This window comes from Phycodurus eques, chromosome 19, assembly GCF_024500275.1.
Source record: "Phycodurus eques isolate BA_2022a chromosome 19, UOR_Pequ_1.1, whole genome shotgun sequence".
Taxonomy (NCBI): Eukaryota; Metazoa; Chordata; class Actinopteri; order Syngnathiformes; family Syngnathidae; genus Phycodurus; species Phycodurus eques.
Window position 1 is genome coordinate 3,484,926 of NC_084543.1, and position 275,920 is coordinate 3,760,845.

The 275,920-nt window shown below is 42.8% G+C and overlaps 25 protein-coding genes across 48 annotated transcripts in view; 11 read left to right on the forward strand and 14 right to left on the reverse strand.

Moving 5' to 3' along the window:
* Window positions 1–8,156: 8,156 nt before the first annotated feature.
* Window positions 8,157–45,334, forward strand: rhbdl1 (rhomboid, veinlet-like 1 (Drosophila)). Of its 4 annotated transcripts, none has more exons than XM_061705400.1 (10): window positions 8,317–8,407; window positions 8,489–8,606; window positions 19,377–19,535; window positions 24,358–24,582; window positions 25,664–25,812; window positions 25,895–26,007; window positions 34,872–34,972; window positions 37,905–37,965; window positions 38,449–38,751; window positions 45,267–45,334. In XM_061705400.1, exons 2-9 carry the CDS (start codon window positions 8,577–8,579, stop codon window positions 38,718–38,720), a joined length of 1,110 nt encoding a protein of 369 aa, XP_061561384.1. In that variant the 5' UTR covers window positions 8,317–8,407; window positions 8,489–8,576; the 3' UTR covers window positions 38,721–38,751; window positions 45,267–45,334. The 4 variants fall into 4 exon arrangements, with proteins under 4 accessions (XP_061561386.1, XP_061561383.1, XP_061561384.1 ...); XM_061705401.1 differs by lacking the exon at window positions 8,489–8,606 and adding an exon at window positions 16,903–17,056 and having other exon boundaries at window positions 8,332–8,407; XM_061705402.1 differs by lacking the exon at window positions 8,489–8,606 and having other exon boundaries at window positions 8,157–8,407.
* Window positions 45,181–47,873, reverse strand: zgc:112496 (uncharacterized protein LOC541336 homolog). The gene is made up of 6 exons (XM_061705403.1): window positions 47,793–47,873; window positions 47,530–47,692; window positions 46,522–46,615; window positions 46,269–46,428; window positions 45,902–46,054; window positions 45,181–45,392 (listed from the first exon to the last, which is right to left on the reverse strand). The coding sequence occupies exons 2-6, from the start codon at window positions 47,664–47,666 to the stop codon at window positions 45,232–45,234; spliced, it is 705 nt and encodes a 234-aa protein (XP_061561387.1). The 5' UTR covers window positions 47,667–47,692; window positions 47,793–47,873; the 3' UTR covers window positions 45,181–45,231.
* Window positions 47,874–49,353: 1,480 nt separating this feature from the next.
* On the forward strand, window positions 49,354–56,109 carry wdr24 (WD repeat domain 24). The gene is made up of 10 exons (XM_061705397.1): window positions 49,354–49,441; window positions 50,282–50,766; window positions 51,151–51,328; window positions 51,411–52,083; window positions 52,225–52,334; window positions 52,421–52,542; window positions 52,773–52,877; window positions 53,823–54,163; window positions 54,826–55,010; window positions 55,108–56,109. Exons 2-10 carry the CDS (start codon window positions 50,286–50,288, stop codon window positions 55,274–55,276), a joined length of 2,364 nt encoding a protein of 787 aa, XP_061561381.1. The 5' UTR covers window positions 49,354–49,441; window positions 50,282–50,285; the 3' UTR covers window positions 55,277–56,109.
* Window positions 56,003–61,744, reverse strand: anks3 (ankyrin repeat and sterile alpha motif domain containing 3). The gene is made up of 15 exons (XM_061705398.1): window positions 61,257–61,744; window positions 60,836–61,034; window positions 60,625–60,746; window positions 60,345–60,426; window positions 59,840–59,957; window positions 59,441–59,599; window positions 59,250–59,375; window positions 59,025–59,134; window positions 58,805–58,957; window positions 58,563–58,687; window positions 57,817–57,958; window positions 57,376–57,607; window positions 57,163–57,207; window positions 56,989–57,079; window positions 56,003–56,668 (listed from the first exon to the last, which is right to left on the reverse strand). The coding sequence occupies exons 1-14, from the start codon at window positions 61,421–61,423 to the stop codon at window positions 56,997–56,999; spliced, it is 1,863 nt and encodes a 620-aa protein (XP_061561382.1). The 5' UTR covers window positions 61,424–61,744; the 3' UTR covers window positions 56,003–56,668; window positions 56,989–56,996.
* A 598-nt stretch (window positions 61,745–62,342) lies between these two features.
* Window positions 62,343–64,441, reverse strand: c19h8orf33 (chromosome 19 C8orf33 homolog). The gene is made up of 5 exons (XM_061705404.1): window positions 64,376–64,441; window positions 63,706–64,016; window positions 63,518–63,608; window positions 63,136–63,282; window positions 62,343–63,053 (listed from the first exon to the last, which is right to left on the reverse strand). Exons 2-5 carry the CDS (start codon window positions 63,916–63,918, stop codon window positions 62,848–62,850), a joined length of 657 nt encoding a protein of 218 aa, XP_061561388.1. The 5' UTR covers window positions 63,919–64,016; window positions 64,376–64,441; the 3' UTR covers window positions 62,343–62,847.
* Window positions 64,442–65,092: 651 nt separating this feature from the next.
* Window positions 65,093–67,290, forward strand: h3f3d (H3 histone, family 3D). Of its 2 annotated transcripts, none has more exons than XM_061706204.1 (4): window positions 65,093–65,195; window positions 65,795–65,934; window positions 66,640–66,793; window positions 66,874–67,290. In XM_061706204.1, exons 2-4 carry the CDS (start codon window positions 65,807–65,809, stop codon window positions 67,000–67,002), a joined length of 411 nt encoding a protein of 136 aa, XP_061562188.1. In that variant the 5' UTR covers window positions 65,093–65,195; window positions 65,795–65,806; the 3' UTR covers window positions 67,003–67,290. The 2 variants fall into 2 exon arrangements, with proteins under 2 accessions (XP_061562188.1, XP_061562189.1); XM_061706205.1 differs by having other exon boundaries at window positions 65,100–65,190.
* LOC133417945 (uncharacterized protein C7orf50 homolog) lies at window positions 67,248–77,475 on the forward strand. 4 transcript variants are annotated; one of them, XM_061706200.1, is made up of 7 exons: window positions 67,248–67,337; window positions 68,429–68,625; window positions 70,242–70,373; window positions 70,618–70,770; window positions 75,375–75,568; window positions 75,888–75,969; window positions 76,618–77,475. In XM_061706200.1, the coding sequence occupies exons 2-7, from the start codon at window positions 68,494–68,496 to the stop codon at window positions 76,795–76,797; spliced, it is 873 nt and encodes a 290-aa protein (XP_061562184.1). In that variant the 5' UTR covers window positions 67,248–67,337; window positions 68,429–68,493; the 3' UTR covers window positions 76,798–77,475. The 4 variants fall into 4 exon arrangements, with proteins under 4 accessions (XP_061562184.1, XP_061562181.1, XP_061562182.1 ...); XM_061706197.1 differs by lacking the exon at window positions 67,248–67,337 and having other exon boundaries at window positions 68,359–68,625; XM_061706198.1 differs by lacking the exon at window positions 67,248–67,337 and having other exon boundaries at window positions 68,359–68,625; window positions 70,651–70,770.
* Window positions 70,375–75,995, reverse strand: LOC133417947 (uncharacterized). Its single transcript, XM_061706203.1, has 2 exons — window positions 73,761–75,995; window positions 70,375–73,073 (listed from the first exon to the last, which is right to left on the reverse strand). Exon 2 carries the CDS (start codon window positions 72,674–72,676, stop codon window positions 72,035–72,037), a length of 642 nt encoding a protein of 213 aa, XP_061562187.1. The 5' UTR covers window positions 72,677–73,073; window positions 73,761–75,995; the 3' UTR covers window positions 70,375–72,034.
* On the reverse strand, window positions 76,306–81,556 carry gnptg (N-acetylglucosamine-1-phosphate transferase subunit gamma). Its single transcript, XM_061706202.1, has 11 exons — window positions 81,427–81,556; window positions 81,264–81,318; window positions 80,888–80,955; window positions 80,737–80,791; window positions 79,928–80,011; window positions 79,755–79,848; window positions 79,325–79,439; window positions 78,761–78,843; window positions 78,513–78,641; window positions 78,343–78,424; window positions 76,306–78,269 (listed from the first exon to the last, which is right to left on the reverse strand). The coding sequence occupies exons 1-11, from the start codon at window positions 81,491–81,493 to the stop codon at window positions 78,184–78,186; spliced, it is 918 nt and encodes a 305-aa protein (XP_061562186.1). The 5' UTR covers window positions 81,494–81,556; the 3' UTR covers window positions 76,306–78,183.
* Window positions 81,557–81,644: 88 nt separating this feature from the next.
* tsr3 (TSR3 ribosome maturation factor) lies at window positions 81,645–86,014 on the forward strand. Its single transcript, XM_061706276.1, has 6 exons — window positions 81,645–82,036; window positions 82,271–82,487; window positions 83,022–83,215; window positions 83,293–83,460; window positions 84,577–84,631; window positions 85,144–86,014. Exons 1-6 carry the CDS (start codon window positions 81,916–81,918, stop codon window positions 85,289–85,291), a joined length of 903 nt encoding a protein of 300 aa, XP_061562260.1. The 5' UTR covers window positions 81,645–81,915; the 3' UTR covers window positions 85,292–86,014.
* Window positions 86,015–86,462: 448 nt separating this feature from the next.
* On the forward strand, window positions 86,463–97,328 carry pdpk1b (3-phosphoinositide dependent protein kinase 1b). Its single transcript, XM_061706811.1, has 14 exons — window positions 86,463–86,660; window positions 90,139–90,402; window positions 90,539–90,581; window positions 90,674–90,811; window positions 91,611–91,755; window positions 91,833–91,930; window positions 92,014–92,089; window positions 92,191–92,259; window positions 93,078–93,174; window positions 93,241–93,414; window positions 93,499–93,716; window positions 94,127–94,184; window positions 94,358–94,510; window positions 95,096–97,328. Exons 1-14 carry the CDS (start codon window positions 86,637–86,639, stop codon window positions 95,207–95,209), a joined length of 1,671 nt encoding a protein of 556 aa, XP_061562795.1. The 5' UTR covers window positions 86,463–86,636; the 3' UTR covers window positions 95,210–97,328.
* Window positions 97,329–97,965: 637 nt separating this feature from the next.
* On the forward strand, window positions 97,966–114,432 carry kctd5b (potassium channel tetramerization domain containing 5b). Of its 4 annotated transcripts, XR_009770399.1 has the most exons (8): window positions 97,967–98,348; window positions 106,363–106,471; window positions 106,703–106,794; window positions 107,692–107,787; window positions 110,787–110,912; window positions 111,173–111,240; window positions 111,742–113,557; window positions 113,801–113,886. XR_009770399.1 is itself a non-coding variant. In XM_061705881.1 (7 exons), the coding sequence occupies exons 1-6, from the start codon at window positions 98,127–98,129 to the stop codon at window positions 111,215–111,217; spliced, it is 690 nt and encodes a 229-aa protein (XP_061561865.1). In that variant the 5' UTR covers window positions 97,967–98,126; the 3' UTR covers window positions 111,218–111,240; window positions 111,742–113,886. The 4 variants fall into 4 exon arrangements, 3 of the variants coding, with proteins under 3 accessions (XP_061561863.1, XP_061561865.1, XP_061561866.1); XM_061705881.1 differs by having other exon boundaries at window positions 111,742–113,886; XM_061705879.1 differs by lacking the exons at window positions 111,173–111,240; window positions 111,742–113,557 and having other exon boundaries at window positions 97,966–98,348; window positions 113,801–114,432.
* A 1,888-nt stretch (window positions 114,433–116,320) lies between these two features.
* Window positions 116,321–122,605, forward strand: ube2ib (ubiquitin-conjugating enzyme E2Ib). 2 transcript variants are annotated; one of them, XM_061705883.1, is made up of 7 exons: window positions 116,321–116,435; window positions 117,777–117,849; window positions 118,771–118,854; window positions 119,062–119,134; window positions 119,509–119,618; window positions 121,175–121,254; window positions 121,791–122,605. In XM_061705883.1, the coding sequence occupies exons 2-7, from the start codon at window positions 117,784–117,786 to the stop codon at window positions 121,852–121,854; spliced, it is 477 nt and encodes a 158-aa protein (XP_061561867.1). In that variant the 5' UTR covers window positions 116,321–116,435; window positions 117,777–117,783; the 3' UTR covers window positions 121,855–122,605. The 2 variants fall into 2 exon arrangements, with proteins under 2 accessions (XP_061561867.1, XP_061561868.1); XM_061705884.1 differs by lacking the exon at window positions 116,321–116,435 and adding an exon at window positions 116,446–116,648.
* A 1,439-nt stretch (window positions 122,606–124,044) lies between these two features.
* Window positions 124,045–128,249, reverse strand: LOC133395238 (interleukin-21 receptor). Its single transcript, XM_061663998.1, has 8 exons — window positions 128,183–128,249; window positions 126,707–126,824; window positions 126,424–126,635; window positions 126,176–126,330; window positions 125,934–126,108; window positions 125,303–125,399; window positions 125,145–125,223; window positions 124,045–124,404 (listed from the first exon to the last, which is right to left on the reverse strand). Exons 1-8 carry the CDS (start codon window positions 128,247–128,249, stop codon window positions 124,045–124,047), a joined length of 1,263 nt encoding a protein of 420 aa, XP_061519982.1.
* Window positions 128,250–129,179: 930 nt separating this feature from the next.
* Window positions 129,180–134,971, reverse strand: si:dkey-220f10.4 (tubby protein homolog). The gene is given in 13 exon segments (XM_061663989.1): window positions 129,180–129,559; window positions 129,864–130,035; window positions 130,113–130,211; window positions 130,836–130,950; window positions 131,046–131,158; window positions 131,451–131,612; window positions 132,102–132,259; window positions 132,335–132,481; window positions 132,745–132,867; window positions 133,006–133,057; window positions 133,059–133,240; window positions 133,335–133,491; window positions 134,722–134,971. Coding segments are annotated over 13 exon segments (1,656 nt in total). The 5' UTR covers window positions 134,764–134,971; the 3' UTR covers window positions 129,180–129,425.
* Window positions 134,972–135,954: 983 nt separating this feature from the next.
* phkg2 (phosphorylase kinase, gamma 2 (testis)) lies at window positions 135,955–140,524 on the reverse strand. The gene is made up of 10 exons (XM_061705443.1): window positions 140,316–140,524; window positions 139,976–140,087; window positions 139,362–139,537; window positions 139,224–139,278; window positions 138,735–138,800; window positions 138,480–138,643; window positions 138,303–138,393; window positions 137,704–137,857; window positions 137,344–137,469; window positions 135,955–136,360 (listed from the first exon to the last, which is right to left on the reverse strand). Exons 2-10 carry the CDS (start codon window positions 140,068–140,070, stop codon window positions 136,115–136,117), a joined length of 1,173 nt encoding a protein of 390 aa, XP_061561427.1. The 5' UTR covers window positions 140,071–140,087; window positions 140,316–140,524; the 3' UTR covers window positions 135,955–136,114.
* A 197-nt stretch (window positions 140,525–140,721) lies between these two features.
* On the forward strand, window positions 140,722–153,947 carry rnf40 (ring finger protein 40). 2 transcript variants are annotated; one of them, XM_061705440.1, is made up of 20 exons: window positions 140,722–140,785; window positions 141,187–141,335; window positions 141,410–141,577; window positions 141,656–141,968; window positions 142,815–143,018; window positions 143,697–143,818; window positions 143,900–144,046; window positions 144,607–144,681; window positions 144,777–144,896; window positions 145,796–145,975; window positions 146,142–146,277; window positions 146,468–146,589; window positions 146,680–146,939; window positions 147,045–147,162; window positions 148,258–148,407; window positions 150,541–150,753; window positions 150,941–151,066; window positions 151,676–151,816; window positions 153,418–153,519; window positions 153,738–153,947. In XM_061705440.1, exons 2-20 carry the CDS (start codon window positions 141,198–141,200, stop codon window positions 153,912–153,914), a joined length of 3,012 nt encoding a protein of 1,003 aa, XP_061561424.1. In that variant the 5' UTR covers window positions 140,722–140,785; window positions 141,187–141,197; the 3' UTR covers window positions 153,915–153,947. The 2 variants fall into 2 exon arrangements, with proteins under 2 accessions (XP_061561424.1, XP_061561425.1); XM_061705441.1 differs by having other exon boundaries at window positions 150,544–150,753.
* Window positions 153,948–157,799: 3,852 nt separating this feature from the next.
* si:rp71-1c10.7 (tumor necrosis factor receptor superfamily member 12A) lies at window positions 157,800–167,115 on the forward strand. The gene is made up of 5 exons (XM_061705444.1): window positions 157,800–158,073; window positions 164,388–164,486; window positions 164,637–164,780; window positions 165,137–165,185; window positions 166,423–167,115. Exons 1-4 carry the CDS (start codon window positions 157,992–157,994, stop codon window positions 165,175–165,177), a joined length of 366 nt encoding a protein of 121 aa, XP_061561428.1. The 5' UTR covers window positions 157,800–157,991; the 3' UTR covers window positions 165,178–165,185; window positions 166,423–167,115.
* A 2,074-nt stretch (window positions 167,116–169,189) lies between these two features.
* znf646 (zinc finger protein 646) lies at window positions 169,190–181,641 on the reverse strand. Of its 3 annotated transcripts, none has more exons than XM_061706437.1 (4): window positions 181,538–181,641; window positions 177,585–180,181; window positions 175,937–176,914; window positions 169,190–173,752 (listed from the first exon to the last, which is right to left on the reverse strand). In XM_061706437.1, exons 2-4 carry the CDS (start codon window positions 180,029–180,031, stop codon window positions 173,026–173,028), a joined length of 4,152 nt encoding a protein of 1,383 aa, XP_061562421.1. In that variant the 5' UTR covers window positions 180,032–180,181; window positions 181,538–181,641; the 3' UTR covers window positions 169,190–173,025. The 3 variants fall into 3 exon arrangements, 2 of the variants coding, with proteins under 2 accessions (XP_061562421.1, XP_061562419.1); XM_061706435.1 differs by having other exon boundaries at window positions 181,487–181,641; XR_009770417.1 differs by having other exon boundaries at window positions 173,669–173,752; window positions 174,244–176,914; window positions 181,487–181,641.
* Window positions 181,642–182,508: 867 nt separating this feature from the next.
* Window positions 182,509–186,875, forward strand: znf668 (zinc finger protein 668). Of its 3 annotated transcripts, none has more exons than XM_061706660.1 (2): window positions 182,509–182,626; window positions 184,021–186,875. In XM_061706660.1, exon 2 carries the CDS (start codon window positions 184,060–184,062, stop codon window positions 185,995–185,997), a length of 1,938 nt encoding a protein of 645 aa, XP_061562644.1. In that variant the 5' UTR covers window positions 182,509–182,626; window positions 184,021–184,059; the 3' UTR covers window positions 185,998–186,875. The 3 variants fall into 3 exon arrangements, with proteins under 3 accessions (XP_061562644.1, XP_061562645.1, XP_061562643.1); XM_061706661.1 differs by having other exon boundaries at window positions 182,513–182,561; XM_061706659.1 differs by lacking the exon at window positions 182,509–182,626 and adding an exon at window positions 182,664–182,881.
* Window positions 186,876–187,363: 488 nt separating this feature from the next.
* On the reverse strand, window positions 187,364–197,714 carry si:dkey-9k7.3 (circularly permutated Ras protein 1). 7 transcript variants are annotated; one of them, XM_061706649.1, is made up of 22 exons: window positions 197,655–197,714; window positions 197,375–197,473; window positions 195,889–196,101; window positions 195,548–195,691; window positions 195,005–195,133; window positions 194,666–194,746; window positions 194,520–194,593; window positions 193,391–193,558; window positions 193,278–193,319; window positions 193,055–193,144; window positions 192,631–192,782; window positions 192,146–192,227; window positions 191,937–192,067; window positions 191,472–191,556; window positions 191,268–191,374; window positions 190,792–190,898; window positions 189,909–190,032; window positions 188,925–189,065; window positions 188,752–188,845; window positions 188,419–188,604; window positions 187,791–187,916; window positions 187,364–187,625 (listed from the first exon to the last, which is right to left on the reverse strand). In XM_061706649.1, exons 2-21 carry the CDS (start codon window positions 197,457–197,459, stop codon window positions 187,794–187,796), a joined length of 2,358 nt encoding a protein of 785 aa, XP_061562633.1. In that variant the 5' UTR covers window positions 197,460–197,473; window positions 197,655–197,714; the 3' UTR covers window positions 187,364–187,625; window positions 187,791–187,793. The 7 variants fall into 7 exon arrangements, with proteins under 7 accessions (XP_061562633.1, XP_061562634.1, XP_061562635.1 ...); XM_061706650.1 differs by having other exon boundaries at window positions 193,055–193,111; window positions 195,524–195,691; XM_061706651.1 differs by having other exon boundaries at window positions 188,497–188,604; window positions 195,524–195,691.
* Window positions 197,715–198,455: 741 nt separating this feature from the next.
* LOC133418220 (protein kinase C and casein kinase substrate in neurons protein 2-like) lies at window positions 198,456–207,179 on the reverse strand. Of its 2 annotated transcripts, none has more exons than XM_061706691.1 (10): window positions 207,093–207,179; window positions 205,032–205,125; window positions 204,798–204,954; window positions 203,368–203,603; window positions 202,330–202,485; window positions 201,530–201,705; window positions 201,316–201,436; window positions 200,093–200,160; window positions 199,946–200,025; window positions 198,456–199,317 (listed from the first exon to the last, which is right to left on the reverse strand). In XM_061706691.1, exons 2-10 carry the CDS (start codon window positions 205,086–205,088, stop codon window positions 199,205–199,207), a joined length of 1,164 nt encoding a protein of 387 aa, XP_061562675.1. In that variant the 5' UTR covers window positions 205,089–205,125; window positions 207,093–207,179; the 3' UTR covers window positions 198,456–199,204. The 2 variants fall into 2 exon arrangements, with proteins under 2 accessions (XP_061562675.1, XP_061562676.1); XM_061706692.1 differs by having other exon boundaries at window positions 207,099–207,154.
* Window positions 207,180–210,408: 3,229 nt separating this feature from the next.
* On the reverse strand, window positions 210,409–239,903 carry LOC133418240 (SH3 and multiple ankyrin repeat domains protein 1-like). Its single transcript, XM_061706719.1, has 26 exons — window positions 239,406–239,903; window positions 235,867–236,070; window positions 234,553–234,624; window positions 234,374–234,482; window positions 234,137–234,288; window positions 233,449–233,616; window positions 232,951–232,992; window positions 232,296–232,412; window positions 232,128–232,205; window positions 231,935–232,001; window positions 231,661–231,836; window positions 230,447–230,577; window positions 228,966–229,105; window positions 228,141–228,254; window positions 226,928–227,006; window positions 220,565–220,647; window positions 220,342–220,466; window positions 220,103–220,238; window positions 219,861–219,941; window positions 218,992–219,000; window positions 218,783–218,809; window positions 218,629–218,685; window positions 218,395–218,516; window positions 217,811–217,919; window positions 213,823–216,943; window positions 210,409–213,564 (listed from the first exon to the last, which is right to left on the reverse strand). The coding sequence occupies exons 1-26, from the start codon at window positions 239,886–239,888 to the stop codon at window positions 212,664–212,666; spliced, it is 6,903 nt and encodes a 2,300-aa protein (XP_061562703.1). The 5' UTR covers window positions 239,889–239,903; the 3' UTR covers window positions 210,409–212,663.
* A 14,326-nt stretch (window positions 239,904–254,229) lies between these two features.
* Window positions 254,230–266,284, reverse strand: LOC133418209 (vesicular glutamate transporter 1-like). Its single transcript, XM_061706671.1, has 14 exons — window positions 266,014–266,284; window positions 265,776–265,927; window positions 260,053–260,305; window positions 259,403–259,521; window positions 259,222–259,336; window positions 258,976–259,063; window positions 258,652–258,738; window positions 258,271–258,407; window positions 258,054–258,203; window positions 257,227–257,359; window positions 256,973–257,083; window positions 256,711–256,838; window positions 256,529–256,598; window positions 254,230–255,487 (listed from the first exon to the last, which is right to left on the reverse strand). The coding sequence occupies exons 2-14, from the start codon at window positions 265,835–265,837 to the stop codon at window positions 255,216–255,218; spliced, it is 1,725 nt and encodes a 574-aa protein (XP_061562655.1). The 5' UTR covers window positions 265,838–265,927; window positions 266,014–266,284; the 3' UTR covers window positions 254,230–255,215.
* Window positions 266,285–269,668: 3,384 nt separating this feature from the next.
* Window positions 269,669–275,920, reverse strand: part of LOC133418205 (sodium-dependent neutral amino acid transporter B(0)AT2-like) — a 9,007-nt gene continuing 2,755 nt past the window's right edge. The window contains exons 6-12 of the mRNA XM_061706662.1: window positions 275,521–275,631; window positions 275,180–275,421; window positions 274,154–274,337; window positions 273,869–274,070; window positions 273,603–273,762; window positions 272,590–272,752; window positions 269,669–272,362 (exon numbers count right to left, since the gene is read on the reverse strand). Of these exons, the coding sequence (XP_061562646.1) occupies window positions 272,123–272,362; window positions 272,590–272,752; window positions 273,603–273,762; window positions 273,869–274,070; window positions 274,154–274,337; window positions 275,180–275,421; window positions 275,521–275,631 (1,302 nt within the window). The 3' untranslated portion in view covers window positions 269,669–272,122. The remainder of the gene's footprint in view (window positions 272,363–272,589; window positions 272,753–273,602; window positions 273,763–273,868; window positions 274,071–274,153; window positions 274,338–275,179; window positions 275,422–275,520; window positions 275,632–275,920) is intronic.

The window sequence follows — 275,920 nt, forward strand, 5'->3', positions numbered from 1 at the left end:
TCAATAATGTGCGAGGAATGTGTCCAGCTTCTATAAAACAACGCAGGCCTTGTTTATCTATACGATATTTATGTTTCATGAGTATAGTAGTAGAAAACATCTACACCATAGTTGTTTCTTGTGCCTCTTAGTGCCTTAACATCAGTTCATATAATTTTAGCCGCATGACGCCTCGTCCTGTGGCTGGCCCAAAGCATTGTGGGCAACATCACCCACCACTTCTCCACCACTTCTCCTCTGAAGGTCTTTGTGTGGTTTAACTGCATGATCACATCAGGCTTGGTTAAAATCTTGTCATATATTCACTCTTTAAATCAGATTAGGGAAATTAAGAGTCCATTTTGTCTTAAAAAAAAAAAAAAAAAAACCTCTTAGTATGATTGAGTGCTAATTCTACAACCACAATGATTGATTGTTCCAGCGTAAATTTAATGTTTTGAGTGTAGAAGACTACTTACTGTTTACTAATTCAACAGGGCAAGTTAATGGCCAGAAATAGTTTCTATATTTTCTGAGTTTCTTTGTTCACTTGCTTATTTTGCTCAGCCTTGAATACACAATATAGATCAGTTACCGACACCTCCGTGGTCAAGCCCCGCCAAGTTAAGACGGCACAAGGCGAGAACAAGGCGGCGACACACACGACTCGAGTTTTACAACACTTGTCTGTCAGCGCGGTGCTTGTCGTGCAAGTTGGTTCACATCCGTTGAATGTGTGCGTTGTGCGTTGCGTGAGTGTGAGAGAACAGGTGTCGGGGGCCAACTGCTCTGTCGGCTGCTGCACAGCCACGCTAACAGAGGCCTCTCAGTTGCGCCCTGCACTCACTGACACTCTGGCTATGCCCAGGTAACTATTTGCTGAACTTTAGCTGTCATGTCAGCTCTCACATGACAAGCCTTCACAACACACACAACCTTCTAGAGCATGTACACTGTCAGTCAACAGTCAAACGAACAGAGGTGCCTATAGAAGCTGTTGTAAGCAATTATGTGATGTTCTGATACAGCAGTTTTCTAAACGGTGCTTTCTCCATTTAGAGCACAGCCGTCAAACTCAAGGCCCGCCTCAGCGTCATTCGAAAGCTTGCCTGCAATCCAAACTAGCCATAAAAACGATAACTAAATGTAGGGGGGGGGGGGGCAATTACGTAATATGATGGGGTGATTATTAGGATATTTTAGGTGAGGGATAAGAAGTAACGGGCATGCGCGCCAGCCACACACCGAATCTGTAAACAAACAGTGCAGCTCACCAAACATGGTGGGTCACCATAGTATATGTTAAAAAAAAAACAACAACAAAAAAACTCAGTGACATCAAAACAGCCTACCCGGGTTCATTTTAGCAGAAAATTTCAAACTATGCTGGAACTGTTCCTGTTGCACTTGTCTGCATCATTCATTTCCTAAAAAGACAAAAGTATTGATGTTGCACGTTCATAAAAAGAAAATATTTAAAGTCCCCTTAAATTGAATATAAACATTTTCTAAATTCGACACACATCAGCGAAGAGTGTTGTTAACAACCCTGCCAAATTTGAATGATTAAAAACAAAATCGCAAAGTATATATAACGAGGTTTCAAAATCGTTAAAAACAAGCCATCATCGCCGCACTCAGACACTGTGAGCGTAGGGCATAGCTAGCTAGCTAACTGCACATCACAAGTGTGCAGAATAATAGCTTATATAAACGAAGGCGGTCACGTTTTTATTTAGGTGAGGGGAAAGGGGGAGGGGCAAATACCGGACTCCGAATTGCGTTACTGGGTTGGGTTTAACGTTACAGTGTATCTCCTAAATTAGTAGGACAGGCTAGTAAAAGTAGTTTCACGTTTTCAGCAATTATCTTCAAACATGTATTATGTATTTAAAAACAAATCTGTAGTCAATCTATACATTCTTGAAGCTGTTGCCGTTTCATTTGAAAGGTCATGAAATCTGCATGTTTATACAAAAAACGGTTTGCTTTGCATTTTGTTTCCTCCCTATACCGAACCTTGACTTTTGCCGCACTGTTATACCTAGTGATTATACATTCATGCGGGGTCACATTTATGACCGGCTGGTGCCCCTGAGGCCCTAACTATGATAACCTGCGATCAAAAATAGTTTGACTTGACACCCCTGATTTAGAGAGAGTCAGTCACCAGCTGTTGTTCAAATAAATCTTGTAAACAACAACACACTCCTTGTCGTAAAACGTTGACCACAGTTGATTTTGCTCTTTGACATATTGCACTTGAAGAATGCTACATTTAGCTCTAATCCCAACTTTAACCCTTGCCCCTTTAATACTGGAGGATTTGGTGAGCTCGAGAACGTGAGTGGCATGACCCCTGCGGCAGCATTACGCTCACCGGCCACAAAATCTGGTACACTTGCATAATTTAACCATAGCCACTACAAGAGTTGTATCGGACATTGTGCCATGACAAGTATATGCTCATTGTAGAACGCGATTGGGCAATCGTTTGTGCTCAAGGGCCACAATTCCCATACGTTAAACTCCTGGTTTACAACATGGATGTTTTGTTGTCGTTGTTTTATATTGTGCTCGTAGTTTGTGTGCAAATGCATTGCAACATACCAATGTGTTTCGAAAAGATTTCCCTTAGTTTGTTGCTAAGTAAGCCAAATATTAGAAAAACAGTGCATATCTACACCGCTGCAAACTGCAGCCAAAACAATAAACCTATTAAAATAATTCCTCTCTGCCGCATATTAGATTATTTTGAATTTCTCCACACAGTAACCTTTTTAAAAGCGTCAGTATATTTACTCCACACTTGTTTTTATATCATCCCTTACACTGACACTGTAAAATCTCTCTGTAAACTTTTTACACCCAGCAGTTGCCACATTTCGGCTGCAGTATTTCACTTCTGTTCACCGCTATTGCTTGCATTAGTGGCTGCGGGGGCCTGCAGCGGGCAGTAGCAACATAAACATAAGGTAATTGTGTTATCTTTTTTGAAAATGCTTTTCCTATGTCTTCATTCATGACATTAAATTTGCGCATGTGGATGGTAATGAAAGGTTTTAGATTAGGTTTAGCTCTGGGGTTGACTTTAATATATAATAGCCAGTGGCGGGCTGTGCATTTGGTATCGGGGCCTTCAGTGGACACTTAATCCACCCCTCCGCATAGACTTTCCCTGGCGTTGCACAAGCGCCTACTCTAGGAGTTCAGTGTTTTCATCAGTGGTAGTAGCCGCTGGCCTTCTGCCACGTGTTTGGTCAAGAACAGGTCCCGTTTCGAGAAAATTGTCCTTCGCGAGCTGTGTGATAGCCGTAAAGCTTCTCAAACTTGCGCTGAACTGCAAATGCTAATGGCATCACATCTGTGTGAATGATACCTGAAATGTGTTTTGCTAGTCAAACTTGGCTGTAATAAGTTTTGCTCTGACCAGCCAATCGGGACAGAAAAATGCTGATGTCATCGAGGGTTCAGCGCACTGACAAATTTGAAATCTGATTGTTTAGAGAAACAGTCCTATTTTTCTATTTTCATGGGCTGACTCTGACGGCCTTGGGGCAAATTAGATTGGAAAGGCAACGCATAGAGGCTGAAATCTGATTGGATGAAATTCATAGCAACATAGACGTACTGGAAATACAGCCATAGCAAATGCTACCCAATGAAGAGATCCAATATTAGGATTTAGAATGTAAATGTAGGTTAGTGCTTCTCAAGGGTGTTAAGGCCAGCAGAGCCATTTTGCTGTCAGAGCTCCCTGGCTCTGACAGCAAAATGCTTTGAGCGATGCTGGTTTGTTTTTGACATGTTGTGACACTAGAGGTCGCTGCTGACTTGAATCTTGCCGTGTGCTGCAGAGCCAAGAAAATGCTCAAAGCAGCTCACCTTGTTAAGTGGCATAGAGACACTGTGTTGCCAACAAACAGTCATTAGAATTGATTCTTCCATCAGTTAATTGAAGGATCAATCCACTCGAGCGGCTATTGATGTTCCCTTTACTTTGAGTCAACCTCCTTCCTCTCGAGCCCGTCTTCCCCTTCCTTGCCTCTTCCGCTTTGTATCCCCAAGAGGTTTTCAATGTGGAGCAGTTTGGACCGGAACTATGTCATTCAGTGACCTGATTCATACAGCTGCCTTTTTCACCCCCTTAAATACAAAAATGCTGTTTGTATTTGCATGACTGAGATAGGTTGCTCCCGAAGAAGCGCAATCAACCCTGAAGACAAGAGTGTAATACTTGGGCCAATGACAGCATGCCAATGTTCGGTTGTTATATAAGAGACTCATTTGTTTTTAAGGGAACTCTTGTTACCGTGTCGTCAAATCTTCTTGGTTTCAATTTCTTGGCCCCTTTCATTTCAGCATCTAGACTCTCTCGCTCTCTCTTTTCTCCTCTCGTCTCCCTCAGCTGACTGAATACATTTTTAATGCCGCAAACCCTTCTCAGTGGCTGTCGGCGAGATAGATGGCCAGATTGTTTCCAACCACAAATGCACGAAACTAGCACCGCCCTCCCTCTCGCTCTGGGATCCAGGTGATGCTGCAAAGCTAATGAGTGTAGCTCAACCCCTGAGTCATGCATTGGTGAAGAGGTGCATCCCGAAGCTTGAGATTATTCCGGAGAGTGTAAGGCCAGCGGTGCTAAACTTGTTTTCATCGGTGGCCACGTCGGAATTAGGGTTGCCCTCAGGGGACAGGTTAGAAACCACATAAATGTTTAATCACGAGGGTTTTAACGCTACGCCAAAAGTCACGGTTAGGACTTGTAGAGTGAAAATAAAAGTCTTGTAAATTTGATACACCACAGAAAAGTGTTTAGATCTGAATGATAAAAAAAATAAAAATGGGTAAGCATATGAAATGAGGCTTCAAAATCGTGAAAAATCAAATCGTTCTCTCCGCTGTCAAACTCTGTGGGCGTGTCCGCTGAATGTGCCGAAACAACGCCCCGCTCATCTGTCAATCAAATGCCACTGCTACGACCTGGAAATATGAATGCTATTTTGTCTAGCATCTTTCCTATGCTGCCAAAATACTGTGTACCTGCTTATCCGGTGGCTGGAATATATCCCACCGGGTTGTCTCCGGGCTTTTCCACACTGTGACTATGAGGCGCTCTAAAGCAGTTACGGCAGGCCGAAACCCCAGTCCACACGCTGGCTATCAACTTGTACTTTCCTCCCCCCCCTTGCTCTTCTGTCTTTCTCTGTGTGACCCCGCATGCACTTGCAGCCGACAACGAGGCGCTCTAAAGCGGCCACGCCAGCGGAAGATTTATTTTTGCGGTGTAGGCATAGTTAGCTAGCTAAATGCTCATCAGATTTGATGGTTTCTACCATTGTGACAAGATACCGGTCATATGAAGAACGTGTATTAAGTAGGATAAGAAGTTGCCGCTGATGGCGCAGGTACCAAATGCTACTGCTTCAATACACATCAGACAAACGTGCACGCTGTCCTCAGACCTCATAATAGCCTTTACACTCATCATGCAGCTTGACATCATCACACACACAACTATAACAGCAAGACCTTCAGCTGGGGAAGAAAAGTGAACGCTGGCGGTCTAATTAATGCGTTCTACCTCTCTGTGTCCCTGTAAGAGCTCGTTAGCCTCCCCTGTCTCCCACACACAATCTAAACTGCTCTTTTGTCTGATCTCATGGCAGACGAGGATTTAAGTTAAACACAAGGCGGACCACACAGTAATGGATGCTTTATACTAGATTCAAAGTTTGTCTTCACTTTACTAGAGGCTGATTTCAGCCAGTCTAATGGCAGACATGGTACTGGAATGACTGCTTGCTCATATTGTTTTGGACTTTCTTCTTTTGCAGTCACTTAAAGTTTCTCTTAGTAGACTTTTCCATACAAAGTGACAGACGTGCACCTGATTATTTTCCAACATCAGGGGTGTGCTTTGACGTTGCAAGATAACACTGGAAATTCGCCTCATTTTGTCAGCGCTTTCGATCTGTCTCCCTTATTGCGGTTTGCAAAATTGCCTATTAGTTACAGTATTGGAGGCAGAATAAATCCAAATATTGAGGAGGTCAGACTGAGTTTTTCTTATTAGTTGTGGACATACTGAGAGATGAGTTTTTGCACAAATGCTGTCATTTTTGCTTGCAACACCATTGCTCAAAAAACAACATGGGCATCTACTGTATATATTTTGGAATCGATTAACTTTTCTCATCTTATTAATTTAGAAATATTGTACTTGACTGATCACCAAAGGCTCTGATGTCAGCCCTATAGTACTCACTGTCACTCGGGCACACAGGCTTACTATGCTACAATATTGTCATGTTAGTCATGATGTTTGTACTTGGAGAGCTAAGTACGTTTTTAGGTGGTGCTTTGTGTAAAAAGTTTTAGAATCACTGCATCGGAGACTACAAGCATTATTAGTGGCTAGAATACCAGTGGCTTACCAGCTGCCTCCATTTGACGCAAACCACTGGACACATTGCTGTAATTACAACGTGCACATGTCCGTCCCCCCCCCCATATAAAATGCTTCATGTTCATGGGAAGATAGCGGGCCAAATGTGGTGTAATTTTGGTACACAAACAGGCTGAGATTACTTTTATCTCTGAGGCAGGAGTTGGGAATTGGCGGTAAATCTTACAAAGAAACCGTGTAGAAGACAAGAAATACTTAATCATTCTAATCTCTGCGGATGTCATGATCGTGTCACAACCCTGACTGTGTCTTTGGGGCGTTTCTTGTTTTATGATTTGGGATTTACGTCCTCGTCTCTATCGTGAGGAGAAAGTGTCACTGCAGGATTGTGCAAAAAGACTCCCCTCTGCCTTTTAAGTGGGGGATGCAGGCTGTCTCATCATCTTCAGTTCTTATTCTTTATTTCTTTTATCATGCTAAAAAAAAAAAAAAAAACGGCATGTGAATTCACAGATTTATTTCGAAATATATATGTTTGAAGATCATTGCTGAAAACGTGTAATGACAGAACTATGTAGCAGTGAATTGTGGCGATAAAGCGTTAAACTGTTCATCACCATTTAAGATTGATTGATTGATTGATTTTTTGATGGGCTAAACAGCACCCAATGACGGAATTTGGCATCGGACAGGAGTCCCCCCTCCACCGCTGTATAAGAACTTGGGCGCCTTTGTTCGCATTAGTGGTTGTCTGGCACAGCTGCAACAAGCAGGTAGCTAGCTAACTATGGCAACGCCCAGAAAATGCATCTTCCCTTTGGATAGTTCGCTGGTGTGGCCGCTTTAGAGTGCCTCGTTGTTGCGGCGTGGAAAAGTCCTGCAAGGATCTGGCGGCGTCTATTCTCGCCACCTGAGGACTTATGCGACAACATTTTCAGGGCTCGAACATTGACGGTTGAGAGGGGCGTGGTTTTGGCATATTCAGCTGACACGCCCACAGCATTTGCGAGCAGAGACAATGACGTGATTTTTCACAATTGTGAATGCTCATGTTTGGGTACTTGCCAATTTCTTGAATCATTTAATTTTGGTTGGGTTGTTAACACTCATCTCTGTGGCGTGTGAAATTTAGAAAGTATCTATTTTCCCTTCACGTCTAAATTGTTGTGAACAGGGTTACATTTTCCACTATGTGAGTGCCTTTAATGGTCAGTGAGCCATCCAAACGAGCAAATTGTTTATGGGAATATGCTCAGCAGTGCATTTAGCGTGTTAATGTTTCCAGTGTTTCTAATTACCCGAGAGCTTACTGAGCAGCCTCCTCATTATAAACCGTCATGTCATGTTGTCTGAGTGATGTTAATGGATGCATCCATCTCCAAGTTTAGCATCCACGCTTTGTAGGGTTCTACTATACCAAACCATGCGTATGCTTGTGAAGAAATGTGTCGCGTTAGTGGGTTTGTATGTATGTACACGCAGGAGGCATGTGTGTGTATGCGTGTCGTCCGTCGGTAGTAAGCCGCAGTGGAGCCCATCCCCTTCTCCCTCCCCGAGACGCCTAAGTCGCCACTGCTTTCCCATCTCCCATTGGAAGAGCGAGGCCACCTCCCTCCCCGAGCTCATTAGTATGCATGTGATGATTCTGTGTGTGTGTGTGAGGAGGGGGACGAGAGAGGCAGGAGCAGTCAGTGCGATGGGATAGAGGCGAGCGAGGAGGCGGAGGAGAGTGAATGAGCGCTGCGTCGGGGTGCCTGCTGAAGCCGCGCCACGTTTGCATGCGCTCCAAAGACAGACGCTGGAGCAAGAAAAACCAACAGGGCTGCCAAGCGGGAACTACAATTTAAGCACAGTCTGCAACCTCGACCAAAATCTCCGTCCATCCTTTCCCCGTCCTCAGCAACACCGCCACCACTCTCTTCACGCCTTCCTCCTTATGCCCTTGTCCTTGGCGGCTCCTCTCACCACCCTGGCCAGTATATGGATAGAAGCTCCTTTTTTCAGCTCATACAAGAGCAGGTAAGCGAGCGGCGGCGGCGGCGGTGGTTTCTATGGTTACGGGCTGCCAGAGGCTGACACCTCGCTCGCTCGTCTATCCAGGGAGGGCGACACACGACGTGCATCGATCACGACGGGGGATATTAGAATTGAGAGCTGATTGAATGAGCGTGAGACTGCACGCCGCATCATGGAGCCATGTGGGTCCCGACGTTGTGAGGTCAGAGCGTAGCCGACGGGGGGCTTGGTGGGAGTCGAACATGACTGCAAGAGAAATGGATGCAGGGAAGTGGCGTGGGGATGTTGGTGACAATGATGAGCATGTCAGAACTGTTGATGCATGGAATTGTTATTTTTAATGTAAGTGGACAGTGTTGTAGTCTTACACCGGAATAGTTGTCTTTATTGGTTGGGTGACTTCTCCTTGGACGGAGGGGGGGGGGGGACATTGCAGGGGGCTACCGCTGTTTCGCTGTTCAACGAAATTGCAGTTTGGAATTTAGCTATGTTGTTCCCCAATTTGTCGAAAACCTGCAACTGGTTGGTGTTTGTGAGCTGCTCTGTATTTAACTGCCATTTCCCAATTAGTCTCGCTTGATTGAGAGGTGGAATTGTGCAGCCATTCCGTCCAAAATGGAGAAATCGATTTACTGCCGCAGGGTCCTGCGGGTCAAAGTTGATTGACCCATCGCCGATACCCTTATCAACAGGATCAAGAACCTCAGGGAGACGTGTCAGTCTGTCTGCTTGTGTGTGATTATGCACACAACAGATTTGTTTGTGTTTTTCTGAACGTGTGTTTGTAGCAAGCAGAGGAAGCCCGTCCGGGCTGAGTAAGAGGATGCTCGTGGTCACGCTTGTGAGTCATTTACTGGAGAAGCAAATGAATGGCAAATGACTGCTGAGAAGTCAGTGATGAAAACTCCATATGCTCTTTGGTCACACTTTGTTTCTGAAAACTCCATATGCTCTTTGGTCACACTTTGTTTCTACTGGCAATTTGAGACATTTCGGACAAATTCCAGGTTTGTGAGAACCTTTTGAGGAAGGACTTTTTTGCATCTATCATCATGATTGGATGAGTTCAGTGTGTAAGAACTCCAGGTCAACTCCATCAAGCACCTTGAGGATGGACTAGAACGTACAAGCTAAATGTCATGTTATTAGATACATTTTGCTTTTGAACTGCTCCAGATATGCACGGCACAGTTGCGTTTTTGTAAAGTATCAAGATTTCTATAACTGCGACGTGATTTTGATAATATGAAGAGTTTAGCTACCAAATGCACGACCTGCCACTACTTCCTACAGGTGTAATACACTGTAATGCTGGCAATAATTTGGCCAAAAAGCGAGTTTCTATTCAATACATCCAGATGCCCACTCATCAGTGAGTGGCTTTTCAATGAAGCTCCTCAGGCTAGAGATCACTGTCCTATTGATTGGTGTGTTTCTGTGGCATGTGTCATTGCATCCTTACACTGTACCGCGCCAAGGCCACACTTGAACATTCTGCAGTGCAATTATGCTCGAGTTGGGACCAAATCAATCAAAAAGGGCTGACGGCCAACTTTTTCTGCCTTTGGGACGCCATGCGGTGGGGTTTAATTCAAGAATCACATTTTAAACCCCGTTTGATTCCCTATCTGACTACTGATTTTTGACCCTGGGTGCTTTTTATTTATCAACTGGGTCAAAAAAGGGTATTGGTAGCACATCCCTCATCACAATTCATGAGCGCTACCTTATGGTTCGTGCTTATTAACCCCGCCCACCCCCCCGCAGAAATTGAATCGGGCCCCTTGCTGTGATTCGGGGTCGGATGCTTTAATTGCATCTTTTGTGTCGTCCTATGCAACACACTCAGTAAAATATGCTAAACAATAAAAATACTTTGTCACTCTATCAGTCCAATTTTTATGGGAGTGTTTTTCAAACTAGGGTCACAAAATAAAAAAATAAAATATTGTAACTATTGTAAATATATTATTGCAACTATTAATTAATTAACTATTGTAAATATATTACTGCAAAATAATTTGCAATAAATTGTTGTATCATTTAAAACGGTGCATGCCTGCATATGGGGGCTGGTCGTCAAGAAAAGAAACACACTAAAGCAATTACCCCTCCCTGTCTTAGCTTGCCACATCTCCGGCTTTGTTTAAAAAAAAAAAAAAAAAAAAAATCATTCTCTCTGTGTGGATCATGTCATTATTTTTTTTATATTTTTATAAAGTACACTTTAAAAGAGTGCTATTTTGAGTGCATTAAACACATATCTCAAGGCACCAGTCTATATGTTAATTGCCGTTAAAATTATGGCGGGCTCATCGGCAGAAAAAACAATTCTCCCCTGTAAGGTTTGCGAACCTGGGTTTTAATGACTTGAATTTCTCAAAATCTGTATGGCGTATTGGGTGTTTTTCTAAGGGGGGGAGGTGAAACTGCAGGTGTAATAAAATAAATAAATTAAATTCATTGCAGCCTTGCCACATTGAACCCTGTGAAAATGCTGCAGGGAGCGAGAGAGAGCGATAGAAAGAGGGTGAGAGAGAAAGAGGGAGACAGAGAGTTAGAAGCAAACAGTGGCAACATGAGTGACTTTATTAGTCTTTGTCTGCAGGAGGTTGCAACGCAATGCTGAGCTCAGGCTTTTCCCGGCCGCCGCTGACAAACGCATACAGTCTGATCACCGCGTATGTCACACCTTCTGATCGTCTCCATTGCAGCACAGCTGAGAAGGTGCCCAGCCAGCTTCTGAAAGTATCGCGTGTGTGTGTGTCGGGTGGATATCACCTCCATGCGTCATGTGGTTATTTTATTAAGGTTATTTATACGTCTGGCGTGAGCCCTGTGAATGCTATTTGGACACATTTATGTCAGGCAGAAAGAATGAGGCTCTTACACGCTGTCCCCTTTCATCATTCTCTGACGCTAATTTGCATTGAGCTGCATTTGAACGCCGCCACTGGCTGTTTGCGCGGCGTTTAAGCACCAGGAAATGGAGTTAGATTGTTCGCATCAAAGAAAATTCCTCGGGTCTCCCTTTTGATAGAGGAGAAGAAGGGGCGAGGAGCTCACAACCATCACTTTGCGTTGACGAGAGTGGCAGATATAGTGATGTTCTTACGGAGAGTGGCTGAGTTATTGCTGTTGGGCCGCCTTTAAATGTATATGTGTTGTCCCGCAAATGTGCTTTCTGTCTGTAAATGGCACTGTCAAATAGCGAAACTCTTGAGTATTTGACACCTACCCACAAAAAAGTTTGTAATAGTAGTAATAGTAGTTTGGCAGATAGTTAAGAATTGTTTCCAAAAAAGTCTCAAACTGCTTATTTCCACTCCCTGTTATGTATTTAAGGAATCAATGTCTGACAAAAGTCTGTTAGCTTAATCCTAACATATAATCTAAAACGATATAGACGAGGTAACAAAACTAGCATCGATGTTACCGTGTTATAATCCTTTACGCAACGGATATTTGAATAGAAATGGTGACGCGACACGTAGACAGACAACATTAATCACAGGCATATATTCTTTATCCTCTGCGAAAAATGGCTGTTTACTGTGGCTCACTAATGAGTTTTGACCATCCTTTTCGTATGTGTGTGTGTATATATATATATATATATATATATATGATGTTACGGAGGGCTGAAATGGATTAAGTGCATTTCCATTTCTTTCATTTGGGGAATGATGACTTGAGATACGAGTGCTTTGAGTTACAAGTGTGTTCACCTCTGGACTGTATCCCCGCAATAAACGGGGGTTCGCTGTATTCGCCGTGAAATGTCGCCTGCTTTGCACTGATTTAATGAGATAGGGGAGCATGAAAAATATTTTTAGCGCTGTCTTTGCCTTTATGACTCGAATATGTGATATTATATTATTTTAACAATCCCTGGCTCCATATTTGCCCTTTTACCTACTGTGGGACTAAAAAAAAAAAAAAAAAAAATCATTCTTGTATGTATCAGTGGCAACGCAGTCTATGGACTTTGAAAGTTCATAAATGTCATAATCCAAGTTAAATCATAATTTCTCAATTCAGTTTATAGCTCTTAGATTAGTAATAAAAATTATTATGGAAGTTGCCAATATTTAGGAGTGCTCCTTTTAGAAAATCAACTTCATGTTTTGAATGGAGCTCTATTGGCTCGATTAAAGGACGGTTGTTTCTGTTATTAATTTTGAGAATGAGGTCTACATTTTGATGAAAGATTGTAATGACTTTAATCACAAGGGAAGGAAGGAAGATGAAGAAGTGGGGGGGGGGGGGAAAGGATTCAAGGAAAATGAGGTAAGGAAGGGCGATAAAAAGGGAAACAATTAAGGAAAGGAAAAATAAAGGAAAATCGTCATTTTAAGCAGAGGAAGCAAGGATGCAAAATAAAGAGGGAAGGAAGGAGAGGAAGGCAGAAAGGTATGTAGAGGGTGGAAGGAAAGAGGTCAGGTGAGAAAACAGGTTGAAGTGAAGGATGGACGTGTGCATGAAAAAAAAAACAGGTGTGCTGAAAGGAATGAAAGAAGCAAGGTGGCAAAGTTTTCTTTTGACTATCAGGCCCTTACCTGATGCAGATTGGCTGTATTAAATGGCGTGACCGTCGTGCCTTCTGGTGAGCCGCGTGGCATCGTGCATTTCCACTCATTCAAATGTGTTTCCTCCTCTCTCGCGTGAACAGAACAACGCTAACATTTGCGGCAATTCTTTTTCATTCAGTGAAACGTGCCGTTTTGCCACATGCTTGTTCGTCGGCCGGCTGCTTGCACCAGACGGCGACTTTTTACAAGCTCGACAGGAGACGCGAGCAGGGTTAATGTGGGTTGCTTGTTCAGGGTCTTTGGATTTCGTCTCCTTTGTCTGGCTGCAGTCTTGCTCACTGACACTTTACAGCACTGCAGCTCATGATGCATCCGCAGCCAAAAGTTGTCTTTTTGTTGCCGTACGTTTTTTGTAATTATTATTTTAAAATGGCACAGTATTGTATAAAAACGTAGTCAAAGAGAATGTGAAGAAATAAACTGGTTTTATATAGTGTAATTACCGTCCCCACCGTAGTTATTTGTATTGGATGTGCTCTGATCGGTGTGGCCTAGTCTAGAGCTGGAGTCAGTTAGTTTGCGTGGGAGCGTCTTGACGTGAGTTGTGGCCCACAGCAGCTCCTTGAGAGTGTTTTTATTTCGTGTTTGTGCGTTTGGCTGTCTCGTTCAAAAACGGATGGATTTTTAGGGCGGGACTGAAAACTAGCCCTGTGACATCACGGGGGGTCGGGGGCGTATACTTTCTGCCACGGGTTCCCTCCCCCGCTATATAAACATTTCACGCCGTGGCCATTCGGCAGCATTACCGTTTCCTTATTCATATTCACTCGACCCATTACTACCAGTATAGCGTGCAGTTGACCATTAAACTATGCCCACAACTCTTTCCTGAAGTGTAATGTGTTTTGTGTTGTACACGAGACAAGTGGAGCAGCTTGAAACATGCTGCTGCTGCTGTATATGTTAGGGGCTGATTGCATTTCAGTTCAGTGATTGTGACTGATTTGTGCTTTTGCGGTTGCTGACGTCCCATGAAACGAGCCTGGTAAGTCACCGGTGTGCCCCCTCGGCTGAAGGTAAAAAAAAAAAGCTGTCCCGTCTCAGGAGGTTGGTTAACAGTGAGATCATTCCGCTGCGGTCAGCATTCTTCTTGTCATATCAATTCCATTTTGTTTATCTCCTCCTACAAGAGAGTGACTGTGCATAGTCCACGGGTGGGCAAAGTTTTGTGCTCAAGGGCTGAATTTGATTTGTAAAGTGGACGGATGGGCCAGGTCCTTTGTAGATGAGGTTTGAAAATATTTTTTTTGTAAAAAGTTGACATGTAAAACAGGTAAATAATTCAATAATAATTTTTTTTTTTTTTTTTTTTACATTGAAAAAATGGATTCAAAATATTATATTTAATATTTAAAATATTATATTTAATATTTAATATTTATCCAGCAGCCCGCCACCCGAGTGAGGATAAAGCGGTAAAGAAAATGGATGGATGGATGTATTCTTTGTATCATGTTCCCTCCCCTCCTTTGTGTCTTTCATTTGCTTCTCAAACGCCAATATTTCAAGATGGGGGGGGGGGGGGGGGGGGGACTGGTAACCATGGCAACTTGTGCAGCTTGTCAAAGTGTTGCCATCGCCACTGTTGGTTATCTCCCTGAGTATGCCGCCACCCGCCATCTCGTCTCACATGCGTCACCTGCCAGGCCTGCTTGTTAATTTGTCTCCGTGTAGCTCAGCTTACTAATTGACGGTCCTAATTGGCTGCGAGGACCGATCCTCCGCCCCCGTCTGTCCTCGGTAGGCGGTACCCTGTGTGTGCGCTGTTCTTCCTGTGCAAGGTCACACCAGCACCACCATGAGGGGAACGGCAAATGGTAATAATAGGGAGCGAGCCCTGCTGCCAATAGCAAAACAAATGTCAGTAATTGCCTATATTAAGTGTTTCAACCATAGATAGGCCCTAAATTATGATTCCTGATGTCATTTCAAACTCAGTTTACATTACCCTTAAAATTAAAGCGTAGTGCTAGCACACAATGCAACACGCTATAGACGTGCGACCGTGTAGCATCAATGTTACGGTGTTACGGTATCACCCTTTACGGATATGTCAAAAATTGACTAATATTACTGCAGCTTACTGAGCAGTTGGGACCATCACTTTTGTGTTTGAATGAATTATGAAGAGCTATTTAATTCTAAACATTTTATGTTATAACATATTACTACTGTGTTTGTATAAGGTACAAGACCATAGGGTAATATTTGTTCTTATTAAAAAAAAGGTTTGTTGGTGTTTTATGGGGTCTAGAATGGATTAATTTTAGAATGCACCGGAAGCAGAAATAAACTGGTTTAATTAAGTGTAATTGCTGTACATACTGTAGAAATTGTATTGGAGTTGTGCTTTTAAAGGGTGTGGCCTCGTGTGTGTGTGGTCAGGAGGTTTTTCAGTGTGAGCGTCTGCTCCTTGCGAGTGTTTGTATTGTATTTGACTGTTTGTCCCGTTCAGTGATTGGTGACCGTGGCTCTCCTTTCCCACACGTGAGGCCATCCTAGTACCTTCATTGCTCTATTTTAGTTTTTTCTTTTGTTTTACTTTGCTCAATTTGACACTTTGCGACACAAGGCATAAATCAAATGATGAAAAAGTCACGAGTTGGGGGCATTCACAAGTCAAGGTGTACAGTACTACTTTACTTCCTTGGACGAAATGTACTACTTTCCTGTTTCAACCGGGCTTTGGCGCTATCTTGTGTCATCTTCAGGCTTTGCAGAAAGCACAAAAAAATGTGAATGTGCGTTTTCAGCATAAAAAAAAAAAAAAAAAAATGATGAATGGGGGAATTTCTTTATCTGACTTTTGCGCTTGCTGGGCTTCAATGTGGTCGGCATGTATGCCACGCGCTGACATATGGAGGCTGACAGTCATCACGTGCCTTCCCCGCGCTACCTTTTAGTCGGCCCGAGCCTGCCGGCAGCCGCATTACGTTGCGGGCCGAGCATTGGAGTGCGTCACGGTCGGGGAATGGGCTCGCTGCCAGACAAACGGACAGCGGCGAGGGTTCTCAGTGTCTCTTTTCATGTCTGCCTCCTCTCAGACTCCCTGGCTGTCCTTCCTCTCGTCCTCCTCCTCCTGTGTGTGTGTGTGTGTGTGTGTGTGTGTGTGTGTGTGTGTGTTTGTACACTTGGGAGCTGCAGAAATATGCTGACATTTTAGCACCCTTTAAGTTGCGAGCAAACAGCCTTTTTGTTGACACATCCTGCAAGCTTTGGAACAACAGTGGCCAGGAGCACACATTAAGTATTTATCACACTATTTGGAACATTTGTTTCATTGTTTTGTTTTTCTTCTTCTTTTTTTTCACCATGGCAAGGTTTAGAAATAAATAAATAAATGCTATTTTAGCAATTGGGGAGCTAGAAGAATGTAATTTCTGGAAAAGACTTGATAACAATAAAGAAGTAAAAGTAAAGTAGGGGGGGGGAAGATGAAGAACGCAAATGTTCAGATAAGGAGTACAGTCATCATGTATACGTATATATACACGGCTGTTCAATAGTAAGCAAATCAGAAATACACTAGATGTCAATGTGGTTAAAAAAAAAACAGTTTTTAAAAAAAGGAATTTTTCATGTGACCACCCCCCCCTCCAATTTTTTTTTAATAACAGTGTATACAGATGATAAAATATTTAATACCAAAATATAGAATTTCATTGTAAAACACAAAGTTGAACAATGCAAATGCATATGCCAAGGTTAAAAGTACAAGTGTAAGTAGATGTGTGCAACTTTTTCATCATATGCTGTCCAATACAGAAAAACATGGTGTTGATAAGTAGCTGAAACTTGGTTGTTCATATCTATCAAATTAGTTGATTATTTTAATCGTCATTCTGGGGTTAGAATCTGGGCATTTCTCTTGTTGGTATTTTGTCTTTTTTTTTTTTTTTTTTGCAGGGGGGCTGGGGGGGTGTCATTCTTCTTGTGGCTCGTGGGTGCCTGAAACATCACCAGGACTGACAAAGTTGCCCGGAGGGAACCATGTTCGAACAAACGTGCATAGAATCCACACTTGAAGGGATTATCTTCTTGGCTCATTTTTCATTCCTCGGTTTGTTGTTTTGTATTTTATGTTTTTTTAATGCCTTGTGTATGTCGGGCTTGCTTTTCCGATTATAGCCAAACACTGTGGAGTGTTGAGAGGGAGATAGTGGCGCAGGGATGTCGTCGTCCTTGTGCAGACAATCTTCTCAGAAACATGGGCACGCGACGTTGGGAGTAACTATATCAATGCCCTGGAGAGAACTCTGTGTGTGTCTGTGTGTGTCCAGCATCTGTTTATTGTCTGCTTCTGAGTTGCTTTAATTGTGTGTTTAATGTTATGAATACAAATCAATTTATTAACCGGAACCAGCTGCATGAAAACACCCCCTTTCGACGAGTCCTTTACTTGCTGCCACACTTTGTGGAAAATAGGAATAGATGATAAAGACTGCATATTTTAACAGAAAAATCCCTTAATTTGGTTACCAGGCAACACCGCTCGTGTTTTACGGCTAGTTTTACTGCAACGCTTGAAAAAAGTCGATGCTTATTTCTTGTCTCTCTCGCTTATTTGTGTTATTAGATATGACGTTGGAATACTAGAACTAGATGTACAGTTGTGCCTTGAGATACAAGTTTGATTTGTTCAGCGGCCACATTCGCAACTCAAAACCCTCACATCTCAAATCCTCTTTCCCCATTGAAATGAATGGCAAATGGTTGTCCGTGACAATGGCCTGGCTAAATGAAGCTCCTCCCCTCACCTCAACATAGTTGCGTGGCACCAAGATGCCAAAACAAGGCATCAAAGCTTATATCTTAAGACGTGGCTTTGGCCTGAGAACATAAAGAGCGTATAGGTGGGTTTTTCAGAAATAACGAAGTATAGGTTCCCTGAAAAAAAATCAGCAAATTTGCAAACGCAAAATATTATTATACTATTTTATACTGCTGATTTAAAAATGCTGAGTTTTCTGCATCAGAGAGAAACAAATGAACTTGATAGCGGTGTCCGAACGCAGAAAGGCTTCGGTCAAAGTGTGTTTCAGTCTGCACGGGTGACGCGGTGAAAAGCGGCGCAACCTCCACTGACTTCACACTGATGCAACGTCTGAAAGCCTGCTCCTCCTCAGGCCGACGAGACGCTGCTGCTTTACTACGGGAAGCCTTAATGAGACGCTGTTACTTCTATGCGGTGGTTGCAAAATGAGACGCTTCCCACGAAGCGCGCCGGGTTGTCCTCGGGCCTTATTTTCGCAACGTTCGGAGACATTACGAAAGGGTTACAAATTAATGCTCCGTTCAAGACTTGTGATGTGCTATATTATCTAAGACATGAAAAAAAGAATCGCCACGATGATTTTGATACACTGTCTCTGTTTTGAGATTTTGCCATGACCCCTCAAAGACCAAAAAGGGGCATGCGTCTGCGGTGCAAATGTGGTGGCTACAAAGACAGTTCCAGAAAGTTTGATTTAACTGTTAAATCTAAAATCCATTTTTAGTAAGTCAAATGTGACCCGGAAACGGCCTCAGTGTTCACAAACTATTTCAGAATACTTCATTTTTGTCTATATTGGGTCACGTTAGGGAACGTCGTCAGATATCAGTGTGGGGAAAAAATACATTGAGGATATTTGTAGCTCTATCAAATATCATAATGGCTCAAATTTGATCTGAACCGTATGTAAGGGTTTAACAATAACAATAGATTACTTTTGTAATCAAATATTATAAAGAAGGATGTAGAAGAGAAGCCTGCAGAAAAACCCTTTACTTAACAGAACATTTTTACTTATTTATTTATTTTTTTTAAGCGGGACGCTGTTTTAGACAAGCACACTCACGGCCACATTTATGACACTTGCCCACTTAAATCAATTACTCGGAGGGCACACAGGCATCGGGAGTAATAACCCACGGCGTGGCGGGTCTCGGTGAGTGACTGAGCGGTGATTATACAAAGCCGCGAGACTGACAGACTGACTGCAAGCTGCAAATGTGACCGCAAGGTCAAACGGAACGTCCACGCAAAATATATTTGGATCAGGAATCTGCATCGGCAAATACTCAAAATCCAAAAGTTACATTTTCAGTGTGAGTTTCTGGGCGTGAGTTGTGGGCTACAGCAGCTCCTTGCGAGTGCTCTCTTTTTGTGTCATTGTGTTTGACTGTTTGTCCCGTTCAACGAAAGTGCGTCGCCTTGCCCGCCTGCGAGGGCGTGACAGTACCTCAATTGCCACGTTTTATTTTTCCACTCCAATCGAGGGGTGTCGTTTCCTATTGTTATTCTCAATGATAAACCTTTCAAGGTGACTGATTCTTCAGTTGCTCTGTAAAATGTGTATACTCATGTCTGTGTGTTTTTTTTGTTTTTTTTTGTCCAGCTGGATCCAGACAACACCGGTTTCATCGCAGTGGAGAACTTCACCAGCCTGGTGGAGCACCATGAGCTGCAGCTGGACCCGTCCAAACTGGACATGCTGTTAGCGCTGGTCCAGAGCAATGAGGACGGCCAAGTGTGTTACCAGGAGCTCATCGAGCTGGTGAGTGTGGATGCGAGATTTTTTTTTGCTTTTTTTTTTTGTCCAATCAGGGTTCAGTCTTGTTGCCATGTCAATGTAATCTGCCTGGTGCCTTCAGAATCAGTAGAGCTGGCAAATGTAGCTTGAACGATATTAGCAACAACCAATCGGATTTCAAATTCATCCTCACAGGGGCAGAGTGGTGCCCCTTGATGATGTCAGCATTTTTCTGTTATCTGATTGGTTGGTCAAAACAAGCCAAGCTTAGCTAGCACAACATGGTGTAGCAGTCTGTTTACATGAATACATTTATTAATCAGCATCTATGGTCTTTTTTTTTTTTTTTTTGTCATGTTATTAGATACTAGTTTTAACATGATAATGAGGGTAGTAAGAGGTTGATTAGCAAGTACATACGAAAATTACACTTTATAAAACCTGTCCATTTGTTTGCATTCTTATGTATAATGTTTTTATACAATTCACTGCTATTTTCTTTTATTAAATAACGCCTAACCAAAAACAGTGTTTTTTGTTTTGTTTGTTTTTTTGTTTTTTAGGTCTGGAACAGATTAATGGCATTTTAATTGATTTCAATGGGGAAAGTGTACTTTGAAGTGGTAGAGCTATAATGCTGTCATGTAGACATTTTACATTGAGCATTTTCTTGTTGTAAAATCACATTGTGTTGAATGTGTTTAATGCCATCGCCATGGGAAACTCACTCGCCCTGATATGCCCACTGTATCTTATTGAGCAGCATATTGAAATGCTGCTGCGACTATGGCTTGACATTGCAGGCGATGTGCGAGGTCGCAAATACCGTGTGACATTTTCAAGCAGGTAATCAGCAGACAACCGACACAGTCTGTGTATGTGGCCTTCTGCCTCCCTCCCTTCCTGTAGTCATGCCTCGTCGCTCTTCTCTGCCTCCATCAGTCACTTTTCCGACACTTGAGCAAGTACCACTCCCTAATTTGTGACAAATGATGTTCTTTTATTAGAGCCGCTGTCTTTATTGATGGGTCGTTTCGACTAGGGCTTTGTACGTCGTTTAAAGTCGCGCGCGTGTGTCCGTGTGATGTGTCCGATGTGTCATTGCGTGTGACGATATATTGTATTATAATTTTTTTTCCATTTTTAAAACATTATACAGCAATGTGTTCTGCTCAGTGGTGGTCCTAGCTTGAATGGTACCCTGTGCGACACCCCATTTGCCCCCCCCCCACTCAATCAATGCCGCCCTCAATGGCACCACATAATGCACATTAACATCTCTTATAGTGTAAATCAAAACTGAGCTTTATAATCTTTTTAAAAAGCGTGATTAGATTTGGCTAATGTGCCTCATTTTGTGTACTTTTCATATAAATATGTGCTGCTTCTAGGAAGCACAGACCACACACACGTATGAAAGCATGTTGTCGTATTTGTAATTCAAAATAAAATAAAAAAAGAAAGGAATAGTGGTCATGCGCCAACACACACATTCATAGCCAGGCTTTGGTGTCTCATTATGTAACATTTGTTTCCAAACGTTGCAAATACATATTTTCTCCCTTCAGGAGGTCCAATCAGAGAACCACTTAAATAATAAGCGCGCACATGTTGTGCTTTCAACCGAAAAATGCTTTTGTCGGATTCCCAGAAGCATTTAAGCAGAATGAAGCACTCGAAAGAAGCATCGCTTCATCCTCTGATATATTTTTGTCATTTTTGGGGAATGTCGGATGCCACCTCGAACTTCATTCTCTGCCGTTTTTGATAGCAATCATCACTTGGCTACCAGCTGAAAATAATGCACTTTTGTGCTCCGTAATGATTAAACCATGAAAGGCGGCTGCAGACCACGGGTTGGGGTGGGTGGGTGGGTGGCGGGGTCTCATTTTAAAAGGATTTGGGCAAGAAAGAGCGTGAGTATCTGGGTCAAACTGGAATCAACTTTCCATGTGAGTGTGCAAGGCAGTGGCTTCGCTAGGTTTCAACTTTTGGGGTGACTTAGCCCCTCCCCCCCAATAAAAGTAGCTTTGTAATATGTGCCTGCGAGGAAGTGGGCTCATCTGGGGGGGAAAAACAAAATGCACCAAATGTGAGCAGAATTGGGGCGACTGGCAGCTGTTTTTTTTTTTTTTTTTGCTTTTTTGTTTTGTTTGTTTCTGCGGAGGAAATGGGAGGCCTTTTAAAACATATTTTGCTGTTACGGTTATTAATAATTAGTATTGAGCCGGGAGGTATTGACCGTGTGCTGTGGCTAATTAATCCATCAAGGACAATCGACTACAGCTGAGAAGAGCAGCATGTGCAATAGACAACATGCAGCTACCGTGAGGGAGGGAGAAAGGCTCCCAACTGTTTGACACACACACACACACACACACACACACACCTTCTGCTCGCCATTTAGCTCATTCACCTGTCCCTTAAGGCTGTTACTATCTTTGTGCTCCAAGCCTCTGCATCAGTTCCAAAGGGAAATTCCAAGATCCGCCCCTTTTCAAAGATGATTTATTTTTCGATTTATTTATCACAGGGACCGTGTACAGAAAATGTTCAACTCAAGAGTAGAGAGGCTCTGTATCAGATTATAGCTTTGCAGTTAAGATTTCCATCTGTAGTCCCTGTGGCAGGCAAGAAAGAAAATTAAGAAGATAGTAGAAAAGTGGAGAGGCTGTAAGCACACGCTGTAATATCGCAGTTACATGTCCGTGCCACCAATATATCGTGTGTGTTTTTATGAGTAGGGCCTTTATGTATTATACACTGTTTAAAAAAAGCTACTTGTTGTGGTTGCAAGCAAGTTGTTTTGATCCCACCCCCCAATTTATTGAGTAGTTGTTACTTGTATATTTGAGTTGGGTTTCAATACAAGGGACAAAACAGTTCTGTAACCTCTTATTCTTTGTTGTGAAATGCGGGAAAGCCAACTTTCAGAAAAGCAAAACTTAAAACATTTAGTTGAGTTGCCCAACTTGAAATTTTACCAAAGTTTGCTGCCTTGACATTTTGAGTTCGCTCAACTTTTTTTTTTTAATTTTTTTTTTTTTTTTTTATAAAATAACATTTGCTTCTATGCCGGTCGTCAGCTGCTTTGTTTTTGTGCAAGTCTTTTCCATACGTCTTCATTATTTGTTCCTCCCTGTAAAATCTTTGCTCTCAATGGGTTTAGCTCATTAGCATTTTATGGATGTAGAGTGTATTGATCCAGATATTGTGCCTACACACACCCAATTATGGATCACAAAAGTTGGACTCGCTTTAACTTCCTACTGGCGTCATTCAGCACAAGGTTGAACATATTCTTCACTGCGTGTGATGAAAAGACTTTCGCGCATTGTCGCGCTGAACGTCGGCGGCGGCTTGCTTGTTCCCTCACAGTTGCTTTGTGTCAGATCTTATCATGGCACACAAAGTTTGATTTGGAAATAATTGCTCCGTTGGCAGTTTTTCCCTCCAGGGAGCACTATTGTTTTAGCTAAAATGGTTCGGACTTTCAGGTGAAAGTGATGGATTTATTTTTTCCAACATCTTTTCTCTGGTGGGATTTTCTCTTTTTTTTTTCTGGGTTCATATTGTGACTTCACCTTTTCCGTATGAAACATGTTAAAATCAATAAATAAACATATTTAAAGGGGGAAAGGTCTAAATCTTAGCTCAGTGTTATTGGTGACCAAGCAAAACGTTATTAGTATTATTGTAATATTTAAAAAAAAAACAAATAGTGTGATATTGTAACATTCAATTTAATTTTGAAATTTTTTTTTTTTTTATACCTTTAACATTTTTTTTTTTTTTACAATTATTCATAAATAGTTTGACAAGTTTCTTTCTAAAAATGTTTCTCTTTTTTCCAAAAATCGGACACTCATTGTGAAAAAAAATCGCGCTGGCGGTGGGAGTAATGATGGAGAGGAGTACTAGAAGATAAAGATGGAAATAAAACAGAAGTACATACGAACTGGGGTGTACGCAACTCAACGAAGTACAAGCAATAGTCACGAGTCGGAAAACGAGCAATCGGACTACAGCGATGACAAAAAAGCAAAAGAATAATCTGACGACTCTTCTCCGCCACCACTGAGACTATAACTCTACCTGATTGAATTTGTCAGCAGGTGCGTGACAGAAGAATCCACCCTCCAGCGATCCCCACGGCAACAGAAATACAAAACACAGCGTTGAACAGGAACATGACAATAACTCTTCGATGTGGGCCATGTTTAAATGCAAATGCACACAAAAAGCCCCTATTTGGTGAAAAGAAAATGGTCTAAAGAACCCCAAAAAATCTGGGTGGGAGATGACATATACACACTTGAAAAAATAATGATGCAAACTGTAATAACAGTGGGAATAATGATTGAAACCGTTATGCTATTGGTAATTTAAAAAAATATTTAGAATAATAGCACACTTTTCAACTCAAAAGCCCTGCTTAAGACCACTCTGCTCCGCTGTTTTATGGGGTTCCACAGGGTTCAATCTCAGGGCCGCTGCTCTTCTCTTAATATTTGCTGCCCCTGGGTTTCACCTCAAGAAAGCTTGCGATTTTCTTGTTTCTTGTTGATAGTTAGAGTTATGTGACACACAGCATGAGACTCTCATGCTTCCACTCTCCCTTGTTGTAATGTCTTATCTGTGTTTATTGTTTTTAACCATGTTGTTACTGTTGTATTGTTTTTAAATTTTTAGATTTTGATTCATGTACAATGCACTTTGTTTCAGCTTTGTTGTTTTTTTACATTGCTGTATAAATAAAATTAAGTTGATTTGGGTTAAAGATATATACAGTATATTTGATAAGTTTTTTTCCCATTATTGTAACAGTTTTATTTTTAAATCCCAGATGAGCAGCAAGCGCTCCAGCAGTTTCCGACGGGCCATCGCCAACGGTCGGCGCACGCTGCAGAGGGAGATCCTGCTGGACGAGACGGGCCTGGGCCTCTACAAGCGCTTTGTCCGCTACGTGGCCTATGAGATCCTGCCCTGTGAGACTGACCGGCGCTGGTACTTTCACCAGAACCGCCTGTGCCCTCCGCCTCTCTTCATCGCCGTCATCACCATCGTCCAGGTGAGAAGAAAGGCCGCTTTACTTGCACTCAGAACCCTGAAAGGGTCAGAGGCGGAAAAACATCAAACTATTGTCTTAAATAAGGCCATCATTAATGTTCCCTGATTCACGTTCCTCCATGTGTCGCTGATGTCCCTGATTTATTCCACCTAATAAGACCTCAAGGTTTCCATCAATCAAAATATCAACTCCAGCTGAATTTAGCTCCCTCTATTTCCATCGTTTTTTTTTTACTTTGCGTCATCATCCGTGTAGGTTGAAAAAAGTAACGATCTCATTTTGATTAAGTTAGGAGTAGAAAGCGGTGGCACTTTCTGGCATGTGCGATACGTGCCGTCACACGGCAGCTTTCAAACTAGGACCGCCACTGGTAGAAAGTACAGATATCTGTTTTCTAAATGCTCAAAGTACCGATCCCTGAAAAAAAAATCTACTAAAGTGTACTTCCCTCCACTAGAAATGGCGAGTGTTCAGTTCGCTCAGTAAGGCGATTCAGACCCACTGAAGAGATTTTCTGGCTTTGACTGTGTGATTTTCCACTGGCTGCATATGCAGTGCTTTGAACCCATTTCAGAGTCAGGAGTTGAAAGCCTCACTCATATTTTCTTTTTTTTTCGTCTCCCCCAGACTGATTTAAACCAGGTCATCAAGCACCCGGGCTACTACAGAGCCTTTAATTGACCTGTTATGTTCATGCGGACGCCACTATATGCAAACACTGCAGAAATACAGCTTTTTGCTCTCGTAATCATCATCGCTGTGAGCAAAGAAAGCCCCGGTGCTCTAATAATACTGCCAAATGATGCTGAATGGTCTGTGATGACAATGCAATAACAGTTTGCACAGACAATGAGTCATTTGTAAATTGATGGAACTCAATCAGACACACTTTTAATTGTGTAAGCAATGCGCCCCACCACGTACTTTGAAGACTTCATCTACACAGAGACAACAAAAGACAAGGTCGGTCACGTGACTTGACAATGGCAACACCACACAAAGCAGAAAAATCGATCAAGTGACTGCTTGTAACTAAAAAAAGAAAATCTATTATTGTTATTGTTTGTGCATTTGATTGCAGATTATCGTGTTCATGTGCTACGGCATCATGCTCAACAAGTGGGTGCTGCAGACCTACCAGCCGGACTTCATGAAGAGCCCGCTGGTTTACCACCCGGGCCACCGTGCTCAAGTGTGGCGCTTCTTCAGCTACATGTTCATGCACGTCGGGTACGTAAGGTCCAAACTCCACGTCGAGTTTTTCCGCTGTTGTAAGTAAGCTCATGCTGTTGCCCTCGTGCATTCCTCTTAGCTTGGAGCAGCTGGGCTTCAATGCTTTACTACAGCTGATGATCGGAGTCCCGTTGGAGATGGTCCACGGCGTCTTACGAATAAGTCTGCTTTATATGGCGGGAGTGCTGGCGGGTGAGTATCCCTTTTTAAATGTGTTTTTATTGCGCAAACCACTGGTTCTCCAAAAGGACTTGACTTGTAAATGTCGTGTCTGCATAGGGCTGGGCGATAGGACCTTAAACACCCTGTAAGAAGAGATTAAAAGATTTGTTTCCAAATACATGATAAATATTTGACGCTAATTGCTGAAAATGTGCTAAGACTGAGTACTATATAGTACTCAATTGTGGAACAAAAACGTTAAATTATTTCTCACCATTTCAGTTTTGCAGATTTTTGGGGGGTCGTGGCTAAATGGCACCCACTGACGCACTTTGGCTCGGGCATGAGTCCCACCCACCCATCCCCACTATATAAGAACTTAAGTGCCTTCCTTCGCATTAGCGGTTATCCAGTGCAATTGTGGCAGACAGTTAGCTAGCTAGCTATGCTTGCACCACAAAAATGAATTTTCCATTCAGATATTCCGCTGGCGTGGCTGTTTTAGAGTGCCTCGTTGTTGGCCATGAGTGCGTGCATATCACAGAGAAAGGTGGAAGAGCAAGGTTAAAACAATCTAAAATGTTCGAGGTAACAGCCAGCATGTGGTCAGAGGCTTCGTGCTGGTATGGCCTCTTTAGAGTGCCTCACTGTTGCGGCACGGGAAAGTCTCGCGGCAACGTGGTGGGATTTATTCCATCCACCAGAGGCTTCAAGCAGATATAGTTTCACGGCTCAAACGTAGTCAGTTATATGTGGGCTTTAGAAAGATTCTAGACCAAGTAGCATTCATTTTTCCGGCTTGTAGAAGTGCCTTTTCTGTTATTTAACTCTCGCATCGCCTGTATGTTGCACTTCTTTTTCATGAAACCCTGATTGTGGGTTGTGTGTGATCGAGTGACATCCTGGTCAGTTCAGCTGTGTGCGAAGTGAAGCTCAGATAAGCGTTACCTGGCCTACTTCTTCTGCAAGCCAGAAGAGCTCCGTTTTACCTTGTGTAACTCATCAGCACCATAATGAAAAGAAACATTGACAGTGTTGCCAGTACGTTACTCTAAAATCCCTATAAAATGTCTCACAGCCTAGGTATTTGGTTGACGGTTTAGTGGTGTGTGGGTTTTTTTAGCGCTTTCTGTGGACACATCCTCTGGGATTTGTTGATTTTTCACGATTTTGAAGCCTCATTTTATCTACTGTAATTGCCGGGCTTTTTAAAAATCTGTCAAATTTGGCATGGTTGTTCAAACTTCTCTTCTCTGTGGTGTGTAAACTTTCCAGGACATTGATTTTCACTTTACAGGGCCTCTAAGGAAAGATGGTGAAAGGTTCGAAGGCTCGGGTTTGACTTTTCGAAGATGCTGAGGAGTATGTGAATACAAGTCAGTTTAAGACAAACTGTGGTCCAGTATTTAGTCGGAGAGGGTTTGGTCCTTTCTTTTTGTATTTTTGCCAGTCAGCAGTATATCGGCGCTGACCTAGTTTGCTTTTGTCCTTTTGTTTGGAGTCTTTTAGTCCTCCCAAAATGCTTAGAATGTACTTTTCCCGACTCCCTGCCATTTATCAAGTTAAAGGTCTCCTACTGCATTCCGGCGTTTCACCTGCAATAAGACCGACCAGCTAATTTTTTGCATAAACTTACGGTCCAGCGGGTCCCGAATTGGATTTGCGCAGATGTTTGTTGCCGCGCTGGCGTGTTCCCGCACACAGAGGTCACGGCGCTGCACTGAAGGGGAGGAACCTCGTTAACTTCCATCCTCCACTTTGGAGATTTGTGGACTTTTTATGTCGCCGCTGATCACTGCATCGCTTTTCTCAATGCACATCTCCCGCTAATGCGCATTTGCACAAGTCATCAAGTCTGCTGCGCAAATCGCTCTCACTTCTCATTTCCAGCAGGGAACAATTTGAGGCCGTTGAAAATCTCGCGCTCAGCATCAATTGATTACTGTTGCAAAGTGGAAGTCTTAATTCATGTCGGGTAATACATAAATCTGATATTTTGGCTTTTCTGTCTACGTGACTAAATGTCCAAATGATTTCTTTCTCCTTTCCCTCATCTTCTATCTGTTCTGTGTAAAATTGAGTTAGCACCACTCAAATCTTCCTCTGGTCGGTTGAAAACAACACACTCACACACACTCTTTTAAGACTCATGAATTATTATCAGTTTGATTTATTTAGGTTCCCACAGAAACATGGACCTGCTGGTCTTTGAAGGGTCATGAGGGAATCTCGAAACCGTGAAAAAGTTTCAAAATCATTCTTTTTTTTCTTTTTTTTTTTTTTCATCTCTCTTTTTCCATGTGTTTTGTTTCGCTCATATTTACATAAAGAAACATGCTGCATGTTCAGCGCAACTCAATCTGCGCCTGAACACGCCGCAAGAACCTTCTCCCCACCACAGGCCTCCTTTCAAAGTGTTCCTCATGAAAAGCCCAAATTACATCCTCCCAAAAATAAATTCTGGCACTGTACATTTTGTCCTTGGGTGTGCGCATGCCGGAAACAGGAACATTTTTGTAATTATTTTTGCGACGGAGCTGCGCAGACCTCAGTACCCGTCCTTGATCATTCCCGTATCCACGCGGTAATCCTTCACGGCTCTGCCGTGCCGCCGCCGGATGAAGGGCCTACTCGGAAATAAGGAGAAAGGAATGTCGTCTCTTTCGCTGCTGTTCAACATCTCCGCGTCGCAGACAAACCGCAGGGATTGTCATCTTTCTTTTCCATCCCTCTGCGGCCTCCGTTCCTCTCCAGCCTACATCACATCATCCCTCTCCACTGAGATATCGAGACAGCTATAAATCAATTTGTGCGAGTAATAGTGCGGGATTTGTCGCGCTCTGCGGTCAACACCAAGGTCAACTCTGTGAGCTTTAGAGTGACCGAACAAAAAGTTTGAACAAGAGACGGCATGATTGAACTCACAGTTTTATTCCATGAAACGGATATACAGATGTGGATATGAAACACGTCTTAATCAGGTGTTGGGCAAACCTTTGAGAGGTTAAGGGGGACGAGTTTGGAAATGGGCCTTCTACTGCTGCTGCTGGCTTGTAATGGAAATGTGACAGATGACCTGGCGTGTATCACCTTACTGTGCTGGGTGATTTTGTCCTGACTTTCCGTTTGGAAGCCGTGTTGTTTGATATCGCAGCAGCCGATGGATGTCGCCATGCACGGACGGGAGCGCGGTTCTCGTTGTCGCCACTAATGTCGTCCTCCCTGATGTCGTCTTGCCTGCTTCTTTCAATGACTGCAGGTCACTCCAGTTACATTCGATTCATATTCGAACAGCCAGCGGATGGTTGTTTTGCGCACGGTACAGTAAATAGGATTATATCGAGAGGCAGGAAATAGAGGGCCTGTTGGTCGGTCGACAGCGAGCGTCATTTACAAATCAGGGCAAACATGGATTTATAAACAACAACTGTGCAAGACAGGAGTCCTTTTTGTTTTCCTCAATGTCCTTGCGGATCATACAGCCACTTGTTCCATTATTGATAAAGCACAATACTGGCAAGGGCACACCGACTGATACTCCCCCCTCGCCAACTGCAAAGGAGGCTGGGTGACCTTGACACTATAATTATGATCATTCCTAATGCCTCCCACCCCCACTCTGCGGTCACTCCTTATCCACGTCCTACATCTATTCACTGATAACACCACCAAACAGGGCGATGATATTAGATTTGTACCACAACTGGGGACAGGCATGATAATCCAGTCATCGATTTATTGATCGTTAAAAATTTGCCCAGGTTTTATGGAGAACAGGTTATTGATTAATAATGTCTCGAAGTAAATGAAAGGGAGTGCATAAAAACCACGGATTTAATATGAGCTAAGTTAAAGCGACATCCACTGACAATTTTCTTATTTTACACTATTTAAATTGTTTTTAAAAAACTTAATAGGCTAGCGTTGAAAAGTTTGGGGTCACTTAGAAGTTTCTTTATTTTTGAAAGAAAAGCAAGTACAGTGCACATTTTGAACATCCATTTTCTGAGCCGCTTTTCCTCACAAGGGTCGCGGGAGTGCTGGAGCCCATCCCGGCTAACATCGGGCAGGAGGCGGGCTACACCCTGAACTGGTTGCCAGCCAATCGTAGGGCACATATAAACAAAGTAAGTTGAATAAATGTTAAAAATAGAAAAATCTCACTTCACACCACCAAACAAAAATGTCCCAAAAAGTATAAACAGTATAACTGACGCAAAGCAAATTTTGTGGCCGGTGAGTGTCCATAGAGAATTAAGTTTCTGTGGTGGTTTACTTGAGTGGTTTGTTTCAGGATTGTGGCTTGCAGACCTTGGAGAAAGGAGAGGAAAAATATATATATATATATATATAAATAAACCAACAACATTTGATGTGACAATTTCAATGAGTGTTTTTCTACATCGCAGTGATTACCATCCGAGGTCAGACGCGGTGCTCGAGCACAGAAAAGCAGCGGCGGCGTGATTCATTAATGTTGAATAGCACTCCTCTTGGAGACAAGAAGCACACAAGACTTGCTGGCCTATTTTGATGGGAGCAGCGAGTGTGTGCGTGCGCGCGCGTGCATGCGTGGGCAAACTAGACGAGAGTAGCTACATGTTGTGTTTACAGTAGCATGTGATGAGTGAAGCGGGATTTGTCGCCTCTCCCCCAGGCCTCCTGTTGGCTCTGTTCTGTTGACAATGAAGGTTGTTCTTCTCTTGTCCTCCAATGATCTGATGATTTTTTTTTGTTGGTTTGTTTGTTTGTTTTCCCTGCGCTGGTGTGCTGTTTCGTTTCTTTGAAGAGCTGCACGTATCAAAAAGATATCATTTGTGGTCTGTGGTTTGCAGTGGTGGTGTTTGTATGTGCAGCATATTATTTGTAATATATATCATCGAATGCTCAAGAATTGCATCAGTGTCGCCGTGAAACAACAGATATTTGAACACAACCAGTGGAGCAACATGTAAACAGAAAAATATCTGACAGCACCGTGACAGTTGAGATGAGACGTCGAAATGCATGCCACTATGTTGAATGTCATTTGAAACCATAACGCTTTTAAAAGAGACGTAAATGAGACAAAAGTGCTAATGATGGACGCCTACACCAATTGAGTCGGGCTGACTTTAAACATCTTTTTAAAACTCAAAGAATGGCACAGTCCAAAAATATTGCTGGTCAAATATCAGCGGGAAAAAAATTGTGGCGTAATAGACCCAAACAGACTTTAACATACTTTAGTGAGCTCCAAAGTTTCACAGGTTTGGGGGGGGGGGGGGGCAACACTACCCGGGCGCTGTGGCCACCCACGCGCCGCCACCGCTCCCCATGCAGCGTCTCTCTCTCTCTCTCTCTCTCTCTCTCTCTCTCTCTCTCTCTCTCTCTCTCTCTCTCTCTCACTCGTTCCATCGGGCTCCCCCTCCTCTCGCTCGCGCTTAAATAAATCTGATCAGGCATTCCCGGAGCTTTATTAGTCGTCCGAGGCATCCCTTTGGCTGCAGGAGCGCTGACTCGGGCGCATCTCGTCGTGGCCGCCGAATCTCTACGCGATAAATGGCTCTCTTGCAAATAGAACATCAAGCGATTCTGCATCCTGCATTGGAGAGGAGACGCTCTGTGGGCATTCTTATGCAAAATGATGCAATCCATAACAATGGCAACAGGACTAAAAGTTCAGCATTGGTGTTAATAGTGCGATAGTGATTGCAAAGTACTTTTGTGGTAATTTAGCTGGAGGCATCCCAATGGAATTCAGAAATTCCCAGCACAGTCTTTGTGGTCGACTATTCACAAATTCACCTATGTGCATTTTTTTTGCCACAAATATGTAGTTTTTTCAGCAAGTTGTTTTCCGTAAAAATATACAACGAGTTGAGTTTGATTTGTGAATGGGTTCGGGTATACTGTACATCAGATATTGCCATAATATCACTGGGTACATAGTTAGGACTCTTTTCTCTCCACTTCTTATTCCGGCATTTCCGCCTCCATCCCGCAACACCAACAGACATTTCCACCATGATGTCAAGCATTCTCTGACGGTGCAATTTGTAAACGAACCGTTCAGTCATTTGACCGAGGCGGAGCAATTGACAAAACAGGCTAAAGGGCCTGAATGATGAGTTTCGTCGTCTTCTCTACCTCTATAGATGCGTGAAGTTACGATGTTACCTTATGTTACAGGTAAATTGATTGAAAAATGGCGTGGTGGAAATTCAAACATACTTAACATGATCATTGAGGGACGGATTAATTAATTGCTTGATCTGTCCCTCGTATTAATGGCATAGATGTGCTCTTTGGATGCTAAGATATAATGTGGTGACGTTAGCTCGCGGGCGAGGCGGCGTGTCGTTACGCCAACCGTTATATTAGACGACCACGCAGCCTTTTCTGTACAACTATTCACGACATCCACTCGATTCATCTTCATCATCCACAGGTTCTGATGGATTCATTTGGATTTGTTTTCAAGGAAACTGAAACATGTACATAGTCATTCACTTTCTACCATTCAGAAGGGCTTCCATTATTTTACAAACTTATGAAAAGGTCTATTGTGCCATTAAGCATAATTTGCTCATTAAGAAACTATATTCCATTCCTTCAGGGCGTGAGTGCCAATTCCAACAGAATGTAAATAACTGCAGTATTAAGTCATCAACTACCCATACAACAGCCCTATTTTTCTTTCGGCTTGTTTCGTTCCATTGCAGCCGTGTTGTAGTTTGCACAAGAGTGACGGCGACCGGGAGGCGACGCCTCAGGCTCTGTCAGAGTCTGGCCTCAGATCAGCTTAACGCCTCATGTCTGCGATTCATCTGGGAGGAAGTGCAGCATACGGAGTCGAAGGGGCAGCCGAGGGGCTGCGGAGAGGCAACGTTTCGGTGTGTTTAGTTTGACAGAACGGCTCAGCTCTGAGGATTAGACTGAAGTGCTTTAGTAGTGTCGTTGACCCCTGCTCGGCAGCGAGTGGCGTCTTTTACCGTCGTCGAATGGGAGTTGCCGTCTGACCCGAAAGATTTGTGCACGTCGACGGCGATGATGGCGACACTAAATAATCTGCGCATGAGATGCGGTGCGTCAGCTCCGTGTTGGAATTAATAGGACACCTCCCCGGCTCTGCTCCCGCGCGACTCTGAGACGGCTAAATCTTAAATCCTCGCTAAGCGGGAGACGCCACATGACGGGTCTGCTTAATATTCATGCAAAATATTTGGAAGGTCTCACTGAAGTACAGCAAGTTTTTTTTTTTTTCTAACCATGAAATTGTCTTCATTTATTCCCAACAGTCGAATTTCTTCATTTCGTCGCGTTTCACTGAGCTGCACTGCTTCCTGTGTGTGGATGTTACCGTTTTTTTGTTTGTTTTTTGTCCAATCATATTTCAGCAACCTTGGTGTTGCCATGTCCATCTAATTCGACCAAGGCCGTCAGAGTCACTCGTGCTGGCCCAACTAGCGCAAGCGAGTTTGTCTCTGTGCAAACGGTGGAACGACTGCCTTTAAATGCGAATGAGCTTGAAAGATTGAAATTGACGAAATGTCAGTTCATAGGTCAATATCTACTGCAATATACGTGGTCAATTCCATTCCTCCATCCGAACTGGTGGTGAGTGATATGATAATGGGAAATAATCACTATAGCCTTCTGCCCCGCCACCCCCTAAAGAAATGCAATCTTTCTTTTTATTGCCACTATATTTTATGCTGAACATAAGCACGTATGGTGGCCGTAATTTTAGGTGGTCAATGTAGGTCGGCGCTCGTGATAATGTTTGACGGTCCGCCACTGCATACACGTGAGACGATGCATTTAAAATGGGCCCCATCCGCTTCCTCGTCTTTCTTTGAAGAGATGCGCCACGTCACCAGTCGCAGGTACGGCGCGGCGTGGCGTGCTCCAGTCAAAATGGGCCCTCTCCTGCGGTCTGTAGTGTCAGCCTTCATCTGCGCCCATAAATCTTTGCAAAAGCCGCACCCACAGGTGCGGCAGCGAGGAGAGATGAATGACTCTGTAGCGCCGCTCTGATTACCATCCGTCTTTCCAGCATCATCCCGCAAAGTCTTCTTTTGAGACAATGTTTACTCTTTTGTGCCCACACACTGAAATTGTGTGCCTTTCAGATTTGACATCTCTGTCTCCAACTGTAATTAAAAAGTGTGACTGCGACTGTCAGTGACTGTTTTGTTTTATCAGCCCTCGTTGCGCTTCCCTTATCAGATCATTTGCATAATTAACAGTTGGCTGACGCCGGCATCTTGACACTGTGATATTTTTTATTTATTTTTTTTCCTCCTGCTCGGAATTCTGACCGGCACCGGGATGTCACTTTGTGCAGGGCGGCCGCAGTGGCAAATGCGTGTGTCAACCATGCTCCGTTTTTGCCGGATTAGCGTAGCAATAGTGCCACGCTCTGTTTGTCTACTACAGTGCTGCCTCGAAATACGAGCCGACGCTCGGGCAATTTTTCTGCTTTGACTTGTGAACAACAATTTGAGATAAGAGCTGTACGGTGGCAGTGAACTGAAGTCACTTCGCAACAAGCAGCAGTCTGGCACATATCAAACAATTGTTCAAAAACGATAGACCGTTGGGAATAAAGGAATAGAAATTCATGTTACAAATGTTAGATTTTAGGTTTTAAATGAATGCCCTGGCCAGCCACCGCTGATTTTTGCACTATTTTGAGAAAAGCCCAGAGGAAGGTGACTGGTGCGATGCTGCGTGATGAGTAATCTATCTGACCCCTTTTTGTCTTTCTCCCCTACGCGACTCTAAAAACCCGTCACGCTCTCTGGCCTGGACGCTCGCTTCTCGCAATGCGTCTGTGTGAAAAAGAGGGTATGTTTTTATTTGTCGTCTTCTATTTTTAACTTCCCCGATGTGTGCGTCTCCCCCCGTAGGTTCGCTGACGGTGTCCATCACCGACATGCGTGCTCCGGTGGTGGGGGGCTCCGGCGGGGTCTACGCTCTCTGCTCGGCACATCTGGCCAACGTTGTCATGGTAACTGCCGTCGTCATCCTCACCTCCATTGTGGCACGCGGGGAGTTTGTCTTATTTTGCACGATTTCAATGTCACAAGCTTCCTGTGAGTGGGGAAGGGGGGTGGGATGGGGGGGGGGGGGGGGGAGAAATGATGGTTGCTGTTGTTTTTTTTTTTTTTTTTGTGCAACTTAATTTTCACAAAGCATTTAAGCCTGGGATGAGGGCCACATTAATTAGTTTTTAAAAATAGACAGACGGGCCCAAAAAAAAAAAACATTGTCTGAGTAAAATATGTAAATAATGAAACTGCCCATAATTTACTCACATTTTAGGCAACACCTGCACATTGTAATGCAATCCGATACTAGATAAACGTGAAATTCTGCCTTGACACGATTATCATTTTGAGCTTTGATCGACACTATATGTAAGTCAATAAGTAGTTGGATTCACCAAGTGATTTATTTCATAATAAAATGGAGTCACATTCATTCATTGTTATAAAATTAATGTTCACATCAAGTCAAATGTGGAAAAGGAAATTCTTATGTTTCCGGAGCTAGATAAAGCCCATAAAAACCTTCTCGAGGATTATTAGCTATGACAAGTGATTCAACCGTTTTAATTCTCATGCTTTCCTCAATCAAGTCTGCGCATGCGTAATAAGATGGAATAGTCCATTGCATGAGAAGGCAGTCAAAACATTAAGCATTTGTATGTGTTTTTAAGCGCGTGACTGAAGACTAAAACAATAATAATTGCTTTTAATTGAAGAACTCCTTATTAATCCGTTTTGATGAGACCTTGTCTGCCTATTGGAAAGTCCGCGACTTGATCAAAAGACTTAAAATCAATCAACAATCGAGTCTCATTTTACTGTGTGTTTTTGTTTCATATTATTATGGTCGAACAGCTGTCAATATCCAAATAATAACTTCCCTTATCATCTACGCCAACTATCCAGTGGTGAATACACTCTTCCATGAATTATTAAAGTTGTTTGTTTGAGTCCACTGCAAAGTAAGCAGTCAATTCCCTCGATGGTGGTGCTGTTTTTTTTTTTTTTTTTTTTTTTTTAAGGCCTCTCCTTGTCCTCGTATGTATCATTTGTTTGTGTTTCTGCTTCAGACGTGTGAAACGCCGTCCGCGTACTCCCCGAGCGCCTGTGAAATGTGACGAATCACTTTAACCACTTGTCGACCGTGAGATCCCTCCAGATGCCAGCAGGGATGAGCCTCAAAGTGGCCCCGGGGCAAAGCGACCAAAGGCCGAGTCGGCGGACGGCAGCTTATTTGCTCGCTTCCTTGCAGCTTGTCATGGAAATCCGTTGAGCTCAAGTCTCTGTTTTGCTTACGTCTTTCCTCCTGCGCGCTTTTAGTTGAGGGAGATCTCCAACCATCTGCCGACAAACATCATCATCATCATCATCATCATCACCTGCTCTGCTCAGAGGACAATTTTAGCTCAGTTCAAACCCCCGTGGAACTGTCAGAGGACGTTTGCAACTTAATTACTACGTCTACTGTGCTATAAATCTTTTGAGATTTAAATAAAGGTTTGAAATTAAATGAAATAAAAAAAAAATTATGATTGAGGAGAGAACCCATTCTAATGATGCTTTGCGTATTATACCTTTTAACTGAATTTAATTGATTGCATTTGGCCGAATGGTGGCTCGTGGTTAGCACGTCTGCCTCACAGATGTGCATTTTTTTTTTTTAATGTACTACGAATATATTCAGGTCTGATGTCATCCTCATCCACTAGAGCAGTGGTTCTCAAACGTTTTACACCAAGTGACACCTTCAAAAAAAAAAAAGAAAATACAGTAGCGTAGTATTTCATCAAAAACAGAGGTTTTGTACCTAATTTGTATATTTAATATTATTGTAAGCCACTGTAACATTATGCACAGTTTGAAAATTACCCTTAATCTTCATCTACAAAAAAAGATGTGCTGATCTCAAATCCAAAGTGATGCATTGTCTCCATCTACATGAACCTATTATTCATTACAGTGGTTTATTTCACTGACAGGCTGGGCTTAGACAATCTTCTACGCCTACCAATTAAAAAGCGTACTTGACGAATATGTACGTCTGTGGCAGTAAACGGTTGTATTCCAGTTGACAAATAGAAACGTCCACGGCAGTCACAGTTAAAGGGTTAACCCACTTGAGGGCGCCCTACCGCACTTTGAGAATCACTGCACAAGCGATAACGTAGTCCGATAATCATTTCTGTTTTTGGGTTTCAACTTCTCGAATCATTCACTTACAGTTTCTAAGGGAATTTCCTTTGCAAAGAAAAAAAAAACAATCAGCAAACACAAAGTTGGATGTCAGCATGTTTGATTAAAAAAGATCTCCGTTTCCATCATCTCCCCGCCTTTAGACGGCCTCCCACTGCGGTGACCTTCCTTCGTGATATGAATCATTTATATCTTGTAATATTGTGACTTTGAAGGCCTGTTCTTGTGACAAGGCTTTATCGCTATCTATTTTTATCCTCTGTTTTTCATCTTGCATGCGTCCGCTTGCGAGGGAGGGAGGAAAGGGAGCAAGGAGGGTGTAAAAGTGGCCCCGGGTCCTTTTCCCATAATTCCTCACAGTCGAGACACTTAAGTGAGCGACGTGACTGGCTCCGTTATTCATCCGGGGGAGTAAAGGCCGATAGTCTGCGTCGAGATGCCATTGTTCTTTCCTCCCAGTAGGATCATAAGTGCCATTTATTGCCCCCTTCGGCTGTTTAATTAGTGTCGCTCTAATTAACAGAGTGCCTCTGGCTTGGACCGCGCAGTGCAGCAGCCAGGTGCGCGCACTCGGGGGCTCATTCCAGTCAACGTGGATTGTCTTTCTCTCCGGGTTAAATATGTTCAAAAAGAGCAAATGGGATGATTTGTGCCGAGCTGCTAATAAAGCCATATGATTGCGCTCGTTGTGTGTTGCAGAACTGGGCCGGGATGAGGTGTCCGTACAAGCTGCTCCGCATGATCCTGGCGCTGGTTTGCAGTAAGTTACCGTGTGCTCCTTTCCCCATTGAAATGAATGGAAATGCTGTTCCAGTCATCCGTTACAGCCCAAAACAAAAAAGACCAACGTTTTTTGTTGCAGGTTTTTATTTAAGAAAAATAGTACAGTGGAGCCTTGGTTTTCGTGTGCACTTGTTTTTGTACGATTTGATTTTCGACAATTTTTTTCGGCAACATGTTGTCCCACTTTTTTTGTACCAAAAATAAATAAATACATGTAAAGAATTAACCTTTCTGTTGAAGGTAGTCACTCTAATTATTATTATTTTTCAATAAATAATCAATTCTAAAAAGATTCAGTAGTGACAGCCCTAGTTTCAATTATTTATTTAAATTAAAATTTGAATAAAAATGAATTGGTTATTGTATTTGTTAAATATGCCATCAGATCAAAAACCAACAACAATAACGACCTCTTAGCTGCGCGAGCGATTGAATTGGGACTTTGTTTCCTCCGGTGCAGTGAGCTCGGAGGTGGGTCGAGCAGTGTGGCTGCGCTTCTCCCCGCCGCTCCCGCTGTCCGGGCCGCAGCCCAGCTTCATGGCCCACCTGTCGGGCGCCGTGGTGGGCATCAGCATGGGCCTCCTGATCTTACGCAGCTACGAGGAGAGCCTGCAGAAGCAGTGCTCCTGGTGGGTCATCGTCTTCTCCTTCATCACCTTCCTCCTCTTCGCCATCTTTTGGAACATCTTCGCCTACGAGCTGCTGGGCGTGCAGATCCCGCCCGCTCCCTGATGAAAGCCTCGCACGGCTGACTTCAGAACAGGTTTTTGTTTGTTTGTTTGGTTTGGTTTTTTTAAATACATTTTAAAACCATCCGTTTCGACCGCCGACGACATCGGGAATCATTTGCAAAATGAAGAAATATGTCTCTTTTATTAAAGAGGGTAGTGGCAGAACAAGTTTTTATCTTTTTGGGACTCTCACTGAGTGGCTGTGCTCGTTTAAAAGCTGATTCATTACGTGCCTGCGGTGAAACAAACAAGGAGAGATGCCACAAAAACAACAACAACAACAACAACAACAAAAAAGAATGTCCTTACAAATGCTCAGCGGCTCGCTCAGTTTGATTAGCTGTTACCGTCAAGGGGGCCGTTTATTTAATCACCAGGGGTTAATTGTCACCTTGGACCGACACTGTGGATCTTTGACATGCAGCTTAAGGTCCGTGTGCTAGTACGCGCTTTGTCCTCACAAGTAAAACAATTCAGCGCACTAGAAAAACGACTGTGTGTTACTAGTAATGTTTTATTTCCACTACTGGTGCCACTTTTGGCTGCACAACGCAAGCTTATTCGTAAGCTACTGCGCTATACTAGTAACACAACAAGGCCCAACCACTAGCAGGATAACAAGTGTGCGCTAGTATAACAACAGTGTCTTACTATTCGTTTTTGTTTTCTTTTGGCCTACTAGTATGACCTTAAGCTAGATATCAAGGATGTAAAAAAAACAAAAAAACAGCTTTTGTATCCTTGCTCAAACGGCTTTCCTTAAAGCTATTTTCAGCTTGTACGATATTAGATACCCTTGGTCCTAGTACTAGTACACTCTTTGTCCTCATAAGACAGTTTAGCGCACTACTGGAAGGGCTGTATCTTTCTCGTAATGTTTTTCCCATTACTAGTCCCACTTTTGGCCGACTAGTATGACCTTAAGTTGGATATCAAAGATATTGAATAAATGCTATTTGATATGCTTGATATCGAACTCGAACTTGAAGTCCATGAACTAGTACACTGTTTCTCCTCACTAGTTAGACAATTCTGCGCACTAGTAATGACTTGGACGTACTAGTAGAACAACTGTGTCTTCGTAAAATGTTTTCCACTACTGTATGAAATTTCCGCACACTTGCAGGACAACTTGGCACAGTTTTGTCTCTCTAGTAACGTGGTTCCACTACTAGTATGCCAGACTTGTTCTACTAGTTTGTAGAAATGTCGAACAACGGGGAAAATGTAGTAAGACGCAGTCGTTCTACTAGCGTTCTCTTTTATCGGCCGGACAATATCATACCGTTTCAAATCGGCAAAAATCAAACGATTTTTGTTTTCCGATTTTAAATTTTTTACATTTATTTATTTTTATTTATTTTTGTACACATTAAAACATAAGACTAAAATAATTCAATTTTTAAAAAATCGGATACCTTCCTTGTTGTTGTAAAGTCAAACAAATACTGAAGGATCAAATATTGTAAAACAGTCAAATGTTCTGCCTGTCATTCATATCTTTTTCATTGTAAGCATAAAGGAACCGATAAAGAATTAATTGTATTCATTATACAGCTATAGTTCTGAAAGTAATCGGACGATTCATCGGTTAGCGGGATTTTATTCTGCCAAATATCTGAATCGGCATCAGCCTAAAAAAATCCCGAAGACCGTACTAGTACGAGGACCGTAAACTGGACATCAAGGATATGCAATAAATGCTCAAACGGCTTTCCGTCGTCGGAGGCCGTCGGGAGGTAACCATGGCGATGACACTGGTGAGGAGACGGTCATCACAATGTAATTACTATTTGCTGTGTCATGCTTTGAGGTACACACGCACACACACACGCACACACACACGCACACACGCACACACGTACGTCTCTTGTGGGTTTTTGTCTTTGAGAGCAGCCACTTCCTGGTTCTGCAGGAAGTGGCACGCTTCGTACAGACTGAACTGAGGTTCAGGCAATACCTCAGCCTGTCCTCCGTACGGCCTGTATACTTTTTTGTAAAGGAATATAACTACAGAGCGCAGGGGGAGGGGGGACTCATTTGATAATAGTGTTGTGCGCGTGTTGTCCGTTCACCACCAAGAGTCTCTTTATGGATTTCAAAGGGTGCAAAAAGAAGGCTGCGATTGTTGTCCCTCACTTGACTTTATACAAACTTTAGTGCTTTACAAAATAAGCCATAGGAAGAACTAATCCGAGATGGTTTTCAAAGAAAAAAGAAAAGAGGACAAAAAGAGCTGCAGGTGGGTAGCATCGCTAGCGTGTGGAAGTCACGTTATTCATTGTGAATATTCCAAGTCAAAGACGACGAAACTGTGCGAGGACACGCCTTTGAAACTTTCTCATGTAGCTGACTTTTGTATTTTTTCCCTCCCCCCTCACCTTTTTCACCGCTCGTACAAGTTGTTCATAGTTGACGGTTTGTTTTGCCGACGCGCATAAAGTCCCCGCCCGCCCGCAGTGCGTGCGGACGCGGGCGGGCGGGCGGTCGAATTCCAAACGATATGGATTTCTGTCGCGCGACTCAAGCCGAGGATCGCGTTCGCTCCTTCACCCCTCCCGTTTTCACTCGTCCGATCATCAATTCATTTGAACGTTACTTGGCTGATCATTTGATACTTTTGCCAATGGGTTCATAAATTCGATTCCTCTGCAGTCCCTCCTGGATGAAACCGTCACGCAGTATCGCAACTCGGCCCGAGTATTTGGAAAATTAGAAGAAAATCAACCATTACGTCGGAGTAATGGCTAATCGATGGAACCCGCTCGTGTTCACGAAGAAATGTTATTGCTGGCCGAAGCGAGGATACAGTACAGCGATGAATAATGCATACATACCCCGGTAGCCTATAATGAAGAAAAAGGGGATGTCTGAGCGGAGGTTCATGTGCCTCTTTAACTTTTAGATTCATAGGAACTTGTAAAAAAAAAAAAAAAAAAAAAAGGGCTAGTAAGTGCTTTTGGATTTTTGTAAAAAAGAAAAAAAAAAAATATATATATATATATAATAATAATAAAAAACACATATACACACACACACACACCAATTCGTCTACACACAAACTTGACTCTTTAATTTGTTCAAATGAGATGAAGCCAATTGAAAAAAATGGACACGGCTCCAAAATGTTGAAGGGAACACTTGAAACTCACATCCCATATCTCAGTGGATGAAATATCCGTCCGTACTCTTTCTATCGTGTTTCAAGAATTCAACGATTTTTGCTCGATTTTTTTCGCTTCAATTCAATCAACATCGTGTCACTCCTTCTGGTGTGTGCGCCTTGGCCACCTGGGGGGGCGGTATAATATAGATATAGCGATATACATACATGGAACTGCTTAGAACAACATTATTATTATCACTGTTATGTGATATGATGTAATTAAGCGTGCGGACTTTAAGGGAAAGTTATGTGGTTGTGTTAATTACACAGCGAATATGAAATAACTAACAATAATTCTCTTTCTGTTGTTTAGTTTGACAGTAAACGTCAATAAACCGATTGAAGCGTCTTTCAAACCGTTGCTTGCTGTAAAGTGAGTTGAATTGAGTTCACTGCCACCGTACGGCGCTCGTAACTCAAATGTTTGCTCATAAGTCAATGCAAAAATAGCCCAAACGACGGCTCGTATCTCACAAAAAATCCTAAATCAGATCACTTGTATCTCAAGGCACCACCGTATAGTCTGATTTTTCTTCTTCTCTTAAGAGAATGAAGGCGTCTTTTCCAGAAGAAAAGGCAAAATATTGTGAGAATAAAGTTGTGTTTTTCAAATTCACTTGACTTTATTCTTGTAAAATGATGACTTTTCACCCCCCCCCAAAAAAGGTCTTTGTTTTTCTGAAGTTTGACATTTCTGAACTTTTTTTGCAACTTTTTATTTCTTACAGCATTTAGGGATACATTTGTTTGTTACCGTGTGTGTAATTGGCGTTAGGGGTTTCTTTTGAAAAGTTTCTTCTGGACCCAAAAAGCACTACCTGAGTGTTGCACCTCCTTCTGCTGATACTATCAGATTGATGATGCGATTATGTGTCCCTTGAATTTTCCTGAGCAGTGTATCTGATCACCGAGGGGGGCGAAACCGCCCCCCGTGTGATTTATCAGCCTATCAAACTATCATGACAACATCCCCGCTGTCAGCATGATGCATGGCTGCAAACACACACCGGTATCTCCCTTCAGTAAGTGGACCCGACAGGCTACGTGGTCTTCATTGCATTGGCATATTTTGTCCTGGAACACTTTGTTAATGATAGTAATAATGATGACGATGATGGTGAAGAGGACGGGTTGGCATTGAGTGACAGGAGCTGAGTTATTGACGTGGCCTCCTCACGCAGCTCATGTTTGGGTTCGCCAAGGTCAGCGAGATGATGTTGAAACGTCAACAGAAGCTTGAATTCTGCTCGATTCATTGAGGCTTTTCATGTTTGTAAACAAGAGGCGCCTGGGTACGTCCGGGTGGCAGGAAACAAATTGAACTGAAAACTAGGATAAAAATGTGTTTGGTGTTGCGCCACCTGATGTTGTTTAGGTTTATTTCGGTTTCCTTAAAAATATATGTATCAAACTTAATCCAGCAGAACCTCTGGGTGAGGAAGATACATGTTGCGACGTGCAGTTTGCTAGCCATCTATGCCTGCACCCCAAAAATGCATCTCGATTTTGGATCTGCTGGCTTGACAGCTTTAGAGCGCCTCATTGTCGGCCACGAGTGCATGCACGTCATGGAGAGAAGGCGTAAGAAAGAGGTCAACAAATTGTTAAAAGCCCAACGTGACAGCCAGCATGTGGACTGGGGCTTCGCGCTGACATGCCCGCTTCAGAGCGCCTCGTTGTAGCGCCGTTAAAAATGCCCGTGGCCACCCGGTGAGATGTAGTCCAGCCACCGAAGGCTGTAAGCGGATATATTTTTCGTCAACGTTTTGTCTCCCTTGGAAGTAATTTACCTCATGTAAGATTTCCTTTTCAACACTTCAAAGAAGACTAAAATCCTCATTCAAGCTATTTTCTCAATCGTTTTGCCGTGGTCAAAGATTTGTTTACTCATGGCGGAATCGGAGATCGCTCGCGCTTTTGCCACACGGAAGTAAGCGTGATGTCGTGGTGAGAAGGTCTTTACATGCCTGGTGTCATAGTGTGCTTCTAACATTGTCATGTGCCATATTGTTTACTAGCAATACATTGTGCTATTACGTCCGATGCCTTGTTATTGTCACCCCAGATGAAATTGAAGAATATTTCATTCGATTGTGCAGGTGTACAGTACCTCATGAAAAGTCCAAGAGCTGTTGGAGAGCTGCTTCTAATCGGAACACAATCGCACAACTTGTGATTCTTGACAGAATGACTTAAAAGCAAGTCAATCAGAATTTCCACTGAAGTTAGCAGTAATTGCTTTTAAATGGAGGAAAGAAATAATGTGCAGGGGAAAAAAAGCAAGCGTGCCGCTCTGAATGGGAAGTCAAATATGAGAGGTTTGTGTAGCAAATGGAATCGAGAAAAAAAAAAATCAAATATTGTTTTTCATTTTCTTTTTTATTATCATTATTATTATTTGCCTCACGAATCCTGAGAGCTGTGTAAGCCACTCAGGTAGCCATGTGCATCCACGAGCTGCTTCCTGTGTCCACACAACGGTGCCAAACTTACCACAAGGTTCAATCTCGCCGACAAGCAGACACGAGGTTGCACCAACACAGCGTTTACAACAACAACAACGACGACAAAAAGCTATTTTTCTCTTCGTCACACGCAAGGATGACTCAATTTACATGCGGAATATTTGTATCAAAGTCCTCATGAATTATTTCATTACCTATTGTATGTACTTTTTAAATGTTCTAAAATTGAACCATTTTATATTGTATATATATGAATATATTTTGTTTTATTTTGTACTGGTCATTGTATTTTGCTTTCATTTGGAAACAATATAAATAAAGAATGATACTGTGGTGACATCCAACAGCTTTTTGTGCATCATTATTTATTATTAAAAAATCATTTGATACAACTTATTCAAAAATGGCCTTTTTTTCCATTACTATTTACAATAAATGAACCCATTATTTTATCAGAGAAATAGAAATGAATCATTTTTGATGAAAACTTGAGGAAAGGGTTAGAAAATTAGTTGTAATGGTAATATATTTGTTATACTTAGAGAATGATTTGCAATAGGAGCAAATGATTTGATTTCCAGTGGCCCGAATACACCTTCAGAAATGTGAACTGAACTGTAATGTGTTAAGTGTTAGGGATGCACCAGTACACTAAACACCTTTTACAACATGTTGAGACTCTTATATTGCTGTCAAATGTGTTCAGATCAGGTTGTAATTGTGTCAAATCTTATTCCTTTTTCTTTCTCAGATCCAGAAAACGCCTTAGGGTCTCTTCGTTTTAAGTTAGGAGGGGCGGGGGGGAAATAACGTTTGACAATGATACCCACAAAAGACTTTATTACTACTGAAGTACAAAAACATATTTCACAGTTATTACTTCATCTTTTACGTTTCCTGGTTGCTCTGTGATCAGCATCCACCACACTGCCGCCCTTCACGTCAAGATCCTCAAGAATCGGGAGCTGCTGTTGCTTAGCGACGGTTAGCGCCCACAAACAGCGCTCAAGCCTTTGGGGCGTCCAATCAGGCTGAGGGTCCGCTAAAGAAAAGGAGCAGCAAACGGCGCCGGAAGGACAACATAAGACGAAGAGCTGAGGTACAGTGGATATAAAAAGTCCACTCACCCCTGCTCAAATGCAAGGTTTTTGTGGTTTAAAAGAATTTGGGAAAATGGATCTAATTATGAAAACAGTATTAAAACCTTCGGGCTTCTGTTAGGGAGCAAAAAAATGTCAGGAAAAGCCTAGTAGAACATCTGAACTTTATTGGGGTTAATCCGAGGTGCTTTAAATGGAGGCGAGGTTGAATGTGATTGGTTCATTCTGAACAGGCATATCCCCAATTGTAAGTGGGTGTGCACATTTATGCAACCACATTATCTAACATTTATTTTTTACTAGCCCTCTCTAAAATATTTCAATTGAGTTGTACAGGTTACAGGTGTTGCCCCCTTTATCTTGGTCTTTGTTTTGTTTTTTTTATATCACAAAAACCATTTGAACAGGGGTGCGTAGACTTTTTATATCCCCCGTAAATCAAAGTTTGAACCTTTGTTAAGTCTGTTGGTCATGTCCACCATCTTGTCCAGGTAGAGCGTGTAGTGTTTGGCTGTATACCGGACGGGTCGGAGCCCCGGCACGCTCTCCGTGGCTTCATCCGACATGAACGCGGCCTGGTCGGGAGCTGCTGCGGCCAACACCGCTGCAAACCACGCGGACGCTGCCTTTACATATTGCAAACCAACTACGCCGCATGCTTAAGGACAATTTTCTCATCTCTCATTTGTGCCCCCTGCGAAATCTTTTTTTCTTTTAAACAATAATGTGTTTATGGCATTTTGCCATGGTGATTATTATTATTGTTTTTTTGTTGTTGTTGTTTTTTTTAAATGAGGGTACGACGCAGGGGTGCTGACCTGACGCGGTGGCCGGCCCGACTCCTTTCAGCGAGCCGAGCTCTGCGATGGCCGCCGCTACATCGGGCAAGAGGCTGAAGGCCTTTCTGGAACATTTGTCCACTGTCTCCTCGCTGTTTGAAGACACGAGCTGCTGCAGACGAGGCCTGAACTTCCCCCTCTGCGGACAAGGACGCAGCTCTAAGGCGCTGAATTCCTGTGTGTGTGTGTGTGTGTGTGTGTGTGTGTGTGTGTGTGTCGAGGAACAACGTACAGTGAGCTTCCACTCCATCAGCTTGACCACCTCTGACAGAGTGACATGTTTATCACATCGACCTGAAATGACAGCCGGCAGCTCCTCTTGGTACCTGAGCGCACACAATATTAGGATCGGTTACCTTTAAATCACACGACACGCGCACTTCTCCACCGTAGTCGTTTTGATATACTCTAGTCAAAGAGTACAACCGTTGGTGAAAGGCCAAAAACCGATTTCTACATATTGTTGAAGATGTTATGGGTGACACAGGGAATATTAAGGTGTGGATCTGGATAACGGTGCATTTCTTTTTGTTTAGACAACGAAAAAAAAAAAGAAATAATGTTTGAAAAATAATAGTCAATTTACAAACAGTGTTCCCTACACAGATAATTTTGTTTTGTTAAAGAAAAATATAAAATGAATACATTTAAAAATCATGCAATTACACTTAAACGATTCTGGATTATTCTTTTTTTTTCCCTCAAAAGGAGTTTTTTGAAAGGCGCTGATAGTGTTTGTCTTAATCTTTATATGAACATTGATTTTAGATAAAAAATTACCAGAATATGGTGCGAATACAGAATTATTTCAAATAAAACATAGATATATAATGCATATAAATTTAGAATGTGATATTCCCCCCCATATTTTCTTTAAAATTCATTTTAGAAAAACATGACTTTAAAGATGCCTTTTCAGCCATTTGTATATGTAAATAACATATAGAGAGATACAGAAATATTTTATTTACTAAACAAAAAAAGGAAAATGTTCGAAAAGTAAATCTTCAAGGATTTTTTTCCCCCAAAGGCGCTGATCCAGAATTTTCAAAAATTCCCTTTAAATTTAAGAAGATTTCATAAAATAACAAAACTGCCAAAAAAGATGTGTGAAAATAAAATACAATAAAAGGATAAACGTAAACCAAAAGCTGTTAGTTACATCGCATTGCCAGTTCTCATCAATGGTAACTGATTTACTGTACTGCAGGTGTTGCTGTGCCGATGCAGTGATTATTACCACTTGTCAAGTTGGAGAAGCTTGCCAGGTTTCTTGCTCTTGCTCTTGCTCTTGCTCTTGGCCTCCACCACGTCCCAATATTTGCCTTCAACTCTCCTCCATGCGGCTGGATGCACACAGTCAAACAGTTCACTCATGGTCGCAAACCAGCTCACGGCATCGCCTGCAAACCAACATAAAATTCCTCAATGTAACACAGCGCTATTAATTACATTTGTTTCCGCAATATAATCTATAATTGGACACACACAACAAACACTAACCTTCAAGTAGCAAATAATCGTGTGACGTTTCCGCATGAGGACCACAGAAGTCTCGCGAGAGTATCGTTTGTACTATTACTTCCGGCAATGCAAGTAGTTGGTGAGCATGTTTGCTGTTAGCCTGTGCCGTTTTTTATTTTTTATTTTATTTTTTTTCTTGCTTCGACCTCAAATAAATTAATAATTCCGCAGTTCCGTTATTATTTGGAGTGCTCGCGAAACCGAGTTGGCGTCGCTCGTGGCTCGGTTTCGTCAGCTCGCATTAGCATCACAGTGCAGCCATCTTTATGGAAATGCACAGAGTTGAGCTATTTCCAGACACAGGACCGCAACCTCCAAACATGAAGGTAAGAACTGGGAAACATTGCAAAAAAAAAACAAAGTGCCCAAAGGTATCTATTATATCGTCCTAGGACAAGTGTGCAGTTCGGTAGGTTATTATCTAGAGTAACCACGTCAGACCTCGTTTTTGAGGGGATTGTAAATATAACAATGCACCGAATAGTCACTAAAGTAAACCACCAGACGTTGTCAAAACTTTGGCTACAGAGACACCTTACAGGGGAGATTTTTATTTTATTTTATTGTTGTTTTTTTTTTTAAATAAAAGAAGCCCCTCATAATCCTAACGCCAATTGAATAACACTACAGTGTGCCAATTTTATTATTTAACATTTTAGTTAAGCTATTCATTGACCTGTTTAATAGGAAAGCATAATTCAATATTTAGGGCGGCATGGAGCCCAAGTGGTCAGCACATCCGCCTCACATTTTTGAGGTTGGGGGTTCGAATCCGGGCTCCGGCCTTCCTGTCTTTGCATGCTCTCCCCACTTGTCCATCCTCCCACATTCCCAAAACATGCATTTTAGCTTCACCGAGGACTCACAAGTGTATATGTGAGCGTGAACGGTTGTCAATATGTGCCCTCTGATGGCTGGCGACCGGTCCTGGGTGTACCCGCCCAGAGTCAGATGGGATAGGCGCCAGCTCACCCACCACCATCCTAATAGGGATAAGCGATATTGAAAAAAAAGATGGATAAATAAATGTATTTATCGCTCTTTGCTCCCGGACCTGACGAGCACTGTTCACACTAACAACATGGCTGTGAACAGAACGAGTATGACAAACTAGCTAGTCCACTGGTGTCAAAATGGTGGCCCGGGGGCCTTCTGATTTCAAAACTGGCTATTCAGCAATGTGTTGTGTGTACTGTATGTAATTACAGTATAGGAGGTCATCTTTCATTTATATGGGTTCACAGTTGTGGCGGCCTTCCGAGGGAAGTCATAACGACGATGTGGCCCGTGACAAAAATGAGTTTGACCCCCCCTGATCTAGTCCCGAGTGTGGTCGAAAAAGTTGTTGTTTCAATTAATTCCTGCTGAGAAACACACAACGGAAATGATTTTCAATTTGTTTTGCGTTTGACAAGGAGCCCAGTGGAAGGCATCACAGAGTCAATAGCGCTCTTGTCAAAGACATGGTGTCCATTTATAGGTTGCAAGTTTGTCATATTCAGGGCATTTTTTTGTTTTTGTTTTGTGGTGCGATAGACCCTCCAGCAGGTTGCCTCTCATGGGAAAGCATGAAGTGGATTCTGAGCTGCTGCAAACGTTGAAGGGGTCAGCAGTTCTTCACCAAGTTGGTAATGCATACCTACTTATATTTCATTATATTAATTATTTGTTTAAATAGCGATATTACTGACATTACTGCACATAGTTTTGTACCACTCGTTCTAGTGTTTTATATATATATATATATATATATATATATATATATATATAAATAAGTAAAATCACGGAAATCTGATTTCAATCAGTCTCCCCTTATCTTACAGAGAAAGGAAATGACACTATTCAAAACAAGTTATTGCTTTTTGTTTTTAAACAATTCTTTGCTGTTTTTGTGCCCAGGCCAAAGCAACAAAAGTATTACTTTGTCGCCATCTGGTGGAAGCTTGCTATTGCTATGTTTAACTCACTGATCGTTTTTTTTTTTTTCTTCTTCTTCTTCTTCTTCTTCGTCTGCATTTGAGATGTCCTGTTTAGTTGGCGGTCATTGAAAGTGCATTCTGCACCAAAAAGTAAAACTAAAAGTAGGTTTGATGCAGCTACTAATAGCCTGTGTGGTCTACATTGCCATACAATTTGCCTGTAGTCCCTAATGTTTATTATTGTGTGTAAGTGCCAAAAAGTGAGTTTAATGACAGTACCATTCGTGTAAAGTGCTAGTGGACATATGTTTGCCCATGCGTGAAGTCACGTGGGTGTGTGCTCGCATGTTATTTTGGCTAAAACTGTAGCTAATACTATTGATGAGCCTCATGTGAAGGTGGTTTGTGTTGAATAATGTTAACTACTGAATACAGTCGTTTATGTAACACGTTTGTGATTGTGTACATGTTAGGTGCATGGTGTTGGTGAACTAATTTCATTGGTAAGTCAAGGTGCCAATGTATTTCGTAAAGATGTGGTTTTTGTAGGAGCATGGAGAAGATGTCCCGGGTCACCACAGCGCTGGGCAGCAGCGCCATCAGCGGTCGAACCATGTTCTGCCACTTGGACGCCCCCGCCAACGCCATCAGCGTGTGCCGCGACGCCACGCAGGTGGTGGTGGCCGGCCGCAACATCTTCAAGATCTACGCGCTGGAGGAGGAGCAGTTCGTGGAGAAGATGAATCTGCGCGTGGGCCGCAAGCCGTCGCTCAACCTCAGCTGCGCCGACGTCATGTGGCACCAGATGGAGGACAACCTGCTGGCCACCGCCGCCACCAACGGCGCCGTGGTGACGTGGAATCTGAGCAAGCCGTCTCGCAACAAGCAGGACCAGCTGTTCACCGAGCACAAACGGACGGTCAACAAAGTGTGCTTCCACCCCAGCGAGGTGTGCATGCTGCTGAGTGGCTCGCAGGACGGCTTCATGAAGTGCTTTGACCTGCGCAAGAAGGAGTCTGTGAGCACTTTCTCAGGTAATATGAATCAAAGCTACGCGGGGATACATTCCAGATGCACCCAAATAGGCGAAAAGCTGCGCTACAGAGAGACTAATGTCATTTAGCGAACATCGATACCTTGTGCTGTTGTATTACGTTAGTTGTGCTTTGCAGTAGACGCATTACACTTTCTCACACAGGCTCTGGCCTGACTAAAGGAAGCTACTCTCCTCACATCAATGTAGTTCATTGGCAGTAAGATGGCACCAAAGCAATATTTTTTACATTGGATATCGGTGGGTTTTTCTGGGAATGACGGAAGATAGGTTCTCTAAAGAATGAGCACACTTCGCTGTACAATGTCGAATTCCTATCAAATTCAATTCACTTTTTCATTTTGATGCTCTTTTTGTATCGCAGGTCAGTCAGAGAGTGTGCGGGACGTCCAGTTCAGCGTGAAGGATTACTTCACCTTCGCCGCTTCTTTCGAGAACGGAAACGTCCAGCTGTGGGACATCCGACGGCCCGACCGCTACGAACGAATGTTCACCGCCCACACGGGCCCGGTCTTCTGCTGTGACTGGCATCCCGACGACAGGTAAAATACGATCTTTTTTTTACTTCTGTCGCGGAAGTACCCCTGTGATAACGGCTGTAATTAGTTTTGACTTCCATTTCAGGGGCTGGTTGGCCACAGGGGGCAGAGATAAAATGGTGAAGGTGTGGGACATGACCACAAACCGTGCCAAAGAGATCTACTGCGTCCAAACCATCGCCTCGGTGGCGCGAGTCAAGTGGCGTCCGGAGAGGAAGTTCCACCTGGCCACCTGCTCCATGATGGTGGATCACAACATCTACGTGTGGGACGTGCGGCGACCTTTCATCCCCTTCGCCACCTTCGAGGAGCACAAGGACGTGACCACGGGCATCGTGTGGCGCCACCAGCACGACCCACACTTCCTGCTCTCGGGCTCCAAGGACAGCACGCTGTACCAGCACATGTTCAAGGACGCCACGCGGCCCGTGGACAAGGCCAACCCCGAGGGCCTTTGCTTCGGCCTGTTCGGCGACCTGGCCTTCGCCGCCAAGGAGAGTCTGATTAGCGGCGACGCTAACAGGAAGCCTTACCCCGGGGGCGACCGCCGCTACCCCATCTTCTTCTTCAAAAAGCCCGACCCGACGGAACAGTTTGCTCACGTGTCGAGCGCTCTCAGCGTCTTTGAGACCGATTTGGATAGCAATCGCATGGACTGGTTTGTTAAGACGGCGCAACTCTACCTCCTCGGCGGCAAGCCGTTCGCCGAGCTGTGCGATCACAACGCCGAGGTGGCCCGCGAGCTCAAAAGACCTCAGGTACAAAAACACCGGCGACCTCGGGCTGCAACGATTCCTCGAATAATTCAAGTCGAAAAATAGGTCGAGGCAAAATGTGTAATTCAAAGCGTCGCAGGGATCATTTACATAGAGCGACCTGATTTTTATTTACATTCACAGGTTTCCACAACATGGACCATGCTGAGAATCATGTTCTCCGACCCAGCAAACATCACGACTCCTGGTCCCAACCACCTCAGTAAACTTGGCACCTTACCTCTAATGAACAGGTGCCTATATACTTCACAACAAATCCCTGTGCTTTTCCGCATATTAACAGCAGAACTAACTTTAGAGTGTCCACTGACGTTTTCAGCTTCAGTATGAAGGAGATGGGGTCCGGCATGGGCAATGAGAGCAGACTGGAGCGCAACAAAGGTGACGGCAGACCGGACAATATCCACTTGGAGCCTGAAAATATCAGCAATAATAATGAAGGTGAGAGCATTCATGGAGGTGTAAGTAACTTGACCTTCAGGAATTAAGTCAATAGTCGCTTTTCGAAAAATACTTGCTCGAGGGGTCAGAAAACGCTCTAAATAGTGACCAAATCGCTTAGTTGGCAACGCATCAATAAAATCGATGACTTGACCAACCCTACTTAGGACACGTTCGTTCCTATTTAATAATGTGGATGTCGGGAATCCATGTGTTCATTTTGCCTTCAGAAAACGAGGAGACGGAGGGCAGCGAGGGGCAAGCCGAGTACATGTTTGGAGACGCCGAGCTGGATGACGACGATCTTTACACAGTGGAACATGACAACCAGACAGGTCAGTCAGTCGTATCACTAATCTGTGGTGCCTATTTCAAAAATATGTAAAATAGTTTCTTTTTTTATTCATTTTCTGATTGTATTAGTTCTCATTAATTGAGTATTTATGCAATTTTCAAAAACTTAAATGTCTAAGTCCTATTTTTGTTTTAAACAAATCATTCATTCTCTTTTTGTAATTATTTTCATTATACTTAACCAATTATTTAATAGCAAAACATTTCAATGGGAATGTCCATTCTTTTCAATACTCAAATAATGGATTCTCATTTTTAATTGCTTTATGTATCATAAATTTCAATAAGCTTAACCAATTATTTACAGTAATATTTTCTTTTCAATGTAAAATAGCTCATTTTGATAATTTGTTTTGTTTTAGGCGGCACGGTGGCCGACTGGTTAGAGCGTCAGCCGCACAGTTCTGAGGACCCGGGTTCAATCCCCGGCCCCGACTGCGTGGAGTTTGCATGTTCTCCCCGTGCCTGCGTGGGTTTTCTCCGGGCACTCCGGTTTCCTCCCACATCCCAAAAACATGCATTAATTGGAGACTCTAAATTGCCCGTAGGTGTGCATGTGAGTGCGAATGGTTGTCTGTTTGTATGTGCCCTGCGATTGGCTGGCAACCAGTTCAGGGTGTGTCCCCCCCCCCTCCTGCCCGATGACAGCTGGGATAGGCTCCAGCACGCCCGCGACCCGAGTGAGGAGAAGCGGCTCAGAAAATGGATGGATGGATGTTTTGTTTTATAATTAATTGTATTATACGTAACCATTTATTTATGCCAAATCAATTAATCAAGTATTTAACGAGCTAAATGAACGTAACAAACATTACAGGACTCATACTAATATAATTGCTTGGTGGGCCGGATTAAAGAATTGAGCCCCCGGGCCACACTTGTCCCACCTGTGTCCTATGTACTCAACTTGTCGTGTTGCGTCGTAGCAGAGGAGCAGGAGTGCACGCTCCCCCAGGAAGCCTTCCAGCTGCGCCACGACATCCTGGACAACCCGTCGGCCCCCGAACACCTTCAGCAGGACAAGGCCGACTCGCCGCACGTCAGCGGCAACGAGGCCGAAGTCACGTGCCTGACGCCCATCGAGTCCTTCTCGCTCATCTCCATCTCGCAGCCGCTCTTCACGCCCGACCTGCCCGCCAGCTTCTTCTGCCCCATCGTGCGCGAGATGCTCAGCTACTACGCCGAGAAGGGCGACGTGCAGATGGCCGTGTCCGTGCTCATCGTCTTGGGCGAGCGCATCCGGAAAGAGATTGACGACCTCACCCAGGTAATAGAACGCCTTCCGGCTTAGTGCTTGACTACAGTGCCTTCAAAAAGTATTTGGCCCTTCCTAAATTCAATTTTGTTGGCTATCCTCACAATTCTTTTTTCAAATTAAGAATTGGTGATCTTTTCAAAATATATGACTAGCCTGTGTTTTAGAGAAAAGCATTGTTGTTTTTTTTGTTTTGTTTTTTTACACAACTCCTTTTTGGATAAAAACATTGACTATCAAACTGTGATGAATTTTACCTAAAACATGAAAAAAAAACCTTCAAATCTACTAATTCAGCCTAAGGGTGTTCCTCTTGGACCAACCTTTGGTCCATGTGTTTTTTTTGTATTTTTATTGATGCCCTTTTCCATGTCCATTTTTTTCCAGATTGTTCTGTTCAATCATAGGTTGATACTATTATTTACACTTCAAAGCCCTCCTCTTGACAAATCCAAGAATCCTTACGTGACCGGAACAGACAAAGTGAACACATTTAGCTTGATGAGCTGAAACATTTAAGTGGAATAAATATATAACAAAATCAGAAAGGGGGCAAATACCTTTTCACAGCATTGTTAAGTGCTCCAACTGCTCATTTACTCAACATTGTTTTAGCTGAAACGGCTGCTCGGTGTCCATTTTTTTCCGAGCTTTGAATGTGCTTTCCCATTTAGGAGCACTGGTACATGTCCTACATCGACCTGCTGCAGCGCTTTGAGTTGTGGAACGTGTCCAATGAGGTGATCAAGTTGAGTACGTGCAGCGCCATCACGTGCCTGAATCAGACCTCCACCACGCTGCACATCAACTGCAGCAACTGCAAACGGCCCATGAACAACAGGGGCTGGATTTGTGACAGGTAGTTTCTCTTATATGACATCAGAATCATCACTACACACACACACACGAGTTCTTGACTTTTCTGAGACAAAGGTGTGTTTGTGTGTGTCCGGTAGGTGCCACCAGTGTGCCAGCGTGTGTGCGGTGTGCCACCACGTGGTGAAGGGTCTGTTTGTGTGGTGCCAGGGCTGCAGTCACGGTGGCCACCTGGAGCACATCATCAACTGGCTCAAGAGCAGCCCGCACTGTCCCGCAGGCTGCGGACATCTGTGCGAGTACACCTGAGCTCACCATGGACAGGGCCAGTAATCAATCAATCAATCTCACGCACGCACACTAACACATACAAACATAACCAGACGGACGCACACAGAGACCCACGTAAACACACACATAACCAGACAGACCCACACACACACACAGAACCAAACAAACACTAACAGAAACAGACACTACCGGATGTACACACACACACAGACCAATCAGACCTCATCCTTCCTTTTGTTGAGGCTTTCCTCAATGAACGAAGAACGTGTTGCTCGGTGCTTTTCATATTAAGACTGAAGGATCATTAAGTGGAATCATGTTTGTACTTGAACGTGTGGATTTGTATATAAACTGATGTGATGTAAGAATATTTTTTCGTCACAAGTGTACATTTGACATCCCTTTGTGACAGTCCCGCTGTGTTGGGAGAGCAGCGTCAGCAGATGTTTCATGATTTCTACTCAACTAAGCAATACACAAATGGAAAGCTGATATGTTTCATTTGGTGTCAATGATTTTTGGACTGGATTAAAAATAATATATTTTTGCCAGTTCGAAATAAGGCTGTAATATAAAAAAAAAAATGCTGTAAAAGTGAAGCGCTGTGAATATTTTCCAAATGGACAATTTTTATTTTAGCCTCCTGCGCTGGGAAAAGGGTCTGGTCCATATGGTGGGATTGTTTTTAGAATGCATTACTTATATACACCAGCGTAATATCGGTTAAAAGAAGAGTCAATAATTTGAAACATTTATTTTCTTAACACACCTTTCACAATGATATGACAATTAGATTTTTGTTAAGAATACATTCAGCAGGACATTGCCAAACCTACAAAAAAAAATTTAAATAGATCAACAAGCTCATTCGTAGATGAGATAAAACATAAATCTTAAAAAAATGTGTATGTAAAATAATGCAATTCATGCTCATTTAAATATTTTTTTGTATAAGTTAATTATTAACCAAGGAATTTATAAAATGTTTTTGCTTATTTTACTGTTTTTTTTTTTTTATTTCATTGATAATTTTTTAATTAAAAAAAACTAGATTCTTTTGAATTGACCAATTTAAGTAAAAATGAAACACACGAATGCACTAACTCTTGATCACGTAAACGCTCGGTGGGCCAAATTAAAGAACAGAACGGGGCTGCGTGCGGCCCGCCGGCTATCATCCTTTGCCCACCGCTAACCGAGAAACTATTTCACAGCATTTCCGCAGTCGAGAACCATGCTGACCAACGCAAGCGCATGAGGGTCACGTGCCCGCCTGCTTGTCACGGGGCCCTCGGGCATCGGCCGCATCTGGCGAGCTCCGGTCCGTCCGGGTGGGCTGCGTCTGGCCTGGTCTCCCCCTGGCATTGTTTAGGGTGGTCATTTCACCCTCCGTCATTACTGCAGAAGCCACTGTGACAAAGACCCGATGCTTGCTTTGAAATTTATAAATACCATAAAATGTATTGAGGGAAAAAATTAACTTCATCTTATTTAACAAAACATAATGGAGAAAAAGTAGTACTGTGAGAAGAAAGTGTGTGTCACGTTTCCATGTGTGCCTTTAAGGGGGCGTGGCCTAGTGAATTGACAAGCGCTGGTGTCTGTGCCATGCTCCTTGCAAGTGTTTTCATTTTGTATTTGTTATTGTTTGCTTGTCCCATTTAATCAACAGCTGAAAGTCCATCGGTAAAAGAGGCTCTCCTTATCTGAAGATTGTGTTTTTTCCTCACCTGGAAAATTACGGCCTTTCCCAACTCTCTGCCACTTTTTCGGGAGCGCTCAGTCGCCTCAGACTCTGAAGCACGGTTTGCAAAGTGTTCGCTGTTTGGATGAAACAATTGGCATGAGGGGACTCGACTGTGTGCGCAGAATCTTTTGCGGGTGACTTCAGTTGACGGTCTTACCCAGTTCTTCTTCGTACGAGTTGAGTTTCTTCACAAGGTCGGATGCTGGATGGATGGTAAATGAATATGTAAAAAAAAATATTTTGCTAATATTTGCATTTTATTATGCAATGATATAAATACAAATATTTACACTCATATTACAGGACTCTTGATCGTGTAAATGCTTATCGCTTGCTCTAAATTGTATCATCCAGCATAGCAACCACTCACCTGCGTCACTTTTCGTTTGACCTCCGTTCAACAAGGCGAGCAGTTCCGAGCAACACGACCGGACCTTCGCCGACGTGGCGCTCATGTCCTGGGTCAGACGGTGGTTCTCCACCAGCTCGCCGTGGACCCTCCTCCAGGCCATCTTGTCCTCCATCAGGCATCCCTCCATCACCGTACGCAGCTCCTTCTCCTGCGACACCTGACTCTGCAGGCCCTCCACCTCCTCACAGCGCTTATGTCAACCACAACCAAGGACAAGGTGAGTGCAGAAGTTAGTCATTCCCAAGTACTGTTCTGTAGGATCTAGCAGGGAAACATTGTATATACTTTCTGTGACATTTTTGTTTGTTGGTGTCGCGTGGGATTTTTCCAAAGTAAAATATGTGCCTGGGCTCAATAAAGGTTGAAAACAGTGTCTTATACGAGAAAGCTAGTGGTTACTTTGTGCAGCTGAATGGCCATCTCCTGCATCTCGGCCTCCAGCTGGTCAGCGTAAGACTGCTCCAGAGCGTCGCTGGGAGGTCGAGCGCTGCTGTGCCACCTTGCGATCGCTGAGGTCATCTTGCGCTTCGGACCAAACAACCTGCAAAGTCCGCGGGGTATTTTTGCTTCAAAAAACTTTTCCTTTTTAACTTTTGTTTTATTACCTTTACATTGAAGTAAGGGTGGTGATAAAAAAAAAAAAGAACATTTCAAATTGTATTTTTCACATCAATCAATTTGAGATATTTTCCATCTTCACTTATAGAGAAAGCAAATGACAATTACATCATTCAAAACAAGTTGTGAATTATTTTGCAATCTTTGGGGTCCCCCCCTTCTGAGATTTGCTTTTTCTCCAAACACCAAAAAGCTTTGAAACAAAACACGAGGCCGAGTGAATGTCGTCAGGAACATAGCGGAATAGTCGTCGTGTGAGATAGCGAAATTGAGTTTTGGCTTACTGTGTCAGGTTGCAAGTGTTTTCATTTTACATTTGCGTGTGTGACTGTTCATACCGTGATGGAAACGACTAAAAATCCATTGGCAAATGTATTTCCACTTCACTGTCAGAGTGGTGGCATATCGGTAGCTCGCTTGCAATTCAAATTTTGGCTCGCGACAAAGTTTAGAAATAAATACATAAATGAATTCATTACAAACATGGAAAACTCGAACGTTGGGGTTAACAATCAGCAGGCCCTTACGTGATCCCAATTTCCTTCAGGTCATTCTCAGTCAGGGTAAGAAAAATGCGTAGATCAATGTCTTGCTCGTCAAGTAAAGGCAGATACTTTGAGAAGCCAAGTTGTTCCAAGAACTCGGCCAGATCCTATAGGAATAATATATATATATATATATATATAATTATTATTATTATTATATTTTTTTTTAAATGACATTTTAGACCTTGTGTGACAACTCGTTAGAAAATAATACCCAGACATGCCTTTGGACCACTGTAGGACGACGGAACATGCGAGCACATCCCCGGAGCTCCAATGTGCACTGTGACGTCGTTTCCAGCATGGCGACTTTTGCCTTTGGAGTGATGAGCCTTAGTTACTCGACGGGAGCTGCTCTTTTTGGACTGGTCGGAGTCCTGGCGGGACGAGTGTCAGTGAGCGTTGAGGACGTGACATGGGTCGCGGCTTGGTACGTGCGCTCACCTCGTTGCTCTCCACGGAGCCTTCCCAGCCGATCACGTGAGGTAGACCTTCGCTGCTGCTACTGCTGCTCCTCATGGTGGGCATGTCGTTGTCAAAGAACGGGCTGTCATCTGCACACATTTGGCGTTCTTTTGATACTCGGCGACTGGACCGCAATATTAGGCACCTGCTTTGACCCGACAGCAGATGGCGCGTTCGCACGAGTACAACACGGCCGCCTCTCACCTCTGCTGCTGTTACTCTGCCCGTCCAGCTCATTGATGGGCGAGGTCACGTCGCGATAGCGGATGCCGTCGCTCTGCTCGCCGATATTGCTGAACGTGTCGTAGCCGGCCGACGCGGCGCGAGGCTCTGAGATCAGAAAACAAAATGGCAGCGTGCACATAAAGAGTCGTCAGCTCACGCGCAGCATTTACCGTTCTGTCCTCCGGCCCGGCCGGTGCCTCCGACTCGGAACTTGGCGATGGCCTGGGGCCCGTCGTGGATGCTGACGCCTTTCGCACGGCTGCGGCTCGCTCGCGGCCTCGGCGGGGCGCTGTCGGAGTCCTCGGAGGAGCTGAGGTCTTCAAAGTGTCCTGACGGGTGCCGGTGGAAAAACATAAGAATACAGTGGCACCTTGACTTAACGTGTTTAACAAGTTCTGTGACCATGCTCGTAATGCACATCACTTGTATCTGGAGGTGGCCAATAACACACTACATTTACTCCTCCTTTAAAGATGCCTAAAGATTTTTTTAACTTTTTTTTTTTTTTTTTAAATTAAGAAACCTAGCACTGCCCAGTATCTTTAGTGGAAGTTTAAGTTGCCGAGTACCGGCTTTGTTCCTCGGAGCATGCGAGTCAATGAGGCTGGCGATCTTGGTGTAGCCGTACAACATGGCGAGGGCTCGGGCCGTCTCTCCTTTGGCGTTGCGCTCGTCCGCTTTCACCTTCTGTGAGCGTGAGCAACAAACGTAAGAGTCACGTGCCGATCACACGGATGCTTGTGAGCCGTGCTTTCGACCAGGTGGTTCTCAGACTGGGGTCTCCGTACCCCAGCCGCAGCTTGTGGGTCCGCAACATTTTAAAAAGGTGGACACCTACATATATGGATTGGTGTGCCAAAAAACAAACATTGTCAACAGATTTCAGTACTACTTCATTTTACTATAATCATTTTTTGTACATTCAGTTGTCATGTTGATCCTCAGTTTCTTAATACTTAGAAGGGTACATTTTCTTCCTTGTTACTAACTTCTATAAAAGTGGGTCATGACTTAAAAACAGCAGGACAACAGGGGTTCAACAGTTGAGAACCACTGATTTAGACGAATCCTCACGTGATCGAGCAGGTACTGAACGATGATTTCGTGTCCAGAAGCGGCGGCCTCCATCAGGGGAGTAAATCCAGACCCAGGCTCCCTGTGGGTGAGTCAATAATTCACGGCTCTCCAAATGCCCATTAATGTGAACTACAACCTGTACAACTCCATTTTTAAGAGGGGAAGTAAAAATCAAACAACACCCTCGTATAACGGGATGTGGCGGTTCAGAATGAATGATGAACCGCAATATAGCGGGGGACACGGCATGCCAATTATAAAATACACAAATTCTTACCTCACGTTGGCATCTGCGTTGTTATCGAGCAGGAACTTCACCATCTGCTGGTGACCCGCGCTTGTACAATGGAAAAGAGCCGTACAGCCCCGGGAGTCCTTCACCTCCAACTCCGCACCTTGCTTTTGGAACCGAAAGGAAAACATTTGGTGCGATCAAGAGGGCGAAAAAAACATGGATGACATTGAGCAATACAGTGTTTTTTTTGTACATGGAGCAGAAAGTAGGCGATGCTTTCATTCCCACAGCTGGCCGCCAGCATCAAGGGGGTCTGTCCTTTCGCTGTGGTGGCGTTGACGTTCACACCCGCCTCCAGCAAGAGATTGGCGATGTTGTCGTGGCCGATGTACGATGCGTACATCAGGGCCGTCCATCCTCCGACGTTCTTCCCGTTTAGGTCCACCTCGCGCCTGGAGAAACACGACGGACTGTTATATGCACACCTCACACGCTTGGCAGTTCATCTTGATTAACTTATTTGACTAGGGAACAAAAGTGCACACGGTAGTTTTGTTTAACTGGCTTTAGGATAATGAAGGGGGTCCCTGTGAAATGTTGTCCCCTGTAAGATCCGAAACAGTTTGAGAGAGCCTGGACAACAATATCCCAGCAATCCAGGTGAATGTCAGCACCTTTGAATGCACTCCGCCACCACGTCGTACTGTCCGATGGAGCAGGCGGTGTGCAGGTCCAGAGGGACGTCCAGCTCCTCGGCGCTCACCAGGGACTCTCCCAGCCACAGCGAGAGACTCGCCCCCAGCTGCTCGGACTCACTCGCCTCGTCGCTTAGCTCCGACATTCTCGTCTTCCTTTGCCGACTTCAGTGTTCACAAAGTTTCACTTCTGTCGTTCAATAGTTTTCTCCGAGCGTGTCTGAGGTTGACACAAGTCGCCCTGAGCCCAAGCTAGCTACCCAAGCTAGCTTGAACTTGGCTTTAAATTGACAACTTTTCCCACGGGTGTTCACCTACCCAGTAACGAATTAACTCTTCACTGGTCCAACTTTATACTAATGTATGGCATTACGCCGGCGTCATGACAAAGACGTCATTTGATTGTGTTTCTCGCGGCTCCAACTTTTCTCTTCATCGTTCAAGTTGTGTTCCTGAGCTAACGACGCTCCGCCTTTTCCGGTTGTTCTTCTGGTGTCTTGCGATTTCCGGTTGTTCTTCTGGTGTCGTGCAAGTCAAGAAGTCAAACTACTTTGGTCACTGACATTTTTCAGGTATCTTGGGAAATATTTAAAAGATGCTGCTGTTTCTATATGTTTACTCTGCATTAAGTCTATTTTAATTCAGTTAGCTAGTGTGAGCTTAAGTATCGAAATTTCTTTTGATATGTAAATCTTTATTTGAGGGTTTATTATTCTGACCTCTATTACTTTTGTTCCCTAAATTCGAAAAAAAATAACATTTCGGGTTTTTTTCCCCTTCTAAATTCAAAAATTGTTATCTGTAATTCGCACTCCTTATTTTGTCAAAATTGGGTAGTTAAATTTTTCAAACGCCGCGAATGACGACACCACATATAAAATGTCGTAAATAGAGAGTTTTGATTGACTGAGATCTTGGGGAGTTATAAGTTGAAAAAAACCCGTAAGCATTAATGACAATGACACAACATATTCGGAGAAGCAAGATATTCCTCATTTATGCCCTTAAGAGAATTGTTTGATTAGATCAAAGAATGATTCGTGATGAATGCGGATTATTTGTTGGCCTAAAAACCATCAACTTCTGGCGTTTAAAAATTCTCCATCTTATCTGAAAAAACACAACACAGTGTATTATTTTCAGTTGTTATCATTGGCTAATTTAGCATTTTTGTAAAGAGTGCCTTGTTGTGGCAACACCGGTGGGACAAACTGAAAGTCCCCACAACAGCAGTTCGACACGTTACGTGTAATGTTTGGAAAAATATTTCATTGAGAAAACATTTACTCATCTCTAATATATCACAATTCTCTTCAGAAAATCATTAAAAAGTATGTTTATTATGTTCTGGTTAGGGCAGCATGGTGGTTAGCATGTCTGCCTCACAGTCGAAAGGTCTTGGGTTTGAATCCGTGTGGAGTTTGCGTGTTTTTCCCATGTTTTCTTCAGCTTGTCTATCCACATTTCAAAGGACAAGCTACAAAAAAATGGATGTTCTGGTTACCTTATTTAGCTTCATGACAGGGTCAAAATATTGTATTTGTTACAACATTTTGTCAAGAGTTCAAAATTATAAAAAGTTGAAACGAAACTCCTTTTTTGACGCAGCGAACACAAAGGTAGACGTTTCTGGAAGAGTCTTCAGGTTTGTATCTTGCGCTTCAGTCGGCGTCCGGTTCCCCTCTGAGGCCTGGCTCTGTTTGGCTTCAGCTCTCCGATGGAAAACCGATTTTTTGGGTGACTCTGACTTTACTTTGACCTGAGCGGATGTAAGTTCTGGTGAGAAAAAAAGAGGGAGGGACATAATCACAACAGTGTCTTGTAATGTCACACAAAGATCTTATGATGTGTTGCCCACCACTCTGGATGAGTTTGAACTGCTTGCTCTTCTCTTCCTCCATTTTTTTCCTGTAATCTCCCGCCATGGCCCTCATCGCTTGCCTCTTCTTGACCAGGGGAGCTTTGGAGCTGCGTAGTGTTTTGAGCGCACGACACGCGTCCTCCCCTGCAGGGGAAATAAACACCAAATGTTCACACCTGGTGCCACTGATGGTGTAGCTATGAGTGTGAATGGTTGTCTGTTTCTATATATATATATATATATATATATATATATATATATATATATATATATACTATATGAAGTAAGTATAACAAATGTTTACAGTGATGCAGCTCAAGTTTATACGTATTTTTAGCTCACCTTTAAAATGAAATGCAGAAACATAACCAATACTAACTCTGCTTTGGAGTGGCCTTTTGTGACTTCATTCCCAGTTCCAGTTGCTCAATACACCAGTCCAGTTGCCTTTTAAACTGTTCTTCTGCACTCTGAAGAAAGGAAAAAAAAAAACACAAGTCGCATGAAGTTAACCCATTTAAGTGATTGGTACTTACTATTTGAAAACGTTCAAAAAGCAACACAAACCAGCTCTGTGTTCTCGGCTGCTTGTTGACTCAGTTCAGTTGCACTTTTCTCTGGAGGTACCTCAGGGCTACTGGTTGCTTTTTTCTTTGCAGATTTCTTCTTTTGCTTTGTTTTTGGCTGTGCATGCTGTTCATGTGGCGAACTAACCTCCGGCGCGGTGGAATAACTGTCATCTTGGAGGCGGTGAGCACCTATTGAAGTCTCTGCTGCCATGTTGTCTCCGCATCCGTCAGGGGGTGAGGTTTTGTCCCGTATTTGTAAAGAACGCACCGATGTTCCAGTATTTACTCATGGAGATGAGCCTTGCTAATCTTTGAGGAAAAAATTTTAATTTGAAGATGTTGTCACTCAAGAAGGGCTTGGCAACTCTGACTTCAGTATCGGTTTAATGTAAACACACACATGCATTTATCAACGATCCCTTGTTTAAAACACAAGAATAAGTACATATTCCATGACTGAAATAGAACACAAAAAAACAAATCTCGTTATGTCACTGCCAGTACATGCCGGTAGTGTAAGTGTAATTTACCATTTGCTTATTCATATTGACCGATCAGAAATATGTTTTGGGGCAGATACACAAACAACTTTAAAAGATAATTGACATAAACAGGTTTTCTTTAAAGCAATTATTTGTTGTTTTAGTTTCACGACGTCTAACACTTACCTCGGATGTTACGCCATGCAACGTCCGTGAGGGAACATTTCTCCAACGTAAAGTTGTTCCGCTTGGGTCACGTTTACGTGATAAAAATGTCGGAGTCAACAGTTTAGAGATTTTTTAACATTTACCAAACTCGCTTATAAATGTCTATTTTTTAATTTTTTTTTGTGTATTCGAATAGCATGGATTTAATTTTAGGTGTCAGAAACTACCCGTTAAAAACAATATCGATACAAACAAACACAAAAGTGAGGGAAACGGCATGTACAGTAACCAACAAAAAAAGTACAGTACGCGATGAATTGCTTATTGTCAATTTTCTTGATGTAGTGTTCTTATGCTAGTGGTTGGCTAACCATACAAAAACCAATGTAGGGTGTACATCTAATGGCGGGATACAGGCACTCCACGAACAATCTTCTTAACATTAAAACACATAACGTATTTAAACAAATAATTGGTTTTGTCAATAGGATTTAATAATAAAATGCGATTTTTTAAATTCTATTTTAGGACATGTATCTTATAAACACATAACTTTGCACAAAAAGTAGTATCGTTTTATGTGGACAATAAATAAACGTGAAAAGAAAGATAACGTTTGGCCATAGTCGAAGGGTGGGCTCGACATTTTTTTCATCCAATCATATTTCGACTACCGATGCGTTTGAGCCAATCATCGAGGGTCACAGGCGGGGATTATGACTCTATAAATATCGTTGTTGTAGCGCTGCGTCCCGCACAGAGCAGCACAGCATACAAGCACGGTGGACGGACGTTGGCAGACCAAGTCTCGGTCAGCTTCTTAGAAGATAAACGTAAGGTAACGTTCAGACCATTTTTTTTGTTTCTAATTATGTAATTTTTTTTTTAGTGCCATTGTAATTTAAGACCTGATTTAATTGCCTATTTCGTAAGTTGGTGATCGAAACTAATGAGGTGTGTGTGTTGTCAACAATACGGTGCGCGCCATAGCAACTAGCAAGGAGGCTAAAGCTAACTAATTAAAAAAAAAACACACTTGAAAACTAACCTATACTAATTATCCTTGATTTGAAGGCTAGAAGCTTTGTTTTATAGTTGAAATGACTTAAGAGACCGAAGAATAAATTTTAAAATTTGTTTTAAAATAATAATCACAGGTTGGTACATGGCGCCATTTTGCTCACTTGAAAGAGAGAAACGTGACTATGGCTCGTATCATAATGGTGGCGTTGCATTTTATGAGCTTGACGTGCAACCTTTACACCTAACCCCACATTCACTTTGAATGATCTAAATAGGTTAGTGACTTGTTTAGTCGACGCACGTTTTCGTTGCGTGACCACAGTGGCTTGATTGGCGCCAAGAATTCTCAATCCGAAATCATTGTAATTCAACTTCATGGTTGTATTTTTGTCGGTTTTTTTCTTTCTTTGCTAGTCAAAGTGAATAATGGCTCGTACCAAGCAGACCGCTCGTAAATCCACGGGAGGGAAGGCGCCCAGGAAGCAGCTGGCCACAAAGGCCGCCAGGAAGAGTGCGCCATCTACCGGTGGAGTCAAGAAGCCCCACAGATACAGGTACTAACCTGAGTTTTTTTTTTTAAACAAATGTACAAAGATAATTTAGTCATCAGAATTTTACTCTCACGGCAACATTCGTAGACTAGTATAGGAGGAACCATCAGTGTTTTAAAAACAAATGCAAGAGCAGCCTTTGAGAGGAATTAAAGGAAATTAAAAACAAATGAAAGCAAGAAGAAAAAAAGTGACAGTCTTTCCTGTTAGTCTGTGATAACTATGCAGTGGGAAATGGGGACCAGGAACGGCCAAAGATCAATGAAGAATTGATCATAATAGCTGTAAAAAAATAATAAAAAAATCTTAAGGGATGGGGGGGTCAAAGACTTCAAGTAAGCGGGGAACTGGCTGAGCAGATGGGAATGAAGTTTTCCGTGAAATGCGATAGGATGCTGTATTGTGAATATGCGGGGTCCACTGTAGTCCAATTAAGCTATAACAGTATGTATAAAATTAGTGCAAGAGGAAAGCATATACATAGTGACATTGAATTGCTATGTTCTAGTGTGTGTGCGCGCGCGCACCCTCGCCTATCCAAAACATCACTTTCTTGCACCCCTGCCAAATACAAAAAAAACACAAATTGCAAATGGGGGATTTTGCAAATAGGCAGATCTCTCTCTCTCTTTTTTTTTTTTTTTTTTTAGCCCATTTGTTTAAGAATAGTTTCAGTTTTTTTTTTTGGCACGTCCTCTTCTTTCCTAGGCCTGGCACTGTTGCCCTGCGTGAGATCCGTCGGTACCAGAAGTCCACCGAGCTGCTCATCAGGAAGCTTCCTTTCCAGCGTCTGGTCAGGGAGATTGCTCAGGATTTCAAGACGGACCTGCGATTCCAGAGCGCGGCTATTGGAGCCCTGCAGGTATGCATGCACCTTTTTTTAATTTAGTCCAATTAATCAAAAAAAAACTGTTCAATTGTGTCTCTGTTGTCAACTTTCAGGAGGCCAGCGAGGCTTACTTGGTGGGTCTGTTTGAGGACACCAACCTGTGTGCCATCCACGCCAAGAGGGTGACAATCATGCCCAAGGACATCCAACTGGCCAGGCGAATCAGGGGGGAGCGTGCTTAACTTTTTTTTTTTTTTTTTTTTTTTTTTTATTAGGATGGGTTTTGGGGAGTGGGTTGGGTTAGTAAAACCTGGTTTTGTAAATTGTGAACCATTATCAGAATGTGTAGCTCCCAGTGTCACATTTTTATCTTTTTACTTTCACTCTGTCATTCACTAGTAGTGCTTCATGTTCATATGACAAACTCATTTCTCTCTGCCTTTCTCAGGGCGATTTATCTTCTGACGTTTTGTAATCCTGTGTGCATGCCATGGGATCTCCTCCTGTAAATAAACTTTCCACTACCTCAACTGGTTTTGAGTTTGTGATCCAGGGACATGAAAAGACAACTGCTTAGGTAACATTTGCTTCATCCAGAAAGATCAGACATCACAGCTAATGCTTATACTGTGAGGAAACGTTCTTTTTTTCTTTTTTTAATCATCAAACTGGTGCATGAGTATGTCCTTTGGAGAATGGATGATATGGTTAATCTTGAACAGTTTTAATCAACATAAGTCTATATAATTTAAATGTGGCAAAGCGAAAATAACCATGCAGCAGTGACATCACAATTACATACCAGTCAAGGCAATGAGCTGTAGGATTTGCATACAATGGTGCAGATTAGGGATGGGCAAATTCAAGAATGCAGTGCAGACCATTATTGTGGCTACATTCTTGCAAAACAAAAACTGCCTCTAGGCAGCACTGATCTTGAAACTAAAGAGAATTTTGAAAGATGGAGTCCCAATTTTTATTTTTTTCTGAAGCAATCTGTCATTTTCCATCATTGGCAATATAGTCAAAATGCCCATCCTGACTGCAAAACCAACAAGATGTCCACAATTTAGTGTCAAAATAGTATGTTTGGAACAGCCACTTCAACCTGAGTACAAATCAAGATTTTTCCAAATTGGCTTGAGTTCCAGAATGTTTTTTGTTTTTTTTTTTTTTTGTCAAAAAAAAATGCCTTGTGTGTGACTGACATTGCTTATCTAAAATCTGGTCAAAGACATCTTTAAATTAGAGTAAAACTTTTAAACTTGATTTCAATATCTCTCCACCTTTTTAAAACCAAGGTTTAAAAAAATATCCAATAAGTTCGTACGGGCCGAAATTACTGTGATGTTTCATACGTCACTCCCCCTAAAAACTCGACTTAAATAACACAAATGGAACATTTTACCAGAAGAGCAGTGTGGGCAATCGAATAAGCACTTTAATAATCAATTATTTGTGATTTTAGAGGTGTTAGAAGCGCTCAAATAAAAATTCCACAAAAATGGCTGCCACTTGTCACGTCACTGATAAATATAAAAAAACTATTTACTGTTACATTCCAGACATATTTATTTTTTCTCATTTTCTTCATTGGAGAGCAATCCGGGTAAATGCTGGTAAAGTTCCTTTTCCAGCTGTGCGTCAATGTCCGTCTCTTCTCTCAAGGCGCACCAGACCAGGAAGCCCACAGCGATCACACTGAGGGGCACCACTTTCCACCAGGGGCGTTCATGCTGGCTCCCCAGCGAACGGTCCACCTTCCAAGTCCTGTGGCTGGCCTTGCTGATGGAGAAACGAACGGGCTCATTGTTGACCTCCTCCTGGGCGTCTTCTCCAGGCTTTTCGGGCTTGGCCAGCAGACGGTGGCTCACGGAAAGAGGCCGCGCGCTGCTGAGGAAAAACGTGATTTTATGATTTCGGCGGAATCCTCACATCTCCAAAATTCGTATTTTTCCTACTCATTGCCATGATCAAGCCGACCCCCCAAGTAGACAAAAAGTCTTCAATATTTCACAAAAGCAAAAAAAAAAAAAAAAGTTTTATTTTATAACTGAAATGTCTTCTGTTACAGGCTACGTTTGACTCTAAATTTGGTCAAGTGATTTTATATCTTTAATCCAAAAATCTTCTTGTGCTCTAAATTTTAAGTGTGGAGTCTTTATTATGATAGTATTTATGTCTCTGGTAGGCGTCACAATAGGGTTGGTCTCCTAAGTCTTACCTTTGACCTTTCCTAATGTATGATGCCAGAGGACAAATAGCAGCTTCTGACAGCCTGAAAAAAAATATTATCTTTTACGTGTAATATTAGCCTCCAGTATGAAGTTGTCGTAAAATACATGACATCATCCAGTTGTTTTCAGGATTTCCTCACATATTCTCCAGCACTCACCTCCTGCTCACACAGACGTGACGAAATAACTTCGACGCCGCACGACTGAAGGTTTTGCTTGTCAAACCAGTGCAAACGTGTTCCATTGTAGCATACATTCGGTGCAAATGGTCATTTTAGGACACGCAGGTCGATGAAAGCGGACAGTTTGCGTTGCTTTACAACACAGGTCATGTAATACAGGGTGGTACGACCGAGAATTAATTCCGATGCCTTGCAATGCAGTCATTTAGCAATTGTTCCTACCCATACCTCACACCGTAACAGTTTCGCATTATGGAGTACTTGTTTTTTCAAGTATTTTTTTTTAGCTTTGGTGAAACACAATGTGTTTCGAGATTAGATATTTTTGCCTTTTATTTTATTTTTTTAAACTGGTAAAATGTTAACATAATGCTTTTAAACTGTGTTCACTCCAACTTTTGGAGGGAATTTTTTTTTTTTAATTTTTGCAGTTCTTCGTTCTTATAAATGTGTCATTCATCAGCTAGGACATAAAACAATGTTTATTTGTTTAAAATATATGAGAAAGGCAAACTCGAACCTCCGAGATACGCAGTAAATGAACGCCTCACAATGTTGACCAATCACAAAACCATATTTTCATCCAATCGCGTTTTTTCTTTTGCATAGAACGTCACATCCGGGTTGTGCTGCATGCTAGGCAGCGTGTTTGTCTAAGCGGTACTACAGACTCCTGTAAGTAAAATACCTCTTTTATCGGAATAAATGAACATAGAAATACTTTTATTTAAATCATAATGTATTGTCGTTTGGGTTGTTGTTTTTTGTCAGCACTGTGCCATATGTTTTCTGTAAGAACTGTAACATCCTCCGTTATTCGCTGAAACACAACATTACTTTGCTAGTGTCATCTTGGTGCTAAAGAACTGTTGGAGTGAGTTGAGGAGGATTAGTTGCAGGTTTTAGTCCTACTTCATTGTACTGTCCTGTGAACTTTCTAGCACGTTTGCGTTACTCCTTTAGATTGTTGTCACTCCGTGTAAAATCTTGAGAGATAGAACACATTATATATTTTGTTTATCTCTTGCCATTTAAAAGTACCTTTGTTTGTGTTTCTTGTAGGACTTGGGTCTTCTCATGGCTAAAGACAAATCAAAACAGAAGCCCCCAAAGAGGGAGAAGTTTCCTCCAAGGGACGATGAGGTTTGTGTGGAGCAAACCAAAAAAAGCAAAAGGAAGAGGTTGGAAGTAGAAGTGAGTGGAACAATAAAGTTTTATTGTTGGAAAAGACAATTGCATTGTTTGGGGTCAAGAGAAATTAAGCAAATCCCAGAAGGGCAAAAAAACAAGAAGCAAAACTCGATTTGAATTATGTCATTGTCATTTGCTTTTCTGGTCATTGATTATAATTACAAATCTGATTTTTCTGAAAAAATCTGAAATGTTATTTTAACTCCCTATCACCCCGTCCTACTTACAATCATTATTTTTTTGACAGCACTTACAGGCATTTTTTCCCCCTCTTGCCCAGGAGGCTCCAGTTCAAATTCCAGACATCACCCTTACGGTAGAGGAAGACCAAAACACTAAAGTCAAGGAGCGCAAAAAGAAACAAAAAAAAGGGCAAACAGAGACGACAATGCAAATTGAGGTATGACTCATTTAAAATACATTTGTGTGGCGGTGTGACAATGTGTTGTTTGTTTTTGTGCCACTGTCCGGTCAACATGCAAAGTGTGACACCAATGCTTACAAACAAGGAAAAACAAGTTCAGACAGCCCTGGTCTAAACTCTCAGGACTTCAGCAATGTGGTGAGAAGGAAGTCTTTTCCAGTTTGAAAACAGTCGACTCCCTGACAATTGCTTTAATGCCAAAACACGTCATTATTTGTAAGCTTAAAAATGACCAATTCATAACAATAAGGCTTTTTTTTATTTTTCCAAAGAGAGTACCTTGGAGTTTCCTGAGTTTTGCTACACAGCTGTGCCTTGAGATACAAGTTTAAATTGTTCCGTGACCACGCTTGTAGCTCAAAACATTCGCATCTCAATTTTTTTCCCCGTTTGAAATTAATGAAAATGCCGTTAATTGTTCCAGCGCCCCCCCCCCCCCCCCCCCCCCAAAACACAAAAAACTAAATTTGGGATGTTTTTAATAAGTAAAATGGTGCTCTATAATATTGTACTTGATGAAAAGTTAAAGATACAGTAATGACATGATTAAATAGAAAAAAATGGAAAGTGTTTGCAAATTTTTTTTGGGGGGGGGGGTTTAAATTCAATCGACATTGTGCCACTCCTTCTGATGTGCGCGCCTTGGCCACCTGGGGGCAGTATAATACAGACATGCAGATCAACATGGGGTTGGTCAAACCTCCTCAGTAAGCTGCAGTAATATTAATCGTTCTTTGCAGATGATGAATATATGCCTGTGAAAATTATATCTGTCTACGTTGTTCCACTGTTTGTGTTCAAATATCCATTGCTTAAAGGGTTATAACAACGTAATACCGATGCTATTTGTTAGCCCGTGGATGACGTTTTGCATTATTTGTTAGCATTAAGCTAAATGGACTCATCTAAAGTGAAACTCTGTGGTTGTTTTAAAAACAATTGTAATAAAAAAAACTTCGACTTGGTGGGGCAATGAAAAGATTGAAGCCTCATTTTTGAGGTCGGCCATAATGTTGCTTGTTGTGAAGTGAGTTTAGTTCACTGCTCCCTTCCAGCGCTTGTATCTCAAATGTTTGCTTGGAAGTCAATACGAAAATTCTGCTGAGCGACTGCTCATATCGCGAGTCAGGTCACTCGTATCTTAAGGCGCCATTGTATAAGATTTGAGTCATGGAAGCGCTCCTCTGCATACATTTTGTGCTTGAGAAGAAATCTTCATGGACGAGAGCGATTTGGAGCTCTACGACTCGATGTCCTGCAGGGTGTCTGCGATCTCGATGTGCGGCGTGATGATGTTCCTGTTGGGCTGAGCGTGCGCCGGACGCGGGCAGCGATCGGCCGCCCGCCTGAACAGTCCGACCAGCCTCTCTCGACTGGGCCGATGAGCGAACGGCACCAGCGCCAGGCAGGCGCAGCTCCCCGCGAAGAAGATCAGCTCGGCCACGCTCACGAACGCCCGCTGCCGGTGGCTCAGCTCGCCCCGCGCCTGCGACCGCGCTGCCCTCACCAGAGCCGCCGCGTAGAAGAGGTGGCAGAACAGCAGCGTCGCGCTCACCGCCAGGAACACCGGAGTCTGCTCGGAACCCGAGAGAAACCTCCCGTTTGATTGTCTCTGTTGCACGCAGCCGCATGTCAGAAGTGCCAGTTGGAGAATGTAAGGGATCAGAAAAGCCAAGCACAGCTTTGCGACGGCGTACGGAACTCCAGCGTGGACCGGATCCATAAAACAGTCCGTCTCCTGGCGAAGACCGTCGCTCGGTCCTCGGACGACAGCTAGAAGCAGAGAGATGCAAACGGACGTCAGGACCACCAGAGCCGCACAGATGCCAGGCCTCCTCAGAAATCCGTTGGACGGCGGGTCGAGGGCGAGACCGTAAGCCATCAGCGCTAAAACCAACAGGCCGCAGAGAGACGCCGTATTGATGGCGAAGGAGAGCGCGGCGCAGCCCAACGCCGCCGTCCTCAAGCTGTCAGGACGGTGCACCACGTTGTAGAGGGAGAAGAGCAGCAGCAGCAGCAGCTGGAGGCCGCAGAAGGCCCAGAGCAACCGGTCCAGCCAGGTCACGCGGCGCCGCGCTCTCCAGGTGTCAACGAAGCCGTAGAGCAGGAAGCAGCCGGCCACGAAGGCCCGTGGCAGCCAGGACGGCGTACGCGCGGTTGGCCGCGGAGATCAGGTCGGCGGCCGCGATCAGCTCCAGCGCGGCCGTCTGCGACGGCGTGGAGGCGTTGACCGCCGCGGCCGAGCTGTTTGGCAGCGTTTGCGTGGCGTGCTCGCCGGACTGGAAAAGAAAAGTACGTCAAGTACGGCTCCCCGTGTAACACCATCATGACTCGACAAAATAATACAACACAACAATTAGATGCAGTGGCCTAGTAGTACGTGTTCAGCAAAAACGAGTCAGGTTTTATTCCTACAAGTTTGTCTTTATAAAATTAATCGTACGCAGCGGCGCTTGCGAGCTCAAGTAACGGGACCGATTTGTTTGGTAAATTGTTACGACCAGGGAAGATGCTTTTCGGGGTTGTCGGCATAGCTAGCAAGCTAACTGCACACTGCACTGAAAAAACATTTAATCTACTTCACTTCAACATGGTAAACTGCCATATTTTCTTTTTAAGTTTCCGTTCTCCTCCTCGAAAATGACGTCAGTTTACCACATTTTAATCATTTGCAACCAATGTACATATTCAAATTAAATAAATCCCAAGGGTTTGTTTGTTTTTTGTTGTCTTGTGCCAGCCTAGAAACCCACAAGCAAAGGATATTCTATCCAATTCACAGTAAAAATTCTTTTTTTCTTTTTTAAACTTTTAAAGGCATACAGGAGTTGAATCAGCACCTCAACTTTTTTTGCAAACAAGCATCTGCACTTCTACTCAACCAAAGCATGTGACTACGTTTGCCACCTCTTTCGGTCAAGAGGAACTTAACTGTCTGCTCAGCTGCAACACATGTTTCCACTTACCATTTTTATTTTTTTTGTACGTTTGTGTAGTTGTCGTCACTCACTCGTCTCCCGTTTTTTTTTTTATCTCCCGACTCGACGGCTGCCGCTTGAGTCCGAGCCAAGCGGGCTGACAAAAGAGACGAAGATGCTCGTCGCGGGGACGCAAGCGCTCACGAGGAAAGATGGTTACACTTCTGCGAGCGGCATCCCGCCAGCATACTTTCTGAGTGACTTTGTGGCCATGTGATCAGAAAATTTTCCACCCCTCTTTTTCTTTTTTTTCTTCCCCTCTCTCTTTTCTCACCTTCTCCGCTTCACCTTGCAGACTGAGGACCGTTAAATCCGAAAACATACTTGCTCCCTTGTTTCACCTCCCCTGAGGATCGAATTTTGTTTTTGAAGCGGGCTGTAGTGGTTTCTTTTTGTTATTATTATCCCCCCCCCCCACACACACACACACACACCAGTATTAGTTGCTCTTTGTTTTTATTCATGAAATTTGAAAAATTGGATTCAACTGACAAAAAAATAGAATAAAATTTGTAATCCAGCACAATGATGTTGCGCATTGCATAAAGTATAGACCGCACACTAAAAATGTCTACGGTGTTGCAAATACAGGAAACGCCCTGTCAACCTGCAAAGCAACAGGAAGTGTTTTTTTTTTTTTTTTGGTTTGTTTTTAAAGCTTTGCTTCTACTTGGTTTTACAAATTGCACTCGGAAGAATTTCAACTCGGGAAACTGGCTGCATGCAGAATAACGGCAGGAAAATATACGATTTCTTATTCAAAGACAGATGCGATTGTTTACTGATCTTTTTTTTTTTTTTTTTTTACATGCGCTAACGTTTAGAAGTTTAGGGTCTATAATAGCAGGAAGTATGAGACCAAGATAAATCATTTCCCACCATTAATCTGACATATAATTTGTTCAACTCAATAGAGTTTTATCATTTCAAGAGCGGAAGTTGACAAACATGAGATAATTTGGATGCAAAAGTAAAACCACCTTCTTCTACAGTGATATTGAAAAATAGACCAAGATCGCTCATTTAAAACCTTTTTCCACCATTTATGTAACCTAACGTTTAACATTTTAATCATGTAAAGCACATTGAGTTACCTTGTGTATGAAATGCGCTATATAAATACATTTGCTTTGCTAACACATTTCCCCACATGCGTTGGGGAGATTTTTTTTTTTTTTATGGTGTCATGAAAGTTGATTCTAAACAGATACCAGTTTTGAGGATGTGCACACTTTTTCAACCACATTTCTGTTGTTTTATTTTTAGCTTCCCCTCTTGAAAAGATAAACTCAAAACATTTGAAAAGGTCACATTAATGGTGGAAAAGAGTTTTAAAATGATTTATCTTGGTCTCATTCTTTATAAGACTAAAACCTGGCATTTGAGCAGAGGGGTGTGTAGACTTTTTATGTCCACTGTATGACGCTCTGGAAAGATCCGTTTCTCTCTTTTTTTTTTTTTTTTTTACAGAGCTGTGTAGTAGTCTTTTCATGGAATTGTGTGGGTAACCCCAAACATTTGGACGGCAGTGTAAATACTTCAAAACATGATCTCTATTGGTTAGAACTGTCTTGAACGTTTTGTTTTGCTTTGGCGCGATAGATTTCAGATCCAGCCGACGCTCCCGAGGGAGAGGAGGACTTGAGCCCGGAGGAGAGGCGGGTCCTGGAGAGAAAGATGAAAAAGATCTGGAAAAAAGAGGAGAAGAGGAGGCTGAAAGCAGAGGGGATTAGCTCTCCAAAAAACGAAGAGTCTGGGCCCACCGCGTCCCAGCAGGCCCTGGATTACCTCAACTGGTAAGAGACTGGTTTGAGTTCGACGATAAGTCTTCTTTTCGACACAGAAAAACACAAAAAAGGTGCTGCTTCGAGCCCAATGTACTGGAAACTCTTGTGTGCTTATCAATCATATCTGAGCTTTTATTAGGACCAAAACTAAAGTAGGGACTAATCGGTTTATTATGTTTGCTTTATTAGAGCACCAATACCCAAATGTAGGTATGCCTTTTTTAAATTATTTTTTTAATAACGGATACTACATAATTTATAGTAAATGATTTTGTTGGCACCCCAGTATGAGAAGCACCCCGCTCCAAATCCTTTGTTGTCTTCGCAGCTGGGCTCACAATCGTGCCGGCTGGAAGTTTCAGAAGACACGGCAGACGTGGTTACTGCAGAACATGTTTGATTCTGAACAGGTACAGTAAATGCATCACACGTGTCATCATCTGTTTACGGAAAAAGCTTTACACCCTAATATTCTCATTTGATTGGGACGTTTTTGACACTTTTTGCACAAAAAAAAAAGAGAAACGTGTATTAAACGCTGTATGTCCTGAAAATCCAGGGGGAAAATGTGTTTAAGATTTACTCTTCTGATTAAAAATATGCTAATCTAAAAAAAAATTATATACACCGCTACAACTGTTTCAAAGTTTTGTGTCACATAGAAATGTCTTTATTTTTAAAGTAAATGTTTTTATTTTAACAACATTAACATTGTCCAAGTTATAATTCTAATTATCTTTGTTGGGGGAAAAAAAAAAAAATCTTAAAAATAAAAAAAATTCTATGTGACACACAGAGAATATTAAAAAATATATAGCTTTACAGATTATAGGTCGTATTAATGGTGGAGAAAGGTTTGAAATGATTTATATTGGTCTCATTTTATAGCACAAAAATGTTACATTTGGGGTGTGTAGACTTTTGATATCCACTGTCTGTACGCATGTATGTCAGATTGCACTTTTTTGATGGATAATCAACGGTAACCGTAAAGGGAAAAAGCAAATTTCAATTTCGTTTTTAAATTCTTCCTCCTCCCCTCCTTCTCGTTCAATCAGATTCAAGATGAGAAGTTCTCGGCGCTGCTGCAGTACCTGGAGGGGCTCCGAGGGGGGTCGAGAGACACCACAGTACAGAAGGCCCTCGTCCTGGTCCAAGAATCGGGGCGAGCGCCTGAGGATGGAGACGTCCAGAAGAGGGCACGCAGAGCCAGAGAAGTCATCCAGATGCTTTCCTAATGACAACACTCAGACCACACTGATCTCGTAACAAAGTTAATGACAATTAGGATTCCGATTTCACATTGTATGTGTTAAATTGAGCATACTGTATGGTTACATTTATACTGTCTTATTTGAGGCCTGGAAATCTGACTGATGATGTCATTGGTCACCTTGTCGATACTTAATACTTGTTATTAAGAGTCATCTAAAAAGGGAAGAAGGGTTGCAAAATTAAGGGAGTTGGAAACTTTGCATGGGAATTAACGGGCAAAGACGAGGAATTTCCTCCTCTTTTGTTCGACAAAGTTCCTCCATGCACTCTTTTCAAACTTTCTTGCACACATTTTCAAACGGGAATCACAACACTTTATGCTCACACTTGATCACAGCGTAACGGAATTGACCTACTTTACACCCTTTTCAACCTTAATAAGGAGACCAAGATGTCTAGATGTACATAAGGGTGACTGCTAAGACTTTTCAAAACAGTGACGGTATTTTACTACATTTTGTAAACTATTAAGACTACTTTTTAAGAGAAAGTTTTCCGCTTTTTGGGGGGAACTAACACTGACACCAGAAATGTTCTTGTGATAGTCATATGTAAAGCGTAGACGACGTTTTTCTGAATTGTCTTTCCAAAACTCAATATGCAGTGTTCATTAATAAATAAGAGCTTATTAGATTTTTAAATATTTGTCATTATTCCCAGCAGTTTTTCAACACGCTATGTCTCACACATTTCTCAGCCAATTCAATCTACTGCAACTTCTAAATATTCACAAAATTCAGGAGCTCTCGGGAAGCATTTTTAAAATAAATCCTATTGAAATGAAAATGAAATATTACAAATTTAACTAATCCTTCCACATTTCTCAACCAGACTTCACATTCACAAAATTCCAGTTTTGTTGGAAGCATTTTTCCCCACATTTCCATTGAAATTAAAAATACATTTTATAAATTTATCAATCCACATTCCAATCCAAATCATTCCAACTTTAAAAGTGTTAACAAAATTCAGGACATCTTGGAAAGTATTTTTCTACATACTTTTCCCTTATTTCAATTTTTAAAAAAAATAATATTTTTATTGAAATGAAACCAATTTACCTAATTTCTCCTCCCACATTTCTCAACCAATTCAAAACATTTCAACTTCAAATTGTTCATTCACAACAGTGTCACATTCTCATAACAAAATTTCCAATTTAATGGACACATTTTAAAAATGTACTTATTTAAATTTTGTTTTTTCCAGTCTCACAATCCAGTTCATTGTTAGCTCCTCAGAAACTGCTTTCTCCAATTTAAACCAAGTTCCCCCTCGTTTTACTTCCATGCCTGCTGTCCAAGATGGAATGAGATCCAGAAAAATTCCGTTTCTTTTGCTGCGTCTTTTCAGTGCGGATCGGTGAGGTCAAAAAGGCCGACGTCTCCGCGTAAATGCCGTGCCGCGGTCGTCGTCCTGCCACCTTGTGTCTCATCTGTGACGCGGAGCAAAACGTATGAAACGCAAATGTACATTTGTAGCCTACGCACAGACGTTTACACGTTTACCTGATTTTGTATCAAAAGGAATATTGTGATGAGTGAGCAGAGCTCGCAGTCTCTGGATCTCTTCTTGTTGTTTTTGAAAGTCCTGGGAAAGATAAAGACAGATGTTCTCGTAACTGCTGAGCAATAGCAACGTAGCATTTTCTATCGTGGAATAAATCTACAGTACATACCTCATTACATTTCTGTAACGAGTTGTGCGTTTCTGTTTCAGCTGCAACTTGGGGCAGCTTCGCGTTCACGTTTTGACTCTTCAGGAAGCCGGCATCCTCAAATACATCCCTTAGGAGATTGTCATATCCCTGCAAGAACATAGGCAGCATTCGGCTTTGTATATAGAAAGGAACATTTTACTTTAGTAGCTTTCCTCTGCGATGTTTTTTTTTAAAATTTTTTATTATTATTATTAAGGTTAACATACCTGCTCAGTGATAAGACCTTCATAGCGAGCCTGCTCCGCTTCATCCCAGTCCTTTTGCAGCTTCTCATTCAGGGTCGGGTACACTGGAAAACAGCATGCAAAGTCGACTTATTACTACTAATAAGTATAGTGACCACAACGACGAGCTACGGCTGGGCGATATGGCCTTCAATTGCCTTCACAAAAATCTGATTTGAAACGCTTTTGAGGGGGGGGGGCACTGGAGCCTTAGGCAAAGTGGCATGAATTATGCACAGTTCCAATTCGCGATCAGTGTTAGCACAAAACCTTTAGGGTTCTGCAGGAAAGCAAATAATAATAATAATAAATGTCAGGAAAAGCCAATTAGCGTCCACTGACAAACTAGGGCTGACCAATATGGCCTTTGATTAGTTTGACAAAAATCTGATTAATAGCACCCCTGCCCCACACACACACTTTTTTTTGGTAAGTAAAATCATATCACAATGACATTATTGAAAACAAGTGTTGATTTCATCCTGACAAATACACTTGAATAATTCGATAAAGGCGCCCCGTCTTATGACAAACTTGTCGTCTTACCTAAAAGAGAATGCGGGTGGCAAACAAGCGGCGTCTCAAATGTTAGTGAGTACACACAAGTGCTCGGCTCGGAGACTTGAGCAAGCTTGCTTTGGGCGCTGCAGGTGAAAATCACCTGCAGAAAAAAAAGCAAACTTGTTCGGGATATTGGGCTTTTGGGTGAAATTTCAAGATCAACCGTAAATTCACTATGACCTTTACAGGTAAACTTAATTGGGCCTTATGTCATTTGGAGTTCTTAAACTTTGAACAGCTGTACATGTCCATTCAAAGGTTTACACAAAGTCCCATTAAGTTCACCTCTAAAGGATCTCGAGCACTTTAGGTTCATTCTGAAATTTCACCCTCAAGCCTAGTATCCCTCACTTTTTTTTTGTGACTTGTGTATATTACTGCTTTATGAGTTTGGCGCGCAATAAACTGCACTCACCTTCGCTTCTCTGTTTCTGGTGCCGCAAGTGTCGCCGTCTCTCATCCACATGCCTGTAAACGTGTTGTTTGCTATTTCCCACTCATGCCAGATCCTGGAAGGAACACGCATGGCGTTTTTTTTTCCCGAACATTGCTTCCGAACATCCACACTGGTAGCTGGAGGCATCTTACCCCAGGATCCCGCTGTAAGCGTTCCATCGGAATGACTGTTCGTGTTGGGTGACGTTGTGAAATGGACAGAACTCGTACCTATACCTGAAAAAGTATATGTGGTCGCGACAATAGACAGTCTGCTTAAACTAATACCACACAAACAATTACAGTGCAATGGTGCCTTACTATATGAGTGACCCAACTTATGTATTTTTGGAGATACGAGCCGTCGGTCGGCCAATTTCCTTGCTCTGAGTTGCGAGCAAAAAAATCGAGATACAAGCACCAGGTGGTGGGAGTGAAATGCTTCTTTGTCTGTATTATATTGCCCCCAAGTGACCAAGGTGTGCACAACAGAAGGAGCAGCACAATGTCCATTAAATTGAAGCAAAAATTTGGCAGAAACTTAGTTCTTCACATTCTATTGAATTCTGTCATTACTTATATATTTGTATATAGTACAATATTAGAGAGTGTTATTTTTTTCTTATTTAAAAAAACACATTACAAAAATGTGTTGTATGTTTTTTTTTAGGACCTACAACAACTTAATGGCATTTCTATTAATTTCAATGGGGAAAGATGAATGAATTAATCTCGTATCTCAAGGCACCGCAGTGTATGTTTTCACGTTTTTTGGACATACCATGTAAACATTCACAGTGCAGAGTGAAAAAACGTTATGAACCCCGAGACTAGTAACTTATCCAAAAGTGAATCGGAGTCAGCCAACCTAGAATCCAATCAATGTGACAAGATTGGAGGTGTTGGCAAAACTGTGTGTGGCATTAGTATAAGAAAGTGTTTGTTTTCTGAATAATACTTACACTGACTCTGTAAGACTGAAACACCTTCCAGCCAGATGAGAAAGGTGTACAGGTCCTTGTGGAGAGAAGATGTTCAACAGCAACAAAAATGTGACTTTTTTTCCAAGATGGAATCAATTATTATTGTTTTACAAAATTACATTCAAGTTACCGGACACTGGTGATGGAAGCACTTTAGCCTGCAGTCTGCTTCCCTGAGCCAGAAAATTGTTGTTCACCCTTAAGATAGAAACATTAAAAATTAGCTCACCTGTGACCCTAATGAGGATAAGAGGCACAGAAAATGGACTGATGGATGTTCATCTTTTTTGTGGCAACGCTTGTCTCGCCAGCCTTTTTTTTTTTTTTTAAACTAAACAAGTCCCAGATTTCACACTAAATTTGTGAGTAAATTGAGACGAGATCATCATTACAGTGCGCATATGTTTGGTGGGAATTTTTCTAGATCGAGGATGGGAAAGTGTCTGAATGATGCGAGAGCAGTGGGAAAACATTTGCATCTTTATAATTCTTGAAACTTGACGAACCCAAATGTATTTGGCGCCTCGACTATCTTCATTTTACCGGCGATCCCGTGGGTTACTGTGGAAAAGTCAGTCACAAGACAGACGTTAATAATCACAACGGCTGAATGGGGCTCATCTCGGTAGATATCAAAGCGGGACGCAAATGAAACACGCAAGCACTTACCGAGAAGGGACATACAAACGGTGAAGACGAGTAATAAGTGACATATCACACTAAACAAACAGTACATGTTTGATTGTAGTGGTTAAAATGTGTTTACGTCTGATAAAATCCAAATGGTCTTCCGGGTAAGAGTCACGTGATAGAAATAGCTCTGTTGCGCATGCGCTGTGCACTTTAGCGGAAGCACGTCGCTTTTTTTTTTTTTTTTTTTTAATCACAGGAGTGAAAGAAACAACTAAATTGTTGTTTGGATAGTTTTTAAAAAGCCTAAGGGATCAGTTTTTTTACCGTGACAAACGCTGCAAATTGCAAAAGCGTTTAATCTGGGTTTAATGTTCACGTGTTGCTAATGTTTTTTCATAAATGCTAATGCTAGCGGTTGCGACCTATCAGCAAGCTGTTGTTTTTACAGACTTAGCCTTTTCGCCATAATAGTAATTGTTTAGAGTATATATTATACGAGGGCAGGATATACTTTTGCTGTGCAAAATGGGACGGAAGAAACAGGGCAAGGTTGTGCGTCCTGACAACAAGGGAAAAGACAAACGACACAAAGTGAAGGGGAAAACATTAGCGGCTTTTACAGAAGAAATGCACTCTGCATTCGAAGGTAAAGCTGCATTACAAACAGTTCTATCCATACTTAATGCGCATTACATTTTTTTCGCCCAAACTTGATTCTACCTTTTAGTTGTTGTTGCAAATGTAAGTTTAGAAGCTGAACTAACCATGTCTGTCACTTTGTGCCAGATTAGGTTGATTGAGTGTAATGGAAACCCTCGACCAAAGGTTTGGATCATGAGGATTAAAATAATCTTACAGTATATTGTGTTTTCTGTGGCAGCAAGTCTTCACAGAGAGGAGGAGGAGGGAGCCGGGAGCCCCCAAGTGAAGCTCCCTTGTCCACTAGCCATGTGGGAGCTGCGCCATTGTGACCCCAAACGTTGCACAGGCCGAAAGCTGGTCCGCAAGGGCTTTGTACGCAACCTGCGCCTCAATCAGAGGTTTAACGGACTCATTTTGAGTCCCATGGGCACAAAGTATGTCACACCAGCAGACAGGTATGGCATTCTTTTTTCTTCCCCCCCATTGTCGTACAACGACACTTGTACTTTATCTGCTTTAGAATTGACATCAAACAACAATGGAACTGCAGTGACACGACATGGGACTTGTCTTAATTATATCCCCACTGTCATGACGCAGTTATAGAACCCATCAATACTATACAAAAACGCTATAAAACAGCACGCAACTGTACCACATATACCGTCTGAAGCAGTTGAGAAACAATTATGTATCTAATCACATGACAAAACATAAAATGTTTAAATAAAATGCCTCACGCTCACCAGAGATGGTGATTATTAAATGTATTAATGTGTGAGCACATTTAAACATGTTGGGTCACCTGTAAAGGTGATGGTACATTTTAGGTTCATCCTGAAATTTCACCTGAGAGCCCAATATGCCAAACGTTTTGCGAGTAATCTATATTTACTGTAATTATGACTACACAATACAAGGTCTGTTTTATGTGCAACGTCTTTGCTTTGAAATGTAAACCGAATCTAATGTGTCTTTTTAATTCACAGGGAGATTGTGACCCGGAATGGAGTGGCAGTGATCGATTGCTCCTGGGCCAAACTGGAGGAGACGCCGTTCGATAAAATGGTCGGAAGTCATCCGCGGCTGCTGCCGTACCTCGTAGCGGCAAATCCGGTCAACTACGGGAAGCCTTGCAAATTATCTTGTGTTGAGGCTTTTGCTGCAACTTTTTGTATTGTGGGTAAGGCCTGCGCACAAGCCGTGTTGTTGCATTTTCAGAGTTACTCAAAATAGACATCCTGTATTTAATATTACCAGGTTTTGAGGAGCTGGCTGTGCTATTGTTGAAGAAATTCAAGTGGGGGACTGTGTTCCTGGATCTGAATAAAGAGCTGCTGAAGCGCTATGCTGCCTGCCGGTCGGAGGAGGAGCTGCTCACTGTAGAGAGAGACTTTCTCACCGCTAAACCAGAGGACGAAGAAATTGGTAAAAATGTGGGAGATACTATTTGCAATGTGGGCTTCATTTGTGCAAAAATTGGCTTATTTTTTGTCATTTATCTGCTTTTGAAGTAAAGATGTATGCAGGTTGAATTTTCAAGTTCTAAGTGACTCGACTTGCTGTTTTGTTTTTTGAGATACGAGCAGCTTTCAGCAGATTGTTTGCTTTAATTTAAAATTGAGATGCAAGCGCTAGATGGTGGCAGTGATCTCAACAAGCAGCAGTTTAGCAGACAGTGAACAATTCCTCAAAAAAAGAGGTTCAAGCTTTTTATTCCCACTCCGGTTGTTTAACGTCTAACTAGACATAAAAAAAAAAAAAAAAAAACTGAACACTGAATATTGAAAACCACCACAAAACTTTGCCGTAGGAAAGTTAGCTAGTTTGACGCGAACCCTCAATGCAAAACACCACAGATGGGCTAACAAAACTAGCATCGATATTGCTGCGCTTGTAACCCTTTAGGCTGCAGATATTTGACAAAATGGTGAAGCAACCCATGTAGGCATAAATAGACAGTCAATATAATACTCACAGGCATATATTCCTTATCTGCTGCTGCCCAAAAAAAGACTATTACTGCAGTTTACTCAGGCAGTTGTGAAACGCCTTGTCTGGATTATCCTGCCTTCTCGTGGCCAAGGCGTCCATACCAGAAGAATTACAGATAACAATCTTTGTTTCCGGTAACCATCCATCCATCCGTTTTCTGAGCCGCTTCTCCTCACAAGGGTCGCTCGCGGGAGTGCTGGAGCCTATCCCAGCTATCAACTGGCAGGAGGTTGGGGTACGCCCTGAACTGGTTGCCAGCCAATCGCAGGTTTCTGGTAACATTTTAACATTTTTAAACGGTCACAATTCAAAAGACCCCCGTGGTAAATGCAACAAAAACATTTCTGATGCCTGACAAACAAAGGAGAGTGATGAGGAATGAGTCATTTTCATGCAATTCATCAAAGAAACACAACAAACATGACATTGATTATTATTTCAACTCTTCACACAAGCATTTGAGCTGAACAGTTATTAAAAAAGAATGATCACATCTATACTTTTGTTATTGTTGTGAACCTTATTTTTCATGAAAGCTCTTGTTCACAGATCCCTTCGACGTCAACTCGGGAGTAGAATGCATGAATCTCAACAGACGTCACTGGTGAGCATCTTGTATTTCATTTGAGGACGTATTTTAATTATATTTGCCTTGACAAATGCTGTCATTAGAGTCAAGTACTGTCATCCCATTTTAAAATGATTGCATCCTCTTATGAATGAACATGATCCTCTCGTCCAGTGTTTCCTAACCTTTACTAAACCAAGGCACATATGTTGCATTAGAAAAATCTCACGGCAGTATCTGAATCGGTGACAACAAAAAAAATGTCACCAAAAGTATGAATACAGTGGATAATGATAAGATATGCAGGTTAATTTTACCTTCTACCGTGTAGCGGAAGATCATTTAATTATTCTGCCCTTCACTATACATTGCTGGCATAGATAGATGAATAAAGTACATTATTTGTAATGAATAAAGAATATTTTTTAGACAAATGAAGGGAAATTGGATAATTTCCCCAACATTGGTGGTTAGGTATCACTGCCCTGGTTTATGGGATACAGTAACAATTTTGCGTTCTTTTTAATTTCATTGTTATTTCTATTCAGGGAACCTGATGAGGAGGATTCGAGCGAAGACACTGACACATCAGAGGATGATAATCATGATGATGAAGCAGATGATGAAAAAAACAACAATGAGTCAGAAAATGTTTCACACGAAGACCAAGTTGGAGCAGCAGAGTCATCGCAATAAATCTTAGAATTGATTAATGGAAGGAGTGACGACCCAATATAAATTGTTGAATATGATAAAAGTACATTTTGGTTAATTTGTACGTCCTTCATGAAATATTTTAAACTGTTTTTAGTGGTGGGAAGTAATGAAGCAAAAATACTTCATTACTGTATTTAAGTAGATATTTTTAGATTTTGGGCCTTGTGTATTTATTTTTCGGACGACTTACTTTCTTTTACTCCCGACATTTAATAAGATATCTGTAATTTCTACTCCTTACTTTGTCAAAATAGACTCGCACCTGCATGGATGGCGACACAAAGTAAAACAGACAGCGTCTGTCTAATCTGTGGTAATATGTACCGGGTATGTTATCAGTTATCATAAGATTATTTAGATTTTTTTTTTTTGTTAGCGTGAGTTGCTGTGGTGACCTCTAATGGGACGAAGGGGAAAAAAATCGTGCCAACAACAATACAGTTGACCCTCGCATATTCACGGTTAGGCATTTGAAAATATTTTTTAGGGGGGCAACTTATCTCCGTTATTTGTGGGATCTCACGTTGATACGCAGGTTTTTTTGTTTTGTTTTTCTGAAGCGGAATTACGAGAGAGCATCAATTATTCGCGAATTTTCGAGGAACCCGACCGCGAATAGAATTTTGTCAGCAGAAAATCCTGCGCCAACGCTAGCTAGCTCTCATTTTTAATAGACAAAAAAAATAATTATTTTTTTTGATACGCAGGTTTTTTTTTTTTTTTAAAATATTTTTAATTTTTTTTGCTGAGTTAGCAAAGGAGTATTGTTTATAATTCTAAGTAAATGTAAATATATATATATATATATATATATATATATATATATATATATATATTTACATTTACCATAGTCGTTTTTCGCAAATTATACAGACCAAGTACAAAGTGTGAGTATTTTGGCAGCCTCTGGTGTTTTGGGGCATTTGTACAATTCAATGTGGGGTGAAAACTATTTTCCCACCGCTTCACCTGAGTGTTTTTAATCGAAAACGCAGTCAGTAAACGCAGCATCTTGCTACAATTACCTGGCAGAGTCATTAAAAAGACATAAGTAAGTATGCAGTGTGCTCATTTGTTGTTTTTATGTTTGTTATTTTTTTTTTTTTTAAATGTAGTTTTCTGACGTCTGACGAAGCCTTTCCAGTAAACTAAAGTTGGTTGTACTGTAAATGTGGCGAGGGGGGCGGACACAGCGGGACTCTGCTGTCCTGCGGTAACATTGTTGTGGAACGACGTCACAGCTCGAAAATGAAGGCGCAGAGGCAGCCATTACCGGAGCTTCTCTAATTATTTTATTACAAATAAATACTCGCGGAAAACTCCCATGGCAAGAGCTACAAGTCAGCTGGTGAGTGTCGCCACTTCGACACGGAGCACACTACGAAGCCGGCGGGGAGAATGCGGCGTGTGGCGGCTGTTTGACAACAAATAGTTCGCTGGGGCCTTCGTTGGAAGAGCGGTAGCCTAGCCGCGGAGCTCGCTCGGAACGTTTTAAGAGCACATAGCAACGCTAGCTCGGCTAACCCGGGCGAACTCTAGCGAAATTCGCCACAATTGTTCGGCTTTGTTGAACACTTAGTCTGACCGACATGTGTGCTATACTCGAATGGGGTTGCGTTCAATCCCAACCGACACGAAGCTGTTATTTGTTGTACTCTTTCTGCTGCTCTGTATTCGGTTGGCTAATGCTAAGCTAAACAGATTCGCGCTTTTATTTTATCATTTATGTTTTTTATTTTTTATTAATTTTTTTTTTTAAAGGTTACAAACTCTGCTTGTCAATTCGCTGTTGTGCACAAGTCAACGATAACCCATTAACTGTGATTCGGGCTGACAAGGAGCTCAATGAAGATGGAAGTGTGGGTGGGTTGGAGGGGTGTTTTGAAGTTGCCCCTCCGCAACCTGCCGTTCAGCGTTAAGTTTGTTACTCACTGTCAGTCAGTGCGACTTGACAAGACGCTAACGTTAGCTTCGGTTAGCCCCAGAAAGTTCACGCAGGGCCCCGGTGCAGCCGGAATTAGTCCCCTAAAGTGTGTTAGTCATATCTGGCCTCAACTCGCAGACATTACATTGCTGGACGTACGGGGAATGAGTCAGGGGATAGTTGTGCAGCATGGGCCGCGTGAGCGGATGATTTATTTAAAAAAAAAAAAAAAAAAAAGCGAATAAATGGCCACACCTTGGTTGTGAATGAGATAACAGCAAGGCCAATTGAAGTAAGCAACGAACGGAAAGAGACTTGTAAATGTGTTTGTGTGTTATTGTCGGCTCAAAAGGCGAAATTGTTGAAGCGGTTCCAAGCACCAAACGACGCCCTGGAATTTACAACCACGCACTGTTTGTTGTGTCGGGGTGTGAAATTATGTTGATGGCCGGGTTTCGCCCGAATGGAGTGCTTTTCAACCTTTTGACACCTAGTAACGCCTGAGAAAATACTTAATATACAGTAAGTAGACCTAAGCTTTCATCAAAAACGAGGCAGAGGTTGGATTCCTAAAAAGTACACCTGTATTTATTATTGGAAGCCATTGGAACGTTCTTCGCAGTTTGAACACTAACACTGTACTCAAAGATGATTCCATGAAAAAGTATGGCCACGTAAAAGTTAATTAAGAACGACTTAAATATTTAAAACAAACAGGTCTTAAACATTGGCTGCAAATGTACTCTAGAGTTAAATACAACTGAATTGTATTTAAAAATATACTGTACTTAGAAAGTAAAAAATGTGCAGTTCATTAAAAGTATAAAATGTACTTTAAAAAATGTACTTTTATTGGCTAATTTTAAGTTTAAACGGGCAAAAGGCATAGTGACGCGACTTTTTTGAGAGTTGTCGTTCAGCCTACTTTTTGCTGAGACTTGAAGGCAAACTTTGCAGGTACGAGCACCGCATGGTGGCAACGAACTCAACTCACTTCACAACAAGCGGCAGTTTGGCAGATAGTGAACAATTCTTGGGGGGGGGGCTTCTTGCTGTTTTAGTGCCACTCCCCGTTGAAGTTTACCGTCAAACTAAACATAAAGCTGAATCACACAGTGTGTATTTAAAACAACCACAAAACTTTGCCGTATACAAAAGTCTGCTAGCTAAATGCTTACAGACACCATAGACAGACTACGGAATAGCATGTTTCTCTGTGTTATAACCCTTGAAGCAACGGATATCTGGACTCAAAATGGAACATCAACACATTTAGGCAGACAATATAAAAATATTCACGGGCATATATTCTTTATCCCGTGCGAAAAACGACCACTGTGTACACAAGCAGGAGCGGGAATTAAATAAACATGATGCACAAACTATTTCTTTACGTTCTATTTGATTGTTATTGCTGTAATTTTCTATGAAGTACAGTTTTATAGTATGTTGCTTTCCTTAAAAAAAAGCATGTTAAAAAAAATGTTTTTTTTGGGGGGGGGGGCAGATCAATGGCATTTCCATTTCTTTCAATGGGGAAGTATGATTTGAGCTACAAGCATGGCCACAGAGCTAATCAAACTTGTATCTCAAAGCACCACTAAGTTTGATTGTATTGTATGTTTTTGATGTGGCAAATTATATTTAAATTTAAGTCAGTGACTTTTGCGTACGATTAGTGACAGCCTGTGTTCCACTCGTGGTCCTCGTACCACACTTTGAGATTCACTGGCCTAGTATTTTAGCAGTCTTTGTACATTTGTAAACAGAGAGGAGCGCAATCTGTGTCTGTGACTGAGCTAGTTTTTAAAGTTGAAACACAAGGAGGGAGCTTGAGACAACCTCGCTCTGGAGTGGCTCCTTCTGTGCTTATTTTCTTATCTTGTTAGAGACTTTGCCCCGCAAATGGTCTCACTTTAAATTGTGGTAACTGCAGGACTTATACATTTAATTCATTCTGTGACCAAGCCTGTAACTCCCCACTGAAATACAATTAATATGTTCGAGCCCTCCCAAAAAAAAATCACTTTTTTTTTTAGTTTTTTTCAAATAAAGAAAAATAACACCGTATTGTACAAAACGTTAAAGATTGTCGAGAAATAAACTGGCTTTGTAATTATTAATTACATACTGTAGTATTTGTGTGTGGGATATGTGCCGAGTGAGTGACATCAAGAGCTGGAGTGGTTGCGAGTGTTCTCATTTTGTATTTAAGTGCTTTGACTGTTTGTCCTGTTCAATAAACGGCTGAAAGTGCGTTGGCAACTGATATTCATGACTGATGACATGTTCAGAATTCACATAATTACACATACATGTGGTACCTTGACTTATGTTTTTTTTTTAGTTACAAGCCATCGCTTGGTTGATTTTATTTTTTTTATTCCCCCCCCCTTCTTCGTTGCAAGCAAGTTTCAGATACACTGCCACTTGAGTGCAGTGAGAAAAAAACAAGTGAGCAATTGAGGTACTGTACTGCCCTCGCATGTGGGCAAGGAGATCCACAGTCGCCGATACACTTTCAGCTGTTTATCGAACGGGACAAACAGTCAAACGTTACGTAAATACATAATGAGAACACTCACAAGCAGCTATTGAATCCAGATCCTGACGTTACTCCCTTGGGCAAGTACCTTAAAGGCACACATCTAACATATATATTACAATATTACAGTATGTACAGTAATTAAGCTTTATTGACTTATAGTTTTGTTTGGGGGGGCTGAAACGGGGTAATGACATGTCAATTCTATGGAAGAAGGAAAATAAATGTTATACACAAGTCAACTGAGTGACGAGCTTGGTCACGAAAGACATTCAAGTCGTAAGTCAAGGTACCACTGTATTTTGTTTGATTCCACTTGAATCAATGCGCTGACTCATGTTTTCTGTCTTCTTCCAGTATGATGTCGTGCCTATTCAGCCCAGCGTTGTCATTTGTTCCCGCTCGCATCCATCAATGGTAAGGAACCACCCTGACTTAAGCAGCAGCCACTGTCCCGGCATGGAGGGCTCGCCCTCAGAGGCCCGTGCTGTCGGAGCGTCTGCCAGCGGCCAGGGCTCGGGCCTCCGTGCGCAGAAGGTGGCTCAGGCCCCTCAGCCTCGCAAGAAGAAACCAGAGGACTTCAAGTTCGGCAAGATACTGGGAGAGGGCTCCTTCTCGACGGTATATATATGTTTATTTATATATCACACATTCCTCTTCACTTTTTAATTACACTTGGGTAGCTGTTGCTACATGCTAGCATTCCTCTGATCAAGGATGAGTCATCTTGAATTGACAGACCTTCCCCCCCTTTAAGGTTGTCCTAGCAAGAGAGCAGGTAACTGGCAAAGAATATGCAAGTAAGTATTCATGCAAAATACTTTGGTAAATTGCAGCAAATGACTCAAAGTTGACTTGTGTATTCTTACTTGTGTTTTCTCTTGTGTTCAAGTTAAGATATTGGAGAAGCGGCACATCATGAAGCAGAACAAAGCCCAGTATGTAAAACGAGAAAGGGATTTAATGTCAAATCTCGAGCACCCGTTCTTCGTCAAACTCTTCTTCACATTTCAAGATGATGACAAGTTGTGTATCCTTTTCACACGAGTATTATTTGTTAGGGATGCGTCGATACTGCACTTCTGTAGTCGTGGAAACATTCCGATACTACGACACACTGAACAACTTTAGCAGCCTCTCGTATAGTATACAAATCCGTCCTCGCTGAGCGCACGGTGTGCAGATAACAAAGATCCATCCATTTTCTGTACTGTTTATCCAAGCTATTTATTGACAAAACAAATGGAAGTTTCCAGTAAAAGAAAGAGAGAGAATTACACATTCTATATTTAAGCAAACACTAACACAGAATGCGGAGCTAACGAATAGCATCGATGTCGCAGTACAAACGTAAATAATTAATATTCAAACACAGACTGAAACATACAGAAAGATTATTTATCAATACTCACAGGCAGATATTATTTTTACCCTGCCAAAAACATATTACCATAGCTTTGCCGCAATATTCTTATTTGTCTTCAGCAGAGCCACATGTTTTGTGTTTTTCAACAATATTTAATTGCGTGTATACAAGTGTTATATTTCAGTGAAACTTATGCCATGTTAAATAAATTTGTGTTTTGAATCATATTTAATTGAGTGTATGAAAAGTGTTCTTTTATTAAAACACATTTTCATCAAAATTGCTCGACGAAATGGCATTATGAAGTATTGGTACTCTGTATCAGCGAGTATGCAAATGTAAGTACTTGTGCTCGGCCTGAAATAGTGGAATCGGCGTATCCCTAATTGCGTGTTTCGTCTTGATGACTGTGTTTTGCTGTTGACTTTTCTAATAGTTGTCCTCCTTCAACAAGGGTTTTCAGATTTTGGTCTCAGCTACGCAAAGAATGGCGAACTCCTAAAATACATTCGTAAAATTGGTTCATTTGATGAGACCTGCACTAGATTCTATTCAGCGGAAATTGTTAGCGCTCTAGAATACTTGCACAATAAGGGGATTATCCATAGGTATGTATTTAAGGCTTTTATTTATTGATTTTTTCATTGCTTTCCACTCGTGTTATAACCAAAGTGCTTCCTTTCAGAGATCTGAAACCAGAGAATATTCTTTTGAGTGAAGAGATGCACATCCAGATAACAGATTTTGGGACAGCAAAACAATTGTCATCGGACAGCAAACAAGGTCAATTAGTATTTCGTCTGGACGTTTCAGTATAATATTCTCAAAAGTGTCATAAATGTTCCCTTTTTATTCTTCTGTTGCAGCAAGAGCAAACTCCTTTGTCGGAACAGCACAGTATGTTTCTCCGGAGCTCCTAACAGAGAAATCAGCCTGCAAAAGGTAACTGGCTCAGGTCATTATTTAGGGTTGATATAACTTTGTTTTTTGTAAGTGACATTACAGTAGCATTTTTTTATTCCGTCTTGTTGTTGTTTTTTTAGCTCTGACCTCTGGGCATTGGGATGTATTATCTATCAATTGGTGGCTGGTTTACCACCATTCAGAGCTGGGTAAGTACACCATTTTTTTATTTCACGTATTTGTTGTCATGGCAAAAAAGAAACAACAACCTAAAGACAAAACTGGAAAGAATAAAATGTAGTACAGTAAACACCCCTCCATCGCGAGGGTTTTACGTTCCAGACCCCTCGCGAGAAGTGAAAATCCGCAATGTAGAAATACCTATAGAAATATGAAAAAAATGTTGTTTTTTTTTTTTTTTACTTGAAATTCTTGTCTTCAAACACTTTTAAAATACACACACATTTAAACACAGAATAAATTGAGAGAGAAGAGTGCAAGAGCAATGGATTTAAAACAAAATGGCGAAAATTAATGATGTATACTGTACAAAAAATTTTTTGTAGACTCCATGTACTATCAATTGCCGTAACTGGGTTAGAAAAATAAAATAAAAATAGAGGTCTTGCGCAATAATACAAACCATGAAATAACGGGATGGCGAAGCGTGAACGCCAATATAGCAGTAACCCTTGAAAACATGACCAAACAGAGTTCATCAGAGACCTGAATACAATCTTGCAACTCCTTAAAGTAGAAAGTGTCCCAACCACTTCAAATGAGCGAGCACTCTAAAGCGTTACCGTCTTCTTATCAATGTAAAACGCCTGTTGTTGTGGCAACAGAACCAACGGAGGAGAGTGTTGTTCAAACAGAGAGGCTTTGTAAACAATAGCACATTTACTGAACAGAATTTCTTCTCTGTGGCCAAGGTAACAACAGGTCACAGTTGTTAATCAAAATGGAAAATACATGATACATTTGTCAGCAATCATTATATTTTATTTTCCTTTGGTTTTCTTCATAGAAATGAGTACTTAATATTCCAGAAAATAATAAAGCTGGAGTATGAATTCCCAGAGAAATTCTTCCCCAGAGCCAAGGATCTTGTCAAACAGCTTTTGGTAAGTCATTCGATCATAATAGCTTCTAAGAGCAAAAAAATACAAATGTCATATTTTATTTCAAAGTCATTGGACCCTTCAAATCGGATCGGGTGCGACGAGATGGGTGGCTACGACCCTTTGAAACAGCACCCCTTCTTTGACACCATCTCCTGGAGTGACCTGGACATGCAAACGCCCCCCAAGCTCACCCCTTATCTGCCCGCTATGTCTGAGGATGATGAGGACTGCTATGGGAATGTACAATAACGCCTCTTATTTTTGCCCGTTGTTGTTGTCACAATAAAGCTGCGATACTGAATCCCCTGTGATTTGTGCATGTAGTACGACGACCTCCTGAGCCAGTTCAGCAACATGCAGGTGGCCCAGTCCAGCTCGTCACACTCCCTGTCGCCGCACGAGTCGACGCCCCCGCAACGGTCCAGCAGCAACATCGAGCAATACATCCACGACCTGGACAACAACTCCTTTGAGCTCGACCTGCAGTTTACCGATGAGGAGAAGCTTTTGTTGCTGGACAAACAAACCTCTGGAAATCCTTGGTAAGTCTTGACCGTGTTCAGTCTTTGAATGCACACGCTATCCTACTTGAGAACATTCCGACGTCCAAACAGACTGCCGTGTTAGTTAAAAATGTTGTCTGCAAAAAAGTGACACCCCCCTTGCCTATTTGCGGTTAGCTGTCCATTAATTCACTTATTCGTTTCGGTAACCCACCACGATGCACCCAGTAACAACAACAACAAAAAGCATATTTAATAATGATTGTAAAAATGGCAAAATAAAGAATAATATATGAACAGCCTTGAGGAACTGAACTTGTTCGTAAGTAGGGTAGCGCCTATAAAGTGTCAGTTCAGTGTCATAACAGTTTGAGTGCTACTCATGTTGTTTAATGTCACTAATATGTAGGTGCTGTTTTTTTTAAATTTTTTTATTCTAATTTACACAGGCACCAGTTTGTCGAAAATAACCTTATTTTAAAAATGGGTCCAGTGGACAAACGAAAGGTGAGTCCTTTGTTTTGTGTTTTACAGTGCATCTAAGCCAGTGCCGTGAATTACATTTTCCCTCAGCTAGTTAACATAAAAACAAGTCTGTTTTGAAATTGTTACCATCAGCAGCTTTTCCAACAAGGTCTCTTTTTATAGTGGAGCTGGACTGAAACCTATGTCCGTTGCAGGGTCTGTTTGCCCGACGGAGACAGCTGCTCCTTACTGAAGGACCACACCTGTACTATGTGGATCCTGTCAACAAGGTCCTGAAAGGAGAAATCCCTTGGTCACTAGAATTACGCCCTGAGGCCAAGAACTTCAAAACCTTCTTTGTTCACACGGTACACACAACTACTTCTAGTCTTTTTTTCCCCCCTTTTTTGCTCTGTATCATATTTTTTTCTGTAGAGCTTCTCTCTTCATATTTCTAATTAGGGATGTGCCGATACCACATTTTTTCACACGCGTACAAATACAATTGACTCGCCGATTTAGAGTGCCGATGCTTGTTAATGCCATTATGTTTTACAATTGGCATGATTTATTTTATTTTTTTTTCATTTTAGAGGTGGAACAACTAATCGACTATTTTGCTCTTCGATGAATCCTCTAAAAAAACTTGTTTAACTTAAAATTGTCCGAATCCTCGAAATAATCGGTGCTTGGCGGTCGGCGCCTGAGAAGTTCATCATCCATTTTGCAGAGCAGAATTTTCAGTCGCCTTAAAAGTCTTTTCATCCGTGTCTTTAAAGTATGTCCCCACAACACACATCTTTACCCGTAAGGTACTGTATTTGTCAGGCTTAAAATGTGGTATCAGCGGGTACAATATCGGATTATTTTAACGTGTACCGATACTGGTATCGCCATCAGTGTGTCCCTAAATTCTAAGGACCTGTTTTTTCTGTTGCTTGGTGTCATTTCAGCCTAACCGAACATACTATTTGATGGACCCTAGCGGAAATGCTGACAGATGGTGCAAGAAGATCCAAGAAGTGTGGAGAAAGATCTATCAAAGACACCAAAATCCCGGCCTATAGGAGCGCTTCCACTTCCTCCTGTTGCCGGCCCTCTTTTAGCTCTGAGGCCAATCACTGAGCAGAGTAACGCCCTCTTTAGTGCCCTTCATCACCGCAGTGTAAACAAACTTTACAGACGCTGGCATCTAGACCTTGTTTGTTTTACTGAGTAGAATCATGGGGGAAAATACAACTTTGGATTCAGGGTTGCTTTGCTTCTTCTTTGTGCTCCGTGTGAGGCTTCTGTTGCAATTCTCCCATGTACGGATGTTAAAGAATACCCCCAAGCACATCTGCTTATTTTTATTTTTATTTTTTTGTACATTCTCGACGGAAGGTGACAGAGGCAAGCTTGGGGAAACGCGAGGGCTTTCTCTCTAAATTCCAAGGACTGGTTTCCTGCGATACCGTAACACAAAATATTGATTTATGTGAATCACAGAGTGTAATTCAACCATATCCTAAATCCGCGTCCTATGTGCAAGCTGTAGACAGCCCCCTTGTCTAGTGCATATAGTCAGTCCATAGATGTACCATATACTGTACCCTCGATTCAGTCTCGCGCATTTACCAAACTCAAATGTATTTTTGTAAGAGCCCATGTATTTCCACAGTATCTGAGTTGTTTTCTTAAATCTAGTGGTACTTGCTTATCGCGGTCCAATCAGATTCTCAGTGGGTCTAAGTGCGCGCCTTCCATAGCCGTTTCCAAGGAGGCGGGTAAACATGCCACTAGCTTGTACTTCCTAATCATAATCATAAACTCGCTTACCGTTTCCTGCATGGCCAGTTGTGTAGCGCAGCCTTGTTCCTCTCCCCTTAGGGCACTGGTGATATTACAGTAGTTTATTCAAGTTTTGAAAAAGGTGGGTATTTTTTTGAATGCATTGGCAACCATAGCAAATGTTACTGGATGATTTGGCTGTTCTGTTCTGTTCACTTTGCTATTTCTTTGTGATGTGAATGTCTTCTTTTTTTGTGTGTGGGATAATTTGCTCATCTTCAGTGCATCCTGTTGAAATATGAAAAATCCTACGTGCTGACCAGAAAATCCTCACCAACAGAGATATGATACATTATACTGTCGTTCTTTGAAGCAATCACAGGTTTCTCTCCTTGAGCCAGATGACTGGCTCAACCTTTTTTTTTTTTTTCCCATCCACACGTTTGGCCCCATTGGAACTTAAATTGATTCATCCGAAGCTCCCTTTTTTGTATTTTTATTTTTGACCGATTGCCTTCAGCTTCTTTTTTTTTTTTTTATTATTTGATTTTATTTCCCCCCCAAAGGCCCTCCTCCTTTTGGCTGAGTCTGTGTGCAGTGTGTGACTGGAAAATAGGTGAAATAGGACCCTGGGAGCCTGGGGGCTCTGTGTGCAAGGATATCTTTATCTGATCCAAATAAGCGATAAAATAATTGCTGTATCTGTCTGTAAAAGAGTGGAGGAAACACTCCAGAAGTGTTGGCCTCCTTCGCACGGAGATTTTGTCAAAATCAAATAGATAGCGGTCGGTTACATTGTGTATGGAACACTCTACCTGGCTTGTAACTGACGAGAACTGTGATGTACAGATATTGTATTATTAAAATCTGAAGCAAGTAATGCAACGATACTAGGATACAGTTTTTGTATTTTTATTCTTGTATAAGGTTATTAGAGGGCTATTGTTTAGCCTCTAGTTCATTCTGTGTTATTTAAATTCTAATATATGAATCATATTTGGATTGAAGTCATGTTCAGGGGCCATGTTGTGTATGTTTTGAGATGTAAAGCCTTTGAATGTGAATAATTATTGTAAACTATAATATTTTACAGCTTTTTTCTTACTATATCATACATTTTCTATTTGCTCAGTGATTTAATCATGTTCTGATGATAATTTAATGAATCTTGTTCATCCTCTCTCTGATTATTTGTTCGCTAGGTCAGTTGATGTTGAATGACGACTCCCCCCCCCCACCCCCACCCCCCCACTTTAATGCTTGGTAGTCCAGAAATTAAAGCATGTAGGGAATTGAGGCATACGAAGAAAGCCACGTGTCCTGTCTTCTGTTAAGTAGCAGTCATGACATGGGAAAAGATGCAGCGTTTCACTGGCAATGGCTTCTCACCTCCTGCAGCATGTAAATAAAGTATCAGCCCACCATCTGTGTATTTTGTCTTGTTCAAATTACTACGTTTGAGCATTCAGATTAAGGTCCGTGTACTAGTACACTACTGCAAAAGAGTATTGATTTGATAGTTGATATCCAACTCGTGGACTTTTGAGTTGTACACTACTTGTACTAGAAGTGTTTGATGCGTTACATCGAGTAGTGCACTGTTCGCTTCGCTCGTTAACACGTAGTTGTCCTACTTGTGAGTTGAGGTCAAAGAGGATACTAGTACGTTTTCCAAAGACACCGAATAAAGGCTGAAAACGACTTGCCATGAAGCCATTTTGAGCCTTTATTCGCAGTACGCAGGGAATTGCGTTCATAATTCAGCACACTAGCAGTAAGATATCGACTACATTTGATATCGTAGTGTGCTGAAACTGAACATCAATGCACTAGTAGGATATGTTTAAGCATTTATGGAATTCTCGAACTCGTGACAAAGACTTAAATAGCTTTCCATAGTACACGGTTGAATGTTGTAGCGTGTAGAGCAAAATGATAATGACGCTCCCCGGGTTTCGTGTGTCCCTTACTTCAGAGATGTCGCGACATGACGGCGAACAATTGAACAATTCCAGGGGAGCGTCAGCTCGCGTGCAAGTGTGTGTCGGCGCGGGGTGGAGACGACGAGAGTGGGTTGTTATCGGTGGGAGTGGCCGCCGCCGTCCTTTGCGGGAGTAGGACTGGAAGCCGAGCGGACAGCGCGGCGAGTGCAGCTCGCACTAGCGACATTTCCCCGTCAGCCTCTCAGCGAAACAGCCGAGGCGAGCGCGAGGGATGGCGGAGAACAACTCGGAAAGCAGCGGCTCCGTTCATCGCCGGTGCTTGAGCCATTCTTCGGCGGACCGAAGCCCCACGCCCGGTGCGGGCTCGTCCAAATGGATTCGGCTAAACGTCGGCGGGACCTATTTTTTAACAACTAGACAGACGTTGTGTCGGGATCCCAAATCGTTTCTTTACAGGCTGAGCCAAGCTGACCCGGAGCTCGATTCCGACAAGGTAAATGCTAAGCTAGTTAGCACTTGGTTCCGTACTTGGCTGTGTGGGTTTTACTTTCGGTTGCCTTTATTTACCGACTGCTTCGGTTTAACAGTCGGATATTATTGACGTAGCTATTGTCCCTGTTTAACTTGAAGGTATAGCATTTCAAAGCATAACGTAAACTCGATTCCAAACCCCCCAACCACCCCTTTTCCAAGCTAGTTAGCATTAGCACACAGGCTAGATTCCTACAGTGACCACATGACACGTTCGATTGCTATCTTTTTTCCCCCCGCTGTTTTTAAAAGTCGCTTATAAGTAACGTGCTTAGGTGATATTTGAGGTGAAACCACACCCGTAGCGTTTTAACAGCTCTTTCGTTGCATTTTGTTTATTTTTATCCGATATCGAACTGTAAACTTTCTCCCGTCTATGCCATTGTATTGCGTTACACATGTAGAGCAAATCGGAACGTTTTCTGAACCAAGATGGCATGGCCTGCAATGAAAACATTGCAATTTGTTTCCTTTAAAATGTTTCTACACTCATTCATGTTTTATCTTAAGCGTGTTTTGAGGGAGGGGGGTGAGGTGTAGCTCCAAATTTTACTGAACGTTAATTGAAATTTCTTTATAAAAACGTGTGCCAGAAAAGTTTCAGGACTGGTGTCACAGTGGATGATTTCAAAACTACGATTCCCCACCCTCGGTGTGGGCCAGGCGCAAGAAGAGGCCAGCGTTGTGACAGGAAACTCGTGGCTTCTCACAATGCCTGACAGCTCCTGGCCGAGGAGAAGAAGCAACCGCCCTGCTCACCCGACCTGGCTGCGTGCGACTTTTGTTTCTTTCTTTCCAAAGTTTCAGGGTGTCACAAGAGAACCCCTTTTTGAAGACATGGATGACATTGCGATTCGTTGTGACGACAGAGGATCCTGGAAAATAATCCTTCCAGGAGTGTATCAAAGCGTGGCAGAGTAGTCTGGGAAAGTGTGTTCGACTCCAGGGGTTTTATTGCCAAGGAGGAAAACTTGTAGTTTGGATTTAAAATCTATCTTTTGTGAGACCAGTCTTATATATATTTTTTTTCTGACAAAGGAGCTCACAGGCATTAACTGACTTTTCCAGTGTCACATTTGAGAACTGTGCAGGTACCAGCACAGTTCTCAAATGTGACACCCCTGGCATAAGAGGTGGCAACTAGCCAGGGTGCTGGTGGCCAGGCGCCCACCATGCGTAAGAAGTGATTGCCAAGTGGGGTGAGGTGCTGCCGGGGATGAAGTCACTCCTCTCTCCCTGAATGGCCTCCAGAAGCAGGAGGAGGGTGGAGGCTATATGTCTGTGCGTCTGCCGGTTTGAACAGCAAGCGGCCTGTGTGCTCTCAAGCCCACTGAGGAACAATCAAACAATGAATTAGTATCCGCATGCACTGCAGTGATGCTCTTTTGTATACGTTGCTGCTCGTTTAGCACCTCTATTATGGTTTGTTTTCGTCTGCTTTTATAATCTGCCCTACTTTACACCCAACGGAGACCACGGCTCATCTCGCATTTTCATGCAAATATTCTAATCTCCAAATAATCGGCTTGCTTTTTGGTGAGTTTATCCATCAAGTGAGCTACGGCTCATGTCAATCCCGTGTCTTAAGTGCGTGACAGAGGAACCTCAAGCTGTTACTGGCCCTCTCCTGAGTGCCGCCTGATTTAGGAGAGTGCTCAGTATGTGAACTGTTATTAGCAGATGCGCTGTCACTTGCTGCTTTTTCTTAAATGATAAACGTCCAGTTAAAAACCTAGAGTGTCTGGAAAATATACACGCTCACCAGCCGCAACTTTAGGTCAGACTCAATATAAGAAGAGCTTGATTGAAAATTTGGCCTTTATAAATATAGCAATGCTTTTGTTTTGTTTGTTTGTTTTTTTGAATGACTTCCAGTGAGTCTTTTTTACAAAGCCCAGTAGGCGACAAAATGCAACCGCCTCACGGATCCAGTCTTTCCCTATCAAGTAAATACAGCATTGTGTTTGTGTTTCAGCCAAGCAGATTGGAGGTTCATTTCTCAGTCATGCATGGTGACGTGCTTCCGCGGTACTCTTGAAGCTGCATTATTCATGTTGTTGACTGGAGTCTGTTTTGCACGTGGGGTTACACCAGGGGAGAAAGCGCTATCGCGTGCCTGGTCATAGCCATTGGCGTTCTTTTGTTAATAAGTTTTTTTTTTTTTTTTTTTTTTTTTTTTTTGCTTTGCTTTGCTTTAATTCAAAGAGTCGTCAAATGACTTGCTGTCAATGCAGCCCTGTGGGGGGCACAAGCCAGTACAAACTGTAGGCCGGTCCCAAGCCTGGCTAAATGCAGAGGGTTGCGTCAGGAAAGGCATCCGGCTTAAAACTTTGCCAAACAAATATGAGCGTTCATCCAAAGAATTCACTATCGGATCAGTTGTGGCCCAGGTTAACAACGTCCGCCACCGGCGCCATCAACCTGCAGGGCGCCGGTGGAAATTCAGCTACTGTGGGTCAAAGTCGAAGAAGAAGAAGTGGAAAGCAGGTTCTTCAGCAGAAAGAGAAGAGGAAAGAGCCTAGAACTGAATGTGGGGACTTTGAATGTTGGGACTCTGACAGGAAAATCTCGGGAGTTGGTTGACATGATGATTAGGAGAAAGGTTGATATATTGTGTGTCCAGGAGACAAGGTAGAAAGGCAGGCTAGAAATTTAGGGGCAGGGTGATGTTTTGGAGACAAAGTTAGAGAGAGCATACTTCAATGGTTTGGACACGTCCAGAGGAGAAATAGTGAGTATATTGGTAGAAGGATGATGAGGATGGAGCTGCCAGGCAAGAGAGCTAGGGGAAGACCAAAGAGAAGGTTGATGGATGTCGTGAGAGAAGAAATGAGGGCAGTTGGTGTTCGAGAGGAGGATAGGAGATATGCTTACATGGAAAAGGACGCGCTGTGGCGACCCCTAAAGGGACAAGCCCAAAGGAAAAGAAGTCAAATGACTTGCTGTCACATCTGGGCAATTTCATTTTCCTCATTTCTTTCATGTGACAAGAACCGAACCAGAAATGATCAGTTCCTCCAATCAACAAGCTGATGCTAGAGGTGCACGTCGGAGATCATTTTTGGCCGACTCCGCTCGAGACTACTCAAGCAAAGGCCCGGCGTTCTCGCTCAGAGAGCTGCATGAATTTTTCAGACATCCCATCACAAAAGATTCGTGTTTCTTTTAACATCTTCGTTTGCCGGCCGAGCTCTTGTGCGTGGATGTGAAATGCGGCCACATCTAACGCTGAGTTCTTGTTGCACGTCATGCCTGAGCGCATTGCGGGAAGTAATGTAAATATTTAACAGTAATTTAACAGTACCCGCTCATATTACTTCCTCCTCGGTGGTTGTTCAAGATTGATTTATTGCCACGACCAAACAAGGCTGAACTGAACAATTGCAAACAAATTGCAATCAGCGACTCAACCCAGCACACCTGGAGATTGACCCTTGCACACATACCAACTCGTAGCAATGTCAAAACTGTGACCCCTTATATACAATACTGTGTTGTTTATTTTTATTTTTTTTCATTTTTTTTTATTTATTTATTTATTTATTTTTTTAAACCATGAACAACACGGCACAATTGTCATGGGAGAAGCGGATTGCGTTGGCCGCTGTAGCCATGTTATAATAATATAAAGCATAAACGGGTAGGAAAAAAAGGAGAGCGCATGCATTGGCCAGTATCAGATTCTGATGACATGATAACTGTGAGCAAAAGAATTGTGGTTTCGCAGTATTCCAGTTACAGCTCTGAAATGTATCATTTTGAAATGTTTGGCTAAACAACAACATTTCTGAATTGAATGTGCTCTGGAAGTACAAGTAAATGTAAAAAAAACAAAATAACCCATTGAAGTTTCTCAATAAAATATAGTACAACAGTAAAAGTACTGATTTCTCATAAAATGAGTAGCTACTTCACTGCTCTTGTGTTCATATTTTTTTAAATATGAGGGCGTTTCCTCTAAACCTTCCTCGATCCGATGTGTGTATTATTTAAAAGATGAAGGCCTATTTGACTATGCCATTACCGCTTGTACTCCAGGGGGATTCTGGCTCCTACGCTACAAGGATCAGACTTCCACTTGGCTAAGTAGCTGCAGTCATGTGACTCGGCGCTCCACTGCAACATCTTTAAATGCTGCTTCTGTATGACTTCCCTTTCCCCTGCAGTGAGCAATAATGCATTCTTTCTGTATGTTCCCAAGGCAGTAGTGTGTAAAGGCATCCTTTTGATTGTGTAAATTGTCTGTGACACGGTGACATGTTCGGTTGAATTGAGGGTTGGCTCTCGTGTTATGCCTCCAGATGGCCCTCATCGGCATCATGTGCTCGACATGTGTGGGTCGCTACACGTACGCAAGGGGCTGCGGTCTCGTCCTCTTTTCAAGACCCAACCGCAAAATAAATCTCATAATATGGCTGGCCCACACTAAACTGACCTAATTCTACTTGTTGAGTGTCGACACGTTTTCATATAATCTGCCGTCTTTGGTTTATGTGATTGGTTTTGGCCGGTATAAGTCCAGTGTGTTTATTTAATGAGTATACATAAACTGAAATGAAGATGTCCTTTTTTGAGTATAGTTTTTCCAGGCAATCTATTTTATGCAAACCGACAAAACTGAAATTGTATACACTAGTTGACACCAATCTGTGCCTCGTCTACCGTATGTTGTGATCGGGAACCAAGGCTTTCATAGTTTGGATTTCCGAGGCACTTTTACATCACACACAATTCTATATTGCTGATCCGTGATTTTTCTTTGCTTTATCGTTGCGAAAACACAGCTCCACAAAATGTGGCAAACAAGGCTTGCTTACTTTGTAATGTATATTGACTCATTCACTGCCAGCAGTCTTCAAAGCAGTGTTCCCCATATTGCCAACTGTTATAGGGCATTTTGACTGATCTTTAAAAAAAAAACGCAGAATATTGTTCTCTGACACTATAAGCACTGTACCTACCAAAAGAAAGAGTAGGCGCTCTTCTCTAACCAAATCTTTTAGTTTTTTTTCCCGTTCTTCATTATAAGCAGTAGAACATGGGCTAGTTTCACCCCCCGCCCCCCAAAACAAAACACCGGTTTCCAACCAGAAAGTAGTGAAAACAAGCTTTTTGTGAAAAGAAACGAGTGACTTTGCTGATTATATATATTTTGCATTTGTGACACTTCAATTTGCAAACCAAAGCAAGATTGAGGGCTTTTTTTCATGGCAGAATAATGTAATGATGATATACACCTAAGATGCACAGCGAGAGCAACACTGACTCACCGCATGGCTCGAGCTGAATGTCAGTGGCTTTTTTAGATGGCGTTCCTCATTCACTCCATGAACTGGGTCATCTTTTCTCACGACCGTAACAAGCCGAGATTCCCCAACTAATCTTCTCAAAAGCTATGCTAATCTCAAATCCAAAGCGATACAACAGCGCAATCTAAAGGGATCTGTTGGTCATTACAGTGGTTTACAAACCTGAAGTTCACAGACTAGCTGTGTGAGCCCATCTTATACTCCTGTCCGTTGAAGAAGAAGAAGAAAAACAACACCGTACTTGACGAATATATACGTCTGTGGCAGCAAACTGTTGGATTCCGGTTGACGAATATAAATATTCACGACAGTGAATGAGTTTACTGGCATCTTCAGGACTTGAGTGGAACATTATAGAATGGACTGTACAATATTAATGTACTCATTGCTAGTGTCAAAACTTCTATAAATTCCAAAGGGTGTTAAGCCCACTCTTCTGTTTCCTGCCTCATTTATGCACCGTAAACTAGTATGGGTGCTTCTACCGCAATCTGGCAGTATTGATTGGCCTTGGTGGAGGTATGCTCTCTGCTGAAGACTCTTGTTTATTAACAGGCTAACAAAGGGAGTAGCGTGTGTCAGCCCACCAGAAATGGGACAACACAAAGTAGCTTCAAAAGTAACTTCAAAGCTTCACATTTGGTTTGTTGCAACACTATGTACAAATATAGAACTTGTGTTTAGTTCTGTACTTCCAAGTCCTCTGTCCCTGGCCTCCCTCCTTGTCACCACTGCTCTCGCTCTGTTTGTTGCCCAGTGCTTCCCAGCCCGGGCCCCCAGAGAGCCAGCCTCTTGTTTTTAATTAAAAACACTGTTGCGTTCATGGGTCCACATCAGAGCCCCCATAAACAACTTTGTCTGAACTGGGCCCTTGATGGTTCCCTGCAGAAGCAGTTCTAGTGTACTGAGGGATGGATTACCCACAACTGGCTACATGTTGCAGCGCACTAAAAGACGTAGTTATGAAGAGGAAGCAAAGTGCAATGTACAAACAGACCTCAGTCTTATAAATTAAGACAATTTGAATTGGTGGTCACTGCACTAGTTGACTTTATTTTAAGAGATGTAGAGGCATCGTATAGTATCCTAAACATAAACATTGTACAGATTCTTCAGTTGTTCCCTCCACATTTTAACCTTTGGGAATATCCGATGCGACTGTCGACTTGGAAATGTTTTGCTCCATACTGTTTCAAGTGCTGTATCACTTAACTAATACTGTCGAACTGTAATTAAACATGGCTGTATTGGTTTAAAAAAAAAAAAAATGTACAGTACACCGACCAATTGGTAGCTAGGTTACATACTCAACCAGTGACTGTAGACTTTGTGTACCGAGGATCTATCCATCTGGGCATTCTGCAAATATTCACCGCAAACCATCTTACCAGGTACCATTGGTCGTGGAACTTAATGGGTTGACAAACCTGTACACCGATCAAGACCCCGACGACCAGCGATTTTGTGATGGTAGCTAGGTCGCATACATAACCATTGTAACTGCACGCTCCGTCACACGCGGGTCCAATTTAAGTGACTAAAGATCTCAAACAAAGTTGGCACGGAACAAAAATAGAAGCCTGTTGGGCTCCAGTGGGATATTTTTGACTCTGGAAAGAAGGTCGACCTGCCATCAGGTTGCAGATATTCATTATACCAGAAAATGTACTGGGACGTTTTCAGATAATTGGATGGATGAAATTAACTGTGCTTGTAATGAGGACGCACCGTGTTTTGAATGCACACGAGTATGGAAGAGTGGCTTTCCCTAATTTTGGAGTCTCGCCGCCAGTGTAGGAACCCAGCGATATTTATTTATTTATTTATTTTAATGCATCAGAGTCCAAGCCATACTCTTTCTTGATGCTACACTGAACAAAAATATTGATCCAACACTTATGTTTTTGCCTCCGTTTTTTTCATGTGCTGAACTCTCAGAGATCTTAGATGTTTTCTATATACACATAAGGCCTACTGTTGTTTATCAACATTTTATGTCTAAATGTGTGTTAGTGAGCACTTGTGTGGCATCTCAAGATGCTGATTATACAGCATGATTATTGTACTGGTGTGTGTTAGGCCACTCTAAAATTAGCAGTATTGGCATCAGCATGGATTATCTCAGAAAAAGAGAAGTGCTCTATAACAGAGATTTGGGAATGATGGATATCTTGTACATAGTCTTACATTTGAGTTCAGCTCAAAAACGAAACTGTGTTTTCCATTTGTGTTCAGTGTGAATGTAAATTGACTGTGAAGTTCTGTGTCAGGACAGGCCACTGGGCTAATTGTCGCTCGTAAACCAAGGTGCTTTCACCTGGCTCCCTTGACGGATTCACCCTGCTCTTTCCGATCCGTTTCTGCTCTAATTGTCTGAGCCCCCTCCATTCCCCCTGAGACAAAGCCGGCCTAAACACAGTACTTACAGAAATAGGGGAATACCCAGCGGCTGTGAAGGAATCAGGATCAAATCCAAGGCCTGTGGGAATAGTAAAGTGATATTCCGAAGTTTGTGTGCGCACGTCCACTCGAGACATTAGGAACCCGGGAGCTGACCTCAGAAATTCACGTCTCCCATGATCATGCTTAAATCACTATATTCAAATTTCAAGGAATACCGAGGGGTCGTGTTAATTGTGTCGTTGATAGTCCTCCTCCTCTTTTCAGGATGAAACTGGTGCCTATCTCATTGACAGAGACCCTACTTACTTTGGGCCGGTGCTCAACTACTTGAGGCATGGCAAACTGGTGCTCAACAGGGACTTGGCAGAGGAAGGTAATGACGTTACATCGTTGATAGTGGCCTGTCACACATGAGCTGTTAACATGTTCCTTTATTATTGATGGGTGAGGGAGTAATGCTTGCTATTTTTACATGCTAAACAAATGTTTTAGTGTACACCTACATCATGCACGCCCACAGAGGTTCAACGCAATAATATTTACGCCTGCAAGACATTTTGTGTTTCTATTGAGAGACTGATTTAAAAACTGTTTTGTGTTTCAGGGGTCCTGGAAGAAGCTGAATTTTACAACATCACATCATTAATAAAGCTCATCAAGGACAAGATCAGGGAAAGGGACTGCAAAACATCGCAGGTTTGTCACATTTCAGTTGCAGATTTTTTTCCCTTGTAAAGTGAAATAAGGTTATTAAAAACCCTGCCAAATGTAAATGGTTAAAATTGACAAGTGCCTAAAATGAGGCTTTAAAATAGTGAAAAATCAAGCCGCTCTCGGACACTGAGCGTGTCCGCTGAATGCGCTGAAACCAAGCGGCGCTCAACTGTAAGTTGTCAAATAACCTCGACTATGACGTGAAAAAATGGATGCTACTTCGTCTAGCATCTTTCTTAAGCATACACGTTTGAGCCGCAAAAATGAATCCACTTAAAGCCTCCAGTGGCTGGAATATATTCTACGGGGTCGTTGTGGGGATTTTTAACGCTGTGACAATGAGGCGCTCGAAAGCAGCGGCTCCAGCGCAAAGCGGCCACACCAGTGCAAAGACCTCGTCCACATACTAGCTGTCAAGTCAGACTTTTTATTTATTTTTATTTTATTTATTATTATTTTTTTAATAAATCTCCCGTTCTTCTACCTCACGCTTCCACCTTTCTCCCTGTGACGTGCTCATGCTCGCGGCCAACAATGAGGCGGTCTAAAGCGGCCACGCTAGCGGGCTATCTGAAGTGAAATTACATTTTTGAGGTGTAGGCATAGCTAGTTGGCTAACTGCATGTTGCAGTTTCGGTGGATAACCAAGATGATACGAACGAAAGCACTCGAGTTCTTATGTAGTTGGGGAGTGGCGACCCGTGTGTCACATGGTGCTGTTTTAGCCACGCCAAAAAACAGAAAAACTGAAATGGTGAAAAAGAGTTGAGCACTGTATCTCCTTCTTTGCACATGGTTTCAGCATTTATCTTCAAACGTGTATGATGCCTTGAGAAACAAATTTACAGGGTGTTTAAAAGATTTATTTATTTTTCTCAGGTGCCAGTTAAGCATGTGTACCGAGTACTTCAGTGCCAGGAAGAAGAACTCACACAGATGGTGTCCACCATGTCGGATGGCTGGAAGTTTGAACAGGTGAAGCTTCTTCCTGGGATGGGAGGGGAGATGGGGAATTACAGCAGCAGTCTTGTTTTCATGTGCGTCACCCACCCCGCTACGCTCACACAGTCCAAACGTTAATGTCGGAATTTGAACCCGAGCCAAACTGGCAATTCCCTTCTCTCTGAATGCCCGCATACGTGATCCGGGCATCCCTTCTGTGCTCTGATTGGTTGTTGCAGCTTGTCAGTATAGGTTACGGGCGGGCCCACCAGTCAGAGTTTCTACTCATTGTGTCAAGGGAGGTGAAGGGCGAGGAGTCTGCTTTGCCAAACAACAGCGGAGAGGTGTGTCCCACATGTTTCTGTCCGTGGGCTGGTCACTGCATGGTCCCCTTGTTGCCCATTCACACCCCCGTTGGCCAGTGTTTGTCCCAAATAGACACACCTTAGACATTGGTTCCTTCTTTCAATTGATTCTGTTCATATTGCTTCCTAAAATCATGAATTAGACCAACAAGAACACATGGCACCCGTTTTCTGTTGATTTCGTTCTAAGTTATACCACACTCACATTTTTACAAGCTTATCGTTAGCCTCTCTGGCTTGATAAACAGTAGCTACTTTTGACAGTTTATGTTGTAATGTCCAGAAAGAAGTTTAAATAAAGCCCATTTTTATATTGTGAAAGTATTATGACAGAATTTATGTTGCTATTAAGAGTGTGTGTTTAGCTGCAGTTGGTCTCCCTCCAGAGCTAAACTAATTAATCTGCTTACACGGACGGGGTCAGATGGAGAAACGCCTAGAAACACAAGTGGACAACCCAGATCAAAAGGCGAGGCCTGGCCTGGTGTGTGACGTGGGTGTCAGCGAATATAAGCACAGTTGGCTGTTGTGAGCTCAGATTAGTGGCTGGCTAACCTTTACCCAGGGCGTCAGTTGCGGCCGTCGTGTATCAATGTTTATTTTGTTATTTTTTTTCCCTCTCCTCAATAAAGCGACTGAAAGTGCACCGACCGGCGGCTGTGTCTATCCTCAGCCACTTGTGGGGGGCATTACAATGTGTTCTATTGGTGGTAGCTATATGACATTAACTAATACAGTTACCTTTTGTTGGTGGTCTTTGACGCTTGCTTCGACTTTCATTTTGTCATCAAATTTATCAAGTTATTCGATTCAATCGTTCCATCCCTACTGTTTTCTGTAATGTTTATAATCAATGGCTTGTGACAAGCAGTATGCCATCTGTCATTTTTATAACCTCAAATCACTTCCTGCATTGGTGGACCAAGCCCAATCACCTCTCATGTTGTTAGCACTCACATCAACGCTAATCAATTTTTTTATTTCACAACGTGATGTTACTACAAAGACAAGTTCTGTTACCGTTTGATCCCGGGGGAATCTGGAGAGAAAGACGACACAGTATTTGTGACTGCAATGTGGGAGTATTTATTTTCCTTAGATTAGCAATACGACTCCAGCAGCAGCAGTGTGTAATGACTGCCAGTTAGAACATGCACACTAGGAACAAAATATTTACAACTAGCCAGTGTGCTCATGTTGGGAAGTCAAAGGGAGGGCAGATGTTCCTTCTCGACCAGAAATTGCTTTTTTTCTGTCTTTCAAGGTGTGCACAAAGTTTGTTCAAGTATTCTGTGTTTTTTTTTTTTTTTTTGGTCCCCTTATCATTCTGTCTCTCTATTTAACAACAAACATACACTTTGTAAGATATTTAATTAGCAATTATGATCTTGATAGATTGAGTTTCTACACTCGCGTTTCAGTTTTTCACCACAAGCTTGCGCTGACCCCGTTCACGTTCCCCACTGACTTGTGAAGTGGCATGTTTACTTCATGTGGTCGAGCCCCCCCCAACCCCCGCCCCGCTCCTCAATACTTTCAGTGAATATAAGCAGACCATGTTTGGTGTCATTTGTATTTTTACCTACTGTAAATTACTCCTTTTTTGTCTTTTCTGTAGGTATTTCTCTGTAATATTCTTTGTTCCTTTCTCCCCTATTTTTTCCCCTGGTCTTGTTTTTTGGTCTGGAGAATCTAGAAGTAGTCTTAAAAAAAAAAAAATTCACAAATGTACTACAATATACAGTGGTAACTTGACTTGAGTGCCCCAACTTAGTGAGTTACGAGCTGTCGCTTGGTCATATTTATTTATTTATTGATTTTTCCCTTTTCGGCTGTTTAATAAAAGAGACAAACACAAAAATAGAGTTATCCCTTGCTATATCGCGGTTCATTATTGCAGACTCAGTGACTTGCGGATATATTTTAAAAATCAGTGCGCTGCAGTTACTCACATGCACATCTTTGATAGTCAGCTTTATAGGCTAAATGATTTAAATGTGTCAGCAAGCAGTCACGGAAGGTCAATAGGGCAAAAAAACCGTACCATACCGATTTAAAACACAAGCCACAGTCAATATTTATGAAATAAAATCACCAATTGGCATTGAAATGCATGTATGAAGATGATAAATTTCTAGAGTAAAATAATAGCTACATCCCGGATTTAATTTACTGGGAACATAACCACCGCGAGGGTTTACTGTACGCAAGGAGAACACTCGAAAGGAGCTGCTGTAATCCACAACTGATGCCCAAACGCTCACGCGCAGACGAACTGGCCAACCAGACTCCAGCTCTTGACTCATTCATTAGAACCTCGCCCCTAAAACGCATACATCCAACACACCAATACTACAGTATGTACAGTAATTACACTTTTTTGACGTTCTTTTGTTTTCAGATTTTTTTTTCATTAGAAATATGTTTAAAAAATGAAATTGTTGCACCTTTTGGGGTGCTAAACATATTAATGGCATTATAAGCTCAAGGTCCCCTGTTCCTGTTTTGTTGGGAATTTTTATTTATTTATTTTTATTTTTTTTAAACTACTTCAGTTACACGCAGGAAACCCAATATTCTCCTTGTGCGATTCCCTGTTCCCTGAGTGATGAACTCTTTAAATGTATTTTTATTTTTTTAATTCCTCATCTTTGCTGTCGTGTCCAGCTGGTCAGCATCGGTTCATCTTACAACTACGGCAACGAAGACCAAGCCGAGTTCCTGTGTGTTGTCTCCAAGGAGCTGCACAATCAATCCTACGGGACAAACAGTGAACCCAGCGAGAAGGCAAAGGTATGTGTGCGTGTGTTCATATGATGTGTGTGTCAGAGGAAATGTAGAATCAGTTGAGGTTTTGTCCTTTGCACCACTGTACATATGTTTGGCTTGTGAGCTGTCAATGCTTAACATCTGTTTTGTTGATGTGGTGTTTTTACCCCTTTTGGTCCTTTTTCCACCCCCCCTTCTCACATGTCCGCCTCCCTCACTTCCATTGTTTGTAAAAACGTGTCTCTCTTGTCTTTTGTGCTGTCCGCATGCTGCATGTTGCTCAGAGCGACGATGAAGACACGGATTATGAAATGAATGATTCTGATTAGGGTTGAGCACTTATGACTCACTGGTGAGCGCTCAACTGGCGATAGTCCCCTTACAACACCGTTCCCACCCGCCTTCCTAGGCTTTTACCTTTCCCATGTCTCCTTAATGGCGTGCTACCTTCCTGCTGAGTTTTTTTTATTTTTTTTTTTTTTTTTTTTTTTTTTTTTTTTTTTAACGTGCTTCACGGAGAACTTTTCTGTTTTTCTGACCAGCGGTCGAAAATAAACACAAATGTGTCACAAAAGTCACTGTTCCGCTTGACATGTTTCTTTTCATAAAAAGCTTGTTTTTCCTCCACTTTTTGTTCAGAAAATCTACTTAAAGCCTCCAGTGGCTGGAATATCTACTGGATCAGTCTGTCAGGCACAAGTGCCCCAAAATTCTGTAGGATCCTACTTAGTTCACGCCTTTCCATAAAGCTTACAGATTTTGTGCCTGCTTGTAAATGGACTAGCAGTCAGTTTCAAATCACCTAGATGACGTATCATATCTTTTTTTTGTTGTTGTTGTTGTTCCCTGACAGATTCTTCAGGAAAGGGGTTCCCGTATGTGAGGACGACTGAGTATTATGAGCTGCAGGTGTTATGATGCAAACATATCATCCTCATGGAAGACTATTTGGCACAAGAGGAGATTGAAGTGGGGGAGGGGGAGAGGGGTTGTGCATTTATTTTGTTTCCCGCCTCTTTTTTTTTAGTTTGAGTTCTTGATGTAAATATGACTGCTTACTGACAAATTGGTGCCTGTACATTTCAACTGGAACTTGGGGCAGGTCTTTTTTTTTTTTTCTTCAGCTAATTGAAAAAACATGGCCGTCATATCAGCCAGTGATTCTCTCAGGGTCATCTATCTATCTATCCATCTATCCATGTATCTATCCATCTATCTACTGACTTAATTATACCCTCCAACTTGATCTGGCAAGGGATCTGGATGCTCTTTGTAATTCAAAAGCGTCACGTTGTTTGGAGATGGCAAGAAGTGAATTTGCATTTATTTAAAAAAAATACAAGACCTGAAGTTCAACCACTTTTCTACCCTTTTTTAAGCAGCTTTACTGAGATTTGTGGTCATGGTACCTACTTTATCATTCTGTAGCGCCATGCACTGTGTGTCTTCCAATAAGGCCTCTTTCCTCCGCAGATGCATGTGGTGATAATAGTTCAACCTTTTCTCTGCACTTAAATAAGACATTTCTGACTCAAGATTCATTTTAAAAGATCCGCTGTGTTAAATAATTGAATAGGACAAAGCATGTTTATACATTGGCAGTGAACTGCTTTTATATGCTGCAGTTCTAGTTTACAGTAATTTCCAGTGTCAGGAACATCATATTTTCCCCCAGACTGGCTTTTATTGATTATATTGTTTTTGCTTGGGGGAACATCTCTTTTTTATATATCATTTTAGGGGGTAGAAGTATTTCGGGGTGTAGCGGACTGGAACTGTTTTTCTTTTTTATTTTTATTTTTTTTTAAGGACAGTTAACAAATCTCTTCATATCTAGAGAAAGTAGTTTTGGTGTAAATAATATTAAAAAAAAAAAAAAAAAAGAACAATATGTATATTTAACTCTTTTTTTTTAAAAAAATGCACGTTTTGTACACTGTAAAGAAAACCACAACTTCAAATGGAAGTTATCCTGGATCTTTAAAAAATAAAAAATAAAATAAAAAATTTCCTTGTTTTGCATAGTTTGTACAGGATTTAAGAGATTTCTGAGTGAGATTGAACAAGGTGTCTTTTCACTGAGAACATGCCTCTACATGTTTTATTAACAATAACAAAGCCATACTTGGCTTCGAAGTTGACTGTTACATAATATATTTTTTTCTCCTGCCGTGTGATAGATTCTACTAGACATTTTTTTAAGTGTAATTTATACACAGCATTACAAGCACTACAGTGGGGGGAAAAAAACGACACTGTGCACATTGCTAACAGCCTGTTACTGTAAATACTGCAATCTAGAACTTTTTTTTTTTTTTTTTAAACATTATTTTCAGGTTTGATGTGCAGTTTTGATAGGTTGAATATTTCATCACAATTGATAATTTGGTGTTGCCTTTATTTTATTTTCTTCTCTCTCTCTCTCTCTCTCTCTCTCTCTCTCTCTCTCTCTCTCTCTCTCTCTCTCTCTCCCTCCCTCCCTCCCTCTCTCCCCCCCCTCCCTCCCTCCCCTTCCCCCTACTGACCAAAATCCAATGTCTTACGTGTATTGCACACTGATCTTTTGTGTCACGGAAGAGCAAACCTTTTCTTATTGCCGGCACACTTTGTACATATGGACTCGTTAACAACACTCCCATTTATTCACGCATCCACTTGACTAAAGTTTCGTAAGTATGGATGCATGTTTTTGATATAGATACACATTTCCCCTCACACAAGGGCTTTTTAAGTAAAAAAATAATAATAAAGTAATTTTAGATTAAGAAAAGGGTTCAAATGGAGTAGACTGGATGTCCTGCGAGTGCTAGGCTGTGTTTACATTTGCTGTAGTATTCTGAAGCCTTCCAATGTTTGTACTACGTTGCACTCCCTTATGCATGTAAACGGTGTGTGACTTGCACCTCCGACAGACAACAAGCAGTCCACGTGAAGTGAGGACAGACATGCTGACTGATGTTACAGCGCTCCATCCACCCACTCGAGCGACACAGACAATCTTGATTTCCGCCCTCCTGTTGGCAACATGATAAAAACTTGCCTCTGTAGGCTCAGAACAGTTTCTTTTTTGTTATGGGGTGTACCTTTGCATTGAGATGTTTTTTTTTTTTCCCTCCTGTTTGTGATTCTGTAACCTAAGTGGAGATGTTCTGACATGGTGTTGAAACACCTCAAGATGATGCTCACAGCCCTTCACGGTCGTGGGTGCTTGATCATGTGGCATGTGTAATATTTTTAGTGTGATTGAAGATCTTATCAAGAGCTGTAGCCTACTACTTTTAAGTGCCCTGTTTGGTTTGCATTCAAAGTCATAAGCCACAGACCACCACGATGCATGAGTGGAGATGATGTTCGTAAAGGTGTAAAAGAATGTTTTGGGGGTTTTTTTCCCCTTGATTTGACAGATCAATGATTAATGTTCTCATATCACTAAATACATCACTTCTGTATGATCTTATGCAATGTGTATAAACTATGAATAAGGTTAAGGGGTTAAATCTATTGTGATCTTGCGCAAGGTAAACCCAATAAAAAAAAAAAAAAAAACGTCACTTGTGTGTCTGAATAGATTTATTTCATTTAGAATGCAGTGGAACCCCCCCGCTACTCACAGAGGATAGGGACTGGGCCAGGCTGCGAATAGCAAATATCTGCAAATAATTGACGTCCATTATAATTTCATAGGAAAAAAAACGGGGGTGGTGGGTGCTTGCATCCCAAAGAAACAAAAAGAGAAGCTTGAGGGTGGGGCGGAAGCAAATGCATGAATCCGCGGATGCCGAAGTATGAGTAGTTCAATGACTTTCGTGACCATGACCTTGTAACTCAAAGCAATCCTATCGCAAATCATCTTTCACCATTCAAAAGAATTGAAATGCCATCTGTTCCAGCCTTCCCCAAAATTATTAAAAGTTTTTTTAACAAGGAAAATAGCACTAATATTGTACTTTATAAAACATACATTAATGACATAGCATGGAAAGGTGATTTAATGTTTCAATTTAATTCATTCCCACTGGTGTGCAGTATAACACAGTCATACATACCCAAATAAGTAAATCACCACTACTCAACGATTCAATCAGCTCCAATATTAGTTATTTTATCTTTATTTATTTGCACAGACGCTAAAGACAAAATGCATGTAAAGATTGTGATTGTCGGTCTACATGTGTTGCTTCAGTTACACACAGGAAACACAATATTGCTCGAAGGGTAAAAACGCCACCACTATCTGTGCTACCCGTTAGCCGGTCAATGGCGTTTTCCATTATGTGTTTGGACCGTTTGCTAAACGTCATCGTGACGTAATTATGACGCATGCGCATGAACATATGTTAGTCGACGTCCCATTCACCTCCATATAATTTTGGCTTCGAGACCTTGTTTTCGTATTATACATATATATATTTGAGCCCATAACGCAGTGTACTACAAATTATTAATTAACGGAAATAAGCGTGAATAACTCCATAACTCGTGGTCGGCGAGTGACTTTCAAAGGCTTTCTGCCAACCAAGACACCACGTGACCATTTGGTGACGACACGGCGAACGCTCTCATTGGAGTTTTGGTTGTTGTAAATATGTTTTAGATATGTTTGACAGTAAACAGAAACTGTGAATGGCATTAAACAGATTGAAGCCTCTTTTTTTATGTTGGTTTTTTTTTGGGAACAATTGTTCACTATCTGCCAAACTGCTGCTTTTGTGAGGGTATATGTGGTTACGTTTAGTAGATTTGTTTTATGATAAATAGCGACCTCTTCTGTCGTTTCCTTTAAACGCTGTGCCCGTAGTATAGCTGCCGTAAATATTGCCCGTTTCAAATATACATACAAAAATGTAATATACTTTTTTTTGTTTACATAAATTAAAAAATGACGTGGTACATTACTATTACGTTTGATGAATCTTCTGTCTTGTATAAATGTACATCGAATGTTTTTGAATAGATCAGGCATACTAGCGCCACTTCACCCAAAGATGTTTAAGCAAGACAAGAATGAACCTGTCAGCGTTTGTGATTGGAAAATGGCGTACCTGCTCGCTCGTTTATAGTATATTATGGTAAAATAAACAACATATAAGCACCGCCGTACATTTTCCTGGTATGGCGTTAGATGCCATTTTATTTTCTTTGGCACGAGGCGCAGGTGTGGGAGTCAGTACATGTTAAAAATGATCACAAGCCACTGAAAACCTAATGGCTTATCAGCACAAACTATACTGCGCATAATCAAATACAAACTGAAATTCAACTGATCTTAGTGCAAGGGCAGCTGATATTTAAAAAGACGTTGAAACTAAACATGCCAAAATGACATGTGCGGGACTTGCGTCGCTATTTAAACGAAGGCGGAAGTAAGCAGAGAGGTAAACTTTCACGCGACAGTCTTTGAGTCTGGCTTGAGTCGGAGCGGGTGTTTTTTTTTTTTTTTTTTTTCCCTCTCTCCAGGAGGGAAACTTTACAACGTTTAACGCGATTTGAACACGATTAATTCAAACAGTTTAGTGGCCCCCCGAGCCTAAGCAACCACATTGAAAGGTAGGAGCGCACCCCGGTGACGGAACGTCAGAGTTTTATCGCGTACAAACATATTTTAGCCGCTTCCTTTTGCGCCATTTTCGCTAGTTTGATAATGCACTCATGTAATGTGCGCCCCGGCCGGCACTGATGTTCTTTGTCTTAATTCTGAACGTCCTAGTTTGTTTTCTTTTGACGGAATATCGAAGAAGCCACAGGGGACATATCGAAGAGGTGCGAGTTATTCCGTGGTTCGCCTTCTCGTTGGCGGAACGTGTTCTAAATCAAGTGCATTTTGCGCCATTTTTTTTTTTTTTTTTTTTTTTTTTTTTTTTTTTTTTGTGCTGCATCAGGCCGTGACAGTCGCGAACTGCGCCTGTTAATTCTGGCGCACATGAGTTAGCTTCGCGAGCTAACACGTTAACCTCGGTTGAGTACTTTTGACTCTTGCTTGGCACAAAAATGAAAGTGATACCGTAGTCAAGAACAGTAGTTGATTTGCTACGTGTAGAAGGAGAAAAAGAAGGGGGAAATAACACCACACAGAGTTTGAAGCTTGGAAATAATGTACATGCTAACCACGGTTGGGGAGGAGGGGGGGGCTAACTGCTAGCCACCTAGCACTTTAGACATAATGGTCACAAATGCCACTTTTAAGCATGAAAGTCCGTTCTAACGGCAGTTATGCCCCCCAAAATATTGCGCACGGACGAAGCAGTTAAATAGGCGAGCGACTAGTCGCTACTTGCTAGTTCGTGCTTTGAACAGATGCATGTTAACAGTCGGCTTGTCTATATTCTCAAAGAGCTTGTAAGAAATGAAACTTGAATCTTCACGGTAAACAACGCGGGTATTCCGTTTTATAAGGTTACCTTGGTTCAAAAACAAAACAAAAAAATTATCAAAGTAGGGGGGAAAAAAACAACTAAAAACCTCAAGACACGCCACCAAACAAAAAAAATGTATTGCCACCGAGAGGAAGACAATGTAATTGGTCTGATTGTCACGATACGTCGCTGGCATAGATGAACAAAGATACAGATTCGGTTGTCAATAAATCATTTTTGGACCGATTAAGTGTATTCGGAAAATTTCCCGGGGCACATCTGATGATCTCTCAACTGCACAGTGGTTGTCATTGATGTACAGTGGAAGAGGTAGTCTGGCTAAAATTGTCAAAGGGACTAATTAAGTCGCAATTAACTATTGGAGCTCACTAGCTGTGAGTGTTTTTTTTTTTTTTTTTTTTTTTTTTTAATTAATTATATCCACCATCGCCCAGAGAAGTGACTACACAAGGAGCTGTTCACTTTTTTATGTTTTAGATAAATGTTTAATTTAGATTCTTCCTCTTCGTTACAGGAGTCCGATGTCTGGCATTGCATTGAGCCGGCTTGCCCAAGAGCGCAAAGCATGGCGGAAGGATCATCCTTTTGTAAGTATACAGCAGACCCTTTCTAAACGCAAAAATCAAGCCCCCCCAATTTTTAAGAACATTTGTATGTTAACATTTAAAAATGGTCAGACGAATAGATGAAAAATGTATTAGTACTTAAAAATCAATTAAACCGTACTTAACAAATACTGGATTTAAACTGTACTGTACTGGATTTAAAAATAAATCGATAAATAAAATAAAGTTAATGCTACGATGCACAGTTTGAACGTTTAATTCAGTAATTATTTCAAGTACCACACTTTTGAGAATCCCTGCCCTGTTTTAACAGTTTAATCCCCAAATATAACCAAACTACGATCCCAAAACACTTAACCATTTCAAACTCATTTTAAATTACTTCAATATAACTTTCTTACAGGTTGAATTAAAAAAAAAAAAAATGTCCTGGACATGCTTCGCAACTGAATTTCTTGGCCATTTAATTATTTGTTTTTACTTAGATACACTCATTTTAAAATAATTCCTAGTGTTCTTTAGTACACTAGCGGTAGTTGGGAACTTACTTGACCTGCTGTTGAGTTGCTAACAGTTTGCAGTTTCTCACCCCTGCCAATAGTGATGCAAACCTTTCTTTGCATCATCTTGATAAGTTTACCACCCTGCTCCCTCTGGCATCTGGAGCCTTGCTTGCCTGTCGGTCGGCTATTAACGCCGGTTACAATTCCGCTAACACTACGCCTGAGAAAGCATTTTAGTTATTTTTTTTTCTAGCAGGGACGTTGCAGAAAGAGCACAAAAAATACGCTGCTAGGTGTGAATAGGTGTTTTTCAGCAAAGACTTTGTTCTACAGAAAAGTTGTAATTGAGTTGGATCGCGAATTGGCAAGAAATCACCATACGCCCTCATTTTTAAAGTCAGTTAGGTTACATTTTCTTGAATGTGTTCTCTCTCTTCAGGGATTTGTTGCTGTACCAACAAAAAACCCGGATGGAACCATGAATCTCATGAACTGGGAGTGTGCTATCCCTGGCAAAAAGGGGGTAATGTTTGCTCATCATGTTAATGTCATTGAAATTATCTTGGCAAAATGTGAGCTGTGTATTCAAGTTTATTGCTCGTCTCTGATATAAGCTGTGCATTTTTGCAGTATATTGCACAATCCTAGCATAATGAAACTTGAGTGAGATGTATTTTGGGGAGGGCTGAACTGCATTTGCGAAGCTGATTGCATAATTGCGTGTCATCAGACTCCGTGGGAAGGAGGCCTTTTCAAACTGCGCATGTTGTTCAAGGATGACTATCCTTCATCACCTCCAAAATGTGAGTTGCCTTCTCCTTTCTCGATCTGTTTACTTTGGTACAAATGGTGTACTAGCCTCAGTGGGTCAACGAAATGCCTTGGAAGCAGTTGTCTGGAATAGAAGGCCAGTTGTTGGTATCTTCCTATTGTAGATTGTAATACGTTCAGAGTTCCTCTGATTTTACAATGTCTCTGTTATGTGACTGGTTTCTAATAACACTACTGTCATGGTCACTATAATCAGCTATGTAATATTACATAGCTGATTATAAAGCCCACCATGTCCAGATGGTACAGGCTTGTTTTTCTTTTGCAGTTATCACACTGTTGCAGTCATGGATGGGCCAAATGCAATTTTGATATCAACCCCAGTTTTTATGTTTGTGTGTTTCAGGTAAATTTGAGCCTCCTCTCTTTCATCCAAATGTGTATCCGTCAGGCACAGTATGCCTTTCTATCCTAGAGGAGGACAAGGACTGGAGACCAGCCATTACAATAAAGCAGGTTTGCACTTCATAAACTCCTATCCCTCGAAATAAGGGCTGAAACAATTAATGGAATAATTTGATTACAAAAAGTCAAAGCAAAATCTCTCCCCTGAAGCTTTGCTGGGATAATTTTTCCACACACTGTTACTGCAGTCGCATGCACCACTACATGTAGAAATAAGTTAGTGCGGTGGCTGCTACAGGAGGAAAGGGTGTGTAAAAAGAGGGTGTCCGAATTTGGGGATAATTTCACACTGTAAAAGTAGGTGACGTGCCATGTGTCAAAATGTAATTGCCAATACAGTGGGATGAAAAATTATGTGAAGCCTTTGGAATTTATTTTCATATTTTTATTAAGCATGACGAATATTCACAGGCTACTGGGGGGGGGGGGGGGGGGGGGAATAATAACTGGTTGACCCTTTGACAGCAATAACCTTCTGCAAATGCTTGCTGTAGTTGCAGATCAGATGTGCACAATGATCAGGATGAATTTTGGACCATTCCTCTTTACAAAACTGCAGTTCGGCAAGATTCCTGGGATGGCTGGATTGAATAGCTCTCCTGAGATCATGCCACAGCATATCAATTGGGTTTAGGTCATGACTTAATGTGTGAACTTGTATAAAACTGGAAATAGTTGCAGAAGTATGTCTAAAAGTCTTGTTCATCAGTCCACAGTTAGATAAATGGTGTAAGTTCAGCCCTGTTGCTTCTCTGGAAAGATGATTGCAAGAGCACAAGACCGTAGGCTCAGTGAGGTAAAAAGAACCCTAGAGTGTCGGATGAGGACTTGCGGAAATCATTGGCAATATGCCAGCATCTCTGACAAATATACCATATGTAAAATATTGAACAAGAATGGGGTTCCAGGGACAACGCCAAAGAGGAAACCGTTGCCGTCTTATAAAAACACAACGCCAAGGGGGAAGGAAGAATAGTACAGCACACCCACATCAAAATCTTAATTGTGAAGCCTGGTGGAGGGAGCATCATGGTATGGGTGTGCTTTTCTTCTTCAGGGCCTGGACAGATTGCTATCATCAATGGAAAGTTTATAAAGATATTTTGCACAAGAACTTGAGGCCATCTGTCCAAAAGTTGAATCTTAAGAGGATGGGTGTTGCAACAGGAAAATGATCCAAAACAAAAAAGCAAACCAACGACAGAATGGCTTCCCACAAAAATAAATAAGAAAATATGTTCTGGAGTGGCCCAATCAAAGTCCTGACCTTGGGATGCTGTGGCATGACTCCAAGAAAGCTACTAACACCAACCATCCTTGGAATTCCGCTGACCTGCAAACGCTTTGTAAAGAGGAATAGCATTGTTTGTGTGGTATTAGTTTATGCAGATTTTTTTTTTTTTTTTTTTTTTTTTTTTTTTTTTAATTCTTGATTTACATGATGGGATTACATTTTATGACCAATAAATGCAGTAGTTCAAGAAATTCCAAAGGCTTCATATACTTTCTCCCCTCCCACTGAATGTGCATGGTGGTAGTTTGGTTCTAAAGCGTCTATTGAAAACTAGTAAAAACTTTATTTATTTATTCCCCCCTCCCTCCCACAGATCCTATTAGGTATTCAGGAACTTCTAAATGAGCCTAATATCCAGGATCCCGCCCAAGCAGAGGCTTACACAATCTACTGGTAAGACAAACGGCACACATCCTGTTTCAGTCTGTAGAATGTAACGTGACGTCACCAAAAAAATGTCGGCCAGAAAGATGAAGTGATGAGCATTTCGGTTACTTTCTAGAGTGTTTAAATCACAATTGGTTATGGAAGAGTTTGTGAGTCCTTTACAATCTAATTGGGGGAGGAATAGAGGACATCCCGAACAAGGGCACACTCACCAAAGTATGGCTGCATTCTGCTCACGTGATTGTGTGAGTCACAGTTCCGGGCGCTACCGCTAACGTCCCCCGCATGCACAGCGACCATCGCGGGGGGTGGGGGGAATTAGTTTCGGACGCTTCATTCCGCCTCTTCCTTGACAATTTCAGCATGTCGGTGGCGATTCAAAAAAATATTAATACCGCCCAGTATGGGCGGCGCCTCAAAACATTTCCCGCTACGAACAGCGGGAATGGCAGTTTTGCTGTGAGAGAGGATTTGATCTCTTCACTGTTTTGTCACAAAATGGGATTTCAGGATCCTGATGCTGTTTCTTTTTTTCTTTCCAGCCAAAACAGAGTAGATTACGAAAAAAGAGTCCGATCACAAGCCAAAAAGTTCTCCCCCTCGTAAGGGCAAGGACATGTGTCTTGCTGTGGCAGAAGGAATCACCTCCTCCCCCGCTCAGTCACAATGAATGTGCTCCCCTCGCATCGGGACTTGCTTAAAGACTCCTATTTAAACTCTACACATTCTGTGCCATCCACACTCGCCCACACCCATTTGGCCTGTCAGGTTTTTTTTGTTTGTTTTTTTTATCATTTAAAATTTTTTTAATTTTTATTTTTTTTTTGGCTTCGTTTGTTTTACTCTTAATTGGCGGTCGGTGCGTAACACTGAGAGCGGATCGGTGCTTCAGCACCCTGGTTGTTTCTTTTTAAACTGTCTTATGCGGTGCGGACGACACGGCTCCAGTCCAGTTTCATCCAGTCTGTGCAAGCTGGCCATCATCCATGTCCGAGGAAGACATTTTTTTTGGGGGGGTTTCCTCTTCTTTTCCATACATTTAATGTAAATGCTTATTTCATTGTCAGTATTTCAACTGCTGTATAATGAATGGCACTTTTATACTATTGTATTTCACTTAGTGTCTCTAGATGGTTCTGTCTAATTCTTTCCCGGATTTTTTCTATTCAGCATGCTGTAACATATGATAGAATCTGCTGCCTTGGCTGTCTTTTTGTTATTCCGAGTGTTTGCTTTTGGGATGAATAAAATGGCTCCGATGACCGAGGCAGGTAGGCATACGATTGTGTCAGACTTTAAGGGTATACGGTGCTTTGTTCATGTAAGTGTTGGCGTAAATAAAACTTTCTACAAACGGTTTCATGGCTTCATTGTAGAGAGCATTTTGTTCCATAAAATTGTATTGATATCCAACAGTCTTACTCCTTTTGTCGTTTCTCTTGGCTGCACTGCTGCTTGCATGTGGCTGTAATTTTTTTGGGCCTTTTGCAATGTCAATCTAATCTGCCCTTCAGAATCAGTCGTGCTGATCCATGATGTAACTTAAAACTAGAACTATTAGCTATAGGGCTGTTTCTTAAGCCAATCCGATGTCAAATTTGTCCTTTTACATCTGATTTGGTTGGTCAGAACAAATGTTATCACAGCAAATGTCAATGAACAAAATGCGTCCGCAGTGATCCGCATACATTTTGAGTATGAGCTGTTTTTTTTATTTTATTCATTTTTTATTTTTTTATTTTTTTGCTGAATATTGATTCTGGGTTAAGTGGTGGATTTAAGTAAGTCTCCAGATACCAAATGCAGTCTGCTGCTGGGAGTTAGGTTGCCCTCAGGTGATGGTGAAAAAAAATAAATATAAAATTGCAATGGCCAAAAAGCCAATGTGCAGTACGGTACCTTGGGTAAAAAGTGGACCAAAATGCAAAACAAGCTGCTTATGTTTGGTGTAAACGTACAGGTTTAATGAAATTTAAAATACAACCCCAAAACAATTTATTTTTAGAGAAGTGCAATATCAATGGTTTGTCTTTTTTATTAAATGAAGTCATGTCGACATATAACAGTCAGTATGAAGTATGCTATAAAAAAAAAAAAAAAAAAAAAGTTTGGGTCCATCTGAAGAGGGAAATTTCAAGATAAACTTAAAATGCGCTATAACCTTTACAGTTGAACATTTTTATTTTTTTTTAGCCTTCTGAATGAACATGTCCATCTGTTCAAGGTTTCAGTATTTTTTTTTTTTTCAGCCTCCGGTTTCACACCTGTGACGTTGAATAAATGCGTCCCAACTGGGGTTGCAAAATTTCTGCAATTTTCAAAGTTGGAAACTTTCCATGGGATTGAACCAGGAATTTCCCAACCCCCCCCACCCCAAAAAAAAGGCTGGCTTTTAAAAGTGGAATTTTCATATAGTTGGCTTGAATTCGTGTGTGTGGAGCTGAATGCTTGTTTGTTTATTGGTATTTTCGGTTGGGCGTGTGAATTTCTGTTCGTTTATTTAATAGGTTGGGGAGGGTAATATTTAACTCAACATTCACGTTTTTTTGTTCATTATTGTTCATCACTCGATTGCTCAAATTATTTAAACCGGAATAAAGTTTCAGTCACAAGTCAATTAAAGATTTAGCTTTTTGGTTGTATTATTTTGCATGAAAGTCTTAATATTTCTATGCTTCTTTCCAAAATTCCACATCTTAACTTCCCATGGAAATTTAGCACGCTTCCCCCGCAGCTAACTCAGTCTCAAATAAATTTCTTGGAGGCATCATTCCCACGTGTGCTTAATGTGTTACATTAATGGTATTCTGACCTCCCAGTGTGTTTCACGGCAACGCTCGCGACTTTGCCCGTGGTGGGCTCGGGCTGCTGCGAGACGCTCAGTGTGCAGTATTCGTGGCAGTAGCGGGGAGCTTCCCTCTGGATGAGAGGAACGCCGCTGGGCCCGCATTGCGCCTTCTCCTCACTCGGCGGTAAACCGACGCTCGACGCGATGCTTCTCGCCGGAGGAGCTTTGCGTACTGGCCGACTCGTGTTTTTGTACTCCAGCCCTGCTTGATGGTCCCGCGCTGGACTCTCTTCCTCGTGGCTGTCCACTTGGAGCGTTTCCTCGGGCTTGAGCGTGATGGTCATGTTTGCTGGCGTGTCCACCCAGCTCTGTGATCACATTGGCAAAAGTACTCACAATCTGTATTTAGGTAGAAGTGCAGATAAAAACTGTATACACCTGTCTCGAAATGCCCGGCTATAACCTGCACAACTCAATCGAGTGGTAAAAAAATGAAATCTTTTCGTGAGGGGAAGTAAAACTATACCGCTGAGAAAATGTGTGCACACCCTCTTATAACTGGGGATGTGGCTGTGTTCGGCATTGACCAGTCGCATTCAAACTCCAGTCAAATGGGACACGTTAACATTTAAAGTGCCTCTGATCAACACCAACTAGTTCAGGTGTTCTAGTAAGCTTTTCCTGACAGGTTTTGTGCCAACACTGACTGCTATTCTGAACTGTTCATAAGTCTACCCAGCTTGTCTATTCCAGTTCCAGCTGTAAAAAAAAATAACCCCCTGATATTTTTTTCTACCAGAAGCCTGAAGGTTTTGTGTCCACACTGACTCATGTTTTGAACTGTTCATGATTCCCCTCATTTTGTCAAGTAGTCCACTTTCAGCTGAAGACAAATAGCCCCCTTGAAATTGTTTTTTTCATTTAATTATATTTGTTTCTAGCAGAAGTCTGAAGGTTTTGTGCCAACACTGACTTCTGGTTTGAACTGTTCATAATTCCCTCCACCTGTACTCAGGCCCCAGTTCCTGCTGAAGAAAAACAGTTCGAAAACATGATGAGGCCCAATCCTCCAAAAAGTAAATTACCGCGCATGCCAGTCCAGATTTACCTTAAAATCCCCATGGCACTCGCCGTATAGACTCTGGAAGTATGGCGCTGGAGTGGGGACGAAGGCACCTTGCCTCCACCTGGAAGTTCCCAAATCGTGACTGATCAAGTGTGCACTCGAGCAAGTACGGAATGTGCCGGAACGGAGGAGCGCCTTACCTTATTAGTGAAGCGCAGCACAAAATCAGGACGAGTGCGGCCGTCACACCTGAAGCTAGGAAGACTTTTTGGGCATTTTTGGAAAGGAAGCCATCATCTGAGAAGAGCAACAACGAGGAGCTTGCTGAAACTGCCGGAAGGCTGCTCTTGTTTTGTACAACTCATTCTATCACGTCTCAATTTGGTTTTAGAAGGGACATATTTGCCTACAACTTTTGCGTTCTGAACAATAACACCATGCTGAGATTTTGTTGTTGCTTCAATATTTACAGTAAAAGCGTGCGTATCCGTGAATTGGCCCATTCCCAGATTTTTGGGATAACCTCTCCTCCGTTATTCGTTGAAAAATTCACACCAATTGGTATTTTTGTACTCGGGCCAAAGCCCGTGCCTAGTATAAAAAAAAAAAATTAAAAAAATGCTCGGCTGCCATCTGGTGGCAACTATGTTGAACTGCGGTGAGGAGCTTCATTTCGTCAGGCCATAGCCTTCTCCAATAGAAAATAAGTGCTTTGCCCCCATCTTGTGGCGTCTATGGGTAATTACAAGTCTTTTTTGAGTGCGCGTCAATGACTTGGAAGATTTTTGGTCTTCGTAACAGTACCAGTATTTTGACAAGGGAAAGCCTCACCGTTGGCCCAGTCGGTTCTCCAGTGAACCTCTTGTGACCAGTCACTCCATTTGCCCTGAAAGGGAGCCGCTCTGGGCGCGGACCTCACTTTGGTACAATATTCCGTGTCCATCTCAAGGTCGCTGTCAGCCACGGAATATTCCCTATCGTCTGTGTTGATGGAATGGACTCTCACCTGGAAAAGAGGACTCCGATTATGTCGTGTCGCCGCCTTTTGACCTGTTCCGAAATGGCCTGCGTACGCCGTGTCTGTCCCATCGTTTGTAGAAACAGAGTTGATATTTGAGGTTTTCCTTCAGGGTGGAGAAGAGAATTTCCTCGTAGGTGTTGTTCCAGGTGAAGTGGCGACGGCTGGAGTTGTGGCTGACCGCGAGGCAGCACGGTGCGTTCGGTTTAACTGCATGGGAAAATAGAGGAAGTTCATTTGGGGGTGTTTCTTCGTAGTACGCAGTACGGATGACGGTGGAAAAGTGACTTGATGACACCCTACTGTGTGCCGCTGGTTTGTAGCTGTCGTCCAGCATCTGGCAGCCCCTGTCAGCGCCATCGCTTCGTTTTTCTCCGCACAGCGAGATCTGAAACAGGTCGTAATCCACAAATGTCTTCACAGGAGAAGAATCCTCCGGCGTGGTCGTGGCGGTTGTCACGGAACACGAGCGGCGGCCTCCGCTGGCGTTTGACAGCGTGCATTCGTATTCCCTGCTGCGGAGAAATGAATCTCAGTGCGCTGCGTGTTCGTCGTTTAGAAGGTGGAAATTCGGAAGGTGGCTCACTTTGCGTATTTCTTCTCAAAAGTCAGCCAGCGGGGGCCGTCTTGTGCTGATGTGAGGTTCAGGGAGCAGTTGATGGTGAACATGAAATCATTGTCGCACTCAAGACTCACCCTCATGCCTACAAATCACATAAACTCAACAAAGGGATGCAAAAGTACTCCGTACAGATTACATAGATATTTACCGATATTTGCGTCAGAAAAGACTGGTCAAAGTCAAACGTATTGATTCTACTCTTTTACTTGAAAGTTCAAAACGTACACCCTAAAATGTAAGGACAAGTAAAAAACAATGTTTGTCAATTGCAGTAGTGCGTTGAGATACGAGTTTAATTCATTGCATGAAGAAAACATTCTGTTAACGCGTTTTTAATTAGGGAATGTAGCGCTCAATAATATTGTACTTTGGAAAAACATAATTAAATAGCATGATTTAATGCGTCTGTTCAAGTCATTGTGCTGCTCCTTCTGGTGTGCCTTGGTCACCGGGTGGCAGTAGAATGCAGTCATTCCGAGTCTTTGCTATTGCATGTGTCAGTACACCCTTTGCCTGTTCAACATTGAATGGAAAGGGCACCAATGTTTTTGTCCAATCTCGAACATAGACAAAAAAAGAGATTGATCCCGGCAGAGGCAACATGATCCAACACAAAACATACATCGACGCCATCGGTGTTCCTCGTGGGGTTCCTCATCAAGACAAATTAGCTGAGCGAGTTGCAGGAGGATTTGAATACTTCATATGCTGGTGCTGTACGATGAATACAAATGTTGATGGGATAGACTATATCCGCTCCAATGTACAGAGATGAGGAAATTGGACTCCCGAGCGGGTCGGAAGCTGTGCACGAGCAGTTCGAGGGTCTACGGACCCTCGATCAACACTCCTTGTGGGACAGCCGGATGGACGTTTTTGGAAAATACAAAACCCTAATTTCACCAATATTGACATGAATTGCTGTTTTTGCAAGTCATTCTGACATTGGGTGGATGTTGTTGTATCCCTTTAATCAGTAGATGAATCACCACAGCAATTACCCACATGGAACCGTATGGAGCAGATGTGATTCCGATGTTTAAACTACAACATTCACGTATGACAAGTTGACTCGGAGTCTAAATGTATTTGTTTCATAAAAATGATTCGACAGTTACAAAATCGAAATGAAGTGACTGTGAAATGATTTGCGCAAATACGTGATAAACAGGAGGGAAATGTTAAATATATTGTAGAAGTTACCATTGATTTGCTTAGCTTAGCATTGGCATGATGGACGATTTTGATCTCGCCTTCAAGGAATCATCAGCGTGGCCTGGACGTGTTGGTCCCATGTGTTCACCTTGAAACCCTACCCTTACGTGTGTTGTGTCTTGTAGCTTCGTACGTTATGTCTTGTAAACTTAGAAAGTTTACAAGACCTCCAAAAAAAAAAAAAGCTGTCCATTCTGGTTGTCATTGTAATCAAAGAAATATCACCTGTAACAGGAAGTCCATACACGCGGCCGGCGTGCAATAAGAGCAGCATCAGTTTGAGCTGCGCCATCATCGCCTCGGCCTCTGCAGCAGCCCTCTCAGGCTCATTTCAGCGCAAAGCTCTCCGTTTTTGAATGATGAGCAAAAAAAAAAAAGGAGGGAGGGAGCCAAATTGAATTTAGAGCCCGGTGAGCACGTTCAGAGAAGGACGTTGTGCAATAGCTGAGGAGGTTTTGAGTTGGAAGCGGCTCGCGCGGCGATCGCGTCGACGATAAACAGCGAGCGCGTGAGAAAGATCTCTCCACATGTGAAGTTCGAGGGGCCATCAGATGTGCGATACCTCGCAGGCGCACGGCTGCAACTCTTTTCATTTCAGTTTGTTACACAAAAGTGAAGAGTGGAAGGATTTCAGGAGTGAGCGCGAGAGGTCATCGTGAATTTGCCCCCCCGGACGGCCTCTCATACAGTAATGTGTGTTGTCAGTCAAAAATGGAAACAGTTGTTCTTATGGATTTTATCTGACATTGTGCAAATGTATGCCCCCCCCCCCCCCATCTGTGTGAAATGGAAACGTGTCGATTGTGGCGCAAGAGCGGCCGCGATAAGCCGAGCGTCGTCTTGAATATGATAGCAAAATGTTTTCCTTTGCACGACTTAAGATGATCGGCGATACGTGACCTTAAAGGTTATCGAGCAGATTCTTCTGTCTGTTTTAACACGCAAGATCGGGACTTGTCTCCATGCAAACAGCCCTAAAGTCGTTCATTATTAGGGGAAAGATGTTATAATATGTATGTTTGACGCATTTATCACTTTTGTGCCCGAAGTGGACCAATTCATGTGGCTTTAAGGTTTTGTATTTGAGTACCCTCTAATATCGGCAGTTAGCAACATTTTTTTAGGGATACAGATTTGAGTTTTTTTTTTGCTATTCATGCTAGCTCATTTTTGGATCTAACGAAGCGACGCGTGAGTGTGGACTGACAAAAGAAAAGGCCATCTTGTGTTATTTTATTGTTCCATTGATTGTTTTGAAATTGCAGAAACATATAAAGACAAGAAATGTCATTATTATAAAAGCGGGCCGGCAGTGCACACGACAAGGGCTAACGCAAAATCATTTTTGCATTAGTTTCCCTATTAACATATCACAGGATACGTGGCGGTAAAAATAAGCTAGGTAGGCTAGCTTTGTTGTTGTTGTTGTTGTTTAAGCGTAGAGTTCAGATGGCGGGTCTAGCGGAGGTCACTCGCAGGCCAGTTTGCCGTCAAAAGACGAGAGCGTGATGGCGAAGGCCTGAAGGGCACACATGGGGAAGCTGTAATCCATGGAGAAGACGTCCTCGGAAACGCGGCCGAACTGCATCACGATGTAGTCGCCTGGAAGAGACGCAAACAGCGCGCGCCTGTTGGGAATGTTGCCATTCAGCTCCTTCAAGGTTCTCAAAAAGCAGCCGTCTTACTATACGTTTGCATACCGACTGTTAGCATGTTAGCATTTGAGCTCATCTTTAAAATGCTTTCTTACAACCGGGCACAGCGCAAAATGGTTTTCTGCACTCGGGATACTTGATGTCAGCATACCAAATATCTGATCGAAGTTAACGGCGGTTCAAAATTCGACCATCGTTAACTTTCCGTTTTCCTGTTGTCGCAGTAAATCTGAGCGCAGTTGGGAATTCACCATTCTCCGGGTGGATGATCTGGAAGTTTTTAACGGAGGCTTGCGTGACGCGGCCTTGGAAGTTGAGCACGTACGACTGCGTCTGCTCGTTCCAGCTGGGGCATTTGTTGACCAGGGTCACCAGCTTGTCGGTCTTGCGGTTGGCGTGGCACATCAGCAGGGTTTCCTGCTCCTGAAAGTGTCACCGTCGTCGTTCCCGTTAGGCATTCCCATTGTGACATCACAGCATACCCGAATTGTAAAACTGACATTTTGGGGCTGAACGGACACTCTTTCGTCGTTCTCCAGCATTCCCGGGATGATCACCGTCATTTTCCTGGGACCTCGAAATCCCAGAACGTTTGTTTCCTGGAAAAGAATCGAAATTCAAAAGGTTGTTTAGCGCGGGCATTCCCAACCACCGTGTCAGAGATCATTGGGAAATGATCCAATTGCTCCCAAAAATATATTATTAACTACAAATAATCTATCTTTGTTCAACTCGCTGTGACAGGCAGAAAACAATTATTTTTTTCCCCCACTAGATGGCAGAAGATACAATTCGTGTCTTCATTTCAGTATACGGTGTTTTCCTCGCTAGATCGCGGTTCGCCAAATTGCCGATTCGGTGCCTTGCGGATTTTCTTCCCCCATATTCATATTGCGCATCATTTGTCATATTGTGGGATTTTGAACGTACGCTTCGTCGCCGAAAACAGTAAAACTGTAAACAAACAAAAAATGTAACGAACACATGGGACTAAAATGGACACGGTGTTCAGTACAACTGTGCATTACTGTATGTTGAAGAGTTTAAAAGGACGTTTAAGCGAATCGAAAGTGTTTATAAGAGTATGGTAGAGGTGAATGAAGGTGCGGGCAATTCGTAAATCAAGGGTAGCACTGTATCTCATTTATGTTTGGCGATTTTCCCGACGTCCAACATGCGCCTCGGCTCCGTGAGCCTGGCAGGGATGCGAGCGTGAGACTCACGTAACAGATGGCTGCCAGCTCTCGTCGCACGGATTCACACTCTTTGATGAAGGGCTTTTTGTCGGGTTTTTCGCCACCGTCGTACACAGTGAACTTTGTCCCCAGCGCGTTGGACCTGGAACGTAGAATATCTATCTAATTATCTATCAGGCTCACAACATAGACCGGACGAAAGGGTGTCCGATTGGTTTTCGTGTAATAGAAAGCAACCTCAGCTTTCCGATGTAGCAGCTGGTGTCTCGGGACAGATTTGTCGGGTCGGTGGAGATGAGATAGTTGGATGTTTTGCTGCGCTTCCTTTTTCGGCCCGCCATTAGAAACACCTTAACGATGGCGTAAGATACAACGAAAAAAACAACAGAGAAAGTCAAGCTCAGCCTCTAGAATCAAATCTTGCCTTTGCAAAAAAAAAAAAAAAAAGAGACAGCAAAAGTACTCTGCCACGACGTATTACTGGAAGTGGAAAGCACAGATGTGTGTGTTCAAATAAAAATGCAAAGTCGGGAAAAAAAGTGTAAGCACCTGAAGTACAGTAACAAAGCATTTGAACTTGATTACTTCTCACGATTAAAGACAAGCATAAATGTAATAACGCAGCCAAAGTAGAGAGCCGACCCTCTTTCCGTCGTCTTTCTCCATGTGGAGGTAGTAAGTGGGGTACATGCCCTTCTCCAGGCCCCTCCTGTCCCTGGTGACCCGACACTGGACGGTCGCGTCCCTGGGCGCGGGGCGCGAGGCGAACGCCTCCAGGTCCTCCAACGATATCGGAGAAGCCGCCTGCGGCGACAAAATGCAAGTTCGTTCCATCGATGGGATCCCGTCGGTAAATTGTTGAACTTTTTCAAAATATTCATTTATGAAAGCTCGTGTCTACCTCCATGTTTGGACGAAAGGGTAGCATTTGGGTTTTTTTCGAATTACAGTAATCCCATGTGAGGGATCAAATAGCGAAAATCAGCCGGGATCGATAGAAGACTCCGAAAGTCAATATTGCTCTAGCTTGGGCGACAGAACATCTGCATGTTAGTATCAGTAAACGTTCTCGATCATCTTTTATGAAATATTGAGAGATTTGACGCAGGTTTGGAATCAACTAAAATCTGAGGAAAACCGCAAATTCTGTGCCAAACAAGTAGGAATCAATGCCATATAAATGATGGCGATAGGAATGGCCAGACAACTTGAAGTCACTCCCTTCCAAAAGGACCCAAAAAAAACGGACTTAGCCCGCTTGACTTGCGAGCGGCTCCATTGGTGACGACTCACTCCGTTGTCGGCTCCGCCGCCTGAAGACGAGCTCTCCTTGTAGTTCGAGTTGAGGGACGCTAAAGTCGCCGTGTTTTTCGCTCCTCGCTTCTTCCTTCTTTCTTTCCGCTCCGTCTGAACCTCCTCGTCCTTGCTGTCGTCGCTGATTTGACACCTCGCTGTGAGGAACGTTCGCGCGATATTACGTTTGTCAAACGGATCGTCCAGATGTTGTTCGCGCGTCGCCAACGTACACGTGTCCAGATGTTTTTTGCTCCGAGGAGAGTTGCGGGACGGCGTCGGGCACTCGTCTTCCGCCTGGTCGCCGCTTTCTTCGTGTCCGTTTTTCTTTGGACTCGTGGGCTCCAAGTCCGACACCGAGGTGTCCTGCAAGTGCTTCTCTGCGCAAAATCGAAATGAAGAGACATATAGCAAAAGCCTGCCGTGTAGCCAAATCGACAATCGAAATAGTTCAATCCGACTGAACTCTGCTTCACAAATCGACTGCACTGTTAAAAAAAAAAATAAAAATGTAAAAAAAAAACACCTAAGTTTAAGCCACTGCATAGTTTGAACATTTAATTTAGCGATTGTTTCGCATACCACTAGAGGGAGCTATCATATTCAGTGCCAGCGTAATCTCAACGGCGAAGCGCGTCCTTACTTTTGCGCTCTTGTTTGGCCGTTTTGTTTGTCGTCTGTCCGCCGTCGCCGACTTTCGCTTTGTCCGTCGTCTTTGTTGTTTTTTTCTCCTTTTCTTTCTCCTGTCCGTCATTGTACTCCACAGCTGGAAAAGACGCACGAGCCTAATTTACCACTCCCGCACGCTTGAAACACATTTCAACTTTTAAAAAAACACAAATGATGAATGTACTTGTCTGTTGAGGACATCCTGCGAGTATTAAAGCGGCGGAAATGTTCTTACGTTTGGTTTTCTCTTTCTTCTTGGTCTTCTTGCCTTCCTCGCGCGTGTCGTCGTCGGTCGTCGTCGTCGTCCTCCTCCTCAATTTTGTCATCTTCTTGCTCCGTGTCCAAGTTGATCTTTTTGGGAGCGACGGGCTTCTCTTCAGGCACCTCGGCTAACATCAGGGCGGCCTTCTCGTCGCCCTCGCCCAGCGTGATGATGTCCAGCGGGTTGTCATGGGCGTGCTCCACTTGGTCTTCATGGGAAATTGGGATAGAAATGTGTTATTAGAGGTTGTCAAGATAAAGCAAAGCGGTATTGTGCGCCATGTGATGTTTTACATGACAGACCGCTGAGGGAGATGTTGCTGAGCGACTGGCTGACCAACAGCGGCGTCTCGTCTGAGCGGCCTTTTTCTTTGCGGTTCTTCTGGCGGGCGTCTCGGTTGGCGACCACCATTTGACAATCGGTGCGCTTCTTTTGTTGCTTTTTCATTAAAATGCATCGCTAGGACACAATTAGAGCTTGTTATTTCCTACTTGGTTATTTTCCACACAGCGTACCACCGTTTATTTTATATATATATATATATATGAAAAAAATAAAAAATCACATACTTTAAACAGCGGTTTACTTAAGTACGTTTTTCAGGTTTCTGTACTGTACTACATTTACACCCCATATTTGAAAACAGATATCTGTACTTTCTACTTGTCACCGTTAGAAATGAAAGTCCATTTTTTTTTTTTAAGAATTTTTTTTTTTTTTCTAGATCAGATCATGATGAAGTTGCATAAAAGAGTTTCAAGTGAAAAGTGTTAACTCTTCAATAGACGGGAGCGAGGACAAGCACTTTGAGAAGAATTAAGAGATGCAATTTAACACAACCCCGGATGCAAGGAGACCGTTCAAACGTGCAACCGGATGGCTGGCCTAAGAACGATTGTCGATTTCTCCTTAGGCGACGTCGTAGATAAACACAAACGGGCAGTTATCATCTGCCTCGTGCAAGCAGACGTGTGGGTTTGTTTGACGGCAAAGTGATAATACACTATCAGCGAGAGCAACGATGTCTACTTTCTAAATCCTTGAGGTTCGAAATAGCAACGGAATCCATTTTGTCAGCGCAAACGCATTTTTTAACAAAGCTATATTGCACATTAAAGTTACTTAAGAATTTTTAATGCATGTTTAGGAACAAACAGTTCTTTGAGATGAAATGCAAATGTGTTGAACTTATAAGTTAAATACAAGCGAACTGCGCCGCACTTTGACAATCACTGGACTGCATCTTTGATTATTATAATGTTATCTTCATTGAAAGCAGTGATTTTATTTGAAAAATAAGCAAGTCGCCCCCAAACCTTTTGAACAATAGCATATAGCTTGTGGTGCCCCTTCAACCTTGATAATGAAGCAATAATAGCATATTTAACCAAATATGTCTGTCTCAAAAGGGCACATTTAAGGGAGTTCTACAAACCACGATAATAATTGAAGGCAAATCTCCAAACTAAGCACGACTCCGGTCATTATTTACTGTCCATTGGTTAGTAACGCTTGTGTTGCCTCAAGTTCAACAGCAGGTGATTCTGACACGTGCAAACTCAAGGATGCTTTTATGTAAGCCGTTGAACACATACTATAATCAATTGTTTCAAACTTTAAAAAGAGAGCACATCCGACTATGACAGGGACTCTTTTCCACACGAATAGCATTGGACTTGTTGTTTTTACCTGATTGTTCAGTTTCCGCTGTCGTATGTCGGGATCCTCCATGTCGACAAGCCAGTACGGCCAGGAGACGCTTAGTTAAAAACGGAATAAAAAGTGCAAAAGCGAGGTGGGGAAGCGCTTAACGCGATGAAAAGAGGACGCGGGCGTGTGATGGCGGCCCCCCCCCCCGCCGCCGCCCCATCTGACTGTCTGCTCACCTGCATGGAGCAGAAGGCAAAGTGGATTAAGAGGGGATAATGTTCTTAAACAGCTCAGCCGGCGTGGACAAGCAACGGAGGGAAGACGAGGCCCGGCCGCAAACGCTTGTTTTGATCACCGCTCCAACATACTGTTCAAATTCAGAGCCAACCGGGTTTCCCGAAACATCAAAGCGAGACGCGCAAACGCATCTCGTCGCTCAACGGAGTGCGTGGAGAGCGGTTGCCGTGGTTACAGCCAGGCCGCCGCGATGACGGCAGGCGGTTACGTTTACGTTTAACCAGCAGAACAGCAACGTTATTGTGTTGATAGTGCTTCAACCTCTTTTTTTTTTTTTTAAATGATCATTTACACCCAGTGCAACCTAAAGGTTTTATACCTCAATTAAAGCTGCCAAATCTCAACTGAGGACAAAAAGATCTTTTGTTTCCGGAGCAACTATTAAATAGTATTTATTTAGTCAGGTTCAATAGTCATTGTGCAATGGAATGAGTTTTCACACGAAACACAGTCACTAACAGTTGGTTTCTTCAAGAAACGTGGAGATTTTGCTCACCAAAAACATGCAAGTACAGTACAACGGTGTAAATATTTCACATTTGACTTCCAGTACTTGTTCCTACCACGAGAACGTCTGTGAATATGAATATGAGTATAGTACAATCTGTTTGTATGCTGATAACACTACTCGCAAAAAGTCGGTTATATTGGGGTTTTCGGAGGTAAACTTAAAATTCAATAGATCCTTAACAGGTGAACACCTAATTTTACCTTCTGTAAACATTTTCATTCACGTGTTCAATGTTTCAGTACTTGGTGCATTTTCGGTTCATCCTGGAATTTCGCCGAGAGCCAAATATAGCTAACTTTTTGAGAGTAGTTTGTAACTAATCACAGTGCTTTCCTTAACAGATCAAGTGTTAGAATCCCAAATAAACATGTAGAAATGCCCTTTAATGCAAAGCGCACCGCAAACGTGACGGCCACAAAAAAAAAAAAAAAAAAAAAAGGCTGATCAGGATATTATTATTATTATTATTTTTTTTTTAAGTCTGCGTGCTTGCGACAGCATGCAGTCAGTAAGGCATAAATTCATCAAGTCCTCATTTTAAAATTCAACTGCAACTTGGCAAACACACACAACAGCTCTGTTTAAAAAAAAAAAAAAAATGTAGAACAATAATAGAAATGAGGTTTATGTTTCAAAGTCCTCCAGCTCGAGCAACATGACCTTAGCCGTGTTCTGGAAGAGGGCGGCTCGGTTCTGCCGCTCGCCTTTCTTCACCCAGTGCCCGTAGATGCGGAAGGCGCAGCCGTCGATGAGTCTGCGCACGCCGCGCAGGGAGTAAGGATCGCGGGCCAGCACCTCGCGCGTCAGCGGCCGAGCCCTGCGGTAGCGGCCGTACATCCGGATGCAGGCCAGCACCGTCACGATCAACACCTGCCCGAGAGGAGAACGCAGAGACGTCCGCTCGGGTTACATTTCCTTGCGGCGACAAACGTTTTGAGAAATTGACAAAGGCGGATAAAAGTAGAAGTACTGGCTTATTTTACTCAAGTAAAAAAAAGAAAAAAAAAAAAGTTCAGACTCTGAAATAGAAGTTTTTTTTTTTTCCTGTCAAATATATACAGGGTGATTGAAATTATTTATTCATATGTTGTCATATTTTTCTTTTTGTGTGTGTACGTCCCAAGTCTATTCTATCAAACCGACGACTTTGGAAGAACGTGAAGGGCGAATACGAGAAGTTGCGTCTTCCATCCCACAAGATGAAATCAGTGAATGCGGTTGCCAGGCGGCTTGAGAAACTGGCGCCCAAATCCAATTTGGGATAAAACTCCACAAAATACACTTTCTTCTCATGTTCACTTCTTGTAAGAATTATAGTTCAGAAATAAATTACAAGTACGTCAAAATGGGGAAGTTACTTTTACTCAAAGTAAAAATAAGTACAGAGTCAAAATGATCCCCCCCCCCCCACAAATTATACAGAATACCGGTTTTGAAAACTTGACAAAAATACTGGTAAAACTAGAAGTACTGACTCGTTACACCTAAGTTGAAAAAATAAATCAAAATAAAATAAAAAATAAGATGCCGAAATATTCCTAAACTCAAAAGTCAAAAAGATTTTGTTTATAGTCAATCATATACACGACCTGTTTTGGCAACTACAGAAAAAGACTGTCAAAAGTTGAAATATTGACTCATTTTACGTTAGTAGGACTAAATAAAAAAGTCAAGACTGAAATGTAAGTATGAGAATATCAGTTCCATACAATAGCCGTTTAGATAACTTGACCAAGAGATGCAAATGTAGAAGTACTGACTGAGTTAAAAAAGTAAAGAAGACGAAAGACTTGGGTAAAGTCCAGGCACCAATTTGTATTTGGACTTGGCGACGGCTTTCTGAACACGCTCACCCTGAACGACTTTCTGGGCCTGAAGAGTCGCACTTCGTCCTTCTGGTACTGCCTGAAGAAAGGATGCGCCAAGGCCCGCTCGGCCGTCAGACGCGCGCCGGCATCCACCACCAGCAGCCGGGAGATCTGAACACCAGCAGCATCCGAACACGCGAGCTAAGCGGGGGATCTTTTCGCAACGCTCGAGCGGTACAGGCAGACCACAGCGGAACCTCCGAAGTCGAACGCCGCGCTTAGCGAATCACGGAAATCGAAATGGATCGAAATCCGACACCCGGCGATAAATCCGAATTGTACGGCGCTCCGCTTCGGAAGTTCGCTATCGTGAAAAGATCGGGCGCAAATAATTCCCCGACTCACCAGATCCTTCACGGTGTCCGAGCGGTCGTCCCACTCGGGCGAGCCGAACTTGTAGCGGCCCTCCGTGATCATCCTGAGCATCAGCATCTGTTTGCGGTGCCAGAAGGGCGGCGAGCCGGCCAGTAAGGTGAAGAGGATCACGCCGCATGCCCAGCTGTGGTAACACACAGATGCGGTGGCACACTCGTGAATTTTGACAAAGTCATGTGTTTGCACAAGTGTGCGCACCCTCATCACTCGGATGTGGCTGTGCTCAGGATTAACCAATCCCGTTCCGATTTATGTTAAATGGGAGTCGGCACACAACTGCCACCATTTAGAAGTTTAGCTGTTCTAGTAGGCTTTTCCTGACATTTTTATTTTGCTTTCGAGCAAAAGCTTGAAGGTTTTGTACTAACACCGACTGCTATTTTGAACTGGTCAGACTTCTTTCCACCTTGGTCTATCTTAAGAAAAACTGGCACATAATGTGTCCTTGGAAAAATTCAAAGCCATCATTTGAAAAAAACAACAACAACTACAGATTGTAAATAAATACATTTAAACCCATACTTTCTTGTTAAGAGGTAATACATGAGATGCATCTGGTTAGGACTCACAGATCAACCTCTTTTCCGTAGCCGGGGTGCATTTCATCCATGGAGCATTTCAGTATTTCGGGAGCCAAATAACCGGGCGTTCCGCAAAGCTCTAATAACAACAACAGACAAAGCGCGTTGACTTTTACAAAGCGTAGAACAGGAATTCGCTGAACACTTTCATTCTCACTCGAGCACCTCTCAGCTTCTCCCCAGGCTGCAGCTGCACCGAGAAGCCAAAGTCGGACAGTTTGAGGTGTCCCTGGTCGTCCAGCAGAATGTTCTCGGGTTTCAGGTCGCGGTGGACGATGTGGAGGGAGTGGAGGTAGCGCACCGCTTCCAGAAGAGCTCGCATCATGCTCCTGAGTTGATGCGCGCAGCAGAGGATGGAGATGTTTGACATTTTTTCTTTTTTAGAAAGCAACTTGGATGATGTGAATGGCACAAACTCGCCTTGTTTCCTTCTCACTCAGTGTAACTTTTTCTGTGAGGTAGTCAAACAGCTCCCCCCGCCTCATACTGTTCAGGAAGAAAGAAAGCATTCATTCTGCTCATCATTAATCGGAAGATGAATTTTAAGAAGTAGAAAATGAATAAAATAATTGTTGGTGGGCCTTTAACGCTTACAACAATAAAGACAGTAATTACAGGAAGATCATTTGACTGATTCACAATACTTTGTCCTTTAGTATTTGTTTTACTTTACAACAGAGAGAAATTGGCAAAATTGGCAAAAAGCGGCCAAAAACAAAACTGGTGATATTTGAAGATCTTAAAAAAATAATAATAATAATAAATAAATAAATAATTGGTTGAATGTCATTATCTTTTTCTCATGTTGTAACGTGTACAAAAAAAAAAAAAATCGGACAATTTCTGCTGGAACGAATTAAACTCTTAAGTCGAGGTACTGTTGTATTAGTATTGAATCATTTTACTTACAGGTCGAACACCAGGAAGATGAAAGTTGTGGACTCGTAGGAATCAACGAGTGTAACTAAGTGCAAGAATACAAAACCGTAATCAAACAGGTTGATATTATTTACGTATGTTGTCGTTCTGAGTGCATTGTGGACCCACTGATTGACGAGTGGCCCTTGACCACGTTGAGGACTTGGATCTCCTTGAGCGTGGACGTCTTCACCTCCTCCAGCTGCTGGACGGTCATCTTCTCGGCGGTGATCTCGATGATCTTGACGGCCAGCTCCTGCCCCGTGTGTCTGTGCACGCACCTGCGCACCACGCTGCTCACGCCCCTGACCCCAAAAAAAAAAAAAAGAAGAAGAAATAAGCTATTTATGACAACACGTGGTCACCAGGATTGATTGGTTCAGCCGTCGACCGGGATGTTCACATTTCGGGCCAAAAATTCCAACCAGAATTAGGATTAGATATTATAAATGCCCATAGATGCCACAAGGTGGCAGTAAAGCTCGACATTTCTATGAGACAGGGCTAGGGCCGGATTAAATGTATTGCAATATAGCGAGGATTTCTGCAACAAAGACAATGCCCCCCCCCCCCCCCCCCAAAAAAAAATCTGTGAACTACAACGGTGAACCGTGCTAGTTGGGGAACGCTTTATTCGAGATTGCTTTGTTAAATCATACATCAAAGAATTGGATTACATGGATAAATTGAGGTGTCACACAGGGATGAGTTGTGTTCCCCCTTTTGCTTCTCAATGTACTCACCGGCCAATCACCTCTTTGGGGTCATACTTCTGGTAAAACTCCTTGGCACCCACCCAGTCAGGCAGATCATCTCCAATTACAATGTCTTTGGTCATGCTGACGGGATGGGAATCTTGAGACAACAAACAGGTAGTCAGAGTTCAACTTCAAGGCAACAATAAATAACAGGAACTGCAGTCAGGACAGGGAAGTGGATGTGTGTTCTGCTTGCTGTGATTCCACTCAAGCGAGGCAGACAGTTGACATGTTCTTGTTTCTAAAATATGACATTATCAAGGTGTGCTAGTAGTGGCCTGGCACGCCGCAGTTCACTGACCGTGTAAAGCTATACAGTACTCACCATGTATGACAAGAGAAACGCGAACAACCGTGTGATGCGACCAAGCTAATGCGGAGCCATCACTCTACGTGCGTCAGTTGCGGTAGTATCCCAAGAGAGTCAGACAAAAAAGACACAATATTTAGAAAGTGATAACACTTTGCCTGCATTCCTCGTAACAGCTCAATTCGTTTTTTTCCCCTTTTTTGTTGTTGTTGTTGCTATCAGTATCGCCCTCACGTGGACGGAGTGCAATACACTGTTTTTTATTTATTTATTTGAGTATTTATTATAATTTTATAGCCACCAGTTTTTCATGATACAGCTCTATAAAGCAGTGTAAGTTGAACAACTATATTAATAGATGCATAAAAAGCAAAATTATTCGGTGATATTTTGCTAGCTAGCGAGTTTGGTGAGCGGAAGTATTTTTTGCCACTTCCGCTAGCTGCTCCGATGTCTTGAAGTATTTTTATTAATTCGCTCCTGAGGTTTGTATTTGAAAAACAGGCGAAAAAACTATTCGGAAATGTTTTTGGTGTGTGTAAAACGTTGGCGAGCATGTCCCATCGTCCAGAAATTCAATGTGCTTTGGTGGAAGCGGTATTAGCGTTAGCCTAGCTTACCTCCGCGAATGGGGCTAATACAGGCGAACGAAAGCGCAATAAAAGATGTCTGTTTCGGTTTTGTGAGCCACATATCGCCCAGATTAATAAGACAAGACTACCTTTACTCATTGGTATGAATGTAACAATATAATCTTGGCGCTTGTAGTTCAAACGAGGCTAAAGTCGCTGATTGCTGTCAGAATATGAATGAGTATCCGTTACACGTCATCTTATTATTACTTCAAAAGAAGTCGAAATGTTACTGAATGTTGATTTTGACGCAGGGGAAGCCAAGATGTCAGGTGTAGGGGGAGGAAAGCGTCCCCCCGGGGGGGACAGTCCCCCCGGCCCACCTGAGAAGAAAAGCAAAAAGGAGGAGAAGACCACCACCACTCTCATTGAGCCCATTCGCATCGCTGGAGTCTCGTCCACTGTGAGCCCACTGACATTGCAAATCTCCCCGTAGTTAAGATCAGCACGGTCAAGCCTTTCTGATTTAATGTGCAGGAGGAAATGGACATGAAGGTGATCCAGTTTAAGAATAAGAAGCTGAGCGAGCGCTTGGAGCAGCGGCAAGCACTGGAGGATGAGTTAAGGGAGAAAATAGAGAAGCTAGAAAAGAGGCAAGCAACTGATGACACCACCCTGCTGATTGTGAACCGCTACTGGTCAGAGGTACGAGTACACACAACAATTGCGTTCAACACTTTTTGACATAAGTGGTCTATGATTAAAACAATGACTTTATTGCAGCTGGAAGAAAAGGTCCATGTCCTGCGTAAACGTATTGAACCGGAGGCCCCAGTGCCGTCCAAACCAGTTCCCCCTCCTGCGCCGCTTCCTGATCCTGTACCCATGGAGGGAGACGGTGTCAGTATGGTCTCACCGACCTCCGGTGCGCCTCCACCGCCGCTCCCTGAGGCACACGGTGACGGGAAACTACCAGAGCATCAGCAGCATGGTGAAGTATCTAAAGAAGGGCATCGGGACACTCCCCAGCAGCCTCCACAACCTGACAGATCAGAGCAGTTAACTCCCACAGAGCCCCCATGGCAATCAACCACAGGTTACATGCTTTTTTTGTGCTTTTTCAATATCTCTGTGTAAGGTCTATCTTACTGGCCAAACCTTTTTCTAGAAGGGTCATTTTCATAAAGTTTGATCCATAACAGAAAAGACAGCCCACTGAATTTCCTTTTGAAAATCCATAAATTTGACTGATATGAGTAGTCGAGTCATTGGCCATTGTTATCATTCAAATCGTAGTAGATGTTTCAAGTAATACTTTTCATGTCAAAATGTCTTTAACCGCTATGTGTCCCAAGTTAGGTTTCATGATTTGCAACATGTTTTCTGCAGATGCTAATTCCATTTTTTGTATATATAGGATTTTTCTACCATGGGAGCGTTTGCGAAACGTCACACTGACATAATGTTACACACGTGCCTGAAATTGATGAACAGAGGAGCAAATCGTTCTCATATAATACTGGCTGAGAAATCTCGTTTACGTGGCTTCTTATCGCAGTATGCAAGTTTGTGCTAGTTGATGCTGTCGGAACTATTGCTTATCGATAGCGTAATTACGATTGTATAAAGAGAAGAGGAGATGGTTTTAGTGAGTATGTAGGATCATTTATGCACTTGGTAACATGTAAATTGTGCAACTCCCACCATTTTTATGATGCTGTTTGTGTCTCTACTGTTATAGAAGTGGCCACTACCATTTGGTCTATCAATAAGGAATGTCTAAAATTTTAAATCAATAACTTTTATTTACCCATATAAAACCCAAGGTGTCATTTAAAAAAAAAAAAAAAAGCTAAATTAGATTATAATTTTTTTTTAACAAGTGTCTTTATCATGATTGATTATATGGAAATGACCCATAATCATACATTCATGTGCGCAGAAACATCACCACCGCCCCCTTTTCCCCTGAGCGAGAGCGCCAAAGGTTTCTTGGCCACGCTGGAGCACAGCAGCGAAGAAGAGCTGGCGCTGCACCTCCAGGACCGCATGTTCTTCAGCAAGGACGCCATCGCCTGCCTCGTGTGCGTCTTCGACCGACTGCACAGCTGCATTGACGACATGTGCAAGCAGATCCAAGCTGCGGGTACGTCAAATGTGTATTGACGACGGTCTCAAAATTCCGTGGATTTTCAAAGTTGGAAACGATGTAACCGATGTATTAATCTTCTTTTGCTGCACGGAGATTGTGCAGCTCTGCTCCTTTTGCGCGTCTACTAATTGCTACCATCGCTTTTCTTTCTGTTACTATATTGCAAATACATTAACTCAAATGACTGGAATATCAAAAGTATTGATCTTTAAATTTGAGAGTTGGTCTTAGAGCATAAGATCTGGTATCTGAGTCACTGACACTGCAGACAGTGTCGATCCACTTTTTGTTGTATGTGCGTGTATTTTTGCTTGGGAACACCACTCCGTGTTGGGCAAAGCCTACGTACAGTTGTCAGGAGCTTCCGAGTTTAGGATTACGCCGCAAAAAGATTATTACGGGAAGTGGACCAAAGCTGCAACGCCAGAACACGAGCACAGTGCTTTTTATTTATTTCTCCCCCCCTCCACGCATTTTAGCGAGTGCAACAGTTTTTTCGATGGGTGCAGTACTGTCCTTAATATTTGGAATGGTCACATCTCTCTATGCGTCGGATTGCCTTCAACTCCATTTATCGCGGGGGATATGTTCTAAATGTACCTGCGGTGGGTATAAATCTGCAAAATAGAGTGACTGTAATAAAAAAAATATGACATGTCTCGTCCCCGGCAGCGTGCGAGGACGAGAGCCTGGCCAGCGCGGGCGCCGTGAACCGCACTCTGCTGGACGAGAATCGCAGACTGCGAGACCAGGCCACCCTGCTGCAGGGTCGACATCACAAAACGTCAATGGAGGTGAGATGTCCTCTGCTGGCGGGCATAAAGCCCACGCATACATGCCACGATGAAGAACGAAGTGTTTATCCCTCATTACAGTACAACGAATGGGTGGACAAGGTGACCAGCGCGGAGACCAAGGTGTCGGAGATGGAGACCACTGTGGAGGACTTGCAGTGGGACATTGAGAAACTCCGAAATAGGGAACAAAAGCTCAACAAGCACTTGGCAGAGGCCATGGAGCAGGTGCAGTTCTTTCATAATGACTCTGTGACATCAGTCTGTCTCTTTTTTAAGCATATGTACGCCTTTTTTCTGGCACTTTAGACACATACCATCTCATTTTGGTCCTATCCTTGTCTTAAGCCTTTAGCATATTTGCTAACTTATGCGGGTGTTCAAGATAGAGAGGCAGTAAGGCTCCATCTCCCCCGTGACCCCAATGAGGACAAGTACTATTGAAAATTGATGGGGTTTTTTTCTCACCAAAATGTAATGGGAACATCCTTGGAAAATGCATTGCCATCATTTGGGGGAAAAAACTAGAAACATGAAGCAAATAAACTCAAATAAAGAAAACTTAAACCCACACCTCCTTGGTTGGGGCAATAAATGAGATGCATCCGCTAAGGATCAAGCACTCTGCTGTAGTTCATCCATAGAGCACGTCAGTATTTCAGGAGTGTTGTGGATGAGAAAAATGGATTGATGGATGCATATAACAAAAAAATGATAAATCGAGTTTGTAGTATACTGATAATTGATAAAGGGTTAAAAACTTGTGGTCCATTGTTTGTGGTCTGCAGCTCAAGTCTGGCTACAGCAGCACCGGCAGCTCAGGTGGGCTGGCTGGAGGCCAAATTACATTAACCATTCAAAAGGTGAGTGTTGGTTAAAGAAAAAGAAGGAGAACAAAAGAGCCCCACAATACACGTCTTCAATTCATAACATACAACTTTCTTTGTTTCTACCCCAGTTTGAAAGTCTTAACACAGAGCTGGAACACAACCAGGAGTTGGCCAACAGCCGCATGGCAGAGTTGGAGAAGCTGCAGGTGGAGCTCCAAGAGGCCGTGAGGGAGAGCGAGAAGCTCAAGGTGACGACGGCGTCTGGAACAGTGACGTTTAATGTTTGGCTCGCTTAGTCGGAGCGTTAACCTTTTCGTTGCGTCATTGCAGCCAGACATTTCGCTCCTCTTACTAACGAGCTGCTACAGTTTGCATGTTCTCATAATGCCCACGAGGGAAGCAATTAAGCTCCGGTGGAATGTAGTGTGCATTACTTCAACTGGACCGACTCCCAGCTTTTCAGCAAATTCTCAATGTGTTTGTTTTGCTCCCGAGGGTTACGGCGGTGTTGACGAGCGGCCAGACCAACCACAGCTCAAGTTAGATTTCATTTCATTTAGCGTAGCAGGTGTGAGGAGAGCCAATGTTGAACCGGGGTGTTTTTGACTTTGGCTGTGTCTGGAATCACTCCCTCGTCACTATATAGTGCTGTATATAGCGAGTTTGCCATTTTGACTGTGTTGTGAGGACGGGTTATCTTATCTTATTATATAATGCCCTCAATGTATCTCACAATGCATCTTGAAAGGTAGTTTACACGCGACGGTCACTGGAAAAGCAATATATTCCTCGATGCATTGCGCTGATCCAGACAAAGCAACACATCACAACATGAACATGTTTTCTGTGTGTTCATTTTGTAAAATGCACTCATCTTTAAAAAAAAGTTGTTATATGTTTATTTGTTCAATATTTTATGGGTTATATAATGTAATATATAATATTGTTAGAGAATACAGGTCATATTAAAGGGGAGAGAACTTTCAAAAATGATTTATCTTGGTCTCATTTTTTAATATCACAAAAGCCTGTCATTTGAACAGGGGTGTGTATTCTTTTTATATCCACTGTATATAGTGATTCGGGAACGAGCGAATGCTTCCGTACGCAGCCTGCCGCTTCACTATCTGCCGCCTCCTCGTTCTAGATCGACCTGCGTAATATTCCGGAGGAGGTCGTGAAGGAGACTGTGGAGTACAAGTGTCTGCAGTCCCAGTTCTCGCTACTCTACAACGAGTCTCTGGGAGTGAAAACCCAGCTCGATGAGGCTCGGGCCCTCCTGCTCACGGCCAAGAACGCCCACCTCAGACAGATTGAGCACATGGAGGTATACTTAATTTCCCCCTCTTCCCCCCCCCCCCCCCTCTCCAAAAAAAGAGCTTTTCTACTTAATTCGCCCGCACATGCTATATTTCGTAATGCCGGTGTGAGAACATGATTCCCGCTCCTTGGCAACATGTTTAACGCCACTTGCGTGTGTCTGACCACTCTAGAGTGACGAGCTGTCCCTCCAGAAGAAGTTGCGCACTGAAGTCATCCAGCTGGAGGACACGCTGGCCCAAGTGCGCAAAGAATATGAAATGTTGCGCATCGAGTTTGAGCAGAATCTCGCCGCCAACGAGCAAGCAGGTACCGTATATGGGACGGGGGGCACAACTGCAAACAACAGTCAAACAAAGCATTGGTATTACTTGAACGTTGTGTGCTTGTATTGGATCGTATTAGACCAGCGGGGGGCAAAGCGTGGCGCACCTGCATACTATGTGCTTGGGAATCACTGACATTTCTGCCGTTCTGTCTGTCTGCCATGCTCTCTCAGGACCAATCAACAGGGAGATGCGACACCTAATCAGCAGCCTTCAGAACCACAACCTGCAGCTAAAAGGTGACGTGCAGCGCTTCAAGAGGAAGCTGCGCGAAACCCAGGTCGAAATCAACAAGGTAGATGACGCTGTTCATGTTGACCTGGTTCACTTTAAAAAAACTCTGCACTTCCGGGTTTGAATTTTTCTCTTTTTTGGGGGGTGAAAGTTACGCTGCCTGAGCAGCGACGCGGGCGGTCTAGTTCTGGAGGAGTCGACCGGCGACACCAACGAGGTGAAGAAAGAGGAAGATGAGGACCAAGAAGAGGAGGAGGAGAGGAGGAAGGAGCTTGAGAGGCAGCGGGCCCGCGAGAGGGAGAGGGAGGCCGAGCGCGAACGAGAGCGAGAGCGCGAGCGCGAGAGGCAGCGCAGCGACGAGCTCAAGAGGAAAGACTCGGACACGTTGAAGATGCTCAGAGTCGAGCTCAAGTACGCCCCCCCCCCCCAACCTTTGAGGCCACTTTGAGTCAAATTGTTGACCCCTTTGCCCCCGCAAAGTGTGGTGAAAAATGGTCTGTGTTTGCTGCTTTACAGGAAAGCTCAGGAGTCCCAGAAAGAGATGAAGCTCCTGCTGGACATGTACAAATCGGCTCCAAAGGAGCAGCGGGACAAAGTGCAACTCATGGCAGCTGAACGTAAATCCAAAGCAGAGGTCTGATCCCATGCTTCGCAAAAAACTAAAAGCTTCTGGTTTTAATCAAACATATTGGTGACCTCCACTCACCTTTTTTCGCAACAATCTGATTTGAATTAACCCCCCCCCCCACACCCACATCCACTTTTAGAATTGAATAGTTAAACATTATTCAAAACAATTCTTCTTTAAATGTTCTTCTCACACATCCTCCGCTCGTGCTAGCGGTTTTGTGTCCGTGAGCTACACTTTGAAGACGGCAACATTACCAAACGGAAAAAACGTGGTTCATGAGAGCGTCTCGCGCAGAGCCCAGATTCCTAATATCTATAATGAAGCACGGCGGTGGCACCATCATGTTTTGGGGCTGTTTTTCTTCAGTTGGAACTGGCGCCTTAGTCAAAGCAGGAAGGAATTTTAAACTGTTCCAAATAGTAGTCAGTGTTAGCATGAAACCTTCAGGCTTTTGCTCGGGGAAAAAAAAAAACATGTCAGGAAAAGCCTGTTCGAACATCTGAACTTAATTTGAGGGTTAATCAAAGGCTCTGTAAATGGTGGCTGACTCCCATTTAACATGAATTTGAATGTGATGGGTCAATTCTGAACTGAGCCACGGCCCCAGTTAGAGGAAGATGTGTACACTTGTGCAATCACATTACCACTCCGTTTATCCATCCATCCATTTTCTGTACCGCTTTATCCTCACGAGGGTCGCGGGCGTGCTGGAGCCTACCTCAGCTATCTCCGGACGGGAGGCGGGGCACACCCCGAACCCGTCGCCAGCCAATCGCAGGGCACATAGAAACAAACAACCATTCGCGCACACATTCACACCTACGGGCAATTTAGAGTCTTCAATCAACCTACCACGCATGTTTTTGGGATGTGGGAGGAAACCGGAGTGCCCGGAGAAAACCCACGCAGGCACGGGGAGAACATGCAAACTCCACACAGGCGGGGCTGGGGTTTGAACCCCAGTGCTCAGAACTGTGAGCCAGATGTGCTAACCAGCCGTCACCATGCCGCCCACTCCGTTTATTTTAATTTTATTTCCCCTCTTGAAAAGATGTTCAAACTTGCAATTCCCACAATGTGCGCGACGTCCATGTGTAGGTGGATGAGTTGAGGATTCGCGTGCGGGAGCTGGAGGAGCGCGAGAGGAAGGAGAGCAAGAAGCTGGCCGACGAAGACGCCCTCAGGAAGATCCGAGTGGCCGAAGAGACCATCGAACATCTGCAGAAGAAGCTGGGCGCCACTAAGCAGGTATTCGCCACGCACGTTCGCTGAGGTTCACTTCAGGATGGAGCATGTGGACAGAGTTTGAACGTGATGCAATTGCAAAGGGAGGAGCTGAAGAACGACCTCGATGGCGAAATCTTTTGGGTGTGCCTCTCTGGCGTAACTGTGTCCACGTCTCTCAGGTCAGGGAATGACGCGACACATGTGGAAGGCTGTCGTGAGATGTCGAATATCCAAAAACAAGGTTTCACAGAGGTCGAGTGTCGCTTGAGCGATGTAATTGTTAATCCTGAGCCGTGCGTACATTGGACACACCCACAATAGCTCATATCTTACACTTGATATTAAAACGTTTGTACCTTTGACCTGGGATATTTATTGCAGCGGTGCCCCCCATGTCCTCTGAGGGCCGTACTAAAAAAATATGATGCAATGATCGAACAAGTGTTGATTATTATATATTGTCAGCATTTGTGAGCTTAATCCTTTTCTTTTTTTTTTTTTTTGTATATAAAGCTTCCTCTGAGGTTTTCTATGTTTTTAGAATTGCTGGGTGGGTCCGATTAATGTTCTTGTGGACCATAGGTTCTGTCTTAGTGCTTTAGTTTTGTGAAGCCGCTCATTAAAATTGCGTGTAAAAGAAAACAAATAAATAACATGAGACCAGGTTTAACACAGTGGTCGTCAAACTGTAATAAATTGTGTTAAAAAACTGCGTACATGAATTATTAGTGAACTTGTGGATGAATAAAGTATCTCCATCTCTAACTCTATCCATCTATTTGGGGACTAAAACAAAACATACTAAACTAGTTATGCTTCCCCACCTTAGCTTTGGGCCAATTAAAAACGGATGATTTTGACGCATCACATAAATCTGGCATCCCTGGATCCATGCAGAATTTCTAGCTCTGTATGTGCGTCATTTGTGGCCATAGCACCTCGTTGTATAACTGTCTTAACTACAGATTTACGTTGGTACCATTTGTTCAATAAAGTGGCCGTGACTCCTTGTGGGGGGCATTACAATACGTTGTAAGCTAGCAGTGGTAGACCGTTGGCTAACATTGAGCCTTGTATTGGTGATTTTGGACAAGCTGTTGTGGTATGTTGGTTAGTCTGTGTGAGTCTGCAGTAACATTAGTCAGTGTCATTGCGAACTTTCGAGGAAAGATTCAGCTTTGCCTTTTAGTTTTTAGTTGTTTTATTTATTTATTTTTAAACGTAATTATTTGTTGTCATTCGATTTAATCGTTTCTAGAAACCGCATCTTTGGCAATGTTCAGAACGATTGTGATTGTCTTCCACCAGGGCTCCTTTCTTATCATGTAGAAAAGAATGTGGAAATGATTCCACTCATGTTGTCTCTTTCTTGGTGGGAAATTAAACCCGCTAAAAAAAAATAGTAATAAAAATGCTCCGGGGGTGGGGAGGGTCGGAAAAGTCGCTAGATATAGCTACCAAATGTCTACGTTGGCAACACTGACTTTGCTTTCGTAAACATGCTCCTCTCTGTTCTTCCGCTTCCATGTTAGTGCAAGCAGCGCATGTCAGCTAGTGACAAAGGTTAATACTAAATAGAATATCCAATTTAATCCAATTAAAAAGTTAGGTTTATTTCTATTCTCTTGACAACAACAAAAATGCCCATGGCGTTTTGGGCTTCACATGGTAATTATGTTTAATTTGGTCCTCGGAAAAATGTCTCCCGGGACCCAAAATCCGTGGTTTGCTGGTCCAGTACAGTTCTGATGAACTCAAGGAGAGACCTTAGTGTTGGGATAGCCTGCAGCACCTTCTGCTTGGGCGGTCCAGTCGAACTAACGCAGTCCAGACTGATACTGATTCATCCAGCGCTTCAGGCCCCGTGTGAAGCAATATAGCTCGGGATGTTTTACATTTAGTCAACGTAATTCCCCCCCCTGCCAAAATCTGGTTGTTCAAAACAAAAAGATCTAATATAGAAGCTGCTTGAGTTGTCAGTATAGGCTTGCCTGTGAGGAGCATAAACACAAGGGAATCATTTGTGGTTTTGTTCTTCTGGGAGCAGAAATTAGGCCCACTTCCTTATGTCTAGTGATCAGCAGTTTTGTCGCTCTCGCCGGAAGCAGGCCGCGTAATCGCAGGTGTCGGCCATTATTATTTGTGTCTCTCGAGGAGGAGGAAGCGCTGCTGAGCGAGATGGACGTCACGGGCCAGGCCTTCGAGGACATGCAGGAGCAGAACAGCCGGCTGTTGCAGCAACTGCGCGAGAAGGACGACGCCAACTTCAAGCTGATGAGCGAGCGCATCAAATCCAACCAGATCTACAAGCTGCTCAAGGAGGAGAAGGAGGAGCTCGCCGACCAGGTCCTCGCGTTCAAGACGCAGGTGGGAGGCCAACCTTGTTGACGTCACTCTGCCGTAAACATCATCACAAGAATATCGTACGAGCAATAAACACAATAGAATCGATTGATCGCCCAGCCCTAATCGCTATGAAGTGGTTTGACACTGAAAGGGCTAATGGCTAAGTTGATTTGTGTTTTTGTTTTTGTTTTTGTTTTTTTCTTGGCAGGTGGATGCTCAGCTGCTGGTCGTGCAGAAGCTGGAGGAGAAAGAGGGCGTTCTTCAGGGCACACTGGCCACCCTGGAGAAAGAGCTGTCGGTCAGGACTCAAGCACTGGAACTCAACAAGAGGAAGGTGAGGCCTGCTGGTGTGCGCTCGTGACTCACTAATCACCGCAAGCTTTCACTGCGGCCAGCTGGACGAACTTGAATAATTGCTTGCTCCTAATGGTGCTTGTAGGAAGCGCTGGTTCCATGGTTCCTAGTCACAAAACATTCCATTGTTTATTTATAGTCTGCAGCGTGAAAGAGCCAGGTTGCGCCATTACACCTAAAGTCAAATGCCAGGTTTGTGTGATTGGGGGAAAAAAAAAAAGAGACCAAGTTAAATCATTTTGAAACATTTTCCACCATTAATGTGACCTCTAAACTGTACAAATCAATTTCGAGAGGGGATGTAAAAATGCAATCTTTTTATTTTTTACCAATTAACCAATCGCATTCAAAGTCAGCTCAGGAGTGTGATTAACCCCAATTAAAGTTCAGATGTTCTAGTCAGCTGTCTTTATTCTCATAACATCACCTTGTTAAAGTTGAATTTATTAACATTGCAACTTTTTTATTGAAAGTAGACAACTTGTCAATTCTGTTGTCATTTAAGGAGGTACACGAGAACCCCTATTGCAGCGCATCCATTTCCGAAAGGCTGTTGTGGAGTGATGACGTTATTGTTGTCCCGCTACAGGCGGTGGAGGCTGCACAGCTGGCGGAAGACCAGAAAGTGCAGCTGGAGCACACGCAGGCCAAGCTGAAGGAGATTCAGGTCGCCGTCGCCGAGAACCGCACGGCCCGCGAGAGGGAGAGCAGCAACCTCAAGCGAGCGCAGGTAGTGTTGTCATTTGACCCCCTAAACATGTCGAAAAGAATGTGCAGCCAGTGATTCGCAACCGCTGGGTCCACGTTCATTGAATTGGTCCGAAAATATGCACTACAAATATTGTGCTCTTCCACTAGATGGCAGAAGGTACAATTAAACTGATGCCATTCATACAACAGAATAACAGCTTTGGGTTCACATAAACAGGCCCAGATTTCACACTGGCTAAGTACATTTGTGAGTAAATTGAGACGAGATCGTTGTTAGTTCAGTATGCAGGGTTTTTCTTGGCTCAAATTTGAGGCAGAGGTGGTAACATTCGGAACATTTTCACAAGGCCGTACGCCGGGCTGAAACGTATTGTTATTTTTTTTAACATTTTCTTAAAACACGCCTTGAAAATACTTAATTTCCGAGACGACTCCGAGAAGCCAAACATGAGGTGAAATGCTCCTTTGAAATAGTTATTTTATGCAAAATCATACATGACGTTGATAGACGAAACAGTATTTTACCTGTTTGAAAATGAATGAAGTTGTCCAGCACGTAGGCAGTAAAAAGGAAAATGTGTTGCGGCAGGTCGAATGACAGTTTTCATGATGTCATTGCTTTCCGAGCAGGACGTGGCCCAAAATTAGGCAGAGGTGACCACCTCCGAATTTGATATGCAGAGAAAAAGACTTTAGTGTATCTGTACTTTTTGTGACATGTGTAATTGAAAACATGTGCCTTGGCTCAACAAAGGTTGGGAAACACTGGCCTAGGGCATTTCTAAGCCGAGCGACAAGTCGCTCCACAATGAATGACCAGGAAAATGACATTTGGAGCGATTCTGTTCATCTACGTTGCCGCATCTGTTATTGTTTTTCTAAGTCAGTTTTCTAATCAATCATTATAACAACAGTAATAACTTTTATTTGTACTAAAATGCTTTACAGAATTGCATTTAAAATGACAGAAGAAAGCAGATTACAAGGTTAAAAATTGTCCTTCAAAACGACTCTTAATCCTTCAATCTGCTGTCCAAAGGTCTTAAAAATGTCATAGACACAATAAACAACGTTGCTATGTTTTCTTTGAAAGGCTTTGTAGTGTCGCGTTTTGTGCTTTCGAGCAAAATGGAGACCACCGATATCGGCCTCTCTTGAGTGCTCATATTTACTGGATGAGAGGTCTTGATTGACGTGGCCTGAACTCAAGTCTCAAATCTGCCTTCATTAAGGCCGCAGAGACCCAGCAGTGAAAGCTAACCGGCGATAAAGATACAAATCAACGCACGGCAAATAAATAGAATATAGATCTTTTTTTTCCCCCTTAGATAATGAAAGAACAGCTGAAAGTAAGAGAATGCTGTGGAGTTTTTGTGCTTGTTGCCCTACCCCCTTTTTTAGTTTTTTTTTTCTCTTTCTTTCCTGCATCCATTTTCAATAACGCTTGTCTCCCGCTGGAGTCGATCCTTGGCAAGATTCAAACTTGGAATCTCAGAATTGCAAGGCAGACGTGATAACCACTTGTACACCATGCATGCTCGTTCAAAAAAAAAAAAAAAAAAAAAAAAAACTAAACAAAAAATGGAATAAATATATATTGCTTTTCCACATGCGTCCCAGGAGGATCTGTCCAGGCTGAGGCGGAAGCTGGAGAAACAGAAGAAGGTGGAGGTGTACTCGGACGCCGACGAGATCCTGCAGGAGGAAATCAACCAGTACAAGGTGTGAGACATTTCATGACTCTCATGGTGAGGTGGGCTTGTAAGAGGGGGGAAAACAAATCTACAGCACACTTTTCCTATCGGGAAAATCATAGTTTTAAAATATGAGGGTTGTGAAAACAGTGTTTCTTTCCAAAAGAAGGACATTTCAAAGTGATCCCAAGTTTTTGAACGGTATATCGTGGATGTGATGTAATGTTTTTTTGTGTGTTTGTCCAGGCAAAGTTGCGCTGCCCGTGTTGCAACACGCGGGACAAAGACACGGTGCTCACCAAGTGTTTCCACGTCTTCTGCTACGAATGTCTGAAGATGCGCTACGACACGCGCCAGCGGAAGTGCCCCAAGTGCAACTGTGCCTTCGGCGCCAATGACTTTCACCGCATCTACATCACCTAAAAAAAAAAAAAAGAGCAAAAAGATGAACACAAATGAGGGCGGACATCCAAACGGACAAGCGCGTTCCCGGCTTTTATCGCTCTTTGGACGTCTTCTGAAGGTGCATCGTTGCCACTTGGGGACAAACGTGACCAAACAGATAGTGACTGAGTGTTGTCTGTAGTTTAATAAACAGCCGTTAGTACACTTCGTGTGGTGATATCCGTCGGCTTTTTTGACGTCCAGCGTCGGACTTTTCTTTTCTGAGGAATTCATAACACATCTTGAAGCGTTTCTTTGCATTCAGGAAATTAAAACGGCCGGATTAAAGTTCTTAGTTTCCCCAGCGGAGGGCCGCTTGTGTGTCACGGGAGTACGTTTGTGATTTATAGAGCGCGACGCCCGGATTGTGTGACATCACCGCTGGAGCTATAGCAGAGAGACGTGCGGCAGTTTGGCACAAACCCAGCGCATACGACACGCTTTGCATCACGCTTTCATGTGTGTAGTTTTTGTGCATTTTGTGTAGTGTTCATGTTTTGTATGTTTTTTTGTTGGGTGCATGTTTTATGTGTTGTATGTTATATGTTTGTCTGTGTATTCCGTGCTTGTTGTGCTTCTGCCTGTTTTGTTTTTTTTGGGTGTGCGCATGTACTCTGTTGTGTTTCTTTATGTTTTGTGCTTCTCTGTGCGTGTATGCCCTCTCCATCGTGCGTGTTTCTGTGTGCAGTGTTTTTTAGTTGTGTGAGTGTGGTTTGTGATTGTTTCTGTGCGTGCATGCTTTGTTTGTTGTTTTGTTACTCTAGTGTGTGTTGTTGTGTTTCGTGTAATGTATGTTTGCGTTATTTTCGTGTGTGTGAATGTGTATGCGCATTTATGATATATATTTTTCGTGTTGTTTGTGTGCATGTTTTTGTTTCATGCTTTTGTTACCGTGTGTGTGTGTGTGTGTGTGTTCATCCCGTTGCCATGGTGCCCCTCGGCGAGTTTGACACAACATCTGCAGCTTATAGTGGCTCATTACAGTATGAAATCACAGCAGTGGAAAGTCAGCACATATGGGCGGCCGTTGCGCAGCTCCAGGTCGTCCTAAAGGTCGAGTAGAAAAACATCTGCGCGAGGACATTCTTCAGGCGTCATTAATGCAATGAGACTCCTTTTTCCTCCTCCTCCCGCTTGTCCGACGATGTGAACGTTTGCCGGGAGGTTGACTCGCGTCTGTTTGACGTTAGAACTTGTGGGAAAGGCAGTTCGCACCATGTTGTGCAGGAACGATTCCAGACTCCACAGAGAGGGAAAAAAAGAGTTAATTCAGCATTTGGGAACAGTTAGATAAACGTTCCAGGAGACTTTGTTATAATGTCGGCGAGGAAAAACAAAAAAAAAACCTGTGATGAAACTGGTTTAGCTTGATGTGGCAGGCTGTGCCTTTGGTACCTGGGACTTCCACCTCTTAATAGCACCACTATCACGTCACAATTATACAAACAAGCTATACTTTACAATAACACAACATAACTGCAAACATTTTGGAATCACATCATCTACATCACGAAATTAAAAAAAATTAAAAAAACGACATTTGCTTGAGTTATCGCACACAAGTTGGTATTATACCATGTATTGCTATCGTATAACGTGCATCAGAACAACAACATGCCCAGATCATGTTCAATCGCTAATCTAACACACTAAAAAAAATGGCTACTTTATTACGCTGTCCTTGATTAAAATGGTGGGACTCATCGCCAACACGGTTACATCATCTTTCCAAACTCACAAAGATTTAAAGCCATGAGTGTTGTAATAAATAAGACGACGAGCTGGCGGAAATGAATCTGCGCACACTTCGTTACTTTCCTTCTGCATCGAAGCATTACAGTGATCCGTTTTTTAACAAAATAGGCTCACTCGTTGTCTAAAAAACATCCAGACTTTCAATCTTGAGGGGACATAATGCCACACGGCTCCCGTGGAGTGGGGGAGGAGGCAGTTTTACAACACTTCTCGGACAGTACGAGAGAGTTAATAGATTTGTTCTCGAGCTATTTTAACACTTTAAATTTGCTAAGTAATACAGGAAAGATAACAGCTGACATGGGGACGGAACCATAGCATCGATTCGGTGGGGGGGGGGGAATATGAAATCGGCCACATTTGGACATACGAGGTTTCCGCCCGACAGTGACGAAATGATGACTATTAAACGCATTAATGTGTTCAGATCTAACAGCGGAGCCAAGAGAAACACTACGGAACGAAGAGACTAGACTGTTGGGAGTAAGTGACTACAATTTCGTGGAGCAAATTTTACAATGCGGGTTGCTTTTGAAGCAGGCCTGAATGACCCTTCTGGTGTCGCACACCTCCAGATGTTCCGAGTGAAAGCTGCGAGCAGTGACAAGACGAGCGCAGCAGCCGTGAGTTCGCCGTGTTGTTATTGCATTTTTTGCACTGCTGCAGGAGGCTACACCCTACCACCAGACGCTAATAACACCACCACTCTGCGTCAGGGACACTCACATCTTCCAAAGTGAGAAGGTCACGCTATTATTATTACTTTTTTTCTTTTTTAATTCAGGATTTTTGCGCAGCGCTCTCTGACTGCAGGGGCGTCAAACTTGTTTTCGTCACAAGCCACGTTGTACTTATGGTTTCACTTTGGGGGCTGGTTATAATGGCAGAAACACAAATGTATAATTGCTCGGGGTGTAACAACAGTACGCCAAGTATATCAACTGAGTTTATCCACAATTCAGTGCGACATAGTTCTCAGACTTTGCAGGTTTCAATTATGTTCAAAAATATAATGCATTTCGATACGAGTGTCTGAAATTATTGAATAAGTCGGGGAAATACAGCCTTTCTGCAAGTAAGGGTTGCATGGTTCCCCCTCCCCCAATTTCTTTGTCTGGAATTTGAAACAAAAATGAGCGAATAGGTGACTTTGCGGGTGCTTAACCGCAAATATGCGGGGCTCCGATGTATATATATATTTTTTTTTTTTCTCAACGCGCATGATATTTTGCCGATCTGTCAAACCGCTGCAATGTAGCGCCAACTACTGACAAGGAGGACTTACTCGGTTAGGTTTTTGTTTTGTAGTATCGGTGGCCGGTTTCAACTACCCGGTACCTTGAAGTAAAGCCGGTATCTGTACTTGCCCATCCCTCGTTGAGACCAATAAACAATTTAGTCTTCGATACTAACGTGCACGTTTTTGGAATGTGGGAGAAAGAACATCCAAACTCCACACGGGAAGATCCCAGATTCGAACCCTGAACCTCAGAACTGTGAGGCGGACGTGCTAACCACTAACCCAGAGTGCCGTCCCTGTGAGCTGTTCCAAAATGCTCCAGAAATGTATTATATTCTTGAAGTTGTCCTCAAAACAAAGTACGTTGCTGGTTGCTCCATTGGATGTCATCAGGTTGTTTTTGTTTGTTTGTTTGTTTGTTTGTTTTCTTTTAAATTGCATGCGCGTTTGTTCTGCAGTGCGCGCGCGCGCCCGTGCTGTTGGCAGTCAGCGGGGATGACGTCGTCAGGCGTGGTAATAACAATGAGAACACGATTGAATCCAGACTACAAGGACTCACACTCTCTCGCTCCCCCGTGTGTAAAATATGTTCAAATCATACTTTCAAAAGAAGTTTAAAAGTTGAAGCGCGTGTGTGTGGTTGTGTGTCCACTAGGATGTTGTGTGCATGTAGAATATGTGGGAAAAGATGAGAAAAAGTCCACTGGTGGAGTTTCCTGAGTGAAGTGGAGCAATGTGGAGTGGATAGGAAATGACTCATGGTGCGTGCGTGCGTGCGTGCGTGTGTGCGTGCGTGCGTGCGCGTGTCGTGAGCGAGCGTGGGTGTGTGTGCAGTGTGTTAAAAACACGGAGCACAGTGGTCCCGGTGAGTCATTCCGTGATGTTCACTTTTCCATGCTGACGACCACCGCGCGCTCGTCGCTCTTCACGTCAACTTTTACTAGTTGTATTTTTCTTAAATATTATATATACATATGTATATATAATATATATATACTTATATATTTTTTTTTTTTATTGTGGAAGGTGTGCAATCGAGCGCGCGTGCACTCTTACACGCGATGGACTCCCACGCTTTATGCGCTATTTGCGGATTTTTCGTGGCGTTGCTGAGCGCTTTCCACGGCGTGTGCGCACAAAAAAGTAAGTTTGGTTTGTCTAATTTAAGATCTTTGTGTGTGTGTGTGTGTGTGTGTGTGTGTGTGATAAGCGCTTCCTTTACCGGCTGACGTAGTTTAGACCGGTTCCGCATTCCGATGTCCTGATTTCAGGCGCCCATCATCCGCCACATGCACCGACCCTCCGCCTCGGTCCACCCCGCACAAACACACCACTGCTCGGGGAGGAGAGAACGGAAAGAGTCGTTGCTAGGTATCTTATCGATCCACAGTCCCCTCCAGAAGTATTGGAACGGCAACGTCAGTTCCTTTGTTTTTGTTGTGTACTGAAGACGTTTGGGTTTCGGATCAAAAGATGAAAATGAGACAGAAGTTCCGAATTCCACCGCTCGATGTAAGTGATATGGTGTTTACATCGAGATGTGCTGAACAACTCAGGACAGAGCACCTTTTTGTTTGAAGCCAACCACTTTCCAAGGGAGCAAATGTATTGGAACAGATATTACAAACCCCAATTCCAATGAAGTTGGGACGTTGTCTTAAACATAAATAAAAACAGAATACAATGATTTGCAAATCATGTTCAACCTATATTTCATTGAATACACAACAAAGACATGATATTTAATGTTCAAACTGATAAACTTGATTGTTTTTAGCAGCTAATCATTAACTTAGAATTTTATGGCTGCAACACGTTCCCAAAAAACTGGGACAGGGTCATGTTTACCACTGTGTTACATCACCTTTTTTTTTATTTTTTTAACAACATTCAATAAACGTTTGGGAACTGAGGACACTGATTGTTGAAGCTTTGTAGGTGGAATTCTTTCCCATTCTTGCTTGATGTACAGCTCGAGCTGTTCAACAGTCCGTTGTCGTATTCTACGCTTCATAATGCGCCACACATTTTCAATGGGAGACGGGTCTGGACTGCAGGCAGGCCAGTCTAGTACCCGCACTCTTTTACTACTGTTGTAACACGTGCAGAATGCGGTTTGGGATTGTCTTGCTGAAATAAGCAGGGGCGTCCATGAAAAGGACGTTGCTTGGATGGCAGCATATGTTTCTCCAAAACCTGTATGTACCTTTCAGCATTAATGGTGCCTTCACGGATGTGTAAGTTACCCATGCCATTGGCACTAACACAGCCCCATACCATCACAGATGCTGGCTTTTGAACTTTGCGTCCATAACAGTCCGGATGGTTCCTTTCCTCTTTGGCCCGGAGGACACGACGTCCACAATTTCCCAAAACAATTTGAAATGTGGACTCGTCGGACCACAGGACACGTTTCCGCTTTGCGTCAGTCCATCTTCGATGAGCTCGGGCCCTGAGAAGCCGGCGGCGTTTCTGGGTGTTGTTGATAAATGGCTTTTGCTTTGCATAGTAGAGTTTCAAGTTGCACTTACGGATGGAGCGCCGAACTGTATTGACTGACATTGGTTTTCTGAAGTGTTCCTGAGCCCATGCGGTGATATCCTTTACATCCGTTTTTGATGCAGTGCCGCTTGAGGGATCAAAGGTCACGGGCATTCAATGTTGGTTTTCGGCCTTGCCGCTTACATGCGGTGATTTCTCCAGATTCTCTGAACCTTTTGAAGATATTATGGACCGTAGCTGATGAAGTCCCTAAATCCCTTGCAATTGTACGTTGAGGAACATTGTCCTTAGACTGTTCGACTATTGTCTCATGCACTTGTTCACAAAGAGGTGAATTTCCCTCTTCTCTCAAAATGGTTTGCTTTTCTCGCATAGACAGCTCTCTGGTCTTCATGTTGACTTAACAGCAAATGCAGTTTTCACAGGTGAAACCCAAACCAAAAAAACAAGCACTATCTCATGTGGAAGCAATCAATTTAAGAGGCAGCACCTGACCAACTAGAAACACCAATCAATCATATGTTCCAATACTTTTGCTCACTTGAAAAGTGGGTGGCTTCAAACAAATATATCTATCTATCTATCTATCTATCTATCTATCTATCTATCTATCTATCTATCTATCTATCTATCTATCTATCTATCTATCTATCTATCTCCTCATCTAATCTGTCTATTTCCCTCCCTCCCTCTTTACCCATCCATGTCACTGACAACCATCCATCCATTTTCAGAGCCGCTTCTCCTCACAAGGGTCGCGGGCGTGCTGGCGCCCATCCCAGCTGTCATCGGGCAGGAGGCGGGCTACACCCTGAACTGGTTGCCAGCCAATCGCAGGGCACACATAAACAGACAACCATTCGCACTCACATTCACACCTACGGGCAATTTAGAGTCTCCAATTAACGCATGTCTTTGGGATGTGGGAGGAAACCGGAGTGCCCGGAGAGAAAAGCCACGCAGGCACGGGGGAGAACATGCAAACTCCACACAGGCATTATCGGTTGGCATCGTGGGGAGGGCAAATTGGCGACGCGCCCCTCAACAAAATTGCTACATGAAATGTTTTTAAAAAAAAAAACTTTGATTGTGAGAAGAGGCTTTATTCAACATAAAATAGTCCAACTTCCAAGTGTAGCAACAAGCTGTGCTCGGTACTTGAGCAATGCGCTGTAAGTTTACTTAATACAGAGAGTTTAGTAGAGTTGTTTTACTAAGGGTTTGTGTTGAATCCCAGCGGAGGACACCAGGCTGAGTTAATATAAAAACACTGCTCGTTTTCAGATCATTTCCTGATGCTTTCAAGAGTCACTCGTGTGTGTGTGTGCGTGTGTGCGCGCGTGCGCGTGCGTGTGCTCACCGCCTCTCTAAACACGAATGCGAGTCTACCACCGCGAGGCCGTCGCCGACATCTGGATATCAGCTGCTGGCCCGCCCCCGTCTGTTTTATGACAAAACGCAACATCCCCACACCCAAAAAGACTCCGAGCCGGCCTAAATGAGACTCCCCAACGTCAGGAATGCGAAAAGCGCTGCCAGATTTCACATGCTCGACGGAAAAACCACAACGTCGTTAACGTGTACACGCGCGATACGCTCGCGTCGTCGCCGCTCGCCGTGTGGCGACATGTTGCGGTGCAGACGTGCATCGAAGGACACGGGGTCAGTTGAGGGTCGCGCCCACGCACGCCGCTTGGCGCTGACCTTGGGCATTCCCTGCGTTCTTCTTCTGCGTGTGCCACCGCCGTTAAACCTCACTGTGCTGCACTAGTAACACGACTAGGATCAACTCGCAGGCCCTGGACCCTATTTGCTGCACCAAAGTGGTCACTAGTAGTTTTTGCCACACTAGTAACTATGTAATTACCCTACTATTGATTGAGTTAAAATATCAGAGAGTCGGGGGGGGGGAACAAAAAAAAAAAACGTACTACTTGATTTATTCCTTACGAACCAGCTATAGGTCCATGTTCTAGCTCACTTTGTCCTCACTAGTAGGAAAACATAGTCGTAGGACAACTACACGTTACCAGTGAGGCAAAACGAGCAGCGACACATTGTTGCCGTGTCCCAAGGCCGCCCGATGAGTCACCGGCGCTCTGGCGCAGTCATGTGACCTGGGACTCATCCTCAGTCTTCAATTGTCGACTGATTTACGAGCAGGTGCCGTCTTTCGGTTGGAAAAACTGTGTTCTGCGTGTGTTTTGTTGTGGTTGGGACTACTCACTTGAAATGAAAGCAACATGCCATTTAAAATACCAGCTTTGAGTTTCACACTGTTTGTGTGCCCAAATTCTGGTTGACTAGTGAAATGTTTCACCACCATTTTTCTGAGCCGACGCACATACAGTGGGTGCCTTACATCTTGAATTTGACTCAAAACAGGCGTATGTGAAATCGTCTTTCCCCATTGAAATGAAGGAAAAGGCTGTTAATCCGGTCCAGCCTATGAAAAAAAAAATGTTTGTAATTGTACTGTATGAAAATGTACAGTCATGACAGAATTAAGTAGAATGTAAAGAAACACTTTTTGCCACATTTTTTAATTTGATTTTTTACTTCAATTCAATGGACATGGCGCTGCTCCTTCTGGTGGCCACCCACATAACCCACGTATATATGTACATACACAAAGACAACCACAACTGCTTCGTAAGCTGCAGCAATATGAGTCGTTCTTTGCAGAGGATAAAGAATACACGCCTGCGATTGTTGTCGTAAGTATTGTACCGTAAGCGAAGTTAGCAGCGCACAAGTAAATTGAGTTACGAGCTGAGCTTGGTCACGGAACAAATGAAACTGTCCCTTTCAACGAACGGCTGAAAGTGCATCGTCCTTGCCCGCATGCGAGGGCATTACTGCCCTTTAACGGCGCCGTCGTTTTTGTCACGTCTCACGCTCAGTTTGCATGAGTTGCTGCGCCGCGTGTGTTAAAGTAGCAGTTGTTTGACGGTTTACAATTACACCAACGTCCATGCTAATTTCTGTTAGCCCATCTGCGCTGTTTTGCATTCAATCTTAGCATCGATATAGTGGACTTCCATGAGACGAAACGACGTATATGGTTTGGTTGAACATTTTTGCTGTTCAAACATAGAATTCTTCAATTATCTTATTTTTTTTTTTTTTTTGTCAGTTTTTGTGTAAACTTCAAAATCAAAGACATTTTGTTTTCTGTCAAGATGATCGTAATGAACGACTCGGCTTCACGTCGCATTACAAATTCGTCTAAAGTGGGCCTTTTTCCCCATAAAACCTTAATAATAGATGACATTAATATGTCACTAGGTGGTTTCTTATCTTTGTGGTGCCGAAAAGGGAACAAGTCCGCGAGTCAGGAAGGATGACGTAGCCTCCAGTGACACGAGAGCCTATTGTTTGGTCGCTCTTATCGCCATGACCAATAGTTTGGCTTTGTTTTTTCTTTCTTTTTTTCCCATCTGCAACATCTTCCTATTGTTATACGACACACTCCCTCCCCGGAACACAACGTATTCGGATAACAGTGCAATATTCATTTATTGTTACTTTTGGGGGTGTTATTGGAGATGTGGCGCAGTGATGTGGAATTGTATTATTGTAATAGTTTGGTTTACCTTATTGAGCTACACGGGAGGACAAAATATTAGAAACTCCTCTCAAAATTAACATTTTTAAAAGGCGACTTGCTATTTTCAGTTTTTTGGTGTGATTATTATAATACTAAGATGTAGAGATTTTGACCGATATTTTAGTTTTTACACAATACTTGAATATAAGTATACCTCATAATTGTAAAATATTTACAAATAAATTGAGATAAATAAATACATAAATTACAAAGATTTTAAATTCAAACATTAACATTCAAATTAACAATTTAAAATATTCATTAAAAATGTTCGCAAATGAATAAAAATAACTAAAGTGATTAATTCAATATGTTCAAATTATTATTCTAAACTGTTTGTAAAAAATAAATAAAACTGATATTTCATCATAAATAGATATTTAATTATTGTTTTAAAATATAATATATAATATGTACTGATTATTAGAATTTTTTTTGGGGGGGGGGGGGGGGGGAATGATGAGCTATTGAAAGGGTTTAATTCATGTGAAGTTTGAAGGGTTGTCCCATGACGAGGTTGTCCCACGTGGGGCGCGGGCGAGGGCACACGTTGAAGCGCTCTCATCTTGTGTGACTGTCATGAAAACAAACCAAGCCTTCCATTGTGTGCGCAGCGGGAAGGAAGCATTTTCCCCTAAACCACCATCTTGTTTTCATCTTCCTGACAGACACATTCGTTTATTCTGTGGAAGACACACAAACAATCCCAAGGAAGCGCTTTGTGCAAACACATCCTGCTCTGCAGACAGACAGACACACACACACACACACACAGACACACACAAGCCGAGTTACCCGCTCAGTCCGTCTCTTGCATCAGCGCCGCACCAAAGACTTTCCCACCCACAAAGCCGCTCACGCGTTCTCGTCGACTTTTGACGAGTGACCGATTTCAACTGGATGTGATTCGAGCGGGATTTTGTAGCAGCGCCCGACTCTGCGCCAGATGACATTGCACCAAAATCACATTCGGGGCTCTTCGTCACGTCTGGCGGACATTGCGCTAAACCGCACATCTCCAGTGCCCCGACTTACGGGCTTTTGTGTTGCCGGAAGAAAATGACTTATGACGAGAGAAATTCACAACATCCGGCCCCTCGCAGTTAAATTGAATCTTTTTTGTGTTTCGTGCTTGCATTTTCCTTTTTTGTTGTTGTTGAATTTTAACACTGCACACACACACTAGAAAGAAAATCACCATCTTCACCCAATTGCTACAGTGTAAGTTTGTGTTGTGGAGAATCATTTAAAAAAAAAAAAAAAAAGAAAAAAAATACATACACAGGAAGTTGATGTGTGTGTTGATGTGTGTGTTGATGTGTGTGTTCCCCCCCCCTGCGCGCAGGCCAGTGCGGCGTCTCGGAATTCTGGAATTCCGACCTGGACGTTTGCGTGCCGTGCGCATCGTGCAAGCAGTACCCCAAGACGCCGTCGTGCAACACGTGTGAGACGTCGCTTTCTGACAAATGTCACTTTCGCTCCACTATGTTTCATAAATCAAATCGCCTTTTCTGACTAAAGAGCCAATCTTGGATTTTGTAAAGTTCGTTTTGGTCGCTGTCCAACTTTGAACGCTTTTTTTTTTGCACCGCAGGCAAACTGGTGGAAGAGTCGTCGGACGCGTGGAAGCTGGCGGCCATCAGCAGCTTCTCGGTGCTGGCCGTGGTGCTGGTGGGCGCCGCCCTCATCATCGGGGTCATGCTGCATCGGCGCAAGTCGCACAAACTGCCTCTACGAGGTACAACGTTATTCGTTTGGGCTTTTGAAAACAAATGTTATGATATTTTTTTTTCTTTTCTGATATTTAATGATTCCCAACCACTGCGTCGTGAGAAATCATCACGTGCGCAGTGGAACCCGATGACCTTTCACCGAATTGAATGTGTCTTTGTTTCTCTATCGATGCCAGCGACGTATAGTGCCAGCATGCGGTTTAAACCGTAAAAGCGTTATTTATTCGAGTGACGTTCAACAATAAAAGTGATGCAAACGTCTCGTGTGAGTGAATTGTAGTGAGCGCGAGCGTGCGCGCGGTTTCGTTGTGCCAAAACTTTCCCTGACTCTGCTTTCTTCTTCTTTTCTTTTTTTCCACAGAGCCGATTGAAGAAACGGCAGGGCCACTTTATCAAGCTTAAACCTTTCAGTGAGTCTACTTTTCAAAGATGCGATCATATTAAATGTGATGTAAACCAAGTATGGCAATTACATTAGCAAGAGTCCAATAATATTTTCTGCATTCATTTAGTATGAATTTCCCCCCTAAAATTTGTTAGTGTTTGTACTTTTTGTCATTTATCTCTTCAAATAATTTTGATTTACTGTGAACAAAAAAAATAGTCGTAAAATAGTTGTAGGTACTTTTAACATGTCATTTATTAAATAATTGGTTAATTGTGGTTAAATAATTATATATAAAAAGCACCAATTTTTTACTATTAAAATAAACTATTCAATTGTTGTCTATAGTATTAATTGGTGAATAAATATAATGAAACGACTATGTATTTTATTATTACAATGTTACAATTTAGATTTTGTTAGATCTAAAAGTTAAAAACTTGAAATTATTTATTTTATAATTTATTTATTCATTTCATTCATTAAAATATGAAATTCCGTTTCTATATTATTGTTAAATATTTTAAATGAAAACAAATACAAAAGATTTTTTTTTACATACAGACTACCATTTTAAAAGCACTTTATTAAATAATTTGTTAACCAAATATTACATGAATTATACGTAATACATTGATCCATTTTCTACACCGCTTTATCCTCACGCTCATGCTGGAGCCTATCCCAGCCATCTTCGGGCGAGAAGCCGGGTACGCCCTGAACTGGTCGCCAGCCAATCGAAGCATAATACATTTATTCAATACACATTCATAGTCATATACATTTTTTTGTTGCAGTAACGGACCATTTTTCTCCGACAACTGGTTCATTAAAATGTATTCATTCATTTTATTTTCTATTAATTCATCTTAAGATCATTTATTGTAAATATTAAGAAAATCTTAAACATACTAAATAATAAAATCTATAATAATATATACTAAATAATAAAATCTTTTGACATTAAAAATATTTTATTAAATTATTGCTTTATTAAGTACAATGAACTATGAATCATACATTATTTTATTGATATATATAAAAATTTGTCTGCATTATTAGTCAAATAAAGTATATTTTACATACACATTTTAGATTATTATTATTATTATTATTATTATTTTCCCCCTCAATGTTATTTCTTGGACCTCCTGGCCCATCTGTCCGATTTGAAGCAGAAAGCTTCCGCGCTGTAAAACGCACGATGATCCATTTTTCACGTCCGTGCTAACTAAGCGGTGGGCGTTTTTTGTCCTCGGCAGCCTCGTCTTCCTCTGGAAACAAACCCACGTGACAGACCCAAGCGAGCGGCGACCGCGTGCCCCCCACGAGGCCCGGCCCGGCACGGCCCGGCCCGACCCGGGGAGCCTCCCGTCCGGACCGTCTTCCGTGCACTCTGACTGACTTGAGCCACCGCAGGCTTTCTCCCGACAACAAGGACACCCTTTCTTGTTCGAAACGTATTTAAAAGTGTAGGAATAGCGACGACACGCTAGGGTGCTTTTGAATGCTTCCCCCCTGGCAGAACGAACATCCGGACCCCTGAAAAAGTCGCCCGGGCCGGCCCGTTACGTTATCACGAATGTTCCGACGAATGTATGTAAAGTACGACGAGGTGAGCGGGCGGGACACACTGTCGGGGGGCACAATACAGCGGGTGGTCTGTTTGAATGTAGCTACTGTTTAGGTGAAACGTCTTCCCTCGAGACAACCGTGCACTGTTACTGCGGCTCCCGCCGACAAAACCGCACATTACATACGCAAACTTCGAGTCGGACGAGGGAACGACGCCGTGCTCGTGTACTGTAGTGTTTGGAGGCGGACGCAAGCTATCACATCATCACTTCACGTAGAAAGAAATACTGACTCTTGTTTTGTTTGTTTTTTTTTTTTTTTTTTGCTTTTTCTTAAAATGGATTATTGGGGCCACACTGACAGAGAAGTTTTTTTTTTTTTTTTTTTTGGGGGGGGGGGGGGGGAATTACTTTTATTGTGAAAACATTTTACAACAAATACAAAAGATTTTAAGAAGAAAAAAAAAGGTAACAAGAATACAATAGTAATTTTACCAGAAAAAAAAGTATTAAATTAATGAAGTAGTGTGAAAAAAGTTGTGATATTGAAAGAATATAAAGTCATTTTATGGGGGGGAAAAAAATCTAAACATAAAAATAAAGTGATCATTTTATGATGCAAAACAAATTTTGTATCAAAAGAACAAAGTGCAAATTTTACAAGCGAATAGTTGCAGTAATGCAAGAATAAATTTGTCATTTTGGGGGGAGGAAAAGTCGTAATATCGGCAGAAGAAAGTGGGTGTTATGGTGAAGTTTTACAAATAATATATATTTATATTGAAAAAACTATTTGCACTGAAAAGGTTGTGCTATTGAAATAATTAAGTGGTCATTTACATTTTTGTAAAATTAGCAATTTTACGAGAAAAAAAAAAGGGGAAAAAAATAATCCCCAATGAAGTTCAGCTGTTCGAGTAGGCTTTTGAAATGTTTGTGAAGATTTTTTTGCCATCTTTTAAAGGTGCAACTTTTCTGTCTTCTTTCCCCAGTGTGGCCCAAATACTCCTTTGCTGTTAGTCTTCGAATCACTTTTTTTCTGTTTTGGTCAAAAGATTTTGCATGATTGATAAAGATACAGTGGATAGAAAAAGTCGACACACCCGTGTGCTCAAATGTCAGGTTTTTGTGAGACCAAGTGAAATCATTTCAAAACATTTTCCACATACATGTGACCTATAACCTGTGCAATTCCATTGATAAAGTTCAGATGTTCCAGTAGGCTTTTTGTAACCACTCTATTTTTTTTTTATTCGTTTAAAGGTGCAATTTGTCTGTGTTCTTACCTATGTGACCTTAATACTGTTTTTGGTCCACACATCACTTTTTTTTCTTTTTTCTGTTGTATTCATGAAAAGATGTACAGGATTCTCATGCAGGACACTATATTAAGAATGATAAATATATTTTAGTGTGTGTATGGTTACTTGTAATATTAAGTTGTGAGTTTCAAGCACATTTTCAAAGAGGACTTCCAGTGAAGATCTTTTTTATTTGTTAAAACATCTATCAGGCCAGCTCGTGATTTGATACTAACACTTTTCGACCGACGTCTATGCTCTTTTTCGAAATGTACAGTATGTAAATGTTGTGTACATGCACTGGCTTCTTTTGACCTAATGCAGTCCTCTTATTGCTTTGAGTACCAAGATGTATTTTCACAATAAAACTTTTGAGATTTCAAAATTCCATACTTTTCCCAGTCCCTAATTTCCTAATAACAGTCTGATTCTTTGTATTCCAGGATGTGGCCAAATAATTTGCAGATGACAGCGAGCTCATGTCGCTCATGCAAAAAAAAAAAAAAAAAGCAAACGCGGATGACAAGGCGACTTTTGGACTTTTTCCTGCAGATGACTCACAAATGTCAAATCAGTTCACACAAAGTCTGCATTTAGCTTGCTTTATCTGTTATGGATCTTGAGCCAACCAGTCTTTAGATATGGATTCGATTTATGCGGCGGTGGTCAGAGGATTTGCATGCAAGGGAATGTAAACGCTATTCAGTAAGCCAGCAAATCCATTTTCGAGTTTCCATCCGTCCATTTTCTTTACCGCTTATCTTCACGAGGGTCACGGGCTGCTGGAGCCTATCCCAGCTATCTTCGGGCGGGAGGCGGGGTACACCCTGAACTGGTCGCCAGCCAATCGCAGGGCACATAGAAACAAACAACCATTCGAGCACACATTCACACCGATGGGCAATTGAGAGTCTTCAATTAACCTCCCACGCGTGTTTTTGGGAAGTGGGGGGAAACCCGGAACCCTAACCCTATTTTGAAATCCTAATTTGAAACCCAAACCCCGTTTTGAAACCTTAACCCCATTTTGAAAACCCTAATTTAAAACCCTAAACCCATTTTGAAACCCTACTTTAAAACCCTAACCCTGTTTTGAAACCTAACAGAAACGAGACGGAGAGACATGTTCATTTCCAAATCTTTTTATATCCTAAATGAACCTCTCACAAAGAAGTAGAAATCTACACTTCTGTGACAAAATAGTTATATAAATATGAGTTAAATACTGCGCAGAGCACTTGAAATCCATTACATGAGGTGTTTATTTCTCATTGTATTACACAATAACTAATCTAGCACTTCTAATTTCTCCTACAGAAGAAGAAGAAAAACAAAACAAAACAACTGTACAAAACTCCAGTGGATACTTGATTAGTTACAATGTTGAGGGAGGAGGAGGGTGCGGAAGTGCAACAGGGGACGAAACGTTCATATAAACGTTAAAAAAAAACAACAACAACTAAATATTAGTTTGAATGTGCATTTGCTGCTTTGCATGTAGGCTACAATGGCAAATAAACTACGTTACAGTACGTTACGTAACACTATTAACATATAAATAATAGCAACAACAAAAAAATGGCATAAACAGTCTGCAACACCTGTTCAGTTTGGTACAAAGGAAGAATAATAAATGGGATCACACTGAAGAGAGAAGCAATTGTATTTTGGGGGACAAAGTCGTAGTACTACGAGAAACAGAGTTGAAATTATGCTAGGATAAATTTGGAGCATTATGATAAAGTTTTGATATAAAGAAAAAAGCCCAATATTATTATGAAAAAGTGGCAGTACTTAAAGAGTAAAGTCTGAATTTTACAGGGGGGGGGGTGAGAGAGAATCAAAGCTGTTCATTTTTCAGGGGGCAAAAAGGAGAAATATTCCATGAAACTTTTGGGATAAAGTTGTCATTTTAAAGGGGAATAGAATCACGACATAATTTTAACAAGGAAAAAAGCCATTACAAAGAATATTTTATATATTAGAAGAGTAAAGTAAAAGAAATCATTTCACTGGGGGGAAAAAATGCAAGTCACCATTTTATGCGATGTGTGGGGAAGGCGGGGGAGGCAGAAGAGAAAACTTGGGATAATTTTACAGGAAAAATAAATTAAGCCATCAATTTATGAGGGAAAAAGATGAATATTACAAGAAAAAAGTTGCGGTGTTAGAAGTATAAAAACTAGCAGTTTCTTTTTTTTTTGGGGTGGGGGGGAGCATATATGAGGAAACAAGTTGTATTAGAGGACAAAATAAAAATTGTCAGACAAAAGCGTTTTTAGTCATAGTACAAGATAAAATGAGAAACGCCGCAATGCTCTTCCTCTCAAATAATAAATGCCATATAACATTTTGTATCCCTTTCCAGTATGACCAAACTATTACTGGCTAGTGAGCACACAAAGCACATGTTGAACCTTCCGCTTGAATCGGGAACTCAAAGTCGTTTGCCATTTATTTCATCGTCCGCATGTGCAAATACAATCAATGCGGCAAAGTGGCGCTCGCCAGCCTCTTTGTCCAAATGAAAGTGATCACGCTCGTTACGTTAACAGTGTCCCTCCTCTACGGGAGATTTGGACGAGGTATTTCAAACGTGTGTGACCAGCGCGGACGATGTGGAAATAAGGCAAAGAAAGAAAATGATAAGAAATGTGCGGCCGAGGCATGAGACAAAAAAGACACTTAAGCGCGTGAACAGGTGAGATTTCTCCACAGTCGTCCTGAAAGTATGAATGTGAATATGTGGGCTGCATGCGTTTCAATTATGATTGGAAAAGTTAACATTGATCACACTCATGGGATAAAATCATAATGCCACAGTGCGTATAAAACAGGGGTGGGCAAACTTTTTGTACATGACTTTTTTTTTTTTTTTTTTTTTTTTGAGAGAGACAGATGGGCCAGGTCATTCGAAGATTAGGTAAAAAGATTACAAACCAAATAAAAAAGTTCAATGTATATGCATTGTTTTTAATTTTACAAAAAACGTTATTTACAAAAAAAAAAAAAATCAATGACAATTAATAACTGAATTTAAAAAGAATAAAGCAATTTTATGGAAAATAAAACATTTGGAACACATTTAAGAAGGGAACGGGCTGCATGTGGCCCGCAGGCCGTACTTTGCCCACCCCTGATATAGAAAGTGAACACACCCCCGGTAGGATATCGGCTTATGGAACAGCCCGGCCCAACTTCTCATAATGACGCAGTTAGAGCCCTTCTGCAAGAAAGACGAGTCAAGCCAAAAGAGAGTCAAAATAGATGCGAGTCAAGGGGACTTCATATTTGGGGAAATTATTTGACCGTGGGTGTTCACACTGTTAATGTATGATTGACAGTCGCTATTACAGCCTACTTTTGAAGTATTGACATTTGACTGACAGTGTCAACAGTTTCTCAAATGTAATTTTCAATATATATTACTGCTGGGCGACTCATCTTGTTTTGTTTTTTTTCACAGTTTGGTGATTGTTTAGACCCCTCTGACTATTATTTTTCAAAAAAGGCGTTAGTGACAAAGCAAAACAAACAAACAAAAAACAAGGCAAAATGTGTTTTGAATGCAAGTCATTCGCTTTTCTGTTAAGAGGCGTGGGGAAAAAAAAAAATAGCTCAAATTGGAAATCCGATTTTGGTGAAAAAGACTTTCACCCAGCCCTAATGGATATTTTAAAAACTGTGCATCGCTACCTAGGTTATTAGTGTGTAGTCCTAAAAAAATTAAAAAAAAATTTAAAAAAATTTTTTTTTTTTTTTAAAAATTAAAAAATTAAAAAAAAAAAAAATTATCTTGAATTGAAACCTGACAAAAAAGTGTGTATATATATATATATATATATATATATTAGCCATCTCAAGCTTATGGCAGTAAACCATTTTGTGACAAGTACCATTTTAAACCAATCTTTGTTTGTGTTGATTTCCTGACATAAAGGTCCTTAAAGGCTACACAAAACTTTTTTTTTTTACATTCACAAAAAGTTCCCCTAGTCAAACATCCAAGAACATATTTTGCTTTTAGCATACTATGTCACTTAACAAGGATTTCAATTCTAATTATTGTATTAGTAGTTGAACAGCTATTTACTAGATTTCCGTCCATCACTTTGAGTGAGCTTCACACCAACTAGTTGAGGTATTTGACGTTTTATTAACGAGGTTTGTGACGTGAGCAGTCCTTCAAACATACACGACTCCCACAAAGTTAAGGAGATTAGGCTTGCTTATGGGTGAAATTTCAGGATGAACCTAAAATGCTCTAGAACCTTTCCGGGTGAACTTATTTTGACCTTCTCTATACTTGAATTCACACATTTAACTGTTCTCTGTTTCAATGATTGTTCTCTAACAAGGAGCTGAAGAGCAAAAAAAATCCACGTACGGGCCAATCAAAAATGCCGTGTTGTATCAGATGGTCTTTCACAACAAAAACTAAATTTCCGGGTGTTAAGCAAGAAACAAATTGAAAAAGCGTAGCGTAAAGAGTCTCCGTCTGCGAAATGCACAAGTCAATGAAAAGGGCTTTCATCGCCAACGGCTTCTGATTGTGTGTCGTCAGCAGGGAGCAACAGAGAGACTGGAAGTGTCACAGAAAGGCAACGTTCTTGGAAGATTTCACAGATCAAACACCGTTCAGCTCATTGTTAGCTAGACAACGGCATGTTGTGCAATGTACTGAAACACTGAACAGTTGCACATTCAAAGGTTTAGAGAAGGTGAACTTAAGCTCACCAGAAAAGGTTATATTGCATGTTTGGCCCATGCTAACATTTCAAACAAAAGTCAAATTAAGCCTAAGTTTTAGCGAGTCGTGTATATACGCATTTGATGTTTCCTGACACAGGCGCCGGACAGGTGCAGGGAAAGCGGGCTGCGCTGTACGGATCACTTTGGTTGTTTGTCCTTCAGGAAGGCGAGGAGATGCGTGTGATTTGCGGACAACATTCAGAAGTTGCGGGAAAGAGACAGTCGGAGTTACGAAACTCTAAAGGAAAGAGCCCATGTCCAAGCCCATGAAGTTGTTCGCATCCAAACTAAAAGAGGAGGAGTTGTCGTAAGCGTGGTGGTTCTGGTGCAACTTCTCGTGGTGCCTCAGGTTGGACTTGCTGGAAAAGCTTTTGTCGCACAGCACGCAGGCGAAGGGCTTCTCTTTGCTGTGGATTCTCCGGTGACATATGAGCTGCGTGGACACGCGGAAGGCCTTGCCGCACTCCAGGCACTGGTAGCGCTTGGGCTCCGTGTGGATGCGGCGGTGGTTCTTGAGGGCCATCAGGTTGGAGAACTGCTTGTGGCAGGCGGCGCAAGAGAAGGAGCCAGTCTTGTGGCTGTTCTTGTGGTTGAGTAGGGAGCCGGCGTGGCGGTAGGTGCGCCCGCAGTGCTCGCACACGTGGCTCTTCTCCGCCTGGTCGCTCGCGCTCTCGGCAAGATGGGACAAAGGTTCGGTCCAGCTAAGGTCATTGGCGTGGGCGTAGGGGTCCTTGGAGCGCTCCTTGGAGTGCGCCTCCATGTGGCTCTGCAGGTGCGCGACGAGACAGAAAGTCTTACCGCATTCCGGGCAGCAATGGCGCCTCATCTGGGAGTGGATCTGGAGCGTGAGGGGGTCCGGGAAGGTCTGCAGACAAAGACTGCAGTGGTGGAGGTTTTCCGAGTGCGTCTTCTTGTGGTTGAGGAGGGATCCTGCGTGGCGGTACGAGCGTCCGCAAAGGTCGCACCTGCAGAGTAAAACAGGTTGGTATCACGCTCACATCTTGCACTGGTTCCCGTCTGTGTGTGGGCAGCGTGTTCAATAGAACTTTGCACCTCGACGTCAAACGTACTTCCGGGTGGCACCATTACTAAACAATCACGTCCATGTTATACGACCGAGACGGAACAATTGAGAAAACGGGTAAATGTCTTAAATGACCATTTTGAACTTCTTCTCGACAACGGTAGTTTTGAATGTAAAAGAAGACGCTTCCATGGAAGATGGAACACTGGCCGTAATTTATATTTCAACAGGTAAGGAAAGTCCTGGAAATTCTGATCAAGTTGATCATGATCACTGAGGGAGTGGCTAATTTTCTGTTCTTAGGATGAATGGGACAGACATGTTCTTTTGACACTGAAATGGATGGCTGTCAAACTGGCGCTAGCTAGCAGGCTAGCCATTACGTTTAGCTAAATTACTCATGGAGAACCCAAGCAAACAATTCATACATACCTGTGAGAAAATGTCTGCCACAAACTCAATGATGGAGGTTTACTTCAAAGTCTGTCCCTTTAGAAGTGGCTACGCCACCGGGCAGTCTTGCGATCTTCTCTGTACAACTATTTACGAAATCCACACGATTTATCCTCCTCATCTACAGGTTCAGATGATGGATTCTTTGTTTTTTTTTCAATTTTCTTTGAAAAAAATTTAAAACAAAAAAAAAACTAAACCTTTTCAAGTACATCTAGCGGCGTGAGCCCAAACTCAAGTTTTTGTCATCATTTCAGTTCGGGTCAGCAGTAGCCATTCACTTTTCTGCCACTCGGGAGTATCTTGGCACCTAAAGAAAAGGTCTCTTCCAGAAGTCACCAACAAGGTGCCGGTAGGCTCGAGGTAGGCCCCTAAGAACTACAAAAGTCACCCGTGGGCCTGTTCTAAAGATTGTTCATCAGTGATGGGTGATTTCCTGGGAAAATTGTAGAAGTAGGGTTGCACAATTAATTGTATTTCAATCGTAATCGCGATTTTGGCCGCCACGATTAAATGAGCCTGATCATTGGCGATATTTGACATTTAAAATGCGGGCACTGCTGCAGATGAAAAGTGCTTCATTTGCAGCAGTGCCCGCAACCACGTCAGCCAGCCACCAGGGGGCTTAGGCATGTTTAAGCTTTTATTTTAAAGTTGACCCTCTCAGCAAGGTGGCAGAGAGGCGTAATGTCACGATAAGACACTTAATCGTTGTAGCGGCTGCCTTGATTTCAACTTTTCGGCTGGCCTGACCGCAATGAGAAAACACCGGGAGCAAATAAAGAGGAAAATCACAACTGTCGAGTTCTTTGCAGTTTATGACCGTGCACGACTGGCCAACGGTCAAGCAGAACAACGGAGACGTACCGTCCTTGGCAAGTCACCATATTGACGACGGGGATTTTCAACTGAAAAGTCGGTGCTTGCAGCCTAATGTTTTTGTCTTCTATGCATTAACTGTATTTGCTTCCATTAAGTTGCAACTCGTGATTGAACTTTGCAATTGCACATTTATTCAGTTAGCCCGTGCTAAACGATATTTCTTTGGGTACATTCTTTTTTTTTAATTATCTAACAATTATTTTTATTTAACGATTCATTTTGAACTGAAAACTGTTACATATTGTTTGTTAACAAGTAGATTTTTCCTTTCATGAGGAGTAAACGTGATTACAATATTGATCAAAATGATTGAGATGATTATTTTGGCCATAATCATGCAGCCATAAGTAGAAATGATCATTTGAAAATAGAAACGTGTCGAGATTTACAGAAATGAAGTGTCGTATATTTATATTTATCTGTTTCCTACCTTGTAAAAAAATTAACTATTGTGAGAAATCATTAACATGATCAGTGTCTTCACATAGATGAATATCATTTAATTAAATAACACAAAATTAAAGGTAATTTGACCAAATTTGTTATTTCAGCTTCGTATCAAACTGCTAGTCCTTCGCATTCATTAGTACCCAAGCAGTAGCTCTCAGTTTAAAAAAGGTTGTAACCCCTCTATCAAGTCAGTCTCAAATAAAATCAAAAAGAAGTTTATTGACTTTTGCAAAATCAATTCATCGGTTACTGTGGCCATCCCGAGTATGTACTGTACGGTAAAAGTTGTCAACAAAACTGAATAAACACCACAACGGTGGTCAACAGTGAACTAACTCACGTGAAGCACTTGTCCTGGCTCTCTCCCGGCTGCATCCCGACCTCTCCCTGACCTCTCCGGCAGCGGTGCCTCTTGAGTCCGGACCTCCCCTGGAAGCTCTTCCCACACGCCGAACAGCTGAAGTGCCCGTCGGCGCGGCTGTGGACCTTCTGGTGGTTGTGCAGTATGCTGGCGAGGCGGAAGGCCTTCCCGCACGTGAGGCAGGCGTACTTCTTCTTCTGCGTGTGGATGCGCGTGTGGTTGCGCAGCGCCATGGGGTTGGTGAAGTGCTTGGCGCAGAACGTGCAGGTGAAGTGTCCCGTCTTGTGCGTGTTCTTGTGGTTCAGGAGGCTGCCGGCGTGGCGGTAGCTGCGGTGGCAAATGTTGCAGGAGAACATCCGCGCCTCTTTGCTGCTCGCCGCGGGTCCCGAGGAGCCGGAGCAGGCGTGGACCGCCAGCTGGTCGGCGGAAGGAAACGTCTGTTTACACTGTTTGCACTTTGAAACTCGAGACCTCAGGCTCCGCCTGCCGCCCTTCCGGGAGTCCGCACAGATGTGAGCCGACAGCTGCCGTTTTCCTCGGAAGCCTTTTCCGCACTTTTGGCAAGAATGCTTTTGACTACCGAAGTGAGTGCGTAAGTGGTTCTTCACGGCCAGCTGATTGGAGTAAGCTTTGTTGCAAACAGAACAGTAATACAGGCCCGTTTTGTGGGACTTTTTGTGGTTAACCAGACTACCGGCGTGGCGATACGTGCGACCACACTGCTCACACGCAAAGGGTCGCCTGTCACCTGTGTCTTCTGATTTGACCGCAGCCTCGCGTGTCGTTCCCCCCCGCGCTTCTCTGGCATCTTCAGCGTCAGACTTGTTCATCTGCATGAGGGCCTGGATCTGGTCGTTCAGTTCTTGGATCTTGGCTCGGTTCTCCCTGTGCCTCCTGAGGTGGATCAAAAGCTGCTTCTGCATTTTGAAGGCTTTGCCGCACTCGTGGCAAGTATGCCTGGCGGGGAGAGACGGGAAATATGGTCATTTCTGGTATTATTTGAACACATTTTCTTCATGGATGACTAGATCATATTTTATGTTTTGGCACGGTTAGCTTGTTCCACCTGTGCTTGTATCGGCACAGGTCCGTGGGCTAAGGTACTATGTAATCACAACACTACTACTCTACTTAACACATTTCTACACTCTCACTTTTGGTTAAATCACACCTAGTTTTCAACTATTCTCTTGCCCTACCTTACCCCCTGACATCTGGAGTTTGGCCTGTTTTACTGCCACTAACCCCCCTAGCCCGCCCCCACTCTCGGGGATGTCATTGAGTTTTTAACGTTATTTGTGATTAAGGGAATTATAAATAAACTTGAAATGACGTAACTTGAATTTGTTTCTATACTTTCCAGTGTGCCCGCGCTATATCACGGTTCATCGTTCTCGGCCCTGCTCCATTGTGGATTTTTCACCTATTCCAGGTGGGTCTGGAAAGTATCGCGCACGATAAACGGGGGCTTTACTGTGCATGAAACAGCTCCGTTGCACTAAAAGGTTGCGGACCGCTGTACTAAACAACATAACATCAAATTCCTCCTGAATAAGAGAAAGATTTAAACTCCACAAAAAACAAAATGCCATGAACGCTAATTTAGAGTGTCAGATTTGTACTTTACCTCTTAATGTCAAAGTGGGACCTCTGGTGGTTTTTAAGAGCCAACAGGTTGTAAAAGCGTTTCTGGCACACGCTGCACTTGAACACTCCTGTTTTGTGGGACTTCTTGTGGTTGAGGAGGGAGCCGGAGTGTCTGTACGAGCGGCCGCACTGATCACATCTGTGTTGACGGTCGTCGAAGTTGTCTCGGAGTTCGCGCCGATCTTCATGCTGCAAGTTCTTTGCTTGTACTTCCGCTTCCTCATCTTCTTTCTTCTCTGCTGTGCACTCGTGGCTCTCCAGATGATGGTAGCTGGTGCAAAAAATTCCACAGCGACCGCATATGGTACTCTGCGCTCCCTCCTCGACTCCTGGCAGCTCACTCTCGCCGACGCCGTCCTCGTCTTGGTGCTTGACGTGCACGAGCTGATGGTCGGCCAAGTCCTGCCTGCTGGCGAAGCTTTCGCCGCATGTACTACAGATCGTCATCTCCCCCGGCTCGTCATCTTTGGCCTCCTCCTGAGAGGACATGGACGAGGGTCCCGAGCTGGCGGCGGCGCACTGGGACTGCGTGTGTCCTCGGAGATGGCTCCGGAGGGCCCGCATGCTGCTGTAGCTGTTTCCACAAATGGAACACTGATAAAGATCGCCGTCGTCTTCTTCGCCGTTGCCGTTCAGCTGGTCGCTACTGATGTTTTCTTGCAAGTTCTGCTCGAAGTAACTCTGAGGATTCGCATCATTCAGTCCGTGAAACTGCGCGACAGTGCCAGGGAAGTTCCCGTTGGCGTCGCGGTCCTCGCTCGTGTGTTGCTGCTGTTGCAGCAGGGGGCAAGTGTGCGCTATGATCCCAGCGATGTCACCAAAAGTCTCACCGCAGTCGGCGCACATGTGCCGCTGCGTCGAGCGCTCGCCGTGAGGTAGCCGCGCGCTCGCGTCTGGCGCCCCATCCTGATGGGCGTGGTACACGGCGCCGTTTTGCTGATCCGTGCCAAACGCAAGCCGGGTGCCATCATCCTGTTCCTCTCGCGACGAGAAGAGGTTCCGCTGGTTGATTAGCGAGAAAGTCTCGGGGGAGAGCCAGTCTCCCTCCGCGTTGGGGCTGAGGGAGGATTTGTGACCCTTGTGAAGGCGAAGGTGACTCTTGAGCGCAGCCAAGTGAGGATACTTCTTTCTGCAGATGGAGCACTGGTAAATCCCCATCTGATGCGAGCGTTTGTGGTTGATGAGGCTACCGGAGTGGCGGTAGCTCTTGCCACAAATCTGACACCTGAAGGGACGCTCGTCGGCATCAGCGACGGAAGGGTCGTCGATTTCCGATGCGTTCAGAGCGGGATGGACGATGCTTGCGTCTATGAGTGGGGGTTCTCCCTGAGAGCAGTTGGAAGCTGATGTTTGACTATTGGAGCAGTTTGAATACACGTGACCGTTACTGCTAATCATTCCATGAAGCTGATTAAAACCTTGAGTATTTTCAACTGATGGTAAAGAAGGATTATTATTTATATGAGCTGTATAAAAATTGGACTTATGTGAGGTAACGTTGTCATATGTCATACTGTGGCTCTCTGCTGTGTCGTCTTGCAGCCCAAAGGGTGCAGATGAAGAGTTATGCATTTGGATGTGCTCCTGGAACTCCTCATCACTTGGGAACACAACCTGACACAAATGGCAGAAGTTGACAGGAGCGTCAGGACTCGGAGGGGAAAACTGCTCCTGCGTGGAGTTGGAATAGAAGCCGCACGCTGAGCTTCCGTCTCCCCTGCCGCCTCCACCGCTGCTTCTGACCTTGTGGGTCCTCTGGTGGCTGTAGAGCGCCGCCATGTTGTTGAAGAGTTTGAAACACACGGTGCACTCAAACATTCCCACCTGATGAGTCTTCTTGTGGTTGCTCAAACTTCTGAGGTGAATGTACGTCTTGTCGCACAGGTCGCATTTGAAAGGTCGGCCGGTGGCGTCGTCAGACTGCCGATGATAAACCTCCATCTGGTCGTCAACGGGGCCGTTTTCCATTTGAATCCCGACAGTCGACTGCTTGTTCCGATGATTGATAACAATCTCACATGGGTCTTCAAACTCCATGTCTTCCTGCTCTTTTACTTGCGAGCTGCGGTGAACCCGTTCATGTGTGGCAAGTTGTGTTGCCAGACGGAAAGCCTTCCCACATTGCGAACAGGAGTACTTTTTGTGAGCCGTGTGACTCCGCATGTGACTTTTCAAGGCCAAAGCGTTGGAGTTCTCTTTGCCGCACACGTAGCACTCGAAGGACCCGACGTCGTGAGCCTTTTTGTGGTTGGCGAGGCTGCCGGCGTGTCTGTACCCACGTCCGCATTCGTCACATTTGAATTTGCGCTCCTCCTCTTGCTCCAGGTGTGCGTCCATGTGCTCGACTAGCATGGCCATGTTAGGAGACGTCAGCCCGCACTGTTTGCACGGGAAACCTGCGGTCCGTGCGGGGTCATGTGCAGCCATGACGATGAAGACCGAAACAAGCGCACCAGATGTAAAGTGTATGCAGGAGGGTAATACATTAGATGCCTTTCTTGTCCATACAAAATGGAGAACTGTTGTTTAAGTCCAAAGGGTGTCCGGAAAGGTCATAGGGAAGATGATGAATTCAATCTACAAGGAAAAAAAAAAAAGAAAATATCCATTCATTCTTTAGGTACATTTTACATTTATATTAAATACTTAGTGACAGCACAGATTGACCAGCTACAACAAACGAAAACCAATAATAACTGGAAATTTAAAGATCATAGTTTATTTGGTTTGCAATGGAAGAAGCAGAGCTTATTCAATTAAATCCCCACGATCCTAAATAAAAACATTAATACATACATCGAAAACAGACCCTCACTTATTGCTATCTGAAACTCTCTTTCCCCTAAGACAGAAAAAAGAAGATAAAAAACAAGTTCAAAGTAACTTCTCATTTTCACTCCAATGCTGGATTTTAGACTCCTTTTCTGAGCTGGTGTAGCTTTTTACTGGCTTTAACAAAACTACAAGTACAAGCCACGGAGTCAGAGTCACTTGATTTTGAGCATCTGCGGATTCAGTTTTGATCCAATAACTAACTCGGCAAAGCTTTAAAAAAAAAAAAAAAAAAAAAAAAAAAAAAAGAGAGCTCATCCAAACAGTCTTGTTTATTTATTGGAAGAAAGGTATCCCAAAATGATGCCTTTTGAGAAGTGTAGTGCAGCAGTGGTTCAAACCCAAGTAAACTAAATCTTTTTATAGCATATCAGGGGTGCAGCACAAAATAAGGATGCAAACAAATTACATTTAAACCTACCAACCTAAATAAACCTAAAATGTAAAAAATAAAATAAAAATACATCAACTTTTACAACATACAACTTTTTAGTGTACTGTATTAGTCCACTATATATATCCACACACACACACACACACACACACACACACACACAAACAAACAAACAAACAAAATTCCCAAAGAGAAGGGAATCAGTGCATGACTCCAAACACAGTTCCTGCGTTTGGAACCATTCACTTATTCCCTACTTCCTAATCACTATAGGAATTTTTCGTTAACAATACTGTGTAGTCCACTCTATCTATCTATATATATATCCTTAGAGTGATTGAGGTATTTATGAATATTCCGAACCTAGCCAGTGACACCTTGCAGTAGCAGGCTAATTTAGCTGTGTCAATAAACCGGGAAAACAACCCCCTTTTTTTTAAGCACCCCAAGACTACTTCAGAAAACGATTCCACGTAAATATACTTTAAACGGAGAGTGTGGAAACAATCATGAGTTAAGTGCAGGTGAACGTGTTGAGCTAGTTAGTGACACCAATATTAGCGGCGCGACGTGCTAGCTGCATCTTAGCTAGCAAAACAAACATTGCACCAAAAAGACAGGAAGCGCAACGTCAGCAAATCTGACAAATCAAATACCTTCAATAGCGACTCGGCGCACATGTCAGGGATTATATGCCTAATTATTACCTAATTAAAGATCTTATTTTGAAATGTATCGATATCACAAAGGCACTCTCTTCTTCCAATGGTCTTATTCTTCTTCCATCCCCAGTTCCACACTCTCTGCTCTTGTTGCTAGGGAACAGGAAATGTGCAGCTGCTAAATACTTCCCCGCCGAGGGACACTTCATGGACCACTTTCAAAAACAAAACAAAACAAAAATAATGACAGTTCTTGGCTACTCGACCAGGGGTGTCAAACTCATTTGCATCGCGGGCCGGTGTGACGGTGAAAAGCATATAAATGTATCATGACTTAATGTTATTATTACATATACACAATTGCCGCTGCATTTCACTGTTAATATATACTGTATAGTTTTAACATCAAATCTAATTTGGAATCAAAAGTCATGGTCAAAGTGGAAACCAAATACTTTAGTGTCCAATTTGTTTTAAGAAGGAATTTTGTGAAAATAAATGCTTGAAGAAGTGAAGTAAGTGAAGAAAAGTTTCAGATTTTCACCCAAAACAAAAAGACTATAAAGTAGACATACTAAGTTTGCTTTATTGGGCCACAAAAAAAATGATGTGAAGGGCGGCTCTGGCACCGGGCCTTGAGTTTGACGCCAGAAATTTATACTATTTGTGATTGTTTTACAACACTTATAATACAAAAATACAAATTAGTATTAATGTGCAATACATTAATCAATATTTAAGTATATTTTTCCTATATTTAAGTGCAGTGTTAATGTTCAAACTGTGCAGAATGATGCAGTAGCTTGCAATAATTTTTATTTTACGTTTTTCTTTTAAAACTGAGAACCATTGGTTGATAGCATTTTTTAAAATGTATTTAAAATGATACAAATTCAACTCGGGTTTAGTACATTTTAAATATAAATTGAATAAATAATTTTACATGTAAACATTAGTTGCCTCACTCTTGGCAGGCTGTAAACTGTCGTCATCATGGTCCTAGCGCCGTTGCCACTTCACTGTCAGCCAGTCAAAACGCACCACCGCTTGCAACAAGAAATACAGTCGTGTAAGGAGTCTTTTTTTTCTTTTTCTTTCAAGCGCTATCAACCAACTATTAATGCGCTGGTCCAGGTGAGGGTGCCACTCGTTTGTTAACACAATAATAATAATAATATATATATATATATATATATTTTTTTTTTAAATGAACGACGCTGATGTTCGCCTTTCTCACGTTAGACGATGGTACCGCCGTCGAGAGCAATGGGTGCTGGCGGTCCTAAAGCCAGCCATTTTGAGTTGCATTTTAAATTAGCAAGCGAGCTAACGAGAAGGCGATGGACGAGCCGCGTCGGGAATGGTTTACACGGTTACATTCACGCCTCGGTGCTGACACTTTACACCGCTTGTAGTCGTCAATAAAATGAGCATTTGCGTGTTGACGTAGCCGACTTCCTCTGTCATCTAAGCGGTTAGCTTATTGTCCCGTAGGTCCTAATGCCAGCCATTTTGTGTTTGCATGCACAGCTCAGTATTTCCAACGTGAGAATGTGGAGTAGAAGGTGCAGCATCGTCACTGGCTTTTGTTATATTTATTGTTACTATGCGGCATTTTAGCCTTCTGTCTCATAAATGCATCCCGTGAATGCTGCTAATTCTGTGGCAGTGACTTACTGTGTGTAATGCAGTGATTTTTTTTGATTTTTTTTTTTTAATCCAGTGATAATGTGTCTTTGTTTATCTAACCATCTTTGACAGCGACCTATTTTGACAGGCAGAACAAGTGAATGTTCTGGATCAGTGGTACTTTTTTTTTTTTTTTTTTTTTTTTTTTACACCAAGTATCATCTAAAAAATTAAAGTATAGTTAATAAATGCGGTGAGCCACTTTAACACTGCACTTATAGATATTAATGACTCAACTGTATTGCAATAAAAATGGACCGAAATAAAAGTTTTAAAACAAACCCTTCTTAAAGATTAGATGCAAATGTATTGAACTGAAAAGTCCAATACAAATAAACTGCACTAAGGCTGTGATTCTCTTCGCATAGGACTCGAGGCCAATTAAATGTTGAAGATCATCAGGTGTGCCGCAGGAAACTGAACCGAAAATAATGATTGATTATTGACTACAAATAATGTGTCCTCGTTCATCTATCTATGCCAGCTAGGTCGAGTGTCAAGCGGAACAATTCAATACTTTTCCACTATATGGCAGACGGTGCATTTAACTTGTCGTGTCGTGTGTATCCACCTGTTGCCATTCATAAAACAGAGCGAAGGTTTTGTGTTTAGCGCAACAGGCCCAGATTCAAAGTTGGCAGAAGTAATTACATGCTGTATTGAAGTTGAAGTACAGTTACTTACACTTTTCTGTTCTCAAATGTAGAGAGTAAAAGTAAAAGGTCGTCAGAAAAGTAAATACTCAAGTAAAGTACAGATACCGGAACATTTTGCATTTGTATTTGGTTTTGTGCTGGGAGATTCTACTCATGTAAAATATGTGCCTTGGTTCCATCCAGGTTGGGAAACACTGGTATAATTCATCTTCAGACAGAAAGATGGCTTCCCCGCAGGCCGGTAGCCCGCCTCCCACGGAGCGATACATACCTCCGCCGCAAGATGAGGAGAGCCAACAAGAGGACGAGGCGGCGAGGGACGCGCCTGTGAAAAAACGGGGCAGAGGCCGCCCCCCGAAATCCAAAGCCTCATTCAAGTGCTCGTCTTGCGCGGAGGCCTTCAGGAGCGTGTCGGCGCTGCGCGGCCACAAGCTCTCGGCGCATGCCAAGGAGCGCCCTCAGCATCACCACGTGTGCGTTCAGTGCCAAAAGACCTTCTCCAGCAAGGCCCATCTCTCGAAACACGAGAGCACGCACTCGGCCCAGCGGCCCTGTCAGTGCCCCGATTGTCACAAGGCGTACAAGACGCCCACGGAGCTGCGCAACCACAGCCGCTCGCACACGGGCGAGAAACCGTTCGTGTGCGCCGAGTGCGGCAAGGCCTTCATGCAGGCCATCTGCCTGAGGATCCACATGACGCAGCACAACGGCGAGCGGCCTTACTCCTGCCGCCAGTGCTCCAAAAGCTACCCCACCTTGTCCAAACTCAAGGTGCACATGCGCTCTCACACCGGAGAGAAGCCGTACTTTTGCGGCGAGTGCGGCAAGAGTTTCGCCGACCCCTCCGTGTTCCGCAAGCATCGACGGAACCACCAGGGCCACCGGCCGTACGCCTGCAACGAGTGCGGTAAAACCTACACGGAGTTGAAGGACCTGAAGAACCACGAGCGCTCCCACACCGGAGAGAAACCCTTTCTGTGCTCTGACTGCGGCAAGGCCTTCTCCCGCTCGTCCTCGTTGGTGTGCCACCAACGCATCCACTCCCAGAAGAAGCCCTACCAGTGCGAGCAGTGCGGCAAAGGCTTCACGCAGCTCTCCTCCTACCAGTCTCACCTCCGAACGCACTCTGGGGAGAAGCCCTTCCTGTGCCCGCAGTGTGGCAAGATGTTCTCCGACCCATCCAGTTTCCGGCGGCACCAGCGAGCCCACCTCGGTTTCAAGCCCTACCCGTGCGATAAATGCTCCAAAAGATTCCGACAGCCGGCCGATCTGGCCGTTCACGAGCGGGTCCACTCCGGAGAGCGGCCTTACAAATGTCAGAGCTGCGACAAGGCCTTCGTGGCGTCCTGGGATCTGCGGCGCCATTTGCTCGTCCACACGGGTCTCCGGCCCTTTTCGTGCACCGAGTGCGACAAGTCGTTCGCCGAGCGCTCCAGCCTCAACAAGCACCGCCGCGTGCACTCGGGAGAGCGGCCGTTCAAATGCGGCGAGTGTTTGAAGTCGTTCGTGGTGTCCTCCAGTCTGCGCAAACACGAGAGGACTCACTTGGCGGAGCAGGCGCAGCAGCCGAGGCAACCGGAGGAAACGGAGGCCGCGGGCTTCGCCGGCCACCACGCGACTCTCCCGCAGTTCTCCTGCACTCACTGCGACGCCACGGTCGGCACCTGGGACGAAGTCCAGGCGCACGAGAATCTCCACGCCGTCGACCGGGCTCCGGGCAAGACGGCGGACTCGCACACGTGCGCCACCTGCCAGGCGGAGTTCGCGGAGCCGTCGGAGCTGCAAGAGCACGAGAAGCAGCATCCCAAACCCAGGCCTCACTTGTGCGCCAGCTGCGGCAAAGGCTTCCTCAACCGGGCCGGCCTGCGCAAGCACCAGAAGATCCACTCGAGCACCAAACCTCACAGCTGCTCCCAATGCGGAAAAGCCTTCCTGTTCCCCGCCTACCTCCGCAAGCACTTACGGACGCACATGGCCGCCTCGCAATCCGACTTGAACATCATCCACACCGACCCGCTGCCCTCGCCCTCGCCGCCTCCCAGCGACCCGCCGCCTGTCACCGCAGAGGCCGGCGGCATCTCCCTGACCGTTCCCGTCACTGAGTCTGCCACCGCTTTTCACACTCTGCCGGAGTATTTGGTCAAGGAGGAAGGACTTTAAACAACATGTTCAACTAGTGGCCTTAAATGGAGTTGCAGTAACAGGAACGTGCCCTGCCACGAATAGCGAGAAACTGCGAGTCATCGTCGCACCCCTTGGGTTGCAAAGAGCTGGAAAAGCTATGGTAAAGTTCCAGAAAGTTTCCAGTAAATTTGAATGGTCATGAAGATGGAAACTTATGTCAAAATATCCCAATATGTAAACTGGAATTGAGGGTATTTTCATGTAAAGGTATCATATTCGAGCAAAAAATGTGTGGTTTTGTCATAAGCAGACATTCATGCAACGTAGATAGCTCTCCTTGCCCACATGCAAGAGCATCATTGTACCTTAATTGCTGCAGTTTTGGGGAACTTGATTTGTCCAGTGGATGTTCTCGACAGAATTTTGTTGGTTTTCTTACAAAGAAATTGTGCACAGAAAATGAATTTTAATATCAGAAATGACCAAAAATGTTTTTTTGCTATGGTTGTCAAGTATGTTGCTTTTCTAAAACTTGTCCAGCGACACCGTGCTTTTTTTTGTATGATCGCCTACATTTTTGCGAAGGCACATTGCTGTCTGTGAAAGTTTTGCAGACATATACTGTATGCCCATCACTGTAAAATTCCATTCAAAAAGTCCATTTCTCCACAATAACTTTTCCGTTAAAGCCTGTCCGAAGATTATTTGCATAGTTTTGTATTCGTGACACCAAACCGTATTACTGTGTATCGCTATTGAGCATCAGCTAAGAAAAGGCAACTTGCGTTATCATTCCAAGAGAAATAAAAATCGAATTTGACACATACTGTAGTTGTGATGATATCATTTGAGTGTGGATTGGAGTCGGTGCATTTATAGCATATTGTTACGAAATCAGGATGGGGACGAGACAAGACAGGTCAGTTGTAGGTAAGGTCAAAAAAAATAACCAAAATAATTATTTTAACACCAAAATGATTCTCATTTGAAATGTCATTTTGAATACATTTAGTTATAATGTATTAAACAATTACAATTTAAATGTAATTTTATTTACAATGAATCAATAAAAAAAACAATTCCATTCATTATCAAATTCATTTAAAAGAAATGTATGTTAATGATCCAATTGCAACAAATATTTCAGGACTCTTAATGTAAATACATGCTGGGCCACATTAAAGACCTTTTATAGTGAATTCAGAGATTTGTTTCTAAATACATTATAGATGTTTAAAGATGATTGCTGAAAACGTGCCAAGACTGAGAACTACAGTATGTAGCAGTCAAATATGGAAATAAAGCGTTAAACGCTTATAAAAAGCCATACTTTGCCCATCCCCGGTATGCAATGTTGTACGCATGAGTCTTAAGAACAAGTGCACTCATTACACACTTTACATAAAGTTTGTCGTTTAATTTTACAAAGGGGCCGAGAAAAATACACATTGAAGTCAACTTTTCTGCTTTTGAGAAAGCATTGGCCGCAGGAGCAGACGTCATCCGCCACACCTGACGAGGTGACGTGGCTCCCGTATCGCGTCCGCTCCACGAGTTGCCGCCGTTCACGGACTTAAGAGCCCTTTGTCACCCGAGTCTGCTGCTGTCCTGCTCTTAATGGCAGCCGATGTGCTTCAGCCTTCATTGTTGTCGAGCTGCACATACTGTACAGTGCAGTTGTATATTTGCTTGGTGTCAGTGCAAAAAAAAAAAAAAAAAAAACCCACAAAGTTTAAAGCCTCTAAACAATTCATACAGTGAACACACTGAATGTAATGCAGCTTATCAGCAGTTTGTGTGTGTCACAGTGTGTGTGTGTGTGTGTGCACCTTTCAGTATTTGGACTGCTTCCAATGGGGTGAAAAGTGAAGGTTCTGCTGATTCTTTATCATGATGGTCTTCCTGTTGCTCTGCTTCATGGTGTACAGCAGCGCTGCGCCAGTGTCTGTCAGAGACTGTTGGGAGGAATTAGGGAGTATTCCAGCAGGAAGTATTCTAGCACCAAGTAACAATAGCTGGAAGTACTCGGGTTTCAACGGGAAATATTGCACGTGGGTTCCAGGTATGAAGAGGGAATTCCAGAAGAAAGTATTTGAGCAGGAAGTGTGACAATCTGTCAAGTGTTTGGAAGGATTCTAGTGTGAATTATTCAAGAAGCAGTATTTTATCAGGGAGTGTTTTTAACGACAGTCTTCTGATGTATTCTAGTAGGAAGTACAGTATTCCAACTGGATGTATTCTAGCTAAAATAGGTGTTATGGTATGAACGATAACATGATGCATACTAGTAGGAAGCGCAGTATTCTCACAGGAAGTTATCTGAAAGTATATTTTGCAATAATAAAATAATAATAATAAATAATAAAAAAAGAAGTACCCTAGCTGGAAGGTTGCATGGAGGAAGTATGAAAACAGGAAGTGCAGTACCCTAGCAAAAGGAACCTTAGCATCAAGTACCTTGGTAGGAATTATCCAAACAGGGAGGACCCGAGAAGGAAGTTTTACAACAGGAAGTAGTACCCAAGGAGGAAGTACCATAGGAGGAGGTTTTCCAACAGTCAGTACAGTAGGAGGAAGTATCCAAACAGGAAGGAAGGACTCTCGGATGAACAAGCAAAAGAGGGAGTATCCGCTCAAAAGTATCTACAAAGGATAGAAATGGTGTGATGTCATTTACCTGTGAGTCAGAGACGACAGATTTAGTCTGGAAAATGTTCAAGATGATGAAGTTGAACCAGAAGAAAAGTGTGACACTAAAAAAAAGAAAAAAACAAAAAGAAAAAAACAGACCCTTGTGAAGTTGTAGATGTTGTTGTATATCGGCTCCATGGTGATGACCCATTCCTTGTACGTCTCTCTGTCCTCCGCGCTGCGGTTGTGCTCTCTGAAGACGCGCGAGACAATCGAGACTTCACCTTGGAAAAATGAGATCTCGCTCGCTCTCGCGTCGCCGTCATACTCACATCGCTCTCTCGATGAGCTTCATCTGCTGCTCGTTCTCCCGCCGGGCGTCCAGAAAGCGGCCTCGGACGGCCAGAGAGGCGCTGGCCTGTGAGGAGTTGAGCTGAATGATGGGCAGAGACAGAGAGGACAGCGCCACCAAGCTGAGGAGGAGGGAAGCACAGTTGTCGCTTTCAGCGTGTCTGACGCAACGTAGTTCACGTACAGTGCATTTTGTTACGTTACGGCCTTATTCCAAAACTGGTCGCTTGTATCTCAAACTCGTAAACAGTGGCGGTCCTAGCTTGAATGCTGCCCTGTGCAAGCCCCCCCCCCCCCGACACACACACCCGTTAAACAGAGAACCCGTTTCAATGCACATTTAGTAGTTTTACTGTTAAACTTTGGTCCACCACCGACATTTTTATAAAAATTCTACTTTACTCTTACTTCGATGAAACGTCGTTGGTTAGCTTTTTATTTGTAATGACCCTCTCGGCAAAGCAAGAACGTACACGCCGTGACATGTCATTCTCTGGGTACCGACAACGAGCTAACCTTTTAACTCCTCCCTCCCCAAAACAAAGAGCTCTTCGAACAACCAAGATGTCATACTTCCACTTCCTTGAAAATGATAACCACTCACTTTGTTTATTAGCATAATTCCCGTCAAAATTCCCATCCCCGCAGAATGTAAACAAGGGCAACAAATTCCCCATACAAACTCCATGATGCCAAGTAAAAACCATTTGACATCATTGTTTTTTTTAGAATTGCGGCCCTGTGATGCCACAACAATCACTATGAACTGCAGATGTCCGTGATGGACAAGTGTATTCTGTATGTTCCAGAAAAATATCTGCAGCCACAGTAGATGAAGGCCACAATATAACGGGGGAACATTACAGCATTTTGCTATAAAGGCTGTAACGTAACATAGTGTGGGAAAGCTAAAGTGCTGGGAATACTCTTCGCATACACTCGAGTCGTCAAATGCATTCCATCACCTTTCATGAGTGACATTTCGGGTCACGGTGAACACTCGGAGCATCCGCCATCCGTTCCTCTGCATGTATCGGAGCTGCAGCTGGACGGACACAGTGCTGCTGGACGTTGGCGACGACACTGCAACTGACATTATATATATATATATTTATATTTATATTAGAGAAAGAGAGATACAAACTATAATTCATAAATAAGAAGCAAAAAAAAAAAAAAAAACAGAACATGCCTCGTCCTTAAACCTAAAGGGATTGAAGGAGAACATGTATGTTAATTCATTTATTGTAAATAAATATTAATAGTATTTTTAAAAAAAAAGTATTTTTACATATAGAGTAAACTTTTTTAATCAAATAATTGGTTAATTAATAATAATGAAAACAATTACAAATAGTACAGTTTTAAAATGAATGATTATTATCAAAATAAACCTATTCTAATAAATACAAAATAAAAACAGTTTAATTAATGAATAGACATTTTCCACATGTTTGTGTTTCTATTTACTCATTTATTATTTCATTTAAAGAACTGATTGTGCACACAGATTTGACATGTTTTTATTTTCTTGAACAATTGGTTATGTCATCATAATTGAATTCATTAAGGGCTGTGTTCCAGTACGTATTATTTCCATTTAGTGCGTTTTTGTTTGGCCTGACAGCTGCCATCAACTCTTTTCTTAGATACATAACCAGTCATGCTCATTCGTTCTTTCCATGAGCACTTCAATTCGTTGTATTTCTACTAGCAATTAACTTAGTCATCACCTTTACGCCTCCGCACTTTGTTGTCTTGTGTTTTGCCTGGCGTGATGCCCAAATGTCTTGTCTTTCTCAGCAAAAATTCCACACTGAGCGATGTGACGCTATCGGTTTCTCTTACCTTCTCCCTCGTTGGCCACAAACTGGAAGGTGATCTCTTTATCCAGGTGCACATTTCCCACCTTTCTGGCTACTTTGTGTCCCGCCTCTTTCTCTCCTCTCATACGCCTGCATCATCGAAACCCAGCAATGATTACGCACGCATCATCTGGAGCAGTTCAAAATCAATATTTACAAATGTGTTTTGCTGGTCAAAGTTGGCTGTAAGAAGCTGTGCTCTGACCAGCCAATCAGAGGACAGAAAAATGCTAATATCATCGGGGGCCAGCGATCTGGCCCTCGGAGGACGAATTTGAAATGTGATTGGTTAAATATCCTTTCAGTTCCATGGGCCAGCACTACTGATTCTAAAGGCCCTGGGCAGATTACACTGGCATGGCAACACACAGAGGCTGAAATCTGATTGGACAGAGAAAAAAAAACAAAAACTATCCGCACACTAGAAACAGTACAGCCAAGAGAGATGCTGCGTCTTACATTGATTTGGGCAGCATCAAGGTGACGGTGCACTGTGTGGCGATAGTGCTGTTCTCAATAATTTGCTCAAACTCCGACTGTAGCATTTTGGGATTAGCGATCACCACCTGAAGGACACGGAGACAACGTGGGTCGGATGGCATGAAAAAATGCGATGAAAGTGCACAGAGAAATATAAAATAAAGATGAGAATGCATTCATTACCTTTCCTCCCGTGCGATCAGCGAGACGTCCCAGCTCATCCAGCCTGCAGTCAGTTCCCTCTATAGACAGCACTGACACGGTCACGCTAGTGAAAGATGCATCATTGACAGTAAAATGTGTTTTTTAATAAGGGAAATAGCACTAAATAATATGTACTTCAAAAAATAGAGTAAGGGATGAATTAGTTTGTGCGTGATGATCAAGTCAATAATACAGTCATACAGGCACAAACGAATAAAAGCTTCACAACTACTGAACGTGACCCAGGAAACCGCAGTAATAATCTTTCACAGAAGATAAAGAATATATGCCTGTGAGTATTATTATATTGTCTGTCTGTGTTACACCACCGCCACATAGATGCTATTCGTTAGCCCGTCTGTAGCGTTTCCCATCATTTTAGCATTGAGCTAGCAAATATTGAGACTTTTGCACAGTATTGTTTATTGTCACGCTAGTACACACCCCTGATTGGCAGCATTTTCCCCCAGTTCTTGGTAGAAGATGGTGGACGACAGGAGGGTCCGTGCGTCGCTGTCCTCCACCTCCAAATTCCCTAACGTCGTGTTGGCCTTCCCGTCTGTACAGATGATCACCTTTTCGGACATAAAGTTAATATCACTAGTTTGATTTGATGAAAAAATAATTGTTAATTAGGTGTGGATGATCGACACCTTGGAGCCTGGGTGTCTGGAGGCCATCGTGACGGCGACAAGAGCTGCTGGGCCCAGTGCCGTGGTGCCCATGGCAGACAATCTTTCCAGAAAAACACATTCGCACCACAATATTAGAAAACTAGAGAATGCCATTTCTGTAGAATTTGCGTGTGAATGCTGAAGAGCTGATGCTGAACTGAAATACTGTGGTAGTAATTGAAGTGTTGAAATGCAGAATGTGAGACTTGAAGTTAGACTGGTTGGAATCGGTCAAATACTTGGAATGTGAAAGATTTTTCATGTTGAAAATGTGGGAATCTGTGGAATTGTTCCACAAATGTCTTGAATTCGTGAATATTTAGAAGTTTGAATCGGTTGAGAAAGGTGGAAGGAATAGAATGTCAAATAAGTGTGAAGAGCAATGCTCAAAATGTTTTGTTGGGTGCTCGTCGACATTGACACAAAAAGACAACAGGGCTGATGGTAGATGATGTTCCTCGTACTCTGTCACTTGCTTCTCCAGGAAGTGCTTGGTGTGTGACAGCGGAGGTGGAGTGGGGAAAACAGTGGCAGCCACTTTCAGATTGTCACTGTTCATCAAGTCATCTCCGCTCAGGACACGTGATGGGAAATCTCCGTATCCGTGTACTGTCACCTACAGGAGATTGGGGGAACAACAGGATTTTTGCTTTGCTCTCTTTATATAATACAGATTCCTTTAACCCATTGGTTCCGGACAAACTGTTCTTAAAGATTAAAGGTACAAAAGTACCGAATTTAAAAGTTAAATACAACTGAGCTGCACATAGGCAGTGATTCGTTATCTTACCACAAGAGGGAGCCTGGGTCACACTTGGAGAATAACTTAACTAAGAGATTTGTTTTCTTTTGTCCAGGCAATGTCATTTCAGTGTATTGAAGTTTTACCTCATAGTTGAAGGTGATGAGCCCCACGGGTGTTTCGAGCTGTTGTTTGCTCAGTTTCTGAACACATAATAAAACAGCTTCCTGGACAAACTGGGATGAACACAACAGTATTTGCCTTATCACCTTGTACAGAAAGCTGTGACGGAGCAGTTTTTCAAGATCACCATATAGAATTGCTCGGAGCGGGTTTGGACACCCGTGCTCTACGACGTCAGTGTCTTACCTCCAGGCGCGATTTGTGGATAAACTGCTCACCCGCCGACACCTTAACAAGACAAGAACGCGATCACAATCCGTGCCATAAGGCAACGCAGCTCCTTTTGTGGCGCCGCGTACCTGAGAGGTGATGCTCATGGAGGCCGAGATGTCGATGCAGAAGATAAGCAGAGGCTGAGAAGCGCTCGGGAGGTTTCCCGCGGGGCTCAGCACGAACAGGCCGTGCTGCAAATCGGCACTTGGGACGCTGCTCCGCTCAGGCGGCTCACAGAAGTAACAGCCGTTGGTCTACAGTAAAAGGAGATTGTGTTGAAAGAAATACACACCCCTGCTGAACAATTTGAAGGGATCTATTAAAGGAAGGGAGTCACAGAATTCAGGGCATCCAAGCAACTCATTTTACACCTTCCAAAATTTCCCAGAGTTCCACATTTTCCCCCCACCCAAAAGCTCTATTCCAGTGAATGAGACATTCAACAGCAAAGTCCCCCATCTTTCCCATTTCAAACTGCAACTGTTCAGCTCATTCAGAACATTTTGGGAACTATTTTCCACATCCCAGTAAATCCAACACGTTTCACTGTGTACGGTAAGACCCAAATGTAAGAGAGATTTTACATATTTTACAGCACCTCGTCCTACATTTCTCGACCGATTTGATCCATTCCAACTTCAAACTGTTCCGGTCATTCAGGATATCTTACAAACTATTCCCATTCCCCCGTACATCCCCAATTCTCTCAGCAAAACTGCCAAACTAAGATATACTTTCCATATTTCCCTCCTTTCGCATCACTTGAGCGATTCAGACCATTCCAACTGAAAAGTCTCACATTCCACATTGTAACAATTCAATTACTTCCCCAGCATTTCAGTTTAGCGTCAGCTCTTCATCATTCACACGCAATTTTTTTTTTTTACAGAAATGGCATTCTCTAGTTGAACAATATCTTTAATATTGAGGATATAGTTTGTAGCGCAGTGGTGTAGAACTGTGTGATACAGCTAGCTACCTAGCTAGCTAGGTAGCTAGCTAGCTTGATAGCTCTTAATAGCTAGCTAGAGAGATAGATAGACAGACAGACAGACAGATAGATAGATAGATAGATAGATAGATAGATAGATAGATAGATAGATAGATAGATAGGTAGATAGATAGATAGATAGATAGATAGACAGACAGACAGAAAGACAGACAGACATATATTCAACGAAATAAAGTGGAAACAACCCAGAACGTCTGCCATACCTGGTTGTCAAAGGTGGAGCCCAGCACAGAGCCACACTGGGAGCAGGTAGTGGGTTTTCTTTGTGTGTGCTGCACTGGAAAAACCACCACCATCATCATCGTAAGCAAATAAGACAAAAAGCCAATGGCGATGAAAGTTGACTGACCTTTCTCCGATAGCAGCTTTCCCAAGCTGACGAGGATCACGTTGGGGTTTCCCGGCAGAGGGCCCGCATTGTCTGTGGACGCTGTGGAGAACAGGTGGCAAAAGTAGTCACAATGTGTACTTAAGTAGATGGACAGATACGATACTATTTCCACAAAGTAAGGAGTAGAAAGTACAGCTATCTTTTTTTTTTAATGTAATGTAGGGATTAAGAGTACATTGTCGTGTGAAAAATGAGGACTCAATTCCCGAAGAATCAAAGTACAGGAACAAAGTATTTGTACTCGGTCAGTTCTCAGCACTGCTGTTGCGCGACATTTGCCGTCTTTGTGATCTTTACCTGGAGGTGGCGTGGGTGGAGGTGAACACAGGAGCGGCTTTTCAGTGGAGGAGGACGCGGGCAGAAGCACCACATACTCCGGCATGTTCTTCATGAAGGAAGGACGGGGAGGAAGAGGAGGGGCTGAGGCTGCGGGAAGTCATTCGGTTCAAATTAGGCCACTAGACCTTTCCGCCGTGACGTCATACGTACTCCGAGGTCGCAAAAGCTCAAGCGATCTTCGATGGAACTACTAGTAAATAAAGCCTTCAAATCGATGAAATTCGGCCAACTCCTCAACAGCAGGTTCCCCTTGATTCATTAAGATTTTTATGAAAGGAACTGAAGAAAAAAAAAATCCCCAAAACATTTCAATATATTTCAATATATATTATATCTGGTGGCACAACCTCAAAAACAACAATTTATGTCGTCATTTCACTTCAGGTCAGCGATAGCCACTCACAACCATTTTGAAATGGTCTCTTTTTCGAAGGTTTTTTTTTCCTTTTTGTTGTTGCTGTTGCCGTGTTTGCTTACGTGCCGTCTGGCCAGGCGCATTACCATCGAGCCAGGTGGCTTCTCGGATATCCGGTGCGCCGTCCGTGTCCGACGATGACCGAGGGCCTACGTCGTCGTAGGTAAACTTATCAGAAGGAGACGGCTGGCCGGGAGAAGGCGAAGGTCTCAGGTGGGGTGGAAGCAAAGCTGCGGGAAAGCCATACATGCAGCATATAACTGTAAGATGTAAAGCACGTTACCTACTTGAAGGTGTCATAATAGCCTGAGTGCATGTACATATCTGTCATCATGACTGTCAGGTAGAAATTGGATGCGCAGATACTTTATTTCCGATAACGCTTAAGCGTACGCACATGCTCGACTTTTACGGTTTGTGGCGGTACCTGTCTTTCGGGCGGGTGTCGACCGCTTGGGAGATTTGAGCTCGAAGACAACATTGTCATAGAAGCGGGAACCCGAGCCCGCCGCCTCCTGCAGCTCGCCCACGTCCGGCTGCTCGCTGACTTTGGTGGGGGGCGAGTGACCCGGCTTGACCGCGACAGGAGGAGGCGGGGGCGCCCCGAGGGGACGCACCCAGCTGACGGGAGGTAGAAGCGCTGCGAGGAATGCAAATACAAGAGATTACACATTTGTGTTCCTCTCAAGCCGTCAAGCCTTCATGACTCACATGGAAGACTTGTACGCGAGCAACATTTATCATGGAAGGATGACAGAAAAGGTTGCGTCCCGGCAACTACTTCGCGAAGAAACAAGAGCGGAGCGACTACCTGTGAAAGAATCTCAGCAGAGGAAAATTGGATGATTTCGAGGATTTTCGGAAACGTGAAAAAAAAAAATGGAGCCCCCCGACACCGTTTTCACCAGTCGACGAAAAAGTCTCTAGGACCGTCGCCCGAAAATTGAACAGGAAGCCGGCCATTGTGGCGGCGCTGTTTGCAGCCTTAAGTACACTGGAAAATTATCGAAATTCATTTATAAAATTGGCTAGAAATCAATTGAAATGAAATGACTCTTATTTTCTACCGTTCCTGTTTTGCGTCACGGGTGTGTTGGAGCCAATCCCAGCAAATTTTGGCCAAGAGGCGAGGTACTCCCCAGTTGAGCAGACTGAGCACGGTTGATTCATTTTAATTACATGTAATTGTTTTAATTGCACGCAGGAAAATTTACACAATGCACACAAAAGTATCGGGACACCTGCTCGTTACACTTGGAGGGCCCTATTGGGTTCAGTGCAATACTTTTCAACGCACTGAACAGGTATCTAAATACTTTTGTCCACATACAGTACAGTAGTTTTCTCATATTTTTTTGAAAACAAACAAACAAACAAACAAACAAAACGAACGAACACACACACACACACACACACACACAAACCAAGTTGCACAAAAATCGGACAATCGAAGTTTTATTTAACTAATTAAAGTTAAATAGATTGCAACCACGGATACAAGCGCATGGTGAAAAATATATTTTACGGACAAGGAAAAACACATACAAATGGCTAACTAACTGGTCAATTAAGCTGTAAGATAATTGTAAAAAGATTTCAAAAGCAGGAGCTAAATTACATGCTCACCTTTTGTCAAAAATTGAACTACAGGTTTTCAACAGACAACAAAGCGTATTCTTTTATTAACAACTCAAGGCAATAACAAGCCTCCCGGTCTGCTCGGCAACACTCAGGCAACATCTGCGTAACACATCCTGTCAAAAGTCAGACCTTCAAAGTAAAAGCGTACAATGCCAGTCGGTGGCATATTTAACAGCTGCACTCGATAAACAAGCACAAAACATATGAAGCTAACGTTTCAGTCCGGAAAAAGCGAGTGGTCACGCATAAAAATATCCAATTTCAATTCCCACCTGAGCGCTTGAAGAGATTGGCTTGCTGGCTGTCCTTTGGACCCACTGGTGGAGGCACATAGACGAAATCACAAGCAAATTCCATCGTGACCGGCAGGCCTGGGCAGTGAAAGAACCACATTTCAGCAAAATCATCAGAAGCACTGACTGTCAACATCTTCTTGAAGCACTCTTGCATGACAAAGCTGTCCTGAAGCCAAAATCAAAGCCATTAACTACCTGAATAAATGAACATATACGTGCGTGTGTGTGTGTGTGTGTGTGTGTGTGTAAAACTTACGGAGAGAGAAGCAAGCAATGCGATCACAGACATGGACGCTTACAAGTCTGCAAGTGACATCTGGTTATCCATGATGTGCTTGTCAGGCATCTCACCGGACCGGCTCGGTGGCCCGCGGAGTCGTCGACGTCACCGCTCGTACGCGTCTGCAAAGCTGCGCGCTTTATCCATCGCGCAGCATTAACTCCAGTTCGATATTTGGGAATGAGAACGTCGAGATTCGGAATGTTCGAAGGACGGGAAATGACGTTAAAAGTATTCATTTGACATTTTGAACAAGAATTGTTAATTATTACATTATAGTCATTATTGTGTTATCTTTCCAACTATTGCATTTTGCCTTACCAGATTTTCATTTCATTTGTGTAATTAACAGTCAATACTCAATGAATATTTGCAATACACACACATACATATACGTATATATATATATAGATATATATAATACCTATTCAAATGTATTGTTCAATTAACAAAAATAATATAACAGAAAATATACTACTACTACTAATAATAATAATATGGAAAGACAAAAATCATAAAAATCCAATATCAATCAAAATGATTGGCTATCATATATATTTTAAATAATTGTCGTTGAGTAACATTCAATATTTTTTCTAGTCCTGTATCCACAATGAATATTTGCAATACATATTGTAATAAATCTATCAATAATAATATAGTCAACAATTATAATCATAACAAACACAAGATTTCATATAATCCTATGTAGTACAATATAATAAGTAGCAATAATAATAAAAAAGGGGCTCAAAGTCACTTTGCCAAAACCACATTTTTTTATTCTTCTTTTTATTATATTTTATACAATTAATGTAAATGTTTTGTGCAATATTAGTATTTGTAATAATAAGCTATCTATCTATCTATAATACTGTAATATTTCAACTATATTCTCCAATGCAATATAATATAACAACTGAATACTACACAACTTCTTCCGGTCACATTTTCTGCATTTTATTCACTTGTGTCAAAAAAGCTGGAGTTTTTTTTGTTTTGTTTTGTTTTTTTATGAAAACATGTTTCTTTTATTTAGAAAAGGTTTCCTCAAGGTGAGGGTTTCCCAAATGTTTTCACCCCAAGACCCAAACTCGCTTCCTCGCGCGACCCGAACGCACTCAAATACATCATGAAGAACCTTACCAATGACGTAAACTGTACACAAACTGATGATCTCGGTAGAACTCGAATCAAAAATCCAGTTGCCAAGAAAACCGCATGCCTGACTGATGGTCATTAAAAGCTTTACATTTCAGTTGTACTGGCTGTCCAATGAAAATTGACCAATGGCCCATTTTGGGGCCACAACCTGGGAAACCCTGATCTGAGTACAGTAAACGTAAGCCTCGTGAACACGCACACATAACTGTAAATCTGTGCCAGGGCAAATTTTTACGAGGTGTAAGTCGGCTAAGTCCCGTCAGTGACACACGCGCATACGGAGAAGACGTTCCGATGGGAATTTTGAACCGAACCTATTGGCGTGCGAGCACGCGCCGCGTAATAGTTTAGAAAGCGTGACGTCACTCGACGAGTTCCACGTAATTGGCCGGGTAGAAGCCCTCCTTCCCTCCGCTCAGGACCCCTCGGCACCAGCCCTGGTCGTCCTCCTCCTCCACCTTCAAGAATTCCTCACCTGGCACCGCAACAAACACGGTGTCAATAATGACGAGCAAGCAATATTACATATCGCGATGAAATCTGAACATTCCTGACCAGTTCCCCGAATACACACACCTCACTTTGCTTTCATCTAAGTCTACAGCATTCATTTCGGGATTCAATCGATTATATAATGCTAATATATAATATAATATATAATAATATTAAATATTTTCTTGAGTCCACTTATGTACAACTCATAAGTGTATAACACGGGCATACATTCTTTATCCTCTGCAAAAATGTCATGAAATCCTTACTGAGTCAGTTGTGAAACCCTTCTTTGTGTGTCTCTCTAAGACCGCATTATACTGCCCCCTGGTGGCCACGTGGCGCACACACCAGAGGGAGCGCGAAATGGGGCCGGAAGAGATTAACGGCATTAAAATTCAATTTCAATGGGGGAAAAAAAAAAAAGATTTGAGATAGGAGTGTTTTGAGTAACAAGCTGGGTCACGGAACCAATTAAGCGAGTAAGCCAAGGCAGCGCTAGTACGTAGTATGTGTGCTAGTACATACTTCAAGATTCTTTTAAATGAAGATATTATACATACTTATGCATACTTATTTACTCGATATATTTGTATATTTTTCTGTGTCACCTGCTTTAAAGGAGAGCTCATCCCCCTCCTCCCCCGAGTAGTCGTACAGAGCTCGAACCTTCACGCCTCCGATCATCACTCTAACAAGAAAAAGTTCTAAGAAACAGCAGGCATCAAGAATTAAATATTGGGAATAAATTGACTTACGGGCGACCTTCTTTGCCTTTCTGGACTCTCTTCTTTCTTTTCAGCTTTTTCACCGATGGAACCCACTCCTGGTAAAAACATGTTCGACAGACACTTTAGTCAAAGGGTCTTGAATTGTAAACGTTCATGAAACATTTATGGGACAGAACATGAATTGAATGGTGAAAAATGTTGGGTTCAAGGTTCATTTCAAGTCAACTTAGGTGCTTAATCGCAACTTTATTTTACGTTATATGGCTACTAATATCAAGCTTAGTGCGAAACTATCCTCAGCAATTTGCTGAAAAACTAAACTCACTCGCTTTCTGTAATGCCCTAAAATGCCACCAGATGATGCCAAAGCCCTGGCTAAAAGGAAAGTAGACAATGGCGTCAAGGAAGTACAGTGAACACCGTGGTCCGGCATTCAAGAATTTGCCTATTGGCGGATTTTTTTTTTTCTTTTTCCGATATTTGCTGAAAATCTCAGCTATCCATTGCCGCTCAGGCCAAAGCAATTAAAGTATTATGTTAGCACTGTTGTCGTTAGGTTTAATTCATTCATCGTGTTTTTTTGTTCCCAACTGCGTTCAGAATTTCTTGTTTTGTTGCCAAAACAAAAAAGTAAAACTGAAAGTATGTTTCTGCTTCTCTCCAGATGCAGCTGGACATAGTCAGTGAAGTCTACTTTGCCATTACAATTTGCCTGTATTCGCTAACATCCATTATTGTGTGTCAATACTAAAAGTTGATTTTAGTAACTTAATACTGTTTGTGTAACATGCCAGCGCGCATATTTGTGATGTCACATCAGTTGTGCTAGCGTCTTATTCAGGCTAGTATGCTAGCTCATACTATGGCTAAGCCTCATTTTTGTTGAATACGGTCATCTATGTAACATGGGTTCATGATCGTGGACATGCTAGAAGCATGGCATCGATGCATTATGATCTCTTCGTTTGAAGTCCTTCGCTTCCATCTTGTGGCATCTATATGAAATGACAATTATTTGCGAATTTTCAGGGGGGAGGATTCGCTGTGTGCGAGTATTACAGTATAAAGTACGTCATCCTCTTTTATTACACTTGACAATGTTTTTATCAAATGCAGTGCTACGTTCCTTTATTAAAAAAACGCAACAAAAAGTTGTGGTTTTTTTTTTGGAGTGGAGCTGGAAGTGCTTCATGACATTTTAATTCATTTCAATGGGGAACATTGTTCTGACATGCATTCTGTTTCTGTACCTGGATCTTTGGCCAGTTGGTCAGCATGCCAGGACCGTGATTGTTCTTCCACCATTTGAGGTCCTCTTGCTCGTTGATGGCCATCAGCGTTTGGTGAAGTTCATTGTAAACCTCCTTTACACTAAGATAGGCGCACGCGCGCACACACACACACACGCGCGCGCGTATCCGTTTGTCAGATGGCATTACACACGGAAGACGCTCACCTCATCACCTCTCGTTGTTGGTGATGTCGAGGTGCCTGTGGATGGACAGAAAGGCCTGCTTCAAGAAGCTGATGCGTTTCCGCTCCTCCTCCTGCGACTGCTCAAAAATGACCTCCATCTCCTCCATGTAGCGCGGCGTGTAGCTCGTCACGTCCTCCAGGATTTTCTCGTAGCGCTCCCGAGCCTGCGGACCGTCCGCGAGAAGCATTATCGGATTTACTCGCAAAGAACGAAAGAAAGATGCAACACATGTAGACAGATTATATCAAAAACACACACAGGCATATAGGCTTTATCCTCTGCAAAGAACGACTAATATTAGTGAGACTTACTGAGGAATGAGGAGTCTCTAGCTACAGGATATCTGTATGATACTGCCCCCAGGTGGTCAAGGTGCGCACACAAGAAGGAGCAGCACAATGTCCATTGAACTGAAGCAAAAAATGGAACTAAAACCTCTTTACATTCCATTTAATTGTCATTACTGTATGTTGTTATAAAGTACAATACTATACTATTTTTCTCATAGAAAAAGAAAAGCACACTACAAATTCTGTTGTTGTTTTTGGGGGAGGCTGGAACGGGTTCATGGCATTTCAAATTCTTACAGTGGGGAAAGATGTCACCGCTCCCATCCTGGGCTTCATAAACACGGAGCGGAGTAACGACAACACGCCCATATAAGGGCAGCGCATGGAAGAAAGATTCAAGGTTAAAGGACAATGTTTGGACAAGATCGTAGCAAGAGCGAATAAGCACATGCACCGAAATCAAATGTGTTTATTCTTCTGCTTTCTGAGGCGATCACCTTTTCTTTCGCGACCGTGGCCACCTCTCTGGCCTCCGTCACCTTCTGCTTTTTCTCCGGACTCAAATTTCCGGCGTCGTTGGCTTGTTTCTCTTTGTCCAAGGCATTCTGCTCCTTCTGACAGCACTTGTGGTACACGGTCCGGGCCTTCTCCAGCTGTTCGACACACACAAACACACACGCATGTAAACACGCAAATGAAGCCAAATAACCCAACTGTCTGTCGCTGAAACAGTCAAGATGATTGGAAATGGGAGTGGTCAGCAAATGTTGTTGTAATTTTTGGCAATGCAATTGCGCACATCAGAATTGCTTTACAAATAATCCATCGCACAGCATAAGCAACAGTTTTTGCTGCGGTTCCAAAAAGCTTCGATCGTACTCGCTCATCCACCAGCCTATGCGATTTGCACCACTTTTTTCCATAATACGTACAAATGACTCCAGCGCCAGAATGGGAAATGAAGTTCTCGTATAAACATCTGAACTGCGGGAGTGACTTCGCAATCACTGGCAACGATGCCGATCATCACCGAGACATGACTTCTGTGAGGGCAGGAACGTCTGTTTCGTGTTGGAAATCCGTAGCTAAGCCGAGACTCATCAGATCCACATGCAGATAGTCGACACTGGGCAAGTGGTCTCACGGGGGCCCTCTCGAGGCAACAGCAAGTCACAGGATCATTCTCGACTTGACCTGGTTTTTGCACTACATTTTCAATTCATTCACTGCCGTGGACGTTAATATTCGTCAGCCGGAATCCAACTGCATACCGCAACCAACGTCTACGTTCGTCAAATAGGTTCTTCAACGGGCAGAAATTCAGGTTCGTAAAGCACGCTAATGACAAACAGGTCCCCGTAGATAGCGGCGTTGACACTAGGAACTCATTGGAAATGATCATTATAGCATTGTGAAACTAGTTTCCTTTTTCTTTTGGATGGGGAGCTCTTTGGTAGTCACATTTAAGTCAGCTGACCACTCTTAACACGAGCTCAAACTGAAGCATTCATTCAAAAAGAATTCATATTATGGACCTTGGTCAGCTTTTTGTTCCAGGGTTTCTGCGCTCGTGAAAAACTGCCGCCGTTGTCGTGGCTTTCACGGAAGCCGCAGAAGAGTTTTTTGGGGAAGGTCTCCCTCTGCCAGGTCTTCACCCGCACGCCTTCTTCAGCCACCAGAGACTGCGAGATGGAGGAGTGGAGGGCGGACAGGCGCTCGGCGGAGGTGAAGAAGCTCTGCCAGGCCGTCATCAGCGAGCCGTAGAGCGGCCCTGGGGGAAGGGCGGGTACATGACAAATGGAGGGATGAAACACTGCGGGTCTCGGGCGTGAGTCATGGAACCAGTAAAGAAGGGATGGTCTCTATCTTTCCAGTCTAAAGCACGTGGACTCATTTTAAATGAATCAAGAGTCATTTTCTAAATTGATAAATTTTTTGAAATAACCACGCGTGCGGAACGCCGTTTGAGCATTTATTCGAAATCTTTGTAATCCGTCTTAAGGTCCGTATGCTAGAATGCTCTTTGTCCTCACTAGTAAGCCAATTTAAATAAAAGCTCAATATATTCTTTATCCTCTGCAAAGAAGGACTAATATTACTGCGGCTTACTGAAGAATTGTGACTGTCTCCTTTATGTACTGTGTAACCGTATTTCTGAATGATACTGCCACCAAGTGGCCAAGGCGTGCACACCAGAAGGAGCGGCACAATGGCCATTGAATTGAAGCAAAAAATAAATAAAAAAATTGATAAATGTCTTTACTTTCTATTAAATTACATCATGACTATGTTTTTTGAAGTACAAGTACTATGAGTGCTAATTGTCTTGGTAAAAACATTACAAATGTTGTTTTTTGAAGGGGGCGGCCGGAACAGATTAATGGCACTCCCATTCATTTTAATGGGTAAAGATGATCTGTGTTACAAGCGTGGTCACAGAAGGAATAAGACTCGTATATCAAGGCACCAATGTACGAGTGAGCTTTTTTTCTCTCACTAGTGGGTAACTTTGCATACTAGTATGACAACTACATATCACGAGTGAGGCGAAACTGTGCAGTACTTGACAACTGCATGCTACGAGTACTACAGGTGAAATTCTACTCATTAATATCTAGCACTTCAGTAGTAGTACTAGTAGCACACAGAGGTAACCAACCTAGTGCACATCGTCTCCTCACTAGTAACATTGAGTAAATGCTCAAGCGGCTTCCATAAAAGGCGTTTGAGCATTTTTTGAGATTGTAGTTGTACAAGTACGCAAAAAGCAGTAGCCTTCAAGTATTGGTAAAAAACTTAACTAATAAGACAGTCCTTCTACTAGTGCACCCTAGTCATTCTACCAGTGCCCTGAATTGTCCTACTCGTGAGGCCAAAGTGTGTACTAGTATATGGACCTCAAGCTGGATATCGAATAAAAGCCGGAGGGTCTTTCTTTAGCCGACTCCCCATGGCGCGCACTCACGAGAGTCCACGGCGGCTTTCCACTTTCTGCTCCACTGGCTGAGCCGCTGGGCGTACTGCTTTTCTACCCGGGCCCTCTCCGCGAAGCAAGCCACCAGGTCGTTGCAGGCCTGGTACGACCGCTGGGTTCTGTGCACCGTTGGTACGTAATTCCCAGGCTGGAAGAAGAACAACGCAGCACCATTGAGTTGTATCCTGGCCAACGCAACGAGCAAAAGCCACTTACACTGCTTACCATCCAGAAGCTCTGTTTGGCAGTGTCCTGAGGCGGTTCTTGGGGGAGGCTGGCCATGATGGTGGCTTTCTCGCAGAGGGGAACCTAGCTGTTGCTGTCATGCAAGAGAGTTGCTACGCTGTTTAACACGCATTTCAATCAAAGGAACGCAGTTTTTGTCGGCTGAGCCACGCCGGATGATTATCATGCAACTGGTTGAACGTCTCCACCGTGTCATTAGCGCAAGCTCGTCATGTACAGAGCTGAGAGCGAGACCTGTACCTGGATTTGACGAGCGCCCCAAGCTTACGAGCGACGGTGTATCTGAAGATCGCATGGCAACACACGTTAATTGTAGCTTCTGCTATCTGGTGAAAGAGCATTTCATTGTTCCGCCTGTCACTATACGTCGCTAGCGTAGATAGATGATGACCAAAGGCGCACTATTTGTAATAAATCAATTGTCATTTTTGGACCAATTAAGTGAAATTGGATAATATCCCGTGGCGCACCTGATGATCTGGTTTGGAGTCACCGCTTTAGAAAATATATTAAAGTAATAATGACGCAATAATGCCGCTGCTCTTCCTGCCAATAAGTTTAACAGGCTGTTATTTATACCGTAGCGAGCTTGGCTACGTGCGTAGCTGTTCCGGTGGCAGACTGAAATTCATAAGGAGGGTGGCGGGCAGAATGTCGTGGCAGGAATAGAACAGCTGCTCCTGCATTCTTCCCAAAAATAAACAGCAGCGAAAGGTCATCTTCCCCTTTGCTGCGATTAATACAGAACCCAGTGTCCGGAGCCACTCCGGCTCTCTTTTTAAGAGAGTACTGCGGCAAATCGACGAGGAAATTGTGCATGCAAAAAGGCAGCAGTCACAGTCTGCATGTATGTAGTGTGTGTGAGTAATGCAAAAGTGAATAACCACGCCTTAGCGCCACAAGACATGACCGCAGCACGCTGCGAGCTAGCCCTCAACAGTAGTCACAAAAAAAAGTCAGACGTGAGGACGAGCGTGTGGACAAGGGTGTTGCGCTGGCGTGGCCACGTGAGGGGGCCTCGCTGTTCCGGTGTGGAAAAGCCCCGAAGGCTTTAAGTGGAGATATTTTCAAACATGTTGAGAAGATGCTAGATGAAGTAGCATCCATTTTTCTAGGTTTCTAGGTTTTTCTAGCCTCCGGGTGGCTGGAATATTATCACAACAAGGCACTCTAACGCGACCACGACAGCGTCAAGCTACTGTCCGCATACTGGCTATCATGTCGAATTCACCCCCCGCACTCGCTCTTCTGCCTTCTCTCTGTGACATGCGCACACTCACAGCCAACAACGAGGCGCTCTAAAGTTGCCATGCCATAACGAAGACCTGGTCCACATGCTGGTTTTCATGTAGGAGTTTCAAAAAAATACATAAAAAATAAAACAATTCACCTCTCCTCCAGTCTCTGCGTGATATGCTCACACGATCCGAATTTTCAGGGTGGAGGCATCACTAGCTAGCTAGCTAACTGTACATCACAATTGCGATGGATAACCGCTGATGCCCAAGTGTGTCATGTGACACTGTTTTAGCCACGCCCCCCAAAAATTCAGAAAACTGAAATGGTAAAAAACTGACAATTCAGTACTAAATAGTTTTCAATCTTTGCACGTTTTCAGCAATGACCTTCAAACACGTATAATTTATTAAGAAAACCAATCTCTCTCACTTTACTGGGTCTTTAAGTACAGTAACAACACATTTGTACTCGGCGACTTCCCACCACCGGAAGAGGACGAACAGGACACGCAGAAGCACAAAATGACACAAAAATGGCCACGCTATTTTAGCAAAGCCAAAAACAAAGCCAAGGCGGCAACGGAGCACTCAGTCGTGGCCGTGAGCACTTACATGCTGTCTGTGAATCACCACTGATTACTCAAGTGAGCAGCCCTTGTTACTGGAGGCTCTCCCTCTCAGCATGCCCCCCCCCCCAACAAATCTCACCCCCCTCCCCTCTCTCTCTACTGACCCCATTTTGCCTCACTTCAAGTTATACGCACACACATGACATTGTTGATTTGAGTCACATTGGTCTTACCTTTACCTAGATTTCCTTTCCTCTCGTTTCTCCTCACTTGAAGTCCATCCCTGGCATCCCCTCACTCCTGTTTGACTATCACTTCTCCTGCCTCGAGGGAGACCCCCCCCCCCCCTCCCCAAAATGGCCCCACCTTCTGTCACTCTCTATATGGTGCTAATGGGATGCACAAGTGTCATTTTGACTTGTGTCGACATAGTGCGGAGTCATGTGAGCTTATTAGACAGTGGGTGACAACGGCGTGCCGGCCAGAGATGGCAAATGTACTCACAATCTGTACTTAGTAGAACAGATACCACTGTTTAAAAAAAAATAATAAACACATGAAAGCAGTTTGAATACCCATGCAACCAAACATTGCAGCACCACCAATAAAAACGTCATTAATCCGTTCCAGCCTTTCCACCTAAATAAATGCTGCAATGTGTATTTTAATAAGGAAAATAGCACTCCATAATATTGTGCTTCCTAGAAACATATAGTCATGACCTCATTAAATAGAATTGAAAAGAAAGAATCTTTTTTTTTTTTTTTGGTCACGCTACATCAATTGGCCATTGGACTGCTCCTTCTGGTGTGCGCACCATGGCCACCCGGGGGCAGTATAAGACAGACATTATGATATACTGTTCATAGAGACATCTTAACTCCTCTCAGCTCATCAGTATAGCACTAATATTAGTCGTTATTTGCAGAGGAAAAAGAATATATGACTGAATATTTAATGTTATTCTTGTCTGTCTACACCTGCTGCTCCACTTTTTGTTTTCAATCCAATGCTTAAAGGGTTATGGCGCAACAACATAGATGCTATTTCGCATTAGCATTACGATAGCAGACTGAAAGGCTAAATTGTGTGGTTGTTTTAAAGACACACAGTGTAATTCTCTTTGTTTTGTGTATTCTTTGACAGTAAACGTCAACTAAGAGTGGCAATAAACTTTTTTGAAGAACTGTTTACTCGTCATGTGCCAAACTGATGCTTGTTGTCAAGTGAACTGAGATCACTACCACCTTACAGCGCTCTTTATCTCAAATTTTGGATTTTAAGTCAAACTTAAAAGTCGGCCCAATGACTGCTCGTACCTCAAAGAACTTGCATGTCGGGTCACTTGTATCTCAAGGCACCGAACATCAGTGTAAGACTGAGTTCCAAAAACAAAAGATCACAGGTGGTACTGGTACAATAAAGAAACCGGAATGTGTTTTTTCTCAATACATCCTGTTGTAAAGGAAGCGGCATTCCCAAGACTAACCTTCTTAACACTGGCAATTTATTCTTCGAGACCTCGCGTAGCAAACAAACCCACAATGTTGTACAGTAAATGTGAGCGAGCCTGACCACCGTGCAAGCAAAACAACTTAAAAAAAAGAAAAGAAATCATTCATCTTCTTCCAAGCTCTTTTGAATAGCTCACGGGCGTCTTTTTGGTTTGCTGCATGACTGCGGCCCCTGCTCGCTTTGAACGAAGCCATTTCATTTAATCCCCTCTCAGCGAGCTCTATCCTTTTGCTGCTATTAGCTTGGAGGGCCTGATGGGAAAATAATCCTGGACTTGAAAACATGTGTCTGTCTCCGGGGCTGCCAAATGAGTCAAATCGAACCCAGACCATTAAATAGGATCATTATTAAAAGGAGGAGGCGGTATAAACAACAATGAGCAAAATAAAGACATGATCATTTCGGTATTTATTTCAACACAGTTTTACTTCTATCGCATTTAAAACAAAACTTTATATTCATATATACTTTGTTAAACTCTGCATACTTACACTCATACTGTAGGTGGTCATATTCATTATACATTTCACTAGACCTAAAATACTTTATCAATCATGTAGTATGTAGTGCTTCCTACACTAACGGCTCAAGTCCTTTTCACGTCCGTCGCGCGATAGCACTGAGGCGACTCAGCATGAAAGAATACATGAGTCATGGTTTTGTTACTCACATGGCGAGAATATGCGTTAAATAACATGTGTCAGCTTCACTAAGGTCATCACGGGGGGCTTGGGGGGAGTGAGCGGTAGAATAGAAAGCTTTGACACCAATCTCCAAACAGAACTACACGCGGCCACGCTATTTGGAAGACAGAGATTCTTCAACATGGTTACACTAACTTTCAATTCCATGGTGAAGTAGTAACATATATCAGAGGATCTCAAACTTGGGGGGGGGGGGGGGGGGGTGAGGGAGACATTTGTCCAAGGACCGCCTCATAATCATTAAGCCATTATGATATTAAAGTCAAAGTTCAACATATTTTAGCAGAGGCATGTTAAATGGTGCCATGTGCTGAGATGAGTTTGAATGTTATTGGTAAATTCTGACCACAGCCACATTTTGAGAGGGTGCGCACACTTGTGCAACCACACTATCTCAGTTGTTTATGTTTACCCGCCTTCTTAAAAAGAATTTGTTTCTTCAATTTAGTTGTACAGGTTACAGGACAGATTATTGGTTGGAAACGTTTTGGAATGATTTTCACAAAAACCTTGCATTTGAACAGGGGTGTGTTGACTTTTTATACCCACTGCATGCAGGAATTATTTGCTGAATCCCAAGATGAAGCTCGGGGACCCCGGATTGAGAACCACTGACGTAGGCTACTGTGTATGACTTCACATGTTCTCAAATGAATTTTCGTTTGTCAGGATTGTCAACAAGTAGCAGCAAGAGCAACAAAAACAAAACAAAAAATTGAAATGACGCCGCCGACCCGCACAGAAGCAGACGTACAGATTGAAAAGGGGTTGAAGGTCAGGAGGTGAAGCAGTAAAAAGCCCTTTGTGATCATGGCACCTACAGTTTAACATTACGGCAATATGGCTGATGAATCCATCCCTCCTTGACTTCTGCTATGGCACCATCAAAGACTTATGAACATGTATTGCAATCTGAAATGAAAATTTATAGTTCCTCTCCAAAGTGTCCTTAAAAGAAAGAAAGAAAGAAATAACAGAATCGTGAATATAACCTATGTGGAGTATTAGGGCTACACTGAAAAAAAAATTATACTACGATTCGAAATAGTGCGAGAATAACGTCGTAATATTAAAAAAAAAAACAATTCACTGTAATATTTCAACTTTCTTTCACTATATTCCTTGATACATTCCAGTTAAAATATTGAAGACAGTATTATTAAGAGAATGGTTTCCTAATATTTTGAGGAAAAGCTCCAAATTTGAAGAGAAAAGGTGAAAAAAAAAAAAAAAGAACATTGCAATATCTTCATAATGAAGTATAAATATTACAAGGAAAAAAAGTTAAAATATGAAAGGAAAAAAACAATATTAGAATAATACAGTACAATTAAAAATATGACAGGGAAAATCATACTATTATGAACGTAAATAAATGTATGGCGTCACATTACCCACTAAACACTAACTATATGGCAGACAGCGGCTGCCGCGCTCCGACTGTTGCGTTCACATTAGTGTGGGAATTCTCACATTCACTCGTTAAAAAGTCTGACGTGTTTCTTGTTAACGTTCCGACTTTTTTTCCGACTTTATTCTCGTTACATTACGGCGTGGCCCTAACACTCCTTTGCTACTAAATAAATGAAAGCGTCTTCCACAAGCGCATCGTCCCGGCATGACTACTTTGAGTGATTTGAAATGAGTTTGCTCCTAATACAAACCTAATAATGGCTAATAGTGAATCCTGTTTAACATGTCATATATATTTAGTGCTTGCAAGTAACACACATACAAAGCTTATTATTGGATTTTTGGGGGGAACATGGCAAAAAGATCAAAACAAATACTATTATTCTAACGACTTTCTTCATCAGCTACAAAAAAAATCCTCCTCTTGTCGTCATCTGACATTGGCCACGTAATGCAACAAAGTGATGTCACAATGAGGTCCTTGTGTTTCTGGCAAGATTTTAGTGGAGTTTACCCTTTAAGCATTTTTATAAAGTCAGACTGGTGTTTACTCAGCGTTGGGAGCAGATGGTGTGACAATCCGTCTGTCCTTGCGCATGAGTGTGTGTGTGTGTGTGTTCCACTGCCTGTTAATAAAGTTTTTCTTTTTGTGATATACAGTGAATCCCCAGTATATCGCAGTTCACCATTCACGCTACATCGGCCGTTCTTAAGTGACCATTTTTATGGCAATTTCAAATTTAGTATATATACATATATATATTTATGTGTGTATATATTGATATGCATGTCTATCTATCTATCTATATCTATAGCTACATATATATACACACACACACACATATATACATGTGTGTGTATATCTAGCTATCTATAGATATACACACGCAGATATATATATATATTTATATATATTGTGAACAAATTTTGCATTGTTGCATTGTGGAAGTGTTTTTACACAATACGACAGAAAAGTAGGCGAGAAACACTGTAGAATTCAAGAAACAACAGAGTACAAAAAATGGCCCCCTCCCTTCCCTCCTTGCTGCCTTTTTCGTACGCCATCAAGAGTCTTCGCTAAAGGTAAAAGTGATGCTAAATGTTCTATTATCCACTTCATTAGTCATTTATATTCATTTCACGCTGATTTATGTCGTTAAAACTATAATTATTCTCGAGTAAAACAAAATTGTTAATATTTTTACAGGGTCTGGAGTGACTGAATTGGATTTCCTTTATTTCCTGCGGTTTTCGTACGATTCTGGAACGGAGTTATTACGGAAACAGGTTCCACTGTATGCTTGTGAGTATTACTGTATGCTCTGTTTGTATGCGTTACTGCTGCCTGTGTGTTAAAGTAGCAGTTGTTTTAAGGGTTATAATCACCGTGAAATTAATGCTAATTTCGTGAGTCGTCTTTGGCCTTTCGCATTGTATGTCAGCATTAAGCCAGCGGACCTTCGTTGATGAAATGATGTGGTTTGGTTGAAAATTTTGGTGTTAAGATGCACAATCTGTAAATCTCTTTTGTTTTGTCAGTTTTGCCGTAAACTTCAACTGGGAAACAAATCCCATTTCTTCACTGTGAGAGAGTGAGAACAGGTGCAAAGGAATACTTTAAAAAGTGTTTTAAGCGCATAGAAGGGATGAAACTGTTATTGATAGTTATAAAAGTTATGTATACAGTCTCTTGAAATCGCGGTCGGGTCTGGAACGTGTCCCTTGCAATAAACGGGGTTTCACTGTATATTTCATTTCGCCACTGTGGTTTGAACCACCGCGCTAATATGCAAATCAGATGCCAACTTAACCAGCCTGATAAGGAGTGCTGAAGTCCGCTGTTCTCCTCTTCCACATCTTCTGTTAATGTTCCTCTGCCAAGTCATGTGTTTCTCTCACATTTTTTGTCATCTTTCAATCTCCCCAATTCTCAATCTACAATCTGTGTCTCTGGGGGTAGTAGTGACATGCAAAGGCCTGGAGAGAGAAGGAGGGCAAATCAACGTAGAAGGGAAACAAAAGCGGTCATTCGTAAGGGGCGAAGGATTGAGGGAAGATGACTTAAAAAACCGAATTGTAATCAGATGTTAAAGAAAAGTAGGGATCCAGGTTTTCTGGAATGATATTCCCCTTCCTTTTTGATCTATGACCCTGCTGCTTGACAGTCTTCCCTCACCTATCAGTGAGTTTCTTCAGCGCCCTCTCGATGTTCATTCGATGCCCCACGCGAGTTACCCCCAGGTCCAAGAAGTCGTCCTTGGTGAGCGAGGGTAAATGAGATCCATCTATTTCATTATCGATGAACCGCTCTATGTGTTCGCCCAGGTTCAGGTAAGCCAACCAGTCGGCCACATCGTACTTGGTCCAGTAGGGCAGCGGCTTGAGAGCGAAGGGTTTGGCCGGCGGAGGAGGGGTAAGGTGGGGGTAGTTGTGGCAGGATGGGCTCGGGGGCAAATGCAACGGGGAGGAGGCTCCAGAGAGATAATGGGTGGGGGACAGAGAGCGGGAGACGAGCAATGGGTTCGGACTCGGCGCACCAGACGGGGAGAAAACCGGCGGTGTTGAGGCCGTGTAGGTGTCTCCTAGAGGGATGCCGGGAGAAGGAGGGGTGAGGGGTCCTGGGAATTCAAAGGGGTTACTGTAGACTGGCGTACTGGGAAGAATGGGCAGGGAGGATGGTCGCGGTGGGGTGGGGTTGGGCTGTTCGGTGTTATAGATAAGAGGGCTGGGTGCGCGGCGTCGGGAAACGGAGGATCGCATCTCCTGAGTGGGACTGCACTGGAAGTCGAAAGTCTGCCGCCGCATCTTGGAGCGATGCTTCGGCGACGTCGGGTACGGGCAGTAGGTCGGCGAGTGGGGAGGGTGCGAGTGGACCGGGGAGGGTGGCATCTGCGGCGAGGGGGAACGGGTCCAGTTGCGTTGTCCCGGTACCTGCGGGGAAGGGGATACGGAGGGCTTGGCCGACAGATTGGGATGGGGTACTTGATGGTGCTGAGGGGAGGAAGTGGGCAAGGGTGAAGTGGAGCGGCCAGTAGGGGGGCTGTGAAATGCGTCGGAGAAATCTGCGGAAAACCTGAAAGACAAAAACAGAAATATCAACCATGATTCCAAACTCTCAGTTTTATACCTCTGGGCTGCAAAGGTTAGACACCAAAGATCCTCTATATAGCGGTGCCTTGAGACACATGTTTAATTCATTCTGTGACCACCGTCATAACTCAAAACACTCGTACCTCAAATCATCTTTCCCCTTTGGAATGAATGGCAAGGCCATTAATCCTGGTGTAAGCCTAATAAAAAAATAGGTGTTTTAATATTGAGAACAACCAACCTGTGTATGGTGGGTGATTTTGGGGTGTGGCTCCAGTCGTCCATGCTCCTCATGCTACTCATGTGGTGAAGCTTGGAACTCAGCTCATTGATGATGCTGGCCTTCACACCTGAGAGAGGCGAGTGAAGCCTGCGTGCATCCAAAGCCACGCCGGCTCTCTGGAGCTGCTCGTGCTCACCGACCTCCCCCCAGCCTGCCGACCGAGTATCAATGGGCCTGTCTAAGCAGGCGGCCAATGTAGCGCTGAAGTCGTCCTCCATTATGGGTCTATTCTGCACAAGTCTCCTTTCATCAGGTAGGGCTACATCTATCCTGATATTGTCTGGGATGTTTTGTCTGTGCAGTTGCAAAGGCGCAGGGTTGGTGCTGTTTTGCCTTCGTAGTGCAACAGGCAGGACCCTCCCCGCTCCCTCCTTGTAATGAGTCATCTTTGGAAAAGCAGGGTTTGCTAATTTGATGTTCTGTACCTCAAACATTTGCCCACCGCTGTAAGATGAAGAAGGATCCTGAGGTGCACCAGCTTTTCGCCCTTCACTGCAAGCTCCATCTTCTCCGATGCCACTCCTCTCTCCTCTCGGACCAGTCAATCCCAACATTTCAATATGATGGTCACTGCTGCTGTGACTATCCAGCTCCTCAATCCCAGAATCTACCACTGAATCTTGCCATTCTCCACTCTTGGGTACATGAGCGGGGTGGTGAATGTGGTTAGCAGCTCTGCCTCCTGTGCTGAAGCCGGCTTGAGGTCCTCCCACAGTCGTGCTGTAGTCTGAAGCTGTAGAGGTTATGGTGGTTGTGGCGGCCGCACTAGCTGTCATAGTAGTGGTGGCATACGTCATGGTCGTGGTGAGGGCGGCTGTGCCTCTGTCGTGAGATGTGGCGTCACGCCCCACCAATGGGTCGTTGGTGTAATACGACTGCGAATGGGATATCGGTTGAGGTCTGTGTAGGTTGGTGGCAGGGAGAGCAGGGGATGGTAAAGATGGCGAAAGAGAGGACTGTGTCAGGGTAGCCACCTCGCTGTCGTAGGAGGTAAGGCTAGAGGCAGCAGAGTCACCACCCTGTGAAGAGGTTTGAGGAATGCTCTGGGTCTTAGGAGATGGTAGGGGAGGCGGCAGTGGAGCAGCACATCGTTGACTGGCATGTTGGTAGTGCTGGTGGTAGTCCTTCACTCTTTCATTCTTGCCATTGGCAAACTGTAACGGAGGGGGCAAAGGGTCTGCAAAGACAAACTCTTCATCTACATCTATTGAGGGAGCCGGTGGAGGCAGAACCATCATTCCCAGGTTTTCTGCTTTTGCCTCTCCCATCGCATCAGGTGCTGTAGGGACGGTGTACTGGGGGATGTAGCTGGTGTTAGGAGTGCTTTCCATCTGCAGAAAGGAAGGCCTGCGAGGGGCGGGCTGAGCCGGGGGTGGTGGAGGCTGTACGGGGGGAACAGGTCTACTGTCATGGGCCTCCTTTTGTCTCTCCGAGGGGTTTTGTGGGTTATACTGGCTTGAATATTGGCTGTTTCTGTCCTCTGAGAAACGAACTCTCAGACCTTCTCTATGTCCTACATCCTTGTCTCGCTCCATCTTCTCCCCTCCGCCTCCCATGCGTAAGATCCTTGGTGACTGAGGCCGACTCTGAGATGCGGGCGAGGTGGTGGTGGTGGGGGAGGTCAGGTGAAGGGAAACCGGTGACGTGTACGTAGATTGTGTTGGGGTCGCAAAAAGAGAGGGTGTTGGGGTCTGGGTGGGGGTGGAAAACGCTCCCACTGTGGACAGCTGCCGACCAAAGTGTCTCTCCTCTCGTCGAGTCCTGCGGTCATCCTTGAGGGCTCTCTCCCTTGCGGCGAGTGCGAGTCCAAGTGGAGACGAGGGATCTAGAATCTTCCCTGTGAGTGGGTGGATAAAAGTAGTAGCTGGCTGGAAGCCATACACTGACGGCGCCGACTTGGGTTGACCATCTTGGCTGAGAGAAGGAGAAGAATACTCAGGCAGGCCAAAGGCTGGAGGCATGCTGCTAGAATAGTGGACGTAATTGTCTCCAGAAAACATGCCCTCATCTATGGACTTGGAGGGCCGCAGTCGAGGACTTGGTACTTCCATCTGTGAGCTCTGTAATGGCTGAATCCTTGCATTTAGTGCTTCCCCTCCCTCCCCTCCTCCCCCTCCCACCTCTTCCTGGATGTCCTCTTCAGATGAGAGGAAGAAAGAAGCACTCTTTCTTCTCATGTCACGGAAACGTTCCCTCTCCCTGCGTGCCCCTCCACCTCCAAAAGTCATACCAAAAGTCGAAGAGTAGTCTACGTTCTCCATATTTTGCTTCATAGAAACCAGAGGAGCGGCAGTCGATTGGGGCACGGAGGTGGATGTCGGGGGCTGGGGTGGCGTTGAGGTGAGGGGTGAAGGTAGAGTGGAGTCGAGGCTTTCCAGAGATGGCTGAGCAGAGTTGTGGTCCTCTGCATCGTGTGGGACTTCCGCCTCCATGCTGCTACCCTGGCTGCTTCGACCACTGCTGCTGGTGGAGGGCGCTTTGACGATGATGGTTGGGATAGGGATGGAGGTCTTCTCTTTGGCTGCGCCACCTTTCCCACGATGTTGTCGCAGTCCATCGTCAACTTTAGACTGTTTAGTCAGGGCGCCCCGACCTCCCCTCCGGGCTGCCCCCCTGCCGGTCCCTCCACTTTGCTCCCGAGTGGCTACATGCGAATGATGTGGCACATTTTGTTGGGTTTTAGGTTTAGCGCTTGTTGGTGGTGTAGCGCTGCTGTAGCCCCTTCTTAACCCTCCCATCTTGCCACCGCCTCGCCTGGGTGCCTCTTGCTCCCTGGCGCACAGTCCTTCCGATTGTCTGCGGAGAGTGGAGACCATAATCTGCTGGTTCACCCCGCCTCCTCTTTCCCACCCTGATTGATTAGGATGGCTTGGCTGGGACTGGAGCTGGAAGTGGTCTTGAAATACTGGGGGTATGGGCATTGCAGGCCCTCTCCCAGGATGAGGGCCTGCGGATAATGGTGGCTCAGGTGCTGATGTATTCGGTGGTGGGGGGATTTCTTCCGGTCCTGGCACTGACAGGCTACGAGCCAACTTCATAGCCGGTGGATGAAGGTACTGCCTCTCCTCCTCAGTTATACCTTAGTACAACAACACAGGCAGTAAAAAAACAAAATTGAATGAATTATTGACCCTGTGAAGTCAATTTAAAGATTTGCTTCTAAATACATTATACACGTTTGAAGGTCATTGCTGAAAACATGTGCTAAGACTGAGAACTGTGTTAGTACTCAATTGTGGAGTGTTAAACTGTTTTTCACCATTTCATATTTCCAGACTTTTCGAGTGTAGCTAAAACAGTGCTACGTGAGCACTTTCAAGCTGCTCCTCCCCGACTGTATAAGAACTTGACCGCCTTCGTTCGCATCAGTCCCTGCGCAGTTTGTGAGGTGCAGTTAGCTAGCAACTATGCCTACACACTGAAAATGTACCTTTCAGATACACTTTAGAGCACCTTTAGCAGAGAAAGGGAAAAACAAAGGACAGCAGATTTTTTATTTTTTTTCTTAACTCCGAATCGACTTGCATGAACTGTGGCTTCGGGCTGGTGTGACCGCGTTAGAGCGCCTCGTTGTTGCGCTGTGGAAAAGTCGTACACGACCCAGTGGGATATATTCCAGCCACTGGAGGCTTTAGGTGGATATATTTTTGCAGCTCAAACATAAGAAAAATGCTAGACGACGTAGCATCCATTCTTCCAAGTCATAACAGTGGTATTTGATTGCGAGCTGATAGTTGAGCGGATCGTGGCTATACAGAGAATAGCTTGATTTTTTTTTATGAATTTGAAGCATCTTTTAATGTACTTGCCGATTTTTTGAATCATTCACATTTGGCAGGCTTGTTAACAAAAATCCTCTGCGTGGTGTATCAAATTTAGAAGATATTTATTTTCACTTTACAGGGACTTGGAAAAAACAAATCTTCCAATTGACATTTGGTCTTACCAATGGATTTTTGACGCATCATGACTGCATGTTGGGCTGGTTGAAAGTGGGCTTGGTTGTAGGTAAAACCAGGTCTGGTATTTACTGTTGATTGCAGCTCGTACGTTGGCTTCAGGTTTCATACATAATTAAAAGAAGAAAAGAGCATTGTCACAAAGCAGAAGGCAGGAGGGTCAAAAATATATGAAGACATAATAAAATAGAACTGAGACGAGCTAATTCTATCATCATCGTTTTTTTACCGTTAGAATACTATATGAAAAACATCCACCCAGAGTACTGGTGCACCAAGCAACAGAGGAGCTGAATGGACACAACCTGACTCAGACTTAAGCAAATGTGTGGGTGGTTCACTGTCAATCATTTTCAAGTGCTGTGAGGGCAGCGGAGCACCCCCACAGCGAAAAGACAAAGAAAGGCCGCATGATTAAAGCTGTGCTACTGCCTGAAGCAGAGGAGAAACTCTTCCTGCAGGAGTGAGAACGAAGTCCACAGCTGACACATTTAAGGAACAGGAGTACGTCCAAAATCAAGCATGCAGGATGCCAAATTATTAGCATTACATCAGAACTGACGGAAAATACCTCATTGGAGACATTAGGAACAATACTCTTGCTCCGGTCCCTCTTGCCTCCGTGACCTCTTTGGCCTTGGTTGTCTGATGTAATCGTGTGCTGGGCAGCAGCCAAGATTTCATCAAGTTTATCTTCCCCAAAAAAAAAAAAAAAAAATGAATGAAATGGACAGGAACATGACAAGGAGCGTTACATGATCCCCGAAGGTGTAAAAACACTCCATGACCAAAGAGTGCTTCTTACTCAGTGCCATCTGATAGACTGTCCTCTTCTTATCAGGACCCTGAGAGGAATCGTAGTCTGGAAAAAAAAGAAAAAGAGAGGAAAAGCTAGCATCAAATGGCTCTTAATTAAGACCTAGAGGCTGATCGAGTCAATGATAAGGCCTGATGTTCACCTGCTTTCTTTTTCCATGGCGAGGCAGCTGGAGCATACATAATTGGGAAAAATAAATTAGGTGCGAATCCAAGTGCCGTGTCGTTAGGTTCATATGGCAGATGAAGGGATGGAATACATACTCAGATACAAGATGGTGTGAATGCAGAGGAGGGGTGGTGATAGGGACGGAAATGACAATGAGCGCACACATTTTCGTGATTCTCCCACCTTTGTCCACTTTGGAGCAGCACATTCGGTGGAGAGAAAAAGGGAAAAAAAAGAGCTGCTGGTAACTGGTGGCATCAAGCAAGTAATTATGTTCAAATCTCTTGTCACCTTTCTTCTTCACACATAATACAAGAACTACATTGCTGTGAAAATGTAACAAAATGATATTCCACCGATACATTCATATATTCTCCATACAGTCGTGCCTTGAACTACGACTTGAATTGGTTCCGTGACCATGCTCGCAAGACAAAACACTTGTATCTCAAATCACCTTTCCCCATTCAAATGAATGGAAATGCCGTTTTTGTGTTAGCACTCTATAATACGGTACTTTATAGGAACATAAAGTCATGACATTAGTAAATCAAATGTGAAGAATTCAACAGTTTTCGCCACACCTTTTCCTTCAAATCAATGGACATTGTACTACTTCTTTTGGTGTGCGCACCTTAGCGACAGTATAACACAAACATTCGGATATACATGGAGACAGGCGCAACTCCTCACTAAGCTGCAATAACATGAGTCGCAGAGGATAAAGAATATATACCCGTGAGTATTGTTATACTGTCTGTTGTCATGTGTTGCTCTACTGTTTGTGCTCAAATATCCGTTGCTTAAAGGTTTATAACACTAAAACACAGATGTTATTCGTTAGCCTATTTATGGTGTTTGGCTTTGTTTGTTAGGATGAAGCTAAATGGACTTTCCTAAGGCAAAACTATGGGGTTGTTGTAAATACACAAAGTGTGATTCTTTTAGTTTTATGTTTAGTTTGACAGTTATCTTTCCTAAGAAGTGTTCTGAAGTCGGGTCACTCGTATCTCAAGGCACCACTGAATTTACGCTTGTCTTGGTCATCTTACCCATGTCTTCCAGCTCTGATGTCATCGACTTGGAGCGCAGGGCAATGGCGGGAGGAGTCAGCCTTTTGGTCTGCTGCGGGGCTGCATAGGGAAGCCAGCCAAATGCAAATTGATGTCTACTTTTCTTGCACAGTACACACACGCAGTCAACACTAACAACTACGTTGCTAACGTGTTGACGTAAAAATGCAATCTGCGTCATTGTCACGTATAACGGAAAAGGGGAACAATATGGCGCTAACCTTTCTTTCGAGCAGTATCCTCCAGCTCGGGGTTTCGAGCAACCATGACAACTTTCACCATGAGACTGTTGCCACCCTGTCGGATCATGTTGACCACTTGCCGGTGTCCTACCTTGACCACATTCTGGCCATTCACCTGAAAAAGCAACAGTGACCAAGTGTGAGTGTGAGTACTTTGCAAGTGTCTATTAGTGTCCACGTGGCCGATTAAGATGACAAATTGTTGATGTTGTACACACCTCGATGAGGAAATCCCCCATCCTTAGGCCGGCCCTCCACGCCACGCCCCCCTCATCGACAGATTCCAGGTACTGCAGCGCTGGGAACGCTGGCGTCGGAGTGAATTCCTCTATGGGAGTCTGAGCTGTGGAGGATTGGGCAGAAAAGATGAGTATGAATGGACATATAATAAGAACGTGGGTTTGACAATGAGTGAGTGTTTTTTGTGGGGGGGAAGCTCACCTTTGGCTCCCCTAAGTACAAAGCCAAATCCCTCATTGTCTTTCTTCTGCAGGAGTGCTGTCTTCTCCTTAATGATGTAGTCACTGTAAGGAGGAGGAGTGGGAAATAAAATAACACAGCGGAGTCGTTTGACTTCGATTGTGCCTTGCAAGAGGAAAGTAATTTTGTCAATTTGAGGGGAAAAAAAAACCAGTTTAACTGCATCACATTATGAAACCACACTGCAGCAAAAGAAAGGTCGGTGGCACAATAGACAAGCAGTGGTGCACAATGAAAGAGTGACTGACACGATGGGAGGAAAGCACTATGAGATGCCATACTAATGCAGCCTCAGTTGAGCATGATACAAAAAAAACAAAAACAAAAAAATACAAAATGTGTGCATACACTTCAGTGATACCGCTGACTTACAAATGCACCTAAATGGCTGCATTAGCTTTCACAGCCTCTGGCAGCTTTTGCAAGGATGCGGCCTCAGCGACTGCCGAGCACCACGACCAGTCATACATACGTGACACTTTCGATTATGCACAAGTGGAGCTTGGACAGGCCTCTAAACGTCCTCCACAAACTTCATGCTCTCAGGCTAAAGCAAGACTGGGAAGAGCGGTCGCACTGATGCAGTCTTATACTATACTGTAGCATTATTATTGGCGTTTGAGCAGTGGAACATATGTGGCCCAGCAAGGTTCTTTATGATTCTACTAGCATCTTTGGGATTTGTAACCAATTTTTTTCTTTCTTCTAATACAGGAGTGGCAAAGGGTCATATAAAGCATTCTAAATGAAAGCTCCTTTAGACAGCAGAAATGCAGGATTTAAAAGGAAATGAAACACATTCTTATTTGTTAGGTTAGTTTGTGACCTTCGGCTTCACACTTTTATGAACGCGATTAGCTTTTTCTTTTATATCAATAGTTTTGGCTATAGTGAATGATTTACTTATTTTATTATCTCTAGTGTAACAATATTTGTTTATTTAACCAGTCAAAAAGGGATGTTAAGTATAATAATATTAAACTCATACACTTAACCCTCATTTATCGTGGGGGATAGGTTGCAGACTCACCCGCAATAAGTGAAAATCCACAATATCGAGAGACCAAATAAATAAAACCTTTTTTAATAGTTTGACCCTTCCACACACTTTAACCATTTAAACATAATAAAACACACATCAAATTATTTTGAAACATATTGTAAACATATTTGAAAACAAAACAAAAATTGCAAGCATAAGATGTATAGGAAATACTGTACATGTACACCTTTTTATAATGTTTGTAGCCAGGCGCCAGGCACCAGGATCCGTCCGGGTGTCAGAATCGGAAACCTTGACAAAAACCTTTTGGATATCCTTGAGGAAAAATCTTAATTAATCCAGCGAAACGTGGCTGAGGAGAGTAAATCAAGCGGATGTTGTAAATGGTTGTAGAGAGAAGATTGCAAGATGTAGTAGCCACTTCTAAGGGACAGTCTGGGAACCAAAACTCCATCATTAGGCCTGTGGAAGCCATTTTCTTATGCATAAAATGTTTGATTTGGTCGTCTACGTCTGCTTTATAGCGCTATCTATTTCACTGTCAAAAGAGTTTGTCTGTGCCATTAATCCGAGCAAAACAGAAAAGTCAATTAATTAGCCAGTCCCTCAATCATCACGTTAACTGTCTGAATTTCCACCACGTCTCCTTTTGAATCAACGTACCTCACAGGCAATTAACCTGATGTAACATCTTTTTTTGAGACTGACTTTTCACACATACAAACTATGAAGGCTAAAATCCTCATCCAAGCCATTTATTGACCTTGTTTTCTCAATCGTTATGCAAAGGTTGGTTTGTTTTGGAGTCAGCCAGTCCTCCCGCAAACGTTCCCAGCTGGTTCGAAATGCTGCAGCTTGCCTCTTAACCGGAACACGTAAGAGTAACTCCTATTCTGGCCTCCCCTCCACTCACCCTCACTACCCATTTTTAAAACACACCTTAAACCCCATTTGTATTCCTTGGCTTTCAACACAGCTTGAGACTGCTTTTGTATTAGTGTCTTATTTGTTTTTACTGTTTTTTATTCTTTGTTATTGTTTCAAAAATAGGTTATCTTCAATTGTCTTGTGTTCAATTTGCATTTATGTACAGCACTTTGTTTCACTTGAGGTTGTTTGTAAAGTGCTCTATAAATAAAATGGAGTTTACGAGTGGTGCCATTGGTGCTATTGCCACCCGGAAGTACGCATGACGTCATGGTGCAAAGGTCTATAAGACTTTACTCCTGAATTGTAGTAAACACTACAGGATGTCAGCCCTAAACTCAACTGCGGTCCTTGTCCATGCTCTATCTCCCGAAAGCATAAATGCTTTCTGCTGAACCTCAAAGATAAGAGAAGACCAAAGAGCCACACAATGAGCCATAACTTGAGCACTGAACTCAAGACGATCGCTACTTTCCCTCACGGAGGGCCGTCCCTTGCGCGTTCTCCATCGATGTTGTTGGTTTGCCAAGGCTTTGCCGCCTTCCTGCCATCTGTTCCTCACACCTCATTCCTTTTTCTCTCACCCTGTCCTCCATCATGCAATCCCTCTCTGAAGATCAAAGTAGCAGAGTGGGTGGACCGATACATTGGGATCTTTGCGCATCCACTTGTACGAGGAGGGGGAAACACGGCCCGGTGACGTGGGTCCTCCAGGTGGTTCCGACTGAGACCCTCGGTCACTCTTGTGCATACTTTGACCACTTTGGCCTCAGCTGATTAGAGCTATTTAACTGGACAATAGCCACACACGCCACGGGTGATGCACTTGATGGATGTCCGTCACACACACAATGGATGGCGATGTATCAAATATTCAGTGCGGGCACAGAGGTGGTATTCCCACAGCATCGGATGTGCACCGGCAAAACCTTTTCTGTTAATGCATGGACGCATGCACGTTAACACACGTAGGAATAAATACTGAATGTAATCCCACTGCACAATCATCAATTCTACAATGGATATTTAAAGAGACGGGTATAAATAGCAATGCCCATATGAATGAGAATCCGCTTCAAGGAAATAATGAGTCAAAAGAGAATGTAATACACCTACAGTCTGACTGAAATGCATCAATGTGTGTTCTCTTTGTACACACTCATACACGCACACACAACCACATAGTTCAGAGACACACAAATAAGCATGCTGCAGCGTCTACAAGCTATAGCCACTTTACATTGAACGCAAAATGTCAGACCCACGCACGCTCCGACGCAAAGAAGACACACACGCGCGCGCGGCACATGAATTCGGTCTTGTAAAAAAAAAAATAAAAAAAAAAAAGCACACGGCCTCTCAGTAGCATCATCTACCTCTCCCCTCTCTCCATTGTCCTCTCCTCACATCCATAGCCAGCCAATGAACGAGGAAACAGCCGCTACCTGTAAATGAACCACACGCTCCTGTTTCTGGGGCCCAGTGACGGCCACGAAGAAGAGAGGGAGAGAGAGCAATCTCTCTCACCGCATCCCCCCATTGCCATGTCACCCCCCACCCCCCCCCCCCCCGCCCCCACCCCCACCACCACTCCTACTCTTCCTCCTCCTCTTCCTCCTCCCTCCAGCGGGGAGAGTGAGGAGGGAAAGAGAGAGCGGGCGTGGAGGAGGCGCGTGCAGGTCTGAGCCCCGTATGGGAAGCAGTTGGAGCATTTATTTCATATCTTACTAGAGTGCTGAATTGTCCCTGTACTAGTATGCGCGCTGTGATCGCTAGTGAGACAATTCAGTGCTCTAGTAAGATAAGATAAGATTTCTTTGTACAACAATGGGAAATATGCAAGTCGTAGTCGAACGATTATGTCTTACTAGTGATGTTTTTCAACTACTGTATGACATTTCTGCGCACTAGTAGAACAATTAGGGCACACTAGAAGAACGACTAGGGCGCACTAGTCGAATGACAATGTCTTGTGACATTTTTTCATTACTGCCCAATGACTTTTCTGCGCACTAGTAGAACGACTCAGGTGCACTAGTAAAATGAGTCTTACAAATGCCGTTTTTTTTTTCTGCCGCTGCCTTCCACTACTGTATGAAATTTCTGCATACAAGTAGAACAACTAGGGCGCACTTTCACTACTTGACTTGCCTTGCCCTGCCTAGTAAGACAATTGTTCTACTAGTGCACTGGATTGTCTTACTAGTGAAGACAAAGAGCTTACTCGTACCTTGACAATGCAGCACAGTAGTAGGATATGGAATAAATGCTCAAATGGCTTTCCATAACACCGCATAGTTGAGACAATGGAGGAGTTTGACAACATGAGATATTTATTCATCTGTGTGTGTGTGATAGCAGGGGAGCGGGGGGATGGGTGACAATAACAAGATAGGATGTGCAAAAGTACGCTCTCCATCACTGGTGAATCACAGATTGGCTAACAGCTGATTCCCACCATGGACTTACACACAGACACACAGACACACACACACCTGCCAACTTTGTCATCGCCGAGCTTTTCATCACAAACACTTCTCTTAGTTGCTATGTGGAATCATATTTGACATTCTCCCTAAGAGAGAAAACATGTACCAGATCACCTTGTTCTGAATGGAGCACCACTCCACCACCGCTCGGTAATTACACGGGTACAAAAAAACAAAAACACAACCACATACATAAAAATAATGACATTGATGTCAGTTCCAGTGTGCAAGAGGCTGTGAGGTCCCCTCACTAGCTCAGGGATACGACCAATGCTCAGCCTGCTTATGACTCATCATCAGCAACATGATGTATTTACTCACAAAGACATATTCATATGCAAACCGACTCCAAAGCAAAACATGTACAGCCTTATGTCAAAAGAAAAAAAAACACAAAACAAAAAACATGCCAAGTTATAGGGAGCTGAAAATGACATGGCTGTGCTCACGGAAACTTAAAAAAAAAACATGAAAAAGAAAACAGAAAACGGAGAAAGAGAGAGAATACGCTGATTCGGAATGTAGCACAAGGGCGGACATAACAGCACAGCGGGTGAAACAAGTGGGCTTGCTCAAACACGCTCTGTTTCCTTCCAAGCTAGTAAAGCTACAGAGCTGACAGATCGCTTGCTTCCCACATCCACAGACACCATGTTCCACACTGAAGATCGGTTCAAGGGCATCAGATCACACAGGAAAAGAGACGCGCCTTTAAACCAGTGGTTCTCAAATTTGGGGGTCCACGAGCAGTAGCTTGGGGGTCCGCTAAATAATTTTCAATTCATTATGTTGTATTTATTTATTTATTCCCCCCCCCCCCCCATTGAAATGAATTGAAATACCATTAATCCGTTTTTAGCGCCCCCACAATTCTTTTATTACGTTTGAATAAAGAAAAACAACACTGTATTATATAAAAAAGGACTATGATATAATGTACTGTAAAACACGGTGCTGCCTTGAGATATGAGTTCCAATCGTTCCCTGACTACGCTTGTAAGTCAAAATACAAGTATCTAAAATCATCTTTCCGCATTGAAATGAATGGAAATGCCATTATTCCGTCCCAGCTTCCCCCTCAAAAACACACTTTTGTAAGGTATTTTTCAGAAGTTGAAAAAAAACACGATATAAAATTCATTCATTCATCTTCCGTTCCGCTTATCCTCACGAGGGTCGCGCGCGTGCTGGAGCCTATCCCAGCTATCTTCGGGCGAGAGGCGAGAGACACCCTGAACTGGTCGCCAGCCAATCGCAGGGCACATAGAAACAAACAACCATTTGCACTTTTGCACTCACATTCACACCAACGAGCACTTCAGAGTCTTCAATCAAACTACCGCGCATGTTTTTGGGATGTGGTAGGAAACCGGAGTACCCGGAGAAAACCCATGTAGGCCACCCGTATGTTTTTTATAATGGTCAATATTATATAGTGAATCAGGACATTGGAATTTCTCGAGCTTATCTACATCGCTACCAAAGATCTACGCCTTCCCTTTCCGCTCCTGAGCCAGCGCTGTCAACATAACAAACACGTGTGCTCTCACAAGTGAGTCTTCTACGCGGAGGCAACCAATCAGGGGAAAAGGGGCGGTCTTCACCAAATATGGACAAAGCGGATAGAAAACTGGGTCAAACAGAAGTAGCTGTCAGAGGGGCCTTTTGTGGACACTCCTATGACAAAACCAATGTGTTTTTTGAAACGAAATTGACACTTTTGTACATGTTAGAGAGTCACTCTATGGAGGTCTAAATAGCCAAAATATGGGACCTTAAATTCCTTTTCATTGAACAGGTCATCAATATTTAGGTTAAAAGTAACAATTACAATAACCCCTGCAAAATGTGTAGTTATGGGATTAGATGGGAAGGAACTCATCTTTTTGTCCAGTGGACTCTTACCTGGGACCATCGGTGCCGTCGTAGGCGCCGACTGTGACGTTACGGAAAAGCTTCCGCTTGGCTTTCACGCTGCGTGTCTCTGCAAGGCACGCAACACATACGCTACATTTTAGTTTCATCATTGTTTGTCTGACACCTTCCCTTGCCTTTTCATGCACAAACAGATTCCCGCCCTTATTTCGGTGTGTCTTTCATGCAGCTGTGGCCTTCTGAATGTCTAGGCCCTGTAGAAATGACTAACAGGTGGCCATCATTACAGTGACTTAAACGATAATCCTACCCAGAAGGGACCATGTAACCTAAATTTGCAACCCATGGAATATACAGTATGTGCTGCACAATTTTTTCCGCATATACTACCGGTACTCTAGACGTGTGACAATGTGCGTCCAGTATCTGGAGAAGGTGGACGATGCAATGAATTTATCTAAATGACACATCATTAAGCTTTTGTACTGGGAAAATATGTCCATCCATCCATTTCCTATAGCACGTCTTCATTAAGGTCACAAGTAAACTCTATATGTGCCGTGCGATTGACTGGCGACCAGCTCAGGGTGTTTTTAAATTTGTTTTTAAATAACTAGAGGTCGTGAACACAAATGACATTTTAGGTTATAATACAGCAAATTTTTATTCCCACGTCCGGAATCCCCTAAGATGCCACAATATGGCGCCAAAGCCTTGGCTAAATGCTAAGTAGTAATTGGTGCAAAGAAAGTATGTTTAAGTGGTACATCGCAAATGAAAGATTAAGATCTTTCCAAGTCGATGAGGAGCAAAATTTAGCCTGGGTTGTTAGCAGAGTTAAGGAGAGTCTTTGCCGCATGTTGTGTTGGTGATTAATTTGTTTTGCTCTGCTGAGTGGCAACAAACAAGCTGAAGCATCTGCGTGCCATTTACTTTTAAGGGTAAGGTTGTAAGAAAAGTGCAAAATTATATTATTCTAAAAAAATGTTTATATTTAAACTTCATATAAGCAATTATAAACATTTTCAGAGGGCGCCGGGGTGTTGATTAGTCACGTTTTTAATGGTAAACATGTTAATGGGCCTACTTTATATCAGTTTCTAAAAAAACTGTCACTTCCAGTCCCCAAATGCGCTTTGCGAATACTTTCTTCAAGAAAATGCCTCTTGGCCAAATAATCCCATTTTCTCCCCTTAAAAATGATGTTCATTTGCCAGGCGTTCTTTGAGTTTGTACATCTTGCCTGCTCGATTGTCCTTGTTGACAGGTGCCACTTCCTCCACACAGTCCGAGGGGAACCACCCAGTGCGACCTTTCGCCGTTCCTTCCCAGTATCCTCCCTCGCCGACGCTTAACACTGCCAAGCAACAAATAAATACTTGGGGATAGATGTAATGCTTTGAGAGCGGTTTCATTTCTCTTATTGATGATTAAGCCTCTTCTCCAGCAGTTTGTGTTCTTAGGCAAGTTTAGCAGGGAGACTTACAAAAAGAAAAACTATATATTGAGCAATATGAGCATCACAGCACTTTTTAAGTCCTAAAACCTCAATTTGGCAGTAATCGCTTTGCGTACAAAATCCAACTAAATTCCAGCCTACATTTTGTACAACAAAACCTACAAAATTCATACCTTCCCTTTTTTTAAAGTCACCTTAAATCTCTATGTTTGGCAGTGATCCCTTTTCATAGAAAATGCTACTAAATTACTGCTCACATTTTGTAAAACAAAAAACCACTACATTCATAGCTTCCACTTTTTAAAGTCTGTCCAAATGGCACTAACCTCTTTTCCATTTGGCAATAACCTCTTTTCATACAAAATTCTACTGAATTCCAATCGACATTCGGTACAAAAATCCTGTTTGATACATCTTCCGCGTTTTAAACTTACCCTAAAATATGTCAGCTGGGCGGTCATCTCTTTTTCAACAAAGTCCTACTAAATTCGAGTTCAGATTTTACACACAAATGCCACAAAAATCACATTTTCTTTGCAGTTGATGCTTAGTTTTTCAGATCTGAGTAATAGATTATTCCTGGGTGACTGCACCACAGGCTCATCTCACCTTTAACTTTGTCCCCTTTGTTGAGTGACAGCTGTCTCTCTCCACTAGCAGAGTGCGCCCGAGTGGCCACGTATACTCGCCCTGGCACTGCGCTGTACATTCGCTTCATTTGACCTCCCCCGCTGCCTGCAGGGGTCACCCTGTGGACAGAGGCCGAAACAATGACAATCTCTTATAGTGAGTTTGCAGTTAGTGCTATTAGAATGCGAACTGAGTATTGGTTATTCCCTACATCAGTGGTTCTCAAACGTTTGACACCAAGTACCACCTCAAAAAATAATTGGCTTTCCAACTACCACCATGGTGACCAACATTCAAAGACAGTAGTAGGCCCAAGTGTTCATCAAAAATGAGGCAGAAAAATATATCGTTAATATTATTGTAAGACAAGTAATGATTCCATGAAAATTTTAATAGAAATGTTACCCAAATAAATGTTTGAAAACAAACAGTTCTAAAACATGAACCCTAAATGTATTGTACTTTAAAGTTAAATACAACTGAACTGTACTTAACACATTTACTGCACTGGATTAAAAACTAGTTTTAAGCCACTGTAAAATTAAGTGCAGTTTGAACATCCATCCATCCATTTTCTGAGCCGCTTCTCCTCACTAGGGTCGCGGGCGTACCGGAGCCTATCACAGCTATCATCGGGCAGGAGATGATAGCTGTGACCCTGAACCGGTTGCCAGCCAATCGCAGGGCACATAGAAACAAACAACCATTCGCACTCACATTCACTCCTACGGGCAATTTAGAGTTGTCAATTAACCTACCGCGCATGTTTTTGGGATGTGGGAGGAAACCGGAGTGCCCGGAGAAAAGCCACGCAGGCACGGGGAGAACATGCAAACTCCACGCAGCCGGGGCCGGGGATTGAACCTCAGAACGGTAAGGCAGACACTCTAACCAGTCGCCCACCGTGCCTCGCAGTTTGAACATTTAATTCTAAAATGCATTTAATGAGTTCATATTTATTACACAAGGTCCAATAGCTGACATTGATCTGGTATGTTGTAATTACGTGACAGCAATGACGCAATTGGCGGCGCACCTGGGGAAGTTTTGGAAAACTATATTTGATTTGACAGATAAGTGAACAACATAGCCCACTGTATAAAAAGCCCTACATAGTGTTTAGGGACGAGGGAATGAGGGAATGATTCACTTCTCTCAAATTCATTCATTCATTCAAATGTCGTGAAACTCATTTCATTGATTTAAGTGCGAACTGCAATTTTCCTATCAGTCTGTTGTACAAGATTGAGGCTACATTGAGGCCATAACTAGTCCCTCTATTTCTATTACTTAATAGAACGTTCACTAACTCCTCACTCCAAATGTGACAATGTGACATTCTCGTGGTTATAATTAGTCGGAAAATGTAAGTGGGACAATTAAAGCTCAGCACAGTTTATAAATGGAACCAAAAGGACCTGATTAGATAGAAAAGCCGTCGGTCTCCACGGGCTCCTTACCCCTGCCTGCCTCGTGGCTGCCGGTGCCGCTCCTCGGTGTCGCTCTGGCCTCCTCGTCCTCGTGATGGTGAACGGGTGCGATTTCTGGGGCTGCTGGAGCTTCGCAAGCCAATGGAGGCCCTGCGGTGGCCCTGCAGAAGCATGTCAACGTTAGACTGTGAAACACAATACAGGCCTGCGGTGCCATGACATTTCGGAATATAAACACTATTATTTGCCTGTTTGCTGTTTTGAGCTCAGGCCAAAAACCTGTCAAATATAAAAATATTGCTTTGGTGCCATCTGGTGGCATCTTGGTGCCAAACTACTATGTTGTACTGAGGGGGGGAGCTTCATTTAGTCAGGCGGTAGGCGTGTCTTAATAGAAACAAGTGCTTTGCCACCATGTTGTGGCATATATAGGTAATTACAAACCTTTTTGGGTAGGCGTCAAAAAGCGATTTTCGGTATTTACCTCAGAGCTTGGTCCCTATCAAATACATTTTCCCCATTGAACTTAAGTGAAACGCTACTCATCCGTTCCAGCCCCTGAAAAATGACAGATATATGTTACGTTTTTATATGGAAAAATAGCAATGTATTGTCGCCTAGCTTGTAAGTGAAATTCAAGTTTGTAATCAACTGTAATGACTAAGAAAACCCTGTAGATGGCGGCACTGCATCGCTTTGGATTTGAAATCAGCACAGCCTTTGAGTAGAAGATAAAGATATGGTGGTGAATCTCGGCTTATCACACCGATTATGAGGGAGAGAAATGCCAACGCGTTGGAAGTTGGACAAGTTTAGACACCTTATACGTCAACAGTATCTACAGTATACGTATGGCATAAACAGAGTATGTGTCGCGGTAGGTAGCAAAAAGTGTGTGTCGCTATTGTGAAAACAGGTGAACGGCATGTAAAAAAAAGCCACTGACGTTCAACTCAAGCCATGCGGTGAGTCAGTGTCGCTCACGGCGCATTTTTACAGTTGTACATCTGTAAATAAAAGGATATTTTGCCATCAAAAACCCTTTCTCAGTCTTGTTTTATAGTTTGAGGTGTCACAAAAGCAAAAAATATCAGTGTCAAAGTCACTGTTCTGCTTGTTTTCTCTATCAAACCAAACCATGTTCTACTGCTGATTACTAAAGAGCATTTATTTTCCCACTGTGCCACTGTACTTGGAAAGTACAACTGGCCTTTGGACAGCCATAGAACCGGAACTTTATATACCTGAGCTGGGTTGGGAGTGGTTGCGGCCTTGTTGGGAATAACCACAGGATCAGAGTGGGTCATGGTGTTGTCGCTGTTAGCGCGCAGTAAGGGGTAGGACTGCAATGAGGGGAGAGGCAGCGTATGGGAACTTTCTTTTCGCTTGGGGACATATTTTGGTGACTCCAAAAAAGGTACTAAAAAAAGCAAAGCGAATGACACAAGGGTGAAATAGACAAAGATAAGAAGGCAGATTTGAAGGGAAAGAGTGAAGAAATGCGGCATGAAAACTCACCTATATCTGAATCTTTGTGGTTTTTGATGATTTCCCCAAGTTCGAAATGACCAGACATTACGGACAGCTGCAAACGGAAAACAAAACAACGTAGACGCTCCGTTTCCAAGTTACGAAGCGAATGAACAAATCCAGCGGCGCCTCTAAAGTCGAACACAATGTGTTAGACGTCCCGCTGTAATTGTCAGCTTACCTGAAAAGGAGTCTGACCATGTTTGTTCTTTGCCTCCCTATTTGCTCCCCTGTACAAAAGAACACGGACACAGCTTTCCTGGTAGAGGGACAGTGTTTAATCACAATCAGCCGTAATAATTTGCTCTATTGGCAGTCGTTTTTATAAGGGGGGATTAGTTCTACTTGCTTTGTTGTACAGGGCAGAAATGTGAAGTGGGGTATTCCCTGAAGCATTCTGAGAGGAGGCGTCTGCCCCATAAAACAGCAGATGCTCCAAGTGTTGGGCAAAACCGTTCTGGCAAGCCTTTAAAAGTCAAAACAGTGCAATATATATTATACGTTCTAAGTTAAATTAGGCAAATGTTGTATGGAAGAGCGAAATAAACAGAATAGGAAAGCAGCAGGCCAGAAAGTCAGAAAGAAAAGAATCTTACATGCCTTTTAACAATGTTTTATAAAGAATCAGAATAATTGAATTGACACCAAAAAAAAAAAAACATCAAATAGACAGAAATGAGCTTTGAGCAGTGTGAGAGGTTTCCTCATATTTCCCGCAAAGACTAAAATAACCAGGTGACATGTGCAAAGTAAAGAAAAAAAAAAAAAAAACACGACACGGAGCAAACCAAAATAAAATACCATGACAACGAGCTCGCAGCACACACATAATGATATAATGGAAGTTAGCAACGCCCCTGCATCCACACACACACACACACACACACAAAGAGATCATTTCTATGTATTAGCTGCAATTAGCACGGGATGAGTCATGTATATTCATGTCCACATATTCTATACTGCGTAAACCTTGAGTGATGAGCTGATGCTATGGGAGGTACCTTATGTATTTCTTCCATTCCAAACTCCTCTTCATCCCTGTGCTATTGAGAGGAAGGAGAGATAATGGAAAGATGAGTGCATAAAGGCCGCGAGAGTAGAATGTTGATGTTGAGGTGGCGTAAAAGCAATGTTATATCACAGACAGAAGCAGCGGTGGGGAGTAATCAAGCAGAAGTACTTAATTACTGTAGTTAAGTAGATTTTTCCGGTAGCTGTACTTTACCTGAGTACATATTTCTTTCTGAGAGCTTTATATATTTACAAAAGCAATTGCATCGATACTTGTATTTTTATCAGTCTTTTTTTTTTTAACACAATAACTGCACTTCTACTTAAGTACAGAGCGGAAGTACTTTTACCACCTCCGCAGAGAAGACAACAGCTCAAATATGCAAAAGAAATATGGCAGGAAACCGCATGAAAACGGTAACATGGGCTAAATATCAAGAGACAACTTAATTCCCCCTGAAGTATTTGGAGAAGTTGTCCAAGAGAACCTGATGAGACTCATCCCAGCCATTCTCATCTCTCGTCCCCAACTTGGCCCGGTAATAAAGCAGAGTCTCGCAGCAGGAGGTGTCGCCCCCTGTCAGGACGGTGTGGTACAGCGGGGTCAGGCCACTTCGGTCTTTGTAGTTTGACGAGCTTCCCAATGACAAGAGAGCCTGGCAAGCAAGCGAAACAACGCTAGAACTGGAAGCCAAAAACCGTCTGAGCATTTGTTCCATACCCTTGATATCCAGCACAAGGTCCATGTACTAATACGCTCTTTGTCCTCACTACTACACTTCTACTACTACAGAACGACTGTGTCTTACTAGTCATGTTTTTCTACGACTGCCTTCTACTAGTGTATGACATTTCTGCACTCTAGTAGAACAACTTTGGTATACTGATAGGGCACAAGTGAGGCAAAAACAACAACAACAGTGCACTAGTTGACATTTGCACGCTACTAGTGCAACTAGTAACGTGCTTGATGTTAACTAGTAGAATTTGATCATGTCAATAGTTGCACACAGTTGTCAACGAGTGCGCAGGTTTGGCTCAGTAGTCACATGTAGTTGTGCTACTAGTATGCTAAAGTTGGATTCTAGTACGAGGACCTTAAGCTGGATATCAAGGATGTCAAAGAAATGCTCCAATGGTTTTCCGTACATACTGATGTCACGTTGCAGTCCTTACCAGCAGCCCGGTATGATTGTGAACCCTGACTGCTTTGTGCACTGCAGTCAGGCCATCTCTGCTTCTGAAGTCCAAATGAGCTCCGCCCTGAACCAGAGCCCTGATGCCCTCCACCGGCACGCCCGTCTGCGCGGCCACAGTCAGTGGGGTCTCTAGTTCACGGGGGGAGAGAGAATATGAAGATGTGCTCGACAACTCCGTCCCGACGAGCAGGCAGCAACTGATTTGAAAACTCACCTCCACTTTCCGGGTCGTGAAAATTTGGATCGAGGCCTTTATCCAGGACTTTGAGCATTTTCTCCAGCGCTACAGTCTGAACGTAATCCATGAACTTCTTCAGACTGGCCTGAGATGTCAGTGAATGTGAGTAGAATTATACATTGTCCACAAGTAACACACACCCGCAAGAAAATTACCTTGGTACAGAGCTTGGAAAGGGCCTTTTCATCCAGATTTGTCTGCTTATACACTCTGGTTTTGTATCTAAACTAAGGAGCGGGAAAAAAAAAATGTTTTAATCAGTCACATATCAACAATTACAGTGTTGCCTTGACTCGCAAATCAGCTCTCCTTTTGAAATGAATGAATGAGTAGAATGTTACAAGATATCACACTATTTTTTATTTAAATTTGCAACCTTGCAAAGCTACATTTTTTTTTTAACTTTAAAAAAAACAAACATACAATCAAGCGCAGAATACTATCAAGGATGTCAATGTGTTCATTCAGCTGAAATAGCAGAAAAGCACATCTGATAAGATCCAGCAAACGTTCCATTTCCTGAACTGGATGCCAAAATATACAAACCGCTCCAAATGGCCTTTTTGGATCTGGAAGGGACTAACTGGCAATAGCATACAGACTGAAATTACAGGAGGACTTGTGTACACATTCCCCTCCCTTGAAAATACAGAATGATGGTTTGGAAGGGAAACAATTAAAGAATCATTCCACAGAAATGACGCTTCGGATCATTATGAGCATGTACCTTAATTGAATGTATTCATTTGGTTTGCTAGTGCAATATATTCTCTACAGAGACCTTTACTGATTGAGTTTTAATTTATTATTATTATTTGTTTGGTTTTAACTGTGGCTATTGGACTGTTTGAAATGCATTGAATAAATTCAGCAACTCACATTGCATTTTGCAGATAGACAGAGAGCCTGTGTGCTTTTCTGACTATGACAGACAAAATAGTTTTGTGTCATTTATTGAGTAAATGTGTGTGTTTTATAGAGTTTGAGTCACTTTTCTAAAGTTACTAAAAAGTTTCCAAACAAGTCTTAAAAGTCACTGGATTTGTTGCTCGGTCTTTTTGGGGGGAAACATTTGCTAGCATAGTCAGGAAAGTTTGTAATTCTAGCAGCTAAATTGGCATCAATATTATTTATTTATTATTTTGTGATATTTTTGCCAAAATCAATTCTACCACCAGAGGGCAGTGTTATGTCATGTATCCACCAAGTTCACTTTACATTGATCACTATTGAGTATTAAGAGCATGGTAAATATGCTTTCATTTGTATACTTATACTTAAAAAAAGAATAATAATAATTTAGCATGTTATACTTTAACATGTTTTTTTCTAATTGTTTTTGATTCAATTAGGGAAACAAAAGTATTGTACTGCAACTAACAGGTGGAAAGGTTTGCAAGCTCTATGTGTGAACCACAGTGTTTCTTTCGACTTCAAATGTAAATTATGCAACGAAACTTGTTTCTTACCTCCAGGTAAGGCACCCCATTCTCAAAGGAATGCGAGTATTCCCTCAAGGTCCTCTCCTCTTCCAAGAATTTGGCGTCCCGGCCTTCTCCCGCCGGCTGGAAGAGGCCATAGTTGTAGACGTCCCACAAGGTCTCGCTGAGGGAGCAGATGATCTGCTGCTTAGCGTTCCACACTATGCAGTCCTGGTCAAACTGGACACACCTCTGAAACACACACAGGTCAAAGTATCTCCTACACTTGATCTGGTGCAACATCAAATAAAATGAGGCAATAAAAACATGCACTTGCACTGGGAGCCATTTGGGGTATTTATTTTTTAAAATCACATTTTCTAGTGAGCACAATAATAAAAAAAAAAAAAAAAAAAAAGTTTACTTATTAAAAGCCGTCTTACTAACAACTTTTAAAACTGCACATTGGCAGCTTTTGTATGGAGCGAAATCTTTCCCTTATGGTACATTTGTGCAACAATCCAGTGGAGAAAGAACAGATTACCACATGAGCGTGTGACATCCAGCTGAGACTCATTGGCCACAAAAAAACCCACCTTCGAAATATGCGCATGAATACATTTTTCGATTTTAGGGTCATTTGCATGCGGCCCCTTTCCTCACACCATTACATGACATTATACCCTTTGATCAAGTGCTGAGTCACACAGTAGAGATGACGAGGTTCTAACAACAGGGCAAGGAGGTGTAAACTACATCCATTCATGTGTATTGTTCCATTTCAGACAGCAGTGAGTAAAAACTGCACAGCTCGACACAGTTCACGTTCGCCCGCCACCCAAAACCCCTCACCTACACCCTCCAGTGAGCATCCGCCCCCTATATGATGCAGCAGTAGTTACCGAGAGGCACAACCGACTCGATTGGCATGGCAACCACTTCATTAGAGGAGGCAGGCCCCTGCTGCCGTAACGCTATCTCTGCTGTCCCAAGGGGCTAAAGCACGGGATGTGGACGTATAAGATTGTATTACAGGGTATATGTGTGCTCTTATTGGGTTGACATGCGGAGTGCATTATGCGACAGACTGTAGACAGGACAAAGTGGCCAATGAGAGCAGACCATGATGTTTCCTATACGGTATCAGTGGCGGGAAGTTGTGAGATTAGAATGTTGGTGTTGAGGTTGTATACCATAGACAGAAGCAGTAGGAAGTAGGAGTAGGAAGTAATAAAGTACTAATCAAGCTTTTGTCTTCGCTCTCAAACACTGTAGGCGTGTCCGCTGAAAAACGTCGTCTTGTGTCTTTCTTACGCCTACACATCCTTACATGTTTGAGCTGTGAAAAACTACGCTTAAACCACACCCACGTGACTGGAACGTAACTTCTTCATGCCGCGACAACCAGGCGCTCTAATGCGGTCACACCAGCGGACGACCTGATGTGAAGATGTATTTCCAGGGTGTAGACGTAGCTAGCTAGCTGAGTGCACGTCGCAATTGCGCCGGATAGCCGTCGATGTCAATGAAGGGGCCCGGGTTCTTATGTAGTGGGGGAGGCGCGACTCATGCCAGGGCCCAAGTGCAGCACTGAGCACCATTTAAGTCACGCCTCAAAAAATCTGGAAAACTTCAATGGTGAAAAACAGTTTAGTCCTTCATCGCCACAATTTATTACTAAATACTGTACTTCTCAGTCTTTGCACCTTCTTAAGCAACTACCTTCAAGCATGTGTAACATATTTCTAAATAAATCTCTGACTTCACTTTACAGCATGGAATCAACGATTCCACTTTTATCAGAATCTAATTCTCATTTAAGTACAGGGCGTGAGTACTTTTGCCACCTCTGCTACATATTACAATATGGGAGTTTCTATTCCCAAGCTAGGCAAGTTGATTATGTAGTGTTAGGCATCTTTTTCTCATCACGTCAGGCGTGTTCCAGAGGTATAAGTGGGTTTGTCAGAGGTGTACTGTACAGCATATTCCATATTTGTATCTCTCCGTCCCACCTCTCCCCAAACTCATTAAAATCCAATTAGATGATTAGCAATTACCGCTACATTGAGGGCAGATTAGCTGACATGTAGAACAGCCAGCATGTAAGGGAGATGATGGGTGGGTGTGAGGGCTGACACAGGGGCAGGATTTCTCGCCGAGTCGTGCTATGTGTGGGCTTGTCAATTCTCACCTGACGCCTTTGCACAAGCCACAACTGATTTGAGTGTGAATTGGAGCCAGGTTGGGTTGTAAAAAAAAAAAATCCATGTCTGACCCATGGGCACATACTTATTATATGTCTACTGTCACAGGCGGATGAATTCAAGCTCATTATTTCCTCTCACTTCCTTCTGGGAGTCGTCACCCGCCAGAATGACAACACTGTCAGACGAGGTGTGGTCGAAACAAAGTGTGGAAAAATGGTCCGCTTGCTGGGAAAGCTCCGGAGTCAAGATGGGAACGTTTGCTCTGAGTCAGTAAGGCTGTGGTGCGTTAAATACGTTTTTGTTTGACATTTCTTATTTCGTCTTGACATTTTCTAAAGCAAGGAGACTTGCTTTCATTGCGGGCCACTTTGTATAGTTATGGTTGCCCTCGGAGCGACAGTAACAACGGTGAAACCACGTAAATGTATACGCTAGTGGTGTAAATATGCGCCAAAAAAAAAAAATCCAAAATCAAGATTCGGTATGTGCCTTGGTTATCAGGTTACAGTTCGGTTCAGACAAGAACCGATTTAAAATGAACCAGAAACAGCTGAATTGTTTTCTTTGGAACGGTGTGAATTATTATGCTAGAATTTGTTATTGCTTTGGTTCCATCTGGAGAGTGCGGGAGAGGCTGCTGGACCGCACTAGTTTTAGTGTGTGTGTGTTCTGCTCACATTTGCGCGAAGCCTTTTCAAATGTGTTAACAAGTTTGACATTCTCCCAATCGCAAGTTGCTAACCATGATGTCCAATAGCCGGAAGCTGAGCTGCACTGTGTTTGTATACAGACAAGGCATGTGCCTCAAGTGCAAGGCAGTAATCTTTCTCGTGTCTTGTCTAATATGTTCCTTGTGGGAACCCTCATAATCAATCTGACACATTACATAATTGCCCTTCCAAATGATTATTATCATTTTTATGTTTAACAATTAAATTGTGACAGAAATGTATACAGAATGGGTAAAAAGCAACGAGGCACTAGAAATTGCTTACCGAACTTTTACTAACGCTAAGGTTACTATGAAAACTTTTTTTTTTTTAAACAGACAACACTATTGGGGTTTTCTAATTGTCTTACTTTTTCCCCCTATTGTCTTACTGGTAGTTCGTATGTTCCAGAGGTTGTTGATGCCAGGCAGTGCTTACATTGAAATATGAAGATTTGCTTTCATTTTCCCATGAAACAAAGAACAGGCATCATTTGTTTCAATAAATGTGTAATAATAATACTGATTTTACTTTTCACCTAGCCTGTATATAATGTGCACACACAATTCTAATTTGTAGGCAGGATTTAGTATTCTGTGGCCACACATGAGTACTTTTATGATTGTTTTTTATTGTTATTGTGTTGCTGGAGAAACTATGCACTTACTGTTTGTTTGATGTCAGGAATCCCAATGCGGAACACCATCATGGTGAGGAAGGTGTCCTCCATCGGCGCCATGGTGGTCATGCTGCGCTCCATATGAGCTCTTCTCTTGTACGCTGCATTAGAGCCCGCGTGATGCTGATTGGCCACCGTGCCGTGATGCTGCGTTTTATTGGCCGTTGGATGATGTAGGGCGGCTCGATCGGATGTGTAAGTGACCCCACGGTTGCCCGACCTGGCGGGCCGGTCTGCTCTCTGCCTACCCACCACAATGGCTGCCGGTTTGGCAACGTCGCCAACTTTGCCTTCCCAGGATTGTCTTCCTCCCGTCATCTCCTTCTCCACCAGACCGTCTAACCCTCCGTTCTCGATGCCACGTCCACCTTCCCCTTTGCGGGTTTCTCTGCCCTGCTCCTCCTCCTCCTCCTCATCCTCCCCATCTTTGTCATCCTGACCGGGATAAAAGTGCTCGTTATTTCCCAGCATGGTTTGCGGCGCAGGGGTCACTGCGGAGAAGGCTGAGTGACATAGTTGTCATGGAGATAAAACATGGCTTTCCCGAGAGATTGGGGTCATCCCTTTGAAACATGCTGTGGGGAACAGGCAAAGAAGTGAGTCAGTGTTTCGTTATAGCAGGTCAATGATGGTTTGCACCTGGCAAAATGATAACACATGGAACAGTGATTCCCAACCACTGTGCCATCTTGAGAAATTACCCAATTCCACTTCATTAGTCCAAAGATTTGTATTTATTTCAGTATACTATATATACTTTTTGTGACATTTTTGTTGAGGATGGACCCAAATTGCACTGTAACCTTTACAGTTGAGCTTTACTTGAACTTCTCTTTATCCTTTCGGTTACTCTTCCAGTGTCTTTCTCTCTCTGTTGCCACTTGCTGATGACACTCTAAGGTCAGTGGCCCCTTCCAAGGTACTACTACTACTACTACTACTATTATTGTTTAAATACCAAATTTAATTGAACCTGGAAATGTAGTATTGGCCAATTTATAGATCATTGTTGAGAATTTAAATTCAATGATTGTTTCAATTTGAAATGGAATCCATTGTTAATCACTGTTGTGAATGTTACATTGAACCGGGAAAATGATTGGTGCATTCACGGATCAAACACTTGTTGTAAAATTTGCCATTCAGTTGTGCAAAAAGTACTGAAACATTGAACAGCATTCATGTGCATTCAAAAGTTTAGACCAGGTCCTATTGGGTTTACCTGTAAAGATTATCGTGCATTTCTTGTGGGTTGAAATTTCACTTCAGAGCCCAATATCTCGATATAACCTTTTATGAGTAGTGTATGTGCCTCGGCTTAGGTTGAGAAACACCGGTTCGCAACACACGGTACACTTACGAACAAGTATTAAGACCACACGGAAGAGGAAATTCCCACAAAAACATAACTGCGTAAGATGGCAAATTGATTTATTTTCTGGGTGGCCTCAATACTCCTTTTTACTAAGCTTCTTAAAGACATGTGCCACATTAACAAAGCAATGCAATAACAAAATCTATGTCAATGAGCACAGAGCTGGCGGTCCGCATATTCCATTTAGCCAGTGGGAAAGCTTGGGGAATAGCAGGCTGATGAAAGGCAGGGTCACCATACATAAACTGTTAAATAGAATCACAAGATCTTCTCAGATGAGAATGAGTTAGATAAGCAATTTAGCTTTACATGAGGTCAAGATTTTTATAGTCTGTTGAGATAATGAAGCCAACCCATGTTTGAAGCACTACTCAGTGCCAACAGCTCAATGGTAATCAAGGAAATAGTCACCCTCATCGCATCATTCATTTTAATTGTCCTGTTTTTAAATAAGTGAGGCTCCTTGAACATACGCCACTCAATCCAGGCCGATGCAACAACTAATATATTATATTTATGCGCTTCTTCTGTGTAGTATGTGACCATGCGGCCCAATGGATAAGGTGTCTGACTTCGAATCAGAAGATTGAGGGTTCGAGTCCCTCTGTGGTTGTCGTACTGGAAACGAAAGTCTGCAGATATTCCTACAATATGAAGGAAGAGTCAGTCAACATATTGTCAAAGGATCTGGATTACGATGGCCTCGTATGTTTTAACACACAAGGAACTTGTTCCTGGTCGTTGCAATCACTCTGGTACAAAAGCGAACCTCTGAATGTTTTGCATTTGCTGATTATTTTTGGAAGATATGCTCTGTTATTCGCTGAAAGACATGTGCTCAGGCCATAGCCATGTCTAATATATAAATATTGCTAGGGCGCCATTTTGTGGTATCTTAGTGCTGAAGCACTATGTTGATGTGAGTTGAGGAGTTTCATTTGGAAGTAAGTACTGCTTTGCTGCCATCCTGTGGCATCTGTAGGCAATTACAAACCTTTTTAGGGGTGTGTAAATTACTCACAGATTGTCGGCAGTTTCAGCGGGGCTCGCGAATACTAGGATTTCACGAAAGAAAACACTTCCATCCAAAAAAAAATAAACACCGCTTATCCTGGTTAGGGTCGCGGGGCGCTGGATCCTATCCCAGCTGAATTCGGGCGAAAGGCGGACTACACCCTGAACTGGTCGCCAGTCAGTCGCAGGCAGGGCACAAGAAAACACTACGGTATAACAAAATATAGATTAAGCACATATACACAAAAGTACACAGTCCTTAAACAATATAAAGTGTGCAATATTGCCGTAAAATAGATCCGCAACAGAATTTTGAAAACAATGCAGAGTGACTGTGCTAATAACGAATACAGTAATAATGGTGCTCGATCGTGTTTGCTTTGCGAGTGTTTTAAAAGGGTTTTCACAGCACACTAACTTTACTGCCCTCGTATGTGGGAAAGGAGAGCCACAGTCACCAATGCACTTTTTATCTGTTAGTTGAATGCTGGGAGAACAGTAAAACGTCCAACACACTTACATAGGCGCTGCTGTCGGCCACAGCTCGCACCCTGAAACTCCCACGCAGACTCTCCGACGTCACGCGTCACTCCACCAGGGCTCACCTCTTAAAGGAACGTATCTTCTTTGATCAATTTCACTAAAATTCCCTGAGTATAATACACATAGTTATTTTTGGCTCACGTTAATGAACCAAATATGGTTACACTAGAGATTGAAGTTAAACCATTTACTGCAGCCAAACTATTTGTATCACAAAAAACTGTATACTTACTTTAGACTGTCAGTGCAATAAAATAAGTCCTAAAAGTGTAAAGTCGAAGTTCACAAACATTCAACATAACAAATAAGAATTAGGTGAATTTCCTTTTAAATTCTACACTGCTGCAGTCTAAAAACTTGTACTGTACAATATAAGAGAAAAGCAACACCTGGGTGGGAGGAGTACAACTATTCAAAATAACGTTTTTAGCTCTTGTCTCTTTATATCACCTATTGCGTGCAGATACAGAGATGTGCAAAATGTCACCATGAGTCAACTGTTTAAGAAGTTAATGGCAAGGGGGAAATAAACGGTTGGAATATCTGCTGAATTTGGAGTACATTATTTGGTCGTACCTACCAGAGGGAAGAAGCTGGAAAAGGTGGTGCGCCCGAGAGAATCAAATGAATTTTGCATGCCCTTTTCTTAGTTCTTGGAAGTGTTTCCTTGAAGGGATTTCACAGTGGCAAACTGGTGCCTCCATATGTTGTGCGCGGGTTTTCCTGTCTGGTTTTAGGCGATTTGCAGTCACAACCAACAGATGCTTAAATGCTGCCATTGGAAGCAGGGAAACACCCACAGAGTGAGCGAGAAGTAGATTATAGAAGGACAGATGGAGTTCAATTAAAACAAATTTAAAAAAAAAATCACATCACACAACAGGGGCACACAACTCCAAATGGGACCAAGGCCTGCAAACAGCAGCATGCAGAAATAATGATGTCGTGAGGTCATCAATGCATGCGTGCGCCGAGAAAAGTACTGACGACGTCCCAAATTGACAACCAAAAAAATGGAAGGTGATGTCAGAGAGTGACAGGATGAGACACTTCCATACGAGCACAATGTACAGTCAGTATGCAGCAGAAAATCACATAATGTAGACCAAGAAAAAAAACTTTTAGGGAAGGGAACTGGGTAAATGAACAACAAACAAGTGTGCGGTTAAAATATACAGTTAAAAAAAAAAATAGAGTGCAAGTATTGTCTCATTTTTCAATCTATCGAATATTTCATTTCAGGCTGAATGATTCTTTGCCGTTAAGATGCTTGTTAGCCCTCTCAGGGTTGGGGCGGGGGGTGACAGAGATGGTTGATTTATGAATAAAATCTCATCCAATATTGAGCTACATGGACGGAGCCTTTCACTCGGCAAGATAGGGGACGGAAAAAAAAGAGGAGCTGAGAGAGTCGGCAGGAGAGAACTAATTGGCATGTAAAAGTGAAAGGGGCGACGGAGTTGCGGTTTGCATAAAGTTGAGTAATCCGACTGGGTGCAGAAAGGCGAGCAAGAGGACAACAGAGTTGCAGGATGAATGAGAAGCAAAAACAAGATTTACACACCTCGCTATATTGGACTTTGGTGAGCCACTATGTCTCATTGATTTATCTGCTCCAGATTTTTTTGCGGCGGTCTGATTTAGTCTAATGTGGTTTTCAGCTGGCCGGCACGGTGGACTACTGGTGAGCACATCTGCCTCACAGTTCTGAGAACTGCGGTTCAAATCCCGACCCCGCCTGTGTGGAGTTTGCATGTTCTCTCCGTGCCTGGGTGGGTTTTCTCCGGGCACTCCGGTTTCCTCCCACATCCCCAAAACATGCGTGGTAGGTTGATTGGAGACTCTAAATTGCCCGTAGGTGCGAATGGTTCTTTAATGTGTTTAGTGACCAAGCTCAAATTGTTCATATACCAAATGTTTTTGGTCAAATGGCATTGAAGGGTTTGTTGACCAGCGGTTCCATCAGCTATTATAGCAGAAAAAAAACATAAGATGACTGGCATGAAAAGAGCCATTATGCTGTAAAATTGATGACTGAAAAATTGATGACGTTCAGCATCAGGGAGGCCCATTCGGCATCTGAAACAATACTGATTTTACGCCATGCGGAGACCACGCAACCAAGAGATCCATGTTAAATGAAAGCGGGAATCAGGAAGTGATTCATCACAATAACGATGACAAAGACGGATGCGCTTGTTCGGAACATTGCAAGCAAAGATGGATGGATGACGGTTGTGAAGAGAAGGCGCGCTGGCATTTTAGCGTCGTGATTATCATCTTTGCCTTTTACTTCTTGGATTCTGCAAGTATGACAAAATCCCAACCATGAATTCGCTGACCATTGCTCATTCTTTTCTGCATGTTTCGGCCCTGTCGATCAGGGGTGTCGAATGTAAGGCTTTAAATACCTGTGACTAAGTTTTAAATTATTAATGAAATTTGACTGATGCTGTACGTAGCCCTTGAACTACAACGAGTATGACACCCCTGCATGTGGATGTAATCCTACTTGACTGCCATGCAAATAATGCTGATGTCATCTACGGTATACATTTGAATTATCTTACCTAAGTCACCACATAAGTCATTGTCCGCCGCAGGGTTTCTTGTGAGCAAATGACAAGAATGATGCATGTGAAGGATCAATGAACAGGGAATCCAGCTCATATTTCCTCGTTTTGTCAATCTCGCTACTGCTTATGTAGGACAGAGCGCGTGTATAGATATATTTTCAGTGTATCAGTCCCCGGAAAGTAGAATTGGAGATCATCCAAGGAACAGATTGTCCCACTTTTACGTCCCGCAAAAGTAGAGCGGCCAAGTTGTGTCCTCTCTACTGCTCTCTTTCTCTGGCTCCTTACCCTTCAGCTTCCCCTCACGCCGCCAGAGCTGAGGAGCAATCAAGAGCACTCCGGCAGCACTCAATCACCGCTCAGACACGATGAGTCACTCGAGTGCCGCGAGTGCGCCCGTTGTTTGTTTTATAGACGATGATGTCACACGCACTTCCGGGTGGCAGCAGCTTTAGTGATCTCCGGTGACACAACTAGTAAACAGAGCCTTCGCCGTCATTTGACCAAGACACAATGGATGAGAAAACAAATCCACGATATGCTGCATCTCTCCCATTGAACGTTAACCCATGATACAGTGAGGGAGCGCCGTATTGTGAAAAACTGCTTTAAAATCTAAACAAATCGTAACACCTATAACCAAAGACAGAATAGCTCAGAGCAAGGTAGTACATTTTTATTTCCAGCACAAACAATCACACTTTTTTTTTTTTTTTTTAATCTATTTAATATCTAACAAAACAAAGCTAATCTTGCTTCTTAGTAATTACATGGATGATTGCATTTGTTACCCCTGGATGTCCTGATCAAAATAAACATGCTGCATCTCTGAGTTGCCCTCCAGCTCAGTCTTCCATATCCTCAGCTCACCAAGGACAGGTTATTTTTAGGGAAAAGGCTCACCTGGCAGGTTATACCCAGCTAGCAACACGCACGAGACTGAGCCTCATACGCGTCTGTCTTGTCCAAAAAAAAAAAAAAAAAAAAAGAAAAGGCGTGTATGGAAGCCCTGTGGCAGGCCAGGCAGCCCGAGCTTGGCTGGCCGTCTCGTGTTGTTGTAAGTGGGCTATCTTTCCCTTCAGACTGCATATAATTGGGTCAGCTGGATCAGGCGTCCGAAGGCCTCGTTTAGGCTAAACTTGGCTGGATGGGCTGGGGAGGAGTCATTGTAGATCACATTTGGTTGTCATTATCACATTTACTATTTGCCCAAACCCATTAAATACAAGCTTAATCTTCCTCTGCTTTATTTCTCTTCAACATTTGCAATTTTTTGCCATTCACAGCAATGTTTGGCCCCTTTACCATTCCTTCGTCAAGCCTCAGCTATATCTTGTTTTTATACGTGAAAGTTTCTAATGGATTTGTACAGTAAACTTACTCTTGCATTTGGGAAAGGAGAGCCACAGTCTCCGATGCACATTTCAGCAGGGAGTTAAACACTGAGAGAGCAGTCACACTCATGCAGGAAGCTGCTGTTAGCCACAGCTCACATCCAGAAATTCACCCTATCAGAACTAGTTTAACCCCAATTTAAAGTGAAATTGTATAATTTCCCATGGCACACCAGATCATTTCTCTCGACAGTGGTTGGGAATCACTGATATAGAGTACAGTGAACCAACGCTATTTGCGGATATCAGAAGATGCCGGCAAAGCACTTTTTTCTATTAGACAAGGCTACGGCCTGACTAAACTCACTCGGTGAACGCCAAGATGCCACCAGATGGTTCCTCGGCAATATTTTGTATTCAACATTGCTTTGATCTGAGCACAAAACCTAACAGAGGATCGGTTCCACCCAAAAATAATATGCAGGCCTTCACTGTACACATATCCAAGAGCGCTGAACTAAAGACTTTAAAACGATAAAAGCGGCCACGGACAAGCAAGCTTGTAAGACACACAGTGATGAGAGCGAATTTTCTTAAGGCTTCAGTGTGGATTTCACTGCGGAGGAAGAGGCACCAATAAAAGTGTCCTGCAGTGACAGATTCACTTACCTGGCGCGTCCACTCACATAAACGTAACACCGAGCGACAACAGTCACCGAGATGCTAATAAAAGCTGGTAGGCATGACCGCCAGACTGACGACCACGCCACAGTGGCTGTCGGGCTCCATTACGCTTTGCACTACCTACCGTGTAATGTGGTGTAATGCAATGCAAGGAAGCATCTACCATGCTTATCACCATCATATCAAATTATCAAATTCACAGCAGTAGAAACCAAAACGATCAAACACTTACATTCTCCACACCTAAAATGTTCTGTTAACGTGAATCAAGAGAGGGAAAAAGTGTGAATAAGTAAAGTGGTCACTATGCTACTACATACAGCTCCTCACATGTTGAGAAGGCACGTCGCCATGGTAACACAGGCTGAAGCTAACATGAAAGCAAGGAAAATATGTGGACAGCTTGTTCGTTACACTAACACTAATCATAGCTACTGTATAAAACCATGCGACCATAAATATTTGATGTATTATTATTAATTCACCAAGTATTTACACTACTTGTAGCCTTTGTAGAACAGCTTTAAAGCTACATGTATATAAATATTATAGTGGCTCTGTTATTGCCATGGCAACTCTTGATCACCTTCTTCATCACTTGGGTAAGATCAAATATCGATATAGCAAATTAATATCGCTAAGCCTATTATAAATATTCTAGTACTTCACAACCTCTCTGACTTCACTATATGAGTCAATAATTTATGATGCCTGCCACAGGGTGAATCTTCAAATGAAATTCAATTAAAATAATCATTTTGTGCCTGTGATATGATTAACAGACATATTTTATAAATATACGTGAGGTCCATTAGAGATAGGTATTGTTAAGAATCTTACATTTGATTGATTTGGATTCTTTAGGTTATGATTCAATGAGATTTGGATTCCTTAGGTTGTGATTCAATATTTAAATGCTCAGTAAGAAGTAAGAAGTAGAAATGCACATATAATTAGAGTACCGGGTGACAATTTTTAAATATGTATTTGTTATACCCGTTTGAACATACTTGGTATGCCACCTCACATTTTTTAGCACTAAAACATCTGTAAAAGAAAATGTTCACAATAATAATAATAATAATAATGGCGTACAAAATTTAAAAAAAAACATGACAGTGCAGTACAGGCACAAAAACTAAAAATTAAAAATAAAAATTTAGAGGAGTTGCTGAATTGAATTGGGGGTGGGAATATTGCAATGCATCGATTCATTGATCATTTTACCCTCCCCTAATATACGGTATGGTTTCTTTCCCTCCTTATTAGTACCTCTTTACAACAGTAGGGGGATCCTGGGAGCACAACTATTACAATTACAGTGCTACCTTGACTTACGAGTGTGTTGAGTTCGTAATCGTTGTTCTACGGCTTTAAAAGGCGTTCTCACCTCAAATAAGAAGCCCTGTAGAAATGCAGTTGGTTTTTTTTTTCAATCCAAATGGTGTCAATAAAACACAAATCTGGAGCTTGTCTGCGTCAATTTAATGGTATCTGTGCAGTTTGCTGTTTTTAAGGCTGACAGATCTCCGCATCCGTCTCCTTTGGTCTTAATGAACACAACAACGAGGAGCTTATAAATTCATTCAAAATCATAATCCTCGTTGTCGAATGTGAACATTTTCACAAAGGCGATCTCTCTCTTTGCATTAATGGCTGTTTTCCTCTTATAGTGCTTCTTAGTTGATCCATCCAGCTGTAGCCCACTTTAATCCCCCTGTGAGAGCGAGTGTGGGAGCATCTTGGCATGATTTTTGCATTTCTGCTTGACTGGGCTGCAGGTTGCAGCTAATAAGAGCAGAGCCGGACTCTTCCGCAGCTGTCGCTGGAAATATTCTCTCGGCATGTCTGTCCGCACCATTGCTATTCTACATATATGATGCGCTGTCAGGACAGTTTATTGACCCCTGCTTATGGAAAGAAGTTTGAGCATTTACGAGATATCTTTGAGATCCAGTTCAAGGTCCATGTACTAGTTTGCTCTTTGTCCACACTACTAAGACAAATTCAGATCTTACTCATAATGTTACTCCACTACGCTATGTTTAGAAAGCCATTTAAGCGTTTATTTAATATTGTTGTTATCCATCTTATGGTTCATGTAGTAGTATGGTCTTTGTCCTCACTAGTAAGACAATTCAGCACATTAGTAGAAAGACTATCTTACTAGTAAAAAATATTTACACTACTAATTTCTGTTTGAACTGAGAGCCGTTTGTTTTGACTTATTCGATAGCCTTGATATCCAGAATAAGTTCCAGGTACTAGTACGCTCTTTATTTTCAATGGTAAAACGATTAAGCACACAAGTAGAACAATTAGGGAGCACTAAAAGAATCACTAGGGAGCACTGGTAGAACGACTGTGTCTAACTAGTCACGTTTTTTTCCCCCACTTACTACTGCATAGTACTGGCGAGGAGGACTGACTTAATGTCAGATATTTTGCCTTAAGTATTGGTCGGTGTCTGGAATCGGCCCGATACCACTACTGTTACTTGTGTTACTAGTACAGCACAGTAGTTTACGAGTAAGGTTTAATTGAGTGTTAGTAGGCCAAAGGTGGCACGAGTAGTGGAAAAAAAACATTACTAGTAAGTGACAGTCGTTCTACTAGTGCGGTGAGCTGCTCTCACGAGAGAGGTCAAAGAGCGACGGTACACTAGAGTCGACGTGGACCTTAAACGGGATATCAATGATATTGAATAATTGCTCAAAGTGCTTCAAGGAAGACATCCCTCTTCTGCACCTTTTTCTTCCAAGCTCTTTAATCTTCCACACAATTGTGTCACAATCCCATTGTCTTTTGGCATGACACTCAAATGTTGCATATAATCACTCAAGCGTTGATAAAGCTGTCCCTTTCTCCCATTTTGATCAATTGTTTTGCGTGTCTGAAGAGGCCATTAATCTTGGCGGGCACACTGCGCTGTAAATTGCCCTGTTTGTTTATGTTTCTTTTCTCTCCGAATAAATCCCCTGAGAAGCGCTCTTGCAAAAAGGAAAAAGAAAAGAAATGCTTTTGAAGCCAATTTAGCTTGTTGTGCAATGCAGCGTGTGGTCTTAGGAGGCTTTGCAAAGTCAATTCGATTGCACAATACACTGATGCAACACAAGCAGCACTTACACACTTTTCTGCATATGCATGCATGTTTGTATGACTATTAAGCCACACTGCGAAAAGGAAAGTTTAAAGTCCTAGAATCGCAAGGCTAATTAGGAATATAATATAATGTTGGAAATAATATGAGGATAAAGTAGGAATTTTTACGCCCCCCAAAAAAATCATAATTTTATGACTCGTAATCTTAAATAAGCACCTCCATGTCACAACGATGTCACATAGGATTGGGCTAAGAGGTCCTAGGGAGAAACTAGTTCTTTCTGAGACTTTGGAAAGAGGAGCACAATGGACAAAATTAAGTCCTGAATCGCAACACAATGTCCAGGAAAGACCAAAGCTCCAGAAAGAAGAAACAATGATTAAATCTTGAATCTCAGATTGGCTCATTTGGCAAGCAGAACGAGGTAATTGTCTCTATGCTTATTTGTTCTCGCTCAGACTTTGGAAAGAGGACTTTCAGGACACAATAGACAGACATAAGTCCTGAATCTCAAGACAATGTCCAGGGCAGACCAAAGCTCCAGAATATATTTCAGCCATCCATTTTCTGTACCGCTTTATCCTCACAAGGGTCACGGGCGTGCTGGAGCCTATCCCAGCCATCTTCGGGCGAAAGGCGGGCTACACCCTGAACTGGTCGCCGGCCAATCGCAGGGCACATAGAAACAAACAACCATTCGCACTCACATTCACACCTACGGGCAATTTAGAGTCTTCAATCAATCTACCCTGCATGTCTTTGGGATGTGGGAGGAAACCGGAGTACACGGAGAAAACCCACGCAGGCACGGAGAGAACATGCAAACTCCACGCTAATTGCAAAAATTACGAATAGCGTAATACTGAGTTGTATTTTTAAGCATTTGTTTTTATTTGTCCGTCGAAATATGTCTTTAGTGAAACCGGTGCGTGGCACCAAAAAGTTTGGGGGCCGCTGTACTGTGCTGAAAATATATCAATGACGTCATTACAGTCGACTACGGAAAATCATTGAGTCGAAGTCGTCCAACCTCAGGGTGGGAGCATACTGAATTTACCCAAATGTCCAGTTCAACGCCATACAACAAGTATTGCATTAATTTGTTCAACATGATTTCTGTGGGAGTGTTGCACATCAATCCAACGTAGGCAATTGTCATTCTTTAAAAGAAAAAAAAGAAAAAAGGTGATCAATTTCCTGTACGATGTTCGAAATTAGTCCCACAGGGTTTAATTAGTCCCCAAAACGTGAATCTCATTTAGATTGATAAACTTGCTCACCATGACTTGCATAGGGAAGGGAATACTGTGTATTACAAATAAGCACTAAAGACGAGCGCATTAATCAGTCTTGTTGCGGACGTCGCGCAATTAACAAAGACTTTTCTTTGTAATCATTTAAAGTCTCTGTCCCACTTTACTCGTAGTGCCCACCGACATAAAACATGTGAATCAGCCCCCAGAGGACTCATTTTCCCTCTGTCACATATTCCAGCAGCAGACAAGACTTACACACTCAAATCACCTTGCAGCAAAAAATAAAATAAAAAATGTGCTTCTCCAATTGTTCACTATTTGCAGTTTAACCACATAACAGTAATAAAACACACAACAGGGCATCACTTTACAAATGTATTACTGAAAAATCACAGTTGATCACATTTCAGTTCACTTTAGAACATAAATGAAAAGTAAATACCTTTTACTTTGCTTGTGTTGTAGTTCAAGTTGTATCCACAAAGACAGCAAAAAAATAAATAAAAAAATCATAAATATCCAGTTGATTAGTTTAGGGAAAACATTGGGGTTTTTTGAGCATTTTCCCCCATTATGAAGCCTTCCAGTCAGTAAATGTGCATCGTCGTCAGGCAGCCTGAGCCACACTGTATTGTGCAGTCTGTCTCTTTTTCACTCTCTCTCACACACGCACGCACACACTTTCACCTCTTCAGTGCCCCACTATGGTGCTGGCTGGCTTTCTCTTTCTCTCCTCTCTGTACTGATGCTCCATCATCTAACTCTCATTATTTTGCTCATTATCTCAGTCACTGGATCAATCACACACGCCATCAAACAGTGTGATTTCCTTCTGATCTTTCCCCAGTTCACACTATTTAAAAAAATAAATAAATAAACACTGACAATACGTACATAAGCTTTTTCATATTTCTTTCTTTATGTCTGTAGCTATTCTAATGAACAATCAATCAAATCACTGAAAATTTAGATTCTCAAAAGTGTGGTACACGGTACATACACAATACCCTTTTGGGTATTGTTATATTGTCTGTCCACATGTCTTGCTGCACCATTTGTGTTCAAAAAACTTCGGGTAAAACTGAGAACAGAGATGTATTTTTTGTTTTTAATATTGATGAATGAAGAAAAAGAAAAAAATGGGCTTCGGCAAAAAACACTTTTTTTTTTTATCCAGGCCAAAAGGGAAGGTACTTGAGCATCACCGAGTGGCTATCTGTGCATGTACCTGTAGTTATCGTTATCTTTTTTTTTTCAGTGTATGGAAATATCGAGGCACGGTGGACAGTTCTGAGGACCCGGGTTCAATCCCCGGCCCCGACTGTGTGGAGTTTGCATGTTCTCCCCGTGCCTGCGTGGGTTTTCTCCGGGCACTCCGGTTTCCTCCCACATCCCAAAAACATGCATATGAATTGGAGACTCTAAATTGCCCGTAGGTGTGACTGTGAGTGCGAATGTGCCCTGCGATTGGCTGGCAACCAGTTCAGGGTGTACCCCGCCTCCTACCCGATGACAGCTGGGATAGGCTCCAGCATGCCCGCGACCCTAGTGAGGATAAGCGGCTCAGAAAATGGATGGATGGATGGAAATATCGATTGAAATCATATTTTTGCTGGGGGGGGAATGGGGGATCTGATCTGATTTTGTTTTAAAGCCATTATCAGCCAGTCCTAGCTTTAAGTAGCCAAATGAAAGCCACCCTTATGACTACTTAACATTCGCTTTTAGAGCTCATCAGAGGGAAGGACGAGGACAGCGGGAAAGGAAAGCTGGAGAAAATACATTAACAGGCCCAAAAGTACACTCTTATACGTGCATGAATCCTGCAATATGCGGTCTCTTATTAAAGGCCGCATATACATCTACTCACTAAACCTCCGTAAGAGCTTTTGTGGCTTTTGTCTTTTAATGGTGTACTTTACTTTGTGTCTATTACACAATTTGTTCTCACCTTCTACTGCCTTGGCTGCCTTCGTGTGCCGACCTCTCCTCGAAAAAAAGAAAATATGTTCAGTAAATGTGGGGAAGTAGTACTTAGGAAAAGTAAGTATTTTAAATGTCTGGATTAAAGTAGTTTTAGTATTTAAAGCGTTTGGCACATTTTGACTTTTTGATTTAAGATGTAATTATGAGGTTGTTTTGTTTAAATGGCTAGTTGGCAATATTTGTGCTCAGCTAGGCTAAAACCTGCTCTGTTTTAGCATTAGCATTTGCCTATAAAGTAGCAAACATTAGCATTTTCCGCAACAAGTACGGTTAATGACATTAAAACACAAATGAATCATGTACATTCATGCAAATATAGCTATTCTTTTATCATTTTTCTTCATATTATTTCAAATGTTTTACTTACTGTACTTCCTGGTCTCCTTGGCCAATCAGAAGGTAGAAGTCAAAGCCGTTAAGAGGAGGCGGGAACCTGGAACGGACCAAGTTACTGTAGGTATGGAGGGGAGTTTGTTTTCTCTTAATACATGCTACTACATCACTGCGGGACCTTCGGGTCACTTATGGCCGGGGTTCTCACATGTTTGGGGTACACAATTTTGTCCAAGGACCCCCTCATAATTCTAAAACTAATTAAACTACCAAGTACACCCCTAAATGTCATTGGTAGATACCGACTACGTCCAAGCAACGAACTGTGTCATTGGTAGATACCGACTACGTCCAAGCAACGAACTGTAGCGTTGACTTCACAAAGCTGATTGTGCTCCATCACTATCAGCAAGTTAAGCCGAAGAGTAAAGAAAGAAAGAAAGAAAGAAAAAAAAAAGATGGGCTGAGAGGAGGCTTGCTAGTTGCTGTCTCTTCCTGCCTGTGCTCATTAAACTCACTTTCACTGCATTTTTATTTTCCCTTCTTCACTCACTGAGCCATCCGTCATTAGATTGTTATACTACTACAAGTAGGGGGAAAGTACAAAAATAAAAGACGAGCAAATCGTTACACAAATGGTTTCTTATTGTAGTTAGGCTATATTATCTACTCTTTAAGATTTTCATATGCCACAAATGTCAAACAGTAACAGGGAGGAAAAGCTTTGTTTGTTTTGTTTTTAACTCCAAAGTTAACACGATTCAACACAATTAATTGTGTTGCCTTGTCAAGGTAAAGTTGTGCAATTGTGGCCTCTGCTGGCCAAAAGGAGTACGTGAAACTGAGTACAGTCGTAGTACAGTTATGCAATTATTATTACACAGTTATTACATACAGTACTGCACTACAGGCTATCGTTTCCCATCAATGGTGTGCCAAGGTTCAAATACACATGACAGGTTCAATGCTGTGATCTTCTTCCTCCTCGTGGCAGATGGATGTGCAGGATAATCCCATTGATTACGGCGCCCGTAGCAGGACAGTAAGGTGAGTCCCTGAGCCGCAGTGGAAATGCCATCAAAATCGCCGTTAGCATTATGGGGAAAAACGTCTTCCCTGGACCCAAAAGGTTTGCAAACCCCTGACTTGAACCTCACAGAGACGTGTGTGGACACTATCCACTAGTGTCGAAAGCATGAACCAAACGTACGATATCGCTATATTGGCACAAGATGTCTTGAAATTGTGCACACGGAGGCCAACAAAACCTTTCATCGAAAAAACTGTTTTTATATTACTCGACGCATACCAATGAGATCCACCTCCTGTTTGTTCAATCAGAAATCTCTACAATAAATAAAAGAAGGAACAAACACGGGCCTTCTAAGGCCTAAGACACAATGCAACCACATACAAACACACATTGTACATTGACTAATGTCCACTGTGCAGTCTTCGTCAAGCAGGCAGTTATATTTGCCGGCAGACTTGTGCAGAAAAGTTTCCACGTAGAACGGAAACCTGTGAAAAGTTCCTCCCGCCGCCAAGTGAAGCTGCTGCAGTTGCTGTAAACATTCCCAGTGCGCTGCCTTTTCTATGTCAGCTCTTCTTCTCCGCCGTAAAGGTAATTGTTGCTCCCGGCCGGCTGCACGTACTCTTCCGTTTTGTGCCAGTCCGACACCCAGCCCCCTCCGGCGCCCCCGTTGGGGTCGGCCCCCTGCGAGGTGGCCCCGTAGCCGCCGGCGGCGGTACGGTACAGCTCCTCGGTCTCGTCGGCCAGCTCGTCCTGGTCCAGGATGCCGCACTTCTCGTCGCTCAGCTGCTCCGGCTCGGCCCAGGCTTGCTTCTCCCCGGAGGCGAAGATGCCTGCGGGGCGACAGGGTCACACCGCGGGGTCATGTGATGGTCACCGGAGACCTCTGCTTGACAGCGGTGGGAAGTCAAATACTTGGATACTATACTTACAGAACATTGCAAAAATGAGAGCGCCCACGCCAATTTGGACATTTTTCCACACTTTTGTTCCCAGCGGTTTGAACATTAATGACTGTGTGAGGAGTTATTTTGAACCGAGAGCAAAATTACGCTGCTGTACAAGCTGTTCACTGAGCAAAAAGATAGAATCAAATATTTGCTTTTGTCAGACACTGTTAGTAGATTTTTCAGCTGCTTTACTTATGGCAATTTTCAGATTTTTTTTTTTTTTTTTTTTTTTTTTATTTATTTTTTTACACGTACTCCCTACATTTGAAATATTGTTTTTTTTTTAACCTCAACACGACGTAGAAAAGATTATTTTTATTTACGCTGATTTGTTTGATTCATGTTTATTATTGTATTAACTGTACAATATTGTTTTTCGAAAATGGTTTTTTATAGCATTTTATCTCAATCGTGTATTTTTTTAAAAAAAATAAACAATACAGTAAATTATGAAAACAAAAAAACAAAGACCATTGAAAACAACAGCACAAAAAAATAGTTAAAGAACAGAAATAATCAACACAAACAATGGTAATGAATTATCCGCTTACACATCCCTTATCATTTACATCTCTATTTCATTATATTTTATTATTATTACAACTATCTATATGAAACATAAAATATATTATTAAATGTCATGTATCAATTTGCGATGCACTTTATTGTCACAATAACTATATTCATATACCAATATGTAATATTAACTTTCCCTATACCACTGACGTCACAATAAAATATAGTTAATACAATATGTTTTTGTGATTCTGTATTTTATATACGCATGACCGTACTTTAACTATTTGAAGCACTTTGCGAGTCCTCTGGGAAAAGTGCTATACGAATGAAACGCACGTATTTACTTACAGGAGTTGAACTTTTGGTCGACTCGAATGGAAGGAAGTACGTACAGCATACGCATACCGTAAAATATGACGCCTCCGTAATGAACCAGAGAAGCGATGAGAAACACGCCCTGCCACTCCTCACGTGTCTGAGAAAACAAAAGCAGAAGAAGCCGGAGAAGAGAGGTTCGCTCAGGGCTGCGCACGCACGCACGCACGCACGCACACACAAAAGCAAATGACGCTGCAGTTGTGTCGTACCTTATGTTTGGTCATAGCACCAACTATAAGCGGGCAAACCATACCAGAGAGTGTGCCCACCCCATTGGAGATGCCCATGAGGATACTGGCATAGCGTGGAGCAATGTCCAAGTGGTTGACATTGAAACCTAAAACAGACACACAAGTGGGATAAACTCAGACGTCATTGAAATCGGTACTCGAATCGGTTCCTCTATTCTACGAGTCCCCAAAACAAGATTGCTTTTGCCACATTCTTAGCTGATGAAATGGTTGACCTCACCTGAGATTGCAAAACCTGAAAATCCCACAGCGAGAACCAAGAAGGAGATGGCCACGCCCTTTGTGTGGGAGAAGCCCACCACCAGCAGAAACGTGGCCTCCATGCCAAAGCCTGAACACAACAACAACGAGTGAGCGACGACCTCATCGCCCGTGGCAATTGATTTACTAGTACCGGTAAATTGAGTTCCGAGCTCGGTCGCGGAGCGAATGAAATTCGTAAGACGGGATAATGCGGTACTTTGCTCTGCTTACCTCCGCAGTTCATCAGTTTCCTGACATTGGTGGTGGTCATGATGCGGTTGGAGCGCAGGTAGTCGGCAAGCTGGCCTCCGATCGGCACGATGATGGTCATGACCAGGTGGGGGAGAGCCGACACGATTCCCACCTGCGGCCGCCGCAACACAGAAAGGAGAGCCGCAGAAATGAGCGCAGCCGGGAAAAGCACTCACGCTCTGTATTTCAAGTCAAAGTAGGAGTAGTAAGTAAAGGTTAAAGAAAGAAATAATAAGACTTCAATACAAAAGTAAAAATTGACATTTTGTAAACAAAACAAAACAAAAAACTGCACACAAAACACTTCCCCATTTTCTTTTTATTAATTTGACAAAATACTTGAACTGAGAAGAAGAACCAAAAATAATGTTACATGATGTCGCGCTAGTCAACAAGACTACGAGGCCCAACTAATAGGCACGTGTCACGCACTAGTAGCCTCCTTATCAAGGATATTGAATACATCCTTTATTGAAAGCTGTTTGAGCATTTATTGGTCAACTACTTTGCAATTAAACCTTACTAGTAAACTACTGTGCTGCACTAGTAACACCACCAGCACTAGGCATGTGTCACGCGCTAGTAGCCTTCTTCTCCAGAATATTGAATAAATGCTCCATAGTGAGCCATTTGAGCATTTATTGGTTGACTAGTTTGCATCTGAACCTTACTAGTGAGCTACTAAGCTGCACTAGTCAACTCCGTCATGCTTATTAAGGATCCTCGTGAAGGTGATCTATTGTATTCTATTCTATTCTAATCGATACCAGGGTGAAAGAGGGCAAAGTTAAGTTTGGAAGACCGGCCTTGCTAATCTCGAAGCCGAAGACCTCCTCGAAGTAGGCGGGCTGGCTGATGAGGAGAAGGTAGAAGGTCCAGCTCCTGCAGAAGTTTGCCACGATGATGGCGTAGACCGGCATGGATGTGAAGAAGGCCCGCCACGGCGTGTTGAATTTCTGGAGGACAGCACAAGCGCAGCGCATTGCCGTCCGTTGGCCGAACAACACAACGAGGCGGACGTACCGACACCGAATGTTGAGCCGACTCGCCGATGCTCTCCTCGATGTATTTCCGCTCCTCCTCCGTGATGGTGGGATGGGCGGCGGGGCTTTCGTAAGACACCATGATCCAGAAGCAGTACCACATGACGCCGAAACATCCTGGTGGGTGGGAGCAGGTCAAAAACACCAAAGAATTTGTCTGCCCCTCGGCAGAAATTGTATTTAAAGCCCAAAAGAAAGGATGGAAAACGTTCAAAACAAGCAGATTTTTCAAAGCGTCATTTAGCACGAGACAGATTTGATTTTTCATAGTCCTTCCACAAATGCGCCAACATGAAACAATGATGAAACAAAATCGATCACGTAAGTAATAATAATTAGCCGGAGATCAAAATCCTCTCACCATAGACGTAGAAGACTGAGGACCAACCCGAGTACTGGACCAGGATTCCAGCTAATGGCATGGCAATCACAGCGCCCGCATAAGAACCTGACAAATAAAACAGAATGTCACAGTTCAAAATATACTACAAGAGTAAACCCTCGCCCAAAAAATGTATTTGACGCGCCCCCGAAATGTTCACCGTTAATTCATCATTAATAGTTGAAAAACTGAAATGTCCCACCAATGTATCGATCTTAGATTATCCGCCATCTTGTGGCATCTTTGAGTGTCCCGAAAAAAATAAATAAAAAAAAAAAAACACAATAAATGAATAAATTGTACCACAAAAGGCAGTCGTAGCGAGGCGACTTCTTTCGAGAGGAGGCGCCCATTTGGCCCAAATGCCATGACAGGCCGGGTATGAAACGCCCTGCAGGGTGACAACAGAAGGGGAGACATTAACTCGATGCGTACGTAGATGAATGGAATTTTATATATAATACAGAGCCGTGGTTCAAATAGGGCAGACCCCGAGTCCCATTCGCAATCACCCCGCCAGTGTACGCGGAGACGAAAAGAGCGCGTCACCTCCACAAGGCCTTGGAACACCCTGACAATGATGACACAGCCAAAGTGCATGCGAGCCGCCGCTGGGATGAGCATGTTGAGGAACGAAGTGGCCACGATGGCAAAGCCAAACACCCTGCCAGAAGAAGAAGACAGGATAGCAAGAAGTCCTTCAAATAGACGGCGTCAGTCAGGCGCCAACCTGTTCGCGGCAAACTTTTGACAGATGAACCCTCCGGGAATTTGCGTCACGATGTAACCCCAGAAGAACGATCCGTGGATCATTCCCACCGTCTCGGGATCCCAGTCGAACTGAGCTTTCTGTGGAGACACCGGGGGGGGGGGGGTTGGGTTTCCATCCCGACCAACGACAAATCAACAGTTGACCAAATTGCAAAGTGAGAAAATCCGCAGCGGCGTGTTTGTTGAGCCATTAACATTCTATCATTCTATCGTCCAAGAGAGCCAGCCATTTTCAACGCTTTATATTGGTCAATACGTTTGAAAAATAACAGGCCCACATGGGGACTTACCAATAGTATTGATGCGTGAAAAAAAGTCAGCGATATTTACCGTATATATATACACGAAGACGGCGGTCACAAGTGCCCTGGAAACTGCAGTAACATTAGTCATTCTCCGCAGATGATAAAGAATATATGACAGATTATTCTTGATTTGTCTGTCTAGGTGTTGCTGCACATTTATGTTCAAATATCTGTTGCTTAAAGGTTTATAACACCGTGACATGGATGCTAGTTTTGTTAGCCTGTCTATGGCGTTTTGCAATGTGCGTTAGCATTGCGCGTACACCAACAGGAGTGTTAACATAGCATCCTTTCCCCTACTCACCACTATGACCTCCTTGTCGTCCCTGTAGACGGTGTGGCTGTTGACCATGCTGACGATGGCCACGCCCAGGTTGCAGCGGATGCCGAAGGAGATGCAGAAGCCGATGCCGGAGAGGATGGCGATGATGTAGCGCCGCGGCAAGCCGAAGCACGTGCAGTCGACCACGGGCATCTCCTTCTCCTCCGCCACCTCCGGGCGACCCTCGGCCGACAGCTCGATGGTCTCGCCGTTCTCCTGCTTCTTCTCGAGAGCTCTGCGGCCGAAGTGAACGGATTTTGACAGTCGACTTCAATCGGGTGTGACAGATAAACAGCTTGAAGCGAGCACGCGTCGCCCCCCTTTCGGAGAACCGTGTGAGCAGCCTGTACGGCTGGCTTGCGCCGTAAGATGTGACCACAAATCTGTCCGGAAAAAAAGCCTACTAGAACACCTGAACTTGATTTGGCGTCAATCAGAGGCATTGTAATGTAATTGGTTAATTCTAAACACAGCCACATCCCCAGTTATAAGAGGGTGTGCACACTTGTGCAACCACGTAAATTCAGCTCTCGATAATATTTGTCTTTTCTTTTTTTTTTCTGTGGAGTTCTACGTTATAGTTCACATAAATGGTGGGGAAAATGTTGCTAAATGAATGACCAAAAACCTGCCATTTGAATGGGGTGTGTAGACTTTTTATATCTACTGCATGACCGTCTTCTTTCACTTTGTGACACGCTTACTTACTGTGCCTAATAAAGTGTCCTGTTGCGAGCAGTGAAATGCGAAGGGGTTCATACAAACGTGAGCTCTTTGAGTGAGTCCGGATTCTTACAGTCATTGATGCTGATCAAGTATTAATAGATTCTCAAGCATGAATTATTAATACCTTTGGATGCCTTGAACTATTTTTGTCTTTCTCGCCACCTTTTTTTCCCTGTCCTTTGCTTCTCAAACGCCACTGACTCATACTCTACCGGTTTATTCCGCAATAGAAGTATCGTGTATTTTTACACTATAGCGCAGAGTGTATATTGTTTCTTTGCAGCGATGACTTGCCATGGCTTGACCGTGAATTAAAGACAATCCGCTGTAATCCTTGCAGGTTCCCTGAGCTTCCCTCCGTTGCTCCGATATGAGGACACAACCCGGCGCTCGTCGCACACACGGAAAAAAATGATCCAAACGGAAGAATGTTGACCATACGACAATCGGATTAATCCTAAATATTCTTGTGTTTCCATCAGCCTATGGCAGGGATCTCGAAGGTTTTTTCTACCGAGGGGGACACTTCAGCTCGTGTTTATTAAAAAAATAATAATAATAATAAATAAATAAATAAATAAATAAAATACAAAAAGAGAATTTTTGTGTGACAATCACCCCCATCCCAAAAAAAAAAATATTTTATGTTTTTATTAAAAACATTTTAACTGTTTCTATATAATAATATTTATTATATATTATTAATATATAATTATTTGACTTCGTAAGTGGGAAGTAAACCTCGTTCAAGTACCTTATTTCTGTATTTAAGTAGATTTTTAAAAGGTTGACATGACCTAATTTAATGTATCTTTTTTTTTTGCCAATCTGTTTCCATTAGCAAGCAATGGCAACTAGTTGTTTTGATAGCATTAAAAAAAAAAAAAAAAAAAAAAAACATCGTCTTTTCAGTATGAACACTATGCAGGTTACTAAAGGAGGAAGTTATTTTTCTCGGGTTTTTTTTTTTTCATCATCCAAGTTACCAAAGGTGGAATTTTGACAGCAAAAAAAAAAACAAAAACAAAAAAAAAACATTCAAATGGCTTTTCACTTTTGTACTTCAGTACATTTCAGTCTGAGATTGTTTCAATTTTTTTACTTTGTTTTTTTGTTGTCGTCGTCGTCGTACTATCTAAAAGCTCGTGTCTGGATCTGATACTTTCTTTCATCTCGCACGGACAATCTCAAAAGCCAAAGGAAGGCTACTTAAGTACAACGTGCGAGTACTTTTGCCACCTCATTAATCACGAGGCCTACATTGACTTAAAGTCTGGCCCCACTTCCTTCATCCGGTGTGCCGTGCGGCTGGGAGAGCGTGTTACGCACGAAAGCGAGAGCGGGCACGTAAACCGCAGGAGGAAGCGTCCCCTTATTGGTCCGCTGGCCTAATCCTGCACCTGTAAGGGGAGGGGCTCCACCACGGCGAACTATACACAGTACGGAGGGGGAGGCGGCCTTCGGCGTACGGGCCCCGCGGGGGATTTACGTGGCTCGACAGCTTGGAGCGGAGGGAGGCTATTTCGGGAGAGGATTTACGTGTTTAGACGCGCGATCAAATCCCGCGCAGAAAGACAGAAAAGGAAGCGCATCAATACCTGACTGGTCACACTCACTCTCGCCCACACCGCAAGTTTCCTTAAGCCGCTGCCATGTTCCGTCATCAGATCAAAGTACTCACGCTCTCTACTTAAGTCAGGGGGGGGGGGTCAAACTCATTTTTGTGGTGGGGCGCCTCGTAGCTACGGATTTACCTCGGAGGGCCCGTTATGACTGAACTAGGGATGGGCGAGTACCGGCACCAGGTGTCGGCATCGGGCCGATACCGGCCTCCTTTCACGGTAGAGGGTACTTGCGAAGGCTGCCGATACCAGCCACAGATACTTAAGGCAAAATCAACAAATCAAAATCTGACAAAGTCCGACTCGGCAGTAGTTGGCACTACACTACACTGTGACCTTTGACACATCGGTGAATCATTATGTGGGTCAGAAAGAAAGATCTTTGTTGACAATTATCCGTCATTGTGTGCATTGAAATTTTATATATCAAAAGTACTCTTCGTATTGGTATCGGTGAGTACTTAGGAGTGAATACTTGTACTGCTATCAGTCCGAAAACAAGTGGTATTGAACAGTCTTACTATGAACACATAGAAATGTATGATCCCCAAATATTATTGCATAGTTACAACAAATTAACAGATAACGAGTTTTGAAATCAGAGGTCAGTAAAAAATGTTTTATACATTTTCAGTAATACGTTTTTCAATTTATTTTAAAGGGGAATTGGTTAAAAAAATTAAATAAAAAGAAAGAAATGCTTGCAATCTCTCAATCTGCAGTTTTGGTATTTTAGCAAGAGACGTGAAGTCGAGGCATAAGATTTGCTTTCGCGGGCCACATGAAATGATGCGGCGGGCCAGATCTGGCCCCCGGGGCCATGGGTTTGACACCTGTGACTTCAGTAGAAAAAAATGGCTGCTTAAAGTAGAAGTATTTGATTTAACTCCTGTACTTAAGTAAAAGTTAAAAAAAAAAAAAAAAAAAGACAAACCTTCAAATGTACGTCGGTACAAAAGTAAAATTATTATTTATTTTTTTTACTGTCAATTTAAAACAAACTATTTTGGTAAGTCGGCACAAGGGAGAGGAAAAAAAACTCAGTACACAAAAGAGTTTCCTCTTTTATTAACTTGCATATAAAGAAACAAATCCACCTTAAAATAGCCCAACATCTCAATCAATTAACATCTCAATCATATTTGACTAAATCTTACCCTATTGACATATTTTGTATGTCATCACCCGTGGGCGGTGGACAAAGTAACAAAAGAAAGGAGCAGAAAGTAGAAACATCTGTTTTCAAAAGTAGGGAATGAAAGAAGAAAGCCGTCAGAAAATGAAATAAACAAAGATCAAAATCAAAACCTACTTGTGGGGCCTGCACATGCATGTACTGCACTGACAAAAAAAAAAAAGAATAATTTTTTTTTTATTTTCGCCACCGAAAATGCTTCCTGGGGATTGTTACCCAACAAGTGAATCACCTCAACGCTTTCGCTGTCATTGGATAGAACTTTAATCAACAGCTGATTTCGTTGACCATTTCTACCGTTTGAACACTCAGCGGGTACGAGTACGATAAAGCATCACGCGGGTCACCCTCCTCACCGCTACTACGTCTACTGGCAAAGTCGTCCGGCTTTTGCTGTTGTCGCTTACGCACATTCGGTGTCACCGTGAAAAAGAAAGAAAAAAAAAAAAAAAAGCTTCAAACCTTTGATAGTTTTGATTTAAAACACTGTTTGTTGTCCTCATCTGTGCTTTACTGGGGTAACTGCGCTACATTTTGCTCACAACTGTGCCAATAAGTTGCTTTTGCGACCTTGTCTTTCCTCAACCGAGTCTGCACACGTGCAGTAAGTAGATGGACTAGTCCATTGCATGAGAAGGGAAGGGGGAAGCAGTCCGATTAAGCATTTTGATGTCTTTTTAGACACGTCCATTAAGACTAAAACAATAATAAATTGCTTTCAATGGACTAAAGCTTTCAACAAAGTACTGTATATGGACTTGGTTACTTGTTGCTGATATCTTTTGTCCTGTGTATGAATAAATGCTAAATAAAACACTGGTAATAATAATGAGTGAGTGCTTGTCACTAATAGCAGGTTGCTCCGTTTTTGATGGGCAAATCTTGTTGCCTCATTCAAATATTAAAATGGGAAGATGGGTCCAAAAATGTTTTTTTTTTTTTTTTTTTTTTTTTATGTCTATGGAAAGCAAATACAAATGTTTCGATGAATAATGAAATAATAATTCCTTCTCATTTTGTATTTTTTGAATCTATAATTAATTTAATTATGATTAATTCACAGATTGTTTGGGAAAATAAATGAATACTTTTTTTTTTAGCATTTTTGTATTTTTCTTTTATTAGACAGTACATAAGTCATTCAATAATTTCAGAAAATAAAATGAAAACAATTATGCAAATGATTTATTTTACTTTTTATTTTTTTTTATCAAAAAGAAAAAGTTAATGAGATCAACAAATAGAAAATAGATACAAATGAATACATTTTAATCATCCAATTGTAGGACAAAAATTGGCTAAATTAATATAAAAAGTATGACAGGACTTTACATTAGGTACACCTGTACAATATCTAATGGGAAAATAACGACAAGAAGTACGTACATGATTCTCAATTTCATAGCTTGCACTGCATCACACTGACAACGGTTTCGAGTATTTCAAATCTCTGGTGTGGCCGAATAAAATGAGCAAAATATTAGAAACGCCACGCAGTACAATGCACTGCAGTTCGACAGCCACTATTATTAAACATATTGCTGTATCATGGCAATGCATGCATATCAAACCTAACTATTATTATTATTATCATCTTTCAGATAAACTGGACTTTGTTTACAATAGTCTTATTTGTATCATTTTGATGCTCACTTTTTGTGATTTTGCTTTAATTTGTACTTTCTTTGTTCAATTTTCCCTGTTTGTTCTTTGCGTCTCTTTTTTTTTTTTTTTTTAGCTATTGCATGACTGCAAAGTGATCAATCATTCATGGCGGTTTCCTGTATGGGATACTTTACATTGAGGGGCCATGCAATGGAGACAAATGCAAAACAAGAAAAGAAAAAAAAAAATCCACACTCTCATGGGACATCATTATCTCAATAATGGATATTTTGAAGTAAATGTAAAAATGTGTGTGTGTCTGTACATGTTTTTTGTTTTTGCATAGCACAAATAGGCACTTATAGATGATAATAATTATGGTTTTAATTGTATCATTGTTTTAATGGACCTACCCTAACTTTTTAAATAAAGTTGTGGGACATCATTATTTCATTTTCCCCATATGGATATTTGTAAATTTATGTATATGTCTGCACATGACATTTTCTCAAGAGGTACTTATCGACGATAATAGTTGTTGTTTTGATTGTACGTACCCATATATTTTGCCCAGAGTTTTGGCAGCCACGGCCTTAAACCGGTCCGGCCGGATCTCCATCCTTCACACGTCCAGCAGCCCGTGCGCGCTCCCGACAGCTTATTCCTGTGCTGGTGTACGCGCCTCGTGGATCCCACTAACGCATCCGAACTTCAAAATGAAAGAAGAGAAATTAAAATCACTTCCCCCCCCCCCCCAAAAAAAAAGATGCTTTCAATCCAGATAAGGCGACCCACCTCTAGTTGCCTTGGAGCAAAATTGAGCTCAAAAACATTGTCCAAGTGTCACGTTGTTGTCGGTGTCCTCGAAATTGTAAAGATACAAAAAAAGACATATAAAAATATATTATTTTACGTTGTAGGGAGGTGGAATGCCCCCGGGAGGCGACTGTGGATGGGAGTCATGGCCGATGGCCCAGCTCTGTGTGGCCAAACTCCTGAGTCCAGATTACCGCAGCCTAATCTCCCCCCCCCCCGAGTGAGTGGGACCCACAGAGTGAGTCTCAGGTGTGGCGTGTCACTTCCTCCCACTCCGCTGCTGCCCACCCACGCTACTAAGCGGCGCGCTATTCCTGGAGCACCGTGAACGCATGGAGGACAAGAAGACAAAAACAAAAAGGGGAGTGAGCGGAGGAGGCACTGGGATGGGCAGATTACTCCCATTTCAATGTTTATTGTTCAAATGTAAAAAGAAAACAAAGACTGGCATCTGCATCCATTTTTTTGCGAAGAGTCAAATGAGTTCATTTTAATTTTTATTTTTTAAATAATATAAATTAAGCAATTAAGAGTTTAATTTAGGTGAGGGGGGTGGGGTCTATCTTGAATGTAATTTCATCGCAACAACCACACAACCCCCCTTTTTCGATTTTGCCAAATATAAACTTGTGGACTTGGATAATATTGATTGCACTTTTATCTACAATGGCGGTGCCGTCATCGGTATCATCTCAAGGTCAGTGGTTCTCCAAGTGTGGTACCGCTACTCCCTCTAGTGGTAACCGAAAGAATGATTGCCCAATAAGTAGAGTTCAGTTGTATTTAACTTTTTCGGACAATACATGCATTTCATCTTAAAGAACTGTTTCTTTGCAAACTTTTATTTAGGTACCACTGCATGTACAAATTGAAATGTTGTGTGTGTGGGAAAAAAAAAAAAAATTCTCGTGTAAATTATATGAAATTGTTGTATTGGCTGGAATTGTTGACCATTGAAATGAGGGAATGAGCATCTGGAATCTTGTTTATTTAGACGACAAATGCATACGGCGCAGTATCACACAAAAATGCTACAGTTCATGTTGACAGCACACATTGCATCGATTAAAGTAAATCAAGTATGCGATGGCGAAAGGAGTCACATGTACCGTTATATTCAAGAACTGTTGTCAATATAGCAACAAGATAGATTGATGGTGAGATAAAGGAATAAAACACATCACATGAAGAAATTAATTTCACTCGTTTTCTGGGGGAAATGCTACGTTAATGCGATAAATATTAAAGTGTACGACTCCTGGCTGGATTAAAGAAGGAATTCCACGGGCCAAACTTTGCATACTTGCCGTTCAGAAACAACTCCGCTGCAGGTCTTCGGCCGAGATGGTTCTCAGCGAGCGTGAGGAGCAAGGCGAGGACGACGAGGAGGCGAAGAGGGGAGGAAAGGGCACGGCGGAAGGGGGGGGGGACAGGTAAGGGGGGACAGAGATGACGGAGGGCGACTCCGAAAGGGAACCGTAGCCGGCTCGACGCGCATCCGCCTCGCTGGAGGCTCGGAAGAACGCCGGGGGAAAGCCCGTTGGATCCAGATGATCTAGAAGATGAGATGAGGTTTCTTTTTTTTTTTTTTTTTAGGAAGTGACACTTTTCTCTGATGAAATGACATTGACTTTGCAAGACATTTATGGCACTTATATACCCCTAGTGGATATAAAAAGTCTACACACCCCTGTTCAAATGCCAGGCTTTTATGACATAAAACCAAGATATATAATTTCAAAACTGGTGTGTGTACACCCTCTTAAAACTGCGGCTGTGTTCAGAATTCACCAGTCACATTAGTACTGACTAGAACAGCTGAACTTTATTTGGGGTGACTCAGAGGCACTCCAGATGGTGACCGGTGTGTGCGTGCTCCCGTCTAGCATGAGGTTGAGTGTGTTAGAAAAGTAGTGCTTTGGCACCATTTTTGGGGCGTCGTTTTCATGTCCAAACTTCACTTTATAAATACAGCGGTGCCTTGAGACCACATTTGGGTCGTGCAGACGCTCAAAACTGCTCAATAAGCCGCAGTAATATTAGTTCTTCGCAGAGGATAAAGAATATATGCCTGTGAGTACCGTTATTTCCGTCTGTGTTGCTCCACCCTTTGAGTTCAAATACACGTACACAAAAACATTATTTGTCGTAACGAAATAGTTTTTGGACCAATTAAGTGAAAGAGGATAATTCCAGAGTAGGAATGTGAACTTCTGCCCTCTACCTGGGTCCTCGTGAAGCTGGGTGTGCATGTATGCTTGTTTGTTGTAGAACTTGTAGTAGATGCAGTACACGACCGCCATGAGGACGCACGTGCCAGCTGCCGCCGCGATAAAGATGCCGACCTTGGCGTTGTCTTGGTCTACATGGACAGTCGCCGAGGTAAAGAGATCCATATGCCACTTGTTACTCTCGACTTTGTCAAAATACGTTTGCCACCTTGTGCTCATTACGGACTCACGTGCGGGTTTTGCATTGAGATGGCTCGTCTCCCGGCTCCTCCGCGGAGTCGGGATGCGCGCCGGCGGAGGCTGCGCCGCCGGGTCCCGGTGGGTGTCGAGGGTGCGCCCGCTGCAGCTGACGGGAAGCAGCAGCAGCAGCAGGACGAGCGGCGAAAGGAGGTCTGCCATGAAGGTCGACGAAAGCACGCTGACAAATGGAAGAGGAACGTGAGCCGTTTCAAGCATTTATTTGATAGCCTTGATATCCAGCTTCAGATCCGTGAACTAGTATGTTCTAGTACTCCCTAGAAAGACACTTTAGGAAAGCGGTAGAACTACTAGGGCGGGCTAGTCGAAGAAATCTCACGATTTTCCACTATTTGTGGCCCTTATGTCTTACTAGTACAACTATAACTTTAAGGTGGATATCGAATAAATAAGGTCCACATACTAGTAGTACTCTGTACCCTCACTAATAAGGCAATTCAGCGTACTAGTAGACTACTGTCATACTAGCATATTTTTGCACGTCTTACTAGTAATGTTTTTACCAATACTAGTACTAGTTGTTGTTCTTGTGTGCTGAATTGTCTTATTATTAAGGACAAAGAGCGTACTAGTAAACGGATCTTTAGCTGGATATCAGGAATATCGACTAAATGTTGAAAATGTACCCCGCATCCTAGTCAGCTTTTGACAAGTGAAAATTCTCCCTCGTACGAAGACTCATTTTGAACATTTAAAAGGGATCATGTGAATTGTGCCTACCTGAGGTGGAAGCAGGAGTCCGTGTCGTTTGTCCTGTCTTGACTTCACCAGAGAACGCGCAGCCAAGACGACGGAGCTCCCGAGACACCGAGTTTCCACGGGGGGGGGGGACACGTGCGAGTAGTCTTCCACGCAACAAGCACGCAAACACAGACACGAAGAACTAAGAACTAACATGTTCAAAGCACATATTGCGTCACTTTCAAATGCAAAAAAACAAAAAAAAAAGTTTCATGCTTAACGTCAAAATGGCACAGCCTTGGAAGAACACCAAATGCTCAAGAACTTACAAATATTGCAATTATACATATAAATTACAATGTAAATACTGTGTTAGGGGGTCACTGGCCCCCCGCTGCTCCCCCTGAAGAACTGCCACTGTTAACCATAAGGTGAAAAAAAAAAAGGGAGCAAAATGTGTTCAAAGAACTGCTTTAATGAGAAAAGGTTTTCATAAAAAACATTACATAAAGGCAAATTCCATTTGTTCAAATGTTAAAAACTTTACATGCCACAAGTGTTTTTTTTTGTTTTTTTTTATAAACAAAATTAAGGCCACTTGACATCTGTACATTCATCTTAAGCAGTAAACATGTACATGAAACAACACCTTAGCTCTAATAAACCTATTAATATATATATATATATATATATATATATATATATATAAAAATCCGAATAGTCCAACATGAATTGGAATTAGAGTCTGGTCAATGTCTTCATGTTGAAAACTGAAAATATGACCTGTGGAGTGAAACCGATTTTTACAAACACCATTCAAAAATAAATAGGCTTCTTCCTTGACCATAATAATAATAATCTCTGAAAGCTTTGAAAGGACGGGTTGCTAAAAATGGCCCACATAATACATTTCTACAACCCCAATTCCAATGAAGTTGGGACGTTGTGTTAAACAAATAAAAACAGAACACAATGATTTGCAAATCATGTTCAACCTATATTGAATTGAATACACTACAAAGACAAGATATTTAATGGTCAAACTGATACACTTGATTGTTTTTAATCAAATAATCATTCATTTAGAATTTTATGGCTGCAACACGTTCCCAAAAAGATGCGACAGGTGGCAAAAAAAGACTGAGGAAGTTGAGGACTGTTCATCAAACACCTGTTGGGAACATCCCACAGGTGAACAGGCTCATTGGGAACAGGTGGGTGCTCGGATTGGGTAGAAAAGGAGATTCCCTGAAATGCTTAGTCATGCACAAGCAAAGATGGGGCGAGGTTCACCTCTTGGTGAACAAGTGCGTGAGAAAATAGTCGAACAGTTTCAGGACAATGTTCCTCCACGTACAATTGCAAGGAATTTAGGGATTTCATCATCTACGGTCCATATCATCATCAAAAGGTTCAGAGAATCTGGAGAAATCACCGCATGTTTGCGGCAAGGCCGGAAACCGACATTGAATCCCCGTGACCTTCGATCCCTCAGGCGACACTGAATCAAAAACTGACATCAATCTGTAAAGGATATCGCCGCATGGGCTCAGGAACACTTCAGAAAACCAATGTCAGTAAATACAGTTCGGCGCTCCATCCGTAAGTGCAACTTGAAACTCTACTATGCAAAGCAAAAGCCATTTATCAACAACACCCAGAAACGCCGCCGGCTTCTCTGGGCCCGAGCTCATCGAAGATGGGCTGACGCAAAGTAGAAAAGTGTTCTGTGGTCCGAGGAGTCTGCATTTCAAATTGTTTTTGGAAACTGTGGACGTCGTGTCCTTCGGGCCAAAGAGGAAAAGAACCATCCGGACTGTTATGGACGCAAAGTTCAAAAGCCAGCATCTGTGATGGTATGGACCTTGGTTAGTGCCGATGGCATGCGTAACCTACAAATCTGTGAAGGCACCATTAATGCTGAAAGATACATACAGGTTTTGGAGAAACATATGCTGCCATCCAAGCAACATCTTTTTCATGGACGCCCCTGCTTATTTCAGCAAGACAATGCCAAACCGCATTCTGCACGTGTTACAACAGCGTGGCTTTGTAGTAAAAGAGTGCGGCTACTAGACTGGCCTGCCTGCAGTCCAGACCTGTGTCCCATTGAAAATGTGTGGCAGCATTATGAAGCGTAAAACACGACAACAGAGACCCCGGACTGTTGAACAGCTGATGGTGTACATAAAGCAAGAATGGGAAAGAATTCCACCTACAAAGCGTCAACAATTAGTGGCCTCAGCTCCCAAATGTTTATTGAATGTTGTTAAAAGAAAAGGTGACGTAACACAGTGGTAAACATGACCCTGTCCCAACTTTTTTGGAACGTGTTGCAGCCATAAAATTCTAAGTTAATGATTATTTGCGAAAAACAATAAAGTGTATCAGTTTGAACGTTAAATACCTTGTCTTTGTAGTGTATTCAATTAAATCATTGTATTCTGTTTTTTATTTATGTTTAACACAACGTCCCAACGTCATTGGAATTGGGGTCGTATTTATAAAAACTCACAAATGACCGAGAGGCTCATGATTTCATTTGTCTTACATTAACTATTCACATAGAGAAGAGTTTCGGGTTGGCAAGACGGAGGAAAAACATCAATCACACTTGTAAGCAACCTCGACAAAGGACCGTGAATCACTAATGTTGGTCAATGAATACGGTGTTGCCAGTGGCAACACAAAGTAAGCTTATCTTTGTAACTGTGGGTAATGGGAATGAATACAGCGGCCTGAATCTTCCGTATCGAGAACGCAGTACGTCACATGGCTGCTGATTATGGCAATGACCCCATGAAACATCCCCAAATGAAATTGTGTTGCTCAAAGGCCACATGCTTGAAAAACAAATTGACACGCTCAAAGTGCAAATATTAACTTTGGATAGGTCATTTTGTACCGAACATCCCGATTTAGGCTGAAGCCGCGTCCCCGCTCCATTGGTTGGCGTTCGACACATCGGTCATGGGGGTTTCATTCTTGGTGCTGACAATTCTGTACTCGTCCGCCGCTATCCCGCCGGAGCGAGCCCTGTTCCTGTCCTGCACAAGAGTGTAGACGAAGCCCAGCGGGACGGGCAACATGGCAAATATGATGAGCGAGGCTAAGACGGCCAGAGCCCAGCCCGGGTATGGCACCGCCCGCTCAGAAACCTGCAAAATCAATGAGATACGCCAGTTGAGTAGAGAAAAAGCTTTGGAGCACCTCAATAGACCATGAGCGGTTTATTGTGTGATAACATTAGACTAGTTAACTTACACTGACAGTTAATGGTGGCTCAATTAACTAAATGAAGTCAGTGGGAAGTGTTGGTTGCAAAGTCGACCAAATCACACCAGGTCGCGGTTGGCCTGCGATGTCGCAGTGTAATGCTTCGTACCGTCTCTTGATGCCACTCCATGTAAGTTGGCGCATTGATGAACATGCGAATGCTCGTAGCTCCGAGCAGCGCCAACATGGCCGGCTGGCAAATGTACTTCCACAGGTACTTGTAGACCGCAGACGGACGCCAACCCAGCATCCCCTCGATGTCGTCCAGAAACCTTTCACAAACCAAATCCAAAAACAAACAAACCCACCACCTTCACATGAGGCTCACGAATAGTATTAGCTAGCATAAACAAGTCACTCACAAGTAGTAATAACAATTTGTTCCGTGACCACGCTCCTAACTCAAAACACTTGTATCGCAAATCAATAAAATGAATGGAAATGCTGTGAATCTATTTACTCCCCCCTCCCCCCAAAAAACGCACAAATTGTGTATTTTAATGAGGAAAAATCGCAATCAATAATATTGTACTTTCCGTAGAGACGTACTGTACAGTAATGACATAAATAGAATTAAAAGAAGTTTTTGTCACTGCTTTAAATAAATGGCCATCGTTCTGCACCATCTGGTGTGCCCGCCTGGGCTACCTGGGGGCCGTATAAGACAGCTATACTGTTCATTTGAGACATTTAACTCCTCTCCTTGCTCATCACAACAGCAGTAATACTGGTATTCTACGCAGAGGATAAAGAATATGAATATTATATTGGCCGTCTGCATGTGTTGTTGCACCGTTTGTGTTCAATCCTTCGCTTAAAGCGTTCAACCACCGCAGCATAATGTTACTTAGCATTAGTATTAGGATAGCGGACTGAAAAGCTACGCTATCTGGTTGTTTAAAATAATAATTATCTTTGTTTTACATTTACTTTTGACAGTAAACTTGAACTGGGATTGGCAATAAAACCAAGTTCACACAGACGTTGCGGCTTTGCGCATTTGTAAAAAAAAAAAAAAAAAAAAAAAAAAACAAGAAACCCCAAAATACGACCCAGTCCGAGCACGTACCGAGCTTAATGGAAAAAAAACGTGTCGAAAATAGGGGGATAAACAGTCCTCACCTGTCGGCGCCATACAGCCAAGACACGCTGAAATTCTCAAACACCACCACGATGATGAGAGGCAAAGTGGCTGAGTAATCGTCGAACATCATGACGAAGTAGTTCCCGCAGCGTTGGGTGAACAGCAGGCCAATCAGGAAGCCGATGAGGCAGCTCAAAACTGTTTTAAGTCAAAAAAGAAGAAATGTTCGGATACACGCAAATACTTTCTCCCGCCGGCCACGAATGCGCAAAGGCGAGGTGAAAGCGCTGGCGTGACAGTGAACCTGTGAATTTGGTCTTGTTGTTTGCCAGAGTCTTGAAGCGGTCCGTGAGCGGGGCCAGGATGCCTTCCATGGTGCCGAACATGGTGCTGAGGCCCAAGTTGAGCAGCATGAGGAAGAAGAGCGCAGACCAAAAGGGACTACCGGGCAACAAAGACATGGCCTCGGTGAAGACGATGAAAACGAGGCCCGTCCCCTGCACACCCTGAACACAAACACACAACCGCGCTGCAAGGTGTTGTGCACGCGAGACAAATCAATCATGAAGTTCCAGTTGGAAAACTGCACCTTCTGCATCTCCTTTTCCAGGTCGCACTCAGATATGTTGTCTGGGATGCGGCTTCTGTGTTCTTCGAACCAGCTCCTGTACGCCTCCAGGCCGAAAGAGCCGGGGTCCGAGTGGTTGAAGCTTGGCAACATGCTTTGGTCCGCATCACCGCTTTGGGCCTGCGCCAACAGCAGCTTCAGGTTCCTAAGGAAAGACCAAAAAAAACAAAAAACAAAGAGGCAGATTGTCTCGTGAGCTCAACTCAAGGATCTAAGACGTTTTCTGTGTCCACAAAAGGCCTATATCTCTCAAATATTGCTCACAAATCTCTAAATCTGTGTCGGGGTGCACTTCTACTTTGCCGAGAGAATCCATTAACCTCAAAGGTGCGGCATAATAAGATGCTAATTAGACCGCATGATGCTTGCCACACTGATAAGACTTCCACCCCAAAAAGATTGAATGCTCTAATATAAGGCAAAGTATTAGTTTGAGGGTGTGCATATTGATGCAACCGGGTTAATTATGTTTTGTTCGTCCCAAGATTCTTTTTTTAAAAATGCATCAGTACACTGCTGGACACTTTATATTGCGTAATGACTCGCTGTCCTTTCGTGTTTACATCCGAAATGAATATTTTGTTCTCGTCGCATGTTTGCTGTAGTACTAGCGGCTTTATCTACCGGACACAAAATTTGCGTGTGTTTTAATATAGCTGATCAATTGAAAAAAAATCTGGGGGGGGTTTTGATTTGTACAGGTAATAGGTCACACAAATGGTGGAAAAGGTTTTGACATGATTTATTGAGATCTTTTTTTTGTTTTTTTTCGTATCCCAACAATTTGATTTTTTTTTTCCCCCCTCATTTTGTCATGACAGGGTGGTGTGTGCAGCATTTTAAAGGGAAAGGGAATTGATTCCATTTCAGAATGCGGAAGCACAGTGAATACTACACCAATGCCCTTTAAAGCTTTGTAGTTTATGTTCCGGATTTTAGGACACCGTTGTGTGTTTAATTGAAGCGATATTTCGAGGATTTCCATACCTCACCACACACTCCAAGACAATCTTATTGGCACGGAAGCCGAGCACGGCGAACACCACCAGGGTGGCAAGCACTGATGTGAAGAAATTGATGAACGACACGGTGTAGGCATCGCGGTGGCAGTTGTTGCTCTTGGGGTTGTAGGAGGAATAAGCGATAATGGATCCGAAGCCCAAGCCCAGAGCGAAGAAGACCTGGGTGGCCGCCTGGCGCCACACCTGCATATTGGCCCAGAGCTCCATCTGTGCATGCGGAGAAACACCACCGTGAGCCAATCGGGTCGACTGTGCGAAAAGAAGTGCCGCCCCCTTCGATAGAACTCGTGTCAAATCCGCCAGTACCTTGGGGTAGAACATGTAGGTGATTCCTTCCAAGGCCCCGTCAAGGAGAAGACCTCGTACAAGGAAGCAGAACAGCACCACGTAGGGAAAGATGGAGGAGAAATACATCACCTAAGAAGTTTGAAAGAAGGAGCATATTTCTCAGATAAGCCCAAACCTCAGAACTGTGACACAGATGTGCTGCTAAACATTATACTGTCGCCGTTTGGCGGAAACCTTGTCCACACGCCGTACGGGAGTACCTTTTAGTTTTCTGCAACTCAATTGGCCGATATGCTAAGTTCCCTTTACTGTTAATGCCAATTTATAAAACATGTCGGGCATAATCAGAAGACTCGTGGGCGCCGAGATGTGTATGGCAACAGAAGAAAATGTATACAATTCTTAGTATAGAAATGGG

What these genes read in the sequence shown, in the direction of transcription:
- rhbdl1 (XM_061705402.1), top strand. Translation starts at nt 8,369, where the DNA reads ATGGATAGAAGCTCCTTTTTTCAGCTCATACAAGAGCAG. An exon ending in TACATGTTCATGCACGTCGG is followed by an intron (nt 25,813 to 25,894) that starts GTACGTAAGGTC and finishes CATTCCTCTTAG; the next exon opens with CTTGGAGCAGCTGGGCTTCA. An exon ending in ATCTGGCCAACGTTGTCATG is followed by an intron (nt 34,973 to 37,904) that starts GTAACTGCCGTC and finishes TGTGTGTTGCAG; the next exon opens with AACTGGGCCGGGATGAGGTG.
- zgc:112496 (XM_061705403.1), bottom strand. Translation starts at nt 47,666, where the DNA reads ATGAGTGAACTGTTTGACTGTGTGCATCCAGCCGCATGGAGGAGAGTT. An exon ending in CGGGCCGGCCACCGCGTCAG is followed by an intron (nt 46,055 to 46,268) that starts GTCAGCACCCCT and finishes CGTGGTTTGCAG; the next exon opens with CGGTGTTGGCCGCAGCAGCT. An exon ending in GACCAACAGACTTAACAAAG is followed by an intron (nt 45,393 to 45,901) that starts GTTCAAACTTTG and finishes CCTTTTCTTTAG; the next exon opens with CGGACCCTCAGCCTGATTGG.
- wdr24 (XM_061705397.1), top strand. Translation starts at nt 50,286, where the DNA reads ATGGAGAAGATGTCCCGGGTCACCACAGCGCTGGGCAGCAGCGCCATC. An exon ending in AGATTGACGACCTCACCCAG is followed by an intron (nt 54,164 to 54,825) that starts GTAATAGAACGC and finishes TTTCCCATTTAG; the next exon opens with GAGCACTGGTACATGTCCTA. An exon ending in AGGGGCTGGATTTGTGACAG is followed by an intron (nt 55,011 to 55,107) that starts GTAGTTTCTCTT and finishes TGTGTCCGGTAG; the next exon opens with GTGCCACCAGTGTGCCAGCG.
- anks3 (XM_061705398.1), bottom strand. Translation starts at nt 61,423, where the DNA reads ATGTCGGAGCTAAGCGACGAGGCGAGTGAGTCCGAGCAGCTGGGGGCG. An exon ending in TTCAGTACCTGCTCGATCAC is followed by an intron (nt 59,958 to 60,344) that starts GTGAGGATTCGT and finishes TCACGCTCACAG; the next exon opens with AAGGTGAAAGCGGACGAGCG. An exon ending in TGCTCCGAGGAACAAAGCCG is followed by an intron (nt 59,600 to 59,839) that starts GTACTCGGCAAC and finishes GGCACCCGTCAG; the next exon opens with GACACTTTGAAGACCTCAGC.
- c19h8orf33 (XM_061705404.1), bottom strand. Translation starts at nt 63,918, where the DNA reads ATGGCAGCAGAGACTTCAATAGGTGCTCACCGCCTCCAAGATGACAGT. An exon ending in AAAGGCCACTCCAAAGCAGA is followed by an intron (nt 63,283 to 63,517) that starts GTTAGTATTGGT and finishes TTTCCCCTGCAG; the next exon opens with GGGAGGACGCGTGTCGTGCG. An exon ending in GTTCAAACTCATCCAGAGTG is followed by an intron (nt 63,054 to 63,135) that starts GTGGGCAACACA and finishes TTTTCTCACCAG; the next exon opens with AACTTACATCCGCTCAGGTC.
- h3f3d (XM_061706204.1), top strand. Translation starts at nt 65,807, where the DNA reads ATGGCTCGTACCAAGCAGACCGCTCGTAAATCCACGGGAGGGAAGGCG. An exon ending in AAGAAGCCCCACAGATACAG is followed by an intron (nt 65,935 to 66,639) that starts GTACTAACCTGA and finishes CTTCTTTCCTAG; the next exon opens with GCCTGGCACTGTTGCCCTGC. An exon ending in CGGCTATTGGAGCCCTGCAG is followed by an intron (nt 66,794 to 66,873) that starts GTATGCATGCAC and finishes GTCAACTTTCAG; the next exon opens with GAGGCCAGCGAGGCTTACTT.
- LOC133417945 (XM_061706197.1), top strand. Translation starts at nt 68,374, where the DNA reads ATGCTGGTAAAGTTCCTTTTCCAGCTGTGCGTCAATGTCCGTCTCTTC. An exon ending in GGAAGAGGTTGGAAGTAGAA is followed by an intron (nt 70,374 to 70,617) that starts GTGAGTGGAACA and finishes TTTTTTTGACAG; the next exon opens with CACTTACAGGCATTTTTTCC. An exon ending in ACATGTTTGATTCTGAACAG is followed by an intron (nt 75,970 to 76,617) that starts GTACAGTAAATG and finishes TCGTTCAATCAG; the next exon opens with ATTCAAGATGAGAAGTTCTC.
- LOC133417947 (XM_061706203.1), bottom strand. Translation starts at nt 72,676, where the DNA reads ATGGCTTACGGTCTCGCCCTCGACCCGCCGTCCAACGGATTTCTGAGG.
- gnptg (XM_061706202.1), bottom strand. Translation starts at nt 81,493, where the DNA reads ATGTACTGTTTGTTTAGTGTGATATGTCACTTATTACTCGTCTTCACC. An exon ending in TTCAGTCTTACAGAGTCAGT is followed by an intron (nt 80,012 to 80,736) that starts GTAAGTATTATT and finishes ATACTTTTTCAG; the next exon opens with GTATAGGTACGAGTTCTGTC. An exon ending in GCTTACAGCGGGATCCTGGG is followed by an intron (nt 79,849 to 79,927) that starts GTAAGATGCCTC and finishes TGTTCCTTCCAG; the next exon opens with GATCTGGCATGAGTGGGAAA.
- tsr3 (XM_061706276.1), top strand. Translation starts at nt 81,916, where the DNA reads ATGGGACGGAAGAAACAGGGCAAGGTTGTGCGTCCTGACAACAAGGGA. An exon ending in TGCAACTTTTTGTATTGTGG is followed by an intron (nt 83,216 to 83,292) that starts GTAAGGCCTGCG and finishes TAATATTACCAG; the next exon opens with GTTTTGAGGAGCTGGCTGTG. An exon ending in ACCAGAGGACGAAGAAATTG is followed by an intron (nt 83,461 to 84,576) that starts GTAAAAATGTGG and finishes TCTTGTTCACAG; the next exon opens with ATCCCTTCGACGTCAACTCG.
- pdpk1b (XM_061706811.1), top strand. Translation starts at nt 86,637, where the DNA reads ATGGCAAGAGCTACAAGTCAGCTG. An exon ending in TTACCACCATTCAGAGCTGG is followed by an intron (nt 92,260 to 93,077) that starts GTAAGTACACCA and finishes TTTTCTTCATAG; the next exon opens with AAATGAGTACTTAATATTCC. An exon ending in AAACCTTCTTTGTTCACACG is followed by an intron (nt 94,511 to 95,095) that starts GTACACACAACT and finishes GTGTCATTTCAG; the next exon opens with CCTAACCGAACATACTATTT.
- kctd5b (XM_061705879.1), top strand. Translation starts at nt 98,127, where the DNA reads ATGGCGGAGAACAACTCGGAAAGCAGCGGCTCCGTTCATCGCCGGTGC. An exon ending in GGGACTGCAAAACATCGCAG is followed by an intron (nt 106,795 to 107,691) that starts GTTTGTCACATT and finishes TATTTTTCTCAG; the next exon opens with GTGCCAGTTAAGCATGTGTA. An exon ending in AACCCAGCGAGAAGGCAAAG is followed by an intron (nt 110,913 to 113,800) that starts GTATGTGTGCGT and finishes CACCTCCGACAG; the next exon opens with ACAACAAGCAGTCCACGTGA.
- ube2ib (XM_061705883.1), top strand. Translation starts at nt 117,784, where the DNA reads ATGTCTGGCATTGCATTGAGCCGGCTTGCCCAAGAGCGCAAAGCATGG. An exon ending in GGCGGAAGGATCATCCTTTT is followed by an intron (nt 117,850 to 118,770) that starts GTAAGTATACAG and finishes CTCTCTCTTCAG; the next exon opens with GGATTTGTTGCTGTACCAAC. An exon ending in GAGGCTTACACAATCTACTG is followed by an intron (nt 121,255 to 121,790) that starts GTAAGACAAACG and finishes TTTTCTTTCCAG; the next exon opens with CCAAAACAGAGTAGATTACG.
- LOC133395238 (XM_061663998.1), bottom strand. Translation starts at nt 128,249, where the DNA reads ATGGCGCAGCTCAAACTGATGCTGCTCTTATTGCACGCCGGCCGCGTG. An exon ending in TTTGAGAAGAAATACGCAAA is followed by an intron (nt 126,636 to 126,706) that starts GTGAGCCACCTT and finishes ATTTCTCCGCAG; the next exon opens with CAGGGAATACGAATGCACGC. An exon ending in AGTGCCATGGGGATTTTAAG is followed by an intron (nt 124,405 to 125,144) that starts GTAAATCTGGAC and finishes ATGTGATCACAG; the next exon opens with AGCTGGGTGGACACGCCAGC.
- phkg2 (XM_061705443.1), bottom strand. Translation starts at nt 140,070, where the DNA reads ATGACCAAAGACATTGTAATTGGAGATGATCTGCCTGACTGGGTGGGT. An exon ending in CAAGGGCCACTCGTCAATCA is followed by an intron (nt 139,279 to 139,361) that starts GTGGGTCCACAA and finishes TCTTGCACTTAG; the next exon opens with TTACACTCGTTGATTCCTAC. An exon ending in CTGAGTGAGAAGGAAACAAG is followed by an intron (nt 138,644 to 138,734) that starts GCGAGTTTGTGC and finishes GCATCAACTCAG; the next exon opens with GAGCATGATGCGAGCTCTTC.
- rnf40 (XM_061705440.1), top strand. Translation starts at nt 141,198, where the DNA reads ATGTCAGGTGTAGGGGGAGGAAAGCGTCCCCCCGGGGGGGACAGTCCC. An exon ending in CCCAGGTCGAAATCAACAAG is followed by an intron (nt 146,590 to 146,679) that starts GTAGATGACGCT and finishes GGGGGGTGAAAG; the next exon opens with TTACGCTGCCTGAGCAGCGA. An exon ending in TCCTCGCGTTCAAGACGCAG is followed by an intron (nt 150,754 to 150,940) that starts GTGGGAGGCCAA and finishes TTTTCTTGGCAG; the next exon opens with GTGGATGCTCAGCTGCTGGT.
- si:rp71-1c10.7 (XM_061705444.1), top strand. Translation starts at nt 157,992, where the DNA reads ATGGACTCCCACGCTTTATGCGCTATTTGCGGATTTTTCGTGGCGTTG. An exon ending in CGGCGTGTGCGCACAAAAAA is followed by an intron (nt 158,074 to 164,387) that starts GTAAGTTTGGTT and finishes CCCTGCGCGCAG; the next exon opens with GCCAGTGCGGCGTCTCGGAA. An exon ending in GACGCCGTCGTGCAACACGT is followed by an intron (nt 164,487 to 164,636) that starts GTGAGACGTCGC and finishes TTTGCACCGCAG; the next exon opens with GCAAACTGGTGGAAGAGTCG.
- znf646 (XM_061706437.1), bottom strand. Translation starts at nt 180,031, where the DNA reads ATGGCTGCACATGACCCCGCACGGACCGCAGGTTTCCCGTGCAAACAG. An exon ending in TCCCACTTTGACATTAAGAG is followed by an intron (nt 176,915 to 177,584) that starts GTAAAGTACAAA and finishes TCTCCCCGCCAG; the next exon opens with GCATACTTGCCACGAGTGCG. An exon ending in AGCCAGGACAAGTGCTTCAC is followed by an intron (nt 173,753 to 175,936) that starts GTGAGTTAGTTC and finishes TTTACTCTGCAG; the next exon opens with GTGCGACCTTTGCGGACGCT.
- znf668 (XM_061706659.1), top strand. Translation starts at nt 182,738, where the DNA reads ATGGTACCGCCGTCGAGAGCAATGGGTGCTGGCGGTCCTAAAGCCAGC. An exon ending in ACGGTTACATTCACGCCTCG is followed by an intron (nt 182,882 to 184,020) that starts GTGCTGACACTT and finishes GGTTCCATCCAG; the next exon opens with GTTGGGAAACACTGGTATAA.
- si:dkey-9k7.3 (XM_061706647.1), bottom strand. Translation starts at nt 197,459, where the DNA reads ATGGAATTTGCTTGTGATTTCGTCTATGTGCCTCCACCAGTGGGTCCA. An exon ending in CCATGAGCATCACCTCTCAG is followed by an intron (nt 193,320 to 193,390) that starts GTACGCGGCGCC and finishes TGTCTTGTTAAG; the next exon opens with GTGTCGGCGGGTGAGCAGTT. An exon ending in AAGCTCATCGAGAGAGCGAT is followed by an intron (nt 188,846 to 188,924) that starts GTGAGTATGACG and finishes GCGCGTCTTCAG; the next exon opens with AGAGCACAACCGCAGCGCGG.
- LOC133418220 (XM_061706691.1), bottom strand. Translation starts at nt 205,088, where the DNA reads ATGGCCAGCCTCCCCCAAGAACCGCCTCAGGACACTGCCAAACAGAGC. An exon ending in GAAAGCCGCCGTGGACTCTC is followed by an intron (nt 203,604 to 204,797) that starts GTGAGTGCGCGC and finishes CCCTTCCCCCAG; the next exon opens with GGCCGCTCTACGGCTCGCTG. An exon ending in GACATCACCAACAACGAGAG is followed by an intron (nt 201,437 to 201,529) that starts GTGATGAGGTGA and finishes CGCCTATCTTAG; the next exon opens with TGTAAAGGAGGTTTACAATG.
- LOC133418240 (XM_061706719.1), bottom strand. Translation starts at nt 239,888, where the DNA reads ATGCTGGGAAATAACGAGCACTTTTATCCCGGTCAGGATGACAAAGAT. An exon ending in TTTCTGCCCTGTACAACAAA is followed by an intron (nt 232,206 to 232,295) that starts GCAAGTAGAACT and finishes TCCCTCTACCAG; the next exon opens with GAAAGCTGTGTCCGTGTTCT. An exon ending in TGTACTTAGGGGAGCCAAAG is followed by an intron (nt 220,467 to 220,564) that starts GTGAGCTTCCCC and finishes AATCCTCCACAG; the next exon opens with CTCAGACTCCCATAGAGGAA.
- LOC133418209 (XM_061706671.1), bottom strand. Translation starts at nt 265,837, where the DNA reads ATGGAGATCCGGCCGGACCGGTTTAAGGCCGTGGCTGCCAAAACTCTG. An exon ending in TCGGCTTCGAGATTAGCAAG is followed by an intron (nt 257,360 to 258,053) that starts GCCGGTCTTCCA and finishes CGGCGGCCGCAG; the next exon opens with GTGGGAATCGTGTCGGCTCT. An exon ending in GAAACTGATGAACTGCGGAG is followed by an intron (nt 257,084 to 257,226) that starts GTAAGCAGAGCA and finishes TGTTGTGTTCAG; the next exon opens with GCTTTGGCATGGAGGCCACG.